At 43.3% G+C, this 288,358-nt stretch overlaps 2 protein-coding genes and 2 non-coding genes across 5 annotated transcripts; 1 reads left to right on the forward strand and 3 right to left on the reverse strand.

Annotated features, from left to right (window-relative positions):
• Positions 1 to 900: 900 nt before the first annotated feature.
• ACTR2 (actin related protein 2) lies at positions 901 to 39,415 on the forward strand. Of its 2 annotated transcripts, XM_052648006.1 has the most exons (10): positions 901 to 1,063; positions 7,730 to 7,840; positions 9,914 to 9,928; positions 13,321 to 13,536; positions 16,918 to 16,990; positions 20,505 to 20,641; positions 21,923 to 22,072; positions 24,991 to 25,136; positions 34,326 to 34,458; positions 37,752 to 39,415. In XM_052648006.1, exons 1-10 carry the CDS (start codon positions 1,016 to 1,018, stop codon positions 37,920 to 37,922), a joined length of 1,200 nt encoding a protein of 399 aa, XP_052503966.1. In that variant the 5' UTR covers positions 901 to 1,015; the 3' UTR covers positions 37,923 to 39,415. The 2 variants fall into 2 exon arrangements, with proteins under 2 accessions (XP_052503966.1, XP_052503967.1); XM_052648007.1 differs by lacking the exon at positions 9,914 to 9,928.
• Positions 39,416 to 83,940: 44,525 nt separating this feature from the next.
• SPRED2 (sprouty related EVH1 domain containing 2) lies at positions 83,941 to 203,655 on the reverse strand. The gene is made up of 6 exons (XM_052648465.1): positions 203,093 to 203,655; positions 117,306 to 117,483; positions 108,465 to 108,633; positions 105,592 to 105,656; positions 89,415 to 89,564; positions 83,941 to 87,125 (listed from the first exon to the last, which is right to left on the reverse strand). The coding sequence occupies exons 1-6, from the start codon at positions 203,116 to 203,118 to the stop codon at positions 86,460 to 86,462; spliced, it is 1,254 nt and encodes a 417-aa protein (XP_052504425.1). The 5' UTR covers positions 203,119 to 203,655; the 3' UTR covers positions 83,941 to 86,459.
• TRNAV-UAC (transfer RNA valine (anticodon UAC)) lies at positions 95,866 to 95,938 on the reverse strand. The gene has a single exon. It is a non-coding gene; the product is annotated as a tRNA-Val (tRNA).
• Positions 191,340 to 191,410, reverse strand: TRNAG-GCC (transfer RNA glycine (anticodon GCC)). The gene has a single exon. It is a non-coding gene; the product is annotated as a tRNA-Gly (tRNA).
• Positions 203,656 to 288,358: the final 84,703 nt, after the last annotated feature.

Consider the following 288,358-nt stretch of genomic DNA (forward strand, 5'->3'; position numbering starts at 1 on the left):
TTACTTTGCTGTGTAGTTTCTAAGTCCTGTCCCACCCTTTGCGACCCCATGGACTATAGCCTGCCAAGCTCCTCTGTCCATAGGATTTTCCAGGCAAGAATACTGGAGCGGGTTGCCATTTCCTTTAAGCATACAACCACCCAGGGAGGAGCGACTGCTATCCTCGTAAATAGATGGGGGTAGGCCCAGATCACATTAGTCTTCGTTGGCAGGGCCGTATTTGAAAGTAGGGGTGCCCCATTTCAAAGTCGAGAGCCTGGGTTGAAACAGGTACAATAGAGGTGTGAAGCAATATGGTGCTGCTAGAAGGGAAGTGGTGAGCAGTGAGGCTCACCTAACTAACGGCAAACCCGGACGAGATGGGTTAGACTGGAATCAGGGGGATCTGTATAAATGCACGATTTCATGTGTCTATACCCATCCCAGCTCTGCCCGCTGAAAAGGCCTAGAAGCAATGACACACCAAGTTTCATTCAATGGTGGGGATAGTAAGGGTGTCTTCCGTTTCTGCCCGGCCGGCAGGCTTCTCTTGTCACATTCCAATGCCCTCTCGCCACAGACCGTTGTCCTTCATCTGCCTGCAGCTGGAAAACCCCGAACTCCTGCAAAGCCTTAGAAAGCACGGGAAACCGCCTGCCAGCTCGGCTACTATTGCTGCCCACCAAAGGGTCGGGAACAAGACGCCCACAGGAAGAACCCGGAAGGGCGGCGACCCTAAAGGCGGAGCAGGCGCGGAAGCCGGGCTGGCGCCGTAGGCGGGGCCTCGGGCTCCTTTTTTTCTTATTGGAGTGCACCACTGCCAGTCTCGGCCTCTTTCCTCCCGTCCCCGCCTCTTCCGCGCAGGCAGTTTGTTAGGTGGCGGGTGAGACCCGGCGGTCACTTCCGGTTGGGGGAGAAACGTTAGACCGAAGGCGGGGCCGGGAAGAGGGAGGAGGAGGAAGAGGAACGAGACGGGCGGTGGGTGCTCTAGGTTGTTCGGCAGCGGCTGCGGCTCCGGCTCTCTTCCGGGAGGACGATGGACAGCCAGGGCAGGAAGGTGGTGGTGTGCGACAACGGCACCGGGGTAAGCGCTCGGCGGGGAGGCTGCAGCGGCCACAGGCCGGGGCCCGGATGTGCGGGGGGCGCGCGGGCCTAAAGCGCCCGGAGCTGTACCCCTGGGACCTCTGCCGCCCGGGCCGAGGGGGGCTGGCCAGCGCTTTCCACCCGCGTGGGTGTGGGGCTCGAGCGGACTGGACCCCTTAGTAGCCCCGAGCTGGGCACTCCCGCAGCTCGGGGTCAGGACGGCGGGCGAGGCCGGCGATGGTTGGGGTTCCCACCTGCTACCGGTCCGGGGCCGGCCCAGCGCTCTAGCCGCAGGAATTTGGCTCGAGGGCTGGAGGGGTAAAAGGCTGGGCTTGTGCGTTGCGAAAGGGCTTCACTCACCAGGGTCGCCGATGTGTAAAAAGGAGAAAGACCAAGAGGCCTTGCTCTTCCTGTAGAGTTGAAGATACGGAACAGGAGGCAGGAAACGGGTTTAAAGAAAAAAGGGAACTGCTGTCATGCAATGAACCTCAGTCGTTTCGCAGTGTCTGAGGCTTTTGTTGTTTTGTTTTCTTGTTTTCTGAGAGAATGGAAGGCCAGATCGGCTGTGCATCATTTACGTTTTGTTCTCCATGCTGGAAATTTGGCCCAGGTGCAGCCCCCCAGAGACCAGTATGTTTCCGTGGTTGATCTTGATCCTTTAAGGCCCAAGTAGTAATTCCACTAACCTTAGGGAAGTTAACCTTAGGAAGTTTGGGTACCCCTCCTCCTTTTTTCCCTTATTGGCAGACTACAGTTAATGTTAGTATTTAAGATCCTAAAATGCAAATAATCGTAAAAATCAGAGTAAAACACTGATTTAGACATTATTTGAAAGTTGTTTCTCTCAGTCGCCCCTCCCCCATTAAAAAAATTTTTAGGCAGCAAAGTCAGCAAATTAGAATACAGAACTGTTACTTATTTTGGATGAGTTCTGTAGTGATCACTTCCCCCTGCATTAAAGCAATTTCTAACCATTTTGAAGCTGCAGTATTTTGTCACTTTATCCCCTTCCTTCCATAAATGTAATATATGAATTAAAATAGATTTTGTATGAACTTCAAGTCACTTTGGAAACTGGATCGTTGAGGGGAAAAAAGAGCTGATATTCACCGCCATAATACTGCCTTTGATTGAATTTTTACAAGCAGTGATTATACTAGCTTTATCTGAACTAAGTTGAAAATGGATGAGAGTAAGAAGAGTGTTATCATTTAATGCAACGTTCATACAAAATAGCATAGTACTTAAAAAGAGGCAGCTTCCATTTATGTGCGTGTTCTTTATTAAAGTTATTTATGTGTCCACAAATGTATATGTGTATGTGAAAGTTTTGAAGGGATTTGTGAGAAATTTATGTTCGTTGTGGTTATCCGTGAGACTAGGGATAAGAGTGAGGTCAGGTGGGAAGGACTTCATGACTCAGTTATTGGGAAAATGTTCTTTATTTTTTAACAAACCATGCAATGTTAAACTGTCTTTAAATGAAATTATAAATGTGTTCCTTTTACAGTTAAAACTCAGTTTAAAGGTGCTTTTTTTAAAAAAAAATTGGCCTAATTCCCCCTTGTAGTCTCAAATTGACATCTAAATAAATGTAAATCTTTAAAAAAGTTGATACTAATGTATTTTTTTTGTGACTATGTCAGTTTTGGGTTTTTTTAGAAATTGAAGTCAGTTATATTTTAATGGATTCCTCCTCTTTGAAGGACAGAGAAACCAGTTTTTGTAGTATATGTTTTTTCATAATATGCAATTAAAAATCTTTTTTTTCTTGTTCTTAAGCTTTTTTTTTTTCTTGGCTCTGTAGCATGTGGGGATCTTAGTTCCCTGGCCAGGGATGGAACCCACGTCCCCTGTAGTGGAAGCACTGGACTGGCAGGGAAGTCCCATAATTAGTTTTATGTTACTGTTTCATTAGCTTGTTACAAAACTCATTGTATATTTGATTAGCCTTATGTCTAATCTATAATTTAAGAATCTTGTTCCTTAAGACAAAAGATAAGTTATTGTGACATAAGTAGAAAAGTGTAGTTAATTCAAACAAAACCTTGTGTAATATTTGGCATTGTATTTCTAATTACTTTAAATATCCAGATTTTCTATAGGACATGATTGACTTAATGAAGAAACTCCATGAAGAAAGCTCTGATGTAGTACGTAGTCAGGAATGCTGTGATATTTCTGAAAATTTAGAGAATTAGGAGCCACTTAGAGTCTGTATTTCTTATACTTCATAGTCCTGTTGATTTTATTTAGATACCTGAAGGTCTAATGATTCCTCTGTGATTAAGAAGATACTAAAATTTAGTTTCTAAAAATTTATGAGAATAGTTGTTATTCTGAAGCAACTTGCCTCTTAACACAGTTTAGGTTTTAAAATTATAGGCCATTTGAGAAGTTGATTTTTTTTTTTAAGCCTCTCTGGCAGGCCCTAAATGGAAAGCCCTCAGGGTAGATGAGTTCTTATGATCACATGCCCGGTTATGGTCCTGCTCCTCAACCTCTCCAGCTCCCATGCTGACCAGTGCGTCTGTAGGGCCTCCTAGAGGAGGAAAGCGCATCCGATTCCAATACCTTATGCACTTCATCCTCACAACCATCCAAACCTAAAATGGAGCCTGTGTAAACCGCCACCTAACATAAAGCTGCGGAAAGTGGCCAGATAGGTGAAGATGTGGAGATCTGCTTCAGCTTAGGTGCCTTTCAAGGATTGGGCCCAGGCCCCTGACGTTGTGTATTCTTTTGCCAGACTTGGGTGATTTCATCAACATTGAGTTAGTTTACCAACAGTGAAGACTTTTGGAGTGCTTGCTGCTTGACTGGTATAATTTTTAGGGTCCAGTGACACAGAGTAGCTTGTAGTGTTAAGATAGTTACACTTTTTTTTTTAAATTGTACTTTTACAATTCATGTTTGTAGTTGATTACAGCTTGCTTTATCAGGCTTAGGCAAATTTAAATGTTGGATTTAGGAGTGTTTGAAGTAGAACCAAATCAAAAGTAGATTTGGTTTAGCCCTTGAAAATGCTTTGGAATAAACAGAATAAATATTTTGGTGATCTAAGATCAGAGTAATCACTATGCAATTAAATTATTATATCAGTGCCATTTATTTAAAGTAATAAAGGAAAAATACAAATTAAATAAGCCCAAATGAAGCTTTATAAATCCCAGTTTGTTTTTTGAGGGGAGAAAGATACCTTTACAGCAAATGTACATGGGCTTTTTTTTTTTTCTTTGAAAGAAAATTACATTGTTCATGTTCTTACCATTTGATGACTCAGTGGGAAGTAAGGGAGCCTGTTTAAACCACAGTGCTATGAAGAGGAAACTATATATGGTAAAGTCTATTTCTTAAACATAGCCCTATTGCACACAGTGAGAGAACTAAGTCATAAGGTCTTAAAATGATTGAAGTGGGGGGAGGTATTTCAAGAATTAAAGTTATGCCAAACAAGTAGTTTAGAAAAGAATATTTTTTTTGTATATTATTACCTTATGGTTTAGATTTTTTTAAAAATACTGGCTTTTTTGCAAGAAAGGAAATGCCAGGTTGTCTGTTGGTTATATATTACTGAGAAATAGATCGTTGTAATTATATTCTTGTTGTTTTAACGGCTATTGCGTTGACATCTGAAATAATGTGATGTAGTGCAGCTATTGCCATTTTGACCAAACACTAGTTCCCTGTAGGAATGCTAGCTAGTGATTGCTATCTTTAATTTGAACTAAAAGCCAACTTTCCATTTTTTAAATAATTTTAAAAAATATTTATTTTAGTTAATATATTTATTTGGTGGCACTAGGTTAGTTATGGCACATGGGATCTTAAGTTGTGGCATGTGGAATCTAGTTCCCTGATCCCTGGTCTCCCTCCATTGGGAATACAGAGTCTTAGCCACTGGACCTCCAGAGAAGTTCCTTCATCTTTTAATGAAGCACAGAAATAGTAGTTCAGAGTTATTTTTGTAGTTTTAGGAATTCTTAATTTTTGTCTTCTTACTTTAGGCACTTGGCAAATATGTTGTCCTGTGAAATATGCTCGAACAAGCATTTTACCTCCTCAGCCTCCTGACTGCCTGGTCGGGTGGGGAGATGGGGGGGATGGGACAGACACGACTTGACTTAGGCTCCATCCCAGGCTCCTCCTCCCACCTTCACCTAGTGTTAAGATTTCTCAGTTAAATCATTGGTTTACATTTAATATGCTGAAAATTGCCTTTACAAATGTGTAGATTCTTTTTTTCATTCGTTTTACAATGTGTTTATCGGAGAAGGCAATGGCATCCCACTCCAGTACTCTTGCCTGGAAAATCCCGCGGACGGAGGAGCCTGGTAGGCTGCAGTCCATGCGGTCGCTGAGAGTTGGACACGACTCAGTGACTTCACTTTTCACTTTCATGCATTGGAGAAGAAAATGGCAACCCACTCCAGTGTTCTTGCCTGGAGAATCCCAGGGATGGCAGAGCCTGGTGGGCTGCCATCTATGGGGTCTCACAGAGTCGGACACAACTGAAGCGACTTAGCAGCGGCAGCAGTATGTTTATCTGCTCGTTATGTCACGACATAAAAGTTGAATGTGTACATTGTTTTTGCTGTTTATATTTGGAATATATGTATAAATTATGACTAAAGCTGATACTTGTCTGGTGGTCATGACAGATTTTATTTATGTAGAAATTTGAATGTAGTGGCATAATGAGAAGAGATTCTCTGGTCTAACATCTGATCTCAGTTCACAATAAGTGAACTGGCTTTTGGCTTAAGGACTAGAGAGTTTGATTTAGAAGAGATGAGTGTGAAAGGTTTTTTTCCTTTTAATTTGAATAGACTAGAAAATACTAAGTATTATTCTTTTCCTCTGCGGCAGTTGTTGCTCCAACTCTTTCTGGGTCAGATTGATAAATTTTTTGGGAAGATATTGTGGAGAAATGAACTAACACTTCTGAATTCTGTTAAACACTTTTTTTTAGCGTGGGAAGTATATTGTTCTTTACTATCAACCACTATTCAAGTAGAGTAGGTGTGAGCAAGCAGGATATCTATTACATATGCCATCATATCACACTAACTTCAGCCTTGGAAGGTAATCCGGAAGGAATCGTATCATGATGTTTTTTAGGTTTTAGAAAACCTAGGTTCAGTGGCAAACTGAGCAGGACTAGGTTTTGTGGGTTAGGAAGAAAACCTATTTGAACAGTATATTTTATGTAAATTCTAAAATGTGAACATGAATGAGGGGATATGAATTCAGGTGGTATTGGAAATGTGCAATTTTTAAATTTTAGACAGATTTTTTTCAGACTAGAAGCTTCAGTCTGCTGAAGACATGATTTTAACATATTTTTTTAAAGCACTATTTTTAAAAGACTTGCAGTTATGCATGGCAGAATGTTCTAGGCTATTTATAATTAAATGTGGTTCATCAGTATCATTTCCAACAAGGTTGTCTTTGAAATAGAAAAATTTTGTGTTTTAGAGAGTTAGTCAGAAGTCAGTGAGTTTCAGGTTGTTGCTAGCTTTTACCACCATCAAACAAAACAGTTCCTTGTATGTAACAGCTTTCTGTCCACTTTTGTGTTATTTCTGCCATATGTCACATTCAAGTATTGTTTTTCTCCTTAATTCTTCTAAGATAATGTGGTGCCAAATCCATGGAACAATAGATTGTCTCAATATTAAACATGTTCTCTATATTAAAATAATCATAGTATTGTACTCTTGAGTCAGCAGCAAAACTTTTCACTTTTATTGATCAGTTAAATAATACGCACCTAGCATGTGTCAGACACTGTTCTAGGTGCTTGGGATTCATCAGTAGACACAAAAGTGTTTGCACAGTATACTGTACATTGCACAAAATCTTGTTAAGGGAATGGTTGAGGTTGATGACAGCTCCTCTTACATAGCTTCTTCCTCCTACCCTAAAGTTTTTAACTGCCTTTTCCTTGTAATGGCTGCTCTTAAAAATAAGGCTAAACAGACTGCATTATTGATATAAGCATTAAAAACCCTTGGTTCTATTTTCAGTTTTACTGTAGTCATTAAATCTCCTAGTTTATCTGTTTCTTATTCATAAAGTGGAAGTATTATTAGAATCAATGCTACATCCTCATTGGAGAAGTACAATATCTAAATATGAACTTATGTCACCTGGTATTACTAAATGTTTCTCTAAATATAAAAATGTAAATAGCCAAAAATGCCTAATAAACGTTTATTTTAACTTGCTGCTGGTCCAGATGCCATTTGATTCCCCATTTTGGAAAATGGTGTTACTTAAGTGAATTCCCAGACATGAATGAAAGCCTGCTTTCGTTCTGTTCATTTTCTGACATTTCTTTTAAAAATCCTTGGAATTCATTGAATGAATTTGTCCCTTCCTTGCTGTGCATCAAGGCAGTAGGTTCCAGCATGCACTGCTCAGCTTAGGTCCCTTGAGGCTTTCCCTAAGAGTTAACCAGTCAAGAAATGGGAACTCCAGTAGTCAGGCCATGAAGGAAATAAATGGAGGATATGATAGACGGGGTGATTACTTTGGGTAATTTGAAAGCACCAAAAGTTTAGGATATTATATAAATGCAAACAGTACCTTTCAGATAGAGTTTTTAAATGGATAATAGTGTAAATACTTTGACGCTAACCCACTTTTTACTGTTCTTTTCCAGTTTGTGAAGTGTGGATATGCAGGCTCTAACTTTCCAGAACATATCTTCCCAGCTTTGGTTGGAAGACCTATTATCAGATCGACCACCAAAGTGGGAAACATTGAAATCAAGGTAATATTTTATTTATTGATAAATGAGGAGCAAAACCTACTGAAATGTTCTTTGAATTAAGTAGTTTTAAGATGTGATGCCTTGAAAAGCAAAGGAGGAGGGCCGAATTTCTTATATTTTAAATTTTTATCAACACGTGAAGAAAGGTACAGAAACTGAAAGTAATTTCGTCTGACTTTAAGTATAGCTTGATGCCATTACTCTCTGAATACAATAAAAATAAGATTTTTATGTTGATGTGAATGCTGTATTAGTGACTTAAAGTCCTATAGTATAATTTTAAAAGAAATCAGCCTGGTACTTTTATGTCTTTCAATTCCATATATTTGTCATTCAGTGTTAGTGTCTCTTTGGGAGCTGAAACTTCTTCCATGTTCTCATGGCCTGATATCCCTACATTTTTATATAGCTATTCAGGAAAAATAGAGTGTGCATCTTATTGGTTCCTTTTTTCACCAGTATAATAAGTGATTTCCACAGTGTGCAGGAGGAAGCTGTGCAAGTCTTTATTTGACCTTGCATCATTTATCTTAGGACAGGAGAAGGGAGGGAATGTTGTCATTGCCTACATACCAATCTTAACATGAGACTGGACCTTAATAGATTTTTATCTTCTATTAAAGGAGGTGGAAATCAAAAGGGAGTTAACAATATTTTAGAAGGGAGGAAAAAAAAAGAACAATCAAAAGTCAGTGGTTACCGCTTGACTTAAAATCTTCAGATAGCCTAGGGATCAGATTAGGTTACACGAAATGTAGTAGAATTTAGAAGCCGTTTTATGAATCATTTGTGAACAGACTAGCATCGTTGGTCCTATCTGGACAGTCCTTGACAAGACTTCAGAGAGTTTGTTAGGTTGTAAGTTAAGTTACCCATCTCTGGGACGTTTGTTTGAGGTGTTTAGAAAGCTGGTAATAGATAGGAGACATTTGCTGCTGAAGAGCTCTCTGCTGTTGGGACTAGAGGATTGAGTTACACGATGAATAAAAATACAAACTGAAACTTAGGTTCTGTGATAATTTTTTTAAAGACTTAAAAGAGTGACTGATTCTGGCCTCTGTTTTATTATAATCAGAAGGGATACTCAATATGAGAGTTTCTTGGTTTGGGGTGTTTTTTTTTTTCGTGTCTTTTGGGAATTTTATAGAATCCCATATTCTGTTTTTGTTAACTCCTTTTGTTCTGATTGAGTTCCATCTTAAATGAACTTCAGCTTAAAATTTAGCTAGTAATAGTGATAAGGATACAGTTTTTTAATAATGTTGAAAGTCACATTTATTCAGTATCAGCCTTTTAAAGAAGAATGGTTTTTTAATATACTTTACGGATAATAACATTTTTGAGGTATTAAGCTACATCACATATAGCTATTTTTATTGTCCAGCATAATTACCTATATTTTTCACTCCTACTTTTCTTGCTTTTTAAGGGCAAGTGATAGAAATGAGTCTAGGTGATACTCAAATAAGACATTTTTGCTAAGGAATTCCCCAGTAGCATTTGCTTGTATGGTTTGTCAGTCTGTTAAGTTGGTTTACTTCTGTTCAATCTGCTTAATCTTTCTAAGTCTTTCAAGTTAATTTGTTCTTCCAGTAGAAAACAGTGAAAGAAGAGAGAACTGTGTCAAATTTAACTTGACTACTAGAGCTTGGAAAAACACTCTAAACACCCTTTCCCTACTCAGCTAGACCTTTTCTGCTGTTTATTTTCCTTAATTAAGGTACTTAAATTCAGTAACAAATGAAATTTGACTTTTTTGGAATATTTCAAATTTGGAATATGCCTAGTGGATTGATTTATACTTTTTGTGTCTTGTTACCTAAAATGTGGTAGACTGAAAACTGGAAATTTAAATTGTTTAATGAGTTAACTTTCATTCAGGAGTAATAACTGTCCGTGTTAATTTGGCCCTAATTATTAACTCCGTAAACTGTAGTAGTACTGCATCTGCCTCGACCTAATTTGTCTCTATTGCTTGTATGTTTAAAAATTTCAGTGAGGATTTTATTTAGGCCTTTTCTGACTCTTACTTCTACCTTCTCTCTCTTCACCTTTCTTGACCTGTTGAAGTAGAATAACAAAAAGATGGTAAGTGAGGTTACACACATGCTCTCTGTTTGTTTTCCACTTTTGCTTGGTGGGACAGTAGTTGTTGTTTTGTGTCCCTTTAGTATTGGGGAGGGGGGTGATTCCATATTTTAATTTCTAAGTACTTTGATTTTTAACCTTTTTCATTGCTTCAATTTGGTAGCAACTAATTAAGTCCTATACTCTCCTGATTGCATACAATGGACCAAACCAGAACTAATTACTAACATAGTTTTGAATTGTTTTCCTTGTGTTTTTTGTAGATGAATGTTACAATTAAAATGGAATGTAGTGTGCATTATGTTAGAAACCAAGTGGCTTTCTTTAGGATATGTGTGATCCAGAAAAGTGGGGTGAAGTTGTTGCATTTGGATCAATTCACTGTTAAATTGAACATTGCCTGTCATAGCCTATATATGTATATATTTGCATCTGGTACAGTATCATACGTGTATTTAATAAACTAGGTAAGATTGTAATGTGCCAATGAACTATAAATAGTAAAGGAGAGAAAAAGATTGATTTGTTTCCTGTATTATCCTTGTTTATGAGCAGATTTTACATTACCTGATTATAAATAAGAAAAAGGTCAAAGTCTTGTAAGACTTTTCCATTGACAGTGGATTTTCCCTTTAAATAAATACCATTGTACCGTTTTCATTTAAACTAGAACTGGACACATCCCAGCAGTTGAGTCTTTTATTATATTTTTCTGTGATAGTCTTAAGTTTTTCTATAGTAGATATTCTCATTTGTTTTTAATATTGTTTGTAAGTAACTTTGACAGAGATAAATATCAGGCCTTTCTAGTGATAAGTGTTTTAGCTAGTAACAGTAACTAAACTAGTGGCAAGTTTTCTTTTGAATAAACAAAAACATGGAAAACTGGAAATTATTTCTAAATAAGATCATGCATTTGTCTTAAAATCCTAAGGAGATTAAGAAAAGAGTAGTTGCAGAGAACTCTTTAATGTTTTTTATGAAATTTCTTTCTAGGAATTTAATTGCGGTTTTAAAGTATATTTGCTCTAATTTCCAATTTGAGGTGACATTATTCAGAATGATTCTTGGCGTATCGCATCTACACTGCTTGCTTTTCATAAAATATAAATGCCTTTAAAATGGCATCTCAGACAGTTACTGTAATTTTTCATTTTTTCAGATAATAGGTGATGTCCAGTGATGAGGTGGGTGGTAAATAGGTGATGTCACTTGAGGTCCAGTGATGAGGTGGGTGGTAAAAAAAACCAAGGCCTGATCTGACCGCTTGTAATTTTGATCTTGAAGATGAAGGCAAGTTCCATAAAACTCTTAGCATTTTGGAGTTTTGGAAATTGAAATGTTCTAGGGAAAACTATGTTTTAGGATTTTTTGAAATAAAATTTTAGATAAGTTTTTGAATTAAGTAGCTTGAGTTATTCAAGAATGTTTGCACTAATTTGACAAGTTAATGCTTGTTTTCTTCCATTTTACATGTCCTCTTTGTTCAGAGGGATGGTAAGATACTTGATGCCAGATGTTTCTTTCAGTTAATTCTTCATAGTATGTGTGCCCTAGAAGTAGACACATGACACTTTTATTTTGAGTTGGTATTAGATCAGACATATGTAGGCCCCTATTCTTGCATGGAATAAGAACTAAATAGTCAGATGTAATTAGACCAGATTTATACTAAATTTGTTGAAATACAGTTGTGAACATGTATCAATGATATAAACCATCTTAATTATCTATTATTACCTTGTATAACAGAAATGTACATTCCAGAAAAAAATAACTAACATTATATATTAAATTACATTGATGGCCAGAAGTCATATAGGTATTTGGAGACATAGATTCCTCCCCCTGACATTTTATTATGAAGTGTTTGGAATACACAGCAAATTTAAAGGAATTTTACCATGAAACTCATACATCCATCACCTAGATTCTGACATTAATGTTTACTATACTGATATATCACATGTCTATCCATTTATCCATCTGTCAGTCCATCTGTGTATCTTGTCTTTCAGTGTATTTGAAATTAACAGTATTCTTCTAAGTAATTCAACAAATGCATGTCATTTAGTAGAGTTATCTAATATAAGATTTTTAGTTTTTCATTTTTGTATCAGATCATTCTAAATAGTTAATATTTAAGAAGTTTGAGTATTAAGGCATGGTGCATTAATTTTATATGCAATTTAGTTGCAATAGATACATTTTAGTGAGTATTTCTAGCATCTGCTTTAACTTTGTTTTTCCTTTTTGTTGCTTTCAGTGGATTTTCCAGTTTTTTTTTTTTTTTTTTTTTGGTATTGTCTTTAAATAGAGTCCTCACCCTGGTTTCTTTCTTATCTCTTTTTTTAAAAATCATTATTAAAAAAAAGTTTAAAGTCATATATTTATTTAAACTTCTGTTTTAAAACATCTTAAGATCTTATAGCAAATAGTAGCTATTTTGATACTAGAATTTTTTTTTAATTCATCAGTATGTGTTTAAATCAGGATTATTTAGTATCTCGACTAGCCAATTTTTAAAGTAAGATTTAATTCTGAGACATCATTAGCCTTATACACATAAAATTTGACTTTTAAAATGTGGGTCATCTTAAGTATGTGCTCATTGGAGACAAGACTTGTGAGTATTCTGCTTCCTGGGTGATAGCGTAGTTTTCCAGTATTTTACTTGAAGATTGGAAATGTTGCTTATGAGATAATTTTAACGAAGAATTTCTTCTCTGTATCTTAATTTTTTATGTCTCTACAAATTATCTTTCATCTTGGTGAGGCACATATTGAAGCTTAATTACAGTTTTAATTGGGACATATCTAGGTAGGCGTTTGTGAAATTTACAAGTTTGTAGTGCATATATCCACTATTAAAGTATAATAAAAATCATTTTATTTTTTGCTTCTTATTATGCTGCATAGTACTACACTTATCATTTTGATATTTAGTAAAAAGAAATGTGCTGCATGCGTTGAGCATTTTTCTGCAAGTTTTTTTTTCCCCTCATATGCTATCTCACATATCACAGGCCTTATTTTTTGAACATTTGAGCAAAAGAAAGAGATGAAACCTCATACAAACCCCTCCAAAATATGAAAATGTGGGGTTTATTTGTGCTAATGCTCTTCTTTTGGAAACATATTTACTAAAGGTAAGGTCAATTTATTGATTTAAACCACACTGTACATAAAAACTTATTATTCATGATTAAGATTTGTAAGACATTGTTCATGAAAGATCAACTTTTTAACTTGTGGAATGAAGAAATTTATCTGAAAGTGCCAGAAATATTAAAATTAATTATTCTCCAGTTTTCCAAAATATAAGAGGATAATTTTCTGATGGTATTTTATGCAAAAATTTGGTCAAAAGCTTTGATATTATAATTTTCTAGGATCTTATGGTTGGTGATGAGGCAAGTGAATTACGCTCGATGTTAGAAGTTAATTACCCTATGGAAAATGGCATAGTACGAAATTGGGATGACATGAAACACCTATGGGACTACACATTTGGACCAGAAAAACTTAACATAGATACCAGGAATTGTAAAATTCTACTCACAGAACCTCCTATGAACCCAACCAAAAATAGAGAGAAGATTGTAGAGGTAAGTTTTTAGATGGGTTGTGCATGTATATGTTTCTGTGATGTGATATTAAAGCAGATTTTTTTGTTTTATCTTACCTCTGTTGTTGAGAATAAAGGAAATAAGAGTAATTGTTACTTTTCCCCAGATCCTGTTTATTGAGCACCTAAGTATATGTTAGTCATTATAAGTAGAATATACCAGTAAACAAAGCCAAAATCCTGCTGCTATGGAATTTAGCATCTAGCAGGGGAAAATAGACCAAAAAAAAAAAAAGAGTTAATTGAATGGTTTATTAGAAGATACTAGATGCTAAAGGAGGGGTGGGAAAGAGTAAGGGAGATCGGGCATGTAGGAAGGCTGCATTTTTCATAGGTTGTGGTAGTACGTGTCTGTAAGGTGATATTTAAACGGAGGGAGTTAGCCAGTAACTAACTGGGGGAAAAGCATTCCAGGCAAAGGGAGTAACCAGTGTAAAGGTCTTGAAATGGGACCAAGCGTGGCATATTAGTCAGCAAGGAAGCCACTGTGGGAGAGCAGCGGGAGATGAGGTGCGAGAAATAATGGGGCTGAATCATCCAGGGCCTTGTAGGTTCTTACAGGAGATTAGATTTAAACTCTGAGTGAAATGTAGGGCTACTACAAGGAGGAGCTATTACAGATTGAGGTTTCTATGGCTCCTGTATGAATGTAGAACATAAGGAGGCAAGCGTAGAAGAAAGACGAGTTTGGAGACTTTTTCAGTTATCTAGACACCAGATAATGATGGTTAGCAGAGAAGGTAATGAAAAATGGCCAGATTGTCGCTCTGTTTTGAAGGTAGGGCCAAAAAAAGATCCCGATTTCTTAAATACATGTGATAGAGAGGTAACTGAAAGTTTCACTTGAGCAAACACTGAGAGTAGAACAGGATTTGGGAGGGAGATGGATCAGGAGTTCAGTTTTGGACATGTTAGGTTTTCTTTAGACATCCAAGCAAAAATGGTTACATGTATAAGGTCAAGTTCAGGAGAAAAGTCTGAGGCTGGAGGTATAAACTTGGGAGTCACGAGGATATAGATAACATAGTTAACCAAAGAAGTGATAGCAGACAGTGGGGAGAATGCTGAGGGCCAGGGAGATGGGAGGGCTCGGGAAGGGAGGTGGAAACAGTAACGAGGTAGGCAGTTAAAGAGCAAAAAGTCTGCATTCTTAATACTTGAGATGGGTAACTTTTCAACAGTTTTCTTTCATTTTGTTATATATGAGGTAGGAAATTTTAATTACTTTGGATTTTATTAGCTTTCCAGATACTGCTTAATGTAAGTAAATGTTTTGTTTTACTCATTGACTATGTTGAGATGTTGATGGAAATTTTAGAAGAGATTTAAAATTTTTGTATTTTCAGATTTTGAGATTGTGGTTTTAGCTACAGAATCCATATCATTTCTTATGGTTCATATTTTTTTATTATTTTTTTTCTCCTAGCCACCCCTGAAACTATGAAAGATGGGCTTTATTGTATTCATATTTTAATTGTGCTTTATACTTTCTAAATGATTTATAGTTACTAATCGTTTGTAACGGATAAGTGGTCATTTATAATTGCTCTTTATTTTTACCAATGCATTGCAAAAACAGAGTGTAGAGATATTTTTGTATTAAATCAAGAGGTTACCAGACGAGGAGACCTCTTCCAAAAAAATAATACAGTAGCAGAATGGAAACCAAGTTTTCTTTCAAGTGAAAATTCAGGGAGATGGCATTTGCTATGTAGTGGATAACATCATATCTGTCATCCACTAACTAACTATTTGACTAGGACAGATTTTTTTTTTAATCTGCAGAAATGACAGGAATTAGTCTTACTACACACTCTAAGGTCTCCTCTTCGTTTAATGCTCTTTTTTACTTGTAAATAGAAATTTGATTATGACTGATAATGCCCCATTTTAATCTCATTCAGGAAGTTGTTTCTGAGCTACAAATACTTCTTAATGATCTTATGAATAAAAATAAATTGTGACAGACTGTCAAATTGATAAATGCAAATACAGTTGATAAATGCAAATGACCTTTGAACAACACAAGGTTAAGGGTGCCAATCCCCCTCAGTCAAAATTTGTATAAAACTTTATAATTTGCCCTCTGTATCCCAGGTTCTGCATCCCTGGATTCAGCTGATCTTGGATCATGTGATGATGTAGTATTCATTTATTGAAAAAAATCTGCAATTAAATGAACCTGCACAATTCAGAACCACCTGTGTTGTTCAAGGGTCAGCTGTATACCATTTTCGTCCCTGTAGCAGGAGGATAAAGGATAATGGAATAGAATACTAGTCAGAAAATTTAGTTGCTGAATTGATGAGTTTGTGTTTCAGAGTTGTAAAATTTAGTTATTACGATTAAAAATTTTTTTTAAATTTAGTTTTATTGAAGCATGATTGATTTACAATGCTGTGTTAAGTTTCAGGTATACAGCATAGTGATTGAGAGGTTTTTTGTTTTGTTTTGGCTATGGCATGTGGGATCTTAGTTCCCTGACCAGAGATCGTGCCCTCAGCAGTGGAAACACAGAGTTTTAACCACTGGACCGCTATGGAATTCCCCAGAGTTGTAAAAATTTAAATTGTATATCGTTCTCATTGTGGTCAGTTGTAAAATTTCTAAATATCAGATATTCGTAGTGGTAGTCTGCACTGCCAGTCAGTGAATGCTAACTGTGGATGACAGAGAAAATCCTACAGAATATTCCTGGCCAACCTGCGATACAGACAATGAGCAGCATTGTGAGCAGAGAGGACGTGAAGGAGCCCCTCATCCCTGCCGTGGACCTCAGCACAGGGTGGAGCGCAGCCTTGCTCCACTGGGGAGCGCAGACTCAGCAGCTGAGCAGCTTCTGGATCTGCCAGCATTCGGGAATTGTTTAGTCTTGTTTCCCTCCCGTACCGTTTATTACCTGGAGGCAGAGCCACAGTCTTGCTTGGCCCAGGTTGAGGGAAAGGGATGGGAGGGTTGGCAGTTCAGTAGTTTGTGTAGTTTGTCTTTGAATTAAAAGACATTTCCCTTAAGGGACATGAGTTCAGAAAGTCTTGTTCAAAAACAGAACACTTTGTTTCACTCTAATCTGCCATTAGCTAAAAACTCTCAGAAATCTTAGCTTTGTAGCACTTAAGAAATGCTTGGGGACTGAATGTGTATTTAAAAAAATCTGTCCTCAAAATTGGGGCTCTCTGACAGCAGGACTTTAATAGAGGCAAGAAACAGCTGAAGAGAATGGAAGATTCTTTTGGGTCGTTTGATTCTATTTTGATCAGCTAATCCACTCTTGCCATCAAGAAAGCATATATTAATACATATATATTACATTATAATGTAATTTCTAAATACTAATGTTTTCCCTTTCCTTTTGCACTTTCAGGTAATGTTTGAAACTTACCAGTTTTCTGGTGTGTATGTAGCCATCCAGGCAGTCCTGACTTTGTATGCTCAAGGTAGGTAAAGCTTAACTTTCAGTATCATTAATTCAAAAACATTTGTTACATGTATTTTATGTCAGAGGAATTTGATTTCTCAGGAAGTTTTAAGTCCCAGAAAGCTCAGTTTTATATATTTGTATTAATTCAAATATTCCACAGTTTGTCAAATAAAATATACACATTTTTATTTTCTTTACTGAACAATGAAAGACTTAAGAAGAAACTTCTCAGTTTTTTTTTTATAAGTAGGAAGTTTCTTTGGAGAAGGCAATGGCACCCCACTCCAGTACTCTTGCCTGGAAAATCCCATGGACGGAGGAGCCTGGTAGGCTGCAGTCCATGGGGTCGCTAAGAGTCGGACACGACTGAGCGACTTCACTTTCACTTTTCACTTTCATGCATTGGAGAAGGAAATGGCAACCCACTCCAGTGTTCTTGGCTGGAGAATTCCGGGGACAGGGGAGCCTGGTGGGCTGCTGTCTCTGGGGTCGCACAGAGTTGGACACGACTGAAGCGACTTAGCAGCAGCAGGAAGTTTCTTCTTTTAGGCAAATTAAAGTAAGAAAATTTTTGAAGGGAAAAATAAACATGGAATCTGTTCTCAGAATTGTCAAGAGTTTAAAAAAGCCAGAAAGTTTCATATAAAATTATCTTTTTAAAATACATAATAGATTAAATATAAAGGAAAAGGCAGACATTTGAGCATACCTTCCCAACTTTTGAAGTGGGTTTAATGGAGTGGACCTACTTTTACTTTGTTTTCCTGGTACTGCCATTAGTAACTGCCTCCGTATCTACTGGGAATAAAATAGTAGCCATGTAGGGAGAACTCTGTATCCTGATGATCTTGTGGAGAACTTAAGAGGCCATCAGATACATGCACAGAGCCTGTTGGGCACTTAAAATGTAAAGATCCCTCAAGAACTTAGACTCTTAATGGGGGAAAGATACAGAAATTGATTTAGCATGTCAGAGAAGGTTTCTGAAGGAGGTGACAACTAAATGTCAAGCCTTAGTACTTAAGTGATGTATGACAGTACAGTCGACCCTTGAACAGTGCTGATTTGAACTGTATGACTCCACTTATACGTGGATGTTTTTCAGTAGTAAATAATACTGCAGTACTACATGGTCCATAGTTGGTTGAATCGGGATGCAGAGGGCCAGCTATAAGTTATATGCAGGTTAACCCCCATATTGTTCAAGGGTCAGTTGTGTTAGGAAACAAATTTTAATATTATGGTGATCCATCTGACTCTACACATGGATGAATGAAAATCACTTTGTCAGAATATGTACTAGGTTTTAAACCTGTCTTTACTACTTCATGTAGATACTAAGAAAATATTTGGGGAGAATTAAATTTTTAAAGAGGCTTTATTCATTCACCAAGTGTGGTGTGAGCTTGGCGTTCTGAGGAGCTAGTGTTTGTCTGCATCTAGGAAATTGTGTTTCATTTTTTTCAAGTAAATTTCAGAATTTATTTTAGAAAATACTTTGGAAAAATAGATATTAAAAATTTTGAATCTAAGCTTTGAAACTGGTGATTCCAGTTAGGGGGTGGAGATGGGACACTTCTGCTGAAATGAATTTTTGCTTTAATTGAATAAAATTGACCTTAATAGATATTTCTAGCAATATTCATAAATTTATTTCTGTCCAAGGAGAAGATATCCTCTCTTAACTCCTCATATTTAGCTGCTTTTGTTTAAATACTGAATTCTTAGTTTTGAGAAGTGATAATCCAGTAATTCTAATCAAAAGAACTCTTAGCTGAAGAGAACTCTTCACCTTGCATAAAAACAAGGTGGCTAAAAGCTACCAGTTAAATCAAAAAAGTAAGAAGCTACATTTGGAACCAGGAATGGTTTTTGAATAAGAGAGGTGACACGGTGATTCAAGAAAGTATGTTTGACTGCATATTGTGTACAGGATTGAGGGGAATAACTGGAATTGTGGAGTCTGAGTTAGAGGTTAAAGTGGTCAGGGAGGGTATGAATGAAAAGTTAAGAACTAGATTGAGCTTTAAAGAATCCTTCAGAATTGAAGTAGAAAGAGTGAGTAATCTAGTACTTTAGTTGGTATTACTGGGAGCATTTTTGAATTAATGATAATGTGGATTCTTCTTTCTTGCAATAGAAAGTCTCTTGTTTAAAAGAAAGCAACCTTAAGAGGCAGCATGTGATTTTTTTATGAAACTTGCAAAATCAGTCAAAATTATATGAACTTAGTAGGAGATGGTTTGAATGAATGTGTTCAGAGATAAATTAGATGTTTTGTGCATAATAAAAAAGAGGGAGAGAGTCTATTCAGGGATGGGACAGTGATAAAATAATGAGCTTAAGCAGCTGTAGATAATGCATATTCTGGTTAAAAGTATCATTAGACTTAAAAACTGCTAGAAAATGTGATTTAGAAATTTTTTTTTCTGAATTAACTCAGGCACAAAAGGTGAAACACTGACTTTTATATATTTTTTGTACTTTTATATATTTTTTTTAAATTTCATTTTATTATTATTATTTTTGGTTTTGGCCATACTGCACAGCATGTGGGATCTTAATTCCACACGCCCCTGACCAGGGATCAAACCCACGTGTCCCCTACATTGGAAGCATGCAGTCTTAACCACTGCACCATCAGGGAAGTCCCCATTTATACCGTGAAATAGCACATAATGAGAAACAAAAGAGACTTTCCAGGTGGCGCTAGTGGTAAAGAACCCACCTGCCGATGCAGAAGAGGTAACAGACATGAGTTCCATCCCTGAGTCAGGAAAATCCCCTGGAGGAGGGCATGGCAGCCCGCTCCAGTATTCTTGCCTGAAGAATCCCATGGACAGAGGAACCGCGTGGGCTACAGTCCATAGGGTCACAAATAGTTGGGCATGACTGAAGCGACTTAGAACACACACACTCACAAAGTTTAACTGACAGTGTCTTTCTTGATTTCTGGTGAATAATTGAAGTGATTCTTTGGCTAGTCAAGATGAATTAGTCTCAGATTTCTAGCTATTTTGTATCAACAGAAATTTTCCAAACAGCAGAGTTTTGAATATACTATATGACAGAAATAATAATAAAGAACTAGATTATTTCAGCAGATTCACTATTAACTTGTGTAATTACCCTTCACAGTGGTTTTCATAAAAGTTATCCATGATACATTAGAGAATTTTACTTCAGGGGAATTCAGGAATCAAGATTAAAATTAGGATTAAAGACCATGTTGTATTTTTCAGTCCTCAGTCTGGGGGTCTGTTTCTTCCCATCACTGAGGGAGCACATGATTAGAATAAAGGTCTCACAGGAGGCATGTGAGAGAACACTGACTTCAGTGTCTGTGTGTTAGAAATAAACTGCACAATAAGCAAATAATAAAGAAATGCTAGCTTTTAGACCATTTTGGTTGGTGATGTTTCTAATCAATTATAAAGAAGCCAGCATCTTTGAATATTGAAATACTTGAAATTTGCTGGCTTTGATTTCCGATTTGGCTTTTTGTTTACAACTTCATTATTCTTCTGCAGGTTTATTAACTGGAGTCGTGGTGGACTCTGGAGATGGTGTGACTCACATTTGCCCAGTGTATGAAGGCTTTTCTCTCCCCCACCTTACCAGGAGACTGGATATTGCTGGGAGGGATATTACCAGATATCTTATCAAGGTAAGCAAAAGAGAATATCATGGAATTAGATTTTGTAAGTTTGTATATATATCTACCTAAAATTGAATGTATCACCTCAGGATTCTAGTGAATTTGCACCACCAGAGAAGTGGCCCAGTACTTTATTCATATAAAAATCTGTATGAGATTCACACACATGATCTTTTGTGTACTAATGAGAGTTCATCATTACATAATTATAATTTGTCTTTCCTGAGGAATGGGAAGAGAGGTATGTCAAGGGGGGAAGAAGAGTCTTAAGACTTCCTTGAACAACTTGGGCAGTCTTTCAGCCGTAAAACCCTCTTTGAACAAGATGTATATTAATATTTATTTGTGAATGTAATTAGTGATGATATTCTTTAAAACATTGCTAGATAAAGTATATATATATAAGGCCACTCTTTGGAAGGATGTGTGGTTTTTGTAATGTGGGGGAAAAAAGATTTAGAATATCGTCTGTACCAGAACTCTGTAGGTAGTACATTCTCTCCAGGTGAGTGGTTCTCAATCAGGGATGATGCTACTCCTCCAGGGACACTTTGAAATGTCTGGAGACATTTTTGGTTGTTAACATCTTTGCAGGAAGGCTGCTAAACATTCTGCAGTGAACAAGGCATCCCCCACAACAAAGGATTATAAGGTCCAATATGTCACTGGTACTACTGTGGGAAGACTGTTCTGGGTCGCGTTAAGTCTTCATATTGACATTGGGTTAGTAATAAGATTGGTAATGAGAATTATAATATCATTCTAAGCCAAAATTCTATTTGAGGGTGACTGCCAAAGGATTGCCCAAGGGTTTTCTTTTGACTGTAAACACAAAGATCAGAGGATTTTTAGTTTTTTATGTGAAAAGTCTAATTTGTTTATGATGTGTATCGTGTGTTTTTGTTTTTCCTGTCAGGTTGAATTCTCGTTTTTGTCTATTTAATAAATCCTATTGCCCCTCTAATATGTGTCCGTCATATTTCATGATTATGGCAGTGACTGAGTAAATTGCAGATTATAGGAATCCAGTGCTAAAATATTATTCATAGATATTTTGCCCATTTATTATTCATGAACTGTAAATTCTGTCACTCCCTATGAAACTTTTCTGTGAAAGTGAAATGTAAATTCTTTTATGGTGAGTAATATTCTCCTTTCTGAAATAGTAAGAGCAAAGGTTCTGCTGTCCAATGTATTTGGTATTGATGTGACATACTTAGCATTAATCCCTTTTGTGGACTTGAACTCACTCAGATTAATTGTGGACTTACTGCTGTTTTTTTGTACTAGCTGCTTCTGTTGCGGGGTTATGCCTTCAACCATTCTGCTGATTTTGAAACGGTTCGCATGATTAAAGAAAAATTGTGTTATGTGGGATATAATATTGAGCAAGAGCAGAAACTGGCCTTAGAAACCACAGTATTGGTTGAATCTTACACAGTAAGTATATCTGGTGTATGATATATATATATATGGTTTTAAAGTGGGCAACAGTGACTGTTGGTGTGTGCTTAAGGAGATTTTCTTGGAATCCAGTACTTTGGGGGTTTGGGTTGTTATAATTTGTATATGTATGACCTTTAATGTCTTTCTACATTATGATACTATGATTTAGTTATTTTAATAAGGCAAGAATCATATATTGCTTTTCTACTTTAGGATACAGTTAGATATGAAATATTATTTTGAGATTCTAGTACCTGGAGTCAGAGAAGGCAGTGGCACCCCACTCCAGTACTCTTCCCTGGAAAATCCCATGGACGGAGGAGCCTGGTAGCTGGCAGTCCATAGGGTTGCTAAGAGTCGGACACAACTGAGTGACTTCACTTTCACTTTTCACTTTCATGCATTGGAGAAAGAAATGGCAGCTCACTCCAGTGTTCTTGCCTGGAGAATCCCAGGGACGGGGGAGCCTGGTGGGCTGCCGTCTATGAGGTCGCACAGAGTCGGACACGACTGAAGCAACTTAGCAGCAGCAGTACCTGGAGTAGCATTTTTCAGCATGGGTTTCACATAATGTTATTTCTCTGAGATGTTAGTAGGTATTGAGAGAAATTAAAATGAAGGGTTACATTGTCAGATAAGTTTGGGGGAGAGTCAATTCACTTTATTAAAGGACTTCTCAGAACCTTTGATATGCTGATTTATACATGTTTACGGTATTCCTCAGCATTTCATGGGACTGGTATTCTAAGATACTTTGGAAAATGGTCATCCTGTAGGATTGCTTTAACCATTCAGTAGGTGGCAGTCTCCCTGACTTGGTATTTTCTTAATGAGATGTTCAGAACAAATGTTAACTTGAAATTGTAACTAATGATACTTAGAACCAAGTTTGTATCAGGGGAGTTGAATTTTCAGTGTATTGCTGCCTTAAGTCTGTCATTTTCATCTGGGTGTAAAGTACTTCCACACTGTGTCTTTGATCTGCTACTGTTGTTTAGTCGCTAAGTCATATCTAACTCTTTGCAACCCCGTGGACGCCTGCCAGGCTCCTCTGTCCATGCGATTTCCCAGGCAAGAATACTGGAGTGGGTTGCCGTTTCCTTCTCCAGGGGATCTTCCCAACCCAGGGGCTGAACCCTTGACAGGCAGATTCTTTACCACCGAGCCACCAAAACTGAAATTGAGTGATAGGCAATAAAAGCAAGTATTCTTCCACCATATAATTCATATAAACAGAGCATATCATAAATATGTATAAAATAGTCACTTTAAAAATAATGTAAAATTTTTATAAGTTATATTGTTTCATTTCAGAAGATACTGATCCAAATAGACAATAAATCAATACTTTGCAACCCAGTCATCTACAGATTTGCCCTAGGGATTCTTTCCTGAGGCCTTCTTGATAGTTCCCCTAGATTTATATAATTTATTGTCTACCTGATTTTGGAAGAAAGTGTCGTGAGACAGAGGATAAGGGAACTAGAAATACAAAACATGTTTTATCTCTCCCCTCCTTTCTCAGAATTTGAGGCAGGTTACAAAAGTATTTGTGACAAATAAACTGGGAACTGATGAAGAGGGAAAATAGTGGACAAATAGAGTATAGGATAAGGTTTGGTGCAGAGAAATTGGGAGGCATACGGTTTTAACAGTTCTGAAAGGTAAGTAGTTCCTAGGGTAGGTGGCCCTGGGTTGATCTCCAACCAGAGCTTTGAGAAAAGCCACATTGTCCAGGTATAGATGTTTTATGCTAATGATACTCTGTCATATGAAGCTTTTCCATATATTTTGGGTGATTTCATGTGGTTTTTAAAGTCACTGGATGGTTGCGTTTATTTTGTTAAATTAAAAAAAAAAAAGAAATTTGATTAAATTTATAAAAAGATAATTGTGGAGTTTTTGAAAGATGTGATTGCGTTGCACATACTGTATACAGTTAGAGCAAACATGGAGTAAATGTCTTTAAGAACTTGCTTTGAGATACTTTGTCATGTTGGAAAGTGAGTTTGGGGATCTACATGTAGTTATTATAATTACGTTATTTTAAACTGATACACTGTAGAAATGTTAATATAAAACTAATCCTGGTCTGTCATGTAGAAATATGTCAAATGCCAGTATATACCAGCATGCTTGTTACTTAGGTCAATTCTATGAATTGTAAGAGAGTTTTTGTTTAACATTTCTCATTTAATTAAACATAAACATGTTGTAACTTAAGGGTTAGCAGGGTCATATGTTAGTGGTATCTTACCAGTTGCTTAAATCTTATTTTCTTAAAATTATATTTATCTATTTAAAAATTTAATAGAACCTAGTAAGTAGGATACAACAGAATTGCCTGCTAAAAAATAGGTTAGTGTCCTTGAACTTTTTTGATTATAAGATTTTCCTTGGATTAAATGATTTGATAGAAGTTTCACACATGATATAAAGTGTTTGATGGCAAAAAAATAGTTCCCCAGAATAATTATTTGTGGAAAGAAATTTAAAATTTTTAATTGAATGTGTCTGTGCTACATGGTAAAAATCTCTATAAACTCAAAAATATGTTAAAATGATAAAGAGAAGCAGCCTTGACTCCGGCAAAAGTCCAGTTGCTGTGGGTGATCAGCGGTATCTGTAGTGCTCCCTTCCACACACCAGTGGACATCACACATTTGTGTATTGGTGACTCTTTCAAGAAATTCCTGCTATTTGGAGGCAGGACTTAACATTTCAAAAGCAGAACAGAGCATGATAATAAAAACAATTATTTTAATGTATTTTACTTTGTCTTTTTTCAAAAATGTATTTCGGGAGAAATATATTGCTAATGATTTTGGTTATAAAACAGGCATAAGCATCTAAAGAACACTGGGAACTTTTAAAATCTTCTTTGCTGATACCTGATTGTTTTTGGTCTCTAGCTCCCAGATGGCCGCATTATCAAAGTCGGGGGAGAGAGGTTTGAAGCACCGGAAGCTCTGTTTCAGCCTCACTTGATCAATGTCGAGGGAGTAGGTGTTGCTGAATTGCTTTTTAACACAATCCAGGCGGCTGACATTGATACCAGGTACTTTAGAAATGGTTGTTTCAAAGAAGCTTGTCAGAAGTAGATGGAGTATAAACAGCTAGAGTGACCAGGTTGTCTGTTGTCTCACCCAAGTTTTTGATAGGATGACACTGGTTGTTGAATGACATGTATCATTGTGTCACAAGTGCCCATTTAAACTTATATTTTGAAATAGTTTAAACGTTGCAAGTTTCCGGAATAGAACGGAGAACTCCTGTACACTACCCAGTTTTCCATTTTTCTGATTTTAGCATTCTACGTGTTTGTGTGCTCTCCCTTTCTCTCTCTCTCCTGTTCTTGAGTCATTTGAGAATAGATTGAATATGTAAGTCCTCGTTCCTCCTTAATATTTACTTTCATTTCTTAGGAATGAGGCTGTTCTCTTATAGCCGCAGTGCAGTTACTGAGTTCAGGGGATTGATTGCTAATGTCCTTTTATCTGCCATCCATATTTCAGTTTCGTTCTCTGTCCCAGTAATGTCCTTTATACAGTTTTTCTTTTTTCTGGTAAAGGGTCAGAACTAAGAGCACACATTGTATTTAGTTGTCATGTCTCTTAGTAACCTTTTGTCTGTTATAATTCCTCAGTCTTTCATGACATTGATATTTTTGCAGACTACAATTTGGGTATGAATGTTTTCTCATGATTAAATTTAGATTGTGCATTTTTGGCTGGAACACTGCTTAAGTGATGTGTCCTTCTTAGGTTATCACATCCAGAAGTGATGTCAGTTTGCTCCTGTTTGGTGATATTAGTGTTAAACTCCTAGTGAAGCTTCCTGTTTTCTCCATTGTATCAGTTCAGTTCAGTTTAGTCGCTCAGTCGTGTCTGACACTTTGCGACCCTATAGACTGCAGCAAGCCAGGCCTCCGTGTCCATCCCCAGCTCCTGGAGTTTACTCAAACACATGTCCATTGAGTTGGTGATGCCATCTAACCATCTAATCCTCTGTCATCCCCTTCTCCCGCCTTCAGTCTTTCCCTGCATCAGGGTCTTTTCAAATGAGTCAGCTCTTCGTGTCAGGTGGCCAAAGGATTGAAGTTTCAGCTTCAACATCAGTCCTTCCAGTGAACACCCAGGACTGATCTCCTTCAGGATGGACTGGTTGGATCTCCTTGCAGTCCAAGGGACTCTCAAGAGTCTTCTACAACATCACAGTTCAAAAGCCATCAATTCTGTGGCACTCAGCTTTCTTCACAGTCCAACTCTCACATCCATACATGACCACTGGAAAAACCATAGCCTTGATTAGATGGACCTTTGTTGGCAAAGCAGTGTCTCTGCTTTTTAATATGCTGTCTAGGTTGGTCATAACTTTTCTTCCAAGGAGCAAGCATCTTTTTATTTCATGGCTGCAGTCACCATCTGCAGTGATTTTGGAGCCCCAAAAAATAAAGTCTGACACTGTTTCCACTGTTTTCCCACTTATTTGCCATGAAGTAATGGGACCAGATGCCATGATCTTAGTTTTCTGAATGTTGAGCTTTAAGCCAACTTTTTCAGTCTCCTCTTTCACTTTCATCAAGAGGCTCTTTAGTTCTTCCTCACTTTCTGCCATAAGGGTGGTATCATCTGCGTATCTGAGGTTATTGATATTTCTCCTGGCAATCTTGATTCCAGCTTGTGCTTCCTTCAGCCCAGCGTTTCTCATGATGTACTCTGCATATAAGTTAAATAAGCAGGGTGACAGTATATAGCCTTGACATACTCCTTTTCCTATTTGGAACCAGTCTGTTGTTCCATGTCCAGTTCTAACTATTGCTTTCTGACCTGCATATAGGTTTCTCAGGAGGCAGGTCAGGTGGTCTGGTATTCCCGTCTCTTTCAGAATTTTCCAGTTACTTGTGATCCACACAGTCAAAGGCTTTGGCATAGTCAACAAAGCAGAAATAGATGTTTTTCTGGAACTCTTGCTTTTTCGATGATCCAGGGGATGTCGGCTATTTGATCTCTGGTTCCTCTTCCTTTTCTAAAACCAGCTTGAACATCTGGAAGTTCATGGTTCACGTATTGCTGAAGCCTGGCTTGGAGAATTTTGAGCATTACTTTGCCAGCGTGTGAGATGAGTGCAATTGTGTGGTAGTTTGAACATTCTTTGGCATTGCCTTTCTTAGGTTTGGAATGAAAACTGACCTTTTCCAGTCCTGTGGCCACTGGTGAGTTTTCCAAATTTGCTGGCATATTGAGTGCAGCACTTTCACAGCATCATCTTTTAGGATTTGAGGTAGCTCAACTGGAATTCCATCAGCCTCCACTAGCTTTGTTCATAGTCATGCTTCCTAAGGCCCACTTGACTTCACATTCCAGGATGTCTGGCTCTAGGTGAGTGATCACACCATCGTGTGATTATCTGGGTCATGAAGATCTTTTTTGTATAGTGCTTCTGTGTATTCTTGCCACTTCTTAATATCTTCTGCTTCTGTTAGGTCCCTACCATTTCTGTCCTTTATTGAGCCCATCTTTGCATGAAATGTTCCCTTGATATCTCTCGTTTTCTTGAAGAGATCTCTAGTCTTTCCCATTCTATTATTTTCCTCTATTTCTTTGCAGTGGTCACTGAGGAAGGCTTTCTTATCTCTCCTTGCTATTCTTTGGAACTCTACATTCAAATGGGTATATCTTTCCTTTTCTCTTTTGCATTTGTTTTTTTGGGGGATGGTCTTGCTCCCTGTCTCCTATACAGTGTCTCAAACCTCCGTCCATAGTTTACCAGGCACTCAGTCTATCAGATCTAGTCCCTTAAATCTATTTCTCACTTCCACTGTATAATCGTTAGGGATTTGATTTAGGTCATACCTGAATGGTCTAGTGGTTTTCCCTACTTTCTTCAATTTAAGTCTGAATTTGCAATAAGGAGTTCATGATCTGAAACACAGTCAGCTCCTGGTCTTGTTTTTGCCGACTGTATAGAGCTTCTCCATCTTTGGCTGCAAAGAATATAATCAATCTGATTTCGGTGTTGACTGTCTGGTGATGTCCATGTGTAGAGTTTTCTCTTATGTTGTTGGAAGAGGGTGTTTGCTATGACCAGTGCATTCTCTTGGCAGAACTCTATTAGCCTTTGCCCTGCTTCATTCTGTACTCCAAGTTCAAAGTTGCCTGTTAGTCCAGGTGTTTTCTTGACTTCCTGCTTTTGCACTCCAGTCCCCTATAATGAAAAGGACATCTTTTTTGGGTATTAATTCTAGAAGGTCTTGTAGGTCTTCATAGAACCGTTCAACTTCTTCAGCATTACTGGTCGGGGCATAGACTTGGATTACCGTGATATTGAATGGTTTGCCTTGGAAATGAAGCGATCATTCTGTCGTTTTTGAGACTGCCTCCAAGTACTACATTTCAGCCTCTCTTGTTGACTATGATGGCACACCATTTCACCTAAGGGATTCTTGCTGACAGTAGTAGATATAATGGTCATCTGAGTTAAATTCACCCATTCCAGTCCATTTTAGTTCCCTGATTCCTAAAATGTTGACGTGCACTCTTGCCATCTCCTGTTTGATCATTTCCAATTTCCCTTGATTCATGGACCTAACATTCCAGGTGCAGTATTGCTCTTTACAGCATCAGAACTTGGCTTCCATCACCAGTCACATCCACAACTGAGTGTTGTTTTTGCTTTGTCTCCATCTCTTCATTCTTTTTGGAGTTATTTCTCCACTGATGTCCAGTAGCATATTGGGCACCTACCAGCCTGGGGAGTTCATCTTTCACTGTCCTATCTTTTTGCCTTTTCATACTCTTCATGGGGTTCTCAAGGCAGGAATACTGAAGTGGTTTGCCATTTCCTTTTCCAGTGGACCACATTTTGTCAGAACTCTTCACCATGACCCGTCTGTCTTGGGTGGCCCTACCCGGCATGGCTCACAGTTTCATTGAGTTAGACAAGGCTGTGCTCCATGTGATTAGATTGGTTAGTTTTCTGTGATTGTGGTTTTCAGTCTGTCTGCCCTTTGATGGAAAAGGATAAGAGGCTTATGAAAGCTTCCTGATGGGAGAGACTGACTGAGGGGAATACTGCATCTTGTTCTGATGGGCGGGGCCATGCTCAGTTTGGTTGCTCAGTCGCGTCCGACTCTGCGACCCCATTAATTGCAGCACGCCAGGCCTCCCTGTCTATCACCAACTCCCGTAGTTAACTCAAACTCACGTCCATCCAGTCGGTGATGCCATCCAGCCATCTCATCCTCGGTCGTCCCCCTCCCAGCATCAGAGTCTTTTCCAGTGAGTCAGCTCTTCACATGAGGTGGCCAAAGTACTGGAGTATCAGCTTTAGCATCATTCCTTCCAAAGAAATCCCAGGACCCATCCCCTTTAGAATGGACTGGTTGGATCTCCTTGCAGTCCAAGGGACTCTCAAGAGTCTTCTCCAACACCACAGTTCAAAAAGCATCAATTCTTCGGTGCTCAGCCTTCTTCACAGTCCAACTCTCACATCCATACATGACCACAGGAAAAACCATAGCCTTGATTAGATGGACCTTTGTTGGCAAAGTAATGTCTCTGCTTTTTCAATATGCTATCTGGGTTGGTCATAACTTTCCTTCCAAGGAGTAAAGTGAAGTCACTCAGTCGTGTCTGACTCCAGGGGATCTTCCCAACCCAGGGATTGAACCCGGGTCTCCTGCATTGTAGACAGACGCTTTACCACCTGAGCCACCAGGGAAGTCCCTTCCAAGGAGTAAGCGTCTTTTAATTTCATGGCTGCAGTCACCATCTGAAGTGATTTTGGAGCCCCAAAAAATAAAGTCTGACACTGTTTCTACTGTTTCCCCATCTATTTCCCATGAAGTGATGGGACCAGATGCCATGATCTTCGTTTTCTGAATGTTGAGCTTTAAGCCAACTTTTTCAGTCTCCTCTTTCACTTTCATCAAGAGGCTTTTTAGTTCCTCTTCACTTTCTGCCATAAGGGTGGTGTCATCTGCATATCTGAGGTTATTGATATTTCTCCCGGCAATCTTGATTCCAGCTTGTACTTCTTCCAGCCCAGCGTTCCTCATGATGCACTCTGCATATAAGTTAAATAAGCAGGGTGACAATATACAGCCTTGACGTACTCCTTTTCCTATTTGGAACCAGTCTGTTGTTCCATGTCCAGTTCTAACTATTGTTTCCTGACCTGCATATAGGTTTCTCAGGAGGCAGGTCAGGTGGTCTGGTATTCCCATCTCTCTCAGAATTTTCCACAGTTTATTGTGATCCACACAGTCAAAGGCTTTGGCCTAGTCAACAAAGCAGAAATAGATGTTTTTCTGGAACTCTTGCTTTTTCGATGATCCAGCGGATGTTGGCAATTTGATCTCTGGTTCCACTTCCTTTTCTAAAACCAGCTTGAGCATCTGGAAGTTCATGGTTCAGGTATTACTGGGCCATGCTCAGTAAATCTTTAATTCAATTTTCTGTTGATGGGTGGAGCTGTGTTCCCTCTCTGCTATTTGAACGTGAAAGTGAAGTTGCTCAGTTGTGTCCAGCTCTTTGCCACCTCATGTACTGTAGCCTACCAGACTCCTCTGTCCATGGGGTTTTCCAGGCAAGAGTTCTGGAGTGGTTTGCCATTTCCTTCTCCAGGGGATCTTCCCGTCCCAGCTATCGATCCCAGGTCTCCCTCATTGTAGGCAGATACGTTACCGTCTCAGCCACCAGAGAAGAGCCCAGCTATTTAGCTGGGGCCAAACTATGGTGGAGGTAATGAAGATACCAGGCCACCACCAACCCACGCCTTTGCCAGAGGCTCCTGGACACCCATAGGCAAGTCTTCTGTGGGGTCACTGTTCCTTTCTCCTGGGTCCTGGTGCACAAGATTCTGTTGAACCCTCCCAAGAGTCTATTTCCCATTCCTGTGTAAGTTCTGGCAGCTTTATGGTGGGGTTAATGGCGACCTCCTCCAAGAGGACTTATGCTATATCCACACCCAGAGCCCCTGTCCCTGCACCAGACCACTGTCGACCCATGCCTCCACAGGAGACGCTCAAACACAGTTCTGTCTCAGTCTCTGTGAGGTTCCTGGGTCCTGGTGCATACAAGGTTTGTTTGAGCCCGTCCTCTCCATTGTATAGGTTTTCTTTTTTTTCTTGATGTATGAGTAATTTGTGGGAAAGTACTTTCAGTAGTGTCCAACTCTCTGCAACCCCATGGACTGTAGCCCGCCACGCTCCTCTGTCCATGGAATTCTCTAGGCAAGAATACTGGAGTGGGTAGCCATCCTCTTCTCCAAGAGATCTTGCCAACCCAGTGAATGAACCTGAGTCTCCTGCATTGCAGGCAGAGTCTTTACCATCTGAGCCACCAGAGGAGCCGGAAAACACTTTAGAGACCATGTAAATCTATTCTTCGTCAGTTTCTGACTTCCACCCCCTTTGTCATCAGTTGGTGATTTTTCCTAAGTCCATTTTTATTGTGATGGTCGCAGAAAGATGGTGTTTCTAACTCTGTCGTTCCTTGTGTGTCTGTTAGTTGGCATTCTTGCATAAGGAACTGCCTTTCCTTCTCCCTTGTTTTTGTTAATTATCAGTATGGACTTGTAATTTTATTCAGTGGATTATAATTTCTTATCTCTGCCTTATTTCATTTTGAATTATTAAATTGTTCGTGATTTGGCCTTTGAGAGCCCTTTCAGACAGGCTTCTGTGTCCTTCGTTGTTGTTTGGTCTCTAAGCCATGTCAGACACTCTGGGACTCCATGGGCTGTAGCCCGCCAGGCTCCTCTATTGGTGGGATTCTCCAGGCGAGAACATTGGAGTGGGGTGTTGTTTCCTTCTCCAGGGGCTCTTTGCACCCTCATCTCTTTTGAGCACGTTCTATTTCATTCTGGTTTGTGGCACAGGATATTCCCAGCTCATCTTTAATTTTGGTTTCTGAAGAGGCTGTCAAAACTAAACAAAGAAAGGACACTCAGAAGTATTACTCTCCCCACCCGTTGTCTTTCACCGTAATGCTCCTCCCTCTATTTCTTATTTTCTTACACAAGAGGTAGCATCCTGTAAATACTCTTCTGAGCTTCGTTTTTTTCTCTTAATATATCCTAAACAATCTTAATGCCACTTCCTATATGTTGTTGTTGTTCTTTTTTCCAGTGTGTACATATAATGGCTTCTTCAGTGAATCCTGGTTATCTAGGTAGGGTCCAGTATTTATGCTGACAGATAATGCTGCAATTAATAACCTTGCGCACACTGTATCTTTGATTTGTTGGAATATATGTCCTGAAAAAATGCTTGAGCGGGGAATAGTTGGGTCAAAAGGCAAATGCGTGTGGTTTTGTTATTGCTCAATTCCCTTCTCTTTCCTGCAGTCATGTCTGAGGACACTACAGCTTTCACAGAATTTGTCAGCATTTTACTTGCATGTCAGTCTAATGAATGAGAAATGATATCTCAATGTAATTTTAACTTGCATTTCTCTTAAGATTGAAGTTGCATATAGTTTTCTATGTGTTGTGTGCTAAGTCGCTTCAGTTGTGTCCAACTCTTTGCAACCCTTTGGACTGGAGCCCCTCCAGCTCGTCTGTCCATGGGGATTTTCCAGGCAAAGATACAGGAGTGGGTTACCATGACCTCCTCCAGGGCATCTTCCCAACCTAGGGATTGAACCCAAGTCTTTTACGTCTCCGGCATTGGCAGGCAGGTTCTTTACCACTGGAGCCAACTGGAAAGCCCTATGGACCATTTTTATATCTTTTCCTGGTGAATTATCGGGTTGTGGCTTTTGCTTGTTATCTGTAAAATTTTTGTAATTTTTTTTTCTCTCAATTTTTAAAGAAGTTCATTTTATTTGAGCTCTGTGATCCATTTGTAGATATTTTGTAGTTTTTCATTTGTCTCTTCTGGTGTTTCTGGCCACACAAAATTTTGGTTTTATTTAGTTGTATAAGAAGATTTATAATCTTTTATTGCAGCTTGAGTTTGAGTCACAGAAAGCTCTCTCTCCTCTTCACCCAAGTTGAGAAATTCACTCAGAAACATTTTACTAAGCAAGTGTTTACTTACTTCTTTATTTAACCCTAATGAAATAACCGCCTAATTTTTGTGGGAGGCTGGGGAACAGGACAATAATGGTAACTAGTGAAAATAGCAATTGGCTTAGAACAAGCTATAAATCTAATGGAAGATGATCAGAACTCTAATCTAGACTTCATAATTATGAGAAGTTCTCATAGTGGGGATTGGGTAGATGCTTTTGTCCCTTGATGTAATGATCATGAATAGCAAGATTGTATTTAAAAGTGCATACCTGTTGGTGGTGATTGAAGTTTGGTGATGCTAAAGCACTGGAGTCAGGTTCAGTACCCTTTCCACATTGCTAGCGTTGGAAAGTTGGAGCACTCAGATTTTGTTCTGCATGTTCAGTGTATTGAAAGCGTACATGTAAATGCTCATGGGCATATACCACATGTAGCCTTACTTCAGCTGCTTAGTTTATGTTACATTCATGCATTCATCTGCAATTAAATACAATACAAAACTTCTAGAAGCTAGAATTACAATAGCCTGAGCCCTTGAGAATCTGAAAGGAAATAAAACCTAGAAGTGAGTTTGAATGAAGCCAAAATGGTTACAACTTAGCTCCTGAGTTTTACTAAAAGAGCTCCTCCGACCCTCACTTAGATTGTACTGTTAATACTTTTACTCCATATGCACTTATTTTAGATTTGATTATCTGGTATCATGACCAACAGCATATTTAAGGAAGAAAGACAGGACTGCTATTAGAAGCAAGCACATCAGTCTAACCAAAAATAATAGCCGACGGCCTCAAAGCAGAGGAACAAAAGGGAAAACTACAAAAGGCAAATGGAAAAATTCAAAAGCTAGAAGTGGAGTCATGGTGGAATATAGTTTATTATAGTAGACAACCACCTCTAAGTGGCTCCATGGAAGCACTGTTACAGCACAGCCCAAATACCGCTCCTTTGTTATGTGAACTAGTCGTTATTGAAAGACTTAATTACATTTGCAAGAAAATGTGTTACGTACTTTAGGAGTATTGTCATCAAAATGATATAAATATTTTATGTATAGTTTGTTATCTGTTTATAGTAGTAATAGCAAGCATTCAGCCCTGCAGTTTACATGTTGGATTTTATTTAATTTTCCCAGCAACCACCTGAGGCTAATGTAAATAAAAGCAACTCTTGAGATAATGTTTTCCTAATCTGAAACCCCTAATGAATACCTGTTGTGTCTTCCTAGATCTGAGTTCTATAAGCACATTGTGCTTTCTGGAGGGTCTACTATGTACCCTGGTCTGCCATCCCGGTTGGAACGAGAGCTTAAACAGCTTTACTTAGAACGAGTATTGAAGGGTGATGTGGAAAAACTTTCTGTAAGTATCAGTCAATACTCCAACTGTTAGCATACTGTTAAAACCCTGTAAAATAGCTTGTGAATCTTGACAACCACCAGAGGGAGCAAGAAGTCTTCGTAAACAAATATCTACTGCAGTCCAGTGCAGCCTTGAAAAGTAGGAAGTACGAGGTTCGAGATGAGCTTTGTCTCAGCAGTCCTAGTGCCAGCTCACCTTTCTACTCAGTGAACTGAGGCAGTGGGTCCAGGGACACATGTTTTGGTTCATCTGTAACAAATGCCTGGAACCAGGGTGCCTGTATCTGGGTGGGAAGATCCTGCTGTACTGTGGAGAAAGGCTGTTGGGTTTTTTTAAAATATGTCATCAACATTTGGTGCTACTCTTGGACTGTTTCGTATTTCTGATATAAAATTATTTTCTGGCTGTTTTTTGCATATGTTTTATCTCCTCAATCAGATAGTCTCCAGTTCTTTTGCATCCGTGTCACCAATCATAGCTCTTAAAGCAGACTTTAAATGAGTTGTTGATACATAGAATGGAAAAAAATTTTTACACCAGGGTGGAACAGTTGATGGTTATTTGACATTGATTTTTCTCTACAAACCCTGGACCGTGTGAAGTACACTATCTGTACATACTACGTGCTCAACTGGGAGTCGTCTAAGTTAATCTCTGAGGTTCATACGTACACCCGTGGTGGATTCACGTCAATGTAAGGCAGAACTACTACAGTATTGTAAAGTGATTAGCCTCCAATTAAAATAAGTAAATGTATATTTAAAAAAAGAAAAGCAGCATAAAATAAAACATTTTAATTTTGTTTAAAAAAAAAATCTCTGCAGTTCATCTTGCCAACTTTGATCAGTTGTTTTAGATCATGAGATTACATCATACAGAGGGCTTTATATTTGGAGACACACTATATTACATCTTTCATTTGTGACTCAAATTATTGAAATTAAATTCTGTATGGACTCATACATTAAACAGATTAAAAGACTTAAAGGAGCCATGTTGTCGAAGTACTTCACTCATCTGTGTGGTTTTATTGAGTTATACATATAATTTCAAGTCAGTCTTAGATGATTATTTAGCAAATACTTCTTGAAGTCCTTCTATGTGTCAAACACTTGTCTAGGCAAAACAGTGGTGAACAAAACTAAAAATCTCTGCTTTTAGACTGTAAATAATACTTTGGTTAGTAATAAGCACTATGAGGAAAAGTCAGGTTAGGGGCTTGAAAGTGGTAGTGATTTGGGGAGATGGTGTGTCAGAGAAGGGGCTCAATGAGATAACTTTTGAACAAAGGCTGAAGGGAATGAGGAGCCTGACTCTCTGGGGGGAAGAATCTTCCAGGCAGTAGTAACAGTCCTGAGTTATGGGGAGTGTGTAGGAATGGCTGGACAGAGTAAGCAAGGGAGGGGACTGGGAGGTGAGTGCAGAAAGGCAGTCAGGGGACTTCCCTGGCGATCCAGTAGTTAAGACTTCATACTTGCACTGCAGGGGGTATGGGTTCGATCCCTGGTGGGGAACTAATCCCACATGCCACATGGTATACCCCAAAAAGAGGAAGGTAGTCAGGACGCAAGTCTTGTTCAGCCATGGTAAAGATTTTGGCTTTCCTTCTATTGAGATAGAAAGTCTTGGGAGGATCTTGAGCAGAGAAAGTAGTATCTGATTTGTTTAAAGGATCATTAAGTCTGATGAGGTGAGTACATGCTTGAGGAAAGGGAGGAAGAAATGTGACCGTCTCAGTATGGGTTAGGAGGCTCTCAGAGGAGGGAGGAAGCTGGTAGATGTTTGTAAAATAAATGCGGAGGTGTGAAGTGGTGTCTTAGAGAGTGGAAGAGAGAAGAGAAATGTCGCGGGGTTGCTGAGCATCTCTGAGGGGCTCAGCTGAGGTAAAGCTTAAAGTGGATGTTGACTTTTTCTCATCCTGCACTCAGTTGCTTGGGGGCAGGGGCAGAGGAAAGAGTTGATCAGCTGAAATGGGATTCTGCCAAGTAAGGCAGAGAAGGGCAGGGTCACTGAGGATGGTGCCAGGACGTGGTGGAGAGAGTACGCGCACACGCCACCGAGCAGGTCTGAGGAGAATTGCTCCTCATGGGGCTCTGTAGACACCATGGGCCCAGAGAGTGGCGGCTGGAATGGCCCAGAAGGGCGAGTTTCTGAGGGTCTCTGGAATGTCAGTAGTGAGAAACAGCAGCCCGTTGCAAAAGCTGCAGGGGCAGCGGTGTCCTCAAGGGCTAGCCAGGTTTCCCCAGGAGCAGGGTGGCCAGAACACAGCCCCAGGTCAGACCTGGCTGTTTGATAAATGAAGCTTTTGGGAACGTGGCCAAGCGGACTCTTGTTGCCTAATGTGCCACCTGTTGTCACACAGTCTCTGGCTGCCTTTAGCTGTTGCCACGGTAGACCCCTCAGAGCTTCGAGTATTTTCCCTCTGATCCCTGTAGAAAAAGTTTGCTGGCCCCTGCCTAAGAGTAAAAAAGTAACTAGAGCAGTTAGAACAATAGGTTAGCCTCAGAATTAATCAGTAAACAGGTGTTTTTCTATGTCATATATTATGACAGATCCTACAGTTCATGTATGTGACATACAGACAGTTAAGATGACATAGTTATTTCGAGTTTTTTTGCACGATTTGTGACTTTGTAAATAAAACTGCTACTTCATTTTAAGGTTTCTCTTTCATGTGTTGACTTACCATACAGAAGGAGGTCTCTCCTTGTTAGACAGCTGAGAGTGGCTATAGAGTGCAAAGCTTTTCCTGCTTGTCTTTAATTTTGTTTACTGTGTTCATTTTTTCCAACATCCTCATAATTTATCTTGACCATATTTGGCCTTGTTTATTCAAACATTCGTTTGAATTTGAGACAATAGAAAGTGAGCTTTGCTTATAAGAACTTAAATCTTACTTTGTTGCCTGGGACTACAATCATAAGGGCATGAGACCTTGAAGAAAGTACAAGTCCTCTTATCCCAAATCTTCACTTGATAGCTGGCTGGATGATTTGCCGGTCAGTGAGACACCTGTCACAGTCAGCGCTCCGGTACTTGGGCTTTTGGTAGGGTGACCGTGGAATTCATTGTTCATATCAGGATGGTTTTGAGAGTGACGAGGGGTGCAGTTAATGATGGGGCCACAGGTGTAAGCAGGGAGTGTTCTAAACACACTGGGATGGATTGTGAGTTGGGTCTCTCCTTCACATGTATACATCATAGGACCTTTATGAGAATTTAAGAAAAAGTCATTTTCATAAGATAGAAAACACCATGCACGTGTGACATTTTTCTGTCTCCTCTTTCTTTAGAAATTCAAGATCCGCATTGAAGACCCGCCCCGCAGGAAGCACATGGTTTTCCTAGGAGGTGCAGTTCTAGCAGACATCATGAAGGACAAAGACAACTTCTGGATGACCCGACAGGAATACCAAGAAAAGGGTGTTCGTGTGCTGGAGAAACTCGGGGTGACGGTTCGATAAACTGTGAAGCTGGTTCCCATCACGCCCTAATGTGCTTTCTTTTTTTCCATTACTGCCAGTCTTTGAACTCATTCAGCTCCAGGACCTGGAAGAGGCCTGTCTGTCTGTGCCCTCTGACTGGAAAGGTCAGGTTTTATTCTGGTGTCTTGCGGAAGCTGTGTTAAATTTGGGTTAGTGTGGGTGACTCTGACTGTTTAATTCTGCCACTTCCCTGCGGACACAGGAGAGGGCAAGGGTCCTCTCTGCTGCTTTGTTTCTTCGGTAGGCATTTAGATCATTCCTGTAGGCTTCCTATTTTCACTTTACTGCTCTAATGCTGCTAGTTTTAGTCTTTAGCACACTAGGTGGTATGCCTTTATTAGCATAAGAAAAAAACTGTAACAGGAGCTTTTACATATTACTGGGGTGGGGGTGGTCAGGACTGGGTGGGCGGCTGCTGAACCCTTTGTGGAGTTTCCTCTGTAGTGTGGTGCTTTCTACAGTTACTGCTGCAGCTTTAAGTACCTTAAAGCTTCTGGTATTAACATTTTAGGGAAATGGTAGGCTCAGAACTAAACTGTTTGGGTGGGGTTTTGTGTGGAGGACAGGGGTAGTCTTTTGATACTCATTTTTTGATTTTTGAGCTTTTCTGCTCTAGGGTACGGGAGATGAACTTTATTTACAATACTTTGATTTGGCAGGTTTTCTTCTACTTTTGGTCTGCCTGGAACTGTTTCTATCTGATGTAAAAAGCAGGTGTAGTGTCCCGTTATTATGTGGTTTGGGGATTTTTTGTTTTTTCAAATTAACCATGTCAGCTGGGATTAGACTCCCTAGAATCTATCAGTGGAAAAGTAACATTGAAAAAATGCTTTTGGAAATTCAAATTTCAGACAAAAAGTGCTTAAGAGCTGGTATTTTTTCTAAGTGCTTCTATTTATACCAGAAGCATTAAGGTAACCCAGTGCCAAGTACCATTCTTGAAAAATTCTTTTATATAACCGACCAGTGCTTATTTAATAAAAACAAGTAGATACATATAAATTATTACTGGCAGTAGGTTATAATTATTGGGTTAAAAATAACATTGAAATATGGGACTTCCTGCCAGTTGGGTAATTTTAACTAATTTTCTTTTGTTGTTGGTATGTTTTGATTTAAAACCTGAAAGTGGAGTAAAATATGACTATTTAAAATGTTGGCCCCCAAAAATCAAGATTTAAATATGTATTTGTACTGAAAAAACTAATCATAACTACTAAATCTTAGCCATCTTAGGCTTGAAAGAAAAGTTGGTATTTTGTAAATGTTAGCAGACTTTCCTGTCAGAAAAGCATATTTATGAATCCTGTCGGTATTGCTTGGTACCTGAAAAAAATATCAAATAGTACCCAGACTTGAATTCCTTCTAAATTGAAAAATAAAGTAATAAGAGATTGTATCACTTCTGTTAATATTATGTATTTTTTGTCTCTTTTACCTCAGTTTGAACAAATAAAAGAAGTTTGCCTGCATGCTGGACATGCTTCAGTACACATGAATAAGCCTATGAATAATGTCTGTAAGATTTTAGGGACATGGGTGTCACAGTTACTTTGGAATTCTAAAATGTCCCTAAATTATGTACTTACCAATCCCCCTAGACTTTTGAATACTGAGTTGTTAAAGGACATAAATGCAGAACTAGTATCTACCAGTTGTTTATTTCAGGTAAATGGATTGACTCCTGACCTTTGATCATGATTTTAAAATATGGAGATAGAAAGCAACAAAGAATGGAATAGACTCTTAAATAAAACAGTGAAGACATTTGTCCCTTGAATGTAGAATTTGGTTTTAATTTTGTAATTTTGCTATCAAACATGACCATTAAAATGTATTAATATATAGAGAGTATAACTTTTTAATTACATTTTTAAATTTTCCTATTCTAAGGTGAAATAATGCATTTAGTATAGTGATTTGAGGGTGGGGTGGGGAAATATCATTAATTGGAGTTGTCAGGTACGAGCCCTTTAGAAGTGAAAATGTTTTCTGTTTTAAAAGAGATATGATTTATAGCTCTTGATTTATAGCTCATTGTCACTTAAATTCCCAATGATGTTTAAAATTCTTTTCTTTTAAAATTAGAATTGCCAATGCCTTGACCTTCGAGAAGGGTTTCTTAGAATTAAGTCCTACATTTGAACTTTTTTCCTTAAAATGGTATTGGATGTTAGCTTTTACACAGTTCTGAGCACTGTCAACAATATCTGGAAAGTATTTTGAGAGATCAATGGAAAGTCAAACATCCTGATTTTCACATAAATACACTTCTTTTTGATTGCAGGAAAAAATCAGATTTTTCAAAGTACATTCGAATTTTTTCTTTGTTTTTCCTCTCGATAGTATTTCTCTGGTTTCATTTTCTTATTTTTATTCAGATTTTCATTTTTGCTAACACAGGACAGATTGACAACTTTATGCTAGTTGTTAAGCCAAGTTCAGTTCACTGTCAAATTATTTGACAAAAAAGAACTTACCTTTTGGTATGTTCTTTATTTCTGAAATGATTTTAAATACATAAGAAAAAAATAGAATAAGAGCAAGTCATAGCTAAAGCTCTATTAGAGACATTTTTCCCTCTAGGAGACTCTTTTGTCTCCTGGAAGATTTAAGGAGGCTTTGTCAGTGTTAGAAATGCTTGAGAGACCTATATGAACATGCCTCTTCTCAAGGACATTGTAGCTCACATCTGCAGACTTTTAGGCATGTTATTTTTAACAAAACAGCTAAAGACAAATGAAAATTTATTAAGCCAACTCTTTCTTACTTTTATACTAGCCTTTGAGGCGTAGATGCAGGTATTTTTGTTTCTCCTTCTCCATGAACTTGAATGCTAGAATCTCATGGCTCCCTTTCACTGCCAGAATTCCCAGGACGTCCTCTGGTGTCTCATATGCAGTCTCTTCCTGGTCACCTAAATTGTTACGTGACCTCTCTCTCCGTGTTACAGAGGAAGAAAATCTCAGGCCCTGTATTAGGTATCTTTGTGGATACAATGAATGTCTTGGTGCTCTTCACAGTTTTTTTTCCACACACAAACTTTGACTGCAAACTTTGTACAATTGAGTGTGGTGATTACTGCTGATTTTAGAACGGAGGGTACCCAACTAAAAGTGAACCAGAAATTCAAGGATTGATTTTATCTCAATATTTAACATGCTGTCTAACCTTGGACTTGTCCAACAACCCACAGTACATGGGGTATTTGTAGGATCACTTTTTTCCTCCAGTTAAAATTTCTTGAACTATCAGAAAATTGAAAATGCTACATCCAAGGTAAGTGGAGGTGGGAGAAGGACCTGGGAAAGTGTTAAGTACTTTGTAAAGGCCAAATTACGGGCTTTTTAACCCCACCATATTGCAGTAACTTTAGCTATAGAATAAAAGTTGAATTAGTATGTAAATAAGGCAGCTCTTAGCATCAGCAGGGAATTGGTTCCAGGACACTACCCACGTGTTGTCCCCCCAAGGATACCAAAATCCAAGGCCGCCAGAGCCCCTTATATAAAATAGCATGGTATTTATGTGTAACCTATGTACATCCTCCTGTGTTCTGTAAATCATTCCTAGATTTTTGTCTGATAATATAATATGAAGGCTGTGTAAACAGTTGCTAGGGCATTCAGAAAACTCAAGTTTTGCTTGCTGGATTTTTCTGGAATTTTTTTCCCTGAATATTTTCAATCTGCAATTGATTGAATCCTCAGATGTGGAACCCGTTTTTTAGAGGGCCAAATGTAAGTTCCAGTGATTTTTTTTTTTTTTTCACATTAAACTTAACATTTTAAAAGCATCCTTAAGCATCTTGCTTTTCGTTGGTTAAATAAAATACAAAGTTAAGGAAAAAGAAGGTATTATATTTTCGTTTAAGTCATCTTCACTGTAGCAATGACAAAAAAATAAATTTTATACCTACTATATCTCAATTTTTGTTATGTGCAGATGTAAAATATTTTAACTGGGTTAAGTGAAAGTGTTAGTCACTCAGTCTGACTCTTGGTGACCCCATGGACTGTAGCCTGTGAGGCTCCTCTGTCTATGGAATTCTCAAGGCAAGAGTATAGGAGTGCCATTCAGAAATCTTCCTGACCCAGGGATCAAACCCTGGTCTGCATTGCAGGCAGATTCTTTACCATCTGAGCCACTAGGGAAGCCCCATCTAACTGTAGGGGGAATCAAATCCTGTTTCTCTTCCCTTGGGCAGAACAGAGTTCCTGGCCTGTCTTTCTCATACCTACACTCAACTCCTCCTACCCAGTAGAGGAAAAGGGAAAGACTAGAAAGGACTCTGCAAATAATTTCCCTTGAAACAGACGAATTAGAGAGTATTTTAACAAGGCTTCCATGAACTAGAAAGGTTTGGGATGTGCAGAAACCAATCACAGGATAAGGTACAGTTTTCAAGGCTAAGGTAGACCCCTGAGAACACTGCTTTTTGCCATTAACATCAAGTTGAGGTTTTACCTGTTGAATGCTTTTTTTGTTTTATTTAAGATTAGTAAAAAGGAAACTAGTCAGCTGCTTTGTACTTCCTTGAACAGAGGTTTGAAACAGGGCCCCAACTCTCAAGAGTAAGAACTCCATGCATAAAAAAGTAATCACAAATATTCAAATATAAAGGTATTAATACCAACTAAAGGTTGACATTTTAATTTGATCTTTTTTGTTAAATGAGTACCTTGTACAGGGGTTGTTGGAATTTTTATTATAGGTCTGTCCTGCACAAGAAAATTTCCTGTCTGTGGGAAGTAAAATCAAAGGATTTCCTGAGTGAGAATTAGTTCTATTAACTTTTTATGTTTTCATATTTCATGCCATCTTAGTGTTTGAAGTGTAAGAAATTTGGGCCTTCATTTGTAGCTATGTGGATATCATATAATATCACTTATATGTAGAATATTTTTTTAAAAAGATAGAAGTGAACTTATTTACAAAACAGAAACAGACTCACAGACTCTGAGGACAGCTTAGGGTTATACGGGATGGGGGGAAGTGGGAGCAGGCAGGATAGATTGAGAATTTGAGATTGACATGTACATACTGCTATGTTTAAAATAATCAACGAGGACCTACTGGATTGCACAGGGACGGCTGCTCAATATTCTGTATTAACCTAAATGGGAAAGGAATTTGAAATAGAGAAGCTGTATATGTATAACTGAATTGCTTTGCTACATGTCTGAAACTAATACAACATTGTTAATCAATTATACTCCAATATAAAATAAAAATTAAAAAAAATTTGGGCCTTAACTGAGGTTCAAATATTGAAAATAAGTTGATAATACACATTTGACCCCTTTATATGAAATCTTTGATATACCTCCCAAGTGTGTGTGTGTGTGTATATATTTTGTTAGATCTATCTACATGTGAAAGCATCTGGCATTAGTTAAATATAATAACTATTGACAAGGAATATAGGTTTAGAACCTAAAACTATTGTTTAGGTACAATTCAAAGGATCTTAACCAGTTAGGGAAGCCGTTTTGCTTGTTTCTACCTAGCAGCTTAGGTGGAATTTAATGTTTAAGTGTCCTGTAGAAAATTTAAGTAGCTAGGGTGTATTTACCTAAAATTTTTAAAAACTCAAATTATTTGCCCCTCGATATCTTTCTGAAGTCAGAATCACATGGAGTATTTAAAAGTGCAGATTTCTGGGCCCCACTCTGACATACTAAATTTGACTCTGGGGTTTGAGTATTTGCTTGTTTCCCAGCTGTGCTGGTGGTTCTGAGCCCTGCCAAAGCTCTCGCTCCCCTGCTGTAGGATATTAACAGGATATTTAACTCCCCAGGGCCCACACCTGCATGCCCTTGTCCTGCTCTTCTGAAAAATTCTAGCGCTTTCCACAAACGGGTTCAGAAGTGAACAAGCCCTAGAAACCAACTGTCCTCCACCCCACTGCCCCAAACATATCCTCAGTTTAGGTGGTGATAATATGTTTCGCTCAAAATGCAAATACTTATGGGCCGGTTAAAGCACATTTACACATTTGTGAGAGTTAAAAGGGAGTCCAGTAACTCAAACAGATGCCTAGTGAAGATTAGCAGCTCTTTGTGATTTCAGTGGAGGGAAGGTCTGTAAGTTTGGCCTGAGTCTACTGGGGAAAACAGGCAGGCTCCTGAGAAGTGAAGAAGTCACGAGGGCAAGCTTGCTTTCCTGGGGCCCAGGTAGACAGATGCGACTTGGGTGCTGGAAGTGGTCAGATATCCAGTGCTTATTCCAAAATTACTGTTTTTAGAGATGTTTTCTCCTTAGCTTCTGACTTGCGTGGTTCCCAGCTCCCTGAACTCAAGTTAGTACAGCAGCTCGATGGATTGAAATGATTTGCAGTCGAGTCAAGGAGCCCACCTACCACAGACTTAGTTTTACTCTGAAGAAGAAATCTGTTTCAAGTACCATGTAACTAACATACAAGGGAAGGTGGAGGCAATGTGGAGACCAGCTACACAGTCCATGGAATTCTCCAGGCCAGAATACTGGAGTGGGGAGCCTATCCCTTCTCCAGGGCATCTTCCCAACCCAGGAATCGAACCGGGGTCTCCTGTATTGCAGGCCGATTCTTCACCACCTGAGCTACCCAGGGAAGCCCTATATATAGTTGTTTCGGGTTTTGATTTTCTGTTTTTTCAAAAATACAAGCTCAGTTTGTTACATAATTAGGAAGTTTGTGAAATTTTAATATGTTAATTGACAGCTACTAGAGAGAGAAACAAAAACTTTCTCTTGCATTTGCTCTTTTTGGCTAGAACAGTTTTAGCCAGAGATTTGAATGGAGAGCAGACACGAGGCTGTGTAGCTACTCTGTATCAGAATTAAGTAACCAGCTGCAGGTGAGTACCATGTGCCAGAGAAACAGGTAACCAGCCGTAGGTGAGTAGGTGGTTAGTTTTCAACTCAGGAACCTTCTCTAAGGAGTTTGGTGGAGCCTCTGGGTGAGTAGGAAGTGACTTTTATCTTCTGAACCTAATTCTTACATAGCCCATATTGGTAAGTTTTAGCCTTTTCTGTGGATGGAGAGTGTGTGGTTGATGCTGGATGCATTTTCTTGTTTGCCTGCATATCTCATTCCTACTGTTTTCACCATGATAGGTTCTCTTAAATTTTCCATTTCACCCAAGAGCATACAGCAAATATCGTTCAACCTTTTAAGCACCACGTCTGATAGTACTGCAGCTGCTGCTAAGTCACGTCAGTCGTGTCTGATTGTTTGCGACCCCATAGACGGCAGCCCTCCAGGCTCCACTGTCCCTGGTAATGACTGCTCTCAGTACATTTTCTTGGGACGTAAAAACTGATTGCAAAATTACAAGGTTCCCCAAGGCAGAGTGCTTACTGTTCACAATGTGGATTTGCTATTTGCCTTTTCTTGAACACAAGTGGAGGCGGTGCTTGGAAAACAGTCTTATGACTTTATGCTACTATTCTTTTAAAATGGTGTGACAATTTCATGGTTGTCTTTTTTTTTAAGTTTTGAATAAGTCTATTCTCAAAAAAGAGTTGGCTGAAAATTATCTTTCTTTTCCATTTTATATATGTAGCATCCTTAGGCCTTAAACATGTTTCTGTTCATCCCATTCAAAAGAAGCCAAGATTTGTGGTGTCAGCCAATGGGGTCTTTTGAACAAATATATGACAGGAAAGATTTATGTAATGAAATTCCCATGTGTTTAGAGTCTAGAGAGGCTTAGATTTATGCCCTCCCACCCCCATGTCGGCTGTCAAATCATTGAGACTGGAAATTTTTTGAATACGGTCCCAATCACAAAAAAACCTTTGCTGTTCCCACATTCTGTGAAGTGACACCTTAAACTCTTAGAACTCAAGCTTTATTAACTGCCAAGCGAAACTAAATGCTGCTTCACTAGCTGATTTTATTCAAAAGCTGGGGCATTTCCCCACTCAATTTTAGTACAGTAATTACTTCCAAGAATATATCCTGTTTTCTTCAGGCTCGCAGCTTGTCTGTCTGCTGGAACAATTAGTTGTGAAGCAGACAGGGAAAGAGTTACATCTGCAAAAGGTAGGACAGGGTTAGGAGACGAAGAGGAGATAAGCCCCTCGTTTTAACTCACAGCTGCCCACCCTGCAAGAAGAGGGCTGGCCAAGAACATCCATGCTGATTTACAAGGAGAAATGAGGAAACCTGTTACCCAGATCTGGATTTGTGACAGTGTCGGTGTAAAATGATTCCATTCAGACCAAGAGAGAATTCCAAGTCTCCGAGGTGTTCCCTTCCCCTCCTAGCCTTCCTGGCGACATTCAGGCTGGTGCTTCTCAAAACTTTTGGGTGCCTGAGAACCTCCTGGGGAGCTAATGATGGCGCAGATACCTGGCCCTCCTTGTAGAAACTGAGGTCACCCTCTCAGAAGGGCACATTTGCACTTGGAAAAACATGAATCAGAAACCTTGGAAGTTTTGTTCAGAATTAAGCTTCACCCTCAATGATAAAAATCTGGGCATTTTTTTCCCCCAAAGCTTTCATTTAATTGGGAGTTTTCTAACAATGAAGATAAGGGCTGTCCAGTCTAGAACTTCACCAACAGGGACTCTTGGATTCCTGATTAATTTCTGTCTTTCTCCCCCCTACTATATGCCTTGAGAAACTCGGCTTCCTTTATTATTATACCTTAATTTTACTTACAAAGAAAGTGTTGCCAGTCTCATATGTTTCAAATGCCATTTGCTTGAAATCCCTTTTGGAAAAGGATCATGGTTTGAGGCCTTTCAGAGAACAAGAATACATCTTTTAAATTTGGGGGCCACACTGTGCGGAATGCAGGATTTTAGTTCCCCTACCAGGGATTGGATCTCTGCCTCCTGCATTGGAAGCATGGAGTCTTAGCCACTGGACCACCAGGGAAGTCTCTAAGAATGTATCTTGCCTAAGTGTCGTTTGAACTTGTAAAGTTCTTTGGCTTTCTGTGAGCTGAGCCAACAGGGGTCTTCGGGCCCTACATTCATTAATGGAGTCACACAGGAAGCATTAGCAACAAGGATGAAGTGGCGACACAAAGCTGTAATGGTCATCACCCATCATCCTTTCCTCAGAGCACACTAGGAACCAGGTGCGGTCCCTCAGGCTCTTTACCAGCATTCTCTTGTAATTTAAGTCAGATTTATTACCTTCACTTTGTAGATAGGAAAACAGATAACAGATAACAGCACCGGAACAGGAGCTCAGAGCTAGGAAACTCAGAGGTAGAGGTGAACCCAAGCATCTCTCTGACTGCACGACCTTGGCTTCACCACCACCCTGCAGCAGTCCCACGTGATGGTCATCAAGTCCGTCTGTCTCTCCAAGCCTTGATGACCCCACCCCTCAGAGACCTTGGGGAAAAGCACTTGTCTCTTGTGTGCCTTTATTTAACCCAGGCCGATGAGTAAAGTGCCCCAGCCCGGACGGAGTGGTTGACATCCCAAGTGCCATTTAAAAAGCGCTTTGATATGAAGTGCTCTGTAAGAACTTGTTCTTCTGTTTATAGCAAACCATTCCCATGAAGAAAATTAAGTGGATACTGGGAGTGAACAAGTGAGTGAGTGGTCGGCTGGGCAAAGGCGTTTAGATCCGGAGGGGCTTGTCACACACAGTTTGAGGATTTATCAAGCTCAAACTTTTTTATGGGGTGTGGGAAGGGGGGTAGTCTTTGCCTAGCAGGTGTTCATTCTGGCCCTGAATTTAGATCAGAACTTGACAAATTCATCCATGGAGTTTTCAAAATTTCCACTCCCAACAGGAAGGCAAGAAATGGAAAGAATGTCAGCCATTATGGTTAGCAGTGGCCCCTGGAATCCAAATGGCCCTTGAAAAGAACACTTGGGGAGGGGAAACATTTGAATCACTTAAATCTGCTGAGAACTTGCCCTGTGTGGAATGCTCGGGAGCGTGGCGAGTGCGTGAGCAAGCTCTCAGAGTGACTGTCATCCATGGGGGAACGACCTAATGGGAGGCCAGCCGTCTGTGGAGGCTAAACCATAGAAGAGATGTTGCCTTGTGGAGACCGTGACCCTGCTCCCATTCAGGGCTGCTGTGTTACTCCCTGCATTCAAGGATGTCTCCCAGAGATCCCTGCAGTACTGTTTAAGATGGCCATTACTGTTTTCATCCCCCTTTGGCCAGGAGCAGAGGGAGGAGTCTGGCTCTCCCTGGCTGCTGCAGGAGGGCGTGATTAGTGGTTAGCCTATCTCTAAAAGCCCTGGGGAGCCAGGGGTAGGAAGGAAGGAAGGAAGTTGTGTAGGATAAACAAAACAAAGCAAAACCAAAAAAAGCTGCAGGCAGAGTATTTCAGATGTGCAAGGATCTGTAGTTCACATACTCATGGGACAGTTGAGGGTTAGGACCTGGGTTAAATGTTTTCATATGAAATGGAAATACCAGGAAAAAAGCAATGGAGAGGGTGGAGGGCCTGGCTTGGTTTAAAGAGATCCTGGAAATAGATTCCTCTTATACTTCTGAATCTTTATGTGCATCAAGTACTAGACAAAAATTGTTTACAAGTGTATCTAGCAGGTTTTACCACAAGGCCATTTATATTGCCAGTCTGCCTTCAGTTTTCCATGACAGGATGAAATATACATTATTTGATTTAGTTGAAAATAACTGATCACTTAAAAAAAAAAAAACTATGGTTTAAAAGAAGTGAATATATGAATAAAAAGTATGAAATGATCTCTCAAGTGCTCATCAAAACCCATTCCAAATGAAGCAGTCTCCAGCAGAAACTTAGAGGAAAGGGACTGTTGCCTGGTGACCTTTACAATTCAGTACTTTTCTAATCAAAGATTCTTCAGGATTGATGCTGTGGGCAACGCGTCAGAGATGGGGTTTTTTTGACATCTTAACATCGAAAGATTGGGATAGAACCAAATAAACACCTTTAAAAAGTAGGAGTGGTGGGCATTTTAATAGGCTACTAAATTATCTCAATATAAAGGGTGCCAAGGATTATTAAGCCAAATGGTATGTTGCAATTGCAAATATCAGCCTAGTGCAGCTGTTCTGGTGAGAGGCTTGAGGGCCAGCTCGCATGGGAGCCAAAGTTTTTGCAAGTTCTGTACTTGTATATGTGTTGAATTAATTTGAAGATCTGTCAAATTGATAGTGAACCAAAACAAGAAAACAACCAAAATCAACTCATGACAATGTTTGTTTCAATTTGTGCAATATATGCACATTTGAAAGTTCCTATGTACTGACTTTGTAGGAAGCATCTTTCTTCCTCACTGGATAGCATTCTTTTACCCTGTGTTAGTTACAGTCATTTAATCGTAAAGTTTGCATGTAAGGTTAGGAGTCTCGTTGAAAACCCTAGAGCAGCATTTCCTACATCAAACAGTGGAGGACATAAAGAAACTTCCTAAGGCATTCAAGAGAACTTGAAAGGAACTACGTGTCTGCAGGTGTCATCCTTTCTTCCCTTTTTAAGTAGCCCTCAAAACAGGTCTGAAGAGCCAGTGACATTTAAATTCACTTGTATTTGCATGAAACTCGCTGAGTTTTGAATTGGAAGAAGTCAAGTGTTCTGCAAGGGCTCTAACCTGGGTGAGAGACAGCATAGGGTATTTCCCTAAGAGTATTTGGTGAAACCCAAGTCCCCACAGGATACCTTATGGGCCAGGTGTTATGTGTGGTCCAGCGAGTTAGGGCATCACTGCCTGAGCCTCCTTTGCAGCGTATTAGAGTCTCAGGGAAGTCTCACAGGAAGGAAATGGGGGCAGACTTTATCTACCCAGTGCAAAGTGCCTCTCATAATCATTGCCTCCTTCCTCTCACCTCCTCTCTCTGGCCCCCATCAATTAATACAATGCAAGGCGCAGTCTGGAAAACCCTGGTCATGGCAATAGTTTAGTCACTCAGTCATCTCCTACTCTTTGTGAGCCCAAGGACTGTGGCCTGCCGGGCTCCTCTGTCCATGAAATTCTCCAGGCGAGAATACTGGAGTGGGTTGCCATTTCCTTCTCCGGAGGCTCTTCCTGACCCAAGGATCAAACCTGTGTCTCGGGCATTGTGGGCAGATTCTTTACCGACTGAGCTACTGGGGAAGCAGCACAGACACAGTAGTTGCGGCCAAACCCTGCCTTTCTGGGCCCCTTCTTCTCATCTGGAAGCAACAGATTTCCAGGTGCTTGAAACAGTTATTATTTCCAGTCTCCTCAAAAAGTTCACTTTAAGATTTGAGGAGTTTCCAGATTTTATTGTTCATATTCACAATAAGCCTTGGAAGGCCAGAACAAGAGAAGGCAGTGCGTGCAAAAGCAAGCACAGTAGACTCGTGCGTGTGAAGGAAACCTAGCAGCTGGGCGCTTTTCCTGGGTTGACTGTTGCCTCTTTGGTGCTGTATCCGGGGATGTTGGTCATGATGCTTGTGGCCACCAAGCATCTTAGGAACTCTCTTCCCATATTTAGTGGCTTTTCTACATTGTAAGTGCTGCCTCCTTGAGACAGAGGTCACTAATGCCTCCCAGCCTTTCTTGCAGGGAGGGTCTGTCTTTCAGACACTCCTTAGTAAGCAGACCCCAGAGGAATAGTTTTTTCCCAGGGGGTTGGATGCAGCACAGGACTGCACCAGAGCAACTCAAGGCACCTGGTATCTAGGGCCCAGGGTCATAGATGTGGGCAGCAGAGGCTGTGTCTGGAAGGGGAGGTGGCAGAGGTCCCCTTAGTAATTGAGTGAGCTCCCAAGTATCCCTTAGTAATTTCTTTTCTGCTTAAACCATCCAGGGCAGGTTATGTTGTTTGCAGTTAAGACCCTAACTAATATACGTATATACAGGCATGCTTAGTTGTTCAGTCATGTCCGACTCTTTATGACCCCAGGGACTGTAGCCCACCAGGCTCCTCTGTCCATGGAATTTTCCAAGCAAAGGATAGCGGAGTGGGTTGCCATTTCCTCCTCCAGGGAGTCTTCTGGACCCAGGGATTGAACCCACGTCTCCTGCATTGGCAGGTGGATTCCTTACCACTGAGCCACTTGAGAAGCCCATAGTATAGGTACTCCCTGCCCCAAGTGGCCAGGATGCAATTCTGTCTTATACTTTGCACTGAAGGACATGGAGGTATTTCCGAAACAGTTCAGTAGAATAGAATGTGTTTATTTTTTCAAATGTCCTTTACAAGAGCTCTGTATACCATGCAGAGTAGAGGCTGGCTCAGAATTTGTCAAACTAAAGATGGCTTTCTTTTTCAAGTGAGAGCCTCCACTCAGTCCTCCTCCATCTGGTAGAGTGAGCATCCGACTTAAGATTCTCATAGGAACGGAAGGTCAGAAGGAGAGCAGAGAGTGTACTCAGCTACGTCCTGCTGAGTTTGTATTTTTTACCCTACTAATATGGTGAGAGTAATAAAATCCCAAATAAATTTTCCAGGAAATGTGGAGGAATTTATAAATGAATGTAAAGTAAGACAAGTTCATAGTAGGGTTTTCCCCCTTTCCTAGAAAAGCTGTGAGTCGAGTAAGGAGGCAGATGGTGAAGGATCAGAATTTTATTTGTGTCTCCTCTGAAATTAAGCAGAAGTATTAGAAACTAAGAATGCCACACTGCAAAATATTTTCCTTGATGTCAGGGGACTGTAGAATTATTTAATCAAATAAAACCAAAGATTCAAAATTCGTTCTCTACTATATAGGCTTAGCGCTCTGCTGGCTACCATAAGAAATGTTGTTGCTCAGTCACTAAGTTGAGTCTAACTCTTTGTGACCTCCGTGGACTGTAGACACCAGGCTCCTCTGTCCTCTATCTCTGGGGAGTTTGCTAAAATTCATGTCCTTTGAGTGCTATCTAACCATCTCATCCTCTGCCTCTCCCTTCTCTTTTTGCCTTCAATCTTTCCCAGCATCAGGGTCTTTTCCAATGAGTCAGCTCTTCACATCAGGTGGCCAAAGTGTTGGAGCTTCCACATCAGCCCTTCCTTGAATATTCAGGGTTGATTTCCTTTAGGATTGACTGGTTAGATCTTGCAATACAAGGAACCCTCAAGAGTCTTCTTCAGCACCACAACCAAAAGCACTGTGGCAATATTTACTTTTTTCTGAACGGTTTGAGAGGCATCGTGCCCTTTATCTCTTAATCTCTCAGTGTGTATTTCCTAAGAACAGGATATTCTCTTACAGAGCCACTGTACGGCAATCAAACTCAAGAAATCTAACACTGTTACAGTAATTTTTTCTCTTCTACACTCCATATTTCAGTTTTGTCAACGCGCCCAACAAACTTTCAGAGCATGTCCCCCACCCCAGTGCAGAATCAAATCCCGCACCACCCACAGCATTTAGATGTCTCTCTCTTGTTTCTTTACTCTGGAACCGTTCCTCAGCTTTGACGTGGACACTGAAATGTCTGAAGAACAGAAGCCAGTGATTTTCTACAATGTTCCTCAATTCGGGTTCATCAGATGTTTCCTTGTGACTAGGTTCAAGTTGTGTAACCTTGGCCAAGTGACATAAGTCATTTTGGGTGATGCACATCTGCTATGGCTCCTTTTGTTCACCTGATCAATGCGTGGGCAGGCTTCTCTATTGCAGAGTGACCGTTTTTGCCTTTTAACCAATAAGCAGTCTGTGGGGCGATATACCTTGTCTTCTAAGGGACTGGGACACTGCACTGATGGAGGAGGCTGCAGAGGGCAATTTTGAGAAGTGGCTTAAATTCTGACTGCCATTCACTAGCCGTGTGACCTTGGGCAAATCACCTAACCTTTCAGATCCACCCTTCCTCATCTGTAGAATGGAGTAAAACTATTTCCCTTCCAGTGTCATTAAGAAGATAAATATGTAAAGTGCTTGGTGCTCAGGAGACCTTGCACAAACTTTAGTGCACTTCTCGTTTCCTACCTCCACATTTTAAAGATTACTGTAGAGCAGGTGGTTTGTTGATCCCACTCTTGTTTCCAGTGCTATGAAGGGGCATCAAGGACCAGCAAGTCATACAGTGCGATGCCTATGAAGAGGCAGGAAACACCTTGCTATAGAGGCCCAATGGGAAATGTTGGCGATGTCTTTGGAAATGCCAGGAGCAGGGAGTGGAAGGGAAAGGAAAATGAAGTTGCTCAGTCATGTCTGACTCTTTGCAGCTCCATGGACTGTAGCCTACCAGGCTCCTCTGTCAATGGACTTTTCCAGGCAAGAGTACTGGCGTGGGTTGCCATTCCTTTCTCCAGGGGATCTTCCCAACCCAGGGATTGAACCCAGGTCTCTAGCATTGCAGGCAGATGCTTTACCCTCTGACTCATCAGGGAAGCCTCTGAAGCTAATATTGGTTCCCAAGTGAAGTGAAAGTCACTCAGTCATGTCCCACTCTTTGTGACCCCATGGACTGTACAGTCTATGGAATTCTCCAGGCCAGAATACTGGAGTGGGTAGTCTTTCCCTTCTCCAGGGGATCTTCTCAACCCAGGGATCCACTGCAGGGGATGGAGGCAGCAATGAAGCTGCTGTCTTGAGCTTGTGGTCACACTTGGCTGGAAAGGTGGCTGTCAGGGAAAGGGCCAATGGGACTCAGCTTATGGGACTGACTTGGGCTCTAGGACTGCAGCTCTGCAACCTCAAGGACCAAGGGTTCACTGCACACCCAGACCAGAATCTGTGCTGCCCCTACCCCAGCTCCATCCCCAGGAAAACCAACTGTCTCCTCTCAGCCTTCATCTCCTTATCTGTAGGATGAGGGGTTTGACCAGATCTGTTGCTCTCTGTCCAGGTTGGATATTAGAACCAGGAGGGAAATGTTAAGAAAATGCCAGTTCCTGGGCCTAGACCAATGAAATCAGAACCCAGACACATTGGACTTTTTCAAAAGTTCCCAGGTGATTCCACTGTAAGCCAAATTTGAGAACCACAGGCCTCAATAATCTCCTTGCCTTCAGCATCTAGGAGTCGTGAATAGAATATTCAGAGGAAATGAATTTTCTGGTGAACTTAAAATTCATCACCTAAAATTCATGTCTTGTTTCTATTCCTTCTTTTGCAAATATTTCTAAAGTGGATAAGTCTAAGTAATTGTGAAGATCCTTCTTACCTTGATGATTCTATGGCTACATGAGAAGGATATTCTGAAAAACTGGAGTTTTCTGGTTAACTTAGAATTGCACCAAAAATTTCTATTCATTTTTTAAACCCTTTTCGAAGTGTACAGTTTCCTGCCTAGGGAAGCAGGGACAATAACTTCCTGACATGGGGCTACTGCCTGCCCTTTCCCTAGCCAAGGCAGACATTACTAATTGATGATACCTCCAACGTGCCTTAAAGGTCCTTCTCAAACTTAGGCAGCCACAAACAATCAATTTGCTGACTTGAGATGAAACTTGTCTGCCATTCTGGGTATGGTGAATTTAGCTCAATATTTCTTTCATAATGGGGTATCTTTCAGGGCTGCAAAGGTCACTTTCCAAATAGTCCTTCTTCCATTCCAATTCTTCCAAGTACATACGACTACTGAACAGGTAATGTAGGGGACTGTGCTGAGGGTATCCTGTGCTCACTCGAAAAACTTTGGGTATAAACACATACACATTTTTATAAAAGTACGCTTTGCTGCTATTTACTTCTTTTTTCTCTTTTTAAATTGAAACGTAGTTGATTTATAATGTTGTATTACTTTCTGACATACAGCAAATTGAATAAGACATATTCTTTTTCAGATTCTTTTCCGTTCTGGTTTATTACAGGATATTGAATATAGTTCTTTGTGCTATACAGTAGGACCTTGTCGTTTTTCTGTTTTATAAATTTGCATTTGCTTATTTCAAGCTTCTAATTTATCCCACCGACACCAATTTCCCCTTTGGTAAATATAAGTTAGATTTCTATTTCGGTGCATTTGTTTCTATTTTGTAAATAATTTCATTTGTATCATATTTTAGATTCTATGTATAAGTGATATCACGTGATATTTGTCTTTCTTGGTCTGACTTACTTTACTTAGCATGATAATCTATGGGTTCATCCATGTTGCTGCAAATGGCATGATTTCATTCTTTCTTATGGCTGAGTAATATTCCATTATATATCATCGATATATGGAACATATCATATTTCATTATATATCATCTTCTTTATGTACTTACATGTCTGGACATTTATGTTGCTTTCATGTCTTGGCTATTGTGAATAGTGCTGCAATGAACATTGTGGTGTTTCTTTTAGAATTACAGTTTTTGTCTTTTCTAGATATCCAGGAGTGGGGTTGCTGGATCATCTGGTAACTTAATTTTTAGTTTTTTAAGGAACCTCCATACTGTTCTTAATAGTGGCTACAACAATTTACATTCCTACCAACAGTGCAAGAGGATTCTCTTTTCTCCATACCTTCTCCAGCATTTATTATTTGTACACTTTTTAATGAAGGGTATTCTTGATTGGTGTGAGGTGATATCTCTCTATAGTTTTGATTTGCATTTGGTGGTGAAGTTGCTCAGTCATGCCCCACTCTTTGCGACCCCATGGACTGTAGCCTACCAGGCTCCTCCATCCATGGGATTTTCCAGGCAAGAGTACTGGAACGGGTTGCCATTGCCTTCTCCAGGGGATCTTCCCAACCCAGGGATCGAACCCCGTCTCCCACGTTGTAGGCAGATGCTTTTACCATCTGAGCCACCAGGGAAGATTTGCATTTATCTAATAAAAGACGCTTACTTCTTGGAAGGAAAGTTATGACCAACTTAGATAGCATATTAAAAAGCAGAGACATTACTTTGCCAACAAAGGTCCGTCTAGCTATGGTTTTTCCAGTAGTCATGTATGGATGTGAAAGTTGGACTGTGAAGAAATGTGAGCACTGAAGAATTGATGCTTTTGAATTGTGGTGTTGGAGAAGACTCTTGGGAGTCCCTTGGACTGCAAGGAGATCCAACCAGTCCATTCTAAAGGAGATCAGTCCTGGGTGTTCTTTGGAAGGAATGATGCTAAAGCTGAAACTCCAGTACTTGGGCCACCTCATGCAAAGAGTTGACTCATTGGAAAACACTCTGATGCTGGGAGGGATTGGGGGCAGGAGGAGAAGGGGACGACAGAGAATGAGATGGCTGGATGGCATCACTGACTCGACGGATGTGAGTTGTTGATGGACAGGGAGGCCTGGCGTGCTGCAATTCATGGGGTCGCAAAGAGTCGGACATGACTGAGCGACTGAAATGAACTGAATAATTAACAATGTTGAGCACTTTTTCAAGTGGCTATTGGCCATCCATATGTCTTCTTTGGAGAAATGTCTATTTAGATCTGCTACCCTTTTTAAAATTGGGTTGTTTGGTTTATTTTGTTATTGAGTTGTATGAGCTATTTGTACATTTTGGGAATTAAGCCCTTGTTGGTTGCATTATTTGCAAATATTTTCCTTCAGTCTGTAGGTTGTCTTTTCATTCTGTTTATGGTTTCCTTTGCTGTGCAAAAAGCTTATACGTGTGATTAGGTCTCATGGTTGGGAAGATTCCCTGGAGAAGGAAGTGGCAACCCACTCCAGTACTCTTGCCTACAAAATCCCATGGGCAGAGGGGCCTGATAGGCTACATTCCATGAGGTTGCAAAGAGTCGGACATCACTGAGTAACTTCACTTTCTTTCTTTCTTGTTTATTTTTGCTCTTATTTCTATTGCTTTGGGAAACTGACCTAAGAAAACATTGGTACGATTTACGTTAATATTTTTGCCTATGTCTCTTCTGGTAACTTTATGGTGTCATGTCTTATATTTAAGTCTTTAAGACATTTTGAGTTTATTTTTGTGTATGGTGTTAGAGTGTGTTCTAACTTCATTGATTTACATGCAGCTGTCCAGCTTTCCCAAAAGCACTTGCCAAAGAGACTGTCTTTTCTCCACTGTATATTCTTGCCTCCTTTTTTGAAGATGAATTGACCATAGGCATAAGTTTGCCATTTTACTTAAATTGAATACAGAGAACAAGTTCTGGGGAAATGGTATAACAAATAGAGTAAGAGCCAGGGTTCAAATTCTCATTCTGCCACTCGTTAGTCAGGTCACTTTGGCCCAGTTACCAAACCTCTCCTCTATAAGATATGGCTAATAACAGGATTCACCTCAATAGGGCTATTGTGAAGCTTGAATGAAGTAGCAAAACTAACACATCCAGGGTCTGACATACAGGGAACACTCAACAAATGTTACCCATTTACCTTTGTTAGTACCATTCATGGAGGGTTTCAGTGAGTGAGTCATGATTAATAAAAATTGTATAGAAGTATTATAGGTAGTAAAGATATTAGCAGTGGAGATAATAGAAGTACCCATGTTATGCCCCCAACACTAGCTGGTGGGAAGGACGTGTGAATCTGTGTCCATGAAGTGGATGCTTGTCGGTGAGGTCTTGGGTGGCAGTGATCCACATCTGGGATGTGGTCTCATAAGCCTGGGATGATCAGCAGAAGCTGTGGTGCTCCAGAGGTGGCATTTTTGGAAACTGGTGGATGTAGTCTTTGGTTGACCTGCCCATTGGCATCTGGGGATGAGGAGGAAGCTGGGTGTCCTGCAGTGTTTGGGAAAGTCTCATACAAGAAGAATTGTTTCACGTCCTACGTGACTTTTGAATATTCTCCCATATTAAACACTGCAAAGGTAAATCAGCAATACATAGAACATGATAATTCTGAAAATAAGTTCTAAAAAGTTACTGAAAAGCCCAATAATTTAGAAGACCATTCCACAGAGAGAAACTTAAATGGAAGCAAGACCTCGTCTGGCAATGATGGTGCAGCTTATGCTATACAGGTTGCTGATTCCATGCACTAAGTTTTTCTCTTTTTTTTTTAGATTTTCAGTATTTTCCCTTTTTAAAATTGGTTAATTTTTGGCTGTGTTGGGTCGGGGTCCCTTGGACTGCAAGGAGATCCAACCAGTCCATTCTGAAGGAGATCAACCCTGGGATTTCTTTGGAAGGAATGATGCTAAGGCTGAAGCTCCAGTACTTTGGCCACCTCATGCGAAGAGTTGACTCATTGGAAAAGAGTCTGATGCTGGGAGGGATTGGGGGCAGGAGGAGAAGGGGACGACTGAGGATGAGATGGCTGGATGGCATCAGGGACTTGATGGACGTGAGTCTGAGTGAACTCCTGGAGTTGGTGATGGACAGGGAGGCCTGGTATGCTGCGATTCATGGGGTCGCAAAGAGTTGGACACGACTGAGCGACTGAACTGAACTGAACTGGGTCTTCATTGCTTTTCTCTAGTTGCGGTGGGTGGGGGCTACTCTTTGGCTGTGATGCACAGGCTTCTCGCCACGGTGCCTTCTCCTGTTGCTGAGCACAGGCTCTAGGGCACAAGGGCTTCAGCAGTGGTGGCCTGTGGGCTCAGTAGTTGCAGCTCCCGGACTCTAGAGTATGGGCTTAATAGTTACAGTGCACAGGCTTTGTTGCTCGATGGCATGTGGGGTTTTCCCTGACCAGGGCTTGAACCTGTGACTGCTGCATTTGCAGGCAAATTCTTTACCACTGAGCCACCAGGGAAGGTCTCTTTTTTTTTCTAATTTAATTTAAAACATTTAAAAATAGGTTGGTATTTATTTGGCTGCCTTGTATCTTCATTGTATCATGTGAGGTCTTCTATTGTGGCACGCAAACTCTCTAGTTACAATGTGTGGGGCTTAGTTGCTCTGTGGCATGAGATCTCGGTTCCCCAACTAGCGATTAAACCTACGTCCTTTGCATTTCAAGGCTAATTCTTAATCCTTGGACCACCAGGGAAGGCCCCGCATTAAGCGTTTTTAACTACAAATTTTTCTGAAGAGGGTTTCAATGCAGTAAGGCAGTACTACGCAGTGAAATGAACTGAAACATGTAACAGTGATTTGAGATTTCTTTGAAAAGACCTCGAAGCAGATAGAAATTAGCAGACTCGTGAAATGAAGATCATGAATTTCATTGTTGTTTTGAAAATATTGTTATAATATTGCCATATGTATATATACACATATGTATACACACACACGCATAGGTACACGATAAGAAATCTAGGTTGTAAGAATTTCACTTTCAAATTACTTTTCAGTTGGTCTATTCTTCGTCAACATCATTCTGATTCCTTCCCCAGAGGTCTTCCTATCACTTGGCCTTTTTTCAGTCCATCCTCTCATGGGATACAACCCCAAGTTCTTGTTAAATACTAGAGATTCCATCACTATAGTGATATCCCTAGTCATGAGGTAGGGAACCACTCTGATGCTGTACTGATAAAATAAGTCCCAGCTCATTTATGACTGAGTCTATAGCTGATCTTAGTATACTGTCTCCATTTTTAATTATAGTTATTTTATTCTTCCACTTATATACAGTGAAGTGTTCTCTATTATTACATAGCCTAACAATCATTTTCCTTCTAATGTCCATTGATACCACTACCATTACATTTTCCTATTTTTCTTACGGAAAGAACTTATGATCTTCTTCAGTTCAGTTCAGTCGCTCAGTCGTGTCCGACTCTTTGCGACCCCATGAATCGCAGCATACCAGGCCTCCCTGTCCATCCCCAACTCCCGGAGTTCACTTAGACTCACGTCCATCGAGTCAGTGATGCCATCCAGCCATCTCATCCTCTGTCGTCCCCTTTTCCTCCTGCCCCCAATCCCTCCCAGCATCAGACTCTTTTCCAATGAGTCAACTCTTACTTCGCTTAAATCCAAGCCCCTTCACTATCACTAGGTACGAGAAAATGGCTGCTTTGTTGTGTGCCCCAGTATAGCCATACTTGAGCATGTATATCTTGAAATATGTATTACTTGATTATACATTATCACCTGTTTATCTTTTATATCAGAGGAGCGGTTCTTGATGGAAGGTGACTTTCCCCTCAGGGGACACTTGGCAATATCTGGAGAGTTTTTGGTTGTCATGATTGGGGGTAGAAGGCTGGGATGCTGCTGAACAGCTACAAGCCTGGGATGCAGCTGAACGTGCTGCTGCCTGGGATGCTGCTGAACATCTACAAGTGTGCATGATAGTACTTCAAGAGTTACATGACCCCATGTCAGTAATTCTCACATTAAAAACTGTGTTAAAGTTAGGGTATTACATTAATATTTTTTTAATGTGTATAGTTGGCTTATGGACTTTACTGATGGCTCAGTGGTAAAGAACCTGCCTGCTAATGCAGAAGATGTGGGTTCGATCCCTGGGTTGGGAAGATACCCTGGAGAAAGGAATGGCCACCCGCTCCAGTATTCTTGCCTGGGAAACCCCATGGACAGAGGAACCTGGCAGGCTGCAGTCCGTGGGGTTGCAAAAGAGTTGGATATGACTTAGAGACTAAAGAACAACAACAGTTGGCTTATATAATCCATGAATTTCATTTGGGATACTGACAGGAATTTACAAAATATTTGTTAAACAAGCACTAAGCCACTGACCTAAATAAAAAAAGTAGTAATCTAGGTAAACTTTGGATTTGCCATGTCCACCATTGCCCTTGAACTAGTTATGTAAATAATAAATGACTTTGAAAAGTTTTCTGTCCCTTAATCACATGTGGAAGCCAGAGGTCAAATGTGAAACTCCAGTGTGTCTAAATGGCTGAGCACCCACCCTCCAGCTGTGTTCCTCAAGCGACTGTCACCAAGCACCTGGCCATTTCCTCATGTCAGGAAACGTTAGTTCAGTACTTGGTGGATCTTGTCTTCTCCCCTCCAATCTGACAATGAGTTTTGAGAGAACAATGAGGAGGGTCCAAGTCACCCACAGGGTTTGGTAGAAACACTTCAGTCAGCGTCCAGCTCCGGCTCACTATCAGAGTCCCTAACCCAGAGCAACACAGCTGCCAGGAGGCAATAACGGCTTCCGCCCTGTGCCACAAATATCCTGAGAAGAATGTTTCAGAATTACTTAAAGGCGTGGCATTTCATGTGGCTAAGATGTGGGAGAAGCCAGTTTGTATATAGTACCATTAGCACATTCCTTCCCAAGATGCATTGAGACGTTTTTGCTACAAATGGCGTAAAACAAATGGCATGGAAAATTCCAGAGTCTGCAAAACAAAATAAGGGTGAGCAGACTTCAGTGGAGTAACTCAGCAGCACTTAGTCCCCATGCCACCACTCACCGTGCTGTGTGTCTTTGGACCCAGTCTATTCGTCTGCACCTTGATGGATGCCCTCCTTATGCAAGGGATGTGGAATACCTAGCAGATGTCTGGCACACAAAAAAATGTACCACAGACAGTTCAGGGCTGGACAGCACAGGAGGAAGATGGGGCCCCCAGTGTCAGTACTGAATCTTGCTGTAAATGAGTTACATCCACAGCAGCTTGGATAGCCCTGGGCGGGGGGCTCCTAGGCAGTAAGCCAGCCCTGAATGCTAAGCCACCTAGAGGCTACTTTCTCATTTAGGACTAGCTTTGGACCCTCAAACCATCTTTTTTTTTTTTTTTTGGTGTAGACCATTTTTAAAGTTTTTATTGAATTTGTTACAATATTGTATTATTGCTTCTGTTTTATGTTTTGGTTTTCAGGCTGTGAGGCATGTGGGATCTTAGCTCCCCAACCAGGGATGCAACCTACAACACTTGCATTGGAAGGCAAAGTCTTAAGGACCACCAGGGAAGTCTCTCAAACCATTTTAAGAGATACCACTTGATCATTATAAGCACTCGCTGTGTGCTAGATTATACATCCATGCTGCCGCTGCTGCTAAGTCACTTCAGTCATGTCTGACTCTGTGCGACCCCATCGATGGCAGCCTACCAGGCTCCCCCATCCCTGGTATTCTCCAGGCAAGAACTCATTTAATTCTCATGATAATCCAAAACATAGGTGTTATTGTCCCTTTTCACAGATGGGGAAACTGAGGCCCAAGCAGTAATAGAAACTGTCCTGGCTCACAGTGGTGGGGACCACAGGATGAGGCAGAGCTGAGTCCAGGCATGACTCTTACCTGCTGCCTTTGCACCTGGTCAGGGCCTCATTCCTTCTTTCTGGGGAAATCACTGCCAAAAGCCAACTCTCACACCTCCTGGGAGGGGAATCTGTGGAGCTGGCCAGCCCTTCCCTGGGACTCCCAACTCACAGGGCCTCAGTCCATCACTCCAGCCTTGGCTCCCGGTGACCACATCTGCTTGGTGGAGAAACGGGTGGAGCCCAGAGAGCAGATTTATTGCATCTCCTACGCCCTGGGCTCCATCCCAGCTGCACAGAATTGGAGAGGTGACAAGGATAAATGTGTTTGGCTCCGGGCTCCGTCACTGAGGATTTATTTAGCACCTGCAGTAATAAAAAGTCACAACGCTGCAGCATGCAAGGCATTGCATGGGCCTGCAGGAGGACGCTGAGGTGGGACACAGAGGAGCTTGCTTGCTTTCCAGCTGCTTGCAATCTAGTGACAGAACAGAGGTGGTTCCCGGAGAACCTCAGAGAGGGAGCGAGGTGGGGCGTCTCTGAGATGAGGAACACGAGAGGCTGCGTGCTCTGAGGTCACACAGTGACTGAGGAACGGGATGACAGCTGTAGAGTCTGTAACACTTATTTGAGCTTTTTTCCCCTTTAAAACACACATGGAAAAATTTAAGAATACAGCTAACCTAAAAAGGAGGGAAAAACCACCCCAGAGCCCACTGCCCAGAGATAACTACCATCACCCTTGTGAAGAACAGACATCTCCCAGTCTCTTCTCTCTCTGTGTAGATAGATGTGAACTTGCCAGCAATGTGTCCGTATTTTATATACTATTCAGGAACCTGCTTGTCTCCTTTAAGAGGCTCACCAGCTATTCTAGTGCTTCCCTGCTAGGTGGCTACCTGCAGGGCATGGCAGAGTGGCGCTTCCAGGCGTCTCTCCCAGCTGGGCCTCAGGAGATACGTGGGAGGCAGGTGGTGAAGGTGATGCTTGGAAGAGGGAAAGACGAGCCTGGTGAGACATGTGGAGAGCACAGAGATGCTGAAAGGAACTGGCTCAGGTCTAGGGGACCTTGAAGGAGGCAGAAAGAATGTAGGAAGCAGTGTGCTTTGGGTTTCCTCCAAGAGACGGAGAATGCTGGCAAGCCTGGCTTTGTGGCAAAGAAAAGTCCCATCTCTGGGTAAGCAAAGCAACCGGCAGTCCTACAGCCTCTCACATACCTTCAGATGGCACTTTGGGAGGAAGAAATCATGAGACCACTGTTTTCCATGTTGTGTTCCTGAGTACACAAATCCCACAAAAACAGTTCTCCAGAAAAGGGTTAAAAAAAGTTTGAGAAAAGAATCTAAAGTCACCCCACCTGGGAAAATCACAAGGCACAGATGCTTACCTAGGCCCTGGGAAGTAAAGAAACTGGCCTTGGCCAGGATTTCCCAAATGTATTTTCTCGGAACGGCGCTCACCATCTATGAGATTTCCCTCTTGCTCTGAGCCTAGTGATGGTGGAGAAGACACCCCACAGAGCCCCGGGCTGGGAATCTCTCTTCATCAAGGTGGCTTCCTTACCATCAGCGGAAAGTTCCAGGCCTCATGCAGGTGTTGGGTGTCCACGCTCCGGCCCCTGCAGGGCTCTACAAGGGCAGAAACGGACCATCTCAGAAGATCTCCTCTGGCTCTGATATTCTGTTTCTGAAATTTATACCAATCAGACCTCACTTGGAGAGAATCCATAGGAGGTATGGTAGCCTAGGCCATCAAATTTATTGGTTAACTTCACTCATTTAATCAACAAATATTTCTTGAGTTTCTGCTATGTGCCAGGAACTGTTCTAAGCATTGGCGATTCAGGAGGGAATCAGATAAGATCTTTTCCCTTATTGCTGTCATGAGGAAACAGGCTACAAATAAATAACAGCGTCATATCCCTATCTCTATCTATCTATCTATATAATCTAAATGTTATGAAGATAAAGTAGTGTAAGCATTGAATGTGAGGCGGGGAGATGGAGAGGGGCCACTGTGTTGGATAAAGTGACCTGGGAAAGCTATTCTAAAGCCTAAGTATAGAGCAGAGACCTACAGGAAGTCCAGGATGAAGCCAGGCATAGATCTCAAGGCAGAGCATTTCAGGCAGATGGAGTAGCAAGTGCAAAGGTCCTGAGGCAGGAGCATGTTTGGGGAGCAACAAGGAGGCCAGTGTGGCTTAAGGGAGTAAAAGAGGGGAAGGGTGGTAGGAGATGAGGTCAGAGAGACAGCGGGGGCAAGACGTTGTAGGACTGCGAGGGTCCCAGTGAGAACTCTGATTTTCTTCAGAGTGCGAGGGATGGAGCAGGGGAGACGTGTGTGACACAAGGAAGAATTTCCATTCTCTCCGGGGAGTGAACAACTTTCTAAATGGTGAGCGCCTACTCTCTACTTCTGAAAATAGTAGAAGTTATGAAAAGGAAATGAATTTTCATCTGATGACTGCAGATCTCACAAGGATTGGTTATTCATGCATTGTACGTCTACTGTGTGCCAAGACATCTGCTGGGCCCCAGGGATACAAATGTAGTTGATATGACTTTTAGTTCCTGACTATTGATACAGAGCCATCATAATTACTTTGTCCCCCTTATTAAGTAGAACTCTGAGCTTCCACTGGCTATGGCAGCGAGGAGTTCACGTTCAGTCCTCGTTCAGGAGGCAAATGTTCTCCGTTTCCTCCATGGTTCCGTATGAATCCAGTAGCCCACAGCTGCTCGGGAGGGGAAGGGCCTCTGGTCTCTACTCTGTTGTGGATGATGCCAAGATGCTCACGGTCCAAGCCCAGTGGTCTTTTCAAAGGCAAGCAGCCTGTCCCTCGGTGCCAACCAGGGCTTCCAAGAGCACTCCCTTGGTTCCAGGATCGCAGCTTGTAAAAACACAGTCTCCCTGGGATGCACTTCCTACTTTCAGCAATCAGGTCATGAATGGATGCTTGATGGCTGTGTAAGGCACAGTTCCTTTCCACAGCCTCTTATAACCTTTGGTACAATAGACAAGCAAAGCAGTTGTGGCTGGCTGTCGAGCAGTAGGACAGACTAGAGCTATTTTGCTCACAAAAAGAGTAAGACGACGCAGGCTATACAACCCATGTTCTTAAGTTATTGCTTTTTTGATTTAGTGTAATCTTCAGTTTTTAATGTGACTGATACACAAATGGCCTTCCCTGGTGGCTCAGATGGTAAAGAATCTGCCTGCAATGCGGGAGATCTGGGTTCGATTCCTGGGTCAGGAAGATCCCCTGGAGAAGGGATTGGCAACCCACTCCATTATTCTTGCTTGGAGAATCCCATGGACAGAGAAGCCTGGCAGGCTATAGTCCATGGGGTTGGAAAGAGTCAGACATGACTGAGCTACTAGCACTTTCACTTTCAATACAAAAATTACTCACTTATAGTTTTGTGCAGCAAAGGAAGGCATACAACAGGCTGCTTCTGTTCCTGGAAAATGTGCTGAATTTCTTAAGACTGCAAAACAGAAACAGAAGTTTATCTTTTGGTTTTATTTTCTTAATTTATTTATTTATAAATAAATAATATTATTTAAAATAGAAGTAATTTTTAGTTTGTTTTTTATTTTTAAAAACGCTTATGCACTGGGTCTTCATTGCAGCATGCAGGATCTTTAGTTGGGGCATGTGGCCTCTTAGTTGGGGCATGTGGCATCTAGTTCCCTGACCAGAGATTGAACCCGGGCATCCTGTGTTAGGAGCATGGAGTCTTAGCCACTGGACCACCAGGCAAGTCCCCCAGAAACAGCAGTTTATATTTTTACTTTTTCTTGGAGGAAGGACTTTCAGGGCTCATTTCAATCAGATGAGAAAACTGGGTTTGTCACTTAACCTTGTCAAATTACTTGACCTCTCTAAGCCTCAGTTTCCTCCTCTTTTGGTTTTATTCCAGAGAGTATTTACCACAAATCACAGTCAGTCTTTTACTAGAAATGATAATCAGCTGAATTTCCTCTGTGTCTTCATATATGTTCTGCTTTTGCTTCTTTCCCTAATTATTTAGCAAACATTTCTCTCTCCAATTCTCCTTTGTCTTCATTCTTTGACCCTCCTTTTTTCTTTCTTTACCCTCTCTTAATTTGTTTACCAGTTTATCATGAAGGATACAGATGAACCACCACGGTGCAATCTGAAAGGGTCCCAAAGGCAGGAGCTTCTGTGCCTGGGAACTGGGGTGGCCCACCCTCCCCACGTGGAGATGTGTTCACCTACCTGGGAGCACCAAGGCTGTTTCTAAGATCACTTGAAACTCAGTGTTGGGAAGCAGGCTGGGGTAGGGTTGTACCGGGACCCCCAACCTCAAGTGGGCCCTCCTCTCAGCCCGGGAGGTCCCTTTTGTTCACGAGGTAGAAATGCTGCAGTGACCTGTCGCAATGGAGTTTATCCTCTGTGGTGTAGGACTTTCAGAGAAGGGTGGATGGGGCAGCGCTGCAGCACTAATGAAGTTGAGGGAGTGCTGAGTTGCACAGGCCACGGACGGGGTAATTGAATTGGTGTCAGACACATAATGGCTTCAAGAGTCTTTTCTCTCTAATTGGTAAGAAGAGCCCTTCCACTCACATCCTCTGTAAAAGGAGGAGAAAAGGATGTCCACCCAGCTATACATCAACCCTGTCTATTGAGTAGGAATTTTAGGAAACCATATGGAGAAGCACACTTTTAAAGAAGGCTTTGGAGACTGTTAACAGCAGGCTGGGCAGGGCACAGGAAGGGGCAAATGAGTGTTTTCCAGAAGATGCTGCCAGGTGATAAAATATTAAAACCAATACCAACACTTGCTCTTCAAGGAATGGTCTTAATGATTCTGTCAGATATCTGGGCCCTGTGGTCAAATGGACATTGAGCTTTGTGCTTGATCAAAAATAGCTTTAATGGGTGTTATGAATGGATGCCAAGAATGCTTAATGGGTGCCAGGCTCTGGGCTAAACAACTCTTAGGCATGATCTCATTTAATCCTCACAACAATCCAGTGAGGGAGGCACTACTGTTATCCCCATTTTACAGATGAGGAAACAGGTTTGCCTGAGATCACCAGCTATGATGACATGACGCTTGGCTTGAAATCTAGGATTGCAATCCAAAGCCAGTGTTTCCTTTCTTCTTTGACAAAAAAATATAAGGAAAACCAAATATATCTATACATGGTAAAAGCTGGGCTTCCCTGGTGGCTCAGATGATAAAGAATCTGCCTGCAATGTAGGAGACCTGCGTTTGATCCCTGAGCTGGGAAGATCCCCTAGAGAAGGGAATGGCAACCCACTCCAGTATTCTTCCTTGGAGAATCCCATGGACAGAGGAGCCTGGCAGGCTACAGTCCATGGGGTCGCAAAGAGTTGGACATGACTGAGCGACTAGCACTTTCGCTTTCACATGGTAAAAGATAGGATGAAAGAGTTTACAGTTAAAATTAATTCTGTCTCATCAGATCCCAGTCCACTGCAGCCACCACTGCTGATTGGTTGTGTTGCCTTCCAGCTGTATAGAATACACACACAGACATGTACATGCTTGTGTGTCTAAATGTGCGCGTGTACAATGGCTGTGTGCTTTCCTTACTGCATGCACTGGGCTTTCTTTCATTCAATACAGTGTTGGATGGCTTTATCGCTAGTATGGAGACAGCTGCCCGGCCTTTAAATGGTTGCATAGTAGTTCATAACATGGATATATCAAAATTTAACCAGTCTGCTCTTTAGAGACATTTAGGGCTTTCTAGATTTTTCTTGGTCTTTCTCAGGTAAATGCCCCTGCTTGTGTGTGAGAGCAATGTTCTGCTTTTGATCACAAGAGCAAGATGACATCCTGGCATAGCTGGGGTCACTTTCAGATCACTGATGCGGCAAGTGCACTTATCTCTAGGGTGTTGCGGATGGCACCCAGGGGACACACAGGCTTTTGGCTTTGGGACATCCCCTCTGTACTGCCCTCTCAGTTTGATAGTAACAGACTTTAGCACTGCCAGGTGCCCCAGGGGCATTTCTGCATGAGAACAGGAATGCTGAGTGCAGGGGTTCCTCTCTCCAGCTACTATCTCATCCCATCACCCATAGGCAGCAGAGGCCATCTGTTCTTCTGCCATCCCAGGCTAGTGGGGACCTGTCACACCTAAGAGGGTGGAGGCTGAAGTATAGAGAGGTGGAGCAGCTTGCCCAAGGTCACACAGCAAAGACAGCGGGGAGGCCTGAGGGGCAGGGCCAGAGCCGTGTCTTCAACTCCTCATCCACTGCCCCCTCCACCGCCTCCTCATGAATCAAGAAAGGCTGCTCAACAGAGTTTTGCCTCTTCTCTAGGCCGTACTGAGGCTTGAGAAGCCCCTGAAGCCCCTCCGGAGACCAGAGGAGGATGTCCAAGAGCCATTAGAAGGGGGAGGGGTCATCCTCTGGTCACCTTTTGCCTTCCTTTCACTTGAGTAAAGCTGACTTTTTGTCTCATTTGAAAATTTCTCATAGAAACTGCAGCTGTCTTTGTATCAGTCAGGACAGTCTCAGGTGGTAAAAAAAAAAAAAAAAAAAAAAATCCAAAATCATATTGGCCAAATACCAAGATTTATTTTTTCTTGTTCATCCAGTTTCTGACTCAGCCTGTTCCCCATGTCAGCTGTTCATTTTGTAGTGACTCAGTGACCCAATCTGCTTTCCCCTCATGGTTCTTCACCTTAGTGGGTGGCTTCTATGATTGCCCTGAATGAGGGCTGTGCAGTGCTGTGGGTGTGTGGAGAGAACACAGGAAGGTCCCACTAACAGCTGACTCTTAAATGTCTCTCTAGGTCATTTCCACTCATTGCCCATTGGCCAGATATAGGCAGGTGGCCACACCTAAGTGCAAGGTGAGGCGGTGGGGGGAGGGTGTTACATGGGTCACCCTGACCAGTACGTGTGTCTGTCAAGCCACAGCCTAGTGGGGCCAGGTGAATGTGGGTTGCATGAATAGGCCTGTGGTAACTATTGTTAATAACAGTACAGTTGGTTAAGAATCTGCCTGCGATGCAGGAGACCTTGGTTCAATTTCTGGGTTGGGAAGATCCGCTGGGAAAGGGATAGGCTACCAACTCCAGTATTCTTGGGCTTCCCTTGTGGCCCAGCTGGTAAAGAACCTGCCTGCAATGCAGGAGACCTGGGTTCAATCCCTGGGTTGGGGAGATCCCCTGGAGAAGGGAAAGGCCACCCACTTCAGTATTCTGGCCTGGAGATTCTATGGACTGTAAAGTCCATGAGGTCTCAAAGAGTCGGACACAACTCAGCCACTTTCATTTCACTTGGGAACCAATATTAGCTTTTAGGGGCTACTCAATTGCTAGTTCTTCTGCAGCAGACTTTTTTTTTTTCTTAACTATCTTATTACCAAATAAAATACACATACAGAAAACCCCACACAACAAATGAACCTTAGAATATTATTATAAGGCAAATATTTTTTTCTATATAAATTGAAATTTAGTGTCAATTTTATGCCTTCAATATGGGTATTTCTTTTAAAAAAATTTTTTATCAGTGTATTTATTTTTGGCTGTGCTGAGTCTTCATTGCTGCTCGGGGGCATTCTCTAGTTGCTATGAGCAGCGGCTACTCTGTTGCAGCGCGCAGGCTTCTCACTGCAGTGGCTTCTCCTGTTGCAGAGCATCGGTTCTAGAGCCTGTTGGCTTCGGTAGCTGTGGCTCGCGGGTCTAGGGCACAGGCTCAGAAGTTGTGGTGCACAGACTTGGTTGCTCAGTGGCATGTGGGATCTTCTTGGATCAAGGATCAAACCTGTGTCCCTTGCATTGGCAGGCAGATTCTTAACCTTTGGACCACCGGGAAAATCCTCAGATTGTGTTTATTTTCAATTGTGGTACACTAGCACATTTTCAAGGCTTAATACAATATCAGGTTGTGTTTTATATATTAAGAGAAGCAAAGATAATATCATATTTTATGACACACAATTTTAATCTTAATAAGTCTTAATTGAAGTTAATTAAATAATGTTGACTATAATGTTGTACTAATTTCTGCTGTACAGCAAAGTGACTCAGTTATATATGTACACACATTCTTTTTTAAATATTCTTTTTCATTATGGTTTATCCCAGGAGATTGGATATAGTTCCCTATACTATATGGTAGGACCTTTTTTATCCATTCTAAACATAATAGTTTGCATCTGCTAACCCCAAATTCCTAGTTCATCCTCCTCTCCCCCCTCTCCCTCTTAGTAACCACAAGTTTGATCTCTATGTCTGTGAGTCTGTTTCTGTTTTGTAGCTAAGTTCATTTATACCATATTTTAGATTTTACATATAAGTGATATGGTATTTGTCTTTTTCTGACTTACTTCACTTAGTATGATAATCCCTAGTTGCATCCATGTTTCTGCAAGTGGCATTATTTTATTTTTTATAGCTGAATATTATTCCATTGTGGGCTTCCCAGGTGGCACTAGTGGTAAAGAACTTGTCGCCAGTGCAGGAGACATAAGAGATGTGGGTTTGATCCCTGGGTCAGGAAGACCCCCTGGAGGAGGACATGGCAACCCACTCCAGTATTCTTGCCTGGAGAATCCCATGGACAGAGGAGTCTCTGTCCATGGTGGTCTACAGTCCATGGGGTCTCAAAGAGTTGGACACGACTGAAGTGACTGGGCACAAACACACGCAGTATTCCATTGTATCTGTGCACCACATCTTCTTTACCCATTCATCTGTTGATGGACATTTAGTTTGTTTCCATGTTTTGGCTACTGTGGGGATAGTGCTGCTATGAACATTGGGGTGCATGTATCTTTTTGAATTATAGCTTTGTCCAGGTATACGCTCAGGAGGGGGATTGCTGGGTCATAGGATACTTCTATTTTTAGTTTTCTGAGGAACCTCCATATTGTTTTCCATGACGGTTTTGTGAGCTTACATTTCCACCAACAGTGTAGGTTTACCCTTTTTTCCCACACCCTCTCTAGTATTTATTTGTAGACTTTTTAATGATGGCCATTCTGACTGGTGTGAAGTGGTAACCTCACTGTAGTTTTTATTTGCGTTTGTCTAAAAATGAGTGAGGTTGAACATCTTTTCATGTGCCTACTGGTCATCTGTATATCTCCTTTGGAGAAATGTCTATTATTGAGATTTTCTGATAAAGCAAATACGCTTGAAACTGCCTCTCAAGGTAAGAAATAAAAATTAATGATAGAGTTAATTATTTTAAAGTTTGGACTCAGCTCTCTGTTTTGTCCAACTTGAGTCTAACGCAGATTTGGAAAAGTCAAGTTCTGAATTTCTGAAGTATGAGGCTCCGAGGGCTGCCTAATCTTGGCAGTGAACTTGCAGTGTGCCTGTGACAGAGGCCGTGAAGAGGTCCTCCTCCCTCACAGTGAATGTGAGGGCAGGGCTGTGGGGTGCCTGGGCCTGCTGCTGCCAGACTCTCCCTCAGTGCCCTAACTGTGCCCTTGGTCCCAGGGTCAGCCTGCTTCTTGTGGCCCCAGTGGTCCCAGGCCATGCATTCGTCCAGAGAGGCCACCCCAACCATCCACTGTTCAGCCCTTCCTCCTCTGGGCCAAATTGTAGCCTGAAGGTCAGTCTGACCCTGGGGACTCCCAGTTCTGGGCAGAAGCCCCATCACCCCTGCCAAAGTATGTGTCAGCCTCAGTGCAGCACACCATGGTTTGGTGACTTTGCAAAGGCCGAATCCTAGAAAGACTGCATCTTCCTGGTCGCCGGCTGCCCTGCCTTGGTGATGCTTGGCCGCCTCCCGGGAGCCCAACACACCTGCTGGGAGGCAGCAAGGGCAGGGTGCTCCCATCTCACGCTGTCAACACATACTTCTAGGCTCAAGTCAGACCAGGAAAGCCTGGCTTTCTCCTATCCCCACACCCTGGTCCCCCTGCACCCATGGAGCAGCTGACCCAGTTTTTGATAGGAAAATGAGAATCTTTGTAGTTGGAAGAGAGGAGCAGAAGCAAAGCCTCACTACCCTAACCTAGCCCAGACACGGCCCTCCTTCTGAGGAAGGGGCGAGGAACCTCTTCTCCCTGTCTTTCCGGAGCATTTGGAACAAACTCCCGAAATACCATGGGGCTGAGTGCAAACCTTGTTTGCTATCATCAGGAGGAGTGATGAATCATGCAAAACATGCAGTTTCTCTCGTCCAAAATACAGCATACACACTTACATTTAGTGTCATTTTACATGTGCAGGGTGTTTTTTTAAAAATTCTTCTCTCTCTCTCTCTCTCTTTCTCTCTCTTTTTTTCCCCAAACCAAAAACACCAGCTGTAAAACCCACTGCTTCCTTCCCTGCCAAGTCTGCAGTGGTAGGAGGTGGCGGCAGCAGACAGCCAGGCCCCCTGTGCTCTGAGTCAGGCCTCCCTCTCAGTGGCTCGCTGCCTGCAAAACAAACTTAAAAGCTGATGAATGGCACTTAGGGGCCCGCAAGCATGCAGGGAGGCCTAAAATATTTGCAGAGGCGCACACTGTTCGTAGAATGAAAGCCCACTATGTAAATACCTGGGCCCCATCGAGTTGAGGCATCTTCAAAGTGGCTCCTGCTCCTTGCATCAAGCCAGCAAAGAAGCAAAGACATTCATTCAAAAGCAGCATGCAGGAACCACACCACAACCTGGCCCCAGAGGGGAGAGTCAGAAAGGGACCGCAGCCGCGGGTCCCGTGTTTCTCCTCCACTGGACACTGCACAGGATGGTTTTGTGATGGCCTACAATGTCAGCTTTCAGGCTGAGCAGATATGATCAGTTTTCTCCCTTTGGGCAAGGAAAGGCTCTTTTGGAAGATGCTCAAAAGGCAACCACAGTTACTAATGGGGCATGGTGAGCAAGAGACAGAGGTAGCTGTTACCCAGGCTTGACAAAAGAAGACAAAAACATAGAAGGGTTTTGCATCAAGCCACAAATATAACCCCCAAAGACACCCAGGTGAGTGCAGAAGCAGACCGGACACACCTGATACCCCGCACAGCATCCCCGAAGATTCCCAGAAAGTCCCACACAAATATGAAACCTGGCAGTGGCCCTGTGACCAAAGAGGAGGCTGGGAGCCAAACTCCAGGCAGATTTTTCACTAACCACATTGTCCGCTGGGATGCATTTAGAACATTCTTGGATTTCATACCACTTGGGTTGCCCCCTCTGAGCCAGAATGGGACTGACAGCCCCCATGCAGGAAGGAAACAGTTTTGTTTTACTCAAATTGTTTGTTAGTGGTGATCTTTTACCTGGGTAGGCAGGAATTATCTTCAAGGTCAAAGCCTAGTTTCATCCTCCTTTACTGCCTCTCTCTAAATGGCAAGGCAGCAGCACAGTGAGAGAGAAGGATGGCTGAAGGCATGCGTCATCTTCAGAGGTTTAATCGCTAGAGGAAGTAACATCCGCAGTGGTGAAACAAACAAACAAAGCCAGGAAGGGTGCTAGGAATGGTTGCTCAAAGATCTGCAAGCTGCATTTGATTCTCCAGCCTAACCTAATCAGAGATCCTGAGAGCTGAGCAGAAGAATAGCCCTAGTGTGGCGCAGAGACACCCCAGACAAGTCCCGCCAGCATGAGTGTTTGAGTCAAGCAGGCTTCGATTCCCGAGAGAAAACTGCCAGCACCCAAGTGGGAGGCTGAGGACACTGCATTTACCTCGTCGGATGGCCAAGACTGAATCTGAATAAAGGGCTCTCTTAGGTGATGGAAAAATTCCAACAAGGGACCAATGGAAAGACATAGAGCCTGGTGGAGAGAAAAACTGTCCTCAAGACCCGAAGGCAGCAGACCTCTCTGAACATGACTGTTTTTGACTTTTCTACAAGAAACAGATGCTGATCTTAGATAAGGGCTGCAGTGTGTCCTCTGAGAGATGCAGGAAGATATGGTCTCAATGGAAATGGCCAAAGAGGAAAGCAGAAGGAACAAAACAGTCTGAGATATAAGAAGAGATACAATGGGAGCTGGCAAAAATAAGAAGATAATACAGAGTCCCCCAAAGAACCAGAGTCAAAACTGCATTTGAAGAGGAAAAGGGCAGAATTAAGAAATAGCCTGTTAACCAAAGAGAGGAAGAGGCCACAACTCTTTGTTCTCAGGATCCCATTACAAAAATTATTGAGGACTTCAAAAAGCTTCAGCTTGACTAGGGTATAGTTATTGATATGATTACATTAGAAACTGAAATTGAGAAATTAAAAGTATTTATTAAAACTTTATTTTAGATAATAAACCCTTTGCATGTTGACATAAATAACATTTTTAAAGAAAAATGACTACTTTCCAAATTAAAATATTTTAGTGAGAAGAGAGTCACTGGCTTACATTTGCAAGTCTTTTTAACGTCTGACTTAATGGACGAAACCTATATTCTCATAGTTTTTTTAAAAATTGAGCTATAACTGACATATAACATTGTACTAGTTTCAGATGTACAAGATGTGATTAAGTATTTGTATATATTGTGAAAGGATCAATACAATAAGTCCATCACCACAAGCAGTTAAATTTTTTTTTCTTGTGATAACTGTTACAGTTTATTTTCTTAGCAACATTCAGATATACAGTATAGATTATTAACTATAGGCACCATACTAAACATTATTCCCAGGACTTATTTCATTATTGGAAGTTTGTACCTTTTGACTCCCTTCACCCGTTGGGACCTCTACACACTCCCTCCCTCTAGAAACCACCAATATGTCCTGTGTATTTACGAGATCATTTTTTTTCTTCCTTTCAGAATCCACATAGAAGTGAAATTATATATGCTTATCTTTCTGTGACTTATTTCACTTAGCATAATGCCCTCAAGATACATCCATGTTGTCACAAATGGCAAGCTTTCGGGCTTTTAAATAATATTGAGTGATATTCTAGTGTGTGTGTGTGTATGTGTGTGTGTAGTTGGCTACCGTAAATACTGTTCATAGAATGAACACTGGGGTGCATATATCTTTCTGAGTCAGTGTTTTTACTTCCCTTGGACAAACACCCAGAAGTGGAATTATATTGGATCTTATATTCTATTTTTAAGTTTTTGAGGACCCTCCATACTGTTTTCCATAGCAACTGCATCAGTTTACATTTCCATGGTGCACAAGGGTTCCCTTTTCTCCACATCCTTGCCAACACTTGTTATTTTTTGTCTGATTCATACCCCATTCTGTGATAGCCATTCTAACCAGGGTGAGGTGATATCTCATTGTAGTTTTGATTTGCAATTCCCTGATGATTAATGTACTATTAATATAATAAGCTCTGTTTCATGCACCTGTTGGCCATCTGTATGTCTTCGGAAATATGTCTATTTATTTCCTTTGTCCATTTTTAATAAATCAGATTGTTTGTGATTTTACTATTGATTTGTATAAGTTCATCATATATTTTGGATATTAACCCCTTATCAGATATATGATCTATAAGTATTTTCTCCCATTCCATAGGTTTCCTGTTCACTTTGTTGATGGGTTCCTTTGTTGTGCAAAAGCTTTTTAGTTTGATGTAGTCCCACTTATTTTTGCTGCCTTTGCTTTTGGTGTCAAATCCAAAAAATTATCACCAAGACCAGGGTCAAAGAACTTTTCACCCACATTTTCTTCTAGAAGTTTTTTGGTTTCATGTCTTACGTTCAAGTTTTTAGTCCATTTTTACTTAATGTTTGTGTGTGGTATAATCTAGTGGTCCAGCTTTACTCTTATCCATCTGGTTATCCAGTTTTCCCACCACCATTTGTTAAAGAGACAATTCTTTCCCCATTTTACATTCTTGGCTCCTTTTCTGTAAATAAATTGACCATGTAAGTGTAGGATTATTTTGGGGTTCTCTATTATATTCCATTGATCCATGTGTCTGACTTTATGCTGATGCCATAATATTTTTATTACTATAACATTGTAATACAGTTTGAAATCAGAGAGCCTCCAATTTTGTTCTTCTTTCTCAAAACTGCTTTAGCTATTCAGGGTCTTCTGTGGTTCTACACAAAATTTGTGATTTCTTGTTCCATATCTATGAAAAAAAGCCATTGGAATTTTGATAGGGATTTATTGGGTCTTTAGATTACTCTGGGGATTATGGACATTTTAACAATGTTAATTCTTCCAACCTGTGAGCACAGAATATCTTTCCATTTATTTGCATCTTCTCCAATTTGTTTCCTCAATGTCTTACAGTTTCCAGTGTATAGGTCTTTTGCCACCTTGGATAAATTTTATTCCTAGGCAGTTTATTCCTTGTAAATGGGATTATTTTCTTAATTTGTCTTCCTGATAATTCATTATTAATGTCTAGAAATGCAGCCGTCATGTGTATACTGATTTTGTAGGGAATTTTTGCATCTATGTTTATCAGGCTTATTGTCCTGGAATTTTCTTGTGGTGTCCTTGTCTGGTTTCAGCATTAGAGCACTGCTGATCTTATAAAATGAGTTTGTGTTTCCTCCTCTTTTATTTATAATTTTATTTAGGTTGTGCTGGGTCTCTGTTGCTGTGCAAGCTTTCTCTAATTGTGGTGAGTAGGGGCCACTCTCTAGTTGAGGGCTATGAGCTTCTCGTCACTCTGGTCCCTCTTGTGCAGAGCACAAGTTCTAGGTGTGCGGATTCAGTCGTTGTGGTGCGTGGGCTCCATTGCTCCACTGCATGTAAGATCCTCCTGGACCAGGGATGAAACCCAAGCCTCCTGCATTGCCCAGGCAGATTCTTTACTGCGGAGCCAACAGGGAAGCCTTAATTTTTATTTTTTAGGGGAAGAATTGGAGAAGGATTAGTATTAATTTTTCTTTTTCCTCCTTCCTTCCTTGCTGTGTAGTACAGCTTGTGGGATCTTTGTTCCTTGAGCAGGGATTGAACCCAGGCCACAGCACTGAAAGCACCAAGTCCTAATTACTGGACCACTAATGAATTCCCAATTCCATCTTGATAGGTTGCATGCTTCTAGAAATTTAGATTTTTTTTTCTAAGTTATACAATGTGTTGGTGTATAATTATCCATAGTAGTTGCTTAAGACCCTTTGTGTTTCTGTGCTATTAGTTGTAAAGTCTCCTCTTTCATTTCTGATTTTACTTACTTGAGTCCACTCTTTCTCTTGATGAGTGTACCTAAAGGTTTGGCAGCTTCATCATTTTAAAGAACTTTAAAGCTTTTAGCATTCTTAATCTTTTCTATTGCCTTTTAAGTCTTTGTTTCATTTATTTCCATTCTGATCTTTACTATGTCCTTCCTTCTGCCAACTTTGGGCCTCATTTGCTCTTCTTTTTGTAGTTTCTTGTTTTTATTTTTATTTATTTTATTTATGGCTTCACTGGGCCTTTGTTGCTGTGTGTGGGCTCTTTAGTTGCGATGAGCAGGGGCTACTCTGCTATGGTGCTCTGACTTCTCATTGCTGTGGCTTCTCTTGTTGCAGAGCACGGGCTCTAGGTGAACAGCCTTCAGTAGTTGCAGCGCACAGGTTTAGTTGCCCCATGGCAGGTGGGATCTTCCTGGACCAGGGATTGAACCTGTGTCTCCTGCATTGGCAGGCGGATTCTTTACCACCGAACCACCAGGGAAGCCCTTGTAGTTCCTTGAAGTATAAATTAAGGTTGTCTATTTCTTGTTTCTTGAGGTAGGCATTTATCGCCATAAACTTCCCTCTTAGAACGGCTCTTGCTGCACCCCATACATTTTGGTTGGAGAAGGAAGTGGCAACCCACTCCAATATTCTTGCCTGGAGAATTCCAGAGACAGGGGAGCCTGGTGGGATTGCAAAGCCTGGTTGGACTGCAGAGTTGGACATGACTGAGCACATAGCACTCATACATTTTGGTATGTTGTATTTCCATATTCACTTGTCTCAAGGTATTTTCTGATTTTCTCTGTTGATTTCTTCTTTGATCATTGGTTGTTTGGTAGTATAATCTCCACATATTTGTGAATTTTCCAGCTTTATTACTGCAATTCATTCCTAGTTCATACCGTTATGGTTGAAAAAAATGTTTGCTATGATTTCAATCTTCTTAAATTTATTAAGACTTGTTTTATGGCCTAACATGATCTATACTGGGGAAAAAAATCCACATGTGCTTCAGAAGAACATGTATCCTGTTAATTTCGGATGGCATGTTCTATATTTTTCTGTTACGTTCACATGATCTGACATGTTGATTAAGGCTGTTTCCTTGCTCATTTTCTGTCTGGATGATCTATTCATTGAAGAAAGTGGAATACTAAAGTCCCCTATTGTTATTGTGTTGCTGTCTCTTTCACACTTTAGGTCTTTTAATATTTGTTTTCTATATTTAGGGTTTCCTCCCAGGTGGCACTAGTAGTAACAAACCCGCCTGCCAGTGCAGGAGACACAAGAGACGTGGATTCGATCCCTGGGTCGGGAAGGTCCCCTGGAGGAGGGCGTGGCAACCCACGCCAGTATTCTTGCCTGGAGAATCCTATGGACAGAGGAGCCTGGCCGACTATAGTCCACAGGGTTGCAAAAATCTGGACATGAATGAAGCGATTTAGCATGCATGAACCCTGGTGGTTCAGCTGGTAAAGAGCCCATCTGTCATTGCAGGAGACACAAGAGACATGGGTTTGATCCTTAGGTCAGGAAGATCACCTGGAGAAGGAAATGGCAACCCATTCCAGTATTCTTGCCTGGGAAATTCCATGTAAGAAGGAGCCTGGTGGGCTACCATCCATGGGGTTGCAAAGGGGCAGACATGACTGAGCACACGTGCGCACACGCACACACACACACACACACACATTTGATGCAAAAATATTTACAAATGTTATATCATCTTATAGGATCGATCCCTTTGTCATTATATAATGCTCTTCTTTGTTTATTGCTACAGTCTTTGTTTTATTTATTTATTGAGCTACATCGGGCCTTAGTTGCGGCACGCAGGATCTTTGCTGCATCATGTTGTGGTGGCGGGCTCAGTAGTTGTGTTTCATGGGCTCTCCAGTTGTGGCACATGGGCTCCAGAATGTGCAGGTTCAGGAGGTGCAGCTCATGGGCTTTGTTGCTCCATGGCGTGCGGGATCTCAGTTCCTTGATCAGGGATCAAAGCCGTGTCCCCTGCACTGCAAGGTGGATTCTTAACCACTGAGCCACCAGGGAAGTCCTCTACAGTCTTTGTTTTAAAGTCTATTTTATCTGAAATAAGAATAGATTATCCTAGCCTTTGATTTCCATATCATGGAATATACCCTTTTCCATTATTTCACTTTCAGTCTCTGTGTGTCCTTCTATAGGAAGCGAATTTCTTATAGGCAGCACATAAGATGGGTCTACAGAGACACATTATAATTAAAATGTCAAAAGTTGAAGACAAGAAGAGAATCTTAAAAGCAGCAAGAAGAAAACAACCTGTTGCACACAAGGAACTACTTCACAACTATCAGCTGATTTTCAGCAGAAACTTTGTGGCCAAGAAGGCGGTGGCAATGATATATTCAAAGTGCTTAAAGAAAAAATTTCCAACCAAGGATACTCTGTGCCCAGAAACGGTGTCCTTCAGATTTGAAGGAGGGATAAAGATTTTCAGACAAGCAAAAGTTAAAGGAGTTCATTGTCATTAAACTAGCACTATCAGAAATGTTAAAGAATGGGCACTAATTAGTAAAGAAAAACATATGAAACTATAAATCTCACTGGTAAAGATATCTAGATAGCAAAATTTAGAATAATGGAATGCTGTAAAGATAGTGGATTAATCACCTATAAAGCTAGTATGAAGGTTAAAAGACAAAAGTAGTAAAAAAAATAACCACAATTATAATAATTAAGGAATACGCAAAATAAGGAGTAAAATATGACAGCAAAAACAGAAAACATAGTGTGGGGAGATTAAAAATGTTGACTTTCAGAATATGTTCAAACTTAAATTGTAATCACCTTCAGACAGACTGTTATAAGTGGTTATATGTAAGTGTCATGGGAACCACAAAGCAAAAACCCATAGCAGACACACAAAAGATAAAGTAATCTAACCATACCATTGAAGATAATTATCAAGTCACAAAGGAAGAGAGCCAGAGATGAAAAAAGGGACAGAGAAACGACAGAACAGTCAGAAAACAACAAAATGGCCATAGACATATCAAACAATTATGAGATGGAAATGGACTAAATTCTCCAATCAGAAGGCACAGAATGGCTTTCGAGCAGTGTAGGTAGATGCGCAGCTGTATTTTTGTTCCTCTCCAAAGAGAAATATGTGTGCACATACACACATCTGTGTACAAATTCACAGAAAAATCTAGAAGGATGCACAGAGCTTATTTTGGGTGGGACAGAGGAGTGTTATGGGTTGAACTGTGTCTCTTCCAAATTCATATGGAGACCTGATCTCTTTCCTCAGAAAGTGAGCTTATTTGGGGATAGGTCTTTACAGATATATAATTAAGTTAAAATTAGGCCAGAGTGGACTTTAATCCATTAATGACTGATACTCTTAGACGTGCATGCGTGCTAAGTCACTTTAGTTGTATCTGACTCTTTGCTAACCTATGGACTGTAGCCCACCAGGTGCATCTGTCCATGGGATTCTCCAGGTAAGACTACTGGAGTGGACTGCCATGCCCTCTTCAGGGGATCTTCCCATCCCAGGGATTGAACCTGCATCTCTTAAGTTTCCTCCATTGGCAGGTGTGTTCTTTACCACTAGTGCCACCTGGGAAGCCTCGATACCCTTATAAACGGGAAATTTGGACACAGAGATACACAGAGAGGGAAGATGACGTGAACAGGCCCACAGGAGATGCTCATTTTTATACTTCTGTGGCCTATGACATTTTTATAACATACTTCTGTGGCCTATGACATTTTTATAACTATGTGTATTAGTTACTTTTATAATAATCAGAGCCCTCCCCCAAAACTAGGGGGAATAAAAAGATAAGACACAGTGAGAAGAAAAGCGTATGAAGTGTGACTGTCACATAACTGGCTTGATTCCTCTTTATAAATTTACAGAGCATGTCACCTATTCTCCACCCTCCAATCCCAGCTGCACCCTGGTTCCAACACTGCCAAGGGGTCAGCTTGCCTGGAAGGAACCGCTAACACTAGCGGTTCTTTAGCTGAGGACATGGCAGGGCCCTGATTTGCAAGATCACCTGGTATCTGGTGGTGCAAGATGTTACCAGGGTCCTCTCCTTTCATTCCACCCATCTGGTTTGTGCCTGAAGAGGTGGCTCAGACAGTAAAGGATCGCCTGCAACGCAGGAGATCTGGGTTTGAACCCTGAGTTGGGGAGATGCCCTGGAGAAGGGAATGGCAACCCACTCCAGTATTCTTGCCTGGAGAATTTCACAGATAGAGGAGCCTGGTGGGCTGCAGTCCATGTGGTTGCAGAGCTGGGACACGACTGACTGACTAACACACACACACACAGTGTGATATTTCTAACCAGCTAACCCCACGAATCAGAAAGCCCAGTGGGCCTGCAGTCAGAATGCCTGCAGTCAGAATGCCTGCCTGCAGGCAGTTGCACACTTCTATAAGCTCTGGCCACTCTTTCACAAGGATGCACTCGAAAGCTGTGCTCAAATAACAAACCACCTCTAGTCCCTGGGCATCAGAATTCTTCACCAACACTCTCTTCCCTGGGAAGGTCTCATTTTCTGGGAGGTGCCCACCATGAAGAGTGAGTGGTAACTAGCAATGGGAGAGCAGTAGGAGAAACAGAGGCCCAGAAGATGAGGCCACTGACTCACATCCCAAATGCCACAGAAGAGGCCGGGGGTTCAGGAGGCAGTCGGAAAGGCAAGTTGTGTGCTCTGGCTCCTGAGGAATCAGCCAGCTCAGCGCCCTTCTGCAGCCATCACGAGGGCTGTGAAGGGGTCTGGGAGGGCCAGCAAGGAATCGAAACCTAGTTTAGTATTGCAGAGAGGCTGAGAAAAGGAAATCGCAGCACACATATTTTGTAGGTCTAAATACTCACAAAATTCCATAATGGCTTCAGCCTCCTGTGCTTCAAAAGACGGCGTCCTCTCCAGTTCTTGGGGTTTCCCAGAGTTCCAGAACAGAGGAGAAGCTGAGAAAGGAAGGCGTACCCTGTATGCTGCGCTGTAATGACAGGTGAACTGTAATCACTGAGTCTCACGACGTGCTTTCGGTGTGTATTATCTCACTTGCTACACCCGTGGAGACCAAGGCTCAGAAGGGTGACATCACTTGCCCAAAGGCTAATGGCTGGTAACGGCAGAAAGACTGTCCAGGGACCGGGTTCACGTGGTTTCTCTATCCCCGCATTCTCACCTGTGAAGTAGAAACTCTGTTCCACAGAGGGTTGAAGCAGATGATGGATAAAGTGTGCCCAGCTCCTGGCTGAGCACGTAGGGCACCAAACTAATCCTGTAGCAGCCCGATGGGCCCCAGGAAACAGGGAGGAGTAGGCAAAGCTCTTGCCTAGTGCCAACTTTCTAAGCCCACAAACGGGGAGGGGTGAGCAGAGCTATCAGTGAGGCCTGGCAAGGACCTAGGCTCTGCAGTCAGTCAACCCAACCTGGTTGGGTCATTGCCTCTTATGACTACAGGTGAAATGAAGTGAAGTCGCTCAGTTGTGTCCGACTCTTTGCGACCCCATCGACTGTAGTCTACCAGGCTCCTCTTGTCCATGGGATTTTCCAGGCAATAGTCCTGGAGTGGATTGTCATTTCCTTCTCCAGGGGATCTTCCCAACCCAGGGATCGAACCTGGGTCTCCCGCATTGTAAACAGATGCTTTACCGTCTGAGCCACCAGGGAAGTGACTACAGGTTACTTTAGTTCCTTACTCTTTTTTTCTTTTTTAAAAGAAAGTAGCCATTTTATTTCTCGGCTTCACTGTGGGACACGTAGGATCTTAGTTCCCCAACCAGGGATCAAACCCATGCCCCCTGCTTTGGGAGTGCAGAGTCTTAACCACTGGACCGCCAGGGAGGTCCCAGTTACTTACCCTTTCTAAACCTCCATTCCTCAGCTCCAAACAGAGACGCCGGGAGGGACATGCCTTGTGGGGGTGGCATGAGGGCCAGGTGATCTTGAGCCCCCTGCAACTCTGGATGTGTCTTCCAAGTTCTCTTTTTATATCAGAGCAATTTATTCAGATTGTTATGGGTAAATGTACACATATTGTCTCAGCAGATATTATTTTTCTTCTTGTTCTTCAGAGCATTCCCACTATTCCTTTACCATCAAACTTCTTGGAAACATGTTTTACGTTTGATGTCCATGTTTACATGCCCTTCATGTTGACTTTTCACCCCCTATAATCTGGTTTGTGTGCCTCCTAATTTATGTACGAACTCTCGTGAAGTTCTCTAATGATCTCTTAATTACCAATCTTCATGGCTTCTTGCTCTCCCCTCACTTTCTAATTTCCAGCATCTCCTGTTGCTTTTCATCTTTGCCAGCAGTTTGGAAATGTCACTCCTTTTGGGAAGAGTTGAGACTAGGATGAAGGGGCCCCTACTCGGCTTTCCAGAGAATAAGCTGAAACGTTCTTCTGTGACCCTTAAAAGACCCCACACTTCATTTTCTCCAAGGTATTGTCACTGCATGTAACGTCTGAGCATCCAAAGAGCCCATCTGGAACTGAAAGTGGGCCAAATATCACTAAAATCAAACCACTCTGAGGAGCCTAAGGATCTTGTAGTTTTAACAACTGAGTTCTGTGAGAAACTGTGTTCCAAACTTCACACACACACACACTCTCTCTCTCTCTCTCGTTAAAGGTTCAGCAGGAACCAGTTGAAAACAACTCAGAGGAAGTACAGCTGTTCCCTCTGAGAAGCACGCGTGGGGGAAGCCAGGCGAGGAGGAGGGGGTGTTCCCCGGGTGGTGACATACAGCATTCTTTTCACTTGAGGCATCCGAGCCCGAGGAGCTGCTGTCTCCCCTGGGGAATATGACATAACCAGAGGCGGGAAGGGCCTCACAAAAACAGACCGGTGTCCACACATCCTTCTCCAAAGGAAGCCGCTTCCCATCCTGTGTGCGAGAGCTCCCACGTCCGCAGAGACTCAAATGCCACCCTGTCTCCAGCCAGAGAAACAGCCTAAAGCCAGCGATCTGATAGGATATGTTTATATTTACATGGTACATTTTAAAGCAATGGCTACATTGGTCATACATATTAGAAACCATAAAAAAAAGTTAAGAACTAAAATGTACATCATACACTTGTATATATATTTTTTTACACAGAGGTAAAAAGGCTTATTATAAAAAAATCAATACAACGGGGTTTTTAGTATACAGGTAAAGAATGAATTATGCTTCAGGCACTTTAATTTGTTAATGTGAGCAAATAGCTTCGTAGTTGGGGTCAGGGGAAGCTTCCAAACAGAAAATCTTTTGGTTAATGTTTTGTTACCACAGATACAAAAATAAAATCTGAATAATTTCTCTCAGATGATTGACGTTAAGTATGGCAAAGCTGACTGGGAAAATACTACACACTGTTTGGCTGCAGTGTGGCAACTCGAGAGACGTATTTACATAAAATGTCCCCACGGCTGTCCTTGTGCCCTTAACCGCTGCCTTCTTCACAAACCAAAAAGGATACGCGGCCTAAGATTCACCAGCATTAATTCTTCAAAGGGGTGGAAAAGGATGAGGGGTGAAGGAAGATAGAAACAGATGATGGCTAGACAGACATGGCAAACAAGAAGCGGCTGGAATAGGTGTGTTCTTATTGAAATAAATAGGGACACTTGAACTGAGGTCTAACAGAACATACATTAGTGTTGTGCTTCGTAGAGAGGAGACCTTGAGAAGACCCTGAGGAGATGCCTCAGGATGCGGGTTGGGGTGGGGGAGAAGACGGTCTCTCAACAGCATTTGGAGGCTGGCTGAAGGTTTTCTAGATGCTCTCCAGGTTGGGAAGCGGTTCTTGTCTTGCACCACCAGATTAATAGACCTCTGCTCCTTTCCCAGACCGGAAGACCCAAATCAGTCACTCCAACAAACAAAAACACCTACCAAACAAACTCATAAGCACACTGGGTATTTACATGGATGATCTGAGGAAGAAATGCAAAGCACTCTCAGGTAAGCTGAGAACGTTCCCATGAAGGTAAGCGTGGCCAGCACTTTCCCAGTATGATTGGCAGACTGGGGAAAAAGTCCCTTTCCTTGGAGACTGATGTCCTGTGTGCTGTAGAGGAGGGATGGTTGAGGGGGTGGGGAGTGGGGAGAGAGGAACGAGGCTGTGCACTCAGCTGGCAGCAGCCACAGGAAGATCACGGCAGGAAGGACAGCCGGTGCAGACAAGCCTGTCCCCTGTGCTCTCCACGGTGTTCTGATTGTACAATGCGAGGTATAGGTAACCACTCTTCACTTTTTTTTTTTCCCTTTCTGCAGTAAGATTTGGCTATTCCTTGCAATATATTAGAAAAATACTCTTTTCCAGCTGATTAGAAGCCTCCTATGTGGCAAGGCGACAGGTGGACCCAGACTGCTGAACTAACCATCCACGCACTCAAAGTGGCAAGTCTGGGTTTGGGGTTGCAGGAGAAAGACACTTAGGCATTGGAAGGGTTTTTTATATATGGCCTTGTTTTTTCCCAAGTATAAATGAAGAATTTAGTGATGTGAAATGTTTTTTTTGAGTCCAAAATGAAAACGAAATGACAAACCCATGAACAGAATGCAACCCACCACTCTTCACATTGATGACATTTAAAATCTCCCCCAGTTAATAGAAAATAGCCACTGGGGGGAAAGAAAGCTCCTTTAAAGTTTTACTTACCACAACCTTAGTGTTTCTTAACCGGACAATGTTCGAGAGAACACTGGTTTGTTTGAAAGAGACTATTTGGTTTGCAAAACAATGAGCAAAATTTCTTACTTCATTAGCGTTTTCTTCTGGTATTGCTAAATTTTTACAAGTGGTGGTGACATAATTTTAAAAAGATCTACTTTAGGGTCAGTGGGGAGGCTCAGAGAAACCTGAAATCCCCTTTCTAGCCCTGGTCTGAGAGGATACAATGCAGTTTAAAGGATTTTCCTGATTCTCACAAGTTAATCTGAAGTTAAGGCTCAATTCTCAGTCACATTTTAGGAGTGAATGTTTTGCATCAGTGAGTAACTGACAGATTTTGGGGGTGTTGGTCGAGAGAGACAAGATGATGGGCTCTAGACAGAAACCGCAGCTTACATGGGAAGTTTGGCTTTAGAAACGTTAAAGCGATCTGGTTTTGTGGTAGAATTTTGTTAACTAGATCACCTCCTATACATAGTAACTGACTGCAGGTTCAAAAATACATCTGGTAGGGTTTCACCATTCTGACAATCCATTACCACAGGAACCTGAGGAAGCAAGCTCGTTAGCAATAGGCAAGCTAGTACCAAGAGGAAGATGGCCTTTGGAGCTCTTGGAAAAAAAAAAACGACAAACCCCACCAAAAAAATCAGCAGTTCCTGCTGCAGGCGCCTTGAAACTGGACGAGGTGGGCAGGAAGGACATGAAATCAACACCTGTATGAGATAGTTAGCTTGATTACAGATTGTTAATAATACAGGAGCGTCTAGGCAGAGGGTCCTTTCCTTAGAACACTGTGCGCGCGTGCCTGGGTGTGGCTGATGCAGAGTGGGCGGCGGGGGTGCAGAGTCCACCAGGCGGGCTCCCCAGGCTGGAAAGGCGCCTTGGGTACCCGCGAGCGGGGAGAGAGATGAGAGGATGTAGAAGACGAGTCCCCTTGGGGCTGTGGACGGGAGGGGGTTGGGAGGGAAACCGAGTCACACGGCTGCTTTGTGCTTCCCTCCGCAGCACCTGCACATCACTCCGCAGTGGTAGCAGGCTCGCAGAGGCAGGTAACAGCACATACAGGGGGCCAGGAAAGACAAGGCAATAAGAGCCATCCACCGGAGGCAAAACTTCTCGTCGCTGGTATCGCACGAGCATGGGTCTGTATAGTCCCCCTCGGGGTCCGACATACAGTGATAGAGCATGCTGTCTGCACACCACATACAGCTCACCCGGCGGATGCAAGTTCTCACGGAGTCGGGGGCGTCCTGACAGTGGCCCCTCCGGTTCTCCTCGTGGTTGAACATGTCCCGGCAGTACTCGCACCGGGAGCGCTCTCCGTCCTCTTTCCGCCTCCGGGACTTGCCCCGGGAGGGCTGGGTCTTGATCACGTTGCCCCCACGCCCTTTGGGGTCCTCGCCGAGGCCAAAGTCTGACGAGTCCACGTAAGGGTAGTTGTAATCGTGCTTGGGCACCTCGCCCTTGGCGAAGCGCACGTAGGAGTCCGCGTCCTCCGTGTGGTCCAGGTATTTGCCCCTCACAGGGGCGTGCCGGTAATCCTCGTAGCCGGTCATCCAGATCTTCTCCCGGGGGTTGATGCGCACGATCTCCTCGTCGTCGTCCGGGAAGCTCACCTGGCGGAAGGGCCTTGGCATCGGCTGCCCCAGGAAAAAGGAGACGTTACTTTATCGCAGCAGCTAAACAAATCAATCTTCAAATAATGCATCCTTCACCTTGGCAAAGGGCATTTCTTGAAGAAACAGACCCATCCTGTACTTAATAGCTTGCGGGTCAAAGACGTATTTCAAATTGTCTCAATCCCTTCCTGGGTCAGGAAATCATGTTAATGGGTCGAGACCGGCATTTCCTCCGTTTCTGTTGCAGTTTTGCTATAGATGTGGGTAGGTATACACACTGTGAGAATAAAGTTTGAAATTCCAGAAGCTGAACATGCCCAGATCAAAAGCAGACCTGAGATGTCCCTAGAATATCTTTATCTCCCTTCTGTGAGCTCCCACCACTAAGGTGATGGTGACTGCTGCTGCTGCTAAGTCGTGTCAGTTGTGTCCAACTCTGTGTGACCCCATGGACGGCAGCCCATCAGGCTCCCCCGTCCCCGGGATTCTCCAGGCAAGAACACTGGCAGCATGATTTCTAACAGCTTAGATTAGTTTCACCTGTTTTTGTAGGCCATCCTCTCTCAAGTCTTTTATTTTTTCCCAGAGAAGCGGAAGAACTCTGGAGTGCATTGACCATTACAAGGTTAAGTACGTCTGTTCTCTGTGTGTACTCAACAAGTGCATACTAGTCCATGATATAGAATGTGTGTCTCACTGTGGGTCATGTTCAAAAAAGCCAAAGTGGATACCAGGGACAATGAAGGCTCACAGGTACCTTGTAATCTGGTTGGGGAGATAAGATGCTCAAATACACAGAGTGCAAGATCCCAAGTTCCAGAGGCCGATGGTGTTTGAATCCTGCCAGGATCTCAGAGGTGGTGAGCAGCAGAGTGGAATCTGCACCTGGGCTGGCTGGACCCAGAGCCACACTGTCTAGATTTCAAACCTAACCCACATTCTCCCTTATGATGAAAGTGTTATCCCTGTGGTGGGCCTCCTACAGTTTGCATCAGTGCCTTGTCCAGAGTGGCAGGTGCTGAATACAGTTATTGAGTGGATCCAGGTAAGCCTGCCTTGCACAGGGCATCCCAGTTGTGGCAGACAATGACATTTCCCACCTTAGAAGCCCTCTGAGCACGAAGGCTTTTTAAAGAGTGAGAAGCATGGCTTCAGACTACAGAATTTACTAGCAAGTTGCTAAGCCTCAGACTTTGCTTCCCTGATGATCAAACTGCATAGGGCTACTGTGAGAACAAAGAGAAAGAATCTAAACGGTGTAAGCACAGGCTCTGTCACACAGGATGCACATGATGACTGTTGCCAATAATTGTCATTATAATATTATCCTAGAATTTAGCACACACTAATTAAATTTACCCATCACTTCCCACCAGACTGTGAGCTCCTTGAGGGCAAGGGCCATGTCTCACAGGCTTTGTCCTAATTCCTGCCAGATTCTTGACGTCAGAGTTTCCCCAACTTTGGAAAAAATACAATCCTGCAGTATTTCAAAACAAAGTTTAGGAGCTGACACAGTCTTTGCTATTATTTCGAAAGAGAGTCAAAAAGTCAATTCCCATCTATTGCTACCATACTGTGATTTTAAAAAGAACATTTTCATGCCAAAATATTAGGAAGCACACACCCAATAAAACAATTTTGAAAAAAAAGTCATATAAATCTAGCTTTATGTTATAAAACCTCAGTGCCTCGTGCTTTTTCTCTTTTCAAAGCAGACTGGTGGCCACATCACCCACATGGGCACCAGTCCACACCCCACAGTTTGCGAACTTCCTCCAAAAAACAGCCGCTGGGTAAATATTTGTTGTATTACTGAATTCCAGCTACAGCTCCCCAAGGAAGCTGGGGCCTGCAGCCCATGATGCCAGGCCTTCGGCCCAAACACACAGTATTCTGTGGTACCAATCGTGGTTCTGTGCTTTCACACCCTTTGGACAGAGGAATGCAGGAGGCAGGGTAGCATTCTGGGTGAGCAGAGTCTGCCATCTAATCTTGTTCCACCAGGGACCCTCTCCCTAAGCCTCAGCCTCCTCATCTATCAACTGGGGATGCAGAAGACCTACTTCTGGGTAATCTGTGAGGATTAAAGGAGATAAATCACATGAAGGGTTTAGCAAGGTGCCTGGCACACAGAAAACCCTTGAGTGAGGGTGAGTTGCCTGTACCACCTCCAGTATGGAATGGGGGAACAGAGTAGGAGAACAGAAGAGGCCTAGGCTCGGGCATGCAGCTGAAGGGAGGGCAAGGCAGCTGTTTCAGATCAGGAGGTCACCCCTGTGACTGCCAAGGAACAGGATCCCCGCTCACCTGCTCGAGGTGATAGTGGTCCGTGGGGTATGGGTCGTGGAGGTGACCCAGGGTATAAACCTTCCGGTGCTCACAGGATGTGGGGGAGGAGATTGTGCGAGTAGGTTGTTCCCTCTTCTGAGACGAATTAGAAGAACTGTCCGTAGCTGTCTGTGTAGAAGGAGGTAACCACGAGTTAATTAAAAACAAAAACCAAGTCCGCCCCAAAACGAACACACCGTCTACCCCCACTTGTGGCGTCTTGCTGGACTTCCCGAAATCTTGAGTTTATCCTGGCCGTGGGAGGCAGGAGGACCCCTGAAGGGCCAGGTTGTCTAAATACGACGGGCAGAGAAACCCAGCCCCCAGCCCCTGGAAAGCTGGGTTTGTTTTCTCAACTGTGGGAGCAGCGATCGGCTCTGGGGCAGGGCTTGCCACACCAGGCCACTCGCGGGTGTGCTCCAGTTTGATCAAGAATGGCCACTGTTTGTAGCCCTGGTTGAGGTCCTTGGTCAAGCAGAGGAAATGCAAACAAGCAAAAAATCAAACCCATATGTTTCTTTGTGGGGTTAAGCCCAGCCTGGGAAAGTCTCAAAGATAAGGATACCTCAGGGGTATCATGGGTACTGGCTTTCCAGGAAAAAATTTTGTAATCTTTGGCTTGGAGGCAAGCCTGAGGGTCACTGTCTCTGGAGGGAGAGAACAGAGCTGTTTCCCCAGTAGAGGTGATGAGTTCAGATTGGAGCCTCCATGAAGGTCTTAGGAAGGTGATCAGGTATCAGAATAGACTGTGGCTGTGGGCAGAGCCCAGGCCCCATTGTCTCTCACAACACCTCGGGTGCTTTACACCCCCAGGTGATCCCAGGTGTGATGGTCACTTTCCACAACCTTGGGGCCCAGCAGCCATACGCTCATAAAAGGCTTTGTCAAATGCAGCTGGGGCAATTGCCTTGAAAACCAGGGCCCATGCAAATCCTATCCTCATTCCACTCTACCTTCTTCCTTAGAGTAATGGACCCTTCTTCTTTTATTTTCTTTTTTTTTCACACATGAAAAGATTTTCCTTGATATTGAGGTGTCCTATTTCTGGTAGCTATCTAGAAACTCCTTAACTGTTGCTTGCTTCTCATTCTTATATCCCCCTTACCCCATATGCTTATTTATATCCTTTTATTTTACTGTTTTTTGTTAGTGTCATCGACCCTTTCCAGGGCAAGGCAAGGTTAAAACAAATAGACTTATGAGAGTTATTCTCCGCCCCTCCACTACATTCACTTATAAAGTAATAAATGCTCAGGAAAATAGCAGTACAAGTATTCAGGAAAAAGAAAAAACACTCAGGGACTTCTCTGGTGGTTCAGTGGTTAAGACTCTGTGCTTCTGCTGCAGGGGGTGTGGGTTTGATCCCTGGTCGGGGAACTAAGATCCCACACGCTGTACAGTGTGGCCAAAAAAGAAAAGACCCATATTTCCTCTATGCAGCACAACTGACATTAATTTTTAAAGCTTGGTGGACATGTGCAGCATGCTTTTGGAAACCCAGCCCTCCTGGATTTTTAATTCTATTTGGTTTGTGTGATGCGGGGGTGATGCCTGTTTCCAATCCCACAATCTCGTGGCTAATTCAGATATGGACACACACTTCTCCCTGAGGCAATCCTGAGAGACTTCTGATGGACAGGTCAGAAAAGATGCTTGTCTCTTATCTAGTTAAGAGCTAAGGGTTCTGTAAGCCTGGAATCCTGGTGAAGGTGCAGGGAAAGAAAGAACCTGAGGATGGAGTGAAGCAAAAAACCAAGGGAAGAAGGATCCCACAGATACCACTTGAACTTCTGGATCCAGCCAAGCCTGAATCCTGATCCACCCTAGGATGTCCCATAGAGAGGGGCCAATTCCCTTTGGTGATTTAACCCAGAATGACGGAGCTCATCCGTTGGGCGCACTTTCTTTTTTGCCACTGCCGATTCCTTCTCTGTGGCAGCCTTCCACCTGCACCACATTCCTGGCCTCTCTCTTGTCCCTTTCAATCCTCTCCACAGCAGGTAGAGTGGAACAGGGTGTTCAGAGCCTGCTACTTCTCTCCTCTGCCTCTTGGGAGCCACCCAACTGGCAAATAGCATGTGCTGGCAACCTTTCTTGGGATTGTGTGGTCTACTTGGAAGGTTGAGGGCCCACCCACTGTGGGGAGGGTATGGAGACCCAGCACACGCGCGCCTGGTAGGGCAGGTCTGTCTAATCTCAGGGTCCAGTCCTGGGATGTCCACTTCCTGCAGATGTAAGCTGGGACTCACATCATCAGTAATAAAGGGTCTCTTCACTTTTTTTTCTCAATTGGTTTAGAACCCTGATAGGAAAGAGTTGCTACTTACCCCTCAAATCCCAGAAATTGAAAGAGACCAAACCGAGACATACAGAATTTTTACTTCCGTTCAAATTCAGGTCCGTCCTCTAACTCTCACCCACCCTCTTTCCTTACGTCTTTGGAGGTACTGCCGCCCTCTTTAACACATGAGTGGTTGCAAATTGACAGTACAACAAAGCATACAATCCTTCACAGTCTCATACTATGTGAAGGCTTATGATGTGCCAGGCACTGTACACGTGAATCCACCAGTGCAGGCAAAATATCGTCTCCACGTCATACACAGGAACACAGACACCTGAAGAAATTCAGGGTCCTGCCAACTATGGCAAGCCACCATTGGCAGAGCGGGACTGAAACGCACGCCCCGTCCGCCAAGCCCAGTGGGATCTCCTTGCAGCACACTGCGGCTTATCAAGCCCAGAAGAGCCACCTGCTCTGTGTTCATCTTGGTGAGATTAACACAAGTACAACTCTACCAAGTAAGACGATGTGCCCTGATTTATACAGAACCAGGTGGTAAGGGGTGGTGTCTCAGGATACAAAGGTTTCTACAGATCTCAGTAAATACTTTCTGAATGAGTAGATAAGGGCCCTTCTGTATGATTCAAATCCAAGGGTTAAACTCTTATCCAGTACCCATGTGACAGTCACATCTTAGGTTAGAAGCTACTTCAGCATTAAACACTGTAATATGCACTTGGCATTTAGTTCTCAGAAACCCAGTTCACACATCACAGTCACCTCGGTGTTAGTCATCTGTTTACCCCAATCCACCCTGTTTTCTGTGACCTGCGTCCAGGTTAACAATGTATAGAAAGTCATTCTGAGAAATGAGGCACACCCGGTACTTCCTAGTCATCCTCAGCCAATCAGACGCCCCCTTCTGACGCTCCCAGCCTTCCTCCCCAGCCTGGACCAGCCTCTCCCCATTGCAGAGTCAAGTGCAAAGTTTCCTGGACCATTTCCTGACAATTCAGAGAACGTGAGACTGAGAAAGGCCTTTCGACATCTCCTAATCTGATGACAAACCTCTACAGAGGAGCAGGGAGGCCAGAAGACTGAGGCGGGCTATCAGTGCACTGCCTCCCTCGCCCGACTGCTCTGGGCTAAAGCATGCAGAAGAGGCTCCATCGGAAGCTGAGGCTTATTGCATATCTGTGATATCAGATAAATCTTGTCAAGAGGCAAGTGTCTACCAGCAAAAGGAATGTATTATTAGGGTATTTCCAAGAAGAGGCAAGAGGGAAAACCTTTCACCATACACACCTCTGGATGAATGCCCCCGTTCTCTGCTTGTGGAAAAAAGCAGTCACTGGACTGTACACATATGCACCTCAACAAACAAGATTCTAGAACATGCCTGCCACTTGTGCGCACAAGCTCATGACACCCACCCACCTACTAATCCGAGAGCTTCACCTTCAACCTGGAAATACTGGCTGCCGTTTTCAACTCGCCTTCTTGGTGGGGCGGGGGAAATCTCTGAAGTGCTGTAGGTGTGAGCTCAAGAAGAACAAAAGCAGAGGTCCTCTGTGCTTGGGGACCTCAGATTGCTTAGTGGGCTGGCTTCGGTGCAGGCTTCCTGAGTCAGAGAGAGCAGTCAGAGACAGCCTTTGATGTCACCCACTGTGAACAAGGCCAGACACTGCCATGGGGTGCCGCCTACTTGTGGGAGGTCCCGTGCGACATGAAAGTGTGAGCACAACCACTGTTACCTCCATGTATGCTGCCAGAAAACCTTGCCTCTGGGTCTGGGTGTGACTCCAGCTCACTCTCAATGCCTGCTATTAAAGAGATGTCCGATTAAGAGGCCTGTAACCTAATAGGAAGCACCGAACAACAGAAATGCAAGGCAATGTCATAATGCTAAATATCACGGTCTCAATCCAGGCAGACTAGATTTGAATCAATTCTCTGCTAATTGTAAGTTGTCTGATTTTGGACAAGGTGACCTCTAACTCCAGTTTTCACATCTGTAAAATGGAGCTAAAACTGTCCTCAGGGTAACTATAAAAACAAAATGAGATTAATCATTTTCATTTCGAAACAGTTACTATTGATTTTATAAAAAAGTTACTGATCCTGTGATCTGGTCCCCTTGCTTAACTCCTTATAAAGTTCAAGTGTTTTATCCAGTGATTCTCTGGGTTTTTCTAAGCAAATTCCTATCACCCACAAAAGACAGTCTGGTTTTCTTTCCATTATTTGTAACTTCTTGTTTATTGTATCTTTGCCAAGGTTTCCAGCATGATGTGGAAAAACAGAATGGCTCTTGCTGTCTTGAACTTGACTTTGATGGGACAACTTCTAACAATTCTCTGTCGTATATAACATTTCCAGATAACTGGAGTGGCTATAAAGTTCCAAAATCTCTTTGTATTCTAGATTGCAAAGTGTGTGTGCTCAGTTGTGTCCAACTCTTTGTGACCCCATGGACTGTAGCCCACCAGACCCCTCTGTCCATGGAATTCTCTTTTCAACCCAGGGACCGAACCTGCATCTCCCTGCACTGGCAGGTGGATTCTTTATCGTTGAGCCACTGGGGAAGACCAGATTGCTATATTGTCACCGAAAAATACTGGAGGTAACCAGATGGTTCTTCTGTGTCTATTGAGATGATTACGGTCTTTCACCTTTGTTTCATTAATGTATGAATCAAACAGTTAAGCTTTTTAAATATTAACCATCTTTGCATGCCTGGGATATCTACTTTACTGGTCTTTCATTAAATTTGTTTTACAAATATTTGATGTGATTTGGTAACATTTTGCTTTAAAACTTTACATCTACATTCATAAGTGAGTCTGACTTCGGTTTTTCTCTACTTGAATTCTTGCCCATTTTTACAGCAGGGTATGCTAGTCCTGCAAGCTGAGCTAGGCAGTGCTCCACCGTTTTCTATACTTTGGGGAGTTGTTTCTTTTTTAAAAATAATTGAAGTATAGTTGAATTACAATATTGTGTTAGTTTCAGGTGTACAGCAAAGTGATTCAGACACATATGTATTTTGTCAGATTATTTTCCATTATAGGTTATCAAAAAATATTGAATATGGTTCCTTGTGCTACAAAGTACATCCTTCTTGCTTATCTATTTTATGTATGGGAGTTACGTTTTTTAACCACCTAAATTTAGTCCTCCTTTCAAGGGGTACACCTTTGACTACATTTTCAAATTTTTCTATGGTTCTAGAAAAACATGCATTTTGAGTAATAAGCTTTGCGTGGCCTGGTTCTGAAGCCCTCTAACAAGGCAGTAAGACAAGACTTTAGCTGAGAAAAGAAAGGGAAGGGAGGTGGAAGCAAGAGTCAGAGGGAACAGACATGAAACACTGGGTGCCGGGAACCTCCAAATGATAAAAAGAGATGCGACCAGCCTGACCAAGTCCACACTGGTAGCAGAAACACTGGAAGGCTGGCAGCCATTCATTTTCTTCTCCCTCTTGGGGATGGAGACGAATGGGAGGAATGCTACCCCCAGAGAGGCAAGCACACAAGGCCAGCCTCCTCATCCTCCCTGTGTCCTCAGGAGCACGTGAGCTGCTGTGAACACACAGCAGGCAGAGCCGAGCCTGCTCCGAGCAGCTGCTTCTGGAGGGTGACAGGCCTATGTGTTTTGAATAAGGCACAGAAAATAAAGTGAAGACACTGCTTAAGGAGCCAATCTGCGTCATCCAGGAATCATACAGAAACGTTAAGCAAAAATAGCTCTTCTCGGAGAGAACTGGGAAACCTTGACTCCAGGCCAGGCGAGGACGTATGTCTCAGGATAGTTGTTGAAGCTCTGGGGGCCTCTGTCCTCGGGTATAAAGTAAGGAGTTGCCCTGGATGATCTCCAAGGTTTCTTTGAGCTCTGAAAATTGTATGTGTGATCCTTCTGCCTTCCTCTTCAGAACGTTACAGGAGAGTCTGGCTAAGACTGTTGCTTAGTTGATGAAGAGCCACAGGATGTGTGTCAACTACACCTCAGTGAAAAAATAAGAAGTCATCGCCACAGGGGAAAGAAAAGCTGCAGGACTGATTCAGATTAATAAAAGTAGGACTCTGCCCTGTCTTATAGATGATTTATTTATTTATTTTTTTGGCCTCCTGGCTTGAGGGATCTTAGTTCCCTGACCAGGGATTGAACCTGGGCCCTCTGCAATGTAAGCGCAGAATCCTAACCACTGGATTGCCAGGGAATTCCAGATATTTTGAATTTTTTAAGATGGCTAACTTGTAGTTATGACCCCAATTTGTGTTATTTTTATTGCAGCTTACCACCAAAATATAGTTCAGCCACTGATGCCACCAAAGCAATATTCAGTATTCTTCCTATTGCAAGGGTTTCCATTTTATTTATACACATGAGCATTTGAAAGTAAAAGTGTTAGTAGCTCAGTCGTGAACGAACCTTTGCAACCCCTCATAGACTCTAGCCTGCCAGGCTCCTCTGTCCCTGGAATTCTCCAGGTAAGAATATTGGAGTGGGTAGCCGTTCCCTTCTCCAGAGGGTCTTCCCAACCCAGGGACTGAACCCTGATCTCCTGCATTGCTGGCAGATTCTTCACCGTCTCCACCTTGGACGGGGAGGCGGCACTGATCACATGGAACTCTGGGCAGTTATTGCCTCTCAGGAGACAGTGAAGTGGATGGGTGCGGATGTCAGGAGGCTGCTAGCTCAGGTGATCTGGGGTTGAACAAAGCAAGCCTTTCCACTCAGTAGCTAGAATGGCAGGCCTATCTATGGTCAATCCTTTTCCCCTCTGGTAAACAGAACGTCCCCCATTCTGTCAACAGGTCTTTGGGAACAGGTAGCACTGGCTCACCTGTCCTCAGGGCTTACACTGGTCCCAGGTGTTCTCTTTCGAAGAGGCAAGTAGAGCAGGAAATCGGGCTAGCTAGCAGGCAGTGTGGGTCTGAGAGGGGCAGCTGGTTGGGGGAGAGGAGATGACCCTGTCCTAGACTCTAAGATGTTATCCCATCCAGGATCCAGAGGAAGAAGTGGGCATTTGTCAATTGTGAAACAAAAACAACAAAACCAAAACTCCCACACATTAAAAAAGAAGTTTTATGTTTCTAAATTTTGAAGTTAGGTAAAATATTGACATGAAAGGAAAGGACTCTCAAACCCACAGCTTAGTTTCATTGGCAGGGCTGTGAGCAGGAAGTGGGTTTCGGGTAACCTTGAGCATGTACTCTGCATCAATTAATAAAATGGAAATAGTAGTATATTACTATCCACAGCTTAAACAGATGAGATGGTACATGTGTAAACAAAGAAAGACACAAGCTGGTGGGCTAGCAAAATGCCTCTGCCCTTCCTGAAATTGAGAGCATTTCAAAGCTTTTGTTTGAGCCTTAGACATTTAAATGCTTTAATTTAGCCACTTTAGGTATTACATGTTGAATAAAAGATCCTCATCTTACTATGCAATGTGAGCTTGATAATTATTGGCATTCAGAAGATAAAGCAGCTCTCATCTGTCTTCTGAGAATTTCCATGCCACCCTACGCAGGGCTGGGTCTCAGCCAGCAGCATTTATGGGACGCTGTTCCCTGGTGTCAGTCACAAAGCATAGCTGTTTTTCCCCCCAAAACATTTTTGCTTTTCTTAAGACACCACCATAGATTAGTTTTACTAAACTTTGGAGAATTAATTTACATTTGAAACGTATTTTCTCTTTTACTTATTCTCTCCCTACCCCACTCTATCCTAGCCCCTTAATCCCTAGGGTAGAAACAATACTTTTGATCAACTGATCTTCTAAAATGAGACTGGGGCTCCCAGGAGAGCATAGCAGAACCCCACATCACACTGAAGAGGCAGCTGAGGTTTGGAGCCAACGCACTAGTTGAAAAGTCCATCATTTAGGTGGCTTTTTGGCAATGATGAGAATATGGTATATTTCATATATGTGAAATCTACCGAAACTTATTGAGTAAATATTTCCCTTTCTCAACATTCTCTGAAAGGCAGCAAGGAGATCTGGAGTTTGCATTCTAGGTGAACAAAGGATGGAGCTGGGTACAAGAAGTGAACAAGAAATTCACTTCTTCAAGTCTTGGTGACTTTATCTGCAGAAACGAAGTGTCAAAAATGTTTAGAACCCCAGCCTCTGAACTCTGCCTAAGCAGGAATCACATATACCCTTTCTGGACTTTCCTGGTGGTACGGTGGATAGGAATCTGCCTGCCAATGCAGGAGACACAGGTTCTATCCCTGGTCTGGGAAGATTCCACGTGCGGAGCAGCTAAGCCCATGCGCCGCAACTACTGAACCCTTGAGCTGCAACTACCGAAGCCTGTGCACCTAGAGCCCGTGCTCTGCAACAAGAGAAGCCACTGCAATAAGAAGCTGGAGCACTACAAGGAAAAGGAGTCCCCTAGTTGCAACTAGAGAAAGCCCAAGTGCAGCAATGAAGACCCAGTGCAAAGAAAAAAATTAGAAATTAAATAACTAACCCCCTCAAAATCCCCTTAGAAAAACAGAAAATAAACCCCATTTATTAAAAATTGGTAGATTTGCCTTTGGATTTCATGTGTGCTGGGGATGGATTAGGTGGAAAACAAACTTGAGAAAAGGAAAGTTCTGTGGCATTCTGCACTCTCCTGCTTCTGTTAAGTAAAAGCTTGACATTTACTAAATTCCACAAATTTAGTTTTTCTACTTAATCAAGAATGAAAATAACCACAATTTGCAGACTCCAAAGCTCACCTAGGACAAACAAACAAACAAACAAACAAACAAACAAACAAAAAAACCCCTGCTGCTTCACATTTTGGTTTCAACTACTTGTTCTAGTCATGCTTTAGAAACACCCGGGGTGGGCAGGAGGGGTTGGAGATGTCATTAGGAGCAAGCGCTCTGAATAGCCAGAAAGTAATCAGATGCAGCTGGTGATAAACAGGATGTGACCAGTTCAAGCATAGGGCACAAGGAAGAACTACATTTTCCAGTCTCGGCAAACACATGGCTAAAAGCTGATGATGCTGTAAAAGACATTTTTCCTACACGAAGGAGGACTGCCTACCTGAGAAATTCAAGGACAATGAGACACTACAAATATAACCAGCCTGTCTTAACTGGGTTCTAGGAGAGAATTCCAACCCAAACAAGATGCTGTGAATGACTCTTGCCAATGATGCAAAGGACCGTACACAGTTAGTGCTGTTCCAGCTGCAGAGAAGAGAAGGTAATTCATTACAGAGGATGGATGCTGTGAAGCGTGAGGAATCCCTGTGGAGAAGGGCTGCCCCAATCCAGCAGCTGTACTGAGGTGGGAGAACAGACCTAAACCTGTTTTAGGGTATGCCTTCCTATTGCTATTCTGGGGACTCTGGGGCTGTAACACCTGCTCAGGCTTCAAGTCTGTCATCTGGATGTGCCACACGGGGCACCGGTCACATATTTATTCTCTTATCTCTTCTCCCTTTCCAACTCAGGTCCAAGAGAACCCTAAAACTTAACTCTTGTATAAGGGTGATGTATAAAAAACAGGACAGCTGAAAAACCATGAATATAATTATTCAACAGAGGAAGAGAAAAATGGTAGTGATGAATGGGGACGCTGAGGAGTTGGTGCTCACTGCTCCTCTGCTGTGAACTACCTGCGGCATCTCAGGCAAGTCCTCCATCTGACACGGAGCGGCTTCCACGACTGTGTCTATAAAACGAGGCCAGTCTTACTCTGTCTGCCAGAAGGAAGGAGGCTGACTTGTCTGATGTGAACTCAAGATCCCTTTCAATTCCAAGACCTAGAATTCTGAGGAGCTGGCATGTCTACAGCTGTTCTCGCCTCCCCGCAAGCCAAACGTTTCCAGCTAACTCGCATCAGTTCTCCTACTTTTCACGTGTCATTAGGACACACTGCTTCCTAACACAAGGCAGAAAAAACAGTTGGGAGGAGCGGAACACTGAGAGCACAGAACTCAACCTCTGCTGTGTATCTTCAGTTCCTTTAGCCCCCAGAAGGGGAAATCAGGGCTTCTGTAGCTAATCAGGATTACTGGATTCCCCCTTCTCCCTTGACTACATGCCCCCCCCACCCCCTTTTCTGAGAAAACTCCCTCTCATTTTCCTTTTTAAAAAAAGTCTCAGAACGGCCGTCATCAAAAAACCTACAAACAATAAATGCTGGAGAGGGTGTGGAGAAAAGTGGACCTTTTTGTACCATCGATGGGAATGTGAATTGATACAGCTACTATGCCAATTCCTTAAAAAACTAATAATAAAACTACCATATGACCCAGGAATCCCACCTCTCAGCATACACCCTGAGAAAACAATAACTGAGAAAGACACACGTACCCCAGTGTTCACTGCAGTACTGTTTACAATAGTTAGGACACGGAAGCAACCTACATGTCCATCGACAGATGAATGGGTGAAGAGGCTGTAGTACATATAGACGATGGAACATTACTCAGCCATAAACAGGAACACATTTGAGTCAGTTAAAGTGAGGTGGATGAACCTAGAGCCTGTTATATAGAGTGAAGTAAGTCAGAAAGAGAAAAACAAATATTGTATATTAAAGCATATATATGGAATCTAGATATATGGTACTGATGAACCTATTTAAAAGGCAGGAGAACATACAGAGACATAGAGAACAGACTTGTGGGCACAGCAGGGAGAGGAGAGGGTGGGATGAATTCAGAGTAGCATTGAAACATACATCACCATATGTGAAACAGAGAGTGAGCAGGAAGTTGCTGTGTAACTAACACAGGGGCTCAAGCCAATGCCCGGTGACAGCCCAGAGGGGTGGGAGGGAGGTTCAAGAGGGAAGGGACATATGTATACTTTTGGCTGATTCATGATGTTATAAAGCAGTTATCCTCCAATTAAAGATAAATTTTAAAAAATCAGTACATGTGTATCATTTAATATCTCAAATAGCAATCTTGCCCCTCTCCAAGTGAGGCAAGTGAGACAGCTTCTCACGCCCCAGAGAAATAAACCCAGTTCTTGTGGTTGGTTCTTCTTGCATTTCTCTCCATCTTTTCAATGGCATCTTATTATACTTCTCATTCTTGATTTGAAGATTTAGATATTGTTTAAGACCTTCTTATTATGGAAGATGAGGACTTAGCTATTTCATACACCCCCAAGCATCTTTCTATAAAGCAAATATTTCCCTAATCCCCCAGCTTTAGAGCCAGAATCCAGCCACTCAGCACAATGACAGCTGAAGCACTGACAGCACTTGACCACAGATTCTCAGTGAGCCTGCTCTGGAAGTGTGTGTACCCTGCAGCTGCATTCTCCCAAGATTGTATTAAAATTCTCCTTGTCTAGCTATGAAGATGCTAATAACATTCAGAAGTGATTTTAGAGCTCTGTGGCAGTAAATAAACCACCAGGTTTCAATGGACCAAAGCCTACAAAATAGGAATTTAGAAAATTGTTCATTAAATGACCATAAAACCCAGAGCCTCTCTACTTCTATACAGTCCATTTTCTCTACTCATTCTCTCCCCATCTCTGTTGAGCCCCTTCCCCAAGGGCTCCAAACCCTCTGGCCCCAGAGGCTTCGACTGAAGGGATCTGGGTAATCAGCCCCAGGCGGGGAGCAAATCAGCTTGGCCCCTCCAAGGCACCATACTGCTCATCTCTCGAGTTCATGGGGGCCTTCTCCACAAGATACACTAAAGCACGTCTCCCTCACAAGACAAAAGCAATGAGAGGGAACAGAACTGAGGGTCTTTCCATGCTGTCCCTCTCAAGGATCCCTGGTTCTGAAGAGAGAAAGCCGTCTGCCAGGGGCATGGATAGGAGTATGCTGACTCTCGGCAATGCCTCCAAATGCCCACTGCAGACTGCTAGCCTTTGTTGTCACTGCTTTATATTCTTTGCATGACTCATAAATCTGCATCATGTGACTCAGGCATTGGAATCCATGCCCCCCCCCCCCCCCCCAATCCATTTAATGCCTGGCCAGCTAGGTATTTCTGTTCACCTGGATGGATCACAGTAACTGAGGTCTGTCAGGGAGGAGAGATGATGGGGCTGGATGGGAGGTGACAAGGAGCATTAACAGCCAAAGGGTGAGACTGGGTGATGATGCTCAAGAACCTCACCTCCTAGCTGTGGACGCAACAGAAACACGGCAAGAAAAATATGACATAAAGCTACTGAGAATCCCTCAAAACCACCACTTGAAATGGCAACCCACTCCAGTATTGCCTGGGAAATGCTATGGACAGAGGAGCCCAGCAGGCTATAGTCCATGGGGACGCGACTGAAATGACTGACTATGCAGGATAACAAGCCAATGATCACTTTGGCCACCGGATGCAAAAAGCCGACTCATTGGGACACATGGATGCATGTTATATGTTGGAGGATGACATGGAGGAGGGGGCAACCCCAAACCCCCCTGGTGGAGAAGTTGTTGGGCTTGGGTGCTCAAAAAGCACAGGCTGATGCTTTTTGAAAGCCGACTCTTTCCTTGATATTGGGAAAGACTGAAGGCAAGAGGAGAAGCGGGTGGCAGAGGATGAAATGGTTAGATAGTATTACTGACTCAGTGGACATGAGTTTGAGCAAACTCTTGGAGACAGGGAAGTCAGAGAAGTCTGATGTGCTGCAGTCCATGTGGTTGCAAAGTGCTGGACATGACTTAGCGACTAAATAACAACAATGAGTAATATATGAAACCCTGTGATTGTATACAGTATATTGGGGTTCAGATCACCCATTTATCGAGCACCTATACAGCCAAGCTTTATAGGGTTGCAGGACTATAATGATGAATAACCTGCTTTGAGCTAAGTAAAGTCACTTGTTCAGCAGATAAAATGTGAAAGTCTAAAAAGAAGCAGGCTTTTAAGTAGCAAGAGAGGGATAAACAAGAATGCTATAGAATTTGAAAGAAGAGAAAACAATTGGTTGAGGGTGAAACAGTAAGACACATGGATGGATAAACAGTCCAAGACCCAGAAAACCAGAGCAGTCGCTAATCTGGAGTCTCTGGCGGTGGCTCCATCGGCAAAGATGTGGACACACACCAGGCTGGTGGCAGGAGGGGCGTGGGAGGACTGTATAGGCAACTAGCAACGCATGGGCAGTTACGTGTGGGTCTGCACGCGTGTGCACACATGCTGAGCTGGATGCTAATTTCACGTGGAGGACTTGCAACATGGTTCTACCATCCTGAGAAGACAGGCTGGTTTAGGGGCTGGGGGTCAGGAAACTGTGAGCAGAGACAGCCCATGCTTTTTGAGCATCCAAGCCCAACAACTTCTCTACTGGGGGGGTTTGGGGTTACCCTCTCCTCCATGTCATCCTCCAACATATAACATGCATCCATGTGTTGTTCAGTGTCCTATTTTCCTTCTGGTCCCAAGGAACGCCTTGAAATAGAGGGAACCCTTGGCTCCAGCAGCACAAACAGATCTCCTCCTGGTTCCTAAGTTATGCCTCTGAAGGTTTTCTCCTATACACACTATTCTCTTAGAAATTCTCCTTCTGGCTCATCATAAGTTGTAAGAGGGTCTATCACCATTTATACTCTTTCTAAATTAGTTCAAAGTCCTAATCATCTGTCTTACCGATATCAGTTTAAGAATGCCACAAACCTTGGGAAGCTGTAGACTCTATAGGAGTTAACCTGGCTGCTCACTTCCACGGCTCCAGCTTTTAGAGACATCCCTGACTTCTTAGGACAAAAAGTCTCATGACAGGGAACTTGTGAACAAACAGGAAACCTGGTGCGTCAGCCCCTGACGACCCTCCCATCCTTTCATAGGACGTTGCTAATGGTCACTGGCCTCATGGCTGGGCTTGTCTTGGGGAAGTGAGGTACTGTTATTAAGAGGCCCCTGTGTATAAACAAGTGGAATGAAGGTAAGGACTGTGTACGGTAGGGCCCACAGGGAATACAATGAAGCCGTGCTTCTCCCGCTGTGAGTTTCCAAGTGCCTGGAAACAGCAGGGCAGTTCCTACACGTCCTTCCAGGCGTTCGGCATTACCCAGAACAGCACATTGATTCCCTGCGGATTAAAGGACAAAGCCAGCAGGGATGCCGGCTTCTATGGCCCCAGTCCCTCTCGCCCACTCCCGCTTCCATAAATCATGCTGGCAGGTAGCTGGGAAGCAGCTGTGGATGACAGCGTTGCTCTGGAGCACAGGAAGCCACCTTTTAACCCGCCTGCTGTTGTTTGTCTCTCAAATGTGACAAAGGAACAGATGTAAGCAACATGCCAACTGTTGAGAGGATCTGCTTGGAGCGCTATAGGAAGCCTGCTCAGAGTGCATCACATCAGCCGCTCCATGGAGGCACAACTGAGTTCACTTCCTGACACTCACCCCCCAACTGCCACCGACAAGCACTCTCTGCTCATGTCAGGGGGGTGTGCAATGCTTAGGCAACTCACCACGTTGTCGCCTTCACCCCCCCGCCCTGAAGCCCCTTTCCAAACCCTGTTCCAACACCACCAAAGTCCAGCCTCAGCTCCCAGGGGTCTTCTCTGACCCCCAGGCCCCATCCTGGGCCAGAGGATTTAACAGTCTGTGCCAGTTTCTAAGCCTCTCACAGGGCCATATCCTCCCTGTCCAAACCATCCGGTTACCTCCATGAGGGATGGAGCCGGGTTCACCCACCTCTGTCTTCCCAGAGTTGCATTTTTCAAATCACTAGTTGCAGGATGAATGGGTCAGGAATCACGTTTACAGGGTTGCAACTAATATTTAAAATACTAATTTTAAAAAAAACCAGCTTATAAAAGACAACTAAGGAATTATTGGGGAACTATTAGAGGATATTATGAAATTCCTGTTAATTTTCTTAGGTCCAGTAATGATGTTGTGTAGGAGAATATCTTATTTTTTAAGAGATGCATGCTCAAGTATTTAGAGGCGACTTCCTTTCAACTGGATCAACAGAAAAAATACCTGTGTGCAAGCTGACACATATGCAGAGATAAGGCAAACAGGGTAAAATGTTATCACTGTTGACTCTAGATACGGAGTATACAGGCTTTTGCTGTACTAGTCTTTAAATTTTCCTGTGTGCTTGAAAAGTTTAATAATGAAACAGAAGAAAATAAAAAAGAAGAGGGGAAAATCAGAATGCAGGGCATGAAATATGATCTGGTTTCGGGGTGTCTACTGGATGTGTATCCTAGGTTACAATTTAAATGTATTTCCTCCTTTGCGTCAAGGCCCAGACTCTGAAATAAATGCTGCCCTGCAGTTCCTCACTGCACCAAGCACATGGCAGGTGCACTCTGAACTGTCTAACTTCTAGAAGCACAGAATTTTAGTGAAGGGGCAAGCTGAGAAATCATTTAGTCTCCAGTTACATCCCATTAACGCCAGCTATGTCAAAATATCCAAGCCATTTCCTGCCTTAGTACATTTGGCCCTAACCTCAACTCAGCCTTCAGGACTCTTATCAGATGTTTAATCACTCATCAGGAAGGCTGCTCCCCTGCCCCCTCCATGCCAGGGAGGTGGTTAGTGGAGGACTCCAAGAGTAGGGTGCCAGTTGTCCCAGCATGCCGGGGATTGAAGTATGTCTTTTGTGGGACTAAGGACTTTCAGGGCTAAAATTAGGACAGTCCCAGGCAAACCAGGATGGCTGTTCACCCTAAATGTGAAGGAAGACTGGGAGAGTGCCTTGGACAGCTCCAGGAGAGCGGACACCATATGCCTTGTAGCATCATGGGAACATGAGGGGCTAGAGCAAATCCAGGGCAGCGAAATTATGATAAGACAGAGATCTCCCTGACAACATCCCAACAGCAACAGCAAATGCCAAATTGCCAAGTGTCTCTCATGCCCTTAAACAGAACCTCTGATTATTCACCAATTCATGTGGAAAGCAAAAGATCATGGGAACTTACTGTAAAAACGTCATCATCACCAAGCTCAGCCTCATTGTGGATGGTGGAAGATGATGTTGTTGAGCCTAAAAAAGACACAAAAACCACAAAAAAAAGTTTCCAAAGAGGATAAGTCAAAGCCAGTCATTTAAAGAAACCACATCCTACTCCTTTCATATGTGGATCACCAGCAGAAATGTTACTTGGGAATTAAATGCTTTAATTTTTAAATATAATTTATTTATTCATTTATGGCTGCACTGGGTCTTTTTTACATGTGGACTTTCTCTAGCTGCAGCGAGCAGGGGCTTATTCTTTGTTGCGATGCACGGGCTTCTCACTGTGGTGGCTCTTCCTGCGCGGCAGACTCTAGGTGCGTGGGCTTCAGCAGTTGTGGTGCTTGGGCTCAGATGCTCCACGGCATGGGGATCTTCCTGGACCCGCGATCGAACCTGTGTCCCTTGCATTATCGGGCACATTCTCAACCACTGTATCACTAGGGAAGTCCTTACACACTTTTAACTTGCTCTTCTTTCACTGATTCAAGCCAGCATGTTCCCTAAATGAACTTTGCTTACTGTTGTTCCCAAATCAATCCCTCAAACGTCCTCACTGATCAGTAGAGAACAAGCACGCAGAGAAGCGCCGAGGAGGTGGTGCTCAGAGAGCCTACCCGCGGCTCCGAAGGACCCCCCGGCCACTAGGCACTGGACGGAGGACCCCAGGTTAGACCTGCCACCATCGCACTGTGACACTGGACTTAGAGCTCCGGGCTCTTCATTTACCCACAAAGGGATGTGAACTAAAGAGCTAGTATGGTCGCCTCCTCTTCTGAAATTTAAGACACTATAAACCCCAGACTGTGGGAGAAGCCACCTTCTAAACTGGTACCTGGGCATAAAGGCTTTTTTCTTGCAATACTGGCAGTGAATTTTGCAGGTCAACGTTTAGGATAATGTCAAAAAGAAAACAAACAAACACACACACACCCAGTTTATTCTATCAGGGAATGAAATGGTTATTTACAGTTCAACGGATTTATTTGTTCATTTCTTTCTTCATTCGGGTAGGCAAATCATGTAACTTCTTCCTTTCCCTTCTAATAGCACCCCATTTATGTGAATCAAATTAACTAACCCTGTTAATGGCCAAAAAGCGAAAACATACTTAAATCTGCATAAGTGACAGAGTCCCAAAAAGAAATTCAGTCTGTATCATCTCCTTTTTCTTGGACTGTTGCCTACCACGCTCCTCCCTCTATGGGATTTTCCAGGCAAGAATACTGGAGTGGGTTGCCATTTCCTTCTCCAGGGGATCTTCCCAACCCAGGGATCAAACCCGGGTCTCCCACTTTGTAGGCAGATGCTTTACGGTCTGAGTCACCAGAGAAGTCCTTTTCTTGGTTAGGCCTTATGAAATGCACATTTAGAAAGTATTTTGCTATTACATAAAATTGAACTCAAAAGACTTGCTCAGAATGGGATGAGAAATATTTAAATTCCCAGTGAAGGCTCACAGGAGGAAAAACAAGTCCCATAATACCACGTGTGCAGTTCCTATTGCTCTCTGAGACTCTTAGATCCCTACTGTTTGAGTCACTCTAGTCCGTCAATGTTTAAAGCAAGTTTGATAGAACAGAGCTGGTAGAATGTATGAGAAAAAATTAAGAGAACCAAATTTTGTGAGTGGCTTCAGTGATTAAGCACATGGACATAGTACAAACTTCTCTCAGTAATACAGGAGTGGGCTTCCCTGATGGCCCAGTGGCTAAGACTGTGTGCTCCCAGTGCAGGGGGGCCGGGTTCGATCCCTGGCAAGGGAACTAGATCCCACATGCTGCAACCAAAGATTTCACATGCTCCAACTAAGACACAACATAGCCAAATAAATACATTAATTAAAAGAAAATAATACAGGAGCTAGTTTCTTATCTAAACATTTTTTTCCATCTAAACATTTAAAAGCTATGTTTAATAATAAGATTTTAAATATTATCTAATTGTGTCAGACGTAGGGTGTAAACACTGGTTTCTACTCATTTTGTCCACCCCAGTGGTTGTAGTTCTCAGATTCATTGTTCCAGCTAGAATTGTCTCCCTCATGATTTTAAGAGATTTTTTTTTCTTTTGAGATCTGCTTTTCTCTTCTCCCCTAAATGAAGAAAATGACTTTAGAAAACATTTCTCTCTTTTACACATGAAATATATATTCTTTTGTGATTAATCTAACCAAATTCTGAATATGGCTTTACTGTGCCTTGCTTGATATTTCTTTGTTCACAGGTTGTCTACGACACCTTGAAAACTCTGATTTGATAACTGAATGTGTCGAAATGGAGAATTTGTGTGTTTGCATCAGTGAACACTAGAAAAGCCCCTGAGAACTGACTGCCCAAGAGCCTTTCAGGCCATGATTAAATGCCACACAGTGTCCACCAGCTGCTCACTCACAGACTAAGGAGTCACAGATTCCTTCTCCTTTCCAGTGGCAGCCGTACCCCTGCGCCCTCATTATACAACAGTGGGAAGGCCTAGAGCCTCTTCTGGGCCCATTAGAATCCATTCTCCACCTCTGGACCAAGACAGGTTGCACCCAAGTTATTTTCTCAGGAAAAGGTGAAATATATCAAAAAGTCATTTACATGGATGTCAGAACTTGTCTTTCCGGGGCAGTCTAAAAAACCAGTTGGAATCACCCATTATTCTGAAATCCATCTCCTTCTCCACTGCACTGTCACTTAGAATATTTTTCTCCTTGGATGTTCCTAAAGTTTTGGCCTCTACCAACCTGGCCCCCAACCCTCCTGCAAATAATCCACAAATATGTGATAGCAGACAATTGGGATTAAAAAGAGCCCCACAGCCCCACTGAGAATGCAGTGATAAATTCAATACCTTCTATTAGGTCTTCGATTGCTTTCCTCACTCCCCTGTCAAAGGCTCGAGCGTCAGCAGGGCTTTGGAAAGTCAGTCCAAACCTCCTATTGTCGACCTTCCAGTGATGAAAGGTTGGGTTGGCTTTGGTGTAGACCAAGTCCTTTCTCACATAGCATTCCAATACCACCTGGAGGATTGAAATACACAGGTGGGTTACTTTTTAAATAGTCACGATGGTGTCTGGTTACAAAAATCTAACTAGGAATGACTGTTTTTGATGGCAACTGATGAACCGCCCCCTGCCTCAGCCTTCATGCATCTGTGAAGCCTTCTTAGAGGAAGGCTTTGCCTGCCTCTGTTGAGCATCCACTCCTTCCTGCTCCCCACATCCCCACCTTGGTGGTCCTTGCTGTATTGCTCTGCTCCTTAACCAGGCTCTACATTTTACTCGTTTTCCTTCCTCCAGCTCCTAGCTGGGGGTGGAGGGGTGGAGTGGGGTAGAGAGGGGCTCTAAGCTGAGGCCCAGTCTTGGGGCTTTGCCCTATTCTAGGTTGACTGCTTTTCCCTCGGGGCCTTTGTATTCACGACTCTCAATCCTCCTCCTCCCGTCCTAATGCTGTTTCTCAGTGACCTCAAATTCAACAAGCTGAGAAAATAACTAACTTGCTCTGAGATCGCTGCCCTTAGTTTCCTATGCCAGCTTCTTATCTAGCAAGGCCAACCTCTGTTAATTTTCTCTGGCTTGAATCTCCATGGTTTCCTTTTGCCTCTTCTGCTTGCTCTATCCCCTGTTTATGTTAAACACCAAGTACATTTCATTTTCCCTTCAGTATATTTTGTATCAACCCTGGTTCAATTGATACCACCCTGATCTAAGGTCTCTAATAAACCTTTTATCTGGATTATTAGAACATTCTCCAAATTTCTAGCAATTTAGTCTCAGAACTGCCTTTTCACTAGGCTATGACTTGGAGGAGATTGTCTCAGACCTTTGATCTTTTTATCTCCAAAGCGGAAATAACACCAACATTATCAATGAGAACATATACACGAACATGCTCTGAAAACACTGAACAGTGAGAAACCTAAAGGGTTGTACATACTTACCAGGATATTGCATCATGTTTTTTTACTCTTTTACTTCAGTTTTTATCACCTTCACAACTTAGTACTTGATTTCATATTATTTTCTAAGAGTTTCATGTGCTTTAGCCTTGTTCCTTTAACTAGACTGTAAAAAGATAAAGATGTCTTATAAAATAACTCCCTCTATGTACAGAGTGCTACTGCCGGCAAAGATATCCGAGTTCAGTATTATAGAATAAAAGAGGCATTGAAATCATGTCAATGTAAACTCCATTCTTTATTCATAGATAGCTCCAAAATATCAACAATATTTATTTCTATAGTTTCATTAGTGTATATGTCAAATGATTTCGCTAAGTTTTACCAGCTTTGATCTTGTTCAGCAAAGTTCTACATTTAATGAAATGAGACACTATTAGTTTTAGACTAAGTGAAAGAGTGAAATTAATAAAAATTAGAGAATATCTTTAAATGAATAAAATTTCAAGAATACATCTAAGCAAACAGAAATTAAGTATTACCTAATAAATGTTCTCTAACTTAATAGATGAGAATAATAGTCAAACTGGCCTATCCAAGCATCGCAAGCAGTTAACTTTATTTCATTGTGTTGAAGGAAGACAATGGTCCCCTCAACACAGTTCTATTTATGATTAAATTGCTTATTATGGCCATTTTCCCCTAAGAATAGCGCAATGATTAAATGTCAGCCCAGCCCCATTCCAAATTGGGGAAATCCAAATAACCAAGGCTTTAGCTAACAAATGTTATCTATTTTAGAATTTAATAGTCTCAATGCAAAATCTCAAAATAAACTTTTTTGTAAAAACAAACATTTCCAGTTTCTCCATATTTTTATGGCGAAAAAATTAGTCTTTCATTGACATTTTCTGAGTTTAAGATTATTCCAAAGGTACATTTTCCTAGAGAAGTGTAATAAATTCTTAGAAAAGTAAAGTTTAGCCACCTAAACTATGTGGGAGGAGGGATGGGGAGGAGACCAGATACCATCTCTTTATCCTCTTAAATCTCTCTATCCTCTTCAACAAAATTATATCATTATATATCTATGTAAGTTTAATGAAAAAAATGATAACATTCAAATGCTGTAATCTTCATAACAGGTATAACCCCTTAGTGAAGTTTTGGCATAATAGGTATTAATCTTCTAAAACGAAGTTTGGGAATTTGACTAAAACTTGAGAAAGGCTTTTAAAAATGGCTTTTTCAATGAGAGGCATGGGGAGAAAAATAAGTGATTATATATTCTTGTTGAAGGTATTTCACCCCTCATCTGAAGGTATTAACATTCTCAGACTGGTACATACTATTGTCTTCTGAACTGTATCTGTTGCATTTGACAATAAAAAATTACATTAATCTTCACCTGAGTTCATAGAGTTGGCTTTATTTTAGAGCACCTGCTTTCATTAAAGTCTAACCACATGCAGTAAAATGCAAATACAGTTCCTAATAAGCACTGTTGGATGGGAGAGAGGTTTTTAACAGAATTTCTTTGTCTTGTCCTTTCCAGCAAATACTATATTGCTGTTTCACAATCTGTGATGAAAGTAAATAACATTCTAGGTGATGAACCAAAGAATACATTTTATGAAACTTGTGGTCATTTAGTTGGATTAAAATACAATAGTCACTGGTTTTCCTTTATTTTTTTTCTTCCATTTTTTAAAACCTTACCAGCCTGTGAAGTGGAGAAGGAAATGGCAGCCCACTCCAGTACTTTTGCCTAGAGAATCCTGTGGACAGAGGAGCCTGGCGGGCTGCCGTCTAAGGGGTCGCACAGAATCGGACACGACTGAAGCGACTTAGCATGCATGCATGCACTGGAGAAGGAAATAGCAACCAACTCTAGTGTTCTTGCCTGGAGAATCCCAGGGACAGGGGAGCCTGGTGGGCTACTGTCTGTGGGGTCACACAGAGTCAGACACGACTGAAACGACTTAGCAGCAGCAGCCTGTGAAGGGGCCTTCCCAGGTGGCGCTAGTGGTAAAGAACCTGCCTGCCAGTGCAGGCGACACAGGAATCACAGGTTCAGTCCCTGGGTCAGGAAGATCCCCTGGAGAAGGGCATAGCAACCCACTCCAGTATTCTTGCCTAGAGAATCCCCATGGACAGAGGAGCCTGGAGGGCTACACTCTATAGGGCCTCAAAAAGAAATCCATACTGCAGAAGGTTCAATATACCAGAGTCCATGAAGGTTCCATTCTTGCTCAGCTCTCTGTCTGTCCCCTCGACACCTCTCTACCTCCAGAGCTGCCCACTGACAGTATGGGCACTACCTTAGTTCCCTTCCTGCAGCTTCTTTATGTACTCACGTAAGTTTGTGTGTGTGAGTCTGTTTAAATGTAGCCACATCTATACACTGGTCTTCAGTTTGCCTTTTCCTCATGTCTCAGAAATACAGGAAGGTAAAAAAGGACTCTGTTTAGTGGCTGCGTAATATTCCTCAGAACGATATGAGAATTATTCTGCCATTCTCCATACTAATGGGCATTCAAGGTTATTTCTAAATGGTCACTTTTAAAGACAATGCTGAAATGAACATTCTTGAACATGTTCTCAAAGTTTGGTATTTGGGCTCTTGGGAGCCTTCCTTCTACAACCCCAGGTCCTTTCAGGGGGTTCAGGAGGGCAGAACTATTTCCATATATTAATGCATTTTTGCTTTTCCATTGTGCTGCCAGCCCTGCTAATGCTGCAAAAGTAACAGTGGGTAAAACTGCTGTGCTGAGGCTCAGTCAAGGTCCGGCAGTGGCACCAAACAGTACCGAAACCACTGGATTCACCACTGGCACACACAGTAGGAAAAAAGCCAGTTTTATGTAGGGTTGTCCTTGATGAAGCAGTTAAAAATGACTGAAATCGTGACCCATGAATACACACCTTTCATTTTGTGTGATGAAATGGATGTACATGTAACTGGATTCGCCTATGTGTGTCCACACTTGATCTGCTGTAATGTGTTGCTCTGGTTGAAGTAGAAGAAGCTCGGGCTTTGCACAAATGCACAGTTGGAAAGGGAAGAGTATCTCTCAGAGCCTTTTTACTTCCGCTTCATATGGAAGAGTGATGACTGTCTTGAGGAAAACGTGCGTAGCTGCTGCCGTTGTGAGCTGAACTGACTGCTTTTCTCATGAATCATCGGGTTTACTTGAAAGAACAACCTACAGATGAACTATGGTTATTCAGACTCGGGTACTTTTTTTGAAAATGAACACAGTGAGCCTGTCACCTCAAGCAAAACAAGGAGATATTTTTTGACAATAACAAAATTTGAACTTTCAAGTGAAAATTAGAATTTTGGACAGCTTGTCAATACTTAAAAAGACTTTTTAAATGATATTAGTGGTGATATTAAGAAATGTGATTTTTTTTTTGATACTGTAGAGTTAAGCATATCAACATTTGGAAGATCTGTGTAACTCAGTAAACCATTATTTTCCAAATGACCAAGGTATGATGTTACAAAATCAGGAATGAGTAAAAGATTGATGCAAAGAGAAAGGTGAATCAGTGGATTTTAATGTAATAAGAGTCTGAAAAGGTTTCAGAGTCCACATTTAAGAAACTACTAAGAACTGAGTTTTGGTTTAGATCGAAGTGTTAATATATCAATGATGATCTGAAAAGGCTATTAAAATAGTTCTACATTTTCCAACTGCATATCTGTGTGAGGCTGGATTTTCTTCATATACTTCAGTCAAAACAACATATTACAACAGGCTGAAAGCAAGAGTAGATATTAGAATCCAGCTATCTTCTACTAGGTTAGATATTAAAGAGCTCTGTAGAAATGCAAAGCAATGCTATTTTTCTAATCATTTTTTTTTTTTCTGGAAAATAGCTATATAGTTATTTGCCAGAAACAATGTCAATTATGCTAACCTTACTGTTTAAGATTTTTAACAATTTCAGTTTTAATTGCTAGTGTGGTAAATAGTAGTAGCTTATAGCCTATCAGACAAAAGCATTTTAGGGTCCTCAGTAAATTTTTAGAGAGTAAAAGGATTCTGAGGCCAAAAATGTCTGAGAACTGCAGCTATCTATAAAGCTCGGTAAGTCTATTTCCATAGGATAGGGTTTAGATGCAGAACTGCCAAGTGAAAAGGAATACACATTTAAAATTAATATCCTGCCAAATTGCCTTTCAAATAGTTTTGCCAGCTGGAACTCCCACTAAATGTGCGTGGGAGTGCTCACAGAGCTGCACTGGAACGATCAACCTTTTAGATTCTGTGATTAATCTTCATAAGGTAGTTTCTCATAGGATTCATTTAAGAAGTAAAAGCATCTAATCCATCAAAATAAGATTCAACTCAGCAATTTTCAATTTGCATATAACTTCTCAGGAAAACTTGACTGTTTCCAACTTAGAAAAAGAAACAACTTTGTGAATGAATACTTGGAACACAGACTTCCCCCATAGAAACAATGGCATCAACACAAGTTCACAGGTGTCAACACAAAATTCAAATAACAATAACAAAAACCAATGTGCTGAATTCAGGAACTGCACTACCTTGGAAAATCTATTGACAACACACGGTTTCTACCTGAGAAAGTACTTCATGTTCTGGTTGGAATACTGAGAACTCTGATACTATCCATTCTCTGTATTCCAAAAATGATCTCCATCTTCTCATTGCCTTTCTACTACCGAGGGCGGGGGCGGGGGGTGGGGTGGGGGTGTCCTTCAACAACCTGTCCTGTTTGCACAGCTTCCTGGAGTATTCATACCCTCCAGTGGGCAGAAGTGCTGCACTATGGAAGCCTGGAGGCCAAAGGAGGAGTCATCATTTGACCAAAAGTGTGTGTGTGTTTTAGGAGTCCAGAATTTACCAGCACGTGAAACTGGGAAAGTGAGGGATGGAAAGATGAAGGAGCACACCTAGGTGTATGGGGCTCTGACTTATAGACCCCTTTATTATGGGTGATATAATTTATAAAAGTCCCAAAGTGCAGAGTCACAGAACGTAAAGGGGACAAGAAGAGGGAGGGAGTGACGGAGAAACACGACAGGAGGGGATGAAGCACACAATCCTTGTGCAACAGCCAACACACAACAGAAGCTGGTCCACAGCCAGGACTTCCCTCTTCCCATGCCGAGCTGGAATGGAGGGACCAAGGTTTAGCTTCATAATGAAATGGTCCAAGAGCTGTCTCTAATGATTATGTGCCCAAGACTGGCGAAGTGGATTCTCTCCTGGAGCACTGAGTTTCCCCACTACAAACTGGAAATAACAGTATCCTCCTCCTTTAGAATGTGGCAGGAATGTAACTGAGATTATTTACATAAAGGGCCTCAAACGAAATTGTAGAAATTTACAATTATTATGTTCAAGCCAGTAATAAGAAACAAGTTTATAAATGTATCTATAAAATGAAGGGGCTGAATTATTAATAGACAATCTAAAGGCTATTTCAGGTTGACATATTCTAATAACAAACCACAGAAATACCAGGAAAAACAGACCTAAAAATATATAACTGTTCAGGTAAGATAATCTGCTAACATAAAAGTAGTCAACAATAAAAATAAAAAGGAAAAAGTGAAAAAATTTTATCAAAATTTTTGTAGGAAAACAACACCAACTAAAATAAAAAAGGCAAGCAACAGATTATAAAAATATCTGCAGTAAAAATGGCAGATGAAGATGATTATCTTTGTTATACTTGGAGGGCATACATATCAAGGAGGATAGTCAGGCCCCAAAAAGTAAATATGCAAAGGACATTGACAGATAATTCACAGTGTTTAACAGAAAAACATTTGATCTTATTGCTGATCAAATATAAGATACCACAGTTATCCTAATCAAATTGGTAAAGATTTAAAATATCTGAGCCTTAATGTGTTAAAGAAAATTCTCGTATATGGTGGTAGCAAATCTCTGTATAAGTATCAAAAGCCATAAAAATTTGACCTCCCCCCAAATTATTCCAAGTAGACAGCAAGTGTGGAAAATGCAGATAGATAAATACAGGGGTAAGGGGGAGAGAGACAATCTTAATATTTGACACTAAGGAGATCATCAAATAAACAACAGAACATCAACCTGATACCAGCAACATGGAAAATTTCTTATGAGATATATAAAACTGTTTATGAGCTCTGATTACAGCTAGGTAAAAGTAAAAATATGCACACAGGGGAAAAACTATACCAAAGGGTTAAAAGTGGCTGTGCACATGTGACTTTGGCTCAGTTTGGGTTCAGGGTATTAGTCACTCAGTCGTGTCCACCTCTGTGAACCCATGGACTGTAGCCCGCCAGGCCCCTCTGTCCATGGAATTCTCCAGGCAAGAACACTGGAGTGGGTAGCCATTTCCTTCTCCAGGGGATCTTTCCAACTGAGGGATCAAACCTGGGGTCAGGGTGAGAGGGAATCAAATACCCATTTCAGGTCCCCTAATGGGACCCAGAACAAGCAGTCTTTCTGAATCTTAGTTTCTTCAGATGTAACTATACAGGCTGCTGTATACAATGATGTACCTTAACTGAAGGGCTAGCATTGTCCTTAGCCCCTAAGGAAATGCTGGATAAAGGGTATTTTACTTTTTTTTGGTTAGTGTATAATGCCTTTATTGTGAATATCTAATAAACGAGAATGTTTTAACTATTTGACTATTATGTAAGGAATTTTTTAATGGCCACATTTCTTAAAATATTCTCCCTTTAAATTTTTGTTTCATTTTCAGAAATGAATCAAGTGTGAAAACACCATTTCTATTAATCCATATACAATGTTTAGAAATTGTTCTGCCTTATCTATTTTGAAACCTTTATAAACCCTAAGAAGTGGTGGCAAAAGAAGATTAAATTTGTATACCTAGCACATAAAACTCAACAGATGCCACTGTTAAGAGTCTCAAATGTACCAGATATATTCCTGTGGTGTCTTTATATTTTCTCTGTTGGGGTCCTGCACATTTTGAATCAATGGTTGGCTGTGGAGTATACATTCCAGGATCAAATACACAGAGGACCATGTTCTTCCAGGTCCAAGGCCACCAATTAAAAATAGACTCAGACACTCAATTTCCCTTCATATCATAGATTCCTTCATAACAGAACTGGACATTCAATTCCTTCATGAAAATGTATGTTATAAACTATCAATGCCCCCATCCTTGTGAAATCATGAGTACTCTCCAAAGTGCATATTTTTAAGCATACAGAATTATCACAGAAGTGTAATGCCACTGCTTTCCATTACTTTCTTTCCCCAAATATGTTTTATTCATTAGCTGATGAAATAGAAGCTGCAGTATCTTTAAGATAAACATTAATTTAGAAGTAACAAAATTATCAGGACGACACTTCCTCTTTGCCTTCTACCTCTCACCAGCCCGACCTTGATGGCATGCTCCATGAATAAACCCAACCGTTTAAAAAAACTCTGACTTCACAGATCACTACAATGTGATTCATAATAAAGAACATACTTCTGTTTCGAACATCTTGTTACAGTGAAAGACAGCTTAATTAATCAAAGACGCAAATAAGACTGCCTAATGCACCACTTCTAAGCATCTGAGTTATATGGTGTGTAGTAGAAAGTGACTACACTGGAAAGCCTGGGTTAGGTTTTGCAATTTGCTGCCAGCTCTGGGAGTTCTATCTTTGGAAGCTCTTGCAAGATTTTGAAGTCAGAGAAAGAAGGGGAAAAATACCTACAGGAAAAGGGCTATGATTTAACATCAAGAAATCAGTCGTTACTATTTAACCCACGCGTTGATGTCTGCCATTACCAGTTTGTCTTTCTGCCGTTCACCATGGATGAGAAAGCCGCTTCGTCCATTGCCTTCGGGGTGCATGACCTTACAGACCCCCACGCGACTGATCCCGCCTCCTTCCTGTGGGAACCATCCCCCGCTGGAGTCATCTCTGGTCATAACCACAGCCTTGACACGCACAATATAGCTGTCACTAAAACGACAACAACAAGAAGAATGGGGCATGACAATGGTCTGGAGCTGAAGGATGTGTTTCACAGAGCAAGGCGACCACAGCCAGCATTTTTGGGACTCATCAAAAGAAAATCTATGCCTGGCAGCAACCTTAAAAGGTAACCCATGTCAATGTTCAAGTTTGGAAAAACCCAAACTCTTAAACTCAGTATAATATTTAAGTTAAAAAAGAAAGATGCCCAGTTGTTAAAAAATATTTCTGAGTCTTTGAGAATGTATGCAAGCATAACATTCTCCAGTTTCCAGGTGGAAGTATTAACAATAAAATGAAAGAACTGCTATCTACAGTTTAGTATCTTTAAGTTAGGAAAGACAAATCTATTAACATAAGAGGACATTATGGTTTCAAACCTTAAAACTTGGTTTATAATGAATGACCATGGTTTAATATTTTATAAAGCTAATAATCTGATTTAGCATAAGAAGAGAATAACCCACTCCCAAATCACAAATTCACCATGGGATCATTTATACAGGCGGGAAAGTATTCCAATTCCAATATCCTTTACACATGTGAAGCCTTCTGTTTATGACTTTATTTTTTGCAGTCTAAACTTCAATTTCGCAATAAGTTCTTCTGCACATTGGCCAAAAATCCTCTTTCTTCTCTAGAGACCAACTCTAGCTTCTTTTCATTCTCTATCACTTTTTGGGACATTTACAAGGCCATTAAATTCTCTCCTGCTGTTTTCTTTCTTGTTATAACATTCCTTTTTTTTAATCCTTCAGACATATATTCCCAACATCTATATGCGAGGTGGGTACCAGGTTCTAAGGAAATAAAAATGCAGAGTAACACAGAACCCTCTCTTTCTACCCCCCAGACCCAGTGCTCAGAGCCTGACCAAGCGCCCTGCAATCTGCCAGAGACCAGTCAGACCACCCCTCTGCCCCACCTTCCTCACCTCACTCACCCCTACAGGCAAAGCCACCCAGGTTCCCCACGACCCCCTGCAGCTCATCCACTACTGTGACCCAACTCCCCTCCCATGGTGCCCCTGGGACTCCAGAGCCAACATCCCTTTTGCTTCCTCAGTCCTCCCTTTCACACTTGCTTTTATTGTGGTAAAACACATGTAACGGAATGTTTACCATTTGGGCCATTTTAAGTGTATCACTTCGCAGCACTGAGCACATTTGCACGGTTCTGTGGCCATCCACAGAACATCAACCATCCATTTCCGTAACTTTTTCATGGAGACTCAGACTGTGCCCATTCGACAGTAACTCCCCATTCTCCTCTCTCTACCTCTGACAACCACCGTCCTACTCCCCATCTCTATGGATCTGACTACTCCAGGTGTCTCATATAAGTTCCTTTCACTTAAAAAAAAATATACTTCTTTATTATAATTTGGCTACACTGGGTATTAGCTGTGGCATGCCGGATTTAGCTCCCTGTCCAGGGATCGAACCCGGGCCCCCTGCATTGGGAGCATGGAGTCTTAGCCACTGGACCACCAGGAAAGTCCCTCCTTTCACTCTCTTAACCGAAATGAAAATGTGCTCTGGCTGAGTCACGTGGCCCATTCACGTGGCTGCCTTCCTTCCCCGCTGAGCCTAGATGGTGGGTGGGGGTATTCACCTCTACTGCAGGCTACAGGGCTCTCTCCAGTTCCTCTGAAGCTTGCAAGTCTGACCATGGCCTGCCCCCCGCCCTGCATTTCTTCAGTCTTCCTCAGATCTCTGGTCATGTCCCCTGGTTCCTTGGAGATGTTAGCAAGTGGGCTGACTGTCCCTCCATCTCTTCATCATGACCTCTGGTATGACTCTTCATAATGGAGTTATTCACACCTAGGATCCTTCCAATGCGCTGACCTCTCAGTTTCTGGAACTCTTCTCCTTCAATATCCTTGTCTTAGCCACTCATGCCTAGGTCACTCTCTTGACCTTGTCAGTCTTCAGCATCCTACACCCCAGCCACCATTTCTCAACAGTGCAGTTCACCCTCTAGATTCCAACCATTTGTCACCCCACTGGGGCCAATGATCTCTTGTGCTCTATATGCTCATGTTCTCACTTGATTCTTTATCCAATTTAAATTCCACGGTCTGTTGCGATGCTCTCATGCAAAACCTAAACGTGTTTGCCTTCTCTTTGCTCAGTGAAGTTGCCTGGTGAAGTCCTACCATCCACTTAACTCCATACCTGCCCTCAGGCTGCAGCACACAGAGGGAAACACCCCACTCTTCTCTGCTCATAGGTCTAGTTTTGACCACTAAACCCGAGTGTGTCCATCCAGCATCCTGCTACATTTCCTTGATCCATCCCCAAGAAAACTGCTTCACATGTTCTCTTGCCCTCGCTCTCTCAGATGATGGAAGAGCTTGCTTTCATTTTATCAAGAAAATAGACCCGCTCTGAAGAGACTCCACACTGGTACCCAAGAGCATGCCTACTACTACTTGGTACCAGTATTTGCTGCCTCTCCCCCTTTAACTGTGGCTAAACCATCCCTGATCCAAGCTAGGGCTAACAACAACACTTGAATATTTTCCATGTGCTAACAGTGCCCTAGTTCACATCTCTATACCCAGACCTCTTCCCTAGGTTCCTGATGAGTAATGCCAACTGCCCATGAGATTTCTCTGCTTTTGCATCTAGCAGGCACCCCAATTAACACATTTTAAGGTTGAACTCGTGATTCCCGACACCTCTGATCCTGCTGGTTCTTCCTTTGAAATATGTCCAGAACACTTCTCCGACAATTCCAACAGCCTTCTAACTGGTCTCTTTACTTCCACTCTTTGCCCAGCTTTCTAAACAAGTTGAAAGGTAACTCAGATTAAGACAGTCTATTCAAACCCTCTCATTAGCTTCTTATATTACCCTGAGTAAAAGTCAAAATCTAGGGCTTATCTGACTCCCCTCTTTGATCAACCCCCAAGTCCTGCTGTCCTTGTTGGTGTTCCACATTACACACCCTACCCCAGGGTGTGTACTTGCTGTTTCCTTCACTTCTAACCCCATTTCCCACCCTTCTCTCCACACACCAACCAGGCTCATTTCCTTCTTTCATTCCCATCTCTGTCCAAGCTTATTTCATCAGAGAAGACTTCTCTGTCCGCTACCACCCTCCACCCCTGTTCAGTCACTCAGTTGTGTCCGACACTCTGTGACCACATGGACTGCAGCACGCCAGGCTTCCCTGTCCTTCACCGTCTCCCGGAGCTTGCTCAAACTCATGTCCATTGAGTTGGTGATGCCATCCAACCATCTCGTCCTCTGTCGTCCCCTCCTTCCTTTTGTCTCTCTATGTACCACTAAATCAACATCTGCCTATTCGTCAGCCCATTCTGCCCAATTAGAATGTAAACCCTATGGAGGCAGGGACTTTGCCCTTCTTGTTTACTGCTGTATCCTGAGACCATAGAGTGATGTCTGATATGTACTGGGTTGTGGAATGATGGAGTTAAACTGACAATATTTGTAAACAGGCTCAAAAAAAAATGTTTATAGCTAACAAAATCTCTGAGAAAATACAGTGTTCCAATACTCATTTGCTTATGAGCCACAACAGCTTAACTGGGATAGGCTAAAGATTTCCTTTTTATTAACAGGAACACTGAATTCAAAAAGTCACACGGTTTCTATCATTAATCCACTCACCTCAGGATTCAACATGCATATTACTTTAGATCAGAGAGATTAAGAACATTTGTTTAGTTACATACAATTTGAAAATATGCTCCTCCTCCTTCTCCATTTATTCTAGAAAAATTAGGGGTTTCCAGGATGTGTCATTCTCCAGTATGAAACAGCTTTCTCAAATCTTCTATGAACATATTGCGGGTTCATCCCAACAGGAAATGGCCAAGGTGAGTAACAGAAACTCTCCACACCGTTTGCTAAAGGACGCTTTTACTTTTTTGGTTGCAGCTGTGTGCTTTTCTCCCTTCCTTTGAAGGGATTAAGTAAACGAAAAAGGGAAGTTTGCATTACTTATGTTAGTGCCATCAACTTATTTCCAAAAAGTATTAAAAAAAAATTATTCATCAAAAAAACACCCCAACCTTGCCTTCCAGAGTAGCGGGGTGGTGCATTTTGGCCTTTGCTTGTGGTCTGCAGTATCTTATTTGCTGCCCTGACTTCTCTGATGCCCCTTCCCAACAGTAGACCTCTCTGTGATCTGCTGTGTATGTTGGAGGTGAGGTGGGGCAAAAGCCCCCATCTCCTCTGGCAACAACCCTAACAGCCAGCATTAACTGCGGCAATTGGCTATTTAAAATAAGGCAGGGGGATAAAGTGCTGCACTAAAAGCTGTGAAGGATGTCTGGATAACCCAGCTGCATGGCCGCACGCCAACTGCTTCCTATCTGTGGTGTATTTACATTATCCAGGCCCTCACCCCACCCAGAACAGAGAGGACAATGAACTCTCCTACCAGAAAGGTATAAAGAAGGTACACTCCCTTCCCACCTTCCCTGCCGCCTTCTGGAAAGAATTAAACAACATGTTTAGACCAGATGTGGGGTTTATTTGTGGGGCGGGGGAAGCAGCAGGAAAGGCAAAAGCAGATTCATTTCTTCATCTGTACAAGAAAAAGCTGCTGGTATGCTTAAGAAATTTTCCCCAAAACGCTATTGTCAAAAACCACCACCACCTTGTGCTTCTGAAAGTTTCAGCTATTCAACCAGTGTAACTGATGAGGAACTGCTGAAGTTCCAGGCATGGGTCCAAACACCAACTGAATGGAGCCCTAGTGTCTGAACTTGAGTTAAACTGACCGTAAGAATCAATGTCATTACACAGAGAAGGAGAAATATAGTATGACAATCCTTATATGTGGAATCTAAAAAGAAATGATACAAAGGAACTTACCAAACAGAAAGAGACTCACAGACTTTCTCACAGAAAGAGAACGAACTTACGGTTGCCGGGGGTGGCAGCGGCGGGGGTGGGGATAGGGAGTTGTGGATGGACATGTACACACTGCTATATTTAAAATGGATAACCCACAAGGATATACTGTGTAGCACATGGAACTCTGCTCAATGATATGTGGCAGCCTGCATGGAAGGGGAGTTTGGGGGAGAAAGGATACATGTACATGTACGGCTGAGTCCCTTTGCTGTTCACCTGAAACTATCACAACATTGTTAATTGGCTGTACCCCCAAACAAACAAACAAAAAAGTCATTACAAATAGTGTTTGACCACCACCCAAACACTGCCATATTCTTTAGGTGCATTTTGAGTAATACTGGCTTTTCCAGATTGGGCTGAGGATCTGACCAAAGGTGGTTCCTTAAATGACTAAGCTTTATGGTCCCCACAGGTGGCCTTATTTGTAAAAACAGGACTTGCTGTCTTGTGATCACTCAACATGGAGCAGACATAGGTGACATCCTTTGGTAGGATGCTGCTGCTGCTGCTAAGTCGCTTCAGTCGTGTCCGACTCTGTGAGACCCCATAGATGGCAGCCCACCAGACTCCCCCATCTCCGGGATTCTCCAGGCAAGAACACTGGAGTGGGTTGCCATTGCCTTCTCCGTTGGTAGGATGGGGAGGGGCAGAAAGAACAAATGCAAAGCTAAGTTATTTCGGGGTGCTGATTCCCAGGTGGTACGAGTAGTTTTGGATCTCAGGCCTTTATGTTCTACTAAGTTCTCCTCAGAATAAAAGCAGGCCTTGTCTAGACCATACTACAGAAGTAAACAAAGGAACTGGAGGAAACGGTGATGAGGCATCATCTTGTCTGTAAACAATGTTTAGAGCCAGACAGGTCAGCACTGCTTTGGCTTCCTCAGTAGTTGAAGAAGCCTCTTTTTTGAGCTTCAGTTTCCTCATTTGCAAAAAACAATGAGAGGATACCTCACTGGGATGTCCTGAGTTAAAGGCAGTAATCGAGGTCAAGAGCCTGATGTGAGAAGTTTGGTCAATTGTAGCCATCATAATTATTTTTGCTGAAAGGCTGACTTTAACTACAAATCAGGTCCTTTAATGGAGAAGGAAATGCAAATCCACTCCAGTATTCTTGCCTGGAGAAGGGACAGACGAGCCTGGCAGGCGACAGTCCATGGGGTTGCGCGCACACACACACCCCCTTTAAAAAACATCCTCCTGGGAATTCCCTGTCAGTCCAGTGGTTAGGAGTCTGCACTTTCACTGCTGAGGGCCGGGATTCAATCCCTGGTCGGGGAACTAATATCACCGTGTTGTGTGGCCAAAAAAACAACAAACAAACAAAAACAGAATAAAAGTAAATTCTCTTAAAAAAAAAAAAAAAAATCAGCCTTCTTAACCACCAAGGACTGGGTTTCCCGACTGCCTGCCTTTTTCAGCTGTCAGAGAACAGAGTGACAGGGAGGTTGTCAGACCTTGGACAACAGCAGGAAACCCCAAATGGACCTCCAGTAATTATTAATACAAGGCAGCTTTATAAAGAACAGGTTCGAGCCTTTACTTCAGGCACACCTGTAGAGGAGAATCATTCCATCTGCCATCTGGGAACTGGCCCTCTGCTCTGACCCCGCCCCGATCAGTTTCAGAGATGGATCTTTTACATCCTCCATAAATACTCCTCGCCTCCTTCCTTAGCCCGCTCTAGTCTGATTACAGGGCTCCTTTATCTCTCCATTATGCTAAACATACATTCACTTCCTCCAGGCCCTCTTTCCTATCCTTCTCCACTTCACCAGACCTTGAGAGGGATTAGCAAGGATCGCGCCTCTCAGGCTCCCTCTTGGCCTTCATAACCCCTAGCCGCCCGCTGAGCCAAATATAACACTATGTCCTGGGCCAGGCGGGGGTCGGGGTGGGGGTGGTGGTGGTGGGGTGGTCGGTTGGGGTGGGGGGGGGCGGGCACTCATCATTGCAATTAGCCGCCCCCACCATACCAACCTCGAGTCTTCCTTGTGCTTATAGATTTAGAAAAGCTCTCTGAGTTCACCGAATTGTGTGTATATACATATATATTTAAAGCATTAAGTATAGGTATAAAATATAGGTGCATAAAATATATATCTTGTCATCTTTTTAAAAAGAATCAACAGACTATGTCAGCAGGATCAAATGTGCTAAGAAGCCAAAGGTATGGGTCATATTCTATTTAAGTGGGTGGTGGTTTTTTGAGTTCTATTAATTATCAACTACTTAATTTTTTTAAAGTGCTGTATTGGTTTTAGAAATGTATATAACCCATACTTTACAGGCAAGGAAAGCTGTACATAATGGAGTTTTATGCATGGCGATAATGTGGTTTTTCAGCTCTATTCAAACCCCTGGAAGCAGAGAACACTTGCTCGCCTGCTTCAGTTCAGTTCAGTTGCTCAGTTATGTCTAGCTCTTTGCGACCCCATGTATTGCAGCATGCTAGGCCTCCCTGTCCATCACCAACTCCTGGAGTTTACTCAAACTCATGTCCAATGAGTCGGTGATGCCATCCAACCATCTCATCCTCTGTCGTCCCCTTCTCTGCTCACCTTCCATCTTTCCCAGCATCAGGGTCTTTTCAAATGATTTAGTTCTTTGCATCAGGTGGCCAAAGTATTGGAGTTTCAGCTTCAACATCAGTCCTTCCAATGAACATTCAGGACTGATTTCCTTTAGGATGGACTATTTGGATCTCCTTGCAGTCCAAGGGATTCTCAAGAGTCTTCTCCAATACCACAGTTCAAAAGCATCAATTCTTCGGCGCTCAGCCTTCTTCACAGTCCAACTCTCACATCCATACATGACTACTGGAAAAACCATAGCCTTGACTAGACGGACCTTTGTTGGCAAAGTAATGTCTCTGCTTTTTAATATGCTATCTAGGTTGGTCATAACTTTTCTTCCAAGAAGCAAGCCTCTTTTCATTCCATGGCTGTAATCGCCATCTGCAGTGATTTTGGAGCCCCCCAAAATAAAGTCAGCCATTGTCTCCACTGTTTCTCCATCTCTTTGCCATGAAGTATTGGGACTGGGTACCTGCTTACTGTCTAAATTTGTATTGTTAGGCCATTATAGGCAACAGTGATAAGAAAAGCAGCTAGAGATGTAAGACCTGCAGGAGCCAATTCTGGTGAAGGCACCAGCTCTCCTCTCAAATACTAATGAGCAGCCTCTAAGAAGCAGAGAAGGGCTTTTCTGAACATTAAGGAAGAGAATTGGTTTATGTGAAATCAGAGTTGGCGGAGCTAAAACATGAACTAAGATCACTCAAGAAAAAGGCCTCCTCGGTTACTTAACACCCATGAAATCAGCCATGAGGTACACTTGATGGAGTTGTCTTGGAAACCGCCCTACCCCATTATCTACTAGTAAAAGAATCCATGTACCTCGAACAGGTACTAACACTGTAATTTTGGATGACGCCAGGGCCCTCTGCCAAGGCATCAGATTTACCCAGAGAAGAAGGCAGGCTCTCCATCCAATCTTCATTGTGTCCCTGCATTTCTGAGACGTTGTAGCTCATCTTGTCTAATCCCCAGAAGATTACAGCAGCACATTTATATGTTTTATCTTTGTGATCCATTTATGTATTTTTAAAATGGTATGTAATGAGTTTTCAGAATGGAACCCCAATATATAACACGATACCTGGAAGGTGGTGGTGGTGGGTGCTTGCCTTGCAACGACAAGGGGATATAACCTTCATCCAGGAACTAATTAGGCTGAAAGTGGGAGGTTCCTGCTTATACTGTGGAATTGAATAGGTTTTCCTCCTTTACTAGTGCTGGGCTCAGAATCTGGGGAGTGAAGATAATTAGAAAATATTTTAGGGATTCCCACTTTATTTTTTGGCAGGCGGCTTGCAGGATCTTAGTTTCCCCATGAGGAATTTGAACTCCAGGGCATGGCAGTGAAAGCAAGGAGACCTAACCACTGGAAAGTGAAAGTGGAAGAGTTGTGTCCAACTCTTTGCGACCCCATGGACTACACAGTCCATAGAATTCTCCAGGCCAAAATACTGGAGTGGGGAGCCTTTTCCTTCTCCAGGGGATCTTCCCAACTCAGGGATCAAACCCCAGTCTCCCGTGTTGCAGGCGGATTCTTTATCAGCTGAGTCACCAGGGAAGCCCAAGAATACTGGAGTGGGTAGCCTATCCCTTCTCCAGTGGATCTTCCTGACCCAGGACTCGAACTGGGATCTCCTGCATTGCAGGAAGATTCTTTACCAACTGAGCTACTAGGGAAGCCCCTCCTAACCACTGGAGTGCCAGGGAATTCCCTAGGAATCCCTACATTAATCTTGCATCATACCCAGTGAGTTCTGCTGTCCTGCAAGGCCACTGAAGCCCTCCTGTACACTGAAGGGGAGTGCCCCTTCTCATCCTCATGTGCCCCATGTAAGTCCAGCATCTCTGTTGTTCTTGCTACCTAGCTACCCTGAAGCATATAAATAGACCTCCTCACCCACATACTGTTTTCTAGTGCACATATAAGGGGTCATTTTCTCTATTATTACAAAAGGCATTGCCACACAATTGACACTTGAAATAGGAATGATTCTTAAATTTAATAATTTATACATCATTCTTTAGAACCAACCTGAGCAAGCTGAACTATATTAGACATAGGCCTCTAGTATTTTATTTTCCTACTGAAATTTTAATACTAGTGTTTCAGTGATTCAAAATAAATGCCAATGCCTTTGCTTACAATATTATCTGCAATTTTCTCCTTTACGTTATCATGTGCTGTGAAGAGATGCGTTTTCCAGTCTCCAAGTGCTACCTGACACTTTCAGGCCACGAGAGCCAGAAAAATACATGCACCAAACACCCCTGACACGTGAGGCTGAAACACACACCCAGAGGATGTCCACGGGCATGGACTCTGCCGGCTGCCCCAAGCAGAGGGTAGCTGCTGCTCACATGATCCATAATGGCCAAGAAAAGAAAATGAAGCCAAGACACAAAGGAACAAAGATCAGGGCTAGAAGTTAAACATATGATCTTGACAGAGGCTTAAGAGGCCTGGGAGGAAATAGTTGAGGAAATTCCAGAGACAATTAGGGGTCCTCTGACATCCCTGAGGCCTGGAAACACCGACCGTGGAGCACTCTGGTGAGCTAGAAACACACACAGCTGGCCAAAGCAAGTCAGAGCTTCTGGTGGCCCCCATTCCCTCGCCTCAGTAACACCCTCAATTTCAAGGGCAAACTTCTCCACACTGTGAACGGGAGGCGATGATGCACACGGCAGTGCCCAGGTGTGCCGGAGGTGACCTTATAAAACACTGGTTTGGGGGCTTCCTTCTCAGCAAGATTTACAAAGTACTATCAGAATCACTCCACTGTACTGTCTTTAAAACACAATTTAAAATTTAACCTCTAAGTTTTTACCACCTGCAGTTTGAGGATGCATATAGCCTCCAAAGAGAAAGGGTGATTCAGCTAGATTCTATTTCTGTGGCTCTTGACTTTTTTTTTCTTTTGGAAAAATCTTCTTACCCAAACCTTTTGATTTTACTTATTTAACATATCCAATGCCTTAAGGACGGAGCTATAGTTCTGTTTTTTTCCTTCAGCCAAAAAACCTTTCCTGCCTACATTTAAATTCAGAAACCTCAACAATACTAACTCTATAATATCCATAATGACAGACCACTTCTAACTGGGGCACAATAAAGACAAAGGCATTAGGGCTGTTATGCTATTAATGTACAACATAAAACCATAACACTGGGCAGTTTCAAACCTGGGCAATGAAGTGTTGGCTGAAGTAAATCTCAGCACCCGAAAGGCAATTTTAGGAGTTGTGTCCAAGACAGATTTTTTAATGGCTCTTTGGCATCTCTCCCTGAGTCAATATAACTTTCCTGAGCGACTACCTCTTGAAGTGAGTAACGCTCCACACTAGGAGAAGACAGGCCTGGTTGAGGTCAAGTCTGGAGAAGATGGGGCAGGACGGGCGTGGTTGTTCATCATCAGAAATGAACAATCAGTGAAGAAAGTAATCATTTTTTCTTGAAATTTGAAAATGGTTTGCTCTAATCTCTACTAGTAGAAGAAATCCTAATTTCCCCACCCTTGCGGGTCCAGGCAACTGGAGACTCCTGGTACCCCATAGATCCTAGGTGGATTATTTGCTTGACCGACCACTGGGACTTTTGTATCCTTATTTGTCAAGGATCTATGCATGCATGCTAAGTCTCTTCAGTTGTGTCTGACTGTGACCCCATGGACTGTGGCCCGTCAGGCTCCTCGGTTCATGGATTCTCCAGGCAAGAATACTGGAGTGGGTTGTCATGCCCTCCTCCGAGGAATCTTCCCAACCCAGGGATCAAAGCCTCTTACGTCTGCTGCACTGGGAGGCAGGTTCTTCACCACTAGTGCACAAGGGAAGCCCTTCAAGTATCTACACTGCAGGTAATACCTGCTGCTCTGGATGCATTTTATGTTTTCTAAGACTTTTTCTTTGTTAATGTGGACCATTCTTTTTTTTCCCCCTAAGTCTTTATTGAATTTGTTACAATATTGCTTCTGTTTTTATGTTTTGGTTTTTTGGCTCTGGGGCATGTGGGATCTTAACACACTGACCAGGGATCGATCCCACATCCCCTGTCCTGAAAGGTGAAGTATTAACCACTAGACTGCCAGAGAAGTCCCTGGGATGGATTTTAAATTATTTTTGAGTTTAAAATACTGGCTCTAGGAAAGTAACTCATACTACCCTCCTCCACCAACAAAAATTCTTAGAATTGGAAGTAAATATAATACAACTAAAGCTTTTTTTTTTAATGTACAATTCCACTGAATTCAAAAAAGTTAAAAATTTTTTGGTAAAGACCTCTTTTTAAAAACCCAGTATCAAACAATTCTCTGGGATGTCACATTGCAAAATACAATTATACTAGCATGAGGGGGATAATTCTGATTTAAGCTCTTTCAAGGCAGGTCTCCTTCACCAGGCAAGGCTGTCAGACCCACCTGAATGTGTCCCCAGTCTGCCTAGACTTCTCATTCCTTTTCTCATTCCGGGTACATTCAGGAACCACATAGGCTGTAGACAGTTATTGAAATAACAAGATAAATATATCAATGTAGCTGTGTTTTACTTTTTTAATAGGTAGATCTAATGATTGTCTTATTTTTTTCCCCAAACTTCAAACTTTTTATTTTGTATTGGGATATAGCTGATTCCTTGGTGGCTCGGACAGTAAAGAATCTGCCTGCAATGCAGGAGACTTGGGTTCAGTCCCTGGGTGGGGAAGAGCCCCTGAAGAAGGTAATGGGTACCCACGCTGGTATTCCTGCCTGGAGAATTCCATGGACAGAGGATCCTGGCAGGTACAGTCTACAGGGTTGAAAAGAGTCAGACACCACTGAGCAACTAACTAGCCGATTAACAACAATACTGTGGCAGTTTCACAGTGAAGGGAGTCAGCCATATATCTACATGTATCCATTCTCCCCCAAACCACCTCCCATCTAGGCTAGCACATTACATTGAGCAGAGTTCTATGTGCTATCCAGGAGATCCTTACTGGTTATCCATTTTAAACATAGCAGTGTGACCTTCCCAAAGTCCTTATTTTAATGTTAATTCTATCATAGGCTTATACACAGATTCTCTAACATGGCTAACATGGATATTTTAAGACCACCTAAAACATTTTAGGAAATTCTAGTGAAATTTTATCACAACAGTTCATTAACATTCAAGGCAATCAATGGTGATTTCTGAGTTATTCTAAAAAATCATTAAAACATAAACAATTCTGACATGAACATACCACTTTAAAAAATGCATTTTATTCAAAGCAAAATAGAATGAATCTACTTACAGACTAAAATGGTTCTGTCCTAAAGGGTGAGTTTCAGGGTGATCATACAGTGTTAAGTGGGGAGAGAGTTCTGGCAGGCAAGAGGCCAAAGTCTGAGTCTAGGTTTAAGATTCTGCTTTTATTGTCTGCTGCTTCACTGAGCCTGGAGTTCAGTGGAGTTCATAATTAATCAAGATCAAAGGATTACCAACTTGAAACAAACAAAATGACCCGCTGCTGAAGAACCCTTTCTTCTCCTACTTTTTTCTCCGAAAGCAATAATTTTCTTTGACTTTCCCTCTGTTTTACACACCCTTCCAAAAATGGTATTAATGATCCACATTTAAACCCCCAAAGGCCAGCTAATGGAAATGTTAGGTTACTAAACAAAATTAACTCTCACCACATTAAAGTACACATGTAATAGAAAAATTGGTGCTTCAAAACACAAATGGCAAAGGGAGTTGTTTCAAGTTAATAATCTCCAATTCAGGTCTTTAAATTGCAGCCCTTGAACTTCCGCGCCTGACTTTCTCAAAAATCTTCGCTTTCTTTCTCAACAAATTAGAGAAAACAAAAAGGAAGAGAGAGCTTAATGACCACATGCTCAAACGGTTAGGGAGAAATTTCACAATATCGGCAACTTAGTTTGAAATGCATAGGAAAATAACACAGCATCTTGGATAGACCAAGGGAGGTAGGGATGGATGGATAGATGCATGGATGGATGGATGGATTATGTTGTGATAAAGAAGTAACAGTAAAATGCTGGTTGTAGGCTGTAGTATTGACTGTATACTTCTTTCAACTCTTCTGAACACTTGAAGACATAGGAGAGAGAGAAAATTTATAGTGTTCTATTCCATGGACAGAGGAGCCTGTCAGGCTACAGTCCATAGGGTCGCAAAGAGTCGGACATGACTGAGCGACTAACACTTCGTTCTAGATGGAGATCAACACTAAACCTAGAAGACGCTGATAATGGTAGTGAAAAATCTGGTTGCTTCTCCTCACGCTATCCAGGACACATTTCCTGTTTTTTCACCTGCCACCTACCACTCTCGACTCCAAAGCAAACCATGGCCAAACGGTTGTGCTCGGTTGTGCCCTCTTTCAACTCTATAGACTGTAGCCCACCAGGCTCCTCTGTCCACGGGATTCTCCAGGCAAGAATATTGCAGTGGGTTGCCATGCCCTTCTCCGGGGGATATTCCAGACCCAGCGATCATACCTTTGTCTCTTGTGTCTCCTGCATCGTGGCAGATTCTTTACCCATGGAGTCACCTGGGGGAAACTACTTTATCAACCAATGGTAGTACGAAATTCTAAACCTACGAAATCTGTTACAAATCAGTCCTTAATAAGATCTGTTTTCAAAAGGAGGTGATAATTTAACCCACAGGGAGGAAAATCAGCATGTTCTGTTAGTGACAAGCAGACTGGATTATGATCCATTGAACGTGGACACCGTTTCAAGAGGCAAGAATTACCAATTCATTTAATTCCTTTCCTCCTAGAATTCTGCCACCTCCCTCATCAGAGATGAAAAACCAAATAAACAAAAGCACATGTGAAGCATTTGTTCTCCCTAAAGACTTCTAGATCCCTTCCATTCCCAGATGTGTAGAGGTGGGCCTGCAGGGGCAGTTCAGGTCTTCAATTATTACTAGTCAAGAGCCACACGATTTAGTTACACACCTTTAAAGCCAGAAAGAATCATGGAAACCATCTGTTCCAGACCCCTCACTTAGATGGAAAAATTAAAAGTCCAGACTGGAAAAGGGACTAGTTTAAGGTTACTGGCATTAGGGACAGATAAAGGACTAAGATCCAATCACTAAACAATCCCTACCCCAGACCTCCTACGCCTTGTTTTAAAGAGGCCCAGAATTATGGCAAAGGTCTCCTATCTCAGCTAGATTGTCTAGAGTATATAAGAGAGGCTTTCCTCACGGGTCTCTTAAAATACACAACTGACTGTTAAAAACATCAAACAGAAAACAAGAGGTATCACTAATAGCATGGCCACGTGCAGAAAGGGCAGAGCTAGGGGGCAGGGCTGGGAAGTCCTCCTTGGTTTGGCAGTTTCACACCAACAGAGGCAATTCTTGTTTTGGGATCTACATGGCGTAACTAGTGCCCTAAACAAAAATGACCTCTTCTCCCTCCTGGCTGAGACAGTCCAGATTCTACCACTGAGTCCCAATTTCTCATGTATTATTTTTAAATGAGGGGGAAGGGCCCAATGACCTTTGAAGGTCCCTGGTCATCTTTAGCCCCTTTTTAACTACGCATTAAAAAAGAGCCACATAGCCAAGGACTTCCCTGGTAGTCCTGTAGTTAAGACCCTATGCTTCCACCGCGGGGGGCTCGGGTTCCTGATTGCTGGTCAGGAAATTAAGATCCCACATGTCAACGGGTGTGGCCACAAAATAAATAAATATATAAAACAAATAAAATGAAGTGTTTAAAAATAAAGTGTGTTTTTAAAAAACAAAACGAACAAACAAAAAATACATGGCTGTAAAGTCATGTCAGAGGTGTTAGGAAATATTCTACAAAAGCAAATCAGAAAACTTTCAGCAGTAAAATGCAACTGAAAACATCTTTCGAAGTGAAGAAAAAGTCTGAAACCACAAAGATCTGAAACCATGGCAGATGAACAGATATGTTTCCTCACTGCAATTATTATGCAATTATAAAGTTCCCAGGAACAAACCTGGTGTATCGAAGTACTACAAAAAAGCAAGAAAACGATGAAAATTGAGTTTTAATAAGTTTAATAAGATCTCTGGGTTTCCCTGGTGGCTCAGATGGTAAAGAATCCACCTGCAGTTCCGGACACCTGGGTTTGATCCCTGGGTTGGGAAGATCCCCTGGAGGAGGGCATGGCAACCCACTCCAGTATTCTTGCCTGGAGAATCCCCATGGACAAAGGAGCCTGGCAGGATACAGTCCATGTGGTTGAAAAGAGTCAGACACAACTGAGCAACTACGCACACACATAATAAGATCTTGGAACAAAACAGGTGCAGTCTAGCCATCTAGCTGGGTTTACACATCCACGGATGTGAGATTCCCCTTAGCCACATGGAGGAAAATCTCCAAAACATACGTATGGAGCAAATTCAGGCAAAGAAGAGAAAAGGGATCTGCCTCTCTTTTCTCAAATGGTTCTTCCTACAAGCTTTATCATTTGACCCAAGACAGTTGCTCCAATACCAATTTTTCTACTTTCAGAGAGAAAGGGGGACAATGTTAAGAAAAGGTAATGAAGCAACAGCATAACTTGAAGATGGAGAGAGACACTGCCTTGTAGACCTCTGACAAGCCAGCACTGTGCACTTCACACTTCACACTGAGGCCAGGCTGCTTCAATGTCACAAATGAGTTCTGGCCCAAAAGTTTTCTTGTCAATTAGCTGTTTGAAACTAGAAAACGTATTTTCCCCACAGAACAACATAAAATGGTGAGCAGCAGGATTGATTCCCAAGTCAGCGCACAAAAGCCTAATCAATTCCTAAAATACCTGACACAGACTCATTCCCAAATGGTTTTTTTTACCACTCACTGACAGTCTCCTTAACAGACACCTCTCTTTCCCTCCTTGGGTGGAAACAGCCAGTTTTACTCGGCTCTGGCTGGGTTTTGCCGAGTTTCCCTACCTCGGTGTGGGGTAGGAGAGACAGGACAAGCAAAGAGAAACTCCTAAACTCCAGAGGTAGGCTTCATTTTGGGGCCTTGGAATTTGGCACTACTTGAATATCTAGAATAGCTCAAAACAGAGCAGCCTGACAGTCACCTGCTCTTAAGGTTGAGGAATCTTTACACCAAGCTTCCCTGATGGCTCAGAGGGTAAAGAATCCGCCTGCAATGCGGGAGACCTGGGTTCGATCCCTGGGTTGGGAAGATAACCTGGGGGAGGGCATTGCAACCCACCCCAGTACTTTTTACCATCTGAGCCACCAGGAAAGCCCCCACTCCAGTATTCTTGCCTGGAGAATCTCCATGGACAGAGGAGCCTGTCGGGCTACAGTCCATGGGGTCACAAAGATTCGGACATAGCTGAGCAGCTACGCAGCAGCAGCAAGCAAGCAGACAAACCAAACGGAAAGCACTTAAGTGATCTGGACTCCCAAGGACTGGTTTCAATGCAGTGTAACAACCGTAAGAGTGCCAATGCTTTAGGAATGTAAACGAGTGTCACCGTTCTTTTCTTTTACCATGGCAAAACAGTAATTAATCAGAAAGGCAAGGCTCACAGGGTCACCACATAGTAGCCACCCTTGGCTAGTCCTTGACTTACACACAGAGGGACAGGATTTGATCTATGAGGGCAATTTCCTTCTGAGATATTACAAAACAGAGCCCTGCTCTTGGTACATGTGCTTCCATGAAGTTTCTTTCCTGCCATAAAAAGAATTGGGAGGTAAGGAGAATGTGTAGGCCAACTAACTACCAAGATGGTTCACAGTTTAACACCAACTCCTTAAAATACTATTTCATTTGTAGGACAGTATTCTAGTTTGAATTCAGAAAGAACTTCCAAGAAACACTAGGGCTAGTGAGGAAGACTGACAGCCATTTGATTGTAAGACTTAGGATCTTCGCAGATAATGAGAGCTTTGGAGGCTAATAAGCTGCTGAATTTGGGCTTTCTTCCTGGCTATCACCAACACACTTATTCCAGGGAGCCCAACCAAGCTTTTGGTCATGCATTCAGCAATACCTAAAGACTACTGCCCAAGGCAAGTCAACCCAGCAGCCAGGGCCAACTTCTCCCAGCAGAGAGCTTTACAGGTAAGGTGGCAGTCTGGGTGGCCCAACAGATGCAATCACAACACCATGAAGCCATGCTGCAGGCTGTCATCTAGTATCAGGAGAGGATGAAAGGGCTCCTGTCCTAATGTCTCATCAAGAAGAACTACCCAGAGCTCATTCACCAGTGTGTTTCAGCCACCGCCCAGGACTAAGCTCATCCCTAGGGATGTCATGATCCCTGAAGGAAGCATAAATATCCCATCTGGGACTGAAAACTGCTCCATATCAAGCCATTTCCCACAGTGAGAAACTCAGGATATGGGAGCTCTTGAGCCAACTTGAAAAGGGTGATCGGACATGATGGCACCTTTTCTTGTGCTTGTACACAAGGAATTAGCCCTCACATTTATTGAAAGTCAAATCCTATTTCAAAGGGCAATTAATTTCACATCCATGTTCACTGAAGCATTATTCACAATAGCAAAGAGGTGGAAACTACCTCAATGTCTATCAGGGGATAATGGGTAAAGAAAACACATTCAACAGAATATTTTTCAGCTTTAAAAAGGGAAGAAATCCCATCATATGTTACAACATGAATGAACGCTGAGGATATTAATGCTAAGTGAAATAAGTCAGTTACAAAGAGACAAATACTGCATGACTCCACTTTTAAACTCCAGTATTTAAAGTAGTAAAACTCAGAGAAACAGAAAACAGAATAGAGGCTGTGAAGAGCTGGGGTAGGGGGATATGGGAGTTGTATAATGGTTACAATTTCAGTGTTTCAAGATGAAAAGGCTTCAGAGATGTGTTGTACAATAATGTACATATAGTTAACATGAACACACTGGACACTTAAAAATGGTTAAGATGGTAAATTTTATGTTTTTTGCCCCCTCCACACACAGAAAGTCAATTAGCTTGAGAAATAAAAAGGGGGCTCTAGAAGTAGGTATACTCAAAAATGACCTGAAATTCATAAATTTGGGGTTTTGGCTAAAGAACATTTCTGTTGCCCTCACATTACCACTATTTAAAAAACCCCTACAAACTCTCCCCTAATTATGAAAGTAGTATATATCCGTTGTGCAAACTACACATATTATAAGCATGCTTTTAATCTAAGAAATATTCTTCTGTACCACGAGGAGAGATTAACAAAGTGTCAGACCTTCTCATGGTAACTATCAAAGGGAGACCTTGTGTTTCAAATACGACTTTAAGTGTTGCATACCCTTCTGCTCCTTGGGATACAAGGCAAATTGCATACATGAAAAACACAAACATTTCCTTTGTAATTGGCTTCCCTGAGTCAAAAAATAGCTTTTCTTCCAAATCCTCTCAAAGAAGAACAGAAATTAAGCATAACAGGCTTACTCCTAGTCGGTAACTCTTAACGAATTCCCCTAATCCTTGGCCAATTATGTTCTAATAGAAAGCTTGTAATGTTTACAAAATGAGCGACAGAATCCCTAAAAACTATTTTTTATGATGAGTACCTTTTTATTTCTTCTATTCCAACCTCAGTTTTTCAAATTATTTAAAACATACATACACACACACAGATGCATTTTTAATGATTCCATTTCTTTAACATGGGGGCTCGTGATGTTTTTTTTTAATATTTTTCAAAGCAGAAAGAGGGGCTGTTTTATTTTTCTTTGGAATGAGCTCCTGCCAGATTTTGCACACTGCAGTTCTTTGGCGATGTGATGAGAACACATGCCCACCCACAGACACTAATTTTGCTCCTTACCCTTCCCAAGCAGCCTCTATGACACATGCTGTCTGCGCTCCATTTGATGGAATTCAAGAGGCCCAGTCAAACAGCAGGCCCTGTGGGGCCAGAGCAATGGCAGGCACCCCATCTCTTTCACTGGATGGGCACAAGGAATGAGTGTTTAAAAGAAAGCCACAAAACAGCCAAATCCAACTTGGACATCTCCAATCTGAGTATCTTTACAATTCTATGAATTAACACTAAAAATGAACAGTCATCTTTGGGGCTGAAATCTGGAAAGAGATAGTATCTTGCTGTGGTTCTCTGCAAAGAGCTCTGTGAAGATAACGCAGAGAACTCCCCGGGCTTCGCTCAGAGTATACATAAGGAAGGCAGCCTGTCCTGTGGGCCAGGAGCTTTCTCTGAGGGCTGAAGTGCCATCCAGGTGCCAAGGCATGTGCTTGCTCTTTGGTGATCATTAGCCATGAAGAAATGCTGGAGGACTTCCCTGGCAGTTCAGTAGTTAAGACTGCGGTGCCAATGCAGGGGGCATGGGTTTGATCCCTGGTTGGGAAACTAAGACCCCCATCTGCTGCATGGTGTGGCCAAACAATACAAAAATTAAAAATAAATTTTAATTAAAAAAATTCTGGTGATTTAGAACCCAATTATGAATGGGCATAGCTTCTGTAATTGTCCCTTCTCCATCCTAAGTCAATCTGGGCATAGATGACAAGGCAAACAGGCTGTCAGCAAACTTATACCTGGAAGAATGCTCAGGATTATTAAGAGTCCATGCTGGTCTGATAACAGAGTGGTCATCCACCCCATTCACATGTCCTTAAGAGCAGAGTTGATGCCATAAGCCTGTTCTGTATTTGTCTCTGGCTTTTCTGAGCCACACAGAAAAGTCGATATTTCCAGATAAACGATAGAAGATTTATCTACAAGCGCTAGTAATCCCGGAGAAGGCAATGGCACCCCACTCCAGTACTCTTGCCTGGAAAATCCCATGGACAGAAGAGCCTAGTGGGCTGCAGTCCATGGGGTTGCAAAGAGTTAGACAAGACTGAGTGACTTCACTTTCACTTTTCACTTTCATGCACTGGAGAAGGAAATGGCAACCCACTCCAGTGTTCTTGCCTGGAGAATCCCAGGGACGGGGGAGCCTGGTGGGCTGCCGTCTATGGGGACACTGAAGCGACTTAGCACCAGCAGCAGCAGTTAGTAATCCCACCCACTGTGAGGGCAGAGTGGCCATAAACCCCGGATGTGGGGAGGACAGTGTAATAGCAAAACAGTGAGCAAAGGACACCAGGAAATGGACAACAGGCAGATCCAGCCTTCCCCCGGGGCTACAGTTATAACCCGACATCCATAAATCATTCACCAAGCACTGCAAGAGCAGACCATAGGCTCACCGAACAAGTCTTTCTAAATACAAATAAGTATTTTAATTTGATAGATAATCTATAGTATTTTTAAATGGTTACTGAGCTCATTATAGCGTTGAGTCATTAGAATATAATTTTAATAGATGCTCAAAAGGGGAGGGGTCTTTAAAATTCAAAGATTAGGAAAGATTGCCCCTGGTGTTTACTAATCAGCGCCACTTGAACATCCATGATGTTATAAACTTGGAGAATTCACTCTCCTTGACTGCCACTCCCCTCAAGGAAGAAGGGGAAAAAAATTCTTTGTCCAAGGCTATCAATCTACTTGGCTCAGAAAACACAGCCACCAAAACTATCAAATGAATTTTTGAGTAGGGCAGTTCTTTCTCTGATGTGAGAGCCATCCAAGAAAAGATAGATTCATAAGAATCAGAAGGGACGAGCTAAACGTTGCTTCTACACAGAGCAATTAGTGGCTCTAGAATCTGGACTCTAGTAAGCCCAGGAGGAAACTGTTGCCTGTAATGATGGATCTCCACCAAAGAGGGAATGAAAGCAAGGATGGGGCTAGGCCCAGACCACAGCCTTTTAAAATTTAACAGTACCCAGCACAGAGCTCTGAACAAGGGCAGCATCTCATTCAATGTCTATTAATCGCTCCCACGTTGAAGGATGGGGACCCTAGGTACCACCTGTGCTCCGTATGCCCCCTCCCTCAAAAGGGAGACTAGGCATCTGAAAACCAGGTGGCCACTTTGAACCGAGGCTCATGGGGCTTAACATCCCAGGGGCTCCCGAGAGCTGCTAGAACCTGCAGGGATGACTATCACCGCGGATGGTAGAGCTCAGTATGCCATGAGGGTAAAAAGTAACTGACGTCAAAAGAAGTCTATGCTGCCCTGAAATAACATGGACAAGACCTGAGTTAGTCTCAACTGCACCAGTCACAGGAGAACAAGACCTTTTCACAGACATAGAAAAACACCAATAAATCAAGAACTGCAAATGTTTTCATATACTTGCCTAAAATACTTTCTGTAGGCCTCAAGAGGGGAAAAAAAAAGATATCAAAGTCTAAGATTTTAGCAAAATCAGGACAAATTAGCTAATCTCCCCTTAATTCACATTAAGTCACATTATTTTTCTAAAGACTTTTAACAAAATGAGCCCTGGGCTGAGTGTAGCATCCCACCAAGGCTTGGAGAGACAACCCTGCTCGCTATAAAAACGGCAAAACTCAGGCTTCAGCTCAAGCTACATTTTTAAAGAAGAGTTTCTTCCATAACTTTAAAAAAAAAGTTAATGAGAAGGAATGAAAAGGACTCTCACTCTGAATCTGAAGTATTTTTTAATATCACCAAGTGCTATTATTAAATATTCACTATATATGCCTGTGTAGACATACACATAAAAATAAGCAGTACAGATGTGGGCAGGAAAATTCTTAGCAAAACCCCCACATATTTCAAATACTGTTCCTCCTCATTATTGTCCTCACCATAATTAGCATGTTACAGCCTAACAGGTGGCTTTCATTTATAGAAGACAAATTTAATGAAATTTGGAGATGGTCGTGTCTCCAGAAACAAATTGGCTATTCTAAAAAAAGTGTACCCCTTAATCTACAAAGGGCTTCCCTGGTGGCTCAGTGGTAAAGAATCTGCCTACCAATGAAGGAGACACAGGTTCGATCCCTGGGTTGGGAAGATCCCCTGGAGAAGGGCATGTCAACCCACCCTAATATTTTTGCCTGGAAATTTCACAGACAGGAGCCTGGCAGGCTACAGTCCACGGGGTCGCAAAGAGTTGGACACAACAGAATGACTGAACAACAACTAACCTACAAAACAAACAGAAACACACGGAACAGGCCCATTTCATGCTGGTTCACCATACCATCCCAATTCCTGAATGTATTACGTAAATTTAACACATTTACTGACAGTTTAAATTACACATACCTCAAGGAAAACAAGTCATTATTACGAGCTTTACAAGAAAGGGGAAGAGAAAAAAAGACTGCCTTTTTTTTCCAGCTTGGTAACCCCAGATCTGTTTAACACTCTCCAAGTGATAACAGAATTTACCACCACAGACAGGGCTGCTCTACAAATACTAAATCTTAGGCAAATTTGTGGGCAGTTGTGTTTCGGGTCCTGACCCAGTCATTCTGGACAGACAGACCAGAAAAGTATAAATAGTACTGCTATAAACTAACCATAGCATCTGTCCCTAACAAGTAGGATACAAAAAGTATTTTTATAAAATATGAGGAGACGCTGAATGAACTGTCAACACAGATAGGAATGTTTAATACACTCAAATAAACAAGATATGTGCCTTAACTAGCCAGGCATTGTTTAAATTTAGTGAGTGAAGAGAGGGTCAGACAGGCGACACAGCCTCCCAATTATGCAGAACAATCCTTCAGATCATGTGAAAGCTATAATTAAATGTTGGTACCAATCTCCTCCACCCTTTCTCCCACCTAGAAGTTAATGCATGAATTCAGTATGAGCAAATTTTGACTTGCAAAAAAATAATTCACTTAGTAGAGGAATAAAGCTTTCTGGCACTAAGTCATCCATCTTGGAGGAGAAGAAAAAGCACAGTATTAGAAACAAAAATCCAACACAATAAACACAATAGTTTTATCACTAGACTACCTCCTCAGTGCATCTTCTCTTTATTCTTTCGTGTGTTTGTTTTAAGCTACCCCACTCCCCACCTTAAAAGGTATATACCACCTCTGCTGTTTCCTAGGCAGTATCATTTAAGGCTTACTAAAAGGTCTGGGTTAACACCATTTCTATCTGAACATGTAAGGAGAAATTTGTTTCCAGAAAGGGAGATGAGTGGATAAGAGATCTGTGTCGATTGAAAGACCAGTGGTTACCTGTCTGTCCTTGCACGTGGGCACGCACACACACACACACACACACACGCACACACAGACACACTTTAGTTACTTAAAATCAGAATAATTCCCCCCTCCCTTAAGAAATGTTACAAGCAGACACCAGAAAGGTTAGGCAGAGGAGAAACCACAAGAAAATAAAGTTCATGTAAACAGTAAGCACATACCTGGCGGGTGATGCCATTTCCTCTACATTGTAGAGCCCAAGTGCTGGATATTAGCATTATTGCTACTACAGCGCTTCTGATAAAAATGCATCAGCTCTTGCGGACCTGAGAACCAGCTGGCTGCTTGAGAAGTGGTTCCCCCCATATATGATTCAGTCTCCTTGACAAATATACTGCATCGCACTGGATGAGTCATCCGAGGGTTAGTCCGCATTTTATAGGCCTGTTGTGTCATTACTCACATTCAACATCCTGCTTCTCAAAAGTGGAAGCTGGAAGCCTGACAGCTGACAGATGCTTTTTCCAATTAAAATATTGTTAAAAAAAAAATTCCTGTAAGTTACAATGATCAATCATGGATGATACTGTGAAATGACCAGGGGAGTTAAATGGCACAGCTCAATACCCAAGACTACAGTCTAGAGAACCACAAATACAAGTTGTTTCCCTGCCCCATCCCCAAATAATTTTGTTTAGCATTGAAAGCAAAGACCCCCTCCCCTCCTCTTTTAAGCTGTCAGTGAAATTAGCACAGGCATTTTGGTTCTTATGCTGTAAGGTTACCAAGTTTGTGGAAAAAAAAAAGATACACGTCAAAATTTTGTCCCTGGCATAATGCTGTTAGGTGGGTAGCGGCACTTTGTTTACAAAATGTCTACTTTAAAGAAAAAGTATGCTTGGGATGAAATGCTATAATATCTGAGATTTGTTATGAAATATTTTTGGCCCCCCCCAAAAGGGAAGTTTAAAGAAATGTGACAAAATCTTGATTACTGTTGCATCTGTTTAGTGAGTATATGGGAATCGGCTCCATTATTCTCTCTTCTTTTGAGTATCTTTGACACTGCATAACAAAATGTTTTCAAAAATTAAAAAAGAAATTCAGTTCCTGTGGTCTAAGTGTACTGACACTTTTCTAGTTAGTATGAACTCACCATACATGTCAATGGGGGCATCATATGTGGTCCGGTGGGTGTGGGGGCTCCCAGCTGGACGGCATGAGACACGTGTCCTGAGGCCACTGTGAGGGCTGCCCCCATTCCCTGAACCAATGCCTGGTGTCTTCACCTCCCAAGCCTGTCTGGTAGCTGTTCCTCACGCTTTCTTTGAGGATCTAAGCCCCAGCTTCGTTGTGAGCTCAGTGTTGACATTACAAGGGAGAGGTGACCTGCCAGCTTCCTTATATGGTTTTGGAAAGTATCCAGTAAAGGTTATATAAATCTGATTTGAGTCCTCTTGCACCAGCCAGGTGGCACAACGTTTGGAAGACTCACTTTATGCTCAAATTGGATTACTTAAACCACCGGAAGGAGGAAGAGAGCTTTGATTTTATGGCCAGAAAAAACCCATATATGGAAGCTCCAATGTATGTTACAGGAAATCACTCTTGAAACTAGATGTTGTTTAAAAAGACGTCTGTGTTGCTAGGTCCGTTCTCAAAGTGCGACAAGTCATCACAGGACACTGGAAAGACAGAGGTCCTACGATAGGAAAGGAGGAAGGATCAGGCCAAGGCTCCCACCTCAGACAACAGCCAACCCAGTCCTCAAGGGACTGGGCCCAAGAGGGCTGCAAATTGGCTGCAAACGGTTATGATGGGCCCCATACCACATCACGTGACCCTCACAAATCCAAAATGTTCAGAACCGTGTGGCCCGGAACTGAAGCCTTTCCAGTTTTGAGATTCTTTCCTCAATTAGACTGTAAGCTACAGGCTTATCAAAAGGTCCCCTTGATTAAAAATAACCTTTCACATACTTGCAAAGTAAAACTGACCTTAGTGCAACAGGTAAAAATGGGAGGGGGTGGAATTAACTTCCAGCCTAATCTGAGTTTCCATGAGTAGTGAAGAAATAAATCCATAGTTCATTAAAGAACTGTAGAATTCATATTTCATTAATTAAAAATACAAGAGTAATAACAATAATAATGTAACACAGAGACAAAGAATGAGAATATGACAAATATGGTAAAATGTTAACAAATGGAGATTTGGATATAAAGGAGTTCTTCATACTATCCATTTCACACTTAGAGAAAAGCTGCAAGCTTCAAAATAAAGTTAAACACAGAAACACAAGAAAATATATAACCCTTGTTACCAAAAGATGTTTATGTATTTAATAACCACCATAGTTTTGCTGCTGCTACCCTTGCCTATTAAAAAAAAAAACCTTAGACCTAAATGTAAACATTAGGAAGGGTTTCCCTGGTGGCTCAGTGGTAAACAATCTGCCTGTCAAGGCAGGAGATGCGGGTTCAATCCCTGGGTCAGGAAGATCCAGAAGAAGGAAATGGCAACTCACTCCAGTATTCTTGCCTGGGAAATTCCATGGACAGAGGAGTGTGGTGGGCTAAAGTCCAAGGGGCTGCAAAGAGTTGGACACAACTTAGTGACTAAACAACAATGAACACTGGGAAAGCCTCTGGATTAGGACCCCTCATTGGGTCTTCCTTGCAGACAATTTAATAATAGGTTACAAAACCAAAATGAAAGCTAAACAACCCCCCCCCCCCCCGGCCCCCAAGCACACATTTTGGGAAGAAAACACACTATATCCTCAAGAATATTGTTTGCTTGTTTAGACTTGCACTTCACAAACTGATCTGACTGCAGGAACCCCTCACCCATTCCTATCCCTAAGAGCTGAAGAAAGCACTTTGGGAACTACTGCTGTAGAGCATGGGTTACAGAATGCTTCCCCCTCCCAATCTTTAAGTTTTCTTCAGAACTCACCTCACTTGTAACAACAAAATAGATGTCCAGACTTGGTTTCTGTGCTTTACACTGGAGATTTCTATTTGGCTGACTTCCTGGTGGCTCAGACAGTAAAGAATCTGCCTGCAATGTAGGAGATGCCAGTACAGTCCCTGAGTCGGGAAGATCCCCTGGAAAAGGAAATGGCAACCCACTCTAGTACTCCTGCCTGGAGAGTCCCATGGACAGAGGAGCCTGGTGAGCTACAGTCCATGGGGTTGCAAAGAGTTGTACAGGCCTGAGGGACTAACACACATACACACACACACATGCTGATGATTGCCGGAGGTTTCCCGACCACACGATGGTGCCCTTGCCACCATCCGTGCCAGTTGAGGACCCTGCACCTGTGCAGGGCAGGCTGATGGCTCACACTGGGTGTTGGTATTTCTGTTAAGAGGGGGCAGTCCCTGGGCAAGAACATCTGAAGGAGCAGCATGGGCCCAGCTCCACTTCACCTTACTCATTATCAGTACTGGGCCTTGGAATGTGAAAGCCAGCCTGGAAATCTTTGACTTCTCAATCCCCTAGTTCTTCACACATTTATCTCCCAGCACTGATTTTGGGGTGTTAAGAAGCAGAACTCACTGGGAAGAACATTTTAATTCTTGCAATATATTAAATTATATGAGTTTTAACAATTATCTGTATGTATGTATGGGGAGGGTGGTAGCTAAAGTACAAATACTGGTTAATGTTAAGATTTAAAAGCATAAAAGTAAATGTGAATGTCAATGATGTAGGTCCCAAAGACTGTGTGTGTAGTGGTAAAGAGCTTGAAAGTGAAAGTCGCTCAGTTGTGTCCGACTCTTTGTGACCCCATGGGTTATACAGTCCATGAAATTCTCTAGGCCAGAATACTGGAGTAAGTAGCCTTTCCCTTCTCCAGGGGATCTTCCCAACCCGGGATCAAACCCAGGTCTCCCATACTGCAGGCGGATTCTTTACCAGCTGAGCCACAAGGGAAGCCCAAGAAAACTGGAGTGGGTAGCCTATCCCTTCTCCAGGGGATCTTCCTGGCCCAGAAATTGAACTGAGGTCTCCTGCATTGCAGGTGGATTCTTTACCAGCTGAGATATCAGGAAGCTTGAGCCTGGAGTTAAATGATCTTGGTTCAAAATCCTGTATGGCCCTTACTTATGTAACTTCTCTAAGCCTTTTCTTCTTTGTAAAATGGGCATAATACTATTAACAACTTCAGAGAAGCATTCTGAATGGGATAAATGTGATCATACACAACAAGTACTTAGCATATGGCCCGGCCACTTACAGAGCACTCGTTCGTTTATGCAAACAATGATGAGGATGTCTGCAAGTTTTATGAACCTAGACTCTCAGGGGCAGGCACATCGTGGCCAGTCACCACACTGGTCTGATCACCTATCATCTGCGGCCGCTTCAGAGGTATAAATGCAGAGCTGAGTGGTTGTGACAGAAACCATATGGTCCCCAGAGCTGAAAATATTTACTATCCAGATCTTTACAGAAAAAGTTTTTTGACCCCTTTGTGACCACCATTTGGGTGGATAAAGAACCAGGTCTTTTCCCTATAGAAGTTTTGGTCATTGCTCCCTTATTCTGCTTAATATCTCAATTTAGAACCAGATGCACGAGTATTATTTATGGTGATCTGGTCCACATGAGCTGTGTAGCTCATGCTCTCCTTACAATGTAGAACACTCACCATAGCACTCTGCCTCACGGCGGGTGGGGAAATCTACAGAGCCTGAGGTTGTCTGCTGGTCTTTTCTGCCTCCGCTCCTTCCTGACCTCCCCTATTTCAGAGTCCAGTGACCCCAGCTGATGTGAGTCCACAGCTGTAATTCTCCTCCCCCAAGTCACATCTGTGCATTATGTTGAAACCACATGTGTCCCCAGAGCCTCAGGCAAGAGGTGAAAGATGATCTGGAAGAGGCATTCAGGAAGCTGTGCCAACAGAAATGAAGGGTGCTTTCAAGAGGGCTGGATAGCCATGGGCGGGATTCATACTGCCTGAGGGGCCTTCAGAAATGGGGGGCTGCTCCAACATGGCTGCTGCCCACAGGAGTCCAGTAAGGAGACTGTGGACCAACCCAGAAAAAATGAAGAACACGTCTCAAAGGCTGGTCCCAAGATGTATCACTGCATCCATCGTGCTGCCTGTTTTCTTTGGCAGGAATGCTTGTTTATTTGGGGAAAATAAACCCACAGCATTAATGGATAACACAGGTGAAGGGACTCTTGGGACTGGTCTCTGGGAGAGGAAATCTGAACAAAAGAAACCATTCACACTGCTTTCAGTTAGTTATCTTATTTAAAAAAAAAAAAAAAAGCAGTCGTAGCCAGCTGCTGGGACAGAGACTATCTGGGGTGCACTTAAGAGTCTTTCTGGAGGTCACTTGCCTTCCTGGCAAACATCAACATCCCTGTGAGGTCAGTCCAATAGAAAATGGCCTGCATTACATACTAAAGTGAAGGATGACGGCTGGGCTGGGGCTGGTCAAGGAAGAGAAGGGAGGCAGACGGTTTCTGTTGTTACATCTTGAGAGCAGCAGCTCAGAGATGGCACACAGAGCAACATATATCCCTTGAAGCCAAGTCAGTGTTCAGCTGTGTTCTTTAAAGTGTAACTGTCTAGCACGGGGTAAAGTAAGACTCTCTCCAAAGCTCATGGTTAATTTAGGGATTTCTTTGTAAGAGCCGGAAGATCTGCAATGATTAAACACATATGAGCTATTAATAACCTAAGTAGATTTTTTTTTAAAGAGACCACATGATGTGAAAACCTTTCAGAGCTGGGCTTATGGATTCAGAAGTGAAGTGAAGTCGCTCAGTCGTGTCCGACTCTTTGCAACCCCATGGACTGTAGCCCACCAGGCTCCTTGGTCCATGGGATTTTCCAGGCATGAATACTGGAGTGGGTTGCCATTTCCTTCTCCATGGGATCTTCCCAACGCAGAGATCAAACCCAGGTCTCCCGCATTATAGGCAGACGCTTTACCGTCTGAGCTACCAGGGAAGCCCTATGGATTCAGCCAGGTATCTTTAGGGAAAGGCAACAGCAACTCTCATTTACCCAGTGCCCATTTGAGGTGGGGTGTTATACGACTATATCAACACAGCCACAATTTTTGTTCCTGGCCTGCGTGGAGAAGAGGGATGAGCGACTAGATCGACTTAGGTTAGATAGTCTGAGTTTTTTCAGAACAGGATGTTCTACAAACAAGACTGATAAAAGAAGGACTCTGAAATACATCAGAAATATGGGAACGTCACCCTGGAAAATTACTGAAGGAGCCATGGACTTGATGAGCAAGGAATAGATAAAAGCATTCTGGGTCTGGGTCCACGGTAGGGCCACAGGCCAGGCGTCCATCAGATCAAGTTACCTTCCAGACGGGACTAAGTTAACAGGGCAACAGGACTTGGCCTCAGAGATCTGGGCTGGAGACAGAAGCCAAGCTTCTAGGGGGTGGAAGTTTAAGTTCCGGGGATGAAGTCGCCTCAAGATGTAGAAAGACACACATACACACACTCTCTCTCTCAGCACACACAGGAGTGCCTAAGGGGTAACTATCTAGTGAGCCTGGCATCCGCCAGGCTCAACAGTGAGGTAGGTCTGTGCTTGAAATCTCTGCTTAGGCTTCCCTGGTGGCTCAGGTGTAAAGAATCCACCTACAACGCAGGAGACCTGGCTTCAATCCCTGGGTCAGGAAGATCCCCTGGAGAAGAGAATGGCTACCCACTCCAGTATTCGGGCCTGAAAAATCCCATGGACAGAGAGGCCTGGTGGGCTACAAGTCCATGGGGTCGCAAAAAGTCAGATACGACTGAGCAACTAACATTTTTTCAGTTCTTCACTTCGTGTTTGAAATCTGCTTAACACTTGAGGCTTATTCCTCAAGGTACACTTGTATCATGAGGATCACAGCATAGACTGAACATACTGGACCCAAATCTCCATCAGTTCAGCTCAGCCCACCCTGCTGTTTTCCTAACTTGCAGCCAGAATTAGATGCGAAGCCGCTCAAACATTGTATAGTTCCAGGGACAGTCTTCAGAAGAGGAATCTAACCACTCACCTTGATTGCTACTGGTCACCAAAAAGTTATCCAAGACAATGGTAGCCACCTATCTGTCAGATGGCTCCATAGATATTTGGCTGTGGAAACAGAAATCTTTTCTGAGAACTAACAGTAACTTTTTAATCATCCGCCTATGTGCAGGGCACACATGACTTGGATTAGAAACCCTGCAAATTTATTCTATTGGGAAGCTGTAGCTTGGGCCACAAGTAGGTTCCCTTGTGGCTCAGCTGGTAAAGAATGCCTGCAATGTGAGAGACCTGGGTTTGATCCCTGGGTTGGGAAGATCCCCTGGAGAAGGGAAAGGCTATCCACTCTAGTATTCTGGCCTGGAGAAATCCATGGACTGTATAGTAAATGGGATTGCAAAGAGTTGGACACAACTGAGCGACTTTCACTTCACTTCACACCCTGGGCCTGACTTTACCATTAGTTTTATGACCTCAGGATGCAGAGACCCTTCCTTGTGTAGGAAACTCAGGGCTTAAACTAGTTTAGTCTCTCAAGCTCCCAAGTTGTACGGAGAATGGACTGAGAACAGGAACGCTGCCTAGTGATGCAAGCAAACAGAGAAGGCAGAGGAGTGCAGAGCTGGGCCATCCGGAGGGTCAGGACTGGGGAGCTGGGGGCACAGCTGTGGTCCTGGCCCTGGATCTCAGGCCCAGCTTAAACTAACCCACTTGTTTAAAGGATGGTAACCTCATGCCAAAGCTAGAACTGACTTTTCCTTAGTCAGCAGTAGCCACACTTGTGTTATAGGCAGGCACTGAGCCTTACAATCTCACACAACTTTTAATCACAGACAGACTGGAGAGGGGGAACAGCCCAGCATGCCTTCTTCTCATCTTCATGGCTATCACCACCACAGTGACAGCATCTCTGTAGGTTCTGCATGTCACCTTTGCCATTGGACTTGAGATGCTTGAGATTTTTTTTTCCCCCTTCTTTTTTTTTAACTTTTGTAGCTCAGCATATGGCAAATGGTAAACCCTTGGCAGACTGAATTTCTTTCATTCATTCAACAGACACATTATCCTTTACTGCTTAATAGAGGGTGGAGATGAAGATTATAGAAAGGGAAGAAACGACAGAAAGGTGGTGACAAACTCTTGAAATGTGTATTTTTTTCTTGTTTACAGAAGTATTAGGTTTACTGCAGAGCATTTAGGGAATACAAAGAAAAACATTCTCCTGAGATGACATCTAGGTGGTAGAACTTAAGAGCACTACCTGCATCTAAAGTTATGTGATGCGTGTTTACTAATTTAATGAATTCTTTGCCACTACTTGAATCCTGTTAAAAAATAATTGGGAAATAATATTTCCCAATTTTTCTATTTATTCATTTCTGATTTAAAAAACACAAAAGATAATGTGTGCAGGGCTTAGCCAGATTTTTTCCCCCCATTTTAGTTCAGCATCCCCAAAGGGCAAGTACGTAATTTACCGATTTAGCACCTTATAAGCCTTAGAGGTGTTCGTGGTAAAGGATCTGCCTGCCAATGCTGGAGACATAGGAGATGTGGGTTCAAACCCTGGGTCGGGAAGATCCCCTGGAGGAGGGCATAGCAGCCCACTCCAGTATTCTTGCCTGGAGAATCCTCATGGACAGAGAAGCCTAGCGGGCTACAATCCATAGGATCACAGAGTTGGACGTGACTGAATGACTTAGCATGCACACAAGCCTTAGATATTAACTAAAAACCAGAAAAGCAGTCTAGAATTCTAAAATGAGTCTCAGAGATATCTACTTCTATACCAGCCACATTTGACAGAGGAGGCAACTAAGACCAGTAGCCACATGTCTTATTCAGATATAGCTGTACCAGCAGGAAAGCAATGGGCCTGAGACCTGTGACACTCAGCTCATCACTCCCTACTGAGAATTACCTACCTGGTTGAACCCCAAATCATCCCTACTTTCTGTCACACTGTTAACTTCCGGTTTTTGAAAAGCAAACAGATGATTCCAAAACAAGAAAAGCAGATGACAGTGTCCAGAATACGTCCCTGCACTAGAATTCTCCGGTGGCAGGTTAAGTAAATCACCATCAGGTTAGCCAAAGTCACTCATTGTTCTGTAAAGTGCTTCTGATTATTTAAAAACCGGGCCAGTGAACCTGAGTTGGGACCTGCTGGTCAATGTACTGCAACTATCAGATAAAGATTACAGATCACTCATACAGGCACCTATTTCTTGAGGTCAATGTAGGGAAGGCACAGGCGTTGAGCATACAAATTGCTTCAGGTGTCTCCCTTTCCCAGGAACCCCAAGAGTGGTCACGATAAAACCTGCTGGCAGAGGGGAGGAAAGAATTCAAAGTACTTCACCAAACAAAGGACCCTGCTCTGGGTGAAGCTAGTTAAGGTGAAGGTGGCTTCTAGGGAAGTCTCACATATTCATGGTTAAGCTTCCAAATTCAACAGCACCTGCTCAGCCAGAGAACAGAAGCAAGAGGCTGGGTATATTTAAAGACAGAAGAGGCTCTTCCTTTGGAGGAAACACAGCCTCCAGTGTCGGCAGAGATCTGGGGACCCTTCGTCCACGTGTGTCTCCTGGTCCACTGCTCCGCTTGATGTGACTCTGGTATTTAAAGACGCAGTACAGGGACTTCCCTGGTGGTCCAGCAGTTAGGACTCTGCGCTTCCACTGCAGGGGTACCGGTTCCATTCCTTGTCAGGAAACTAAGATCCCACATGCCATGTGGCATGGCCAAAAAAATAAATAGAAATAAAAAATAAAGATGCAGTACATATTCATCTTTCAACATGGACTCTAAATGCTAGCTGACCACTTCATTTCCTGCTCCATCATAAAAACAGTGGTCCTGAAAAAAAAAAAAACCCACACAAAACAAAGCAGTGGTCCTTCTTCCTAAGACTGGAGAGAGGAGGTAAACTATTGCATGCTGGCCTCCTGCGGAGCTGTCAAGGGTACTTATGACCAAGAGTGATTTTCATCATGTGTAAAGCTCAACTCAGAGGAGGAAGAGACCTATGGGAGAGATAACATGCCCCTGATTGAACCTCAACCTGACGGGCACCCATCCCTAGCACAGTACTCAGTATGGCACTCCCCGGAGGAAGAAGAGGGACAGAGGAGGACTTACTCTCTTCGCTTGGTTGCCATTTAAAAGGACAGCCTTCAAGTCTTATTAAAACAAGTATCAGGTGGCTAAGATGGAACAGTGAGGGAGAATGGACAATGAATGCGGGTCCCACCTACTTTATAAACAAAAAACCAGAAAGTAAGCCCCAAACGCACAAACTGGAATAAAATATAAAAGGTATGTTTGTGGCAGAGCCAAGAATAGGTCCTACGTGTCCTTGAATTTCGCCTTTCAGAGTGCTTTTGAACAAGGTTTGCTCCTATGTGTTCTTTGTTTGAAGTCGCCCCAAATATCCTCTCTGCTCCTCTTTCTCCACTCAACAAGGAGAAAACTGTTCCATGGACTTCATTTGTGTTTCCTTCGGGCCCTGAGGAATTGTCTCTGGTACAGAGAATGTGCCGGATATGAAAAGCAAGTCTTAACATTAGAACATTCCACATTATCAGGGTGGGACCAGTTCAGCTCAGAGGGATTCTGCTGCCACTGAATAGAAGCTGAAAATAAACACAAACATAGACAACATGGTGCACAGGATGCCAACGTTTGCAAAAGATTACACCCAGAGAGACTAGAATGGGAAGGGAAGCCACGCCCACCCTCCCCAGCTCTACCCACCATGCCTCCTCCTTAGAAGACAGCCGCTAACTGTGCAGGAGGACACAGGCAGCCTACTTTCCCTGTCCCCTACATTTCAACTTTGGATCTTGTCGGCTCAGTTTATATTTCATGATGAGGAAGGGGGAATGCCTATGGGCTGCCGAATAGCACCAAATATTTAGAATCTACTGCTGAGCAAGGCATCATGGGAAGAACATGGCACACATTCCCTGGGCTGGCCAGAGCTTCACTGGCCGATTTCTCAACAGACCTGGCCTGTTTAAGTAAGAGTAATCTGTAAAACAGATTAGCCAGGGCATAGTAAGTAATCAATTTATCTGCACAATGTTAAGTATAGATGTATCTATTCTTTTTGACTTAGTTAACTGTTCTGCTTAGGTAGACTTCCCTGGTGGCTCAGACGGTAAAATGTCTGTCTACAATGCAGGAGACCCGGGTTCAATCCCTGGGTTGGGAAGATCCCCTGGAGAAGGAAATGGCAATCCACTCCAGTACTATTGCCTGGAAAATCCCACGGACAGAGGAGCCTGGCAGGCTACAGTCCATGGGGTCGCAAAGAGTCGGACACGACTGAGCGACTTCACTTTCACTTTCTGCTTAGGTAACATATTCATGATTCATAAATCAAACTATAAAAAGGTATACTACCACGATATCCCATCTGTCCTGTTCCTTCTTCCACTCAACAAACCTGTAGTAACCACCTTTTAAAAGTTGTGTATCCTTCCAGGGTTTATGCAAATTTATCTTTTCTCACCCTTTCTCACAAAAAAGGTAGCATGTCATTCACATGTTCTGGATTTTGCTTTTTGTTAATTAGCGATCTCTCCACATGGGAACAGAGACAACTGATTCATTCCCTTTTTACATTTGAACAATATCTACTATAAGAATGCACCATGGTTTACTTCAATGGTCCCTTAATAATGAACATTTAGGCTCTTCTGAACCTTTTGCCCTTGAAAACAATCTTGTGATGAACAACTTTATATATAAGAGTTGCCTTTATACATTAAGATGCCTACTTACTGCTCTGTAACTATCTGACCATGGTACAGAGATAGAAAGAAGATCTTACAACTGCAAAACCATCTGAAATCAAGACAAAGCCCCTCTAAAGCAAAAACACACACAATTAAGGAAGTATATAAAAGGACATTTTGATTTGGTATGATACATATAGACTCCATCGACATTTGCAGAAGGAGTGAGATCGAATTCAATTATTATTTAAAAGCTTGCTTGTTCTACATTCTTTTCCTTCTCCTGCTCACCAGCCCCCACCCAAAGCCTCACCATTCATTCATTCTAGAGGCCAACCATTCTAACAGCCTTCTATCTCACAGACACTGTGCCCGAGCAATGACTATGAGGTGTCTGGTGCTACCTGAGAGAGTGGAGGGCAACCCTGTCTGTCCCTGGTCATTATCTGAACCCAAACCCGAAGGTCCGGCTGGAGGTGCAGGCACAGAGCCATCTGCACCCCTGGGGATGGCTGTAGGCTGCTCCTTGCATCAGAGCCTACATCCCAGGTAAACCACCCCCCCCCCCCCAAGTCAACAGCAAATGGGACCCTCAGCAGAGCCCAGAGAAAGCCCAAGGGGCAGTCTGAGCCCTTTCCAGACACCGCCTCCAGCACAAGAGCAGGAAATTCTAAGCTGTTCATGGAGCTGACTCATAATCCTCTTTTCACAAGCATCCTGAAGGTTCTATTCTAAGTTTACCAAAGGAACATGCCTTCAGGCAGAAGCAGAGCAGCACACAAGTGGTTGCGGCTGGGGCCTCAATGAGCATTTCCTCCATGACAGGTCAAGGTCCCACCAGAAGGGCTAAGAAAAGTACTGAAGAGACCAAATGCCATTTACACCTTCTTGCAGAGGTCACACGGATCATTACCTGTGTTTGCACACAGTGATGGCTTAATTACCCCAGGGTTATGGTCAAACATTAAAAATGAATTATGCTTCTTTGGGCCCTAATTGGAACAAACCAAATGTATAAGGGCATTTTTAAAACAAATGGGGAAAAAAACTGAAGATGGATTTGCTATTACGTAAAATTACATAATTACTGTTAATTTTCTTGGGTGTGACCATAGTATTATGGTTATATTTTTAGGTCATTATTTCTTAGAGATACATATTGAAAGATTTATGGATGAAATGATGCATGAAATTTGCTTTAAAATACCCCACCCCACCCTATCGTCCGCCCCTCCCCCTAAAAGTGTGTGATAAATGACTGCTGAGTCATGAGTACATGGTGTCCATTACACTGCCTTCTTTATCTTTGAGATTATGTAAATCACTTTATAAGAAAACAGTTGTTATAATGGCTAAATTCCACTGAGACCTCACTACTGATGAGAACAGGCAGCTCAACCCCTAGGGGTGATACCTCAGCACCAGATGATAAGAGCTGATGACCACACAAAAGCAAGTCAACTCAGTAAGTACCTGTAACAGAAGAGTCTTTTTCCTGTCAAGTAAGACATGGTTCTCAAACCTGGCTGCACGTTGGGAATTCTGTGGGTTTTGTCTTTTTTTTGGTAATTGTTTGAGGGCATGGTATGGTTTGGATTTCTCGATTTTTTTTTCCAGTTACTTAGGCAATTCTAATGGACAAGCAAAGTTTGAGAATCTTTGCTCCAGAAACCTAACAGAGTGGCTAAGGAAAAGGTCAGAAGTAAATGTGAGCGGATGGGACAGCTGGTTGCTATCTGCTTGAGTCCACCTGTGACCCCCCTTAGTCTACTCAGTTCTCTCTCCAGGGCCCCCAAGTTTGGGGTCCGGGCCAAGCTTCCCTGAATTACTGGTGCAATTAAAGATGGCACTAAAGCTATATAGTTAAAAACAAAACAAAACAAAACAAAACAGGGACTTGGCAAATAGATAAAACCCAGAAGCTGGGCCTACTTTAAATCCAGACAAGCGAGGACCTGTTATCTGGCTTGCAGTTCAGGCAGTGTTCCACTGACTGTCTGCCCTCACCCACCCAGCATTAAGGGCCAACGTGCGTCCTGCTGATGCCAGACTATGTTCGTTACAGAAAAGCTTCTGTGGCTGGTTGGTCTTAGGCAGCTTAATGGGTGTGAGCTGCTGGGCAATGGAGCCCTAACAGCTGGCCTTATTCAAAGCAGAGAGGAAGTGGCAATTCTCCTCTTGGGAGTGTGAGCCTCACCTCACAGAGGGACTGGGGAAATTTTCCTGCAACAGGTGGCATATTCTGCTCTACAACTGTGGGCCTGCGCCCACATTCTTGTGGCAATGGGGTTCATTCTGGTGTCGTTCTCAGGGCCCTGGAAGAGGTGGGGGGCTTCCATCTGTGGATGCTTGTCATGGATGGGAACCCTCTGACCCTCCCTCAAGACCACCTCTTTACACAGGACAGAAATGAGGCCCAGGCAACGCGATGACACCATCATCAGCCTGGCAATCAACAGCAGAGCAAATTCCAAAGCCTTTTTCCACAGCTACCTCCTCCAAGATAAACTGCACATGGCCCCACTCACTCTCACCTGTAGGAAATAATCCAAAGGCTTTTGGTGGCCCGGCCTTCCTGGATGAACCTGTGAGTCACCATGAGCCTAAAGATACAAAATCCTTGAACTTTTCTTCTGTCACTTCACGGGAACATGCAGCTGTCCTCTGCCCTGGTGAACCTCAGCTGAGAGCCACTCACCAGCTACTCCATGGAACCCAGAAGGATAGAGGAGTCTTTCTCACATGTCCAGCTTTTGTCCTGGTGAAGAACACCAAGCTGAGGACCCTCCCCTAGAGAAACACCCACGCACACACAGACACACACTCACACCTTCAGATTTGAATTCTGTGTATCACAAAGGGTCAACAGACCTGGAATACAAGTCAACCCAGGGCCAAAGCCAGACTTTGGCCTCTACTCCTTGGATGTGGGAAACCTCCTGCTTCCAGCCAGCTCCATCAGAAGCTACACAAGTGCCAAAGGCAAGGCTAACTCAGCTGGTAGTTAACATAGTAGGGGTGCGTGTGTGTGTGCAAAGTATCTTCAGTTGTATTCGACTCTTGGCGACACTATGGACTGTAAGCCCCCAGGCTCCTCTGTCCAAGGGATTCTCCAGGCAAGAATACTGGAGTGGGTTGCCATGTCCTCCTCCAGGGGATCTTCCTGACCCAGGGATTGAACTTGCCTCTCCTGTGTCTTCTGCATTGGCAGGTGGGTTCTCTACCACTAGTGCTACCTGGGAAGCCCACAGTAGGTGTAAGTAAGACTAATTTTTACTTCTAAAACACAGCCTTACAGATCTTAGTCAATACTGCCCCCTCACCCTCAAACCCCTGCCTTTAAAATTTTGTCCTAGAAGACTATGCTATTGTTTGGCTTATGCTGTAAGCCAAAGCTGCCTGGAATCCTTCTTCTGAAACTACCTTCATGGCTAGTCTTATAATAAATGAGCCATTAAAACAAAAAAAAAAAGAGCAATCCTTACTTTTTGGCTAAGCATCATTTCTTATTAGATCCATCCACTAAAGCTTATTCTTGACTTATTCACCAAACTTAGCTCTGATGAACTTAAGGCCATTTCCAAAATCTACCTGCCTTTACAACAGAAATATTTAATATCATCATCTTTTTTTTTTTTCTTCTGAAGAGTTCCAAAAAGGTTTCTGAAAATGTTTCAAGAATTGGTTGGGAGATGGAGATGGGCATGGAGGCTCCTGATCACAGCTTTGAAAGATAAATGCCAAGTACCAAGGTACATACTCAGATACAAAAGTATATGCTCTGATACAGTTGCCTTAAAACAACCAAAAAATCAAGCTACATGCTCACATCTTATGGTACATTTTTTATGTGATTAAAATCCATGAGGCAGCATCAAATGGCATTATCATTGTTGTTCAGCCACTCAATCGTGTCCGACTCTTTGCAACCCCATGAACTGCAGCACGTCAGACTTACCTGTCCTTCAGTATGTTCCAAAGTTTGCACATGGCATTAATAACAATCACAATGAAATGTTAGTTGACACTGACCTGACGTGCCAAGGACACTGTGCCTCCGTGTGTCCTCTTGAAACCCCACAGCAGTTATCTGAAGCAGGGCCTGTGAGGATCCGCCCTTTACTGGTGGGGAGACTGCCACCCAGAGAATGGAGAACCCAGCCTACGAAGCCACAGAGCAGCAGAACCAAGAGTGGTCTGACTCTGGAGCATACGGCTCTCAACCCCTGGGCACACTGCCAAACCTCACCCAGTCAGCAGCCACCAGCAGAGCTGCCTTTATGCACTAACCCAACAGAGGCAGGGCACCCTGGAGAGGCAAAGAGAACATCTATCGAGGCGGCCCTGGGCCTTCCACCACGACACACGGGGAGGAGGTTGTGGAGCACATAGCATTTCAAAGGCCGGGTGAGCAGCTGTCCTCCCAGCAAAGATCAGAAGCACCCACATATTCAACTCTCAGCCCGGCTAGTTCAGTAACCCAGGACTGAACCCTGCCCTGGTGTCCTGCCCCAGCCTGGACCACTGATGGGTAGATAACCAACCAATGCTTGTGCGGAATGGAGCAACGCATCCATGGGCTGGTCTGGGCGGTGCTGAGAGACACCCTATGGTTAAACACTCGGAGCTCGAGTCGCACAGTCCAAGCTGCTCTCCCTGCCCCATCAATTTCTAGCTGAGTTCTCAGACAACGTATTTCATCTTTCTAAACTGCATTGTCTCCATCTGTAAAATGGAGAGACAATGGCACCTACTCTGGGGTATCTTAAAGTCTGTGATGCCAATTAAGTGTACATGTAATAAAGAGCATCACACCAGAGTAAGCACTTAATAAACGCTAGTTCTCAGCAAAGGTTCCGTATACGACAGGCAGTTCAGACCAAAGATGTCAGAATCACAGAGTACTTCGGGGCCGGGTTCTCCTCCCCACTCCACTGGTTAGCACCGGTGCCCAAGCAGAGAAATTCGACTGTGTCATATCCTTTGGCAAATGATAACTATACAATCCATCAGGTTCTTCCTGGACCTCTGAAGTCAACCTGAAACTCCTCCCTGTAACAGGGAATTACTTGGGGTTTTCAACACCAGTGGAATTTCCCCCTTTTCTCTTGAAAGGCCATCCTGACATTAGGAGGTTGGCTGTGGTTCTATACTTCTCAAAGCAGGGGTTTCCTAAGCTTCACATTTACTTCGCATTTTCCCAAGATACGTTACACTTGAATAACCACTCGAAAGGTGGTAGGGAGTCGGGGAGTGTTACAGACCTGGGGACTGGTCTAAAATAGTGGCTTCCTGGGCCCATCTGGAGGGTTCCTGGGCGGGCAGCTACTGAAGCCTGAACTGGGGGCAGAGGAACAATCTAAACAAGAGAATGAAACAAAAAAAACAAGCCCCCTGGACCTCACCATGCCTTACAGGTCCCAAGACGACAGAGAGGAAGAGCTGTGAATTTGGGGGGGGCGGGGGGAAAAGGCTTCTTCCCAGAAGCCTAAGGAGAAAAAAGTCAGTGAGGAGGGGTGCTTTTGAAAGGATTTTAAAAAATTCCTGTTGCTGCTTATTAAGCTGTTAACACTCTACCTGGAAGGAGGGTGTCTCACCCACAGCCCTGAGCGGTCTTAGGTTAGGGCGGTCACCCCTCAGCCAGGCCACCAGGGAGAGGAGCTTCTGGGACTTGTATTCACCTCAAAGCCCCAACTGGCAGCTGACCTCACAGCTCCATCCTATAGATTGTAACATGAGCCCCACACGTGATTGAAGTTTTTCTAGCAGTCACGCTAAAAAAGCAAGAAACCGTGGCAAAACTCATTATTAGACAATAGAGATGACAGAATCCAGTATATCTAAAATATCTCCGTTTCGACACTCATCAGGACGAAAGAATTACCAATGAGGTATTTTACACCTTTTTTCCTTGCTACTAAGGCTTCAAAATCCAAGTGTATTTTACACTTACAGCCCAGGTTGGGTTCACACCAGCTTTGTTTCAAGTGCACAGCAGCCCAGACAGCCATCAGCTAAGGTAGTGTGGATCTAGAGCAGTGGGCTGTTCCCAATCTGGTCACTGGAATTGCCAAGGGGGAGAGGGCAGCGCCTGGTGCAAAGCATGACACCCCAACCCCACCTGGGAAGGGCTCAGCGAAAGACCCTGGCTATCCTCCAAGTTCTGCTGCGGCGCAAGGCGCCACCCACAGAGCCTGGTCCCCACAGCCTCTTCCCTCTGAAAGAGCTATACAAGGCTTACATTGAAAATAGACCCACCAGTGGCTAGCTTGGTACTGGTAAGCACAAAAAACAGGAGACCAAAGATAGCCTCCCAGAGGTGGACTCACTGGGCCGAGGAGTAGGGTGCCCAGGCCTACTGAACCAAGCTGGTCTAATTTGTCTACTGGTCTGAGCTTGGCCCCAAGCTTCAACGTGACTCTTCTCTTTTTCTTTGAGTAGTCATGAACACTGTGTATACCTCACCTGTGAAAGGAAGAGGGAAGGTGGAAAATGATGCAAGAACACATTATGGTCCTCTGAGGGGTACTTGGAACACTTCAAGGGGGCAGAGATATTTCTAGAGCTATTATTCTGCAGTGGATACACAGCAGGGCATTTAATATCTGTTTGTTTGTTTTTTAAAATGTATTTATTTGGCTGTGCTGGGTCTCAGTTGGGAAATTAGTTGCGACATGTGGGATCTAGTTCCCTGACCAGGGATTGAACCTGGGCCCCTGGCATTGGAAGCATAGTGTCTTAGTGACTGGACCACCAGGGAAATTCCAGCAGGGCATTTAAATGTCCTCAGACAGGGCTCTAGGCAGCTGTCATTCATCTCCTGAGGACCCTGGCCAGAAAGAGGCCACCTTTAACCTGGTGGAGGTGGGCTGACCATGCCCATCAACATCCCCTGCAGGTCCCATCGTCACCTGGGCTTCCAGAGCACGGGGTTAAGCTTTTCTGCTTTAGCGTTACTCGCCGGGAAGCCTAAATCGAGATCCTTCAAAGGAAAAGCCTGACACACCGGGTATGGAAAAGTTCTCTTATCATTTGGAGAAAATAATTTAGGGCTGGGTAGATAAACATGTACAGGAAATACTTCTATAGAGGTCTTGATCCTCTGAAGATTAATAACCCACAAAACTGGAGACCAGCCTCAAACTCGGAGGAAATAGGCAAGTTATAAAAACAGGAAGAACGGGAAGTTTATTTTTGGATGAATATTTGTTCTAGTGAAGCTCTCGATCCTGACAAAAACCTTGATCTGCAGGTCATTTGCTGTGGTGGAGCAGCTGCAGCATGTGTTTCCACAAGCCGTCCCACCAGAGATTTCCGGGTCTTTCTGGAAAGGGCCTCGCCCCACTCCTGCAAAACATCTGCTTCGCTGCCACCACTCAGGGCCTCTTTCCTCTCACATTCCTGCTAGAAAGCCTGGCCATCGCCACCAGACCCCTCTGCCTCTGTCCCCAGGGCTCAAGGCTGGCCCATCTCCCCCAAGGTGTTCCTCCGGGCTTCTGCCACATCTGTTCCTGTGTGATACGATCAGCCTTCCTCCACGACTGCCAGCCCACCTGGCCCCTCCAGCCTCTCCGTTTCTCAGTCTATAACCCCTGTCACCACACCTTCCATGGCTCCTGGCTGCTTTGAGAAGAAAAGCCAAATCTTTTCCAGTTTGATAAGACAGAGCTCTACACAGTCTGGTCCAGCCCATCGTTACAGCCCTAACTCCATGCAGGACTGGCTATGTGACTTGGGACCCTCGAAAATGGAAATTAATTTGTAGGGCCATTTGTTCAAAAATTACTAAGGATTTTAGAATGGCAAGAGCAGAGCATTAAATTGTGGTGGGGACCTTGTAAGCTGAAGTGCCACACAGTGGCAATGGCTGCACATCCATGAGGCGGGCCCCCACCAACCCACCTCCCTCAGACCCACCCCAGAAGGCAGTGGGCATGGCCACCACTAAGAACCCTTCTCACCCTCCTCACCCTCACTGACCAGCATCCCTTCCTTCCCTCCTCTCAGATGCCCCTTCCACTGGTTCACACTATGGTTTAATTTACCTGTCTCTCCTTCACATCTGAGTTAGGCCAAGAGTCCCAGGGCTCCACGTTCATTGCTTAGCCATTTCTGTGCTCTTCCCTCCCACCTTTCCAGAACAAAATTTGGTACACATATTAGAAAAGAAAAGTGAAGTGGCTCAGTTGTGTCCGACTCTCTGTGACCCCATGGACTGTGTAGCCTGCCACACTCCTCCGCCCATGGAATTTTCCAGACAAGAATACTGGAGTGGGTTGCCGTTTCCTTCTCCAGGGGATCTTCCCGACCCAGGCATCGAACCTGGGTCTCCTACACTGCAGGCAGACTCTTTACCATCTGAGCCACCAGAGAAGCTAGGTCTCTACAAATTTCTACTAAATAGCCACTAGGAATACTGCCCTCTGCCTCTAACAGCCAATTACAAAGCCTTCTATGACCTTGCCAAGTGACCTATTAAAGGAATATTTTTTAAAAAATTCCCTCAAGGTTTGCTTTTCCATAAGAGATGCCTAGGTTCTCCAGAGAAATAATCACACGAGTTTTGAGGATGTCTGAACAGGAACTTCCATTAACCACCGTTATGAAACCTCCTGGCTGGACACCAAGGCTGCACACATTGACTTTGGCAGTGGCTTCACAAGTGGCCCAGCTGGCACAGAGGCAGAAATCTCACCACCCTGCTGGCTGTAGCCAGTTCTGGTGGGGCGGGGGGCGGGGAGGAATGGAAGAGGGACAGGAAACAGGAGAGCCAGCATACCCTCCCACCTCTCTAGGGGAGAGGGAGCCATGTTTAATTTAATGCCCTATGAACTATGAATGGGAAGTAGGTTCAAGACAAGAAACTTGGGTTCTCACCTAAAAGCTTGAAATGGTTTCTCGTCTCCATTAACATGATGAACTTCTCAGGGAAAATGCTTATGGGCCCTTAAGTTCCTTCTGAGTGAAGAAGCAGAATGAGATAAGAAGGAGAAGAGAGGGGCAATGATCACCACTACCCCTTAAAGGGTGACCCAATTTTTTATTCTTTAAAGAAGAAAAATATTGGAAATCCCAAACAGCTTTCTACATATTCAGGCGAGGTAGATTTTTCCAGCAATTGTCACCTGATCATTCTTGTGGGAGACGATGAGGCTGAGGAAGGGAAGGATATTGTATCAGAAACCACAAGTATTAACTATATGTGCCCTCTGGTATTAAAAGATCTTCAAGGAACCTCCTCTCCCAATAAGTCACTCAGTAAGAGTAACCATAGTAACAGCAGCAGCTATGATTGATGAGCAGGTTAATCATGGGGTGAGGGCTGGACCAGTTGTTCTCAGTCACATCTCTCCTGGCATTGAGATCATCTATACTTTCCTCATTTATTGGTTCCCCTGTTTATTGTGCAGCTCCCTCTTAAGAATGGAAGGTTACCTCTGATTACCCAAGACCCAGTACTGCGTTGCCAGCCTAGTAAGGTCTTAACATCATCATGGATTTATCAAGAGGATATCTCCATCCTTACAGTCTGGTTCCCAGCTTAGAGAGGAAGAGAAATCAAGGTTCATGGTGGGTGTCTAAGGAAGGACACTGCAGGTTTTGGCTCTTCGGATGTCACTCCGTGAGTGTTGGGCACTTTGTTGTTTCAGAAGTTCCAGGCCTCCCATCTTTTACAACACCCCCTCAAGAGCCCTGCTTTCCCTACCATGCAAACATTTCCCACTGTTGGCTCTTTAAGAGGTACATTTTTTTTTAACCTGAAGCTGATTTCAGTATTAAAGAAAAATACCTCGATTGTGAAGTATTCAGCAAATACTCTGAATATCTAAAACCCCTATATGTGGAATCTAGAAAAATGATACAGATGAACTTATTTGCAAATAAGAAATAGAGACCCAGATATAGAGAACAAACTTAGGGATATTACAGGGGTAAGGTGGAGTGGGATGAATGGGGAGACTGGGACTGACATATATACACTACTATATATAAAATAGATAACTAACAAGAACCTCCTGTATAGCACACAGAACTATACTCAAGGCTCTGTGATGACCTAAATGGGAAGGAAATCTAAAAAAGAGGGGACGTAGGTTTATGTATAGCTGATTCACTTTGTTGCACAGCAGAAACGCAACATTGTAAAGCAACTATACTTCAATAAAAAAAATTTTTTTTAATAATACAATAAAATAAAGCCTCTAAGTGGGGTCTGGAGGGCCCTCCACTGTGATGGGGTAATTTTGTGGAGGAGTATCCTAAAAGGCTTCTGTAGGGTGGGTTACGTGGTCAGGACTCATTCATTGCTGGTTTCCCCAGCTGTCAGTACAGAATGCAGGAGATGGAAATTACAAATTGCTACCAGAACAGTCTCCTCCTTAGTCTGTGCTCCAGCCTCTTGGCTGTACTTTCTGTGTAAGGAATATAGATACCGTTCTCCAGCTATGACCATGGAAAAAGCAGTGGGCTTTTGAGTTGAAGCCCATCAGGGCTTCTGAGGTTTTAATCTAATAATTTATTACCTTTGTCAATTATTTTTCACATAAAATGATGGCAAGCATACTTAGTTCTCAGTTTACTGAACGGACAGTATCAGCTAAATATACTCAATTCTAATATGAGTGAGTGAAAAATAATACAAAAATTGCAAATATACTGGGTAAGTGCTTCCAAATTATATTTGAAATAAACAGGACTTAGGGTGGAAAGGTTTGGTAATTCAGCACATGTAAACTCAAGAGTGAAGATACTATAGCATTTAATTAATCAAAATTGGAAATATTAAAGTAATGAGCCCTAGGAAACACAGACTGCAGAGTTGTTTCCAATTCAGGATCTGTCTAGACTAAAACACTGGGCTGGAGGAAGCACAAGCTGGAATCAAGACTGTTGGGAGAAATATCAATAACCTCAGATATGCAGGTGACACCACCCTTATGGCAGAAAGTGAAGAAGAACTAAAGAGCCTCTTGATGAAAGTGAAAGAGGAGAGTGAAAAAGTTGGCTTAAAGCTCAACATTCAGAAAACTAAGTTTATGGCATCTGGTCCCATCACTTCATGGCAGACAGATGGGGAAACAGTGGCTAACTTTATTTTTCTGGGCTCCAAAATCACTGCAGATGGTGACTGCAGCCATGAAATTAAAAGACGCTTACTCCTTGGAACGAAAGTTATGAGCAACCTAGGCAGCATATTAAAAAGCAGAGACATTACTTTGTCAGCAAAGGTCCGGTCCATCTAGTCAAGGCTATGGTTTCTCCAGTGGTCATGTATGGATGTGACAGTTGGACTATAAAGAAAGCTGAGCACCGAAGAACTGATGCTTTTGAACTGTGGTGTTGAAGAAGACTCTTGAGAGTCCCTTGGACTGCAAGGAGATCCAACCAGTCCATCCTGAAGGAGATCAGTCCTGGGTGTTCATTGGAAGGGCTGATATTGAAGCTGAAACTCCAATACTTTGGCCACCTGATGTGAACAGCTGACTCATTTGAAAAGACCCTGATGCTGGGGATGATTGAGAGCAGGAGGAAAAGGGGACGACAGAGGATGAGATGGTTGGATGGCATCACTGACTCGATGGACATGGGTTTGGGTGGACTCCGGGAGTTGGTGATGGACAGGGAGGCCTGGTGTGCTGTGGTTCATGGGGTCGTGACTGAACTGATACTGATTAACTAAAAATGCAAATTTTAACCTAAACATATAACTTTAGGTAAAAAGCGAATCTACAAACACTGAAAAACTAGGGAGAGCAAACATCTAAAAGCCACCCTGAGTTAGTAATCAGGCTGGTGTCAAGGCCAAGGTTAGTGCATTAGCCAGTCTTACCCAGAAGCTATGTGCAGGCCCATACTTTAACACAGTGTGTTTGGAGGGGAGAGGTTTAACCTGAGTCAATCCAGAGCATACAAAACTGAATGTGAGCCCTTGAGGCAGGGATCGCGTGTCTCCCATTAGGGGTAGGGCCAGAGACATTATCAGTGCTGACAAAAGGTGGGTGAGGTAATGCCAGCCCAGGGCGCCTTGAGGGCGGGCCGCCCCATCCCCACCTCCGCCTCCCATCCGTTCTGGGAGGTGCTCAGATTAGCCAAGGTCCTGGCCACGGGCTTGTGACTCCATTTCTGGAGACTTCTCAAACAGTGAGGACCTTCACGAACAGCTCTGCAGTCTGCCTTGATGAGGGCGTCTGGGAGGGCCTGGTGTCCCTCACTGGGGAGTTTATCATGTGCTCTTAGGGGCTGTTTTCAGTGGCACAGGAAGTCCCTCGGTGTCCTCTGCAGACTCCACCAGCACAGACAAGGGGTCAAAATCAGGGTGGAGGGAGAGGGTGGTGAGAAAGCAATTTTCCCCCTTACATACACACAGTCTCTTCTGGTGTGTCCTTGGTTATTTCCTAGGTCCCCAAAACAAAACCCAAACTCTTGAGCACATGGTCCAATATTACAAATTTCTGTATTTTTATCATGTATTGAGAATATGTTATTATAAATTTAATCATATGATCTTCCCTCAGTCTAGCGCCCAGCCCATGCTCCCCCACCGTGTCCCTGGCTGAGAGGTAAACTGCTGTCCTGAGCAACCACACAAGCCATCAATTCAACCAGTGTCCATAGGCAGTGCAGGTCAATCGTCTAGGGAGCTGCCTCTGCTGGGGGAGGGGAACACGAGACCCACATTTCTAACAGCTCCTCAGGGATGCTGGCCCTGTGAAAAGGCCCTTTGCCTCAGAGCTGTGCCCCAACGGCAGGAATTCATTTGGCAACTCTCCCTTCTTCTTGTCCCAGCAGATGCCTCATACCCCTTCCAGAGGCAGCAATACAAAGATAGATTAGTCTTATTTTTTTAAAGGGAACATCTTGCCTTGGGAAGCACAGTCTTTCCCTTGAAACTTAAAAGATTCTGAAGACACTCTACTTTTACAATTAAGAATAATTTTGCTACTTTATTTCCCTTTTACCTCCTAAAAAAGTAGCCAGGAGGGTGATTCCAGGTAGATTCTTTGAAAACATTAACACAGGGTTCAACTTCAAACTTTGTTTTAACCTAAAGATCTCAGTCTCCATAAGTATCTAAAACTTTGTCAAATAACAGATTTCTAAGATTCTAAAGCAAAACAAATCCCTCCCCCTCAACAAACACCTAAAAAGAAATGGAGGTTTTGTGTTTCTGCCTCAGGGATGAGGAATACCAGTGCCCTCTCATTGTTCAATTAATGTGACAAAACAAACAATTATCAAGAAAGTCTGGCAGGGTTCTCAGCAAGGTACAAGTTCAGACAATGGCTGAAGGCATTTCTTTTAGGTACAGAAATGGAGCTGCTCTAACTTGAATGAGAGTTAAGAAGCTATCAGCTATGCACAGATTTTAAAGGAGCTGGAAATTCTACAGGAGCAAAACTGCATACGTTTAACAAAAATGTGGTACATGTTTAATATCTGGAAAGTAAAGCAAGTTTGTTGAAGAAATATTTTAAGCAAGCAAAAAAGATGTATACTACCTGTGATCCACCACCTAGAGAACACTACTGCTGACAAAGCAAACTGCGATCAAGAGTCTTAGTTGGACACAGCCGGGTATCCTGATACGCTGGGTGACTCAGTGGATAAGAATCCAACTGCCAAAGCAGGAGATGCGGGCTCGATCTGGGGGTCAGGAAGCTCCCCTGGAGAAGAAAATGGCAACCCACTCTAGTATTCTTGCCTGGAGAATTCCATGGACAGAGGAGCCTGGCGGGCTACAGTCCAGGGGGTCGCAAAGAGTCGGATACGACTGAGTAAGTTGCACACACACGTCTGATGGTCTGGGGAGAGGAACCAAAATCACCTTCAGAGAGAATGACTGGTGAGCCAGACTTGACAAAAAAAAAAAAGGAAAAGGAGAAGTGTTTCCTGAAATAACCACAGCTGCACCTGGACCCAGCCCTTCACCGCAAGATCATGCGGCAAAACTGAAAGAACGCTGTCTCCAGAGGTCACTGACTCTGCTATGGAAATCCCCACCCCAGTCTCCGGATGGGGGGAAGGCGCTTCCTCTGCTGGAGGTCAGTTGCAGTCCTGGCCACGGCAGGGGCTGGAGAGAAGCAGCACTGGGTCTAACATGGCCCATACAGTGGCCTGTGGAGGGCAGCAATGACGTAACTGTCAAGAGGGGCAGTAAAAGGAGTTCTACAAACCGGACTCTGAGTTCACATCCAGACTCTGTCAAAAACTGTGCGGACTGTGGGCAAATTTCTCCCTGTCTCTGTAAAAGAAGGCGGAGCACTGAAGAATTGATGCTTTTGAACAGTGGTGCCAGAGAAGACTCCTGACAGTCCCTTGGATTGCAAGAAGATCAAACCAGTCAATCCTAAAGGAAATCAACCCTGAACATTCAATGGAAGGACTGAAGCTGAAACTCCAATACTTTGGCCACCTGATGCGAAGAGCTGACTCACTGGAAAAGACTCTGATGCTGGGAAAGACTGAAGGCAAAAGGAGAAGAAGGTGGCAGAGAATGAGATGGCTGGATGGCATCATTAACTCAACTGATATGAATCTGAGCAAACTCTGGGAGATGGTGAAGGACAGGGAAGCCTGGCGTGCTGCAGTCCACGGGGTCGCAAAGAGTCGGACACGATTTAGCGACTAAAGACAACAAATGCCTCTGTAAAGGGGGATGTGACAACAGAAATTATTTGAATCAAGAGGAACTTAGTGATATATATCACCAAGTTGCTTTCCAGAAAGGGTACACTAAATTCTACTTCCAGCAGCAGTGTATGAAAAGCGCCCCCTCACTAAAGCCATGCCAGTATTAAAAATATTTTTCTATTTGATATTTAATAACACTTGAAAGGGCTATAGTTTCATTTGCAACCTTATTAGTTGGGGAATAACTGCTATAAAACTGCTACTATGTTTCCACTGCATTACTTTAGTAGTTTATTGGGATGACTATTTTGTTCCATGTTTAACCAACTTTATTGTTCTCTTTTAGCCAGTTAGCTTAGCATTTTTTAAAATATTAAGTTATCTATTTTTCTATTGGTTTTCTTAGTGTCTCTTTTTGTAATTTCCTGAACTCTTCAGAGTTTATATTAATTCTATATATCACAAGCAAGGCACTTTTTTTTTTTTTTTTTTTTTTGCTTTTCATGTCTGTTAAATTGTCTTGTGATATCACACAAACCAAAGTTTGGAGATGTATCAGTGAGTTTCTGTGTAATTTCTTCCAATACTTCTATTTGTGGGCAATCATTCGTCCCTTAAAGATGAGTTAAACATCTACCTATGAGTTCTTCTAGTTTACTATTTTAAGGTTTTCACTTTTTAAATATTTACTTTATAGTTTTGAGATAAAATGTGAGGTGAGGTTCTACGTTCTAAGGAAATCATAAAACCCGTGGTACAATGGAGTTATGTTGAAATGGGGAAATTGTTAAGAAATTACATCCACAGGATCCAAATGGGATTTACATGGGACCTATTCTCAGGAGTGAATTAGCTCACTAAAAAACTGTACTTGACAATAAATAGGATTAATCAGAACATGCCAGGGACACTCAGTCCTCCTCCTTCCCCAGCCCTGCGCTCCCTCAGTGTGGTCTGGCTTGCTGGGAGCTGAAGGAAAAGGCTGAGGGATAAAAGCAGAGGGCAGCACAATGAGATGGGTGGGTTGGGGATGATCCATCAGGCCCTTCTGGTCTCAGAACTCAAAGGATGAAAGATGCTACCTTCATTACATAGTAGAAAATAAGGAACCATGAGGAGCCTGTTAGGAGTTTAAAACCGATTTCTCCTTTGCCTCCTTCTCTAAAGGCAAAAGATCATGGAACTAGCTGCTGCTGCTGCTAAGTCGCTTCAGTCGTGTCTGACTCTGTGCGACCCCATAGATGGCAGCCCACCAAGCTCCCCCGTCCCTGGGATTCTCCAGGCAAGAACACTGGAGTGGGTTGCCATTTCCTTCTCCAATGCATGAACGTGAAAAGTGAAAGTGAAGTCGCTCAGTCGCGTCTGACCCCATGGACTGCAGCCTACCAGGCTCCTCAGCCCATGGGATTTTCCAGGCAAGAGTACTGGAGTGGGGTGCCATTGCCTTCTCCAGGGAACTAGCTATTAACTAGCTATTTTTCTTATACAAAGTTATTGGTATAGAGATCAAAACAATGTAGCATCATGTTATCCAAAATAACACTGAGGACAGCATTCAGCCCCCTCTTAGCTGCTGCACAGAGATGCACTACTGTTGCGCGGAGCACACTACGTGGGGAATGGTCTCCTCTCCCCAACCTGCCCCTCCACCCGGGCCTCTAACCCCAAATCCAGAGCTGGAGACTAGTTTTACTAAATACCTGTTTGTTGAATAATCATAGTTTTTGCCTTTGTGATAATCATAATAAAGGGATTTACCAGATATAAAAAAGAGATTTTGGTGTCTCCTGGTCTGTGGCCCCCTTCTCCAAAAAGCCACCTCAAATATCCTCTCATACTGGGGAGCATATGGACTATCTTTTTGTTTTTTTTTTTTTAATTATTATTTTTTTTTTGGACTATCTTTCTGAAGAAGTCATTCATTCATTCAACAACTGTCATTGCAAACTGACAGGCTACTCCTGATAAAGGGAGAAGAAAGCCATGGTGCAGTCAGAAAGACTTGGTTTCCAGACTTCAGCTCCCCCACTTACCATCTGGGGAATCTGCATAAACTACAAAATTCCTGAACCTGGGCACCTCCTCTCTAAAATAGGCTTAAAACCACACAAGTAAAGGTTGCTGTGAGGACTGCTAAGGAGGTGGGAGAAGTACCCAGGCAAGAAAACTGTAAAATGAAGATCAACAGTGACTGTTACCTTCGGCGGCGGCGGCGGCGGCGGGGGCGAGGGCAGGGCGGGAAAAGCTTTCCGTCTGTCATATGCATCTGTGGACAAGACGTCTCCTCAGATGTAAATTTTTTAAAGTCCAGCAGATAATTTAAATTCTCATTTCCTCCCAGGTAGCTAAGCTGCTAGAAATAGATCAACCACAGCTCAACAACTAAACAATTACACATCATTAGGTTCGGAAAGATGAGTCCGCAGATGAATCCCGGCTTTTAACATTCACAGGCGTCTGGCAAAGTGCGCTGCTTTTAGAGGTGGGTCACGGTTGGGAGGCGGCTGCTGGCGGCTGCACAGGCTTCTCTGTCGGGAAGCCGCTGTGAATGGACACGAACAGGGCTTAATGGACCTTCTGTTTTAAAGCAGCCTCAATAAACCCCTGAACTGAGGACTACCTTCGAGCCAAATCTGACGGAAGAACACACACTATCTGAAGACTGGTTTCTTATCAGTATGTTTCATAGACACTCATCAAACCCTCACCTGACCCACTTGAACTTGCCGAGAGAAGCGCACTCCGGGGTGGAGTTTACTGAATGCCCGTGGGGGCGGGGCTCCTCCCTCTGTGTCTTCCGTCCATTTCTGATACTGGGCTTGCCAGGAGCCCTGAGCTGTCTTGCTTATTATCTCCTGGCACATCAAGCCCAGTTCTGACCACAGTGAGACTCAAAGAAGGTGGAAGGGATAGTCCTTTTCTATGAATTAAAAAAAAAATTTTTTTTTAACCACCACATTTTCATATGATGCTACTTCCATGTCTTATTTTAGGTAACTTTATGCCAATCCAAGTGATGTTTGTTTATTTTCTGAACGAGGAAAATGAGACTGCTTCAGGTTGGCATTGACTCTAGCCACGAGGGGTCCAGAGATGTCTGGTGACCAGGACTTGCCACATCTTTCAACTTCCCTCTATCACCAGATCCTCCCAAGGGGTCCAGCCCACTGGCCGCTCATCCACGTGCCCCTGCTCAACTTCCTTAATTTCATCCTAGGTTTTTGTCCAACCTGGGATCTAAGTGTCCAGTGTTGCCCCATTCCCCACTCCCGCAAGCTCTTCTCTCACCAACTTTAACCCTCCACAGATTTCATCTATCACTCATCCCAGCCCAACCATCCCTCAAGGACACCCCCCAGTTTTCCTCCAACAACTGCATCCGTAAGACAGAACTTGGAAACCTCTGCCACTGGTCTCACCCCATCTTTAGCTGCTACCCTAAGTGTCCCATCTTTGCGCTTCCTGTCCTCCCCAGCCGGTCCTTACCACCATCTCTCATAGGCTCCCACAGGGGTCTGGCTGATCTCTCTGCCTCTGACCTCAAGTCCATCTTGCACATCACTACCCAATTCCACTTGAAGCAAGTCACTTAGCCTTGCTAAACTTTGTTTCCCCACCAGTAGTAGGGGGCATGGATAACACCATCGTAAAGGGCTGTTATGAGGTTGCGAGACATTAGAGGTTGTGAGACATTAGAGGTTGTCAGGCACCTGGCGTCAAACTCAAATGTCTCTGCCTTACAGTCCTGCAGCAATCCCTTCACATCTTGCGAAAAACCATCCATGGCTCCCTATGGCTTGCAGAGGAGTGAGTTCCGCATTCAAGGTGTTTTCTTCCATCTGCCCCAAACCACTGTTTTTAAATCTTACCTTTCAAACGAGTCCTTTTCCTCTCACATGTCTTGGCCAATACCTGTTCTGTCTTAGAGGCCAAAGGTTTGAGATTTGGAATCAGACTGTCTTGGGTTCAAATTTCCATTCTAAACACTTATGAGCTTCCTTGGGCAAATTACTGAAGTGCTCCAGGTCTTATCTACTTATTTACTTGGATGTTCCAGGTCTTGGTGGCGTCACATTCAACCTTCAGTCTTCGTTGCAGTATACAGGACCTTCAGCAGTAGCATGAGGGACCTTTAGTTGGTTCATGAGAACTCTTGGTTGTGGCACATGGGATCTAGTCCCCTGACCAGGGATAGAACCTGGGCCCCCTACACCAGGAGCATGGAGTCTTAGCCACTGGACCACCAGGGAAGTCCCTTGGCTTTAGTTTGTTCACAGGAAAGAAGCTGCTCTGAGGATTACCTGGGATAACCAAGGTGATGCCTCAGTCAAGCGCCTGGAGTGCAGGGAGCACTCAGTAAGCACTGACTACTCTTCTTCTGAGTCCTGTCCATCCTCTTGCTCTGCAATCTGAATCTGTGTTAAATACTTAGACCTACAACACCTCCCTCTCTGCACCACTAAGCCTGTCCTGCAAGGCTCAACCCAGAGGTCACCTTCTCCACAAGGGGTTTACCTGAAACCCACCCACCTAATCTCCTTCCCCTTCTAAAAATCTACAGCAAGTGGCCTTACTCTTGGGCCCTTCACGGTGAAAGCTCCTGAGTGTCTGCCCCACTGTAAGATGCCCTGGACTTGGCTGACGACATTTATGGACAGGCCCCACGCCTGATTCATCTTTGTGTTCGCCACACAGTCCTGCATAGGGCAGAACGCTGGTAAATATTTGCTGAGCGAAAGAACAAATTTTTGGAGGAAAGGCAAGAGAGAGTTCCAAGCTTTGAAGACTAAGGACCCAGCACCATGGTGTAACTGAGCAACAGGACAGAGATGAATTTGTCCCGGGACACACCGGAGAAGTAAAGAAAGGTTTATTCCAAAGGAGCACTGAAGCCAAACTACACAAAGTAAAATGAAGTCAGCCTCCTCCTGTCTACAGCAAGTGAAGCCTGGCTGCCCCCACCAGAGCCAAGAGTGGCAGCCATTTTAAACAAATAAGTCACGCTGCCTCTGGGCACAAACAGCCCTCCAGGCTTCAGTCCTGAGGGGAAGGACTTATATATCCTGTGCTTGAAAAACTAGATCTTGGATCCCAAGAGGCTATTCTAAACTTCTACCAGGCATGTCTGCTTAGCAGTTCACTCCTTAAAATGCTGGTAACAAGTACAGCTGCATTCTTAATCACTTACACCCCACAACCAACTAAAGATAGCTTGAGGAGGTCTGCCATATGCCAAATTCTTCTTTTAAATAAGAACACAAGAACCGTTCATGCAAGAAAAATTCAGTCATGGCCGTAAGAAAAGGGAAAGACTTGGCTTTTCTTTGTTTTGAATGAAATACTGACAGAGAAAAATTTTGATTTAGAAACAGATGCTCACTATATCCTGACCCTCTATTCGCCAGACTTGTGTGATTTACACAGCCTGGCCTATGAGACCCTCACCCCAACATGGATGGAAACTCTGAAGATGACCCAGGCCGGCCAGAAGTCAGCCAACAGAGGCCACCCTCTTGAACAAATAAGATATATTAACTCTCCTTCTTGGCAACCGGCATAGGTGGTTTAGGACATCTTTCTTTTCCTTTTTATCCAAACCCTACCAATCTATCAAGGCAAAATTGAATCCCCTTCTCTTCTGTGAAGCTTCTCTCAAGTGCCTAAAACCAAGGTAAAGCTCTGACATAGAGGGGTGATGGGATGGGAGCTGGGAAGGAGGTTCAAAAGGGAGGGGACATATGTACGCCTATGGCTGATTTGTGTTAACGTTTGGTAGAAACCAACACAACACTGTAAAGCAATTATCCTTCAGTTAAAAATAAATAAAAATTTAAAAAAGAGATGAATCTCCCCTTTCTCCCATCAAATTTCTACAATGTTTTTGGCACTTTTTTGACCCTTTGTTCACAATACAAGGTGACGTAATTATATTTAATTCAGACTCTGCCCTTTCTAACCAGATTGCCAGCTTCTTGAAGATGGGAGTCTTAGCTAGACTTCTTCAGACATGTCACTTCCTCCAAAGCATGTGACAGGGTTATCTGCAGCCTCACAGAGGATATATAGGTGCAAAAACTTTTTGAGTGAAACCACTGATGCACAACCCTTCTGTCATCAATTTTAGTGATTATCCACTGACTTTCTCAGGCTTAGCTCTCTTATATCACCTTCCACAATTTCACTCCTCACTCCTCCTTAAATAGTATATGACAATTTAATTAGATCAAGATTTGGTGGGACAGTGGTGTGCTTATTGGCTTCAACAGTGGCTCAGATGGTAAAGAATCTGCCTGCAAAGCAGGAGATCTGGGTTTGATCTGTGGGTCAGGAAGATCCCCTGAGAAGGAAATGGCAAACTCCAGTATTCTTGCCTGGAGAAATCCTTGGACAGAGGAGCCTGGGAGTCCCCAAGCCACGGGTGTCACAGAGTCAGACATGACTGAGCGACTAACACTTTTACTTTAGTATGATTATATAAATATTTTAAGTGGACCTTGTAAAATGTGATGGTTATGTTTTCTTTCTTATAAGCTTTGTTTTATTCCTACATTAAACACAGGCCTTCTTTTAAAATAGTTGCTTACTTTTCAGTGTATCGATTACTATTTTATCTACACCCTGGGCCAGAGCTGAAAAATGTGCTCTCAATAGGATCAAAAGCATTTCTGCTCAAAGTGCCACCCTTTCTGGGACCATCCATCCTGCACCACGCCCTCTGGACTGGCTGCATGGCTGCAGCTTCTTTCCTCTATTTCTATTCTGTGCTGGATTTCTGGATTGCATGGTGTTCTCTTTTTTTTCTCCCAAGCCCTGATGGAATGGTCTTTCACTCCCAGTTTTTGGTTCAGGACTGCATTGGAACCCTAGCCTTTTAAATTCTGTAGCAGAAACTGCCATCTATCCCACCCCCAACTTTGCACCACCCACCCAGCAGGCAGTCTGGTTTCAGCTACCTCTGCTAAGCCAGCATTCACACACTGGCATTTCATCTTGCAAGATTTGGTTGCTGTCTCTCTGGGAGGTTTCTGGGTTCATACTGTTTTCATTCCTCACTGTCATTTTATTAGGGTTTTGGGAAGAAGCAGATATATAAATACATATACTTGTTCAGTTTACTATGTTTAACCAGAAGTCAAGGACTGAATGTTTACAAACAGAATTACAAGGTCAGTCACCATGTATTATACCACTTTTTCTTTTCCCTTCTAGCATCAAGTACAAAGACTCATAAGTAGTGGGAGCTCAAGAAGTATTTGCCAGTAATGGTGGGTCAATAATTTAACTAAATCAATGCTGACATTTAGACCACTCACTGATTGTAAATGGTAAAGCAATCAGGATATTAAAACATAAATATCCATTCATTTTCTTAGGTAATTCTAAAGGTACATGTAGCAACTTGACCACTACTAGGAGTACCTCACCTTCCAACATGGTAAAAAGACTTCTTTACAATAAAACAAAGCAAAAAATCTTTAAGAATAACATGTTTATTTTGTTATTTGGGGGCTTTCCTGGTAGCCCAGCTGGTAAAGAATCCGCCTGCAATGCAGGAGACCCCCAGTTCGATTCCTGGGTTGGGAAGATCCACTGGAGAAGGGATAGGCTACCCACTCCAGTATTCTTGGGCTTCCCTGGTGGTTCAGCTGGTAAAGAATCTGCCTGCAATGCAGGAAACCTGGGTTTGATCCCTGGGTTGGGAAGATACCCTGGAGAAGGGAATGGCTACCCACTCCAGTATTCAGGCCTGGAGAATTCCATGGATTATTCCATGGGGTCACAGAGTCCGACAGACTGAGCGACTTTCCCTTTTGTTATTTTCCTTTTTGCCCAGTCATGAATAAATACCAACTGTTGGCAGAATGCTAAAGTTCTTTGCATTCAAGATAAAGTCATTCATTAATTTAACAACTACTTAAGATTCTACTGTACTGAAATTCAGGTACTTTCTAGGTGACACTAGCATACACTAGAGAAAAGACAACGTGGTTCCTACGCATGTACAGGCAGACTGACCATGAACATACAGATCAATAGACAGTGGTACCTCCTACCAGATTTAAAGTTGGACTGCTGAGTGAACGGTGTGCCATTTGTCAGTGACAGGGTGAACTGGCTGAGTGGGCTGCCCAGCCCTAGGAGACCATAAGGTCTGTTTTGGACATTTAAATTTAGATGCACCTTAGACATCCGTGTAGCGATACTGACACAAATCTGAAGCTCTGGGAATGGCCAGCCTGGAGGAGTCAACCTGAGTCATCTGTACACAGAATGGTACGTAAAGCCATAGACGAGATGGCACCCAGGCAGGCCTGGGGGTGGGGGCGCATTCCGGCACTTAAGGAGATGAAGCCTTAGTAATAAACACATAGTAATTCCCATCAGAGTTCGCTACGCAATCACAGCATCTTAAGACAAAGTAGATGTTAAGTGTACACCTAACACTGGATTAGAGCAATGTTAATTCCACAAAGTGGCTGCATCTGAAATTATTAAGATCAATAGGCAAGGTATAGATATGCAAAAAAATCATAATTAAGGTTTTTACTTTGCAGGACAGCAGAAAGTTTGCACCAATATTAACCAAAAAAGGGTTAGATGCTGATGAGCACATTTGGTCAAACTGAGAAACAGAAATGAATCTACCATGTTTGGGGCATTTTATACCTCTGCCAAAGAATTTATTGGCACAATCCTTACTTTTAACCAACACTGAACCAACTAGCATTTGATTTACATCCAATATACCATATACATCCCCAGAAGCCAAATATAAAGCATCAGACTTCACTCAAGGTCCACAGTGAATCCTGAAACGTCCAAGTTTCAAAAAGCAGCTATACTTGGCAGTACTGTTTGTCCTGTACAAACCAAACAATGGCCGTCCTAAGGAAACAACTATTTCCAGACAGGATAAAGTATAGGAGGGGGCTTCCCTGGTAGCTTAAAGAATCTGCTTGCAATGCAGGAGACCCAAGTTCCATCCCTGGGTCAGGAAGATCCCTGGGAGAAGGGAATACTCACTCCAGTATTCTTGCCTAGAAATTTTCATGGATAGAGGAGCCTGGCTACTCAAAATTTGGTCCAAAGAGCAGCCTGCAGCAGTATCAAGAAAACTTAACACATCATTGACTGGAGACATTATATATGTCTTTTGCTACTAGAACATTATTGTATATGTCTTTTGCTACAGGAACGTTATTGATTGGAGATGTATCAATATGATGTGAGAGAGTGATACAATTAACATCACCGTGCAAAGCTGTTAGAGCTTAAAACTGATCAAGGGTTTATTGTACAACTTATGATTGTTATCATACACATTTTGCACCATTAGATTTTTGTTCCAACCTTGTGTATATTATAAATGCAAGTATAATACTTTAAAATTTTCAAAAGTGACACATTACGAAATTTCCCATTTCTACAAGAGCCCTCCTTTGTCCTTTCTACAAGGACAAAGATCCACCTTGTCCGCTATCAGGTAAAATAAAAGAACATATTCTAAAGGAAGTAATACCCACAGGACTTAAAAAGCTGCCAGAAAGCACAATCTGCTCTTCCGGGGGAAAGCACACAGCATACTTGTAATAGATACTCTGTTCCCTGCACAGAGGTGCCTGCTATACTGCCTATCACACTCTAACGAATTATTACAACGCTTTAGTAAGATATATACAATGTTTCAAATAAATACATTACATGCAAAAAAAGTTGTTGATATTCAAACGGGGTGCTTCAATATTCACTTATAAAACAAATCACTGGCCCTAGGCATTAGTTTCTGCAAAATCCCCCAGTCAACATCAGAAATACAGGCTTGCAGCCTGCTGAATTGGAACTTGTATCTCAACAAGACCCCCCCACAAGGTGACTCACACCCACTTTCAAGCCCTGGTCTAAAAGACCTGGGCCTCAAGGCACTTGCTCGCACTACGCTGGTCAGAACAGTAATTAGGTGAGTATGATATTTAAACACTTTATTCCAGAAGCAGCAGTATTATCAGTTTGAAAAAAAAAAAAAAAGGTACATTCATGCTAATTATATTCTCCATTAAGAGTTCTAAGGATTGTGTGTAGGCAGGCAACCATGTAAAATAAAGTTAAAAGCTGTAATCACATATACCCACAAAGTTAATCACATATATTAAATATATTAATGAATTACAGGGGAACTAAGTAAGCACAAGTATATACAACATATCTTTAACCAAACCAAGTTGTTTTAAAAAGTTTGTCTCTTATTGGACAGCTGAACAGTCTCAGTAAACACAGTTTTCTTGGGGATTTTTCTCAAGGAGCACATATAATTTAACATTAGATGCTCATTCCTACTGGATCTCATTCATTCATTTGGCAGATCTTGCTCAACCAGGCACTAAATGAAGCAACAAACAAAATAGGCAAACTGCCCGCTGCCTTCCTGGAACTAAACCCTAGGGTACACAGATAGAGTGGACCTGGGGTCTCTGGAGTTGGAGAGTCAACAATCCCCTCCAACACACACACAAGTCTGGGACACAAGATCTAGGAGAAGCCACTGAGCAGCAAAGAGTACAAGTGTAGGTCTATGAAACTGCGCATTCAGTTCAATTGCTCAGTCGTGTCCGACTCTTTGCGAACCCAAGAATCACTGCACGCCAGGCCTCCCTATCCATCACCAACTCCCAGAGTTCACTCAAATTCATGTCCATCGAGTCAGTGATGCCATCCAGCCATCTCATCCTCTGTTGTCCCCTTCTCCTCCCGCCCCCAGTCCCTCCCAGCATCAGAGTTTTTTCCAATGAGTCAACTCTTCACATGAGGTGGCCAAAGTACTGGAGTTTCAGCTTCAGCATTGGTTTCTTGCAAATGTAGGCATGGTAGTCATCCCACGTACAGGTCCCCAACTTGGACATCAGCCTTTTCCTTCTGCCAAACCAATCTCTCCTTCCCTCCCCAACAACTGGCCTGGAAACCTTTCTTGGTTTCTTTCCCCACTTCCCTCCCATCTTTGGTGCAGTATTTACACAATCTTATAAATACGATTAGAAACGATGGGGATGACAATGGCAGCTTGCTGACGTTTACCGCACATTTTCTTCCGTGCCAGGTGTTCTACTGATATTTAACTGTACCTCCATCAGCCCACTTTCCAGAAGAGAAAATTAAGGCTCAGAGTTTATGTAACTGCTCTAGGTCACCTGACTAACAAATGGCCGAATCAGGACTCAAACTGCCTTCTTATAGCATGTCTCAGTTCGGTGGAGGAAAGTACAGAATTGACATAAAAATATTGATAGAGAAAGCTGTTTCTCAGGGAGTTACTGAAATATCCTTCTCATCTTTCCTTTTATCACTAAAATAGCAGTTAACAAGGGCCAGTGCTGTAAATTCCCATTTTCCTTCTTGCTTAGTTCTTTTATTCTGACTCCAAAGTATTCCGAGCTAAAATGTTAAAAAATGATTCTTTTTTTTTTCTTCATCATGAATTCGTTACAAATGCAAAGTAACTGTGAATGATTGTCCAAAGGAGCAGGATGAAAACTCCCCCACCCAATTAAGTCCAATACACACACCTGAACTTAATGGGCCTTCAACACCCCCAGAAGATTAATCAGCACTCGTTGGGCTCTGCTGAACACAAAGGCGATTTTGTGGGAGGAATGCTGCAAGCAATCCTCTTTTCTGTGATTACACCTCGTTTTATAACAATGTTCAGACATTTGGTTTGAGCAAGTATAGTAATTACATTTCTCACTTTGAACTAATTTAAGCAGCTACATCTGAGCTCCTCCACAAGTCCTCACACTCATTGGCCCTCCTCCTCCTACCCGGATCCCTCCTGTCTGAGAAGACCTCTTTGCCCAGGGACCGTCCTCACTTTCCTGCAGGGGCTTTTTTTGCTTCAAAACTAATTCTGCAAGCTGACCCCTACAATGGGCAGCAACTCCCCAACCACACACACACCCTTTCTTCCTGGCACTCATTTGGATGATCCCCGTGGGGACAGAAAGCCACCAAGCCACCTAGACTTCCCTGCTATCCCACTGTGTCACCTGGGCTCCACTTCCTAGGAGCCTTAGTGTCCCCATCTGTTAAACGGTACTTCCGGCCTAGATGTTGTTGATCAACACTCTTTGGAGCTCCTGATGCTATCCGGAGGTTGGAAGAGCAACAGCCCAGAGGTGGACGCCAGCCCTTCAGAGCCCAGGCAAAACGCCCGGAGCCACAAACACCATCCCAGAGGCAGTAAATCCCTCAGCTTGCGCCCCACAGAGAAAACATGAGAAAGTAGGCTTCCTAATCCTGCTCACCCAAAGCTCCACCCACTAACTTTGCAGTCCTTCAACCTCCTTAGAATTTACTCTCCGTGGCGGTCAAGAATTAATAAAAATGTTCAAAATGCAGAAAGCAACACCAGTGTCTAACCCCTCCTCCTCCTCCCCTAAATTGAAGAGCCTAGTTTTGCAAAGTGGAACCCACATTTTTATCTGTGCACCCATTCTTGTCTCAAAGATGTCAAGGAGCTTTTAGAGAAGAAGTGATGATAGGACGGGCTAAGTGGTCGTGGAAACCAAGTCTCCCACTACACTCTCTATGCACCACACCTGAAATGTCCTGACTTTTTAATCTCTGGGGAGGGTCTTTTCTATTGAGGTCAGGGGCAGGTGGCAACACAGACTTCAGGGTGTGTTTTTATTCCCCTTTCCTTCTGCTTGACAAACCAGCCCTCCGGGCTGCAGGTGTGACAGGTCAGAAATAGTTAACATCAAGTTCTCCTTTGCTGGGAGCAAACCTGTTCCACCAGAATGGCCAGATAAAGGGAGCCGCCACTTCCTTAGAGATAAGATCCACCATTCTGCACTCAGACCTGAGTGAGGCAGGGCCTGCCACCAGCCACTCGCCTGCCCACGGCTCAAGCGGGCTTCTACTCCAAGTCACTGGACACTACCTGGGGCAGTGGAAAGTTGAATCTTTTTCTCAAATGGGGCATTCAGCAACTTAATTCATGGCTAACTGTCCCACAATGCAGTCTCTGACCTCACAGCTAATGTTAACAATGAAAAACTCCCAAATCACAATGACTTCTCAACAACAAATGGCTCCCCCCACCCCCCGCACCAGTCTGTGTGGTGGGGAGGTGGGCAATTAACATCTATGCCTGAATTCAAGGGAAACATCGTATGCAGTGAAAACCCATCAAATGACAATCTTTAGAGACATTTAAATTCTCCTTGTCAAGTAAAGATTCAGCGAGAGGGGGTTTGATTGACCCTGAAGCTGTGTGGCCACAGCTGCAGGAGAAAAGCTAGTAAAATCAAAGAGCTGGGTGCAGGGCACACAAAGCTTCTCTCTGATCCAGGTTGAGCAAAGGGATGCTGCTTATTTCAAGTAATTTTATGCTGAATCTTTTTTTAAAAAAAAGATTTTTTGGCCATGCAGCGTGGCATGTGGGATCTTAGTTCTCTGACCAGGGATCAAACCCGTGCCTGCTGCGTTGGAAGCACAGTCTTAAGCATGGGACCACCAGGGAAGTCTCCATGCTGAGTCCTGCTGTACACAAGATTGTCACACACACCTGAACGCACGTGCTCTGCAAATCTAGATGTTGGTGTCTGTTTTGCTTAAATCAAAAGATCAACTTGAATTTGGATCCTGCTGTCCTTTTACCTGTGAAGACACTGTATCGGCTCAAGCTTCACCTGGGGAGCACAGGTAACCCCAGAAGTCCAGTTCCAGAACAAGCCTCCCTTTGGCTCTTGGCAGTGTCTTAAAATACTACTACTAACCAAAAACGGTGTGACGCCCCGGTCATAATTTTACTCTCCAGAACGAACAATAAAAATATCAAAAACTGGGCGAGGAAGCAGAGGACTAAAAGGGCAGGGAAAAAAAAAAAAAGAATGTTATCAGAACGTTATGACATAGCCCACGTGTGGAGGGTAACTCCCCAGCATGCCATCACCCCAGGCCAGGCCTCTGTTCCTCCCCTTTCCTACTTCTTTCTCAGTTAGAATCCCTTAGGGTAACTTGCACCATCACAAATCCTTGGCAAAGTCTAGAATCTTGGTAGTCAATAAACCAAATGGGTGAGGGGCACTAGATCCCCCATGCGCACTCACCTGGGGCCCTTCTCCTGTCTCGCTGGGGCTGTTTATCAGACGGGCACGATCTGTCCCTTCTGTTTACACCTTGCGTACATGCTCAATGGCTTCAATCGTGTCTGACTCTTTGCGACCCTATGGACCGCAACCCTGCCACATTCCTCTGTCCACGGGATTCTCCAGCCAAGAATACTGCAGTGGGTTGCCATGTCCTCCTCCAGGGGATTTTTCCTGACCCAGGGGTCGAACCCATATCTCTTATGTCTCCTGCATTGGCAGGCAGGGTTCTTTACCACTAGTGCCACCGAAGAAGCCCATAAAAGTATGTGTGCACGTGTGCTGAGTCGCTTCAGTCGTGTCCGACTCTTTGCGACCCTATGACTGAGCCTGCCAGGCTCTTCTATGCAAAGGATTCTCCAGCCAAGAATATGGGAGTGGGTTGCCATGACCTCCTCCAGGGGATCTTCCCGACCCAGAGACTGAGCCTGACTCTCCACCATTGGCAGGCAGACTGTTTACCACTGAACCACCTAGGAAGCAAACTGGTGGTAGAACTGCAGGCAAACTGCTCTGCCAGCCCCAGAGTCCCCTTCCAAGGCTTTTGTGTACAAAATCCCAGTCTCCAGCCTCAGGAGTCTGTCAGGTTTTCTGGAGTTTTTCTTCAGCCTATAAATATTGCCCCAATGCTGGCTTTCATCATAACCCTCCTCCTTTATTCCATACCCTACGCAACAGCAGGAGAATCAAGTTTAATCCCTGGGTCGGGAAGATCCCCTGGGGAAGGAAGTGGCAAGCCACTTCACTATTCTTGCCTGGAAAATCCCATGGACAGAGGAGCCTGGCGGGCTACAGTCCATGGAGTCACGAGAAATCACACACGACTGAGTGACTAAACCACCACCATGCAATTAACAGTGAAGATCTCAAAACCATAGACGCCAATTACAGAGCACCTCTTCGTGGACTCTTACTTTAAGGAACATACATCATCTGACTGAATACTTACAACAGCCTAGGAAAGCAAATATTATGGTTTCTCTTTTACTTGAGGTTTTGAATGGTTCAGGTGATTTACCCCTGGTCACATGGCTAATAAGTAACAGAGAGGAGGTGACATCAGGCCTGCCTTAGTCTAGAAGGGTGCTGATACAAGGAGGCCCCTGGGGCTACTGAACACCTGAAATACAGCTGGTTCAAACGACATGCTCTCCAAGTGTAAAATATACACTGCCTTGCGAAGGTGTTGTACCCAAAATGCAAAATATCTCAATAACAATTTTTATTATTGATTACATACACATTGAAACAACTATTTAGATAGGTTGAGTTAAATAAATAAAATATATTAAAATTAATCTCCCCTATTTATTTTTTAAAACACACTGCTCCCAGACCATTTAATGTCACTTAAGCAGTTCCTGTGGTATTTGCATTGGACAGCACTTGTCTAAATCCTCCAGTCTTTACTAAGAAGTCCTACTGCCTCCCTGCTTTCCTACAGTAATGCAACTCTTTAGTAATTTACACGTTGTACACTATTTTAAAAAGAACAGAGACTCTGCGGTGGTCCAGTGGCTATGAGTCTGTGCTCCCGATGCAGAAGGCCTGAGTACAATCCCTGGTTAGGAAACTAGATCCCGCATGCTGCAACTAAGAGTTTGAATGCCACAACTAAAGGTTCCACTTGCAACTGAGACCTGGCGCAATCAAATATATAAAAAAACATACTTTAAAAAATAAATCCACCTCAACAGTCTCACCTCTAGTAATAAAAACTTTGTTTCCTGATGAAGACTTCAAGAATAATTTTTAATGCAAAGAAAAAAAAAAGTATAGATTCACATACAGATGTCAAAGAATCTGCAAACAGCCTAGATAGGGCTGTCCCTCGTCCCTGCAGTGCCAGGATCTCCAATGTTGTCGTGGCATTTGGTCAAACCTCCTTCTCAGGCAGTCTCCCTTTTAAAATTTAACTTAATTTTCAACTTTTTAACTTTGTATTGGGGTAGAGCCGATTAAACAAACAATGTTGTGATAGTTTCAGGTGAACAGCAAAGCGGCTCAGCCACACATATACATACATCTATCTGTTCTCCCCCAACCTCCCCTCTCATCCAGTGCTCGGGCAGTCTCCCTTTTATCGTTATTTGCACTCACCATCTTGGTTCTTGACCTCAATAGATGAAAATGGTTCTCAAATCATATCAAAAGGGGACCTAGCTTTTTGCTCCTGAGGATGAGAATTTCATAGATGAGAAGGTAGGGAAAAGATGTCAGGCACTGAATCTACAGTAAAAATCAGAAGGCGCTGTGGCCCATACCTTTCCCTGGGGGAGTGGGTCTCAGGGGAGTGCACCTGGCTGGCTGGCATCTGGATGGGGTCCAGAGGCTGCCTACTCTGGCCGCCTTCACCGTGGAACGCCTATCCGCTGAAGTTCCTGACCTACTGCACCTGCTAACCTGAAGTGTTCGTTCTCTCAAGGTTTTCCCTTTTTATGTTATAACCATCAACATCAGCTGTAGCACATAGCCTTCTTTTCAACTGCTTGCGCTCTATGTACCAGGCACTGAGCTGAGCACGCAACCCAGGTTATCTCACTTAATCCTCCAGCAAGTCTCTGAGGAATGACTCAGCTCTGGGCCCAGGCAAGACTCACCCAACAGTAGGCTCTACAAGCCAGCCACACGGAGGGAGACTGGGTCTCCCTGCCCTCCTTCCCCAGCATTCCTAGGGTACCCCAGCAGCGTGCAAGCAGGTAGGCTGATTTGGTCAGTTGCCAAAGTGCTGACATGACATCATTTAATCGTTACTTTAATTACGTGCTTTCAAACAGCACTCTCACATGACGACCTGTCAAACGGCACTTTACCTGTGCACTGGACCGGGCCACACAGGCATAAGCTAAGCAAAGTTAACTGGCCTGAAGGAACTTGTAAAACTAAATTACAACAGGGGACAAAAGTTAGGGATGGAGTGTCAGCCTAAACAGCTCACTTCCTTGTCTTAATTGGCTTCCATCTTGGTGTTAATTGACTTTGGAGTTAAGAGCCTTTCATACAAATAGAGGGAAGCTGACCTTTGGAGCACTGGTGACTTGTTGAGTAAATATGTCTTTATGGACTTCATAAAATGCAGATTGTATAAACACACACTCAGGAACTATTAAAAGCGCTGGGTGGCTGGAGTAAGGCACAAAGGTGGCCTTTAAGATTCCTGAGTACTCTGTAGTTGGACGTTTCAGAAAACGAACATCCAGGATGTAATTACGATCGAGGGAATAGATCTCAAACTCTGGCTTGCAGGCAGAGGATTCACTTGGGGAGCTTTTTAAACATACAGATTCTCCGGGCCACATGCCGAGGGAGGCTGATCCAGGAGGTCTGGGTGGCCTGCTGACATCTGTATTCTAACAAGCTCTCCAGACTACCGACTCTGAGTAGATGGCCCAGGACCAGCTTTGAAAAACTACGATTTCAGTGCTATGAGCAGTTCACTCACCTTCTTACCTGTTCTTCCTCATTCCCACTAAAGAATACCAGCTGGGGAACACAGGAGACCAGAGTCCTTCATTCAGCAGTGGAGGGATCTTCTGAAGCAGGAGGGAACTCCCTTTCTCCCCCTGCCCATTATCCAAGAGCAATAACTGACCCCAGCAAGTTCTCGGGCTGGCACCAGGAGAGCCTTCTTTATGCCTCTGAATGGGGCAGAGATCAGCTCCCCCAGAGCAGCTGAAACCCACCCACAAAGTCAAGCGTGCACGTTCAGCACAGGCAGCCACATTTTCCACACATACAGCCCAATCTGTCTACACTGACCATAGGCCCCATGTCAGGGCGACATCAACACCCACAGCATTCACGAGCCTGAGGCAGCTGGAGAAACACCTCCAGTTCTGGACCCCTGTTTTATAAGACACACGGCTGGACGTGAACAGTGATAAGGACACTGGGACGGTGTCTCGGCAGCAGAAGCTCTCCTCATGTATCAGCAGGTAGATCAGAACAGCAGAGAGCCGGCTGTTGTGGCCACAGAGGACAGTAGTTCCATAGACGGGCTCGCTGACGATCAGGGCCACATACCCAAGTCACCTGGCACGAGGGCCCCTTATCTTGGAAGTATCTGGGCAGAGGGAGAAGGGCCATCTGGGGCAGCAGAACAGCACCTACTTACCAGCCCTGCATTTACTAGATCTTCACAGACCCTGCGTTACCATCCCCGGGGTGGGGTGGGGGTTGAGGGTGGAGTGCTCTCACATGAGCAAATATGCCCTCAATCACGAGCAACCCTTTCCCCAAAGCTTATCAAAGTAGTTCATGACAGCATTTGCTTTTTTCCTACTCAACATGGAGAGTGCCAAATTAAGTGTCAGACGTGGTGACTTGAGTATTCCCAAGGCCAGAAAGTGTCAAATCTACAAACAGTTCATAAAGGACTATATACTTCCAACAACCAAAGTGAGGAACTGCAGGTAAAATAGATTTGGTATTTTTATTGCAAAATTCACCAAAAGTTATAGAAGTTGCTAATATTCCCACTCAAGGTGTATGCCATTTCAGAACCTCTAAGGACCCAGTTTCCACCAATGGGCTACTAGCAAAACGACTTAAAGAGGAAAACAGCAAGTCTTACATAAACAAGAGCCTAACATGTTCAAAGGGCGAGTTGTTTTTCTCATCGGCATGGCCTCAGCACACATTCGTTCTCCTGCGTTTCTTTAAATTAAATGATTATGAATTTCACCTGCCAGGTTTTGACTCCTCTCGTTTCCAAACAGAGGAAAGGCAGAAGGGCCGACATGCCTCTTTGGTTCTTTACACTTCTTTTGTGCTGTCGTCCCATATGGTTGTCACCACTGAGGCTTTCTTTGGACGTGAAGTGCTCGCCCACGGATGCTTCCTGGTCAATATTGTGCCAGCCTCCCCTTGATCCTGATCTCCTGCCTGGGAAGGGCTCATCACCCACAGTACTCGCACCCAAGGCCAGCTCTGCTGTGAGCTCTCCTGCAAGGCTGTCTGGACCTTGAAAGCTTTCTGGGAGGTTCCAACCCTTTCTCAAGACTCAGTTTAGGAAGAAATACACTCACTGCAAGAACCTTTAGGCAATACACAAACTTTAGCACCATTGGCCTCATCTCAAAGTCTATCTTGCCTCCACCTTCTTGAGCGGAGCATTTTTTTTACGGTGGGGGGAGGCAGAAAAGGGGAGCCCAGGGAACTAAGCACAGATTGATAGGAGCTGGAAACCTATAGGTAAGGATGTGAAATTGATTTGATGTCTGAGGCCCTCCAGCCCACGCAGTTGTGCTCAGATGGCCATTTTTTCCAGAAAGAAGTCTCTGAGATTTCTTATGAAGTCATTAGTTGACTTGGTCCCATTAAAAAAATAATAATAATAACCTGTTTTAGTGGTAGCAAAATATGCACAACATAAAATTTACCATTGGGCCCATTTTTAAGTGTATGGTTCAGTGACATTAAGTACATACGTTCACACTGTTGTGCAAGACTCTATCCCATTTCTAAGAGCGCCCTTCACATTTTCTCCTAAGATACTAAAATACTTTTTCAGCCTCTCCCACATTTGCATCCAGTGCCACAGTTCCAGATGACCAGCTACAATCTTAATACCTGGCATCAGTTTTGTTAGCGACATCTGTTTTAAGTCAATGTATTTTTCAGTTCTAGGTAAAGCATATGATTCTCTGTTTTCCTTGAAAATTCAAACAGATGCCGGTCTCATAAAAACAAAAGGTTTGTCAAAAATCAAATTCAAGAACTATTCTTGTTTCCTGTAAAATAACTGGCCCCATTCTACCCACCCCCCCACCAAAAGACAAAATAAAAAAACACTCCTGTATTTACTACTTAATTAAAATAGCTAAATTCATATCCTAAAGGCATCTGTATTACATCACTAAGGAAAACTTCTGAAAAAAATTATTAGGGCTCTTAAAGTTTCAAACTTTTTAAAAAGTTAATAAAAAACAGTTGTAATTTTGGACAGCTGTAGGTGATTTTTTGGTGTGCTTTAGAGGGTTCGTTAAAAAAAGGCCTCGTGAATCAACAATTAGAATTTATTTTGCATTGTCTCTTACGGTTTCACTTTACATGTAATATCAGTTTGGTATCTTCCTCCCTAAGAGATGATTTACTAACGTGAATGAGATGGAATCATGAAGAAAGCGGGAAGGAAAACAGCAATGGTCCCCTCCCCTGATAAGGATGTGTGTGACTTGAATTCCCTTCTGTATGACAGATGACTCAGGTAAATGACTCAGGGGCAGTGATACGGGAACTTTTTTTTAGCTACAACTGACATTTAACATTATATTAGTTTCAGGTGTACATGATTTGCTATTTGTATATACCTAAAAAATGATCGTCACAATAAAGTCTGGTTAACACCCATCATCCAGGGGAAGGCTTGGGTGGTGCCATGTTGGTTGGTCATAGCCCTCTAGGTTTGGTGGGTGTTCCCCTCTTCCAAATCTTGATCAGTCTAAGACACAGTATAATCTAAATTTTTTGGAATACTGACACAGGATGTGAGGGTGAAATTCTAATTCAGTTGGTCTAGGGAGGACAAAGGTGAAAGTGGAAAGACAGATGTTGTGTCCTAGAAAGTGTGCCAAACCAAGCTGGATATGTTCCTCCTGCGGCTTCTTGTTAAAACTGATAAACTGCCCTTGTTAGGACAGTCTGGGGAAGAGTTCTGGTTCAGGCTGCAGGCATGGGTAGATTGGGCCACAGTGGTCTATCTCCTGGTCACTGTTGCACTGCTCCATGTGGAACAAGAGGACTGTGGAAGGAGGGATCTGTGGGCAAATTATTTATAAGCAAACCGCCCTAATGGTCTGGATGATCCAAAAGCACTGGGACGTGGAACCTGAAACCCCACAAAGCAATCTTTGGTCTCACAAGGGATCCTTTATGAATAAGAAGGACACCCAGCTGATGGAGACTAAAGGGGGAGGGTGTAGAATACCAAGAGAAGGAATTTTTTTTTTTAAGTACACGTTATCCATCTGACACAAGCAGTATGAATCTTGTTATCCAAGAGGAGCCCTGACTGAGAACTATAGTTCCAAAGCAGGACTGGGAAATGGATCGTCTCATCATGGCAAGGTGGCACATGCTTCCCAGCATGTGTGCTTGATTGTGGGCTCTTGAGGAGAGTATGTCTTGGTTTGGAGATTTTTATTCTTCCTCAAGCCTAGGTTTCTACACGGTCATAACACTTAGTAGCTATCTCATTCGGTAAAGAGGATAATCCCAATTTTATCAGAGTTAACCTGTAGGGCAGCAGCCTTACAAAAATTAAAATAAACATGCTACCATTAAAAATACACATTATATGACTAGCTCATCAACTCTTCCCTCCCTCTCTTTGCTGTAACAGGCACCTGTTGGTTTAGAAATGTTCGGAGTTCTCACCCTAGTGAGCCAAAACTGGCACCCTTCCCATGCTGGTATCCACCAACCCCCCACCCCCACCCCTGAGACCTGCATATCATATATTACTTCCTGCTGTCTATGACCACATCGCCTTGGCAGTTAACCTCAAAGCAAACACATGGGGAGGAGAGAAGTCCCTGGAGGTGGGGAGGAAGGACAAGCGTCAGCGAAGTTTCAGACATTTTTGCTAGTGCCCAGGTGCAAAAACCTTGGTCACATGTATTTCAACGTCTCATCAAAGGCCTCATCTTTTCTTCCCCAGGATGGAGAGCTGAATGAAACACTCCTGTGCCTCCACTCCCTACCCTCCTGTTCTTGAAACACACATATGGGACCCCTTACCACCCGAAGGTGAACCACACAGTAACAGTGTCTGGCAGCTCACCTTATTCTCCACGTGTTCAGGGGCTGACCAAGGCTGGCACTCTGTTCAATGTTGATGGTTCCTCGGCAACACGGGCTACGTTTATTTAAACTGAACAAGTTTCCGTCACCTTTTTCTGGTGTCCAGAGAGGTCAATGTTTCAGGGTAACAAGTGTCATGAATGAATGACACAACACCCAAAACAGGACCGGAGCCAGGGGCAGATGACAGCTGCTTGCCTACATATCCCAGGGAACCAACTAGCTGTGTGACCCTGGGTGCATCCCTCCACCTCTCTGGATTGCAAGAAGGGAGCTCGCATTTTCCTAAGCTGCTCTCCAGCTCTACAATTTTATGGTCAAGTTGCCACCATTTTACTTTACTGAGAAAGGGCAACTCCACTTCACAAGGGCAATTTCAACTGAGCAGTGCTGTGTTCCTGCAGGAGGAACAATACTTAAAAAAAAAAAAAAGTTTAAACTATAAAATAAAATAGTGAAAAAACTATAGTAAATAGTAAAAAGAAATGGTAAAAATACAAGAAGTAGTAAAAACAATAACAAAAAAAAAACAAAAAGAAAAACCCAAACCTCACTTGGTTTCTTACTAGCCTAAAAGTTTGATCTACAAAGTAGGTTGGTTAACTTTGGTTTGAATTTCACAGCTTCCCTATCTTCCAATAAACGTAACAACCTCTTCAGAACAAAGATTCCTAGAGCAGTGCCTGCTGCAGTTCATTACAGCCAGAAGGAAAGCCCTGCCCAGATCCAGTGGGGTAACAGCTCTTAGAGGCCTCTCTGACTCCAGCCTAGCCCGTAGCCTCCAACTAACTGGAATTTACCGACAGTAAACCACTTTATCATTTCTTTGATTCAGAACTTTAAACAGCACCATTCCACCTAAAGAACGAAAGCTCAAAGATGGATTTTGATAGCCTGGCATGCAATAAACCTAAAATTTAGCCTCCCCTACCTGGACCAGCTCTTTCTCCGAGTTCCCCCAGCATATACCCAGGGGTGGGATTTCTGTGGAAGAAGCCTTTGGACGCCGGATGCCTCCTCTCCAACCTGCCTGACCTGCCCCACCTGCCCCCTCCCCCACTATCACCACCACCATCCTTACCTGAGTCCGCTAAAACTCAAGACTCACCTGGATGAAAGTGAACTCCCCCCTTGGCTAGCGTAGCAAGAAGTACTTTAACTTCTTTGCATTTATCTCTATTTTTAAAAAGAATATTATACTTATAAAAGGTTTCTTAAAACAGGAACTCTGGGGCTTCTCTGGTGGCTCAGTGGTAAAGAATCCACTGAATGTGCCACAATTACTGAGCCTGTGCTCGAGAGCCCAGGAGCTGCTACTACTGAGCCCCTGCGCCCTGGAGCCTATGTTCCACCATAACAGAAGCCACCACAAGAACCCCACGCACCACAGAGAGAAAAGCAGCAACGAAGACCCAGCACAGCCAAAAATAAACAAATAATTTTAAAAAAAAAGAACTCTCCTACAGTACTGGAACTACGAGAGTTCTTCAGTATTATTACTATACTCTTCAATCCCTTTATTTTAGAGACGAGAAAGCCAAGTCCGGAGAGACCCCCTGACATCTTGGGCACATTGGTGGCAAAGAAGTGAAGGGGACCGAAGTTTCCCAACTCCCAGAACTTGCTGCACAAGGCAAACTGCTCCCCATCTGCTCTGCTACTTGGTATTCATTCAAAAGCTTCTCCTGTTGGGTGTATCCTTTTTTCCCACAATAGAGAGTTGTGTGCTGTACAATGCAGGTGTTCGATAAATGCAAGAGGAGAAAGAGGGGAAAGCTGGAAGACAGAAAACAAGCTCCCCCAGGCCCTCCTCCTTATGAGAAGACCCAACTTTGTACCAAGTCTCTGTCGGGGAAGGTCCTGACTCATTTTCAACTCCCCTCACCCACCTCCAGCGAACGCCCTCTGCTTTCCTTCAGACCTTCCACCCAAGCCTCAATCTGCCCGGAGTATAAACACACCCTCTGCATATGCATCCCACGTGAATATCCATGGAATTCTCCAGGCAAGAATACTGGAGTGGGTAGTCTTTTTCTTCTCCAGGGGATCTTCCCAACCCAGGGATTGAACCCAGGTCTCCTGCTTGGCAGGCAGATTCTTTACCACTGAGCCACCTGGGAAGCCCCGTGAATGACCACACTCATGTCCTTACATACAGAATGAGGGTCACAGCAATGATTCCCAATTAAGTGTAAGTATGCAAAGGCAGAAAAACTCAGGGACCAGCGCTCTTCCCCCAGAGATTATAGCCATATTTTTAATAACTGTGAGTTGAGAAAAATATGACAAACATCCACCATGAATTCAGTAGTATTTTATTGAGGTTATATTTTATTATTTTATAAATGCAACAGCATACATTGAAAGAGTAATACACGTATGTGGGTGATGTTATATACATATTTGCTTCACAAACAACACTTGAAGTGCTTATGGGTCCCCAGCCACTTGGGCAACTGCTGGGTAGAGGCATTGGTTCAAGACTTCAGAAGTGGATACCTAAATGCTGGGTGTGCATGTTAGCCACTCAGTCATGTCCAACTCTTTGCGATCCCATGCGCTGTAGCCCGCCAGGCTCCTCTGTCCATGGGACTCTCCAGGCAAGAATACTGGAGTGGGTTGCCACTCCCTTCTCCAGGGGATCTTCCTGACCCGGGGATCGAACCCAGATCTCCTGCACAGCAGGCAGATTACTTACCATCTGAGCCACCAGGGAAGCCCCTAAATGCTGGGGAAGGACCTTAAGTCTCTTACCACCGTCCTCTGAAATATACCAGTGGGCCAATGCAGATACCACCAGAGAGGGCCCACAGTCAGCTCACTTCGGATTTCTCATTCCATCTACCTTCTTGTTGTATTGACTACTATCACAGGCGGTGGTATTTCCAGCATTTCTTTTCTGGGGGAGAAGGGTCTTACACTAGTCCTCCGGTCTATTCTTGGCTTTCCTGGCAATGCTGCCTCAGGTAGAAAGCCACTTTCAGTTTCTCCCCAGGAATTATCTCTAAAGAGTAAGCGCTGACAAGTGATGGATAATTTGCATTTTAACCCTATTCAAATTTGGGTAAATGGTTTAATATGCATGCTAATATTCTATCATTATTCCAATTAAGGAAACTATTATGTTAAAGTGTTTAATCAGGAGAATTAGGGAGAACTCCAGACACCTAAAATTAACCTCTAATAGTCTTGACATTCATTTTATTTAAGTGCAATTTGCTAAGCTATAAGCAACTTGCTGCCTAAGACTTCTGTTTAGGCACGTGGGGATTCCTGATAAGACCTAACAGCAATTCATTTCCTAACTAGATTGCTGTCTAAAAGAATAAACTAAAAGGGCTGCAATTTAAATACAATCAAGTCCCCAAGCAGTCACATTCCAGAAGACTTAAACATCATCATCTTGATCCCCAGGACAACAATGCTATTCGCATCAGAAACAACACAACCACTTCCTCTTTCTCTGACCTTCTTGGTTTAATTACTTCCTGTGATTTCTTCTAGGGCTGAGTGTGCTCGCTCCCGGGGCGGCTGGTTTTCCATAGGAGACTGATTCGTCTGGAAGGTGCAGAATGCCAGCTGACAGACATTATATATAAAGTGCTGGGACTTCCTATTTCTCTTTCAGTGATGGATTTCCTGGGCTGTCTGGCATTCACCAAGAACTTTTTCAGTCATAAAAAAAGAAAAAATTCTTCCAGCACCTTACCATCTAAAGATCAAGCTACACCTCAAAGCTGAAAGTCCTGCCAACAATGGGTAAAGGCAGGCCCTTGATAATATCTCTCTGCGTGGAAACACCACCCTCTTGACCAATGAGCTTCTTCAGCAAGTTTCAAATGCCAAGTATGTGAGGTTGCCTCTGAAGACACAAACCTGGCAGCTGGGAGCTCACCGTCATCACAAAGACAGGCTCTTGCTACTCAAACAGGGGTTCTTGGAACTGCACCAGCAGCATCGGGAAGTTGGTTAAAAATGCAGCATCTCAGGCCTTCCTGAACCAGAATCCTCATTTTATAAGATTCCCTTGCACATTCAGGTTTAATCCTCTTCTCAAAATAGCTAGGCTAAAACCAAGTTTTAATGAACAGCAAGCTTCGTTAACTATCTTGCTCACACACACTCCATCAAGGGCAAGATGGCTGGTTGTCTTTCCAAAAGCGGTCTCTGTAGAACTGCTCTTTGTATCAGTACAGAAAATGCCATCTCTGTGGGCACTGGTTCTCTGCTCCACAGAGCTGAACAGGCGAGGAAGAAATGTCACCTCACTGTCCTGAGGCATTTACGGGATTCTGTGCATGCATGCTAAGTCACTTCAGCTGTGACCAACTCTATGCAACCCTGTGGACTGTAGCCCATCAGGCTCCTCTGTCCAGGGAGCTTTCCAGGCAAGAATACTAGAGTGAGTCGTCATTTCCTACTCCAGGGGATCTTCCGGACCCATAGATCGAACCTGGGTCTCCTGTACGACAGGTGGATTCTTTACCGTTTGAGCCACTAAGGAAGCCCTTTACAGAGTTCTAATTTCATTTGCTCAATGGTAATATAAGTCAAACTGTACACGCAACAGATTCTTTGCAAAAACTGAGGCTCTAGGCAGTTGTTCATAAATAGTTGTTCTACAGACACGGGATGTGAAGTCAAAGGACCTGGGTAAAAATAACAAATCCTGCTCTGTGACCTCAGACAAGATACTTAACCTGGCTGAATCTTTTCTTCGCCTGCAGCTGTGGACACTGTTGATTCATGGACATAATCCATCCACATCTGAGTGCATGAGTGTATGTGTATGAACACACAACACACACTCACCCTAAAAATGACTCAAGAATTTGTTAGGGGATCTGGGAAGGGTGTGGAGCTCCTCTAAAGCTTTGGACAAGGAGTTCCCTGTACCCTAAACCTGGGAATCCCAACGCCTGCAGCTTGAGGGGTAACTCTGCAAAGGATGAAGAGGGGAAACACCTCTGGCCAGTCCATCATCAGCCCATCATCCAGATAACTCTGGCGTCACGCCCTTTAGGCACAAGGAAGTGCCTAGCACCCTAGAATGTAAGCTCCCCGAGGGCAGAGGCTCCCTCTGAGCCACAGCTGGGGTCCTGTCTGGCAGGAAGGTGGCTGGAACACTGTGAAGTAAGTGAAGGGCACCCTGCTGCTAGTCACTCCCTCTCCTCCAGTCTCACCCTAACTACTATTTATTTTATCCAATAAATAATTTATACATGGCTTTTCAATTGGTGGCCAAGTATTTTCTAAAGTGAAGTTCCTTAGATTCAGAGAATACCACATTTCCAATGGACACCTGTCATCTGATATCCACTACTTTTCCTTAGTATAAAAAGACATGTAAGAACAGAACTGGTTCACAAAGAGCAAACTCCTAATCTGAAATCTGTGCATGCGTACTCGGTCATGTATGACTCTATTGAGACCCCATGGCTCCTCTGTTCATGGAATTTTCCAGGCAAGAATAGTGAAGCGGGTTGCCTTTCCTCCTCCAGAGGATCTTCCCAACCCAGGGATCGAACCCGAGTCTCCTGTGTATCCAGCATTGGCAGGCAGATCCTTTACCACTGCGCCACCTGGGAAGCCTGAAACTTGTTGACCCACAGTCTAACACGAAGACAAGTATTAGCCTTCAGGGACAGAAGTAGCATTAGGCCAGGGCACACCGTCCAGGCAGCAGACCTGTTTCAGAATTTTGAGCCTGAGAAAAATCCCAGATTTTGATTTAACCTATTAAACAAAGGAGAGACATTTAATTACTCTGTTTAAGACTGTATTTACACTTATTCAGCTTTAAAAGTTCTACAAAAATGAGTAAACTTATTGGGATGTAGATGATTAAATCTCTGGCCGAGCCTCCACTTTATTCCCTGGATGGAAATATAAACACAAACACCAATATGGCACACAAATAGACAAAACAAGCCATAAGCCAGCTTACTCCTAAGAGAACTCTCAGCCTCATCCATTCCCCCCACAAGCCTACTGACTCTTTGTTTTAGAAAGAATTTGAACGCTGTTGATAATATGAGTTCTAGACCAGACAGGGGTAGCAAGAGAGCAAAGGATGCTACTACATAGGTAAGCAAACTGACAGTAAGCATCAGAAGGGGAAAGAAGTAGAGAATGACCCCAAAGCCCACATTTCTGCCACCACCGTAATGGCACCCTACCCCTCTTGGTAGTGTTTAAAAACAAACAACTTCAAGTCTCTCTGGATGTACATACAATACGAATAATCATTTAATTTTTTATATAGGGTAAAACTCTTTTTCAATTAATGAACATTTAATCAATCAATGAATGTTTGCAGAAAGCCTACTATGGGCTTAGCACTCTGCCTGAAGATGGGTGTACAGGTCAATAAGCTATTATTCCCACACCTGGAAGGGCAGATGGGCCAGGCTTCTGGGTGCATTCTCAGGGTGGGATGCAAATACAAAATAAACAGTGTGTATCTGAAAAATCAATACTGGAGGCCAGAGCCGAAGCAATGAGAAAAAGAAGTAAGAGGACTAAACAGTGAAAATGAAAGACAAGGATACACCAGGAAAGACAATTTTAACAACTCAGCCTGATAATTAAGTTTTAAGCACCTATGAATGGACCACAGGAAATAAATCTAAGAATGGAACCGCAATTTGAAAAATCGTTATTTCTACAAAGAGGAGGAGCCAAACCCATACGTTTTGAAGGTGCTCATATCTTTTTTTCTCTCTTCAATCACAACTGCTAAATGCCAGGGTGAAGTAAAAATTCGTTTCTTCACCTGTATGCTCTTGTGTGTGCTTAGCTGCTCAGTCGTGTCCAACTCTGTGACCCTGTGATTATAGCCTGCTAGACTTTTCCGTTCATGGGATTCTCTGGGCAAGAATACTGGAGTGGGGGTAGCCATTCCTTTCTCCAAGGAATCTTCCCAACCCAGGGATCAAACGCAGGTTTCCTGCATTGCAGGTTGATTCTTTATTGTCTGTATGCTCTTGGGGCAATCAACATAGAAATTCTGTTTTAAAATAAATATTCAGTTGCCCCTTGAAAGTAGCATAAATAACATAAGCAGGATTTGCTATCATGTGTGCAACATACCCCAAGTGAACATATTGTTGACAAAGATTACCTGAGAAATGAGTAATTACAAAACAGTTGGTCCTTAATTTAGCCAAGTCCTATGCCAGTTAATATCAAGTGTTTTACTAAGATCCTGGCCTGATTTCCTTCCCCTGACAGGGACCACATCAAGCTGTGGTAACCATCTTTCATGCCTACCACGGCAGGCACACAGAAAACATAAGTTTGCTTCACAGAGCATGCTGCCCACCAGTGCAAAATATTCCTTCTACTCCAGTGACTAAAAGCCTTAGACAATGCCTTAAGAAATACTGATCAAAAAGAAACATTTACAATAGTTAACGAGTTTATCAATATGGCTGGGTCTTAAAAAAAAAAAAAGGCAGCCCAATTTACTTAAGAGAAAACAAGCCAAAACAAATAGCCAAACGCAAAAACTTCCTGCTCTGCCTCTATTATCATCTTGTTCAAGTTTCTGAGGATTCTGCTGTTAGACTGTATATTTGTGTTCCACCCCATAACATAGGAACTCTGCCAACAGTGGCGCTCATCAGCACAGCTGTCTCCAACTTCAAGTGTTAAGACTCCACGAGAACCCTGTAGTTATTGCAAATTGTTAATATTTTGATCTCGGCAGACACTATCTTGAAGAGGCACAAAACACAGGCCCCGGCTTATTGAGTTTAGACTCTTCCATTTCCCAGTTCCCACAACGGTGATTGGAATCAAAATGGTTTTGACTTTTTTATCACAGATCACCAACACCAGATAGTTCTGCGACCAGTTTCCACAAGACACGTCAAGGGCTATAGGCAAAACATGGGAGTTTCTCAGAAGGAGGCTTACACACACCCTAAGTTAACCAAATACAACAATTATAATTATTGCATTTCTCAGCAGGGACAAAACAACATTTTAAAATAATCAGATTCGTTTTTTTAACTTAATAGATCTTTATTAAAAACAACCACAATGTGCCCGATGGTATTAGGCCAACAAGTAGAAAACTAGGCAAGAGAGGTAACCCTGAATCCCAAAAGCTCCTATTTTGGGACAGATGTAGCTGTGTATAACAAACCCAACTCTAAATGGTGAGAACTGTCATACAGTGTGGAGGGAAAGTGCTATCAAGAGTCCACCATTTTTCCTTAGGGAGTGAGGGAGGGGGAAGTCCAGGAGGACCTCAGAAGACGAATGACTCAGGGCTAGTAGTAAGGGAATGAGCAGAATTTCACATGTTGGGGAAGGAAAGAAGAACATTCCGGAATAAACAGCATGAGCGAGTGGACCATTGAGAACAGTTTTCATATTGATACTGATCCACTTTTTATATATGTTATTGGTTAAAGGGACCAGAAAGCAGAGGGAATCGGGTACAGCTGGAAAGGAAGCGGCATCTGTTAAGATCCCTGTGGAAACAAACTCAGCAGATGGAGGTTAGTGAACGCCCACCAGCTACCAAGACTATAACCTTGCAGAGAAGGAGATGGCAACCCACTCCAGTGTTCCTGCCTGGAGAATCCCAGGGACGGGGGAGCCTGGTGGGCTGCCGTCTATGGGGCCGCACAGAGTCGGACACGACTGAAGTGACTTAGCAGTAGTAGTAGTAGTAGTAGAGGCCTTAACTTTATACAATGACAATGTCTTTTTACACAATAACAATGTCCCGGCTTATAAGCTTGTTAAAGGTCTTTCCAAGTTTTTTGTTCTGTTTCGCTTTTAAGATTTTCTAAGAGACCAAGATTCCAATTCCTAGTCGACTCCAGCATTCTATTCTGGTAGAGTAGAAACACACCTACTTTTTTAAGGCTAAGGCAAAAAGAAGGGATCAATACTTGTTGCATTGTGTCTAATTTCCACAACTCTTAATTCAATAACTATAGAGCTAACATTCCAGTAATAATCAACTCTGAATTCACATTCCTTCCATTATCTTAAGGTGTAACAACTCCAAGTTTACTTAAATTCACTTTAATTCAGTATGTGCCTCATAGCATTTTCAGGGAAGATAAGGGAAGTGAAAAAAGTTATGGCAATGACAGGATGTCACTAATTCAGAAGAATTAGGGACAGTATGACTGGCAGAAACGGTCTGAGCTTTGAAGTCAGAATGACTAAAGCTAGCCACCCTCTGCCCTTCTGAGATAGCACCTTGTGGTGCTTGAAAATACAGTCCTTCCTGAGACAGCCTACTAGGTTTATTTAACCTCTCTGTGTCTTGATTTCACCCCACCCTATAAATGGAGGTAATAAAACCATATGTGCTTCCCTGGAGGCTCAGTGGTAAAGAAGCTGTCTGCCAATGCAGGAGACACGAGTTCGATCCCCAGGTTGAGAAGATCCCCTGGAGAAGGAAATGGCAACTCACTCCAGTATTCTTGCCTGGAGAATCCTGTGGACAGAGAAGTTAGGTGAGCTATAGTCCATGGGGTGGCTAAAGAGTCAGACATGACTGAGCGACTACACAGCAAACAAAACCATATACAGCACAGATTGTTGAAAAGACTAAAGGAGTAAAGTCCTATAAAAATATTTGCTGTCTTCGGTAAGTAATGCAAGCTTCCTCATCGGTTAAATGTGGTAACACCTCCCTCACATGGTTATTTGAAAGTGAGACTGTAAAAAACCTCTCTCGGTGTCCAGCGATGAGCCGACACCAGAAATCTGTGTTATTCCTAGTGTGTGCTGTAAGCTTTACACAGGCTAGCTCATTTAATGGAGAAGGAAATGGCAACCCACTCCAGTGTTCTTGCCTGCAGAATCTCAGGGATCGGGGAGCCTGGTGGGCTGCCATCTATGGGGTCGCACAGAGTCGGACCCGACTGAAGCGACTTAGCAGCAGCAGCAGCAGCAGCAGCTCATTTAATTCCCACAGCAACTCCAGGAAATCAGCAGTTTTTATTCCCATTTTATTCACTCAGATAAAAGCAAAGTGAGATACATCAGTAACTTGCCTTGGATCAGAAGGTGACATCAGTAACTTGCCTTGGATCAGAAGGTGACCAAATGGCTAAGCCTTGAACCATACATTACAGTGCATTTAAAGCAGGATCTTTGGCCTTTGGCTGAAATAACCAATCAGACATTTTTCAGTCAGTTGAGACTGAGAGTAAAGACCTCAGGGAATTATTCTTAATTCTGTGAAGTGTAATCATTGTCTTGTGGTTTCACATAAGAGTATGCTCATCTTTTGGAAAACAAGCTCAAGTAATTGAATATAAGAGTTCTAATGTCTAATTTCTTTGAAATAGTTCAGCAAAAAATATTTAAGCTTTTTAAGTTTTTTTCCAAATGGGAAACCTTTCAACATTAGGGAAAGAATGAGTGAGGGAGGAGTTATAAATCCATCCTCAGCAAGATGTGTGTTGCCGAGAAGAGATCAGCAACAAAATAGAAAGCTGAACGGTAGCTGAGTGGCTCTTGAGTTACTGCTCCTTGAGAAGAGTTTCTTCATTTTGTCTGCAAATTTCCAAATCATTCATAGCCATGATCCAGTGATTTAAAGATACAGATGAAACACACATGATTTAAAAAAAAATTTTCCATTTCCTTTGTACAAAAGGTCACTTTCAATAATTTACTGAATTATTTTAATTATCTTTAATTTTTAAATTTAATTATCTTTAATTTTCACTTACTGAAAAAAAATCTGTAGTTATAAATCTTAACATGCATTTCTGTCTGGAGAGGGACAGAAGGGTCAGGGTACTTTTTATACTGAAGCTATTGTTTAGGACCATCAGCAAAAAGAGCTTTACTAAATTTATGTGTGTATATTCATTACAGAGTAATTTTAAAATGACAGAAAAAAGAACATTAGAAGACAAAACATATTTTTTAAAATTAAGCACGATTTTATCACTTGCAAGGTTCTGATTTATTGCTAAATATATTTAAATACCTGTACTGTTTAATAAAAACCTTAAATATATGTGGGCTATCAGGAAGACCTATTTTACCTAAGACACAAATATATCTCCCTTGAGTTTCCAGTTTGATGTCACTACCTTATAACACACCTTGCCTACTTCCAAAAGGTATCTAAGGAAGCTCAAACATAAAAAACCATTAAAAGAGAAAACAGAAAATAGATTGAAATGCATAGAAAGGAGTGGTAAATAAATCTAGCAAAAACCTAAGCTAATATGGCTACCATAACCAAGCAAAAATTTTAGCTCTGAGCTTGAGACAGCGGTAGTAAATAATAAAACAAAACAGAAAACCAATCACAGCATTGTCCTGTAAGTCTGAAAGAAACATTCTTCCGGGCACCAGCATTTAAAAGGAATTTTTCAGATGGGCCATTACATAAGAACGATGAACAATATAATGGACAGTGTCCACAAATGGCAGTTTATACAGCCCATGCAGCCCATTTTCTTACCAGGCATTTCTTGTCTCATGACAAGGTCATTGCATTAAAAGTAATTCAGAGAAGGCCATTTTTGCAGCAGGCTAAGGCACCACAGCTTTCTGATTCTCTAACTGAAACCAGAACCTATCCTCAAATATCCATTGTCTCAACTGGGCTTCTGACAGCAGTAGGGACAGCCAGTTCCATGCCAAACTGCTCTGAAAGCCTGGAAGAAAAATATTTATTTCTTGTTGGTGATTCCACCTGAAATCCCTTTGCTTTGGATATCAGATGGGATAGAATACAAAGCTGACCTGCCCTAGAAAGGAAGCGGCCAGGCCAGCATCCTTGAGGAATGGAGGCAAGGAACCCCAATCTAGGGTGATGAACCAATCAATCTTCAACAAACCCTGAGCACGGCAACCTTCCCTTCCTGCTACTACTGCTATTGTGTGTGCAGGGACAAACAAGGACCCATAAAAATACCTGTTTATTATTAATAGTCATGTCCAAAAGGGGGCAAGGCCCAGCATATTCCTTACCCCACCCATATTTCAGCCCTAGAAGGGCAACATTTTTCATTTTACCATTTCAAGATACAGTCTATTAAAGCCAAGCAAAGGTCTAACATATAAAGACCAACAGATGTGGTGGGACATGGGACATGCACACCACCTAAGATCTTCTCAGGCTACTTATGGGACAGGTGTTCTAAGACGGGTGTCTGGCAGACTAGGGGTTACTGCAGCCAAAGCTCCTTGGGGACCCAGAGAAAGGAAATTCCCTTTCCCAAACACCAACTCTCCCGACACCCCCTCCCGCCCAGCCCGGCGACAGCAGACACCAAAGGACAACGGGGCACTAAAAAAAAATAGTAGATGCTTACAGCACAGCATTCTATCACCTGCTGCAAGACAAGCCCTCCCCGCTGGCCAGCCCTGAGTCACTTCCCCTCTCTGCATCGGGTCTCAATGCTCTCGGGGGCAAAAGACCTCTGGCGCTGCATATCCGCAGCCCCCAAGTCGGCGCAGACACACACTGGGCCTCCCTCTAGGCAAGTTCCCGTGGCTGCCGACCCGCTCTCTGCGCCCCAGCCGGCGCCGCCGCTACCTTGGCTAATGGCAGCTCTGAATGAAAGGAGCCGAGACAGGCTCCGGATTTATGAATGTGCAGGGGAGGAGGGGAGAGATATCATGTGACAATAAAGGAGAGAGTCTTATTCACAAAAAAAAAAGTGGCTGTGGCGGGCACAGCCACTGAGCAGCAGCGGCCGCCGCGATGCGGTGACCGCTCGGACCCGAGGCCGACGATCTCAGGCACCCGGCCCTGCAGCCCAACCTCTAGTCGCACCCGCGATCGGAAACGCCTCGGGCGCTGGCAGAAGAAAGGCAAAGCCGCCTCGGCGGCCGCAGGGCCACAAAAAGCTGCACCTCGGCCAGGGGCTGAAGGAAGACACGGGTCCCGCGAGGGGAGGTGGGTGCGCCGGAGAGCCCCTCCAGCGAAGAGCCCCGAGCTTTGTTCGCCTCGGGCCCGCGGGCCCGGCACGCACTCCTGTGCACGCGCGCACACACAGATATACACAAAGATACACACAGAGACACACAGAGATATACACACAAGGGCCCCGCAGCTCGCTGCCCCGCAGGCTCCCGCCCTCCCCCGCCGCACACCCTCGGATCCGCCCCCCGAACAGCCCAGACCCCGCGGGGCGCCTGTCCCTGGCCGGCCAACGCGTGCACACACACGCACACGCGCCGCGGGGCCCCAGGGCTGCTCCAACACGCCGGCCTGCGCGGGGACCCGGGTGCACGCAGACCCTAGCGCAACCCGTGCCCAGTCCTCCCTTAGCTCCGCAGGGTTTTTTATGAATGAAAATGTGGTATGCAAATGAGAGCGATTCAAGAAAACGACATGGCGGAGCCTGGGCCCCAGTGGGCTTCCGAAGGGACCGCGGGGCTAGCAGAGCGGGCGGGAGAGCTACAGAAGTCACCGGGTCAAAACCCACCGACCCCTGGAAGCCGGAGCGGGGGTGTCAGGTGTTCCGCTCCCGCCGCGGAGGATCTCTAGAGGAGGGGTGATTTGAGTCTCCAGAGAGGGATCGGGGACCGCCCGGAGGTCACCCGCGCGCCCTTGGCCCCCGCAGCGGCCACCAGCCCGCTGACCCAACGCGCGCCCCCTCCAGCCTGCAGCAGTTTTCGCCCCCTCCTCACTTCATCAACAAGGGGGGAAATCTCGCGTCCCACACCCCATAGACCAGCGAGTCGCTGCACCCCAAGCCAAGTTCACCCAAACAGCGTCTCCGCCCACGTCCTCAGCCCCGGCCCCCACGCTGCCCTCGCGGGGCACCCTCGTCCCACCCCGTGGCCAAACTTACTCGTCCGGGTGTGTTTCTTCGGTCATTTTCCTGTTCACCTAGACGCCTGTCCCGCGGCGGGCAGCTTTGCTCCCTTCATCTTCCTGTCCGCTCATCCTCCCCCCCCCCCCAACCCCCCTTCTTCACATCTCCGGAGATCGCCTGATTTGGTTGGGGGGAGCTGCTAGAGATGAAGGGGGCGCCGCAGAAGGCAGAAAGGGAAGCAGGGCGACCGGAGCGTGGGGTGAGGTCTGGAGAAGGGGTGCACAGGCAAGCTTCGCGGGGAGTGAGCGCCGCAGGGCCGAGGGGCAAAAGCGGGCGGGGGCTCCGAGGGCTCGGGAGCGGGCGGAGCGTAGAGATTTGGGCAGGGGACGGCGGTAGGGGAGAGGAGGAGAAAAACAAGCGCGCGGTGGAGCGGCGGGGACTGCCGAGAGCAGGGGAAGAGGGCCGGCCGCGGGCGGGGGCTCGGCCCGGGGTTGCCCCCGGGGGGCCGGGCCAATCACGGTTCCGGGGAGCGCTCGGCGGCCAGGGGAGGTGCGCCCGGAAGGCGGTGCAGGGCGCCCAGTCCGAGCCCCATCTCTCGACTCTACCGATTTACTCCATATTGGATTCTCACCACCGCCAACAGGAGGAGGAAGTAGGGCGGAAGCGATGACGTCTTCCCAGCGGCCAGAGGTGGTGGAGTGCAAAAAGCTTCCTACTTGCGACCGAAAAAAAAAAAAAGGAGGAAAAAAAAAAAACTTTGTCCAGCCTACTGAGCATGCCCGACTTCCTTCCCTCCCTCCCCCGCCCCCCCCAAGTCCCTCCCGGCTTCCACTCCCTGAGGAGCCCCGGAGCGGAGTTGGTTGCGCCGCGTTTAACTCCGGATCCTCCCGCGTTAGCGCTCCGGGTTTTAAGATGCCCGAGAGGAGGGAGGAGGTGGCAGCGGGGGACTCGCACACATCTGGCCTCGGGTTGGTTCCCTCCCTCCTCCCAAACCCCTGGATTAAAAATCGGAGGGAAGAGGAGGAGGGGGAAGACAGGGAGCTCTGGGGGTGGCCGGAGGGTTGCTGGCCTTCGGAAGAACAACTAACCCTGCCTTGGGTCGGGAGGGTGGGAGCGGAACAGGTGCATTTGCCAAGATTCTGAACGGCAGAGGCTTTTCAGTTTCACCTGAATCTCAGGATCTCTTTTCTTGGTAGGGGCTTGGGCGTTTTTAAGGAATCATTATTTGTACATTGAAAAAAAAAAAAAATCCAACAGAAGCCAGGAGCGTTTGCATTCCAGTAGAAATGAAGGACTTTCCCAGGTTAAAATGCAAACCCAAATATGTTTCTAAATTACTAAGTAAATCTCTGGTTGGTGGAGGATGGTCCTTGTCCTAGGCCCTTGAATGCCAGTTTCTGGCCCAGAGGTTGCCAGCCCCATGGGCTTTGGCACAGTGAGGTGGGGACCCCTGCTCCCGCTCTATCTCCCCTTTGTTTTTAAATTATTTTCCTAACCTGGCCTGGGACCGTGCGCCAGGATAGGCCCGTACTTTTTAACACAGCACTGTCTAGGCAAAGGGCAAGCAACCTGTGCCAGGATCTTTGCTTGGCTTGATGCTCTGCTGTTGCAGTTTTGAAATTCTTTATGGTGTTTAAACTAGGGGCTTCACATTGCTACTTTGCAGGGGTCCCAGAAATTCCATAGCCAGTGAATATTTCCTTCTGGGGTCTTGCTAGGGAGCAAGAGATATAGTCTCTGTTCCTTCCTGCTCTCCAAGCACTTTTATATTCTCCTGAATGTCCCAAGACACTACACAAAAAATTTTAACTTAATGGCAATCACTCAACCAATTTAGAGAAGACAAAATATATGCCTCAAATGTTGCATAGGTAAAGGGTATATGTATGCATTTGGAGAGTCACAGTACTCTGAAGAAAGTTAAGAGTTTTCACCTTGAGTCAAGGGAAAACTAGTGGTTTACCCTAGGCTTTGTGTTTAATCTTAACCGTGATCTTTGTGGACACAGATTGGGGTTAAACCCAATCAACCACTCCATGCTAAGTGCTGGTATGTGGTGGTAAAAAGGGCACTAGACAGGGGAGGAACACCTAGGTTCTGGTTTCTTCCTAGCAGCCCCGAGACCCTGAGTGAGGCTTTTAGCAGTTCTTCAGTTTCTTCATAAAATAAGGATACCAAGGCCACACTTGTCTTTCTCAGTCTTTGAGACCACTGAGGGTCTATGAGAAAGCACTGAACAAAGCAAGACCTCAGTGGCATCTAAATCCCCATGAGGTGAAGGCATCTACCCAGTTCTCACCTTTGCCCATTTGTTGCTTTTCTCAGCAATGTTTGAAAGAAGTCCTATTCAATCATTCCTGAACTTCCAGGAATGTGGACATTTGTCTTGTCAGAAATATCCACCCAATGGGCGTCACCCTCTAGTTCAGAGTACTCAAATGACAAGGTGAGATGATTATTTTCTGCAGGTAGGCAAGCTGAATCTGTGTCATTACAGCTCATTCATCCATCTCCCTGCTAATAACAGTGAATGACTGGCCCAACCCAGGAGCAAAAGAAAACATTCCAAGGTCCAAGAGTCACCAAGTCCCAACTTGGATGTTCTGCTGCCAAACTCCAGCAGGTCCTTAAGTTCTCTGAGCCTCACACTATCCTGTAGTAACAAGGTAATATCCACAACATAGAGCTGTTGGAGGATTAAATGGCTATAAAATGAAGGCACTGTGTTAAGCACACTGCAAATACGAGATTAACGGCAACACTTTCTTTCCTTTAGCCAGTGGATTATCAAATGCTCTCCCTTTCACTCCTGGTCCTTTATGTTCCTCTAAAGAAAACCTTCCAATTTTTGCCTTGTTCATTACGCAAAAGGAATCTTTTTGATGAAAATGTCCCAAGCAGGTCACCCCTCCCGCATCAATCGCTAACTATGACTGGCAGCTCCGAGAATAAATGGCGGTATTGAGTGAATAACTCATATGTTTATTGATCGGAATACCAGGGTGTTATCAAAGCCTTCTGGATACTTACCAGAATTGGGGATATCACGGATTCAGGGTTTTAATGACATGGCTGAAAAGAGCTAAATACCCCCATCCGTGTCTCGCCCCGACAAACAGCAAAACAAGGGGCAGGCAAGCCAAGGGTGTCTCGTACAGTGTGTCAAAAGTAATGTCGATCTGCTCACAACTTCAGGGTAATCCAGCGGAGTCTCCCGTAGGACCCCCACCTACTCGCCTCCGAACCCGAGTCCGGGGCGAGGGGGCACCCCCTCCCGAATCCTCCCGGCTGGCCGCCGGGAAAGCCCGGAACCCAAGCGACCCTCGGCGGGCTCGGGACGGGCATGCTCAGTAGACCCGCAGTGCTAGTTTCAATCGGAAGCCGGCCTCGGCTCCCGACCCGCACGGGCGCGGGGGAAGCGGACATTTTCTCCTCCACAATCCGCTCTCTCTTGTCCTTCGCCTCCTTTCTGCGTCCTCCCACTTTTCGCCCGTCGGGGTCCGACTGGGCGCTGGTGTAAATCTCTCGGGAGTGGGCTGGTGATAGAGACTCTCCTCGCCCTCCCCCAGGGTTAGGGGGGTTGCAGGGTAGGGGGTGGTTGGGGGAGGACTCCACTGTGCCCTAAGGTGGTTTGTGCCGCCCGACCGCGGCCCTCAGGAGCCCCCCCACTGCCGCAGCGCCCCCCGCTCCCCGCCCCGCGAGGCGTGCGCAGCTGCGCCCCGCCTGTCCTCATCTCACCCTCATCCTGCCCCTTCGGTATTTCTCAATGACCGGCGCTCGGAGGGCACTTCCGACCCGGGAGGGAGCGGGTATCATTAGCGCCAGCTTTATCAGTTCCTTCCGGTCTGCCAGGAGCCCAGCCTTGCGCGCAGCTTGGCCGCGCCCAGGGCTCTCGGGTGCCTGAATTTTTTTGTTTAAACAAGCAGTCGTGTGTGCCGGGGTGTGCCAAACGAATGTGCAGCCCGGCTGCTCCGCCCTCCCCCGCACCAGACCCGCCGGCCGGAATGGAAACCCAAGCTCTCTCGAAAAGAAGGGGATGATGCAAACTTAGAAACTGACCCGGCGTCCGGGAACGATGCCCCTGCGGGGCGCGGCGTCCCAGTCCCGGCATGAATGGCTGGAGCCCGATTGCATAATCGGCGCGGTATAAATAGCCGACGGGCGGGCCGCTGACGAGCTCGCTGGTCCCGTTATCGTGACTACTTCATCCCCGATGCATTCACTCCCGGGTCATTTTCCCTTTCAGCTGCAAGGCTGGGATTTTAAATAGCAGAGATGAAAGGCTCTCATTCCTGCTTCCCTGCTCCCTTGAGTTCATGTATTATGAATGAAACCTCGCTGCTTCCTGATGGCTCACTTCAGGTAGGGGAGAGACTAAGTCAAGGCAGCGGTCCATCGAACCTCGTGTGTGTGTGTGTGTGTGTGTGTGTGTGTGTGTCTGTGTGTGTGTGTGTGTGTGTGTGTGTGTGTGTGTGTGTATAGGAGAGAGACTCAGAGTCAAGGCAGCGGTCCACCGAGCCTCGGGTGTATGTGTGTTATGTCCCGGAGGGAGAGAAAGCAAGAAGAAATGATTGACAGGGCTGGGCCACCGTCTCATCGAGAAAACGTAACCGCTGATGGTTTGCCTCTGGAGTTTCAGTTTACAACTCTCCAGCCTCATTGTAAGGTAGATTATGCAAAGGGTCTTTTCGGCTGTGGCTGCTCACTCGCCTTCGGCCTCCGAGAAGTGCTGCTTCAGTCGGAGGAGCTGGTTCCCTTTCTCGGAGGCAGCAGACATCCCTGACTGTAAAAGCCCTGGGGACCCCTGAGGTCTGGAAAAATAGCAGTGCCACGGGTCAGTTTAGTCACTCTCTTGTTTCTTAGAAGCTTCTGCTATGTCCAAAGATGAAGTACAAAAACTTATTCCTCCCAACTGTATTTCACAAATACATGGTTGTTTTAAAAATGATAGTGTGCAGAGGGTTTTTTTTTTTCTTTTTAATCTTTTCTCTTAAACACCAAGTTTCGACTTATTTTCTCAAAATAAATGACTGGTTTTTCACCAATGCGTTTCTGGTAAGTGAAAGGCAGTGGCCTGGTCATTATTTTTCAAACCAGAGGCTCATTGCTCCAACCTGGGTTTAAAATGCCAGGTCCTTTGTGACGCTTTGGGATTATAGGGGACCATGAACCCAGGGTCCTGCCTTCCAGGGTTTTCTGTCGGGTGAGGCAACAGTCTATACAGAAAACATTAGGGCAATGGCTAATGCCTCTAAAACATGAGGTAAGCAGGAGAGAAAGCAGAGGTCAGGGAAAGGAAGGCTCCCCAGAAGAAGGGGTGTCTTAGCCACATCCTGAAGGAAGGTGAGCTGGTGTAGATAACTGACAGCCCAGTGAACCCAGAAGCCCCAAGGTGTGACAGGGTGGGGAGCCAGGGTAACAGGCTGAGAAGGATGGGTCTGGGAGGCAACAGAGGTCATGCTAAAGGAGGTTAGAAGATCATGAAGTCTTGGAATCTTTTGTAGCAGGTTCACAGCTGAGCTTTGTCCAGTCCCAGCTCTTTGCAGTGGGCCCTTGGTTGCACAAACATAGAGTCATTGGGCATCCATTGTCTGGGGGTTTGGAAACTGATAGCCCCACGATCAGATAAGGCTCCAGATAAATTCTGTTTATGCATACCTTAAAAAAAAAAAACAGAGTCTAACAGTTTAAAATCAGACCATTTCACATAAAAATCAAGATTTTTGGCTCCTCTTAAAAAATACTCCAAAGATGCAGAAACTATGAGTGCCAAATTCTTGCTTGGTAACAGTTGACTCTTGGTGAATGGTGGCTGGCCTGTCAGGCTTCTGGCTCCTGTAGGCATTTGAGTTTTTTACTCTGACATAAAAGAATGCTTGATGACTGCATCAAGGCCCCACTCTGAGACCCAAAGTAGGCCGAGCTTGGCAATAAGTACACAGCGATTTACATGAGGATCTCCTGGCCTCTCGGAAGGGAAGATACCAATCTTCAATCTCCTACTCCAAGACTATTATAAATTAGGCCAAATAATAAAATGGATTAGAGTGAGCTCAGTCAGAGCCCAGTGGCAGGGAGGCAATGAGGCCTCTAAAACAACAACACTTATCCCCAGCCCAGGCTCTGTTTCTGGGGAACTCAACCCAAGATCTCTGCCAACAGGGCAGCTGAGGTTCAAGTGATATACTGGAAAACCCCCCAAATGGAATAATGTTTGTACCCCAAACTTATGGAACAGCATATATAAGTTACATAAGACATTTTAAGCAGGGAATGCTAGACTCAGATTAACACTTTTAATAGATTACTCCAGCCGTGGAGAATGGTTTGCAGGAAGCAAAGGATGGTTAGGGAGAAATTTTCTTCTTCCATGACAGAAATAATAATTAATGACAAAACACAGTGGCATTGGCCACAGAGATGGAAAATAATTCCAAAGACACAAGTGGGGTGGAAATGAGTTGGCTTTCTGACCTATTAGATATGGAGACTAATGGAAAGGTCTGGGATAACTTCCAAGTTATTGACTTGGGAAATTGGATGTATCTTAGTGTCTTTAACATGATTAGGATAAAAGGAGAAGGGCTTGGTCACCAACAGACAGCTGTTACCATTCAACTCTGAGATCAACTAAGTATGTCGGGGATTGAGGGATATAAAGGGAAGCTAGAAAATGGGAAAGCAGAACCTCGACATAAAAATGGAGGGACAGTTCCCTGAGGACATCATTTGAGCAACTGAAGTCAACCTTGCCTCAAACTTGAGGATGATCTGGACTTTTTAGATCAAGCTGGGCTTCTGTCACTTCCAGCCAAAATAATTCTAACTACCAAAATAGAAAGCCATATTTAGGAGAGTGAAAAAGATTGAGAGGAACTAAGGAATGGAACATAAGGGAATTTTAGAATGTATGTTTGCAATTTAACATAGGGACATCTGGGGTCAGTGCCAGGGAGTTTCACAGAGATTCTGATTTAATAGAACATACTTCTCTCAGGAAGTTAGTCAACATTTTATGACTTGTACCAGCCTCTCTTTTTGGCCTCAGCTTCCCATTGTCACCACCCTATTTCCCATCTCCAGTTCCCTTCTCATTTTTAAACTTATGCCTCATTTTTCTGCCTTTATTCCTCAGTCCCTTTCTTCTGTAAAGCTCATAACTGAGAAAGGATGTTTCATAATATAAAAGAACATAATCTTGTAGAATTGGAAGAAAATGAAAGATCATATGCTTGTAGCAACTGTGGCTCCAATAAACCAAACATTCTACCCAAGCTTTTTGGAATGGGTAAAAGGAAAAGAAGAAAACAAAATTCAGTAAGATATGGTCCCCTTATCAGTTAGCGTTGGCTGTGTAACAAACCACCACAAGGGACTTCCCCCACTGTTCACTGGTTAAGTCTCTCTGCTTCCTGGCACTACAGGGGGTGCCAACTTGATCCTTGGTGGTGGAACTAAGATCCCACATGCAGGGCAGCGTGGCCAAAAATCAAATAAACATTTTATTATCTCATGAGTCTCCAGTTTTTCAACAGGGTGACTGACTGCTCTAACCTCAGCCAGCTAAACTAGGGCTGGATGAGCCAGGAAGGGCTCTGCTATATCTGGTGATTTGCAGGCTGACTGGTCGGGCTGGAGGAACTCATCTCTGCTCCACGCGATCTGTTATCCTCTAGAAGGCCTGCCCAGACTAGATTACATGGTGGGGGTGGCAGGGTTCCCAGATCAGCAAGAGGGCAAACCCCGAAGTGCGTGCATTTTTCAAGCCTCTACTTGCATCACATTCGTTAATACTGTCTCATTAACCAGAAAAGTCATACAGCCAACCCAGAGTCAAAAGTCAAGACCCAGGGAAATAGACTCTCCTTCCTGAAGAGAAGAGGAGCAGAGTCACATGGCAAGGGATGTGCATACAAGGATGGGAGGAATCTGTAACCTTTTTATAGTCTACTTCAATCTCTAACACAAATTTCACAATTAGAGAAGGATATTTATAATAATAATAATATACATTGATCACACATATGATTTATAATGATTTATACAAGTATATGATAAATAGAAAATATACAACTAAACAAATATTTTTAATATAAGTATTATATGTCTACATATAGGTATCCTATTTATGTATAGGAGTACCATTGATAGAATTAACCTCTGCCTTTAGAATCATTGATTTATGGCTAAGTGACTAAGAGTGCTTAATATTTAATAGATTTGTGCATGCTATGAAACTCTTCTCAATAATTTAGCAAATAAAGAGAGACCTTATGAACTTATGCTTTTCCCTTCTTCCTCAGCAGGAAAAGCCTGTCTCTGATATGCCTTTCTTCTTAAAATAGGTATATCCCTAAAGAGATCTAGATAATTGAAATGTTTGTTAAAAAAAGCAAAAACACCAAAACACATAAAAAACACTAGGGAAATTTTATTTAAGGTTACTATAGTTGGAATAATTTGGCAAAGCAAAAAATCATCCCTTAATTTGTTCATTATATTAACTCAGATTTTATGCATCATTTTGGAATTAAAGCAATGCTCACTTGTATACTTTTCTGATGCTGGAAGAGGTGGTGCTCTTGATGGGGAAGTGATGATGAAAAGTTGAGAGGTAGTGGTGCAGGTATTGTGATGGTGGTGGAATTGATGGTAGTGGAGGTGATTATGATGATTATAGAAATCATGGTGGTGGAAGGATATGAAATAAAAACCTTCAGTTTGCTGTAAGCTTCCCTGTGGACCTCTCACCAGATCCCAGATGTACAGACAGCTAAGCAAAGAAAAAAACCAGTTAAGTCACAGAAGAGAAGCAGATAAAGGATAGGATAAGATGCCCTGTAGGCCAAGCAATTTCCCATGATGCCAGGAGAGGAAACCAAATACTCTTCGCCTCAGTCGAGTATCACTTGCTCCAGGGAAGCGTCTGTCCCCTCCTCTTAGCTGGGCGAGGTGCTCCTCCATTGTGTGCTCTCATCATCTTCTGTCCTAGAGCTCTTTACAGCTTTTGTAATTTGGTATCTGCTTGTCTCCCAAGCTCACGGAGAGCAGAGAACACATCTTTTTCTCTCCTATCCAGTAGTCACTCTGGCTACAATTGTGGTTTAGTCACTCAGTCATGTCCGACTCTTTGTGACCCCTTGGACTGCAGCATGCCAGGCTACCCTTTCCTTCACCATCTCCCGGAGCTTGCTCAAACTCATGTCCATTGAGTCAGTTATACCATCCAACCATCTCCTCTGTCGTCCCCTTCTCCTCCTGCCCTCAATCTTTCCCAGCATCAGGGTGTTTTCTAATGAGTGGGTACCCTGTAATACTTACTGAGTAAGTGAATGATAAGTCATCATGTCTTGCCTTCTTTCTTTTCCTCTAAAAGTGCATTTTGCTCCATGGCATCAGAGAAAGTGCCCTTCTGAGTGACTCCTTGTGTGTTGCTGGCCTAGCTTTCTGGTTTCAGATAGGGGCTGGGAAGGTCCACAGTTGAACAGTAGTATATTAATAAAATCATGGAGTACTCAAGTTGAAAGAACATTAAAGAACCACCTGGTTTAAGATGAGGAAACAGGAAATCAGATAAGCCAAGGGACTCCGTTAAAACCACACAGATAGTCAGGGTCAAATCCAGAATCATACTTCAGGAACTCAAAGTCCAAATTCCATAACTAAGGTGCCTTTGTTGGAATAATACAGGATGTACCCTTGGCACTTAGTTCTAGTTATGGTGATGGGAGGTATTGTTGCTTATTGATGTGGAAGCTCATTCCTAAAAGGGAAAATGAAAAGTTGCTTTTGGCTTTCCAAAAACTACTCAGGGAGCTGTACATTTTTATCTTGCAGTTTTACCCACGTTAAATTCTACTGAGCACTGCTGGTCTAGGGCAGTGATGATAATCCCTTTCTCTAGTTCTTGGTTTCGGAGTGGCTATGGTTTCTTCTTTTAACTAGGTGGTGGGTTTTTTTTGTTTTTTCCTGTTCTTTCTTACACTGAACTGTCACAGGGTGACCAGTAAAATGAAAGGTGTCTGCTAGGGAAATGCAGGAAAGATTTGAATCTATGAACAAAAGAGAGATATATGGTTAGAGGGAGTGCTCCCCTCTACCAGTGATGTTGAGCGCTCCCAGGAGGTGAAAACCAAAATAGTCAAAGAAGAGCTGACCAAGAATCCTGAAGTTGTTGAGCTCTTGAGTTAACCAGACTTGGAACTTACCTATCTCTGGACTCTATGTTATGTGTAATAGTACATCCTTGTTATTTAAGCTACTTTTTACCAGTACACATGAGATGGTTGGATGGCATCACTGGCTCAATGGACATGAGTTTGAGTAAACTCTGGGAGTTGGTGATGGACAAGGAGGCCTGGTGTGCGGCAGTCCATGGAGTCACAAAGAGTTGGACACAACTGAGCCACTGAACTAAACTGATAGGTTGTGTGCTCTTAACATGTGATGATTTGTTCCCTTGTTATTTGTGATTATAAAAGTAAGCCCTGTTCACTGTACAAATATTTGAAGTATAAAAAAATATTGCAAGGGAAATAACATTTCAATAATCCTATCTCCTTGGTATGCTGCTGCTGCTGCTGCTAAGTCACTTCAGTCGTGTCCAACTCTGTGCAACCCCATAGACGGCAGCCCATCAGGCTCCCCCGTCCCTGGGATTCTCCAGGCAAGAACACTGGAGTGGGTTGCCATTTCCTTCTCCAATGCATGAAAGTGAAAAGTGAAAGTGAAGTCTCTCAGTCATGTCCGACCCTCAGCAACCCCATGGACCACAGCCTTCCAGGCTCCTTCGTCCATGGGATTTTCCAGGCAAGAGTACTTGAGTGGGGTGCCATTGCCTTCTCCGATCTTTATAGACTTTGTTCCTTTATATAGTATATATTTGAATAAAATACAATATGCATTTTAACAAAAATAAGATCATACTAAACATACTCTTTTGTAGATTCTTAACAAAAACCTCAGTGATAATATGCATATGTTCAGAACCCTAAATGTCTCATACATGTTTTCTAGAAAGCAGCTATGAGTTGACATCATTCTCTTTAGTCTTAATGCACATATGTATAGATGTAAGAATAGTTGGCAAATAATTGACAGCTGGAAAAATAGTTTTGTATAAATTATTTTATTCTTGAGTCCCTACTGTAACCCTCCTAAACTAGTACCTTAGCATTTATAACAGATATTGAATCCATTTGAAATGGCCTTTTTCACCAACTAAATCATAAGTTCCTGGAGGGAATAGGAAAAGCTGTGACCAAATTAGCTAAGTTCTATACACACCTATTGTTGGAATGTGTACGGCACTCACGGTACTCAGAAAATATTTATAGGATGAACAAATGAAAAACAGCCTGTATCATTTTTGTTTCACAATTAACAATAAGTAATCTATAAGCAAATTTACATCATCATTTGCATTGGAACTCTCATTTCACACCAGTTAACACAATGATAAACATCACAATGAGAACAAACATTATCATCAGCAACATCATCATAAATCTTTTAATAGCCCGGACTTGAAGGTTCTGCCTAAAGTCTGTCTTCTAGTTCTGGACTCAAATTTTAACCATTAACATTTTACCCAACATTTAACATCTTAGCAGATTCCCCAGTGGCTCAGATGGTAAAGGATGAGCAGAAAAACCATCAGATACTCCAACATAGCAAACCTGATATTTTTGGTTAGCAGATCTTTTAAAATGCTGGTAGCAGATTAAATGTGTTCATTTTTATCTTAGTGCTTGCTCTCCCGTAGCTGTATAATCTGTACTTTCCTATCTATTCTTCCTCATTTCCATTCCCTCCTACACCTACCATAGTCTAGCTTTTGTTCTCACCACTTCACACAAGCTGCTCTGAGGTTTATTGTTGTTGGTGCCCGGGGGCTCAGTGGTAAAGAATCCACCTGTAGTGTAGGAGCTGCAGGAGAGGCAAGTTTAATCTCTGCATTGGGAAGATCCCCTGGAGAAGGAAATGGAGAGCAGCCTGGCGGGCTACAGTCCACCAGGTCGAGAAAGAAGCGGACATGATTTAGCAACTTAACAACAACAAAACTTCACCCAAGCTGCTCTGGGGTTAGATCTCTTTATCTGATTGCTAAATCTGGCAATCTTTCTTCAGTATTGATTGGTAACCTAACCTAGCTGACCACTTCCACCTTCTTAAAACTCTTCCTCCAGCAGCTTCCACGCTGTCAACTTCTGATTCCTCTTTACTTCTCTGTTACTGAGCAGCTAAGCATTATTGTAAGAGTATGCAGTAATGTTAATAATGCTGGCATCTACTGAGAGCTTCCCAAGTGCCAGGCAATGATTTTAAATTTTAAACTACATATATGAACTCAATTTCACCAAAGCAGGAGCTAAAAACTTTTTCTTAACAATAAATATTTTCTTAAAAGTAAATAGTTTTGGCTTTGCCAGCCCTGTGATCTATGTCACAACCATTGATCTCAGCCAGTATAGCACAGAAAGTGACCACAGACAGTACATAAATGAGTGGGTATGGCTGTGTTCCAAGAAAACTTTATCTACAAAACAGGTGACTCAGTTTGGTGCAGGGACTGTAGTTTGCCAAACTCTGCTCTAAAATCTAAGTTATGCCATAGCAGAAGTTTTTTTCTGTTTTGATGTATGATAGATAGTTAGGAAATATTTGCTGAATGAATACTTTCCTTCTAAGAGAGGAACTATATATTTTAATCTCCATTTTACAAATAAGGATGCGGAAGCACTGAAGTTAAATAACTTGCCCAAAGTCACCAACTGGTATGTGACAAATCCAGGAACTAAACCCACACAAGTCTGACGTCAGAGCTTGTGCTTTTAATCACCTACTCTAGAGCGGTGGCATGGAGGAGAAGATGGGCAGCTATTCTCATGGGAGTCCAGAGGAGTTCTTTTAGTTGGATCTTGAAGAATGAAGAAGAATTCACCAGGAGGAAGGAGAGTGGGAAGGGGGAGGCTTTTCGTGCTAAAGATGTAAAAACTGTAAACATACAAAAACAGATAAGTTAAGTGTTAGTTGCTTAATTGTGTCAGACTCTTTTCAACCCTATGGACTGTAACTCTCCAGGCTCCTCTGTTCATGGAATTCTCCAGGCAAGAATACTGGAGTGGGTAGTTATTCCCTTCTCCAGAGGATCTTCTCAACCCAGGGATCAAACCCTGGTCTCCTGCATTGCGGGCAGACTCTTTACCATCTAAGCCACCAGGGAAGCCCATACAAAAAATGGATGCCTGATATAAAAAGAACTGGCAGCCAAGGAAGAAAGTTGCTTAGGGAATGCATTCACTTTTCAGTAATTCACATGTCTAGACACAGGGTTTAAGGTGGAAAGTGGTACAGATGAGGCTAAAGAAGCATGCTGAAGGGCCTGATATGACGTGTGAATGGATTTGGATTTGGATTTGGAGGCAGATGGGGAGCCTGAGAAAGAATGACCATATTTGCATTTTAGGTCAATTTTTAAAATTACATTTTATTTTAAAATTAGATGATACATGACTATTGTACCACATTCAAAAGCTGAAAAGGTCTTCCTCTTGCCTGCCTCCAACCATGCAGTTCGCTGTCCCAGAGGCACCCACGGTTTCCAGTTAGGTAACTTTCACTGTAGTGGGAAGAATCGATTCGGTTGGGGTGAACTGGATATTTTATTAATTTAGTTAATTAGTAAAGTTACCAGTAAATTGATTTAGTTTTTCTCCTTAGGGTGGATGATAATGATAAAACGTTGAGGAAGACTGCCCTACACTTTTATAAATCGTTTTATAAATTGCTCCTCTGTTAAATCTTCTTCAAACAACTCAAGTTGTGTGCATCTGTGTCTGCCCATGCACTAAACTGCTAATGGAGAGTGGGCTAGAATGGTGGATAGTTATCCACATGATGCATAATCATGATGAAGGGACTTCCCTGACAGTCCAGTTGCTAAGATGCCACACTGCCAATGTAGGGGGCCCGAGTTGGATCTCTAGTCAGGTAACGAGATTCTGCATGCCACAATTAAAGATACTATTTGCCACAACTAAGACCTGGCACAACCAAATAAATAAATTAAAAAAAAAAAAGCAATGTAATTTCTCGGTAGTAAGCACGAACTGGTGGGATTAGAATCCTGGCCCTGCTGAGTGACCTTTAACCTCTCTGTCCCCTTGCAAAATGGGGATAATAATGGTACATACCTGCTAGAGGTTGGGAAAATCTGACCCAGGGTGTGTTAGCTATTATTTGAGGAAGGGGTTTTTGGAGAGGGTGGAAGAAAAAAGCTTTCGAAGTAGGAATGAGGAATATGGGGAGTGCCAACACCACTTCCCATGCCCCACAGGCATGCGATAATGAATAGTATCGGTTCTAGAATTCAACAGAGGAAGGAAGTTCCTTAGGGAATACAGTCGCTATGCTGTTAAGGACAGAACTAGAGGGTTAAAAGGTGAAAGGAAGTTTATTTATAATTGAATGGAGGTTCTGGGGCACAGAGGAAAAGGCCTGAGAAAGGAGAGGGCAGAAGTTGGAAAGAAAACCCAGAGCAGGGTGGCAGGTTAGAGATTAGGATAAGGGAGAAGAGGCCTGGCTGGAGGCAGGGCCACTGCCTATGACAGCTCTGGGCTGAGCAGAGCAGGGAGTGGACCACTACGGTCATTTCTAACCAGGTGCCTATTTTTGTAGAGCCCACCAGCTGAGAATGGTTTCCACATTTGTAAAATTACAATTAAGAATAGTATTTCACGATGCAGGAAAATTATATGAAATTTAATGTCAGTATTTATAAACAAAGTTTTACTGGATCACAGCCATGCTGATTCATTTACATATGGTCTATGGCTGCCTTCACACTCCAGGAGTAGAACTGAGTAGTTTACACAAAGACCAAATGGCCCACATAGCTAAAAGTATTTACTATCTGGCGCTTTACAGATAGTTTGTCAGCCCTTGCTCTGGTAGGTCATTCATAGTCCCTAATATGAATGACAACCCCTGGAACTGTACAACACAGGGCCTTGGCCCTAGGAGCACTCATTTTGGATGGTGGTAAAGGATAACAGTGAGGAAAGGCTTGGATGAAATTATAAGGCCTTAAGGCTCTTTTTGAAATGTGGGTGCAAGGTTGTTTTGTCAGAACAAAGCAAGACTGTCGGCCTGGATTCAAGCCACCAGCTCTTGCATGGTGAGGAGCCAGGTGTGGTAGATACAACTGGTGGCCCACACAATCTCCATTTCTCCTATTGTTCCTTGCAAACAGAAGCGTGATTTTATCAAGATGGAATTGTGCCCTATTAAAAATAATCATCTCAAATAAGGCAAGTGCTCAAAGAAGGATGGGTACATGTCAAAAGGACACAGAATTCAGCTTAAAGGGGCCCGTAACGGCAAACCTGCAACAATTTGAGCATCAAAATATGTAAAGATAGTTGTTGACTTTAACTCACTGAATAGACTAGGAATCCATGAGTTGAGACTGAAACAAACAAATAAATGGAGGAGGAAAAAAGTTGGTCTATATAATATATAGTAAAAAGAAAAGTAATGAATTACAGAATGAATGACAGAACTAGAAAATCACTATTTTGCAGTCACCTTAATATTATTTCAGGCAATGTCAATGAATGCTAAAATCAGCAGATGAAAATTTGCTGAGAAACATGACATTTATAGGCTTCCCAGGTGGTGCAGTGGTAAAGAATTCACCTGCCAGTGCAGGAGATGCAAGAGATGCAGGTTCAATCCCTGGGTTGGGAGGATCCCCTGAAGAAGGAAACGGGAACCCACTTCAGTATTCTCATCTGAAAAAGTCCATGGACATAGGAGCCTTGCAGGTTACAGTCCACGGGGTTGCAAAAAGTCAGACACTACTGAGCACACACAGCAGCACGACATTTATTGGAGTTGCCAAGCATCTTCTCCACAGTCTTACTAACTTAATTTCAAAGGGGAAAGAGTAACTTTGTAGAAGGGAAATCTGACCAATATCATCTTACTCCCTTAACCAAGTGATCAAAGTTAATATCAAAATTATGCACCTCCTAAAATGATGCCCTGAGGAGGACATCATATCATTTCTGTGGGATTCTAGTCAAAAATATGTAAGCAGAATCACAAGAAAACAGAAAACCGAAATACAGTTTTACAAGTAATTGCCCTATGATTTTCAAAAATGTCAGTGATATGAAAGATGACAGTTTGAGGACCTTTCTAGATTAAAGCAGACTAAAGCCACATGACAACAAAATGCAATGTTTGATGCTGGGTTGGTTTCCTGGACTGGAAAATATATTTTTCTTTGTGATAAAGCCCGGGAGTGAGACAACTGGCAAAAGTTATAGTTGAAATAATAACATTGGATCAATGTTAATATTTTGATTTTGATGATTGTACTATGGTTATGTAAGAGAAGATCCTTATTTTAAGGAAGTACATACTAAAGTGGGGCTTCCCTGGTGGCTTAGAGAGTAAAGAATCTTCCTGCAGTGCAGGAGACCCGGGTTCGATCCTTGGGTTGAGAAGATCCCTGGAGAAGAGAATGGCTACCCACTCCAGTGTTCTGGCCTGGATAACAGAGGAGGTAAGCAAACTTCCTGTATTTGTTGGGCTTCCCTGGTGGTCTCATGGCTAAGACTCCACGCTCCCAATGCAGGGGGCCGAGGTTCAATCCCCGGTCAGGGAACTAGACACACATGCTGCAACTAAGACCTGGCATAGCCAAATAAATATTTTTCTTCCCGGAGTCAGGTTGCTTGGGAATGCAGCCCAAAGCGGGTGGTAAACTCCATCTAAGGCTAAATACCGGCATGAGACCGATAATCAACAAGTACCATAAGGGAAAGCTGAAATTTTTGTGTGTGTGTGTGGGCTTCCCTGGGGGCTCAGAGGTTAAAGCATCTGCCTGGAATGCGGGAGACCAGGGTTCGATCCCTGGGTTGGGAAGATCCCCTGGAGAAGGAAATGGCAACCCACGCCAGTACTCTTGCCTGGAGAATCCCATGGACGGAGGAGCCTGATAGGCTACAGCCCATGCTCAATTCAATTCAATTTCATACTAAAGTATGTAATAGTAAATATGCATGAGAGATAAAGTAAATGTGGTGAATTTTTTTTAAATGATTACTTTTTTTATTGGAAGATAATTGCTTTACAATATTGTGCTGGTTTCTGCCCTATATCAACATGAATCAGCCACAGGCATAAACAGGTAATTTCTCCTAAATTGCAGATCACATATCCAGCTACCTACTGTAAACCTATGTCTGTACAGGATCCACAATCACTTCAACAGTTACAAAGATGAACACACTCACATACACACACAAAGGATTCTCTTTCTCTCTCCCCCTCTCTCTTTCTTTTCTTCTAACCACCATCCAAATACTTTCCCAAGTCAGAAACTCAGGAGTCATCCTCTCCTCTTCCTATTTTCTTACCCATGATATGTGATTAGTCATCCAGGTCTTGATGACTGTATTTCCTAAATAGTTTCTGAATCCATTTCCTCCTCTTCATTCTCATTAACCGGATAGATGCCTCATCATCTCTCATGGTATTTTTTTTTCATTAACCTTCTCAACAATCTCCCCGCCTCTGTCCTTTGCTCCCCTAACATACTGTTGTCCATTATCTTTCTAAAATGTAAATATGATCACTAAGCCTTCTTATTTTAAAAGTTCCTGTCAATTAACTGTTTATGGTAATAGCTGCCCCTTGGTCCCTAATTCCTAGTGTGGTATGACAGTGCTCACAGATTAACCTTTGTCTCTCGGCTGCCTTCAGCGCCACATCTCAGAAGGATGGTTGACTGCCCTGGCTGGTGTTATATTCTTAGGAGAAGACTTTTCCTAGGTTTCAATAAATCAGTGGTCTTCCCTTGCTCTAGTGCTCTATTACTCACAGCAAGTTGTAACTCACTTTATTCCATGTCAGATGACCTGATGACCTACTTTTTTATTTATAGCAAAAATAAATTTTATATATCAATTGAAATGAGATGTTGGAGCCACATGGGTGATGGTGAGAGTTGAGCATTGCCTGAATCCAACGAATGTCATTCATATAGGTGATGTTTTAATCTATGTATGCTGGCCCACGTAGGTGAGCCCTATAACACACCCTGGCTCTGCACTGTGGGTCTCCTGTTGTGTTGACTATTTTTGAGTTAAGCAAGCCTAGAGTCCTGGGACTGACTCCTCCATTTCCTGAAGCCAGCTTCTGGGACTTGAGTAGGATGGAGAGTCAGTAACAGGGCTGGAAATGAAGTTATTCAACTTTGGAGATGCCAGTGATGAGCTTTATCCTTTAATAACCTTTCCTGCTCTGTTCCTAGACAAATACTTTTTTTTTCCCCCCAAACCCAGATGAAATGGACCCATTAAAACCTTCTCTCACCCAGGCAGATTTAGACATTCCTCGTAGGAGAGCCCTTGGTACTGACTACCCTATAACGCAATTAAGTATCTGCATGTCCATTTCTCTGCTTCTTGTTTCCCACATCTGAACATGAATCTTACTCCTTTTAGTATGTCCTCCATGAGCATATAGTCCTGAAGTAAAGCTTGACATGTAAGGAATAATCAAAAAGTGTGTGACTAAATGAATGGGTGTTTCTTCTAGGTTCCAAGTAGACTGTGATGGAGAGGATTGGGACCTGGTTACCACTGCCAGTTAGTTCTTCCACTAACTAACTTTGTGATGACCATCTTCCAATAGCTCCTTCCCCACATTGATGAAGTGGAGACAATAACACCCACCTGGCAAGAGTTGTTTTGAAAATTAAAAGTTACTAATTATTTATTCATTCACTTGTAGGGATAAATTCTATTCTTGAATAGAATTTAAGAATTCACTATGTTAGGTACCAGGGGTATAGCATTCTTTTTTCCTCATAAAGCTTTTCAAGTTAGCAAGAAAGGCAAATTCAGTGTTAATCGCTCAGTCGTGTCTGACTCTTTGTGACCCCATGGACTGTAGACCACCACGCTCCTCTGTCCATGGAATTCTTCAGGCAAGAATACTGGAGTGGGTTGCCATTCTCTTCTCCAGGGGATCTTCCTGACCCAGGAATTGAAGCTGGGTCTTCCACATTGCAGGCAGATTCTTTACCGTCTGAGCCACCTGGGAAGCTCAGATAATTAAACAAATACCTACAACAAACTATAGTGAGAATTATAACAGGGGAAGACTAAGACACTATGGGAAAATAGAACAGGGAGTGTGATCTAGTCCAGGAGTTAGGAGAGACCTCTCCAAATAGTGTAAAACTTTGGTCAATTACGATACTCATGTCAGATAAGATATTGGTATAGATGAGACTGCCTTTGACATAGGAGGCAGGCATCATATTGCGAAGTAAGGCTTCCTGGAGAAGGTGGAACCTTTTGTTGAGCTGAATCCAACTTCCTCTGAGGTTGCTGACTCATCTTTATCAGAAGGCATGCTCTTCGAATTGAGTTTCCAGGATCAAAGATGGATTTGTCTTCAACTGTCTACTCCAATTCCTTTGTGGCTCTAAAAACCAAACCCTTCAGTTAATGAAGAATGTAAACCACAGAGACAGGGATGCTGAAGGGACTTTGGAGGGGCTGGTGATGTTTGTAGGCCAGGCAGCAGTGTGACACTTGACTTCTGTCTGCAACTGCATCCAGAGTTTGACTGCCTCAGACCACTTCTCCTGTAACCCCCTGGTCCAGGCCACCATTACCCATCACTGGGATACCTGTAAAACTTCTAAAATGGTCTTCCTGTTTTCACCTGTGCCCTCCTACCATCTGCCTCCACACATCTGCCAACGCTAAAGTTTTTTGTTCCTTCCTTTAGGCACATTAACTTGAAGAAGACCAGCTGTTTGTAAGGAAAGGATGGCTTGGATGAAAGAATATGGAAGGCATTATGCTTACCTGCAGGATGAGGAAATGCAGGTAAGTGGTGCCTGCCTACTTCACAGTGGGAACCTGTGGTAGGTAAATAAACAATACTGAATAAGCCTTCCGCTGCTATGTTTGTATGAAAGTGGTTTTAGATAAGCCTCTGCTCCTTCATCCTTTTCCAGACTCCCCTCCTCCACATTTCCCACACATTCCCTGAGCTGTTTCCTGGCTGCAAACATCCCATCTCTCTGCCCCCTCATCTCCTCCTTTTCCTGACTCACCCTTCACAGTCTCCCAGCAATGCCCAATATACTCTTGTCTTGTCAAAGCCAGCCCCAGACAATCATCGTGATGACCCAGATTCAAGGAAGGAGCCAGCGCCCTATGGTCAGCTTTCAAGGGCACAGAACTAAAATGCTAGACATTCAGTGTGGGTTTGCAGTGAGGACGGTTGACCTGACCCAGGGCTTCAGACAGGAACACATCTTCCAAGGATGATCTGTTTCAGATCCTGGCATTGTTCAAATGCCAACAAGGTAAGGAATGGAGATGTCTTCTGTTCCAACACCTTTATTTTTTGCCCCTCATTTTTTTTCTGAATTTTAAAAAACATAATAAAGTTGAACGGAAAAGCAATGAAATCCATGGATTCTTCACCTAGGTTAATAGTTGTTAACATTTGCTTTCCTTTTCTATCCTTCTCTTTTCTTCTTTCATGCTTGAGATTGTCTATTCTCTATCTGTTTATCTATCTATCTAATGTTGGGGAGGAAAACCTTTTCCTCTACTCTTCTTGATTCTTTGGTTGGTCTACTAATCAAATTAATGTAAGACAGATTAACAGGAGCAAAATGAATTTAATTACATACACATGGGATCCCCATAAGAATCTGACACCTGAGGGCAAGAGTGGTTGTAAGCTTAGATGCCACCCTGAGATAAGTAATGGGATAGGGGCCTGGGACTTCAAAAGGGAGGGGGGTAAGTTTCAGGACAGCAAGAAGAGCAGATGTTTGGCAATTAGGTGGTTGCCCTGCCAAACAAATGGGTTTCCCAGGTGGTGCTAGTGGTACAGAACCTGCCTGGCAGTGCTGGAGACATAAGAGATGCAGGTTCGATCCCTGGGTCGGAAAGATCCCCTGGAGGTGGGCATGGCAACCCACTCCAGTATTCTTCCCTGAGAATCTCACAGACAGAGCAGCCTGGGGGGCTACAGTCCATAGGGTCGCAAAGAGTCAGACACGACTGAAGCGACTTTAGCACGCACACATGCTGGACAGATAGGTCATTTAGATGAAAGTTATCTCTGGTAATAGCTGTCTCTGAGCCAGGCCTTCTATTCACATTCTTTTAGGCAGTTAAGGGGAGGTAAAAAGTTCTTCCTTCGTCTTTTGGGTATCCATTATCTTCCGCTCAAAATAATTTGCATGGTGAAATGGTGCATTTCGAGGAGGCTGGTTCTGAACCCCTTCACTATCCACATCCACATACATGGTAAACCTTTCGAAAGTAAACTGCAGACAACTTGATACTTCACTGCAAACACTTCATCATGCTTTTCCAAAAGGTTAAAAGCATTTTCTTATAAAACACAATCGCATTATCACAGCCAGAAAATCTAAAATTAGTGAAATATCATTATCCGAAAGTCCCAAGTTTTCCAGTTGTTCCAGAAATATCTTTAAAAGTCTCTCCCATTCCATGCCCCTCACCCTCAACCCAGTCAAGGATCAACTGTTGCATTGTTTTGCACTTGTTTGCCATAGCTCTTTGGTTTCCTTCCATTTAGAACAGTCTCCTCATCTGTTGTTCTTGTTTGTCTTTCGCAACATTGACATTTTTAAAGATTCCAGACCAGTTGCCCTTTTGAATGGCTTAAACCTGGACTTGCCAGATTGTTTCCTTGTGATCAGGCACTCTGGATAAATACTTTTTGGCAAGAACATAACATGGACATTTTGGGGATTTCCCATTGCAAGTCCTCAGGAGGTGTATGTCAATTTGCCCTGTTATTGGTGATGCTAATTTTGACTGCTTGGTTTTGGTGGTGCCCATCAGATATTTCTGTTGTAAAGGTACTTTTTACCCTTTGTCAGTACTGAAGAATAAAAGAGAAGTGGTACTCTGAGACCAAGAAATATCCTGTTCTCCCCAAGCATTTTACCCAGTGGCTTAGCAACTACTGATAATCTTTGCTCAAAGCATTCATTATTTCATCAGTGGTTGCAAAATGGTAATATTCTGATTATTTCATTCTCTCTACACTTATTATCTATCATTTATTTGTTGAAAAAGCATCCCATCCCACCTTTTAAAAATGTTTAACTCTGAATTCTAGATTCCTTTTCCTTATTGTTTTGTTCAGTGTTATAATCCTTTATTGTCACTGTTTTTAATGTTCAAATTTGGTCCATAGAGCCATTATCGTTAATATTTGATTATTCATATTGACTTCTAAGATTATTATTCCAGGGCAAACAGTTTTCTGTTGCTTTGTATTTTGTTTTTGTTTCTTGGAGTAGGGTTTGGGATTAGATTCTGGACCAGAAATTTGAAGCTCTAGTTAGGATTCCATGTTCTGAGATGTGTAGCCATTTCAAGAATTTCTAGTTGGCTTAAACCACATGTGCTCATGAAATATGAATCGGAAAAAAAGAAACTAATTTATTTAGTCAGAAAAGATGAAGTCATAGAGGTGTCACCAGAAACCACCATTTTCATTACACCATCTGACATTAGAGAACATTTTCTTTTTAGTCTAAAACCCTCCAGGGCAATGTCAGACTTATGAGAGACAATAAGGGTCATCCAAAGAGGACTTTGTAGCTATCCATAGCTGGTTCAAATCCCAGGTCTTTCTCAGCTGTGTGACTTGACCTTTCTCATCTCTTTCCTGAAGCAGATAATGAGAATACATGTATCCTCTACTTTTGGGAAGTTTGCTTTTATGCCCCTTCAATTTTACAAAAGACCTACATTAGTACTGTTTTCTATAACTGCAAGAAATCCGAAGAGGATTTTTATTTTTCAGACAAAAAGGTAAAAAGTGAAAAAGGCATTCAACATTGGTTTTGCTGGAGCCAGCGGAGAGGCAAGGCGCCTCAAACAGCAGCAGTGAAACCACCAAGCTCCTTTCCTGGGAACCACTCTCAGCATCTCAGCATCCAGCCCCTCTGCTTTTAGTTGTGTCTCTGAGCATCTGTGCTTTATCTCCATTTACTCTGTATCTGTTAGCAAGATGCTTTCTAAGGTAATTGCTTCTTTGCTTTACACCATTTCGACTTACGAAAGGTTTCACAGAACACTCTCCTTTTGGAGAGTGGGGGAATCTGTACTGTTAACCTCACTCTAAAGATTTTGTCATGATTAAAAGCAATGTAGCTTTAGTGCTTGTCAAATAGTAGGAACTCAGGGCAAGTCATTCCTTTCAAAAGAGAAGTAGAGAAGGGAACTAAGTTGGGTTGCATGAATGGCTAAAAGCCTGTGGTGTAATAGCTAAACAAATGTAAATGAGTTGGCTGGGCCAAGGTAGAGACGCTCTGAAACCATTTCCTCTGCTCATGGACGCCTGTAGGAAATGCATCTCACATACATGCTCCGTGGAATACAGGCTCGATGGAGCCGGGATTTCCATCTGTTTTATTCACTGTTTTGTTCCCAGTGTGTAAAACATAGTAGGTGGCTTATTCAGTTCAGTTCAGTCACTCAGTCGTGTCCAACTGTTTGCGATCCCATGCACTGCAGCACGCCAGGCCTCCCTGTCCATCACCAACTCCCGGAGTTTACTCGAACTCATGTCCATTGAGTTGGTGATGCCATCCAGCCATCTCGTCCTCTGTCATCCCCTTCTCCTCCATCCTTCAATAGAAAGGTGGCTTATTATATATCTTTTGAATGAATGAATAAGTGAATGAGTGAATCAGCAAAGCTTACCAGATAAAATAGTTACCTACTGCTTATGTAAAGAAAGCAGAGTGCCAAAGAAATGATGCCTTAGAACTGTGGTGCTGGAGAAGACTTCTGAAACTTCCCTGGACAGCAAGGAGATCAGCAAGAAGATGAAACCAGTCAATCTTAAGGGAAATCAACCCTGAATACTCTTTGGAAGGACTGATGCTGAAGCTGAAGCTCCAGTATTTTGGTCATCTGATGTGAACAGCCGACTAACTGGAAAAGTCCCTGATGCTGGGAAAGATTGAGGGCAGAAGGAGAAGAGGGTACCAGAAGATGAGATGGCTGGATGGCATCACCAATTCTATGGACATGAACTTGGGCAAACTTTGGGAGATGGTGAGGGACAGGGAGGCCTGGCATGCTGCAGTCGATGGGGTCACAAAGAGTTGGATACAACTGGGCGACTGAATGACAACAATAGCTGTTTGTGTAACTTCAAAGCGTCAGCCTCTATCCTTCCCCCCCTTTCCTTGAGTTGGGTTCCTATGACATAAAGTGGTGTATCAGTTTGCTAACACCACAGTTATGCTGTCTAACTAATTATCCTGAAGCTCAAACAATAGTCCTTTATTTGCATGCTCATAGGTCTACGGGTTGGCTTGGCTTAACTGAGCTGGGCTGGCTGTTTACTCTGGGATCCAAGCACCAGGTTGGATTCAGCTATGTTTCATGTGTCTCTCATCCTCCTTGGACCAGTGACTACCTGGGGCATGTGGTCTGTTCTCTATCTCTCCTTCTGGGGTCCAAGGTGCAGGGAATGGGTGTTTGTGTGGGGAATGGGCATAGTCTCACTAAGCTGACATTTAGCTTTTCCCATCATTCTCCTGACAATTTCAGTGGGTGATTTTATTTTTTTTAATTAGTGGAAAATAGCTTTACTTACAATTTTGTGTTGGTTTCTGCTGCACAACAATGTGAATCAGTCATAATTACATATATAAGCTTCCCTGGTGGCTCAGAGGTTAAAGCGTCTGCCTCCAATGCGGGAGACCCGGGTTCAATCCCTGGGTTGGGAAGATCCCCTGGAGAAGGAAATGGTAACCCACTCTAGTATTCTTGCCTGGAGAATCCCATGGACGGAGGAGCCTGGTGGGCTACAGTCCATGGGGTCGCAAAGAGTCGGACACGACTGAGCCACTTCACTTCACTTCATCCCTTCCCTCTTAAGTCTCCCTCCCTCCCCCCATCCTACCCTCTATGTTATCACAGGGCGCCAGGCTGGGCTCGCTGTGCTATTTAGCAACTTCCCAAGTTGGATACAACTTAGTGACTAAACCACCAACACCACTATCTATTTTGCACACAATAGTGTATATATGTCAGCGCCACTTTCTCCATTTGTCCTACCCTCACCTTCCCCTGCTGTGTCCACAAGTCTGTTCCCTCCTAGGATCATCAGTACCATTTTTCTAGATTCCGTATATATGCAATAATATATGTTTGTTTTCTTTTTCTGACTTACTTCACTCTGTATAAGAGACTCTAGGTTCATCCACCTCACTACTACTGACTTAAATTCATTCCTTTTTATGGCTGAGTAATATTCCATTGTATAAATGTAGGTGGGTGATTTTGGATCTCCTAGATACAGACATATACACACACTTCACATTCCCCTCTTATAGACAAGCATGAATTCTCAGAGGTAATACAAGATCCTAGGGTTAAGAAAGGAGCCAGGTACCTCTGAATGGACACTTTCTTACTTCCTGAACTTCCTGGAAGGGACTTGACTAAATTCTGAGCCCAGAGCTCTTGTTCTCAGTTTTGAGGCGGGTCAGAACCGAGAGCAGTTTATTCCCCAAGTTACGCATGTATAACAAATCATGGCAGGGTAAAGAAAAAACAGCGTGATTACAGCAGAACTTTACAGAGCTCCTCCAGCCCCCATTCCATCCCCAGCTTCCCCATGCTGCCCACACCTGCGTCTCACAGCAGCTGACTATAGGGAAAGCTGGAAAGCTGTGGCCTTGAGGAGGCAGCAGACAACACTCCTTTTGTAGGAGATCCTGCAACCTACTCCTGTATCCCTAACCCACCCTCTTTCCCACATCCCCACTCACCTTGGCTTTCTTTTCTACAGCTTAATACCCCTTCCTGTAAAGTTTAAGTCTTTTTGAGTATTTTTCTTTTGCTCTTGGAATGGACCTTGTGGAGAATTTAGTGCATCTTCTACACTTTATAGATGAGAAAACCAAGGTCCAGAGAAGGTGGGTGTCACACTAAACCGGGAATTCCAGCCTCTGGTTTCCCTTTGGCACTCTTTCCTTTGTGTGGGATTGCTTCTCCTCTGCTCAAAGCAAATAAAAAGGAATAGAGAGCTCCGCTCTGTACAAAATGGGGTACAAATGCTAGGCATCGATGTTGGGATGAGCTGCAGGAAATGGCTTTTATCAATACTTCCTTTTCACATTCATCTTGACTAAAAGCTAAGGGCATCTGTAGGTCATATAATCCCCCCTCCCTTTTTTCTGGTGGCATAATCCAAGTGAAACGAATTTCTCTTGGCACATATTTACCCTAGTTAAAAGCCTGGGGGCTTTCTCCTTCAGTTTGGAGCTCTGCTCCTGGTAGCTGCAAGCAAAACAGATTGTCTTCCTTTCCTTTCAGATTGAAATTCCCTGGTGAACAGGTGCTTGGCTTGGCTTGCGGTAGTAAGCACCTCCCCCCGCAACCCCCCCCCCCCCCCACCGCCCCAGGAACCTCTTCCTCGTCTAAGCTGCGCTTGAAATGCTAACAACAGGGATAGTCACTAATATTTATTGAGTACTTACTATGTGCCAGGTACTGTTCTAAGGATGTCATGTGTATTAATTCATTTAGCCTCCCATGAGAGACGGTACTATTAATATTAAACCCTTTTTAGGAACAAGGAAAACTAGGTAGAGAAAGGTTAAGTAACTTGCATAAAGTCTTTCACTGGTAATTAGAGGTAGAAGTAGGATCTGAACCCAGTTCTCTGTTTTGTGGCTTAACAGTTTAATTGTTTAAGATGAGCAGCTTTGGCTTTTTTCAGAGGCTTACAGCAGCACCTATGGCAGACTCAAGCTCTTGAGGTTTCAAGCTATGAATATGTGAACTGAAGTCACAGTCAATTTGCATTTCTGGATTTAGGAACAGCTAGTGGCTCAGCGGTAAAGAATCTACCTGCCAATGCAGGAGACGCGGGAGACCTGGATTCAATCCCAGGGTCAGGAAGGTCCCCTGGAGAAGAAAATGGCAACCCACTCCAGTATTCTTGCTGAATATTGGAAATCCCATGGACAGAGAAGCCTGGCGGGCTACAGTCCAGGGAGTCTCAAAAGAGTCAGACATGACTGAGGGACTGAGGATGCATGCGTACATTATTTATGAACTAACTGACCAACTAACAGTCAGGCCCCCGTGGAAGCAGGATGAGAGCAGAACCGGGATCTGCATGTAGTTACCATGAGGCCTAACTCTTTTTTCAGACAATCTCTCTGGAAGGGAGGCCTCAAACTGTGGATCCCTATCGTGGCCTTGAAAAGGCAGCAGACAACCCTCCTTTTGTAGGCACCTCCCAAAATAACTCTCAACAGGATATGGCTCGTTATATTAGTTCTGTAGTTTTATTTTCCAAATGATGCTTGTCTTTGAAGCTTGGCTGGGGAAGCTGTAGCTAAGATTAAATGAAGTTCAATGTTTTATGACAATACTTCTTTAGATTTGCATATGACTTAAAATATATATATTTCATATTATATTTATTGATATAATATATATTTTAATCTCTTAAAGCCCGTGACATAAAATATTGGACTCTTTCCATCCTATCATTCATTTTCCACTTTTGATATCAGCACTGAGTGCCTCTTGTTGTCAAGCACTTCACTGGAGCTCGGGAAAACATACTGAGCAGAAACCAACCAGCCTCTGATCTCAAGGATCTCACAGGTAAGTGTGCAAGGCAGCCATGAGATGGGCTAAGGAGGCCAGGGCCTGGTGCTAGGAGCATGTGCACTGAAGCAATTTGGTATGATTCTGGCAGGTCCGGGAAGGAAAACTTAAGCCAAGATGGAGGAGCAGCAAGTGCAAAAGCCTTGGACTACGTCCAGGGCTGAGGACTTGGCCAGGGGGGCTGAGCAGAGCCAGGGAGGAGAGGGCAGTGGCAGGGGCAACCAGAGAGGCAACAAGCACCAGATCACATGGCTTCTCAGTTATTTCTTTTTAATTCGGCTGCCCCGGGTCTTAGCTGTGGCATGTGGGATCTAGTTCCCTGACCAGGGACTGAGCTAGGGCTCCCTGCATTGGTAGCTTGGAGTCTTAGGCACTGAACCACCAGGGAAGTACCCCCACCTTTTTTTCACATGGCTTTTACAAATTGTAGTATCCAGGCACTACCCATAAAGGTTCTGATTCAGTCGGAGGAGGGACTAGGTAGCTATACTGGTTGTCTTCTGTTTTTAGGGTCCCCCAGCTAAAGCAGCCAGAGTTGACAACCCTTAGTCCAGGGTAATTTCATCCTTAATTTAAGGGCCATGCTCAGATGCTCAATTGTGTCTGACTCTTTGTGACCCCATGGACTATAGCCTGCCAGGCTCCTCTGTTCATGAAATTCTCCCAGCAAGAATACTGAAGTGGGGTGCCATTTTCTATTCCAAGGGATCTTCCTGGGCCAGGGATCAAACGCACCTCTCTTGTGTCTCCTGCATTGGCAGGTGGATTCTTTACCACTTGCACCACCTGGGAAGCTACTTAATTGTTGACAGCAGGGGATAACATGATTCAGATATATATCTTTATATACCTAGAATGCCTGCACATACATATACCCAGTGAAGAAAAAAGGAAGCCTTAGAAAATGTACTTAAATAGCTTTCAACTTTACAAAAAACACATTTTTTAAGATGAAAAAATAGAAGATACATTAGACATGCTTTTTTCTCCCTAATTCTACTTAGGTATTTGTTAGACTCTCTGGCTTTAGAAATTTGAATTCAAATAGAGTGGTGCAAATTTTCAAGTCTTCAAAAAATTTCCCCTTGTCCTCAGAAAACTCTCATCTTAAAGCATGAAACTCCTTCCTTTAAAGTGAAAACTTTTACTCACCTAGGCTCCATATAGGCTTCCATAGTGGCTTAGTGGTAAAGAATCTGCCAGCCATACAGGAGGCTCGGGTTCGATCCCTGGGTCAGGAAGACTCCCTGGAGAAGGAAATGGCACCCCACTCCAGTATTCTTGCCTGGGAAATCCCACGCACAGAAGAACCTGGCAAGCTCCAGTCCATGGGGTCACAAGAGCATTGGACACAACTTAGTAACGAAAGAACAAGAAGGCTCTCTATATTTTTAAAAACATTCCCATAAAAGAACCACAGTTCTTGATAATTATTCTGATTTGAATACTTTTGCTGCAGTAGGGAATTTGTGATACTTGAATTCATGTGATATCTTTCCAAATAAATTGCCTTCCAGATAAATCAGTTTGTTGATATTGAAAGTGTTTCCACAATAATATTTCATCTGATTCTTACGTGGAAATTGAGGAGCAAAGACATTAATGACCCTTTCAACGTCAAACAGAAGTGAATAGCCCAGCCAGAACGAAGTCTCAGTTCTCCTGCATTCTATCTTCCTGGCACTTTTTTTCTCTCTGGGAAAAAAAAAAAACCTGGGAAATATGATCTCATAAATCAGGACTTTTCAGAAGATTTGGGTCATGTGATTATAATAATTGTAACATACTGTTCCCTTTTGTAGTCTGCAGACATTAACTCGATTAAGCCTTATAACTCTACTTCAGGGTGCAAATTATTTCCATTTCACCTTTGTTCACTGGGCTCACTGTCTTCCCCATTAGATAGTCAGCTCCATGAGGGCAGGTGCAATGTGTATCTTGTTGCTGTTCAGTCGCCCAGTCATGTCCGCTCTTTGTGACACCATGAGCTGAAGCACGCCAGGCCTCTCTGTCCCTCCCCATCTTCTGAAGCTTACCCAAGTTCATGGCTGTTGCATCAGTGATGCCATCCAGCCATCTCATCCTCTGATGCCCTTGTCTCCTGTCCTCAATCTTTCCCAGCATCAGAAATGTGTTATCTTATGTACCAATATACCATCCCCACCCCCTGCCAATACCCAGCAGATAAGTAGGCAGTCAATAAAAATGTGTTACTCATCTTAGAAATTTTTTGAGGACAAGAACTACAACTGTTCTCTTGAATTTGTCTAATATCCCCATATGTGGCCTCTGGGACTTAGTATAAATTCTTAACTAACTAGTTAGCCTCCTGAATTAATCCAAACTTTAAAAAGATAGGACGTCGGCATCTCTTCTATTTTTAGGGTAACCTACCATCTTCGTTTGCTCAGAAGCATCCCACTTTCATCACTGAAAAGTCCTGAATTCAAGGAAAACTTTCAGTCCCAAGAAGACCAGGATACCTGGTCACCCTAATTGGATACAACGTAAGATTTTTCACCTGTAAAAATATACCTTTTGACCTAGTGGTTCTCCAAATGTGATTCCCTGGATGGACAGTGCTAGCATCTCTTTCAAATCTGTAGGAAACAGGCAATTTTTGAGGTCCCTCTGACCTTCTGAATCCAAAATTACTAAGGTAGGCCCAGCAATCTGAATTTTAATAGGCTCCCCAGGTAACTCTGAAGGTCTTTCTTGTAGCTCAAACAGTAAAGAATCTGCCTGAAATGCAGGAAACCCGGGTTTGATCCCTGGGTCAGGAAGATCCCCTGGAGATGGGAATGGCAACCGACTCCAGTACTCTTGTCTGGAAAATTCCGTGGACTGAGGAGCCTGGTGGGCTACAGTCCGTGGGATTGCAATGAGTCGGACATGACTGAGCGACTAACACTGCTACACTGCCAGGTAACTCTAATGCCAGATAAAGTCCGAATCATCGTTAAGCGACGTATTGTTTGATCAGGCAGGAATGTAAAGAGATCTGAAAGCAGACCACTAAGACAATCCCACTCTGTCTCTCTTTGGCTTTAACTTTCTTTGGTTGCTTCAAATCCTCTAAGTCTGGCTAAGCTTGCTTTCCATTGAAGTGGTAAAAAGGCGTGGGTGGGTGCCTGTTGACACACCCTGTGGCTTCAAAACTTGGAAGACTTGGTTTATAATAAGGTTGTTTCCAAGCCACACTGGTTTCAGCAGCAGCCTCACGTTTCTCTTACTGGGCACAGTGGGTAGAGCAAAGGAAAGAAATTATTTCCATTTAGGAGTGAGCAAGAATGTGCCATGTATAGGTTCAGGAACCAGAGGATAGTAGTAATACTTCAGAATAGCGTCTTTTGGAAAGGATAGGTTCACGATTTTCTCCCTTGTTTATATCACTAGATGAGTATCACACAAGACTGGGCCAGACCCAACATGTACTCCCACATCCTCCAGTTATTCAAATTCCTGAAACATCAATGAATCCAGCCAGGCATTTTGTTGGTCAATCAGCCAGGCATTTTGTTGGTTTCTGTAACACTGGACACTTTAGATAGGATTCCTAGGTACACAGATACCTTAGACTCCCTAGGGAGATAAGGAGGAACAAAAGGCACCTGAATGGTTTATCTTTTTCCCAGATAGGGAAACTAAGTGGCTAAGTGACTTGCCTGGATGACTTCAGAAGGGACATCAGAGCCAGGAAGAGAAGTCAGGGCCTTGAGGCTTCTGCACGCAGCTGGGGCCATTCTTGCTGACAGGCGTTCATCTTTGACGACCTGAGGATGGGGAGCTTTTCTGAATGACTTATCAGACAGATGGCTCCCAGCTGTGGAACTCACTCTGGATGGCTGTCAAGGACTGACTTTCTATTTGCAGGGCTCCCCCATGAAGTGTGTTTTGTTGTTATTGTTGTTTTATTAAACTTGCTTCTTAACATGGCTCCTTACTGGTTTGGTTTGTCTAGAGAATGCTGTTCATTCACTTCTCTCTGGGGTGTTAGACCACAAAGGGGTACAGGTGTGGGCACCACGCCAGAACATACACCTGTGGACAGAGCCTGCCAAAATCAGTTTCTGACTCACCAAGAAAGGATGTGCTGGGATTCCATAAGATACCAGGACTTTTTTCTAGAGCAATGTCTTGACTGAATGACCTTGCAAAACTACCTCCTTGCTGTCTCCATTTTCTCACCCTGCTGTCGTTTCTTTCACTAGGGCTGAGTAAAATATCCCCTCAAGTTGATCTCCAAATTGATACAAACTAAAGATAGTGATGGCTAACACAAATAGTGTTTATTAAGTGTCAAGATCTCTCTCTGGTGGCTCAGATGGTAAAGAATCTGCTTGCAATGTGGGAGACATGGGTTTAATCCCTGGGTTGGGAAGATACTCTGGAGGAGAGCATGGCAACCCACTCCACTGTTCTTGCCTGGAGAATCCCATGGACAGAGGAGCCTGGTGGGCTACAGTCCATAGGATCACAAAGAGTCAGACACGACCAATCAACCAAGCACACGGCACAAGATCTCTCCAAGGTGCCTTACATATGTTATTAACTAACTCGAACAGTTGCCCTCTCAGGTAGGTTCTATTATTATCCCCATTTTGTAGACGAGGAAAACTGAAGCACAGAGAGGTTAGATGCCTTGCTCAGGATCACACAGCTAATGAACAGATAATTTGATTCCAGACTTTGTGCTCTCAATTGCTTCCCCCAGTATTCTGCTTTATAAAGGGTAAATTAAGCTGATCTTCCAGTCTTCTCCACTGCAAATATATCTACAACATGCTATCAGTCTGATTGCAGCAAACATTTCACTTGGATTCCATAGGCCAGATACAGGTGAGTTTATATACCAATATCTAGAACATGAGCTGTTTGAGGACTTTCATGTCCTCCTTGTAGACCTAACACCTCACTCGTAGCAAAAGCTCACTAAGTGTTGTCCCTGGACTGTTACACAAAAGCATTTGGAAAACTATAAGATCTTTTTAAGACTGTTGCACAGATTCTCATAGGTACCCGTCCAGACAACCTCATCAGCGTCTCTACTGCTTCCTTCTTTCCCTCTTTTTATATACCATGCATGCTTTGTACAGATACTCTTCAGCCCACAGAGCTTTGCCTGTGATTCCTCAGTCAGTCCTTCAGGCAGCCCAAGCAGGATGTACCCAGCCGCAGTGCCTGACAATTCCCAGCTTGCTCACCGCCTCACTCTCTTCAGGCATTTCCCCTCCCTTTTTTCACCCAGTATTAATAGAACACATTTCCACACTACCAGGTTGGCCTAGTCAGTGCTTAAAAAAAATAATCAAAAACTTTTAAATACTTTTCAGTGGTTACAGAACAATAAAGTCAGTTAAAAGGAACACCAATGGGGACTTCCCTGGTGGTCCACTGGTTAAGAACCTGCCTTCCAATATAGGGGACGAGGATCCCATTCTTGGTTGGGGAACTAAGATCCCACGTTCTGGGGGTAACTAAACCCATGTGCCACAACTAGAGACGCCTGTGCACTATAATAAAACCCAGCTCGATCAAAATTTAAAACAATATATATATTTTTTCAAATAAAGGAGTACCAGTGGCGTTAGTTCACTGAAAGTGAAAGTCACTCAGTGGTGTCTGACTCTTTGTGACCCCATGGACTATACCGTCCATGGAATTCTCCAGGCCAGTATACTGGAGTGGGTAGCCTTTCCCTTCTCCAGGGGATCTTTCCAACCCAGGTCTCCCGCATTGCAGGCAGATTCTTTACTGGCTGAGCCACAGGGGAAGCCCAAGAATACTGGAGTGGGCAGCCTATCCCTTCCCCAGCGAAACTTCCTGACCCAGCGATTGAACCAGGGTCTCCTGCATTGCAGGTGGATTCTTTACTAACTGAGCTATCAGGGAAGCCCATTAGTTGGCAATGATTTGAAGTATGATGAACACACAACTTTCATAGCATTAAGAAAGTGATTCTTCTATTAACATGATTTCTCCAGGAGATGCTTGGGAAGTGAGCCTCAACCAGTAACCTGGGAGAGACAGCACATGACAGACAGGTAAGCTTGGGATCTTCAGGACTTAAAAGTGTCAGCCAGTGGAGATCAGTCTTCTTGTTTCACTTTTGTTTTCTTTCGTTTTTGTTTGTTTGTTTCTATGAGATCAGTTTTTAAAAATATCTATCTATTTATTTACTTGGCCACATGACATGTGGGATCATAGTTCGCCAACTGGGATTCAAACCCACGCACTCTGCAGTGGAAGGTCAAAGTCCTTAGGAATTCCCTATTTTTTATTGTTAGTTTTATTAAGTTTTTATTAAGTTAGTTAAGTTATGCTAATTAAGTTAGTTTAACTAATTTAATTTCTACATAGTGTACTATGTAGTGACTGGATATTTGCATACATTATTAAATGAAATGATATGAAATGATTATGAAATATACATTATGAAATGATCACCAAGAAGTCGAGCAACTGTCTGTCTTCATACAAAGTTACTACATTATTATCGACCATATTTCTTATGCTGTAGATTACATCCCCATGACTTTTTTATAATTGGAGATTTGTCCCTCCTAATCCCCTTCACCTATTTTGCACCCTTTCCCACCTGAGACCTGAGTCTTAGCTAGAAGGCTGAAGCTGTCCCAGGTGGCTTGGAGCCTTCCTAGGTATGATCTTAAGGCCTCATGCAGCTGAGTCTGTCTCATCCAGACTTGCCTCCAGTTTCCTTCTGCCTATCAACCACATGTGGCTTGTGCCGCCCTCTGCCTTCCTGGTTTCTGTCTGCCTGTTTGGTGGTAGCCCTGAGGCTTCCGCTAGAGATCTCCAGGGGCTTCCCAAGGGGTGCTAGTGGTAAAGAACCCACCTGCCAGTGCAGGAGATTAAAGGGACATGAGTTCGATCCCTGGGTTGGGAAGATCCCCTGAAGGAGGGCAGGTCAACACACTCCAGTATTCTTGCCTGGAGAATCCCACGGACAGAGGAGCCTGGTGGGCTACAGTCCATGGGGTTGCAAAGAGTTGAACACGACTGAGTGACTAAGCACAGCAAAATGAGATCTCCAGTCCTCTGACTGGATCTCTGATTGGAGGCTTTGGTTCCAATGTATATATCACCGCAATCTTAGATTTACATATGCTAATTTGTGACAGCCAACAGTTGTATAGCTACTTGTCTCAGGCAGTTTTGTAAGCACAAAGCTGTTTCCTCAGACCAGTGCAGCAGTCCTAGATAGTTTATAAAACACAGGTTGCAGAGCCCCAGCTTCAGTTTCTGATTCAATCTGTCCCGGGAAGAGCCCAATACTCTGCATTTCTAACAGGTTCAGATGCTGATCCAGGTGCCACGCTTAGAGAAGCTCTCTGTAGAGCATCAGATAACCTGCAGGTGGGCTTGTTAGAAATGCTCTCGTGCAACATGGGAAGGGCGTTAGATAATGTTCTCTTTTCTCCTTTTTTTGATTGAGGTGTAGTTGACTTACTGGCTTCCGAGGTGGTGCTAGTGGTAAAGAATCTGCCTGCCAATGCAGGAGACACAAGTGACTCGGGTTCCACCCCTGGGTTGGGAAGATCCCCTGGAGTAGGAAGTGGTGACCCACTCCAGTCTTCTTGCCTGGAGAATTCCATGGATAGAAAAGCCTGGTGGGCTACAGTCCATGGGGTCACCAAAAATTGAATACAACTGAGCGACACCACACAGCACAGCTGATTTGCAACGTTGCCTTAGTGGATAATTTTTTCTTAATAGAAGAAAGGCTGAAAGGCACTCTTCATCCTGGTTCTCTACAAGATTTGACAGATGATACCATTTGAGAGTTGGAAAATCAGATGGTTCTTATAGGCCTTAGCAGTGGACTTCAAAATAGAGGAGGGGGCAAGGAGAAAGCACCAGCTTTGGTAACTGCCCACTATGTGCCAGGCACTGTACTGAGCACTTTGCCTCCATAATAATCTCATGGGCTCAACCACTCAGTGTGGTTGGTGTTATGCTTCCATTTTGCAGATGAGGAAAGCATGGGTTAGAGGGCAGAGGCTCTACAGCAGAGCTTCCCAATTGATCTGCTGGAATGAGTTGTGGATGCTGAGCTATTGATCTCTGACCCAGTGGTGCCAGGATGGAGGCTGAGGGGCCTGGAACACCATGCCAGTCACCAGCTGGGAGAACACAGCCCCCTCCCCATGCTCTACCAGTTCACTGCAGGGAGCCCTGGCCACAGAGCCAACCGTTGGTGAACCCAGATTCAGAGGCAGGCCGTGCTCCTGTGACCTCCAACCCTCACAGCGCCGGAGGGCAGGGCAAGACTTAGGGGGGGATCTCAGGAGCCTGCTCATGGCCACAGACAAAGAGAGTTCTGAGATGGAGCCTTTTCAGGATTAAGGCTGAGGCATTAAACTGGTAAAAACTTCTCAGGTAACTCTGAGAAAAATGGACACCTTTCTTGTAAGAAAAAGAAAGTTCTCTGATATTTGTGCATCACAGTCTTAGGGTACAACTAAGAGAAAGAGGAGGAAAGCAGTCCTGGGTCATCCCAGCTCCCCAAAGCTGCCATCAGCAAGGTCAGAAGATGGCCAGATCGTGTCCTTGGTGAGCAGTGGAAGAATCAGAGATTTATGACCCATATTTTCTTGGTCTCTTGATTGGATGGTTGGAGCTTCCTATGTTTTGTCTGCTGGATGAATAGTTTGGTGTCTGCACAAGGCCCAAATGCCATAGGCAGACTCCAGCAGAACCAATGGCTACATATGTTGAAGAAAAGTTTGAGTAACTCTAATGACTTCTGGCTGCTGAGAGCATTGATTTTTTTTCTTTTTTAACTACTTATAATCACTAAGACCCCAAACAGCCTTGGATTATAGAGCACAGGGTGTACTATTAGTTCTTTAAGCAACTCTGGACATATTCTGCCTTCAGAGGGGGCTAGTTCCTACATTAGCTAATATATTGGGAGCTTCTAGTTCAAGCCAAAGGTTTCCATTGGTAGGACTTCAGGACAACTGCTGCTTCTATTCGTTCCCATGGGAAAGGCAACTTTCAGGGAGAAAGTCTCATGTCTTCATGAAGGTTCAGGGAGTTCTGCAGCCTCTCTTTTTTTGTTCTGAACATGATCTGTGATCTGCTGGTACCTTCTCTCTTTCCCTAGGAAGTTTCTTTCTTAAAGCCTCACTCCAGCTCATGCTGTGGGGATGGAGGGCATTTTCCAGGGAGACTAATCATTCCTTGTATTTGTGGAGGGCGATCCAGACTTTAGTACTACACAGAACACTAAAAATTATTATTATTATTATTATTTTGGAGGCTGCTCCTGCTTTTATAAATGAAGAATTGAGGCCTAGGGAATTTAAATAGTTATCTAAAATGTCATAGCCAGCCAGAGGCAGGGTCAATGATGATAAATCCAGGGTCTCTGTCAGGACACCAGACTAATCTATTTATGGGTAGGGGATTCAGGCTCCATGAAGTCCATGGAGGGAAGCTCTTATTAAGTTCATTTAGTGTGTTACTTCTCTGCTGTCTTCATATAGAGGATTGGAGTGGGGAGACAAGAGCACACTCTAATGACAGTGTTGGGAGAACAGTCATAACTCCTATGTCCTCTCATGAGGTTGAAGTCTAGAAGGCTGTGGAAAGGTTCCCCTTCCCCATCTTTCTCCTAATTCAGAAACTAGGTCAAGAAACCAAAGCTAATGAAATCAACATAAAATACTCTCTTTCACTAGTCTAAATTAGTCCAGCTAAAGAAATATTTGAGAAAGATAATACCAGGGAGACTAAGATACATATGTAATTAAAATTAAAAAATACATAGGGACTTCCCTGGCGGTCCTGTGGCTAAGACTCTGCCCTCCCAATACAGGGGTCCCAGGTTTGATCCCTTGTCAGGGAACTGGATCCCACCTGCTGCCACTAAGACCCAGTGCAGCCCAATAAATAAATAAATAGAAACAAATATTTAAAAATACATAAAGAATATAAAGATTGTGCCTGAATGACCTGATTTTTTCTGAGGTTACGCTTAGCTGAAAGGCAACTATATATACCAGATCTGGAAAAAGAAGGCTGCAAGACCTGTAAAGCTCTTGTTTTGACCCATATATACAGGCCATAGGACTGGCACTGGTTACACAGATATATCCTAGGGAAGAGTAGAGAGAATTTTATAGCCTCCCATTAATTCATTCTGAAAGGATTTACAGGACACGTTCCATGTGTCAGAGTTAGTATACCCACCACTGCAGCCTGTATGGCCCCGTCTCTGTGAGTGCTTGATCCAGCAGAGAGATGAGACTATAGGCTGGAGGGGAGGGGGGCGCAGACACTGACAGTTCAGTCTGGGTTGAGGGTGATTATGGTCACCACCCGAGCAAGGCCATTGTGCTCTCAGGCCACCAAGGCTTAGTGCTGACAATAAATGGAATATTGACTGCAATCTAGCAGCTATCAGATTGCCACCACTCCCTAAGGTGAGCCCTGAGAAAACTTTGGATGTGAAAATGGAGGATATTGGCTCCAGATAGCTGGCTGAGGTGCATATCAAAGGAATGATTTCAGTGAGCCCAGACTCTGGCATCTTCCCATACATAGAATGATGGTAAAGTCCTTAGCTTGAGATATCTGGTTTTCTTTGATTAACACTAATTTTTGACATTTAGACTATTTGCCCTTTGTTTCAAAACTATATATCCTGGCTTACCTACCCCCGCCCCCCCCACCTCCTCAGAGCAGTTCTCTTAGGGTTACTTGAGATGCTACCTCTTGGGCTTGAAGCCCTAAAAATTCCCACCAAATAGAACATAATTCAACATTTAGGTTGTGAATTTATTTTTAAGTCAAAACTGACAAGGTCTCGGAGGAATCACCCCATTTTAGGCAGCTGGTCCTTTTGTGGATTTGTTCTTCCCTGTAAATGGATTTCAGATTCATAAAGAAGTTCAGCTGGGTGACAGAAGTCAGTAGTCTTAACAGCGACACCCGCTGCCACACTCATAATTCCAGACATTGCTTCAGGGATCACATTTTCATAGTCAAATGTCAGTAGATCTGGTCTGATATCTGAAGATGAATTTGAAATCAATAGCAGTCTATTATCCACTCTCAGAAGTGTGGTTTTAGGCACTGTTGACTAAAAGGAATTGCTTAAAGCAATCTCCATCCAAAATCTCTTTAATAAAAACATTTGACATTTATTGATCACTTACTTTGTGATACACTGTGTGTGTGTGTGTGTGTGTGTGTGTGTGTGTGTGTGTGTTAGCACATTGAATCCTCCCCACAACCCATGGATGGGTCCTATTATTATCTTCAATTTATGGGTGAATAAATGAAGCTGAGAGTAAATGATTAGCCCAAGATCACACAAGGGGACGGTGGCTTAGTAGGGATTTGTAACTCCTATACTCATGCTTTGAATCCAAGCAGCTTAATCACTGAGTTAAACTGAATCTTTACCTGAAATAATGCAATACCCAAGGCAATTTTCTATTTCAGGCCTTTTGAAGATGTGGGAAGGGCTCCTTAATCGTAGAGAAGTGGGTAGTTTGAGGAAATTATGTTTAGGGTAATATTGATAATTCTCACATATCCTTTTGTTTAAAAGATGACTTTATTTACAAAGACTCTTAATGAGGGGAAGGCATTCATCCCTAATACCCAAGGAGAGAGGACCACAGGCTAAATGCCTGTGCCTCTGAGTGGTCGCAGCAGCAGTGACTTGGAGAACGGTTTCCCCATCTGTGCAGGGGGAGGGGTAGTTGTATTTTCCCATTAGGATTCTGGTGAGGCTCAGATGAGATGATGTCTGTCAAGTTTCTAGCACTGTGCTCAGCAATTAACACTGTTACTCAAGGTTTTAGAGGGAGAGAGAAGTAGTTTGACTAAATAATCCAATATTTTAAAAAATTAATTAATTTATTTTTTGGTTGCACTGTGCAGCATGCCGGATCTTAGATCCCCATTCAGGGATCAAACTGTGGCCCCTGCATTGGGAACACAGGGTCTTAACCCTGGATCACCAGGGACATCCTCGCAAGTACTTTTTTTATTAAGAGAAGTGGGCATGGTAGGACTAGAATGAAAACATTGCATATATTTTAAAAGAGATAGATCAAACATCAAAGATGTGTGATGCCGGTTATGAGGCCGCTTCAGGATCTGCCTCAGACATATCTGTTGGGACTGTTTCAAAGATAGTGGCTGTGTTGCTAGGACCTCAAAAGGCATTTCCTCTTTGTTGCCTCCAGCACCCAGAAAAGGGGTGCCCGTATGACTTCCCTTGAGATGTAAATGACGCCTCTGAGATCCGGGGAAGAGGGTCTAAGTGGCCCATTTCAAGTTTATTGTTTCCCCCCCAAACTCCCTTGTGTCTACTGAACCCAGGAAGGCTGTGGGGAGGGTTGGTCTTCTAGGTACTATCTAGAGGGGGAATGCAGTGGGGCCAAGGGATGCTTTCTATGAAGCATGGCACGCCCGAGGAATCTTGATAACTTCCCTTCTGTGTTGCCTAACCCCTTTCTGCCTCTCTTAGAGATTAGCAGTAAAACCCATCCACCACCCTTGTGAAGGAAACTGACCTAATACCATTATTTCCTGTTTTCATCTCTGAGGCCAGGAGAGGTTGTACTATTCCTCACAATCACACAAAAAGTTCGGAGGTGACCTAGAGGTTCAGCACATGTCTTCCTGATCTTGGGTGGCCTTGGCCTGCAGTGGCTTGAAGCAGGATTTCCTACCCATCAGACCAGTAGCCAATGACAAGGCCCTGGCCTTTACGGCTTTGCAGAAAAATGAATTTTCACAAAGAAATGGGACATAGTGAAACAAGTAAAGTGTTTATTACAGGGAAAGGAGTACATGTGGATGGACACACGGGCAGGCTCAGAGAGAGAGTCATGATCTTGTGGTAGTTTGAATCACTTATATGGGGCATTTCGTTGGGGTTTCCTTTGGCCAATCATCTTGCTTCGTCTGGTTCTGAGTCTGTATTTAGTTTATCTGAAGGCCCTTCCATGTGTGTGCATGTATCTCTTAGCCAAGATGGATTCTAGCAAAGAGGCCTATCAGTAGGTTGACATCACTCCCCTTTTCACCTCCAAAGAGCTTTCCTGCACGTGCAGAGTTTGGGAGGCCTCCTTGACTTTGAGAATGAGATATATGTGGTCTCTTATTGGGGCAGGGCTCAGCTCCTCCTCTATCTTGCAGTATCTGTCCACATGGGACAAACACCTGCAGCTCAGCCCAGGACCCATCTATCTCCTGCGTCATCCCAGTGTTTATTCTTGTATACTTGCCACCCATGGACCACTTGCATCTCAACAAGGGCCCTTCTGGAGGTCATGGTTGGGAGACCTGGATGCAGAGCTAAGGGATGGGTGCTCCAATCCCACTCCACTGGTGAAGCTAAAGGGGCCATGGAACACTTCACGTCCCTGTTAAAACTTTAGTCCCACCCTTGTAAATGGAGGGATTAAATGAGATGATCTCTGCAAAGGCTGAGCACAGGGCCTGGCGATGCGAAAACCCTCAAAAGATGTTGGCTCTTCGCATTCCTTCTTCTAAGCAATTCAAAGGAATACATTTAGAAATTTAAGGGCAGAAACCTGCCAGTTTTTTGCATTCATATCCAGATAACGACGGCCTTCTTACCTCATTCAGAAGTTGCACAGAGGGACTTCCCTGGTGACGTTATGGTTAGAAATCTACCCGCCAATGAAGGGGACACGGGTTCATTTCCTGGTCTGGGAGGATTCCACACGCCATGGAGCAACTGAGCCCATGCCATGACTACTAAGCCCATGCACCTAGAACCTGTGCTCCACAACAAAAGAAGCCACAGTGAGAAGCCCCTGCACCGCAGCTGGAGGGTAGTCCACACTTGCCGCAACTAGAAAGAGCCTGTGCAAGGCAACAAAGACCCAGTGCGGCCGCAGATAGGAAATCAACTAGGTCCAGGTTTTTAAAAGTTGCATGGAACTGTCTGGATCTCCCAACCATGAAAAGGGAAATTGGCTATATAGTAGCCGTGAGCCCTCTTAAGTGAGATTCCCATGTTGAAGAATTATTGGAGTCAGTTGTGGTGTGGGGTTCCGCACACAGGTCATCTCACTGAAGAAGAACTAGTTTGTAGGGAAGTAGTTCATTTACCTGGTGGATCCACAGGAGCAGAAAATTCTCCCTGCCTACCATTCCTGGGAAGGATGTCTGCCCCAGGGATCCAGGAGGAGACTGGTAAAGAAAAAAACCCTCAGTGATGCTTAAAGTTGGTGAGGCAGACTTTCTTCAGTTCTACCGTGACAGTTACAGGGACCACTGCAATGGGGTTTTATAGTTGGGGAGAGAGATTGGGCTCAACTCAAAATACAGCATGGGCAAATGGGAATTTACAGCCAGGGAGCAGAATGGAGGTCAGCGGCTGAAAATTTACTAATGGGAAACATCAAGGGTGATGGGGATTCTGGCTAAATGACCTCATAGAGTTCTTGCTGAAGACAGACCAGGGTGACCAGGCATCACCTGGGGATGGTAGAGGATGAGGGGCCCCATAAGATGTTGAGGGTGGGGAGCATTCTGGTTAAACTTGACTTAGCAGGGTTCCTGCCAAAACTGGATGTAACAAGGAAGTGCACAGTTCGGGATCGTGACTAAGGTGCAGACAAGCGAGAATCTTTGTCCAGGTTGTAGCTTTCACACTCCCCAGTGCCCGCCAGCTATTGGGCTTCGTGGATGTCTCTAACTTTTGTTGGTAAAGGAAGTCGTTGTTCTGGAGAGAATATCGGGCAGGTTTACGAACACCCAGGTATGTGTGTGGGGGGAGAAGCCTCCTGTACAGTAAGGCGTCCTTGTCTCACTGAGAGAGTTTACACTCCAGGAGTAAATGAAACCCAGTGAAGAGAAAAATCCGTGATTGGCTAACGCGGCAGCTTGCATCTGACCCAAGTAGCCTGGAACATCACTTGGATTTCCTCGAGGAGGCTGAAAACGGTTGCTGTCCATTATTTCTTTTGTCATGAAACCCTTTAGAGAAAGAGAGAGTTGGATTTTCATTAGCCCTCAAACCCCTTACCAGGAGGAGATTCTATACCTGGAGATGCCAGGTGCCCAGGCTCAGGTGTGCTGAGTATACAGGCTCAGGGAGGCTGTCTTGCATCCCCAGCCTGCCTAGGCTTTCCTCTTACTGGCAGGACAAATGGATAGAATACCACCTGGTTTCTCCTATTAATAATTTCATTTATTATCCAAGAGATGAGTGATGATCTCTAGTTATGAGGCTGATTTGGGAGAAAACCTGGGATGGAGGATCCCAGTTTAACTCTTTCCTGACCAGCACACACTTAACAGGATGCCAAGATCCTACCCTGTCTTCCCCCCTCCCCATTTCCGGCCCAGGCTAGTTGGAGGAAGAAGTCTACAAAGCCGGATTATTTTTAGCCTTTGAGGCCAGGCTGATCCACCCCTCCCCTCCCCCTTTCCTTTGAAATGTAGTCCTTTTCTTGTTTTCAGCCCAGCTAGGGAGAGTTCTCTCCCAAACCTGTCCTTGAGCAAAGAGAGCTCAAAGCTGCACCATCAGCAGGAAGTCCAGGACCCTGGGAATTCTGAGGTACAGCTGACCCGCCAGTAGGAAGCGTTTAAAGGAACTGAAGTAACCGTGCTTCTGGCGGTTAGGATTTAAGTCATAAGTCAGTTTGAACATCAAAGCTGTTTAGGCAGCACCCCATAGGATATTTGGAGGGGAGAGAGAGACAGAAAGAGACAGAGAGAAGGAGAAAGAGACAGAGAGAGACAGAGAGACAAAAGAATCAGCATGGAAGGATTGATTACTCAGGTAAACACAGAAATATAATTTATATGATAAAAAAAGAATGCCCCACACCACAGTTTCAGTTACTTAAAAAAGAAGGAAGTATGTCTTTAAAAAATTATTAAGAAATATTTCAAACATATGAAAAGTGCAGAGTATATTGTAACTCATAAATATGAACTCCTAACATCCTGACATCATTTAGGCCCATTGACATTTTTAAAAAATTTGAAGCAATAAAAAAATTTATAAATAGCAATTGCCCTCTTATGCTCACCCCTTACTTCCCCACCCCATCTGAGGGGCTGTGTATCTCTCTAGTCCGCAAGAGTTCCAAAGCAGTTCCAAAGCAGTAAAAGAAAAGGAAACTTGTAAATTAGCCATTGCTTTTAGAAAACATGGGCTTCCCTGGTGGCTTGGATGGTAAAGAATCTGCCTGCAATGCAGGAGACCTGGATTCCATCCCTGGGTTGGGAAGATCCCCTGGGGAAGGAAATGGTAACCTTAAAACATTCCTCTTCTGTAGGGCAGCAACACCACCCTCGTCTAGGTTCTGGGATGGGTCTGGAATGGGCCTCAAAAATGACAGCAGAGAAACCCAGGACCCCAAGGAGTGAGGTGTCTGTAGCTGCCCCTGTGTATACACAGGGGCAGAGTTGGGAAGGAAGGATGTGACTCTCTCTGGCACCCCAGCCCCAACCCCTCCAAACAGGGGACCCTAGCATAGATGGGCTGCTGCCTGCACGCTTGTTGCGTGACTGCCTCCGTGAGTGAATGAGTGCACACTCAAACCCTGCCCACAGTGCATTCCAGGCCCTGAACTCCATCCTACTCGATCTTAATCAATAAAAACTTTAGAGGGGATTCATCTTATTAAGGGCTTCCCTTGTGGCTCAGATGGTAAAGAATCTGCCTGCAGTGTGGGAGGCCTGGGTTGGATCCTTGGGTTGGGAAGATCCCATGGAGGAGGGCATGGCAACCCTCTCCAGTATTCTTGCCTGGAGAATCCCCATGGACAGAGGAGCCTGCCAGGCTACAGTCCATGGGGTCGCAAAGAGTAACTAAGCAACTAAGCACAGCACATCTTGTTACTTAATGTAGTGAATGGAGTGATCTATAGAACTTCCTCACTAAGGAAAATCTTTTTAAAATTTTTTAACCACGCTGTGTGGCATGTGGGATTTTAGTTCCCCAACTAGGGGTTGAACCTGTGACCCTGCAGTGGAAGTGTAGAGTCTTCAGCACTGGACTGCTAGGAAAATCTACTAAAGTTCTTTAAAAGAGTTTAATTGGGCAGTAGGGTTTTCATTAATACACAATAGAAAGTTTTAGCTAGGAGGATCTCTTTCTCTTTCTCTCTCTTTCTCACACACACACAGCAAAGAAAGAAAAGTATTAGAACCTGAAGTCAAACAATGCTTGTGTGCTTCAGTCGTGTCTGATTCTTTGTGACCCTATGGGCTATAGCCTGCCAGGTTCCTCTGCCCGTGGAATTCTCTAGGCAAGAATACTGGAGTGGGTTGCCATTCCCAAACCCAGGGGCAAGAGCCCACGCATCTTCCGCCTGCCACGGCTTTTATGAGCTCACTGGCTCTGCAGAGGAACATAGCTAGTGGCTGCAGGAGAGAGGTTTTAAAACCCCCAGAGACGCCAGCTTTTTGGTTGGGATTCAAAGCCAGGTTTCAGTAACACCAAATTCTAACCCTTGCTTCCCAGTGTTCTAAGGAATGGCATCAATTTTCCCCCAGGAGTCCAGGCTGGACAGAGGGTAAGTGGTGGGAGGCCTGGGCTGGTGAAGAGCTATCTGGACCCAGCAGAAAGGGGCTTTATGCAGTGACTCTTGGCTGAATGGTCATCACGAGATAGGATGCTGAGTGGGTGTCAGGCTGTGTGTTTACTCACTGAGTCCTTGTAACAAACCTGTGAAGTAGGAGCTGTTGAACCCTCATGTACAGATGAGGAAACTGAGACCCAGAAAGCTTAAGTAACTTGTCCAAGGTCACACAAAAGAAAGTGGTGGACCTGAGGTTCTTTCCCAGGCTGGGGACCCCACACTTCATGTCTTTTTTTTTTTTTTTTAAGTTGGGGTCACAAAAGAGTCAGATGTGACTTAGTGGCTAAACAACAACAATTTACATACAGTAAAATTTTCCCTTTTAAGTGGTGTACAATTCTATGAGCAGTTTTACAACTGTATGCAGCAAATGCATACAGTTGTAAAACTACCACCACAACCAACATTTAGAGTGGCTAAATCACCCTCAAACATTCCCTGGCCCCCCTTGTAGTCAGTCCCCTCCTTCCCTTTACCAGTAGCTCTGGGCATCCAATAATCTGTTTTCTGTCCATTTTGCTTTTTCCAGAATAAATGGAACCATATAGCCCTTTGAAATTGGCTTGTTTGACTTAGCAAAGTGCATGTGAGATTATTTCTTCTATTGCTGCATACACCTGCTATTGGTTCCTTTTTTTTTTTTTATTAGTACATAGTACAATTATTATCAGTACATTGTATGGATGTACCATGTTGGTTTCCATTCACTAGTTGAAGAATATTTGGGGTACCCAGTTTGGGGGTTTAGGAATAAAGATGCATAAACATATGTGTATGGGTTTTCTTGTGAGTGGAAATTTTCATTTCTCTTGAGTAAACACTTAGGAGTGGGATTTGCACAGATCATGATTCTAGACAGACTCCAAGATGCTCTAGGACTTGATATCCAGGCTCCTGGAGATGCGATAGCCCCTGTTGCAGGGGAGAAGGCAGAGAGCAAAAATTTTCTTTTGATCATACCTTCCAAAAACCTCTAAAATATTTTTTTTGTTTTAGTCTTTACACTTTTTTATATGGAAAAATGATAATGTTATAATCACAACAAAGTCTTAAGATTAAAATGTGACGTTTAGATCTGTGATGAGTATGGAAAACTAAATGCTACTCTTTTTTTTCTTCAGTATTTGTAATCTTATTTCTCATATCCCAGACAAAACTCAACCTCCCTCCCTGCCCATGACATACATATTTCTAGATGTTTCCTATGTCGTTTCGAAAGGCATTATGGTCAGATTCAGGTATCAGATGGAAGATATAGATGAGGTTTTCCTCCCCTCCTTGCTTGAGAATTATGCTCTTTCCTTTCAGGTTTATTTTAACTCTATTCCCAGTCTCCCCACTTCTCTACCCTCCTCCCTAGTTCTCACGCATCATCTGCCTCAGAAGAGAAGCTAGATTCTTAATCGAAGCCTCTTTGCTATATTTGGTTAAAAATCTCTGTATCAAGTTGAGGACACTTAGATGTCAGGCAAACCACGTCACCCCACGTTGTGTCCTGATGTGTGTACGTAAGAAGTGTGTGAAACATCCCACTTCTAATGAAACCACTCTTCCCATTTTTACATGGTGAGTCAGTGGCCCTCCCACAAGATGGGTTCTAGTGAACTGACAAAATGAAAGTTGGTGAGAAGAATTCACTTGCCATGCCTTCTCGGTGTGGGTAGATGGATCATTTTCTCCTCCTTCTTCGGGCTGGGTGTGCCAAGAACCTGTCTCAGAGTTAATGCCTGCTTGGTTATGATAGAAAGGTTCACATCTGAGAAAAACGTCAGCAAGGATGGAGGAAACCCACTCCGCTGTGCCCTAGGGAGCCATTTTCAGAAGTCCAGTGATATCTTGGAAGGTTCCTGAGTGCCTTAGCCTAGGTTCTTCCAAAAGCAGAAGTGAAGTGAAAGTCGCTCAGTCACGTCCGACTCTTTGTGACCCCATGGACTATACAGTATGTGGAATTCTCCAGGCCAGAATACTGGAGTGGGTAGCCTTTCCCTTCTCCAGGGGATCTTCCCAACCCAGGGATCAAACCCAGGCCTCCCAGATTGCAGGTAGATTCTTTACTAGCTGAGCCACCAGGGAAGCTCAAGAATACTAGGGTGGGTAGCCTATCCCTTCTCCAGTGGATCTTCCCGACCCAGGAATTGAACTGGGGTCTCCTGCATTGCAGGCGGATTCTTTACCAACTGAACTACCAGGGAAGCCCTTCCAAAAGCAGAGCTTGATGGGAATGCTTATGTGTGAGTTCTTTGTTAGAGAGTGAAACAGAAGGTGGGAGAGGCAGCTAAGGAATGAGTTACTGAATTGGCTCTCTCCCGAGAGGCTTTGTGAAATACAAGACAGGAACACTGCGGGTGGGGGAAGAGAGGATGAAGAAACAGGTATCTTCTGCTCCCACGTGCTGGCGGGCAACCCACGAACCTCCATACCGCCACCCTCCCGTGGTCTGTGGCAGCTTGTGGGGAAAGCCATCCCTGCATAGGCCTGTAGGCTGCACAATGTCACTTCAGCCACTGCCGGAGTTGGTTGAGCTTCAGGCTCTTGCTGAGTAAACAGCAAAGCTCTTTGGAACTTCCTGCGACCTGGATCCAGCCTTTGTCTTCCTAGCACCCTGGCTGTAAACCTCTAGTTGCCCTCACGAGCTGGCAGGAAGGGTGGCCATGGAATTTCTGTCTGGGAGAGGCCTGGGGGCAGCCATCTGGTAGGTCTTGAAACCGTGTTTCCAGAGCACATGTTGCTTTTACCTAGACTGTATGTTTATTGGGGGTGGTTGTAGGATGGCTGGGAAGGGGGGTCTGAGCTCTGGACACCGCTGCCAGGGTGAGGTCTTTCTGAGTGAGTTCTGCCTGTGTTCTTAGAGCCTGCAAGGCTTTTCATGCCCAACCTCTTCAAAGAACCGTGCAGAGTACTTGCTTGGCTGAGCTTTTCCCTTTCTCATCCAGTGTGCCCATCTGCCCTGCCCACTCTCTCACTGGGGAGAAGGTGAGGGCGAGCAAAGGACAAACCCTCCCCCAGTACAGTTGGGAGCTGCAGATGAGGTGCTGATTGCCAAGCCTTCAGGGAAATATCTTCAACCCCCAGAGTTCGTGACTCCCAGGTTCCAGGCGGTGTGGTCCAAGTACAACAGTGAGAGCTGGGAGTGAGGCAGTGTCCTCTGGTGCCAAGCATTTGCCGCAGGGAGCTGTGGCGGGTACATGCGTCATCATTCTCAGTCACCCTTCAGACCTGAAGGAAAGGCGACCTCTGTGTATGTGATCTGTGATCCTCTATGCGTGTCTCGACTTGAAAAGCAGTTGTGAACTACCATGTGTCTACCGTCCTCAGGGATTGTCTCTGTAACCTCAGTTTTGCTTCTGGCAAACATCTTGCTTTCATTCCTAATTTGTTTTAGCTTTCTTTCTTTCTTTTTTTTTTTGAGAACCCTAGGTTTTTTTGCTTTGCTTTAATTATTTTATTTTATATTTTGTCTGCACTGCACAGCATGCAGGATCTTCCCAGGGATTGAACTCACACCCCCTGCAGTGGAAGCTGACCTTTTAACCACTAGACTGCCAGGGACGTTCCCCCAGTTAGCTTTGACTCGAGGAAGGGTCCGGGCAGAATACTGAAAATAATCGCCTAGATTTCTTTGTTCAGTGGTTTTGCTCGCCTGTCTGTCCCCGTCATTCTCCCTCCCTGTCCCAGCTCCTGCCATCAATTTGTCTCCATTCTTCAAGCCCCAAATCCTCCAGCTGTCTGTGGTCCATCTGCCCTGGCTCCCAGAGGTCAGTTTCTCTTCCGAAAGCCTGGCCCTTTGCTGATCACCTCTCTTGGTAATGCTTCACTTCTGCCTAATGATACCTCTGGTCTTATACTTTATCTTTTCAGGTATTTTTGCCTTATCTTTATCTACACCTCCCCGAACTCTCCCTTCTCTCTGGTAGATGGTATACTCCTTGAATTTGTATCCTCCACAGGGCCTGCTCTAGTGTCTTAGACACCACAGGATCAATAAATATTTCTTGAATCAACAACAACAAAAAATAGATAAAAGGACTTGAGGAAATTGTAGATGCTCTATGGTTTTATCCTCACTGGATCTTAAACATGTTGGGAAAATTGACTGCTCTTCAGCCCTATCTTCAGGATCCAAATAGTGACCATTTTGTACCAGTGTTTTCCAAGGTTGCTTGTTAGCATCTTCCTTCCTTCCCTAAATATGAACTAAATACCATTCCTGACAGCAGTCATCAACAGTTCAGGCTTCAGAAAGAGACCTCCTTGTTCAGATGCTGGCTCTGCTTCTCTGCTGTGTGACCTTGGACAGAGTGACTTAAACTCTCTGAGCTTCTCTTCCCTCATTTATAAAGTAGAAATAATAAGGGTTGTTTGGCAGATGCGATGAGGTAATGCATATATAGCATTTGGCAAGGACCACATGGCAGGTACTCAGAGGACTATGATTTGGGGCCTGTCCTTAGGGAAATCACTGTTCAACAGGGAAATGCACACTAACACCATGGGGTGTCTTAAGCTGGGCACCTTGAAGCTGGGCTGGGATCCTGGGTTTGAGTGCAAGTAGTTTATTTGGGAGGTGATTCCAGATAGCACTGGGAAGGAAGTAGGGAAGTGAGAGAATACAGGATACTTTATTTATTTTTAATATTAATTAATTTATTTCACTGCACTGTGTCTTAGTTGCAGCATGAGGGCTCTTTAGTTACGGCATGCAAGATCCAGTTTCCTAATCAAGGATTGAACCCAGGCCCCCTGTATGGCGAGCATAGAGCCTTAGCCACAGGACCACCAGGGAAAGTCCACAGTACAGGATACTTTAATAAACAGGTTACCACTGCGGGCATCAGGAGCTCAGTCCTGCTGGGCAAGGGCAGAAAGCACAGCTCAGAGTTGTCCCTGCCTCTCTTCAAGGGCAAAAAGCTGGGGTGTTCTTCACCGTCTCCTGTTATTCATTGCTTGGGGGTTGCTCCCAATGGCTTCCCTCCCTGCTGCTTTCAGACTGCTCTCCACCAGCAGTCAAAGAGAGCTTTCAGGCTAGGAGGCCTGCAGAAGAGAGCCTGGGCTCAGGGGTCCTCGCCCCCGTGGGACCATGTGCCGGGGGGCTATGATGAAAGCAGTTGTGATGAGTTTACTCCTGTTAGTCACAAGAGCTGGTGGAGAAAGCTAATAAACCTCCTTGGAGTGGTCCAAGGGGAAGGTTTAGGTCTGATGCCCGTGCCTCTGATGAGAACCTTGCTGCCTCTGCAAAGAATTGGTTGTGCTGAGGTGAAGCTCCAATCTCAGCCTCTGCCGGCTCTTCTGGTCAGCTCTGGGAACTCTAGAGAAGCGCTGAGTTCTCATGGTTTCCGCAAGAGCTGGCGGCCCTGCAGTGTCACAGCCTGGGAAGCAATGAGTGAGCTGGGAAGGAAAAGAGTGAGCTGATTGGTTCCAAGAGGAGACTGCTGCTTCCAGCCCCTCCCTTAGCTTTTACGACCTGAGATAGCAGAGGCAAAGGGAAAAGATCTGTAAAAACACAGCACTTTAGAGGGAAAGGTATTGCAATTTTGCCTTTATACGTTCCTCATTTAGGTCCGTCTTTCCCCCTGATATTCTCCAGAACCTATTGTTCAAAGGAAAGGGGCTGTGAGCAGAGCTGGAGAGAATTCAAGAAGTGTTCCTTAATCCACTGGAGGGCTTCAGTGGGCCCAGTGGGAGCTCACAGCAAGTAGAATTTATAGGCATAGCCAGACTAGGACGTGTGAGACAGAGTGACTTAAAGGTGCCTCGTGGGCACCCTCAGGTTCATAGATCCTTGCATCCTGTGCCCACTCCCACATCTGATCCTTCCTGGTCCATTTAAAGCTGTAGTAGCAGTTTTGTGCCTGTGGTGATGACTTTTCTGTATTCATCATTGCTTCTATCAGAATGTGTCCTGAGGTGAATGTGTTCCCCCAAAGTCCATATCTACCCAGAACTTCAGCATGTAATCCTCTTAAAAACATTTTTCAAAAATTTATTTATTACTTTATTCTTGGCTGCACTGGGTCTTCATTACTGCACCCTGGCTTTCTCCATTTGCAGTGCGTAGGCAAGAGGAGACCATACTAAATAAGAGTGGGCTTAGTCCTATACCACTCTGTCCAGTAAGGAGAGGGAGGTTTGAACAAAGAGACACACATCCACAGGGAAGAGGCTGTGAGAAAGCAGAGACAGAGATTGCAGGGGTGAAGTTCCTAGCCAAGGAATGCCACGGGCTGCTGGCAACCATTAGACACAGGGAAGAGGGAGCTGTCAGAGGGAGAAGACACCTTGCTTTTTGACTTGTAGCCTCCAGAACTGTAAGACAATAAATTTCTGTTGTTCTGAGACACCCAGTGGGTGCCACTTGGTTATGGCAGCTGTAGGAAGCTACTACAGAGGCCTGGCGCTCTGCAGTCTGTGGGGTCACAAAGAGTCGGACACGACTGAGCGACTGAACTGAACTGAGCAAACTATACCACAGAGTATAAGCCACTTGGGGGCAGTGGTAATGTCTTACCCACCTGTGCCCCTGACAGTGTTTAGTTCAAAGCGTGTTGGTTGACCCAAAATGTTAAAGGAACTTCTTGAAAAATATACATTACTGGAAGGTATGGCTTTTTAGAGCCTGACTACTGTTGCAGCTGCAGAAATGAGGGTATCAGATGCTGAGATGGGGCAGTGAGGCAGTGGGCAGGTGCCTCTTGGAAAGACTGGACAATACTAGGGAGGGCAGTTAGGGGGAACCAAGACTTCCTTCATCTGCTTCCCAGTGTTGGTGAGACCTGGCCTGATTTCAGGGCCCTCGTGTCTAATTATGTGGGTTCAAAAAGGCTCAGATACCCCTCTGGGAGGAGGCCAAATCCTCAGGAATCCAAGGTCTTGAATGTGGCTTCCTACACCTGAACTCCAAAGGACCGGGTATCATGGGGGTGGGGTAGAGGGAGGGGAAGATGGTTTGGGCTTGAAGTCAATTCAGCAGCCTGTCATTCTTTTTCACCCTCTGTGAGAGAGGATCAGACGGTCACTGTACGGCTCTAAGTTCCTGGCAGCACTGTTTAGGAGAGCAAGATTTTGGAAATGACCCAAATGTCCGACAATTGATGATGGGTTCCATAAAGTATGGTTTAGCCAGACACTGGAATTCTATTCTGCCATTAACAATGTCATGGATGGTTGTCTATTGACATGGTAAAAGGGTATAATATATGGAAAACACATACATACACAGGTAATATGTTACATATCTGAGACATGTATGACACATGCATGCAGGTATAGGAAAAGATCATGAGAAAATAAGACCATGGTTAGAACAGGGATTTTGTCTGGCTGGTGAGATTATGGGTGAGTTCTCTGCAATGGGCAATACTGTTTGCAATATGAAACTGAAGTTGTTCTTGGGGCTTTCCTGGTGGCTCAGCAGTAGAGAGTCTGCCTGCCAGTGCAGGAGACGTGGGTTCGATCCCTGATTCAGGAAGATCCCACGTGCCTCGGAGCAGCTAAGACCATGAACCACAACTACCAAGCCTGTGCTCTAGAGCCTGGGAGCCAGCCGCGGCTACTGAAGCGTGAGTGCCCTAGAGCCCATGCTCCACAACAAGAGACGCTGCAGCAGTGAGAAGCCTGCGCACTGCAACAAGAGAGTAGCCCCCACTGGCGCAACTAGATGAAAGCCCTCATAGCAATGAAGGCCCAGCACAGCCAAAACCAAATAAATAAAATTATTAAAAAAAAAAAAAACACCTAAAATTCTGAGTTTTAAAAAAATGCTCCTGCAGTATTCCGCAGGATGAGTCATGAGCGTCTTCCCTCCTCCCCTATCAGAATTTACTTTTCTGCATTTCTTTGCCCAGGTTTGGGCTCTCTTTCTCTCTCTCTCTCTCAGTGAGTCAACTGACAGCTGTGACAGCAGCACAGAGGTGAGCTCATTGCTGGGGGAGGCGGGAGGTCTGGCCCGCAGGTCCTGGCAGCCCCTTGGGAGTCCCTTCCTAGGTGCTGCAGGACCTGAGGTTACCTGCGATGGTCCTGCCACATCATGCAGGCGGTGGCGGCTTCCCTGACCTCGACTTCCCTATATCATCCAACTTCATGTCTGCCTTTCATTTTCTCTATTAAATATAGTCTTCCTTGAAATTCCAAGTCCCACAGCTTGTGTCTAAATATTGGCTTTATTTTATTAATTTAAAACCTTTTTCTATTTGGCTGAGTTGGGTCTTAGTTTTGGCACTCTGGATCTTTAGTTGTAGAATGCGAGCTTTTAGTTGCGGCATATGCGATTTAGTTCCCTGACCAGGGATCAAATCCAGGCCTCTGCATTGGGAGGGTAAAGTCTTACCCAGTGGTAAGACCATTGGTAGTTGCTCAGTCGTGTCTGACTCTGCGACCCCATGGGCTGTAGCCTTCCAGGCTACTCTGTCCATGGAATTCTGCAGGAAAGAATAACTGGAGTGGGTGGCCGTTCCCTTCTCCAGGGAATCTTCCTGACCCAGGGATCGCAAGGAAGTCCCTCAATATTGATTTAAAAAATTTACAATATTCTACTCTAGTTCAACTCAGCCAGTATTTATTTTACTGCTTACTTTGTGCCAGGCTTGGAGTTAAGCTGCTGGGGAGCAAGGATCACTGAGATAAGGGTCTACCCTCAAGGAGGGACTGTGGCCGATGGAACACTGAGGTGCCAGGCGTGTTGCTGAGGACTTCACAAGCAGTCTCACTTTTAAGTTAATCTAGAGAAACAACCTTCAGGGGAGCACTAATATTTTTATGGTACAGATGAAAATTAAAGTATGTATTTAATAGCAAGATGGGAATTTAAATCCAATTCTGTTTGACTCTACTACAGCTACTACCCTACTCTAACTACCTTGTGGCCTCCAGAGTTTTCCACTGTACAGGGCTCAGTTAGCAGTAAGTCACAGTTTACTCAACTAGAGTCAGCCCTTCATACCTGTGAGATCTGCATACATGGATTCAACCAACTATATGGGTCAAAAAAATATGTATATGTGTGTGTATATATATATATATATATATATATATTTTTTTTTTTTAATTGCAGAATGTTCCAAAAAGTAAAACTTGAATTTGCCACACATCAGTAACGGTTCACATAGATTTACACTGCGCTTGGCTGCTTAGCTGTGTCTGACTCTGCGACCCCATGGACTGCATGTAGCATGCCAGGCTCCTCTGTCCATGGACTTTTCCAGGCAAGAATATTGGAGTGGGTTGCTATTTCCTTCTCCAGGGTATCTTCGCCACCCAGGGATCAAAGAGGAGTCTCTTGAGTCTCCTGCATTGGCAGGCAGATTCTTTACCACCTGGGAAGCTCACATTGTATTTACAACTATTTATATAGTATTTACATTATAATAGGTAGTACGGATAATCCAGGAATGATTTAAAGTATACAGGAGGCTATGTATAGGTTATAGGGAAATATCATATAGTTTTACAAAGGGCACTTGAGCATCCATGGATTTTAGTGTCTTGGTAGGGGAGTTGGGGGTCGGGGGGTAGGGGGGAGAGTCCTGGAACCAAAACCCTGTGGATACTGAGGGACAACTGTATTCCTTATTTGAACAACTGTATACTTTTAAGTATTTCCACCATTATAAGGAGACACTGATATAATCATTTTCATGTAGCTTTTGCTGACCTTTAAAAAATTTGCACACATACATTATGTGTACGTGAGAAGAAAGACTGGAAGTAAATACATTAAACATTTAATAACAGTTACACATAAGGAGTGTGATTGGGGCATAGCCACTTTAAAAAATACTGTATTTTTTAGAGCAGTTTTAAATGAATAGCAGGAAGACAGGAGGAGGAGGGGATGACAGAAGATGAGATGGTTGGATGGCATCACCGACTCAATGAACATGAGTTTGAGCAAGCTCTGAGAGTTGGTGATGGACAGGGAAGCCTGGTGTGCTGCAGTCTATGGGGTCACAAAGAGCCAGACATGACTAAATGAGTGAACTGAACTGAACTGAACTGAACTAAATGAATAGCAAAACTGAGGGGAAGATGGAGATACTGCTTATCCATTCCCTCCCCCATATCTCTAGCCTCTCTCACCATCAACATCTCCCACCAGAGAGGTACATTTGTTACAATTAATGACCTACACTGACTCGTTTTACCAACCAGAGCTCATAGTTGACGTTAGAGTTTACTCTTGGTGTTGTACATTCTAAGGGTTTTGACAAGTGTACAATGATGTGTATCCAGCATTACAGTATCATGCAGAGTATATTCACTGCCCTGAAAATCCTCAGGGCTCTCCATCCATCCTTCCCTCTCCACAACCCCTGATAACCACTGATCTTTTTACTACCTCCATAGCTTTACCTTTTTTCAGAATGTCATATAGTTGGAATCACACAGTATGTAGCCTTTCCTGATCGGCTTCTTTCACTTAGTAAAATGCATTAAAAGTTCATCTGTGTCTTTTCATGGCTTGATAGCTAACTTCTTTTCAGTACTAATTAATATTCCATTGTCTGCATGTACTACAGTTTATTTATCTGTTCACCTGTTGAAGGGCATCTTGGTTTCTTCCAAGTGTTGGCAATTATGAATAAAGCTGCTGTAAACATCAGTGTACAGGGTTTTATGTGGACATAAGTTTCTAACTCATTTGGATAAATATCAAGGGATGAAAGTGCAGGGTCATATGGTGAGAATATAACTTTGTAAGAAACTGCCAAGCTGTCTTCTGAAGTGGCTATTCCATTTTGCATTCCTACCAGCAATGAATGAGAGTTCATGTTGCTCCAGATCCCTGGGCGCTGTTAGCAACTTGAATTTGTGCTCCGGCGGGGCTTCTCTGGCGGCTCAGATGGTAGAGGATTTGCCTGCAATGGGGGAGATGTGGGTTCAATCCTTGGGTCAGGAAGATCCCCTGGAGAAGGGAATGACTTCTCCAAGTATTCTTGTCCTGAGAATCCCGAAGACAGAGGAGCCTGGCAGGCTACCGTCCACGTGGCCACAAAGACTCTGACTTGACTGAGCGACTAAGCGTGTACACACGCACGTTCTGATAGGTACGCAGTGGTATCTCATTGCTGCTTTAATCTGCAATCCCTATTGACATGTGATGTTGAGCATCTTTTAATATGCTTATTTTCCATCTATAAATCTTTGGTGAGGTGTCTGTTCAGGTCTTTGGCCCATTGTTTAATCAGGTTGTTCATTTTCTTACTGTTGAATTGTAAGAGTTCTTTGTATATTTTGGATATCAGCCCTCTATTAGATGCATCTTTTGAAAATATTTTCTCTCAGGTTGTGGCTTATGTTCTTATTCTCTTGATAATTTTCACTTTACACATTTCAGTATTGTTTGAGTTTTTTCTCAAAGGGCAATTTTTTTTTTGATAAAAGCTTTTTTTTAAACATTGCCTGTAAATGCATCACAAACAAAGTAGGATTTATCAGTAATATAACTGCTTTTAGGAGGATTCCTCGACAAAACAAAGATTTCCCATAACCAATGAGCTTACTTTCTCTGGCCTTGCGAAGTAGTAAGCATGGTGATATCTCCCACTGGAGGTAATGAACTTTTTAATAGCTTGTGTGTGGTTATGACTGTGCCATAAATTTCAGAGTTTAATGACTATATTATACATTTATATGTCTGATAGAAGCTTGAATAAATAGGAGAGTCTCTGCCTCCCTGAAAAGAAATCCTAATGAATTGGATTCCCTTTGGCTAAAGGGGAAAAAACAAAACTGGAGCCAGCTGTCTCAGCTAGAGAGAACAAAGAGGAAGCTTAAAAGAGAGCACAGCAGAAGCCAGAAGAAGACACTTGACAGAAGGTATATTTCTTCAGCTAATGGACCATTGTGGTCTGTAGAGGATGAGGCTCTATGTTTATGGTCAAGGACCTAGGGTCCAGACAAGCTCCACGGTAAAGTGACAGTATGACTTGAACAAGATGCTAATTTTTTACTTTTTTTGATCCCTCCTTTCCTTATTTTGGAAAATGCAGGTGCTCATAGTAGTAACGACCTCACAAGGTTGTTATGAGAATTAAAAGATGCTTCAGTTTCAAAGTGATTTGGAAAGAAAGAAGTGCTTGTTCTGATATGCTATCCAAGCATTCCTTGGGTATTTAGATAAATCGTGTTTGAATGCCTACTGTGTGCAAACACTGGGCATAACAAGAATAATGCTTGGCATTTAACCTCAAGAACCTGTTCAGTTCAGTCAGTTTAGTTCAGTCGCTCAGTTGTGTCCGACTCTTTGCGACCCTATGAATTGCAGCACACCAGGCCTCCCTGTCCATCACCAACTCCTGGAGTTCACTCAGACTCATGTCCATTGAGTCAGTGATGCCTTCCAGCCATCTCATCCTCTGTTGTCCACTTCTCCTCCTGTCCCCAATCCCCCTCAGCATCAGAGTCTTTTCCAATGAGTCAACTCTTCGCATGAGGTGGCCAAAGTATTGGAGTTTCAGCTTTAGCATCAGTCCTTCCAATGAACACCCAGGACTGATTTCCTTTAGAATGGACTGGTTGGATCTCCCTGCAGTCCCAGGGACTCTCAAGAGTCTTCTCCAATACCACAGTTCAAAAGCATCGATTCTTTGGTGCTCAGCTTTCTCCAACAAAGGTCTGTCTAGTCAAGAACCTGTGAGCAATGTGAAAAGTGAGATATGTGAGGGGATCAGCAGACTACTGTTGCACTGGAACTTATACCAGGTAATCTGCTCTTTGAACATGGGGTCATCTGTGTTGTCCATGATTATAAGAAGGCTCTTCGTGTCTTACAAAGCAGATTTCAGGCTCCTTGAGGCGAGGGCCATGGCTTCTTTTTCCTCCTACAGAAACATATATAGTGTTGAGTGAGTCATATCTATTACCATGTGGAGGGCTCTCTCTGGACTAGGCTCTTGTTGAGATCTTTTAGATATATTTTATTTTTATTTAAAAAATTTTAAAAGCCCACTGAATTGCACATTTTTTATTTTTTAAACTTAATGAATTATTTATTTTTGCCTGCATCAGGTCTTAGTTGTGGCCCGATGGTATGTGGGATCCTAGTTCCCAGACCAGGGAATGAACCCTTGTGCCCTGCATTGAAAGGTGTACTCTCAACCACTGCACCACTGGGAAAGTAGGCTTCTTGAAGGTAGAAAGTGTTAGTCTCTCAGCCCTGTCTGACACTTTGTGATCCCAGGGACTATAGCCCACCCTACTCCTCTGTCCATGGAATTCAGGGAAGAATACTGGAGTGGGTTGCCATTTCCTACTCCAGGGGATCTTCCCAACCCAGGGATTGAACCCGGGTCCCCTGCATTGCAGGCAGATTCTTTACCAGAGGATAAGACTTCTTTCCCCTCCTACAGCAACGTGTATAGTGTCAAAAAGCCTTATCTATAAGCTTGCATGAAGGCTCTCTCTAGACTAGGTTCTGTGTTGAGATCTTTTAGTTGTACTTTTAGATAGATTGTATGTAATCTTTCTGAAGAAGGTAATAGCAACCCGCTCCAGTATTCTTGCCTGGAGAATTTCATGGACAAAGAAGCCTGGTAGTCTGTGGGGTTCCAAAGAGTTGGACACGACTGAGCAACTATCACTATGTGATCTTTAAAACAACTCTATGAGACAAGTAATAGGGTTATTTCAATCTTCCAGTGAGAAAACGGAGGCACAGAACAGTTAAAGAGCTGGCAAGCGGCCTCTCAGCTGGTGAGCGGTGGAGTCAGAATTTGAACCTCAAATAATCTACCTTCACAGCCTATATTCTTAGCTGCTGTGCTTAAGCTCTGGAAACATGTTAACTGGTTGCTAAATTCATCTCGGGTCTAAAGTAGAGAACTTGGTGTTACATTTAAGAGAAGGCATGAGGTGAGGTACTGGAGAGCCCATGGTAGTGAGAGGGAGCCTTTGGGCTCTTATCATGATCTTGGGGCTGGCGGGGTGGGGAGGGGGTGTTCCTGTCGTTTGGCATTTTCCTGATCCTGCACTATGAGAACCAGGAATACTTTCTTTTGTTTGGAAACAACCAATTAAAGATCCCTGGACTTCCCTGGTGGTACAGTGGAGAAGAATCCGCCTGCCAGTGCAGGGAATATGGGTTTGATCCCTGGTCCAGGAATGTTCCATATGCCACAGAGCCACTAAGCCTATCCTACACCACAAACACTGAACCACAAATACTGAGATGACCAAGGGGAATAAACACCCCAACTCCTCTCTCTCGCACACACTCATTTCGGGCCACTCACGTAAGTTTCACCCAACCAGATGCCAGAGAGCAGGGGAGCCAGCTCATGTATTTATAGCAGTCAGCAATCTGAACACAGAGTAGAGAAAGGGGCTGGGTGGTCAAATGGAGAACACCCAGTGCCTGTGTGCACAGAAGTGAGTAGAAGCTGCTCTAGAAATAACCAAGAGGCTCTCAGCGGGGAAGTATCTAAACGAACGGCAACACATCCACTCTAGGGAACATGGTGCAGCAGTCACAAGGATGGAAGAGATCAATAAATATCGGTGCGGATGGATCACTGAGAGGCATCCTTGAATGGCGAAGCAGATTGCAGAAAGATGCCTGGAGTGGATGGTGTGTTTCTCTCTCTCTGTCTCTCTCACACACACACACACACACACACTCACACACTACAATAAATCTATTAAATGCTCTAAGTCTACTGTTTATTATGGTGTACGGTGCATATGCATACACACAAGCATAAGGTCTGGAATGGACTTCCCTGGTGGCTCAGATGGAAAAGCGTCTGCCTACGAGGAAGATCTCCTGGAGAAGGAAATGGCAACCCACTCCCGTATCCTTGCCTGGAAAAACCCATGGACTGAGAAACCTGATAGGCTACAGTCCAAATGATAATAGTAGACTGCACCAGGGTGGTAGGAAGAGGTTGGGGGGTCAAAGGGGACTTTAGGTGTGGTAGACACTGGTGGTGGCTATTTCCCGCCCTCTCCCATTCTTTCATGCTAACAATTCAAGTATTAAAGGGCAACACCGTACTCAGGGAAGGCAGGTCCAGGTATGGCTGATCTAAGTCAAGTACACTTAGACCATTTCTCTTTCCCTGTGATTTATTTAGCGGTAGGCATGGTGAAGGAAATGGCAACCCACTCCAGTACACTTGCCTGGAAAATCCTATGGACGGAGGAGCCTAGTAGGCTACAGTCCATGAGGTCGCAAAGAGTCGGACAGGACTGAGCGATTTCACCTCAAGCTACCTAGTCTACTGGTGACTTCTACAAGTACTTTTTTCTCTCATAACAAAGAGAAAATATAGTGGACAAAGAGTCTGCTTCTGCACTTCTTTTCTGTCTTAGAGTGGTGTTGTTTGAAAATGTGATGCTTGGAGCTATGGCAACCCTCTTATGACCATGAGGCAGAGACTTGGAAAATGGTGGAGTTCATTCTGGCATACTGACACCTCGGTTTCAAAGCAGATATTTTTCTTCTTCAAACTTCTTGTGGCCTGAGATATTTAAATGCCTTTATTGCTTAACCCACTGTTAGGCAGGGATTCTGATACAATTAAATACATCCTAACTAAGGCAGTGGGCTTCCCAGGTGGCTCAGTGGTAAAAAATCCATCTGCCAATGCAGGAGGTGCAAAAGACGCAGGCTCAGTCCCTGGGTCAGGAAAATCCCCTGAAGTAGGAACTGGCAATCCCCTCCAGCATTCTTACCTGGAAAATCCCATGGACAGAGGAGCCTGGCAGTCTACAGTCCATGGGTTGCAAAGAGTTGAACATGACTGACTGACTGAGCACGCAGCCAACCAATGCAGCAGCTTAATCTGAACTAGTTTAAGTATTTTCTTAGGAGAATTTATTCCTGTGCTGCTGATGTAATTGAGCATTTGTTTGTGAAGCTCCCTCAGGGATTGTGCTTCATCTCCAGAATGGACCTGGCTCACCTCCTGGCTTCCTGGGGCTCTCTCCACCCTTCGGGTCCTTGTTTGTCTCTTCCTCTGGACTGCTTTGATTGGTGATATATGTGGACAACAGCTTAGGAATAAACCTTCTGTTCCCTCCTGAAGCTGCTCCGTCCCCTGCACCCTCTCAGATTTGGGGGGCCTTCCCACATAACGCTCTGCAGGGCAGGGGGCTGCTGTTCAGTAACTAAAGAGATCTGGAGAGATTGGAAAGGTGCAGGGTGGGAAAGGCCATTAGGACCAGGCCTAAAGCCGAGAACCCCGTGTCTGGGCAGGATTCCTTTGTTCTGCACCTAGGCCAGCTTATGTATGTTATAAACATGCATACATTCATTCTAGGTTTATGCAGGGACTTCTATGGCTCCTGTGATTTCTGAGGGTGCTTTTAAATCTCTAGCACTCACTGTCTCTGCTGGAGGTCCTAGACGCTGGATTTTAAGCCCACAGAGATGAGGTATGTGAAAACAGCTTAAAGAGGAGCATGAGTGGCTTGGGTAGGTTTGCCTTTGCGAAGAGTCACTCTGGGGGCCGAAGACCACTGGGGGGCCTTTCTGGTAGGTTGAAGGAGGGAAGCTGACATTTCAGTTGGGGTCCAGGGGAGAGAGTATGGGGGAGGGAATCGGTGCAAACTCCTGGCTTCCTTTCACCGTGGGTGATGCTCTACCCATGGTGGCAAGGCATGTTTTCTGTCTTCTTCAAAGCAAGGGCAGAGGTCTTTTGGAGGCTATTTTCAGGGATGTTTCAGAGAACTTTCTCTAAAGGTCTTCCTTTGTGGCATTTGGCGGTCAGTCCCTCATTAATCATCTCCTTTGAGGCAGGAGGGCTCGGCAGGGGGGTGGAAGACTGGGACTTAAGTTGTTCTTTTGTCACCCTGCGCTCTGCACCCCTACTGTGAGTGGCTGTACCTCCTTCTTCCCTGCCTCTCCACCTACCCTCTTCCACTTCGCTGCCCTCAGGGTCACAGGAAAGAGCTAGGTGGGAGGCTGGGAGGGAGGGAGAAGAAAGAGCAAACTTTAGCCTCAGATGCCCAGCTGCTTTATTATGCATGCCTTCCTCTTTCTCACTGTTTTTTGGAAAGGCTGAAAATAAACACTTTTGTAATACTGACTTGTAATTCACACTTTCCTGACAAGTTACTCACACTGCAGCCCCAGCCGCTCAGAGGGGTTTGACGCAAGCCTTTTTCAGCAGGCACTTTCTAATTCAGAATGTTCCAGCACAGCTGATCTCGCTACTTCTAAACTAGTCGAGGGGCTGAGGAGGGAATCTGGGAGCTTTGGGCCAGAACACTACCAGGGTCTCCACTACAAATTCAGACTCTGGTCCTCGAGGGTGCTATTCAACTCACTTTTCAAGGCATGCTGTGGAATCTCTGAAAACCTCTTATTAACTCAAGACCTGTATTCTATAGACCAGAGAAGTGACTCTCTCACTAAAATGACCAGACTGCTTAATGAGGAACTGGAATAAAACCCCAAGTTCTGGACTCCCAGACCGTGTGTCTCCTAGTAAGCCATGCTTTATTCCTCTCTTGGACATTCTTTCTCTCAAGTTTTTACTGGGTTGGCCAAAGAGTTTGTTCAGATTTTTCAAAAACCTGCATGAACTCTTTGGTCAACTCAATATTATGGAAAGTTTCAAACATACACAAAGTAGAGAAGCAAGTTTAATGAATGCACAGGTACCCATTACTTAGTTGCAGTAACCATTAGTGGTCTGATATTTTTGTTTGATCTGGTCCACAACATCCTCCTTTGCAATCAGACATTATGTCATTTGATCTGTTAATACAGCCGTGTGTATCTGTAACAGAAAGCTTTTAAAAATAACACAACCACAGTACCATTATCACACCCACAAAAAGAACATTTCTTAGTGCCATAATGCTTGTGTGTGTGTGTGTATGTGTGTGTGCACTCAGTCACATCCGACTCTTTGCGACCCCATGGACTGTAGCCCACCAGGTTCCTCTGCCCATGGAATTTTCCAGGCAAGAATATTGGAGTGTGTTGCCATTTCCTACTCCAAGCGATCGAACCTGTATCTCTTAACTCTCCTGCATTGGCAGGTGAATATTATCTAGCTCATATTCAATATTCTCCATTTATGTCATAAATGTCTTTTTACAGCTTGTTTAAATCAGGATCCAAACAAGATCCACACGTTGTATTTGTTGATTTTTTTAAAAAGGGTTTTTAAACTGTAATTGTCTGCCCTCCCATACTTTCCCCAGACCTAATGTTTGTGAAAAAACTGGGTCATGTGTATTTTTCGAATTTTCCAAATTCTGCCTTCAGATTGTATCCTGCTGGTTGGTGTCCCTTAACATATTTCTCCATCCCATTTCCTGGAAGTTGGTACTTAGATGTAGAGCCATGGTTCTCACCTGGAAGAGATTGCCACCTCCTTCCTTCCCTCCATTTGGCAAAGTGTAGAGACTCATTGATTGTCACAACCAGGTGATGGTGCTGTTTGCATCTAGTGGGTAGAGGCCCGAGAAGCTGCTAAACATCCTGTACACACAAGAAATTATGTGTCCCCAGGTGTGAATTTTGAGAAACCCTGACTGAGGGACTTGATTAGATTAAAGTTCTTTTTCTTTTTTGTGAGGGAGGCAAGGATATTTCATAGGCAGTGCTGAGAACTTCCTGTGGCATCAGGAGGAGGATACTCTGACTCACGTTAAAGTGATGCTAAAAACCAGTCCATTCTGAAGGAGATAAGCTCTGGGTGTTCTTTGGAAGGAATGATGGTAAAGCTGAAACTCCAGTACTTTGGCCACCTCATGCGAAGAGTTGACTCATTGGAAAAGACTCTGATGCTGGGAGGGTTTGGGGGCAGAAGGAAAAGGGGACGACAGAAGATGAGATGGCTGGATGGCATCACCGACTTGATGGATGTGAGTTTGAGTGAACTCCGGGAGATGGTGATGGACAGGGAGGCCTGGCATGCTGTGATTCATGGGGTCGCAAAGAGTCAGACACAACTGAGCGACTGAACTGAACTGAACTGAATGTCCATCAGTGGGTTTAGGAGGTGTCAGCCTGAGATGCCCATTATCAAGTTAGTGACACAGGTATCTGGAGAGTAAGAGAGAGCCTTCTTAAGAGCTGAAAATCGGATGTGTCTTTGGCAAATAGGGATATATGGCCATCTCCTATCTATTGACTTTCCAAGAGCTTTATTCAGCTTTAACTAAATCTCTTCAAGAAAATTAGAGATACCAAGGGAACATTTCATGCAAAGATGAGCACAATAAAGGACAGAAATGGTATGGACCTAATAGAAGCAGAAGATATTAAGAAGAGGTGGCGAGAATACACAGAAGAACTATACAAAAAAAGATCTTCATGACCCAGATAGAGACCCACTCCCCGATAGGATGGAGAAATATGTTAAGGGACACCAACCAGCAGGATACAATCTGAAAGCAGAATTTGGGAAATTTGAGAAGTACAGATGACCCAGTTCTTTCAACAAACATTAGGTCTGGGGGAAGTATGAGAGGGCAGATAATTAGTTTAAAAAAACCTTAAAAAAAAAACCCAACAAATACAACGTGTGGATCTTGTTTGGATCCTGATTTAAACAAGCTGTAAAAAGACATTTGACATAAATGGAGAATATTGAATATGAGCTAGATAATGACCCACGATGGTGTGATGACTCATCTAGAGCCAGACATCCTGAAATGCAAAGTCAAGTGGGCCTTATGAAGCATCACTACGAACAAAGCTAGTGGAGGTGATGGAATTCAAATCCTAAAAGATGATGCTGTGAAAGTGCTGCACTCAATCTGCCAGCAAATTTTGAAAACTCAGCAGTGGCCACAGGACTGGAAAAGGTCAGTTTTCATCCCAGTCCCAAAGAAAGGCAATGCCAAAGAATGCTCAAACTACCGCACAATTGCACTCATCTCACACTCCAGCAAAGTAATGCTGAAAATTCTCCAAGCCAGGCTTCAATAGTACATGAACCATGAACTTCTAGATGTTCAAACTGGACTTAGAAAAGGCAGAGGAATCAGAGATCAAATTGCTAACATCCTTTGGATCATTGAAAAAGCAAGAGAGTTCCAGATAAACAGTTCTATTTCTGCTTTATTGACTATGCCAAAGCCTTTGACTGTGTGGATCACTATAAACTGTGGAAAATTCTGAAAGAGATGGGACTACCAGACCACCTGACCTGCCTCCTGAGAAATCTGTATGCAGGTCAAGAAGCAACAGTTAGAACTGGACATGGGACAACAGACTGGTTCCAAATTAGGAAAGGAGTACGTCAAGGCTGTATATTGTCACCCTGCTTATTTAACTTCCATGCAGAGTACATCATGTGAAATGCTGGACTGGAAGAAACACAAGCTGGAATCAAGATTGCTGGGAGAACTATCAATAACCTCAGATATGTAGATGACACCACCCTCATGGCAGAAAGTGAAGAAGAACTAAAGAGCCTCTTGATGAAAGTGAAAGAGGAGAGTGAAAAAGTTGGCTTAATACTCAACATTCAAAAAATGAAGATCATGACATCTGATCCTATCACTTCATGGCAACTAGATGGGGAAACAATGGAAACAGTGACAGACTTATATTTTTTTGCTCCAAAATAACTATAAATGGTGACTGCAACCATGAAAATAAAAGACACTTGCTCCTTGGAAGAAAACCTATGACCAACCTAGACAGCATATTGAAAAGCAGAGACATTACTTTGCCGGCAAACATCCATCTAGTCAAAGCTATGGTTTTTCCAGTGGTCACGTATGGATGTGAGAGTTGGACTATAAAGAAAGCTGAGTGCAGAAGAATTGATGGTTTTGAACTGTGGTGTTGGAGAAGACTCTTGAGAGTCCCTTGGACTGCAAGGAGATCTAACCAGTCAGTTCTAAAGGAAATCAGTCCTGAATATTCACTGAAAAGACTGATGCTGAAGCTGAAATTCCAGTGCTTTGGCCGTCTGATAAGAACTGACTCATTGGAAAAGACCCTGATGCTGGGAAAGGTTGAAGGAGGGAAGAGAAGGGGACGACAGAGGATGAGATGGTTGGATGGCATCATGTGATGGACATGTGTTTGAGTAGGCTCCAGTAGTTGGTGATGGACAGGGAAGCCTGGTGTGCTGTAGTCTATGGAGTTGCAAAGAGTCGGACATGACTGAGCAACTGAACTGAAATGAACTGAACTGAAATTTCTTTCTCTCCTCCGTTTTTTTTTTTTTTTTCTTTAATAGATATTTATTGGAGTATAGTTTATTCAAAATGTTAGTTTCTGGGCTTCTGGGCTTCAGTGGTAAAGGATCTGCCTTCCAATGTAGGAAACATGGGTTCAATCCCTGATGGGGAAGATCCCACATGCTTTGGATCAACTAAGCCCGTGCGTCACAACTATTGAGGTTGTGCTCTTAAGCCTGGAAGCTGCAACTACTGAAGCTCTCATGCCCTGGAGCCTGTGCTCAGCAACAAGAAAAGAGCTTGCACTGCAGCTAGAGAGCAGTCCCCACTCTCGACAACTAGAGGAAGTCAAAGCAGCAACAAAGACCTAGCACAGCCAAAAATAAACTTTTTTAAAAAAATGTTAATTTCTGCTGTACAGCAAAGTGAATCAGTTACACACGTACATATATCCACTCTTTTTAAGATTTTTTTTCCTATATAGGTCATTACAGAGTATTGAGAAGAGTTCCCCGTGCCACACAGTTGTCTGTTTTATTAATTATCAATTTTATATATAGTAGTATGTAATGTCAATCCCAATCTCCCATTTATCCCCCCCTTACTCCCATAGTAACCATGTTTATTTTCTATATTTATAATTCTATTTCTGTCTTGTAAATAAGTTCATTTGTACCTATATTTTTGGATTCTACATGTAAGTGATACAATATGACATTTGTCTTTTCTCTGTTTGACTTTCCCCCAGTTTTTATAAAAGTTACAGATGTACGTAGAGACACACCTAATTCTCCTAGACTTGTTGCTGAAGCAATTTCCTCGTCCGTCTCTGTTTTCCCTTCCCAGGAGGCAACCACGTTCAGTTTTTTCAGCCAATTCTTTTAATATTTAGCTTTGCATGACCTAATAATGGGCTTAAATTGCTACTTCTTGGGCAATTTAAATTTTGGGCATTTTCTAATGACTGCTCCCTAACGAACACAATCGCTTCTCTATCTTTCCATTAATGCTCCCCAGCCCCCCATTCAAGTAGTTTTTCTATCCCTTTTATGTTTTCAGAATAGTTAAATTCTAATAGTTAATAGTCATGAGTTGACTGCTCATGTAAAAGAGTAGTATATTTTAAAGCCAATTAGAAGCTCTGATCTTGTGAGTGGGGCTTGTTGATTGTGGACTTCATCATAGGGTTAACCGACTGTTTCTTTAGGAAATCGCCAGTGTCACGATATTTAAGTCTTTCTTCTTGGGCCAATAGGATTGCTCAGAGAAGACTTCCAGTCTTCTGCCTGGAGGAGATAGACCTGGCTGCCAGGGTTCCAGGAGCCAAGTGGGGCTAGAGGGCTGACAGTCTCAGTATTCAGTATACAGACTTTCATGTTTTGTCATAATTCCCTTGCCATCAATTGTACCTGCTGTGTCCTGGGCCTTCTGTTACCTTCCTCTAGAAAATAGCCTGAGTCTAACAGCAGGATTATGGAAGAGCAGTTGCCCAGTTGCACAGAGTTGGGGAGGGAATCTAAAGATCAAACTATTATATGTATTTTTAAACAGCTTTGTTGAGGTATAATAGACATACCATAAATAGCATTTATTTAGAATGTACAATTTGATAAGTAGGTATATACCTTATGAATGTACACACTTGTGAAACCATCACCACAGTCAAGATAACAAGCATATTGAGACTTCTGTGGGGGTCCCATGGCTAAGACATCACACTCCCAATGCAGTGGGCCCAGGTTCGATCCCTGGTCAGGGAAATAGATCCCCCACGTTGCAACTAAAGATCCTGCATGCCACCACTAAGATCCAGCACAGTCAAATATAGAAGTAAACACATAAATATTTTTAAAAAATATATTGAGCATGTTAACCACCTCTACACTTTTCTATCTATCCCCAGGCAACTATTGATTTTCTGAATATTGCTATAGATCAGTTTGCATTTCTAAAATTTTACATAAATATAATCATACATTTTGTGCTGTTTGGGGGAGGGATTCTGGCTTTTTTCCCCCACTTAGTGTATATATATTTTAGAGTTTATTTATTTATTTTTGGCTGCACTGGGTCTTTGTTGCTGTGGGCGGCTTTCTCCAGTTGTGGTGAGCAGGGCTGCTCTCTCGTTGCAGAGCACGGGCTTCTCACTGCAGAGGCCTCTCTTCTTGCAGAGCAAGGACTCTAGGGCATTCAGGCTCGGTAGTTGTGACACACAGGCTCTAGAGTGCAAGCTCAGGTGTTGTGGTGCACAGGGCTAGTTGCGCCATGGCGTGTGGAATCTTCTCAGACCAGGAATCAAACCTGTGTCCCCAGCATTGGCTGCTGCTGCTGCTGCTGCTAAGTCATTTCAGTCGTGACCGACTCTGTGCGACCCCATAGACAGCAGCCCACCAGGCTCCCCCGTCCATGGGATTCTCCAGGCAAGAACACTGGAGTGGGTTGCCATTTCCTTCTCCAATGCATGAAAGTGAAAAGTGAAAGTGAAGTCGCTCAGTCGTGTCCGACCCTCAGCGACTCCATGGACTGCAGCCTTCCAGGCTCCCGCATCCATGGGATTTTCCAGGCAAGAGTACTGGAGTGGGGTGCCATTGCCTTCTCTGGACTGGGCCATAGGAGGTGTCTATTTAACTTTTAATGAATCATCTCACTGTTTTCCTACATGACTGTATCTGTAACATTCCCATCAACGATGGATGAGAAAATTCTATTTGCTCCACATCCTTGTCAGCACATTGATTTGGTCACGTGGTCTTTTAAATGGAGACATTCTACTAACTGTGCAGTGGTATCTCACTGTGGTTTAAGTTTGCATTTCTGAATGGCTAATGATGCTGAGGACCTTTGCATGTGCTTATTTGCCATGTGTATATCCTCTTTGGACAAGGGGAATTGTCCAAATCTCTTGCCCATTAAAAAAATATGATTGTTTTGTTTCTTAAATTGATTTTTAAGATTTCTTTCCATCGTCTGGATGCAAATCCTTTCAGTTCAGTTCAGTCGCTCAGTCGTGTCTGACTCTTTGCAACCCCATGAATTGTAGCACGCCAGGCCTCTCTGTCCATTACCAACTCCTGGAGTTCACCCAAACTCATGTGCATCGAGTTGGTGATGCCATCCAGCCATCTCATCCTCTGTCGTCCCCTTTTCCTCCTGCCCCCAATCCCTCCCAGCATCAGAGTCTTTTCCAATCAGTCAGCTGTTCGCATGAGGTGGTCAAAGTATTGGAGTTTCAGTCCTTCCAAAGAACACCCAGGACTGATTTCCTTTAGGATGGACTGGTTGGATCTCCTTGCAGTCCAAGGGACTCTCAAGAGTCTTCTCCAGCACCACAGTTCAAAAGAATCAATTCTTTGGTGCTCAGCTTTCTTCACAGTCCAATTCTCACATCCATACGTGACCACTGGAAAAACAGTAGCTTTGACTAGACAGACCTTTGTTGGCAAAGTAGTGTCTCTGCTTTTGAATATGCTATCTAGGTTGGTCATAACTTTCATTCCAAGGAGTAAGCGTCTTTTAATTTCATGGCTGCAATCACCACCATCTGCAGTGATTTTGGAGCCAAAAGAATAAAGTCTGTCACTGTTTCCACTGTTTCACCTATTTGCCATGAAGTGATGGGACCAGATGCCATGATCCTAGTCTTTTGAATGTTGGGCTTTAAGCCAACTTTTTCACTCTCCTCTTTCACTTTCATCAAGAGGCTCTTTAGTTCCTCTTCACTTTCTGCCATAAGGGTGGTGTCATCTGCATATCTGAGGTTACTGATATTTCTCCCGGCAATCTTGATTCCAGCTTGTGCTTCTTCCAGCCCAGCGTTTCTCATGATGTACTCTGCATAGAAGTTAAATAAGCAGGGTATATATAGCCAGTCTGTGGCTTGTCCTTTCAGTCTCTTAACAATGTTTTTCAGAAAGCAAATGTTCTTAATTTTGATGAAATCCAATTTATTGATCTTTTTCTTATATTCATTGATCTTTTGGTGTTGTACCTAAGAAATCTTACTCTAAGGTCACAAAGACGTTCTCCTCTTTTCTTCTGAAGTTTTATACTTCTAGGCCTTAGGTTTGGGTCTCTGATCCATTTTGAATGAATTTTTAAAATATGGATCAAACTTCTGGTTTTTGTATATAGATATCCAGTTGTTCTGGCATCATTTGTCAAAAAGACTCTGCTTTCCCAATAAATTGCCTTTGCACTTTTTCAAGGATTTGTTTCTGTATTCTCCATTCTGACCCATTGTTCTACTTTTTTCTCTTGAATTCAATACCACACTGTCTTGATTACTACAGCTTTATACTGAATCTTGAATTGGGTAGTGTAAGTGTTCTACTTTAGTCTTTTTTTTCCAAGATGAATTAGCTATTTTAGATACTTCTCATTTACAAACAGATTCTAGAATCAGCTTCTTAGTGTTAAAATTAACAGTGTAATGTAAAATACTCATTGGGATTTTGGCTGAAATTGTAGTGCATCTCTAGATCAAATTGGGGGAGTTTATGTCTTAGCATCATTGAGCATTCCAACCCAATAAAACAGTATATCTCCCTATTTATTTAAATATTCTTTATTTTTCTTTGTGATGTTTTTTAGTTCTCATTATATAGGACTTACACATCTTTTGTCAGATTTTTCCCTAAGTATTTCATATTTTTAAATGGTATTGAAAATGGTACTATATTTTAAATTCTATGTCCTATAAGTTGTTGCTAGTATATAGTAATGTAATTTGAGTTTTGGGGATGAGGATGAGGGGCACACCACCTGGCTTGCTGGATCTTAGTTCCCAGACCAGGGATCGAACCTGTGCCCCCTGCAGTGGAAGTTTGGAGTCTTTACCACTGGACTGCCAGGTAGTTCCCATAATTTTATTTTTTTAACATTATTCTTATATACTGAAACTTTACTAAACTCATTTATTAATTCTAGTAGCTATTTTTGTAGGTTGTGTAGGATTTTCTACATAGATAATCACATCATCTGTGAATAAAGACAATATTACTTTTTCTTTTCCAACCTGGATACCTTTGTTTCTTTGTCTTGCTTATTTGCAGTGGCTAGAGCCTGTTCAGTTTAGGATCTATGTGCTGAGAGCAAACATCCTTTCTTCTTTCTGATGTTATTGGGAAAGCAATCAGTATTTCACCACTAAGTATTGATATGGTGTTGGCTGTAGGTTTTCCTAGATACTCTTTATCAGGTTGCAGAAGTTCCTGGTATGTACTTTGTTGAAAATTTTTATCAGGAAAGTTAGATTTTCTTTTTTGTATCTGTTGAGATGGTCACAGGGTTTTTCTTTTTAAAGTTGTTGACACAGTGAATTAAATGTATTGATTTTCAAATGTGAAATTAACCTTGTAATGCTAGGATGAAACCTGCTTGGTTATGTGATTCTTTTTATATATTGACTTGCTAAAATTTTCAGAAGTTTGCACCTACAAATTTCTAATCACTGTGTTGTACACCTGAAGCTAATATAATATTGTATATCAATTGTTAGAATTTAAAAAACAGAAATTTGCCTCTATGTTCATGAGGAGTATTGATGTGTCATTTTCTTTTCATGCAATCAATGCCTTTGTCTGGTTTGATGTCATTGAATACTGGCCTCATAGGACTCCTCACCTCCTCTTTAATTTTCTATAAGTTGGTATAGAATTAGCATTATTTCCTTAAGTTTTAGGTATTGTCATTATTTTTTTTCTTAATCTATTTTGGGTTTCATTTGCTCTTCTTTTTCTAGTTTCTTAAGTTGGAAGAAAGCTGAGTTGTTGATTTGAGACTTTCTTCTTTTTTTCCCCCTAACAAGCGTTTAGTGCTATAGATTTCCCTCTTTTAGTCTTGCTTTAGTTGTACCCACAAATTTTGATGTATTTGATAAAATGTTTTCACTTTCAGTTCAGATACTTTCTAATTTCTCTTTTTATTTCTTCTTTGACTCGGGTTAAGAATCGTTAACTAATGTTTTAGTTTTCAAACATTTGGGATTTTTGAGATAAATTTTTAATATTGACTTCTGTTGTAATTTCCTTTTGGTCACAGAATGTAGTTTATATGACTTGAGTCCTTTTAAATTTATGAAGATTTGTTTTATAGGCCCAGAGTAGGGACTATTTTGATAAATGATCTGTGTACACTGAAGAGTCATCTGTGTTCTGGCCAATTTGGGGTGGAAATAAAAACTATCTCAGAACAGTAAGCTGGGGCAGTCATAGAGCTCCTCTTTTTTCTGTTTCTCAGGGATGGCTGTACTTTGTTGCCTTGTATCCAATGCCTTGAGAACAACTGGTTCATATATTTTATCTGTGTTATCAATTGTGTCTGCTGAGGGAGTAAAACTGATTGCTGCTGCTCCATCTTGGCCTAACGGGAAATCTCCTCCAACTGCTTTTAATCAATATTCTTGTTGGTCCTGCCTTGAAAGTAAAAGCGTTAGTTGCTCAGTCATGTCCAACTCTTTGTGACCCCATGGATTGTAGCCCACCAGGCTCCTCTCTCTGTGGAATTCTCCAGGCAAGAATACTGGGGTAGTCATTCTCTTCTCCAGGGGATCTTCCTGACCCAGGGATCGATCCCGGGTCACCTGCATTGCAGGCAGGTTCTTTACTGTCTGAACCACCAGGGAATTCCTACCTTAACCTTCTACTTTTAGAACTACCTGGTTTTGACAGTGCCTAAGCCTTTGAGAGGGGAGAGAGTTCTAAGATGTCAGTTGTGTTGTTCTTGGCTTTCCTCACTGCTGGCTCTGGAATCTAATAAAAATTCTAGGACCATTACTAAACAGAGCTGGGAATACACAGGACACACTGAAATTAGACGAGTATGCTGCCATTTTCTCACATGTCTACATTGCCTTGGGCAGGACCTCAAACTAAAATACCCACAAGGACCCCTACTTGGGGGAGAAATGATACAGAGCACTGGTGCGAAGTAACAGGGAAGGGTGGGTGCTGACATAGCTCATCTTGTTTAGACAACCCTGCTCTAATCTCTGTGGCCTCATATCATCAGATCATCCATGAATTCAGGGATGCTGGAAATTTAAAATTTCATGCAAAATTTCTTCTTTTAAAAATCTTGACAAGTAATCCAAATTTTTAAAAATGTTGTGGTTTAATTGAAAATTCGGCTTAGACTTCATCTGCCTTGTTGGACTGCCCAATTAGTACCATTGGACTTTCCTCCTTTGCATATTCTTGCTCCATCATGCAGGCAACTTTCCCTACTTCCTCGTGTCCCTGCTCCCCAAACATAGGCTCGCTCAGGACTCTGGTTTGCCATGGCACTCACTCTACCCCTAGTCTACGTATTCTACCCCTATTCTACCCCTATTTACATTCTACCCTATTCTACACTCTTTTAATTCAAGTGCCCAGCACCATGTAACTGACTCAACATCACAGTGTTTCAATTTTAGATTCCCAGAAGGGAGAATGTGATTGTCTAGCTTTGGTCTTATCAACTGTGGGTGGAGAGAGTCGGTTGGGGTCATTTTACTGTCCTCTGGGAACTTGGGTTGTGGCAAGTTTCAATGGATAGTGAGGAAATGATTGGCTTTCTACTGAAACCGGCTAAATCATATGATGGAAGAGCTGGAAATGATCTTAAAAAATAATCTGGTCAGACATCATTGTATTACATAGGAAGGGCCTGGGGCTTAGAAAAGTGAAGTGGCTTCTCCAGGTTGAAAGACTTCATTAGTTAATAGCAGGGCTGGGTCTGGGATGTAATTGCCTAGCCAATTTTTCTTTCTTCTGTGTTCTGTGAGAGCATTAAATACATCAGTATCCTTAATGCAATGCTTGAGGCAGAGTAGATAATCAATGAATATTTGTTGAATAAAGTGATGTACTGAGCTGTTTTCTATGATGTTAGCTTACTTTATAAGTTAGGGTAAGGTTTAGCTACATATAACAGAAAATCTTCAAAGCAACAATTCCTATACAATGAAGATTTATTAAATTCTCATGTGAAAGAAATCTAGAGTTGCGATGGACATTTAGGATGTCAACAATAACTCTTTAAATTAAAAAAAAAATTTTTTTGGCTGAATTGTGCAGCACATGGGATCTTAAGTTTCCTGACCAGGGATCAAACCCATGCTCCCTGCATTGAAAGCACAGAGAAGGAAATGGCACCCCGCTCGAGTACTCTTGCCTGGAAAATCCCATGAACGGAGGAGCCTGGTGGGCTATAGTCTGTGGGGTCACAAAGAGTTGGACACGATTGAACGACTTCACTCTCTTTCTTCTTTCTAACCACTGGACCATGAGGGAAGTCCCTAGCATGATAACTCTGTTTCCTGATTTCTGTTTGTCTTCCTTAGTGCACAGCATCCATCCTGAAATTGGCCTTACAGCCCTGGATACACTTGAATTTGAAGATGGAAGAATATTGAATGGGTCCATGGCAAAAAAGTTTCCTGGAAGTTCCACTCAACTTTTGCTTAAATCTCACAGTTTGAAACCTAGACAAATGGTCCACTTGGTTCCAAGGGAGGCTAGGAAAAGAAAGTTGGGTATATTGTCTTCTTGATAAATCTGGGTTTTGTTACAGAAGTAGGGTGCTATGGGTATTTGGTTGGCAAGAATTGAAAAGCGTGTCTGCCAGAATTGAAAAGAGTTAATAATTGATTAAAATGTTTCCTGTACTTTTGATATGCACAATAACCAGAACAAGAATGTGCAGGTCTTTAAAGATAATTATCAGAAGAGGTGCAAACAGAAAAAAATGCTGGTTTGGCTTAGATCATATTCTAAAGTTCTCGGTTCAATTGTTTTAGAAAACATTGGTTCAATGATTGTTTATATGCATTTAATAGGATTTTATTGGTTTTCATAGAAATCTTTTTGGGTGAGTCCACAATTTAGAAAAAATAGTGTTTGATTTCAGTTCAGTACTGGGTTTCACAAATTAGTGTGATCTCTTCCAATTTTTGGTTCATAACTTGGGCCACCTCCAGTTCCTAGTTATGATGTATCCACAGTAGGAATTTTGCAATTACAGTTTAGAATAGTAGACATAGGCCAGAGAACTGATTTCTGCACAGGCAGGGGTTTATTAATCCAGATTTTCCTATGTAGGAACTAATAATCCTAATGCCTTTGAATAATTCTAAATTTATCTCTGTGATTTGGTATGGCTGAAGGTTCCACTTGTGAAAGATGTACCAAAATTAACATATTAGCCTGTTTCATTCTTGCCCTGTAACTTAAAACTTCTCCATTCTAACTCATAAGTTTTGCATTCCGTGGTTTGAGAGTTTTTTTTACCATGTTAGTTCTAGAACACTATCCTGGATTTTGCTTTGTACGGTTCCTCAGAAGATGCGCTTAAAAGTAGAAATTGGGGACTTCCCTGCAAAGAGTCAAACACGACTGAACAACTAAGCACAACAAAGCAATAACAACTGGTGGTCCAGTGGTTAAGAATCTGCCTGCTAGTGCAGGGGATATGAGTTTGATCCTGGTCCTAGAAGGTCCCACAAGCCGTGGAGCAAATAGCCCATGACTTCTGAGCCTGGGAGCCACAGCTGCTGAAGCCCAAGCACCCTGGGACCCATGCTCTGCAGCAAAATAAGCCACCAAAATGAGAGATGCAAGCACCTCAATGAAGAGTATCCCCTGCTCTGTGCAATTAAAGTCCATGTGCAACAGCTGCTGTTGCAAGACACAGTGCAGCCAAATATAAATAGGTAACTAGCTAACTAAATAAAAAATGACCAAATAAAAGTAGAGATTGTAAAAAGAAAAAAAAAGTAGAGATTGATGGTTCAATTTTTAAAATGGGGACTAGAGAGGTACTGTAAATTTCAGAAGCAGAACATGTGTTGGGAGTGATGGAACTTGTTATAGGAAATCCAGGGCCCTTAAGGAAATGTATTTCAGCATTGCCACAGAGCATACCATTTGAATGAAAAATTAGAGATCTGAATTCATATGAAATATCTCAACTTTTACATATGAGCCACTAATTTAAAAAAATTAAAATCAATAAATGGATCGCTACTTTGCAGCCCAAACAATATATGCTGTCACGTCTGCTTCTTGGGCTTCTGGTTTTCAGGGTCTGATTTAAATGCTCTACATTTTCCCACGTGCTTCTTGTTCTCTTCTGCACTTTCCGTGATGGTTTTGTATTCACTGTTTTGAATAATAATGTTGGTGAGTTATTTAAAAGTGGCTTCTTTCTTTCACTGGTGTTATCATATTGCCTAAGATTCAAACTTGTCTAGGGAAGAATAACTCAATGAAAAGATGTTAATGAAACCAGGAATTCGGTTCTCTGGGTATAACCACATGCTTTTCATAGCCATTGGCCATCTTTATGAAATTCATCTGGTCATTTTGCACATATGGCCAGAGGTCATAAAGTAGACAAGTCTAGAGGATGTAAATGGTGCCTTACAACCCAGCCCATGAAATCAATCAAGTAGCAGATTTGCATGTTTATATCCTTCTCATTTATTTTCCAAAATGCATTCCGTGAGTGCCAACTGTGTGCTATGCCTGGGAAAGAGTGGCAAGTGTAGTGTAGAAGGGCAATGCTTTTCTCTGGACTTCCCTTATGTGTTTTTAAGGGAATTAAGGAGAAGTAAAGGGAAGGAGGCATTTGCTCTCTAGTGATAAACTGTGATGATGTGAGCCTTGAAGCAATCAGGAGACATAACTTATTCATCAGGGGAAAACTAGTCTAAGAGGATAAAGCCAGTATGTTCAGAGAAGCATCATCTCTCACTTGGATACGGACCAGCCTCCTGACTTGTCTTCCTTGGGCTCCACGCTTGCTCTCTGGCAGTCTACTCACAATACCAAACCTGCTTTGGGTCCCCACCTCACACAACGTAAAAACTGAAGTCTTCATCATGGCGTATATGGCTCCCACATGAGCTGACCCTGTTTGGCCTCCCTGCCCGCATCTCCCACGGTAATCACCTTCCTTCACTCTAATCCAACTGTTCTTCCTAAATGCTAGGTGGGATTCAGTGCAAAAGATTCATCCTTCCCGGGAAACTTTTCCTGTAGATACTTCAAGACTAATGCTTGAAAGTGAAAGTGAAGTTGCTCAGTTGTGTCCGACTCTGCGACCCCATGGACTGTATCCTACCAGGCTTCTCCATCCATGGGATTTTCCAGGCAAGAATACTGGAGTGGGTTACCATTTCCTTCTCCAGGGGATCTTCCCGACCCAGGGATCAAACCTGGGTCTCCCTCATTGGAGGGAGGCACTTTAACCTCTGAGCCACCAGGGAAGCCCCAAGACTAATGCTTGCTACTCCCCCAAACCATGCTCAAATCTCACCTTCCTGTGGAGGCTTAGTTAGTCAAATATGCTTGCCTAAACTTGACCTGCAGTCTTTTTTTCTTTTTTTAGTTGCAGCATGTAAGATCCCTAGCTGTAGCATGTGATCTCTTAGTTGAGACATGTGGGATCTAGATCCCAGACCAGGGCTCGAACCTGGGTCCTCTGCATTGGGACAGTGGAGTCTTAGCCACTGGGCCACCAAGAAAGTCCCTTGGCCCAGAATTCTCAATCTAATCTATATATAGATATAATCTTATCTATATAGACCTATATAGACATCATCAGGGCTTGACAAAATTCTTTTTTTTTAAGGTATATCCTAAATACTTCTTTAACATGACCCCACCCAATCAGTCTAGTCAGTCTAGCAAAAAAGACAATAAGGCTAACTGGACCTTAGGTTGGGTTGGATGAAATTTAAGACTGCTTCCTTTGTGAGGACTAACCAGAACAATTTTTGATTTGACTCAAGCTCATTGGCTATGTTCCCCCAAATGCTAAAAATCTATGATATAAAAATAATCATAATAGTAACAGTTGCCATTATTATATAATTAATATACATGATTATTATCATTATTTTAAGATAGCTGACACCAATACAATATTTTTAACGTGCCAGGGTGTCAGGTACTGTTACAAGTGCTTTATGTATATTCACTCATATACAATCCTCACAGTAGCCTTGCTGTCCTTTTTATTAGTAAGAAAATTGAGACACAGATATTAAATAAACTACCCAAGTTCCCAGAGCTAATGAGTCACAGGGTCACAACTTAAATCAGTCATATGATTCAGAGTCCATGGTATTTTCCTTTTTATATGACAGAGATGCCACCTCACACTGGTTTGAGCTAAGAGTGGAACGTATTCCCTCCTGTAACTAACTAGTCCCTGGGTAAGGCCCTCATTCTGGCTCGATTCTGTCCAAGTACTGAGGCCATCAGGATCTGGTGCTCTGTCTTCTTCTTGTCTTGGCTTCATTCTCAGGCAGCCTCTCTCCCCACGGTGACCCCAGAACTGTTAGGCCCACATTATCAACTTCAAGTTTAGAGGAGAGAAAATCTGTTTCCAGTGGTTCCTACACGAGTCTCAGGACAGAGTCTCAGTGAGTAAAGGAGTCATAACTGAGCGGTGGTATGCTGACGGGTCAGATCTTGGTGGTGTGCCAACCCGTTCAATGCAGGTGGGTTCATCAGAACCACATAGGCCTAGAGCAGTGAGGAGATGTCCCTTGAAAGATGAATAGACATGTTACAAGCAGGGAGATGGATAGCAGGCAAGGAAAAATACTGGATGGCTGCCATACGAAGTTTGCTTGATTGTTTTTTGTTTGCTTGCTCATTTTTTACCGTGGCTTTTGTTTTCACACACGAGGAATCTGAGGTTCATAAACACTAAGTAACTCTCTCAAGACCATAGACCTAGAGAGTGTCTGACCAGGATTTGAATTCCAAAGCTGTGCCAGGCAGCCATTAAGATACACTAGATGTGGTTAGAACGGCAGGTGGCAGGGTGGTATATGTCTGGCCCCATGTCCAGTCACACCATCACTTCTTCCTGCCTTTGAGCTCAGCTCTGAGTGGCTCCAGCTTCGTAACCACTAGAACTGGTCTTGTAGAAGCAAGGCCGTGGAAGGTGACTGCAGTGGGCGGGGGATTGGCGCTTCCTTTAAATGCCAAACTCAGCGACCTAGAGGAACCTTGCTTCTATGGGCTAATTTGACTAATTTTAGGCTGCTAATTAGCCTTTGGGAATTATTTTTCACTCCAGAAATTTTCCAGTTTTATTTACACAGGGTGACTTAGCCTTTTCACAGACCACATCATTTCCTTATTTTTGGATCTGTTTTAGAAAACCACTAGCCCCTAGAGCCTCCCAAAAAGCAGTGCTGGAAGCTGAGGCATAGCTCAGAGCTGAGTGTCTATACCTTCAGAGACAAGGAGGGTCTGGAGGCTAGAAGCCTTCATCCGTTCGTCTTTCCTTCTGCCCTCCTTCCTTCTTCTCTCTCTCTCCCTTCCTTCCTCCTTAAAAACCCTCCATTCTTAATTTACTTGGCTCATACTCATTTATAAATGCTACTAAATATCTATTAGAAGTCAAACATTTTATGAAGAGTTTAAAAGAAGACAGGATATGTTTTTGGAAAGATGTTTATAATTTATTTTCAAAAAGTTCAGCATAGATAGAGAAACTCGAGTTTGTGCTATTTGGTTTAAGCTCCATCTCCAAGGGCAGCATCTCTAGCCAAGAACACATGGTCCAGCGCCATATTCATTCTATTCAGGAAGTATGGACAGCTCCTACAAGCACTAACCCTATTCATAGCTTGGCCAGTACCTTATGCTTTGTAGTAAGCACAGCGAATGTCAGAAAGGGGTTTTATTGTTGAAAATAGTGGTGCTTGCACAGTGAAATGGGTTCCTGGTTTAATGAAATTGAATATATTCTAAATGTGGGAATGGGCTGAAATATTTCAAAGGCACTTGGATAAACAGGGTAGAAGGATCTAGCGAAGTCTGTAGCCTGTACTCTTAGGGTAGGCAACAGCCTGTGCTGTCCTGTGCTTAGTCATTCAGTTGTGTCCAACTCTTTGCCGCCCCAGGGACTGTAGCCCGCCAGGCTCCTCTGTCCATGGGGATTCTCCAGGCAAGAATACTGGTGTGGGTTGCCATGCCCTCCCCCAGGGGATCTTCCCAACCCAGGGATTGACTCCCAGTCTCCCGAATTGCAGGCGGATTCTTTACTGTCTGAGCCACCAGGGAAGTCCAAGAATACTGGAATGGGTAGCCTATCCCTTCTCCAGGGGATCTTCTCGACTGGGGTCTCCTGCATTGCAGGAGGATTCTTTACCAGCTGAGCCACAAGGGAAGCCCAGGCAACAGGCAATGGATTCCTAAATGGTCCCATACCCATCCAGTGGTTTAGGAGAATTGTCACCTGTGTATGCAACAGAATCTTGTTTCTGGAATGTTGCCTGTCAGTCTCAGATATATATTTATTTACTTGCCTGGGTCTTAGTGGCAGCCCTGGAGCGCTACAGTCCATGGGATCAAAGTCCCAGTCCAAGGAGTGGGACAGGACTGAAAGACTGAGCACACAAGTGAGGAATCAGCCTGGCTGAGTGGCCGCCGTCTTGCTGGCATGGGGTGGGGGTGGGCATGTAGAAGAGGCAGTGGGCTCTGGAGTGGTAGTGGCTCCCTTATGAGGTTAGTTCTTTAGCTGGGTTCTGAGCATTGCTCTCAGAGAAGGCAATGGCACCCCACTCCAGTACTCTTGATTGGAATATATCATGGACGGAGCAGCCTGGTAGGCTGCAGTCCATGGGGTCGCTAAGAGTTGGATATGACTGAGTGACTTCACTTTCACTTTTCACGTTCATGCATTGGAGAAGGAAATGGCAACCCACTCCAGTGTTCTTGCCTGGAGAATCCCAGGGACGGTGGAGCCTGGTGGGCTGCTGTCTATGGGGTTGCACAGAGTCGGACACGACTGAAGTGACTTACCAGCAGCAGAGCGTTGCTCTAGGAAGTTCAGCCTAAAGCCTGTTTCTCTACTCTCACAGTGAGTTCAGCTGGAGTGGTTTTCAACATACTTAACAAGTGATAGAGCAGGACACTGACTCACCTGCGAGAACGCTGTGACCAGTCAGAAGGGAAGTGGCTGCAAGCAGCCAGTCGGACCACAGGTGCACGCCAGCTGAATGTCAGCCTGGAGACAACCGATGTCCTTTTGGAAGTCCCTATCTCCTTAAGCCATTTGTTGCCTAAAACTGAGAACCCTGACTTGAATAAAACTAGTCTTTGATGATAGAGAAGAATAAAGTCAGTTTACAGCAAGCAGGGAAAAGAAATAGATTTCATCTCAAGGGGGGCCAGGGGCTGGTTTCTATCACCCCCAGGACCCAACCGTATCTCTGTTCTTGCATAGCCTGGTTGTTCTGTGAGATTGCCCTGTATCCTTCCCATAGCTCCCTCTTTGACTTAAGTTGACCATTGTTTCTGACTTTGGCTAAATTAAACAGCTGAGAGCCTTGATGACCTCTTGGTAGCTGTCTCTTTGTAGAGGCAGATGACAGAAGTGTGGTTAGATCCCATGAGTTCCAAACAGGAATGAAAAACACTGATTGTACATGGTCTTTTGAAAAGTGGTGTGCTCCTGTATCATTCTAAAATGGCATTTTTGAATTTATTTTCTCTATCAACAGAGTAACAGAAAATAGGTATAATTGAGAATACGATGGCTCAGAGAAACAAGGCTATGTAATTAGCTCCCTTGAGAGCTTCGAAACCCTCACTTTGCATAGGAGACATTCCTGTCTTTCTTTTAAAGAGATTGAAAATTAATAAATAAGAAAAAAAAAAAGCCTGTGTAGGTACTGTTAAATGATGATTGATTTAAGAATAGAGCACACATTGGGCAGATTCTATGAAACAGCTTAAAGTGAGACCCCAAAGGAAGGATTTGAATGCAAGTAAATTATTTAGGAGATGATTCTAGGAAACAACTATAGGAAAGTGGAGAAGTGACATAGGAAGGGAAGGAAGCTGAGAGAGGGCACTTTATTAAGTAAGTTAGTAGAATGTGTAAATGGAGCTACACTGCATCCAAGAGCTTTGGAGGCCAGTGTACAAAACTCACCTCCTACCTATGCTATTCAAGAGAGGGAGCTGGTATATTTACACACCAACTCCTGTTAGTAGTTGGTTGAGGGTCGTTGCAGGTGGCAGCTGTTAAGGAATTGGTAGAGCAGTTTCCAATAGAGATAAGCCTTTAAGCTGAAAGATGCAGGTTGGCAACTGGAAATTGGGCAGCTGCCTTGGAATAAAGGGAGAGAGGAGTTGCATGTGACATTGAGAGCTTCTGCTACAGCATACTCATGACCCCTTCCCCTGTCTGCCTGCCTGTGTGGGGTACCATCTCCGTAATAAAGCATCGCATGCCAGTGACATGTTCATATGAAGGTAGATTCAAATTGATTTGAGGTTTAAGATCAATGGGGGAAAAAATGAATTCTTTGTTTAATTATTGCTTAAAGCCCATCTCTTCTGTTTGACGGCAAATTTTATGAGGACAGAGGCCGTGTCTTTATTTAATTACTTTCTTAAAACAAATGTATTATTAATTGTATTATTGATGATTGATTTATTGATTGATTGGACTGTACTGGGTCTTAGTTGAAGCTTGTGGGATCTAGTTCCCTAACCAGGGATCAAACCCAAGCCCCCTGCATGGAGAGTACAGAGTCTTAGCCACTGGACCACCAGGGAAGCCTCTATTTAATGACTGTTTTATTCTCAGACTCTAGCATGGTGCCTAGCACATAGCAGAAACTCAATAATACATTTTTAAAAATTGAAGTATAGGCTTTACATTGATTTTTACTGACTGAATATTGCATAACTGGAAACAATATGAAGTACTGCTAGACATGTAAAATTTGGGAAAATCTGAATGTGTACAACATAGAAAAAAAGTGTATCTCTACAGCTCCCAACATGTCATTATTAATTTAAGAATATATTACTCTACGACAAACAAGTTGATTTGCTTATAGAATTATAAATATTTAGAGGTCTGAAGACCTTGTAAAGCACTAAAGTTTTTTTTTTTTTCTTCTTTTTTAACTCAAAAAAGTCTAAGGAGGGAGAAAGAAAAAAGTTGATTTTTCAGCTGTTTGTTTTCTTTTCCCTCCCAACACTCTGAGGCTTCTACGTGCTATTAAAACAGGGCCAAGAATCGCTGGCTTAAATTTCGTCTTTCCTTGGAGGCAGAAGTTCCCTTCTTAGGCCTCCAGGGTCTTTCCAGTCTTCAGCTTCTTCAAACAGGGCCTGACCAACTCAGAAATGATCTTTTTTTGTTGACCAACTTCAGGCACATGTGTTATTTCATGGAAGGATATTTTTAAAAAGAAAGTCTACATCATATCCATTTGCAAGAGAGGAGCATATTTTCAGAGGCTACTATGAGAAGGAGGGTAACCTTTGTACTCCCATGGAGAGCTTTCAGTCTGGGTTTTTATGGGGAACCTCATTTAATTCCTCTCTCCCAGCTCTCCATCTCTCCCTACTTCCCTCCTTCCCCCTCTCTCTCCCTCCCTTCCTTCCTTCTTGCTGGAGCTAGTTTTCTCTGTTCTTTGGTTAAACGTTTTTGTTGGATGGATTTTTACACTGGGGAAGGACAAGTATTTTTTTGTTGGAAGAACATCTCAGGCTACCAGAATCCACTTGGACCCAGGGAATAAAGTTGGGAAACTGAATTTTCTCAGACTGCATGGACACTTTACTACCCGTTTCATGTACTTCGAAAGGCAGCCAATTCATGTATGAAGCTGCAGAGAGAGTTGAGCTAATTATTAAGTGAGGTGTTCAAGGCAAGAACAAGGAGCTGGAGCTTATATTAAAGCAACCACCATAAATGCCCCCTCTTCTCCAACAAAAGTCAACAATGTGCTAATTAAATCCCTCTCTTCTATCTGGATGCTGTTTAAAAAAATCTTCTTGTCCATTGGAAACAATGGTTAGAATGTTTATGTAGCCAAGGGAGGTGGGGAGAAGTGTTTGAAAAAAAAAATGTTTCATGTGGTGTTTCAGAAGCTGAACAATAAAATATTGCAACATTTATACCAACCAACCCTATGGTTATGGGTGCAACCATACATAATTAAATCTCATTTTCATTTCTTTTATTTTTCAAGAGCTCAGAGATTTTCCTTTTAGCTAAACACAGGACAGGACATTTCATTGACAATAGATGGAGAATGGAGGGAGGTATGCTAGTGGAATGACCTTGTTAGTGGGCCATCAGTATACAGGCTTTGGTCTATGACAGTTGAGCATAAAACTGACCCTCAAAACTATCTAAAGATTTTGTCTAAGAAAACACAATGCTATGTACTCCCTAGTTATTTATTTTCCTGTTGTTCAGTCACTAAGTTGTGTCCAACTTATTCAGTCATGTCTCACATTTATAGAGAAACATAATTAAGTTCTATAAACCTGAACATGTAAATAAAAGTTAAAATCCAGAAAAAAGAGAGAATAAGCATTCTCTCCTTAGTCTATCCATTTGGTTCTTCCCAATTGTAACTTATAATGCTCAAAATTCTCCAAGCTAGGCTTCAAAAATACATGAACCGTGAACTTCCAGATGTTCAAGCTGGTTTTAGAAAAGGCAGAGGAACCAGAGTTCAAATTGCCAACATCTGCTGAATCATTGAAAAAGCAAGAGAGTTCCAGAAAAACATCTATTTCTGCTTTATTGACTATGCCAAAACCTTTGACTGTGTGGATCACAACAAACTGTAGGAAATTCTTCAAGAGATGGGAATACCAGACCACCTGACCTGCCTCTTGAGAAACCTATATGCAGGTCAGGAAGCAACAGTTAGAACTGGACATGGAACAACAGACTGGTTCTAAATAGGAAAAGGAGTACGTCAAGGCTGTATATTGTCACCCTGCTTATTTAATTTATATGCAGAGTACATCATGAGAAACACTGGGCTGGAAGAAGCACAAGCTGGAATCAAGATTGCCGGGAGAAATATCAATAACCTCAGA

Source organism: Budorcas taxicolor, chromosome 11 (genome assembly GCF_023091745.1).
Source record: "Budorcas taxicolor isolate Tak-1 chromosome 11, Takin1.1, whole genome shotgun sequence".
Classification (NCBI taxonomy): Eukaryota; Metazoa; Chordata; class Mammalia; order Artiodactyla; family Bovidae; genus Budorcas; species Budorcas taxicolor.

What these genes read in the sequence shown, in the direction of transcription:
- ACTR2 (XM_052648006.1), top strand. Translation starts at nt 1,016, where the DNA reads ATGGACAGCCAGGGCAGGAAGGTGGTGGTGTGCGACAACGGCACCGGG. An exon ending in GCGGCTGACATTGATACCAG is followed by an intron (nt 25,137 to 34,325) that starts GTACTTTAGAAA and finishes GTGTCTTCCTAG; the next exon opens with ATCTGAGTTCTATAAGCACA. An exon ending in GTGATGTGGAAAAACTTTCT is followed by an intron (nt 34,459 to 37,751) that starts GTAAGTATCAGT and finishes CTCTTTCTTTAG; the next exon opens with AAATTCAAGATCCGCATTGA.
- SPRED2 (XM_052648465.1), bottom strand. Translation starts at nt 203,118, where the DNA reads ATGACCGAAGAAACACACCCGGACGA. An exon ending in GAAGAAACACACCCGGACGA is followed by an intron (nt 117,484 to 203,092) that starts GTAAGTTTGGCC and finishes TTGTCGTTTTAG; the next exon opens with TGACAGCTATATTGTGCGTG. An exon ending in AATCGAAGACCTAATAGAAG is followed by an intron (nt 105,657 to 108,464) that starts GTATTGAATTTA and finishes TGTCTTTTTTAG; the next exon opens with GCTCAACAACATCATCTTCC.